Source organism: Pezoporus flaviventris, unplaced genomic scaffold (assembly GCF_033815535.1).
Source record: "Pezoporus flaviventris isolate CSIRO_AGI_PZ_B2104156 unplaced genomic scaffold, CSIRO_AGI_Pfla_v1 ptg000055l, whole genome shotgun sequence".
Lineage (NCBI taxonomy): Eukaryota > Metazoa > Chordata > Aves > Psittaciformes > Psittacidae > Pezoporus > Pezoporus flaviventris.
Window position 1 is genome coordinate 3,349,213 of NW_026892603.1, and position 288,358 is coordinate 3,637,570.

The 288,358-nt window shown below is 37.5% G+C and overlaps 2 protein-coding genes across 2 annotated transcripts; both read left to right on the forward strand.

The window, feature by feature from the left end:
• Nucleotides 1-24,589: 24,589 nt before the first annotated feature.
• On the forward strand, nt 24,590-78,349 carry MEOX2 (mesenchyme homeobox 2). Its single transcript, XM_061469228.1, has 3 exons — nt 24,590-25,580; nt 64,155-64,327; nt 77,041-78,349. The coding sequence occupies exons 1-3, from the start codon at nt 25,070-25,072 to the stop codon at nt 77,263-77,265; spliced, it is 909 nt and encodes a 302-aa protein (XP_061325212.1). The 5' UTR covers nt 24,590-25,069; the 3' UTR covers nt 77,266-78,349.
• Nucleotides 78,350-97,539: 19,190 nt separating this feature from the next.
• Nucleotides 97,540-233,562, forward strand: AGMO (alkylglycerol monooxygenase). Its single transcript, XM_061469229.1, is given in 15 exon segments — nt 97,540-97,628; nt 97,631-97,697; nt 104,185-104,277; nt 104,279-104,311; nt 117,590-117,741; nt 176,629-176,732; nt 182,572-182,667; nt 196,852-196,918; nt 198,445-198,510; nt 198,614-198,693; nt 199,835-199,966; nt 200,448-200,564; nt 208,682-208,764; nt 209,779-209,884; nt 233,171-233,562. Coding segments are annotated over 15 exon segments (1,425 nt in total). The 5' UTR covers nt 97,540-97,570; the 3' UTR covers nt 233,342-233,562.
• The last annotated feature ends 54,796 nt before the right edge of the window (nt 233,563-288,358 follow it).

The following is a 288,358-nucleotide window of genomic DNA, read 5'->3' on the forward strand; positions in this document are numbered from 1 at the left end:
TGTCACAATTAGAAATGCAGTGGAAAGGGAAAATCATGTTAAATGACAGGGGAAAGGATGACTTTTTAATGCATAGCTGACAATTAAAAGACCACACTAAATCTGCCTCTAATTTCCTTACTTTTTTCAATTCAAGTAATTTTTGCTAGGTACAGTTTAGTCTAATTTGCTTTGTAATTGATACTAATGAGTCTGAATTAAGTTTAAAGCATGCAAATCAAACATAGTGACCCCTGAAAAAAATAGTGGGTTTGACATATATCCTTCTTGGGCTGGTTACCAAAATGACTTCTTGACAGTCCTAGTTACAGACAGTTTAAAACTTCAACAAAAAGATAGTGTTAAAATTGAAAGCTGATTCAAGTAGGCAGACACTTCACAATTCTTTACCCAAGAACTTTATCATTTACATCATTTGGGCTTTTCTCTGCTTCCTGTTATACTTCTTCTTCCAGGGTTTGGAATTTGTTAAATTTGAGCTTGGAAATTTTGAGGGAGAAAAAAGGCTTTCTGTGAACTTTGATAAATTATTCTATTAATAGTGAAAATTTAGTGGCTTTGTCACTTCACTTGCTTGCTTGCTTATTCTGGTTTTACATACCATTAAATTATCCTGCAAAGGTTTCGCTCTTTTCTGAACAGATTTGGCCTCATACAGAAAGTCTTTAACAATTTCATCTATATCCTTAGAAAGTACTCCAAGGTGGGAACATCTGGAAATAAACTGTATGACCCACTTCAGCATACTTTGCACCGTGAAAGCTTGTATATTATTTTAGTGGCCCCTGGAGCTGCTGTTCTGGACAGTTTTGCTCAGACTGGATCTCAAATCTCTTCTATCCGTTGCTCCCCTAAAATAAATTCATAACATTGAAGACATGAGGGAGGATTGTGAGAACATTAATGTAGAGATCACTTTTGGTTAAAGTATACTTTGCCCTATATAGCCTGTATTCTTCCGTTTCAAGGCTTCTGCCTCCCAGTGCAACCATGAAGAAATTGCTTCCTTGCCTCACCAGGAGAGTCATGATGGCAAGCACCTTGCTCATTACTGCTATGTGGTGTATTAAAGGCATCTGTATTGAATCATTCATTTGTGCAGCAGTTTGTGCATGGCTTAGTGAATGAAGCAGTGAGCTAATGAATGAACATTCCTTCTTAAAATAGACATATATATCTTTCAAGCTGTATTCCTTCATTTCTATGGCATACCTCAGCCCATTGGCTCAGTCCAAAGTAAATCTATAACATGTCATAGCTGGACAGACCTCTGATGAGATTCTTTTCAACAAGTTAGCATACTGTTAAGTCATTATTTTCAAGGTCTCTAACACAGAAGTCCCTTGTTGAACAACTTTGCTTTATTTGGCCCACTGTGTGAAGGCATGTTTGAGTGAGATTTTTAATTCCCAATTCATGAATATTATTCCAACACAAATGTAAATCTTAGTAAGCACTGGGCTACTACTGTGCATTCTAATAACATATGGAAGATAATACTGTGCCCATTCTTAATCACTTAATTAAAATAATTGCTGAAACAACTTTATATAGCAATATATAGATTTTTTTTTTTTTTCTGACAAATTTGTGTGGTTAGAATAAGTCATCAGGAGGGATTTTTACTGACTTGTCAATGGTGGTGAGTCTTAAAGCAATAACTTTAGTAACAAGACACTATATTCATTCCCAGTTGGACAGAGTCGTGAGGAGGATAGAGTGGAGCAGAGGTGCGCACTGCTGGAAGGCCTTGGAAGTATCTCCTGGTTCCATGCTGGAGAGAAAACCAAGCAGAGAGTGTTGGTTGGTTCCCTGAGCCTCCTGGTTGAGTCTAACCTGTCATATTTTTAAAACACCCAAGCAAGTGTGGGTGTCTCTTGGAGGAAGTAATTGCTTTTAGCATTCTTTTCCTACTGCTTTCTGACCATCTCAGTACTATCTTAAGGTGTTGCTCTTTGAAACAGGAATGTGAACTGTACCTAGGCCTAAAGAAAATTAACAGTGACTCAGAAAATGAAAGTTATACGGAAAAACCACATTCCTCAGGAATACAGTATCATGGAGACTTGATTACATCTTCTTGTGGAAGAGGCCAAGGTGTTTTATGATACCATACAGTTGTAGCTGGGATTGGCCTGTAGCCCAACCAACTAGTCATTCCTTTCTGGTGTATTTCTGCACTGGACTTATGCTGAAATGCCCACAGGAGATTTGGATAACTCTCTACAAATGCTTTTCCAGGTAGTGAGTGTTAATATAATTTAAAAAATCTGTTGTTTTCCCACCTCTCTCCTACTCTTCACCTTTCTTTGTGAAAAAGGTAAATCATTCAGAGCCTGCTTTCAGCATATACCAGTTTGTGGAATTTACAGGAAGGGCTGCAGTTCCTCTATACACATGATGCTTGCTAACACATCACAGACATCTTAAATTAAAACTTAAAACACACATAAAAACAAACAAATTCCTTTCCTCCCAAAATATCCACACAGGAAAATGCTGTGTAGCTGAGTATGCTAAATACAACTCTACCAGTAGCTTGTGTACTAAACTATGCTCATAGAACTGTAAATGTCTTTTTTTTGAAAATGAGGGCATAAGACTCCTTCTTTCTTCTACCAGCACAAGCTGAAAAACCCGGACGTATTTAGCCGTCAGCTGCCTAAGGAAATGTCACTTACCGATGTTTAGGATGATAGATTGCATCCTTTAGATGCACCATTTTCTCTCCTTCCTCTCCAAGGAGATCCATTCTCAATTTTTTACCCTTAAAACCTAAAAGAATCATAACAAAAGTTTCTCACTTAATTCATCACTTCCACTTCCTCCATTTTGTGAGCATTTACTAAGCTTAAAATGTGGTGCTTGTGGCACTCTACTTTTTGCCCGCATGTGAGCTTTGGATCAGCTATGCTGGTCAAACAAACAGAACTGATTTTTTAAAATTTGACATTTAAAAATTAGAAATACCTATGTAAAAAGCAGTTTGCCCCTTTCTCCCACATGCAAAGTTACTTTTGAAGTAACAAGTTTTGGATTATCAGCATTCAAAGATAAACGAGACCAGGGAAAATGAGAAGTCTAAATCAACAGCTTCCTGTAATCTGTGATTGAAGGGGCTGGAGTATTCAAAATTGCTCACAAACCTACATAAATGGAAACCTGTCATGGCTAAGATTGAGTGGATAGCTGTGAAGACAGCCCAAGTGCCACTTAACACTAATACAGCCTGTGACCAAGGCGCCTCCTGTGGAACTGGTGCTCTCCAGAGCACTGCACCATTGAGGGGCTTGTTACACTGGGGTGCAGCACCAGCTCTGGGATCTTCTTTGCTGTGCGCAGCATCAGAATATTTAGAAGATGAGCCTTTTGAGGCCTTCAGTCTTCCAGCACTTCAGTGCCAACTATACTTAGTGTGGACTAGATTCAGTGCATACACACTATTTTGTTATAGTTTGCATACTCTCCAGAACAGAAATAGGTCTCTGAGCCATCTGAGTTAGGTTTGAGTAGCAGTGGGAGTGCAGCATTATGAAAATGAGCTAACACTACTTCTGGATTTGAAGTAGCCATACAAGTAATACATCAGCGTTCATCTGTCATATGCCTGAGCTAATTACTGCTCTGGGTCCAGACATGCCAGCCCTGGTCTGTCTGTGTCTGTGGAAGAGACAGTAATTGCCTGCAGATAGTGGTATACCGTTATGGACACTTTGGACGCATATAGTCATCTCAGACAGGAACCATCCATTCATCATCTTACACAAATAAGAGCAAAACCAAACCCATCTTAAATCTTTATTGTTCTTTTTTTTAACCCTGATGTTACATCTTCAGTTAAATTTCCAGCACATTTTGTGTTTTATATGGAACACAGACGTGTCAACTTGGAAGAGTAGGAAAGCTACTGAGATAAGGCACTGCCCTGAGAGAAATGGTACTGGATCCTTTCACAGATTTTGCAAGTCAGTAAAGGCTGAAAATGGACAGCAACAGAGAGAAGTTAAAGAAGTGAAGGAAAAATCCAAATAAAGCACATATTTGATATTTCCACAAACTACTCAGTCTCCAGCAGTTTGTGGCTCAGGAATACTTTTCATCCTGAACCTCAGTTTCCTCATATTTAATAGTCAATGACTATTGCGATGAGTTTAGCTGGTGACCTTGGCAAACCTCGAGCACCCACAACTTCTGTGGCTGCCTTTGTGTGAAGAACTAACTCTCTCTGATAATTTTTGAGCTAGAACCTACAACCTTCATTTGATTCCCACTAGTTCCTAATCTGGAAGAGAAAACATCATTCCTTATCTACTCTTTTCACACCCCTCATGATTCCACAGGCATCTATCATACTGTTTCTTTGATCTGGGACCTTCTTCCAATTCAAAAATTAACCATTTAATTCTGCCTTTTCCCTTTACTGAATTAAGATCTGAAGACCTCTCATCACAAGGCTGTTTAGTTTTTTTAAAAGGTTTTAGAGGAAGATATTGTTAAAACAATAAGCTTCATCTTTCTCCTTTTATTTGTTTAAGGAATTCCCTATGTGATTTCAGTTTAGTTATCCACTAATTTTACAGTTTATTATAGCTTTTACTAATTTTCCACAGAATCAGTTTACTAACCTGCACTTCCACAGATCTCTTATTTCTAGGTATTTGGTATTACATTAGCTGCCTTCCTGTCCATCTCTAAGAAGGCATTTTCAACAGGGGGCACTGAACAGGGCTAATACAGGTTTCACTCCTGTTAATGTGATGAAAAGGGAATCAAACACACTTCTTGCCTGACATGAATGGCAGCCCTGAGTCTGTGTAAAAGTCCTCTTTCAGTTCTGTGAGTCATACCCCTTGTTTCTTCAGCTTTTTTTTTAAATAACATAAAAATAAACTATTTTGCTTCAATGGAATGCTGTTTACCTTGCATCACATTGGGCAAGAGAAAAAAAAATTAAAGTATTTTGATTTGACTAGAATAAATTGTTTTCAGGTTGGTTTTTTTTTTTTTTGTTGAGGTTTCTTTTTTCCTGGTTTGTCTTGAAAAAATCAAACCTCTCTTTGCACAGTGTAACTACTTTCCAGAAAACAGATTATAACATTTGATTCTGCTCTGAATATGTACTAAGTTTTGGCTTTTTTTTTCTTTAAAGTCGATATGACATCTCAGTTCATACATCTGTGAGATCAAAACACACAGTTCCAAAACACTGGGTAGGAAATCAATAAAAAAAGCCCAGGTGCCTGAGGAACAGTTTGACAAGCACAGAGACAAAAGGAACACAGGGAAAGGAACAATGTCAGAGAAGTGTGAAGACAAAGGGTCTGGAGGCAAGGTTTATGCTCAGTGTCATAGGGGAAATAGAAACTCCACTGGTGTCAGCTTTCTCTCTGCGATGAATCTCTGTCTCAGTTCATGCTAAATAGATTGGCATGTACTGCTGACAGCCTACTATTTTACAGCCCATGTGTTTTTTTAATATATTTAGATAATACTAGAGTTCAATCCCTTAACTAGATTATCGATAGGATGTAATGACAATCCGTATGTTTATACATTTGTTTTATGATAGTGAAACAGTGAGAGAAGTATTGTCTCTTCTGGGGACTCTGGTGACAGCAGTATTCCTCAAATGGAATGTGAGATAACCAGCCTCTTAACTGGCATCTTCTGCTACTGTAAGCTCTTTGGAGAGTGGAGCCTAGAGAGTGGCTCAAGCTTATATAAAGTAGATATCTGCAATAAGTCAGATGAGTTGTGCTTGAATGTACCCACTTCTTCCAACTGCAAGTTTGCATACGTCATTTAGGCTACAAATGGCTGAAGTTACATAGGTGAATCTAAGTTCAGGATGCTGAATCTTTTCACCACTAATGCTGCTGTATTATTTAGCCAGCACATCAGTATCTAGTTCTACTTCTGAAAACAGAAATATTTTGGGGGGAGAGGAGGAGGATGAAATCCCAAAGCAGTTTTATTTAGTTTGTCTAGCTTCTGTAATACTGCTTTCACTAATTTTAACACAGAGAAAGTTGACAGGCTTTGTATCTATCCCCCTCAAGGGCAGTTATCATGACAGGATGATCACAAAACACAATCCATAGAACTTGTCATTGCAATGTCTAACTTCCAACTTCACATTGCACCCCGAACATATCATTGCCCATCAGCTATATCCATGTGTGAGCGCATGTGTGGATAGTAGGTATCATCTGAAGCTTGTTTCAGCTAGGGGTCATATATTTCATTGTATGAAGGTGATAGTGCTAATAGGTTATGCATGTGTAAATTTTCCAGCAGAAAGTGCAGTTTGCCAACCTCTAGTCCTTGCTTGCATTATCTTTCTGGTTTTCACTGTTTTTTCATCAGTGTAAATTCCTTGTACCTCCCAGTCTACAGCTGGTCAAGCGGGCAGTAATGCAGGTGGCAGCTTCAGACTTTGCCTGTTGAACTCACAGGTTTCATCCCTTTCCACAGAGCAGTGCAAGAACAGTGTCCACACAAGGCTGAGATTTGGGCTAATGAAGGTGATAGGACCTAACCATATGAGCATAAATTTCCTTGATTTTAAAATAGATTTCTTTCACACAAATATAAATCCTGGCATGTGAGGCCTGGCTACAGTTTCAGTGGCTTGCTTTGCTTTAACTAATCAATAAGGGCTGTACTAAAATAAATTTGGGTTTAGCAAAACTAGAAGTCTTATTGAAGTCTTTTTCTGCTTGTTTGCTTTTAAATCAGCTTAATTAAATAAATTGTCACAGCTGGTACAGAGAAGCTATTGCTTGTATGTTTGATGAAAAGACAGTAAGTTTCAGGTCTTAAGGTTATGACAATAATATCAAAAATATGATTTATGATCAAATTTTTACTAACGTGTCTATAATCAGCTGTTGAAAAATGCTGAAAACTTTTTCAGCTAAGGCCTTATGGATACCTTCATTCCATGGCTGCTTTTTTTTTTGTCCATACTTTTTCCAAGATGCAATATAATTCCACATTTTAGCCAAAGACTCCTGTCTCATGCTGTATAGACTGTCAGTTGATTCTTTGTCTTCCTGCTTTTCTGCTGCATGCCAACGCTATTTCTTTCTCTCCAGCTTTCTCTTGGAGAGCACTATAATTGCATTTGAATGCCTGGTCCCTGGACTGTCCTGTGGAGCCAGGTAGCTAATGATCAGGAAGCCAGTCTTTGGAGTCCAAGATTGCAGCTGAAAGCTGCTGAAAAAAGCTAACCAAATAGGATCTGTTAAAAAATAAGGCAGCAGCAGAGGATGATAAAGATGAGCTGTAAAAGACTGTCTTCAAACTCTCCCTTCTATGGAGGGGAGTAAGTGCTAACCCTGGCTATCTGAAAAATCTCATGAGATCCCAGATCTACACGAATTTTATTTTTTTTTAATTAAAAATAAAATGCAATCACCTGTGGGGTCTGAGTGCTCCCGCAAACAAGAGAATAGCTGGGGCTTCTCTGCAGTTTTCCTTCTGCTCCTACTGCAATCAGCTGCAAATCACAGTTGATCTGGGTGGAAATAGAATCTACACAAAGTTCAACTGGCTTTTCACCTGAAAGCTCACAAGGATTTTATCACTGGTCAAAGATTCCTTCCTGTCTTATGCACAGCTTTCTATTAACCATATAAGCAGTAGTTTTCCAAACTAGCATATGCTCATAGAAATATTATAACTGCCATAGCTAATCAGACCAGTGGTCCATCGAGGCTAGTATGCTTGGCTCCAGGTTCCCCAGAGGAAAGTGCAAGAAAATTCATATTGTTCTATCGCAGGGGGATATCTTCCTAATCTTTGGCAGGTTTTGGTTAGCTATTGCCCTAAGCATAAGCATTTATATTCCTTATACACTTTTATCCTATCTGTGTCATCTATCATGTATGTTCTATTGTTTGAACTATTCTCTACTGGTTTAGGCATAAAAGTCACAATAAGGCAGAGGTCATATAGTCACAGTAGATCAAAAGCCATAGCGTGTCAAATGTTGTAATATAATTCTTGCTCAGGTACACAGCACATACATAAAGTGATTGCTCATGCTAAGGCATTGCCTCACATTGCTGTAGCAGCTACAGCTCCCCTAAGAGTGTTATAATATGCTATTGACTTTCTTGTGGATTCATCGTGCTGTGAATTATTTCTGGCCAGTGGAATGCATGGAGTTACCTTTTGGGTATTATTTAAGCAGGCGTCTTGTGATTTTGCCAGAGATCTTTTTTGCAGGAGTCAAGGTGTGTATTGCTTTTTAAGGGAAAAAAAGAATAATAAAAAAATTAAAAAAAAAAAATTAAGAAAACCTGAAGATTTACAATTTGGCTTAAAGATATATTGGGTATATGAAAACAGCTCTTTTTTTTTTTTTTTTTTTGTCCCATAAAAGAACTGATCCTGTGGTCTCAGCAGGAATATGTGCGTGAAGCCATATTCAATAAAACTTAGGTGACACAATTTTTCTCTGTTTCCTCTTAAACCAAAGAACAGACAATTGTCACATATACTTTTGTCCCCAGCATTCGATCTTTCTAATTTCCTAAATGCAGTTACTTTTTTTTCCTCTCCCTTAATTCTGTTCCTCTTGGAACAAAAAAAGCAGATAAGGAATAAAACAAAAACCACTGTAAATGATCCTGTTTCTAAGGATGCTTTACTCCTTCTAACTCTTTGACTTTTCACCCTTTGGGTGCTTAGTGGAAAAGCCATTACTTGCTTGCTGAGGAAAAAGCATTTAATGAATCACAAAATCATTCAATTATTCTTAAAAACACTTCACATCACACATCTTTTTCCAAGTAAAGTGTGCATTTTTCACATTTAAATGGTGCATAACTGCCTCATACAATGCGTCCCTAGAGTTAAAGACATTTTAACAGAAGGGTTTCAGGAGTATACAGAGCATTTTGATATATATTACCATTAAATACCTTGCATTAAAGATGCAGAATTTCCTCTTCTCTCTTCACTGTCTTTCAACAATATTTATATAAAGTTGCCTTTCTGCTGTTATGAAACGTCTAGCTTTGTACCGAGCTGAGATCTGCAAGCTTTGCTTACTACGGCATGCTGCAGTACCACACAGTAAAAACGAAGCATACAGTAAAGCTATTAGCTACTATGAGGCAGAAAAGCATTTAGAATGTTTTTTAAATAAAATGTCAATTTATTTAGGAAAGGAAGTAAGAGACTTCCTCAGAAAAATGCATTAATTTCATTCCTTATTGAGCCTGATGCTGATCTCTCACCACTTTTTCTCTGCTTTCATAAGAGAAGTGTATTCTGCAGACTGCAGTAGCTGCCATTTCCTACACAACTTTTTAGGTTTTTTCCCTCTGAGGTTTTTTCTTAATGGACTTACACTGTAAAATGTTCTTTTCTGTGTTTGATGAAAAAGTATGTTCTTTACCCAGTAGGATCAGGTGGCCAACTTCTTTTGTAAAACCAACTTGAAGGCTGCTCTTTTGTCAGGGCAAATGGGCATCGGTCTATTTATTTGTATGCTAGTATATGAACTGTACCAGCTAAAGAGCTGGGCTTGAATTTGTAAACTTTTCTGCACTTTTATATCCCTGTAATTTAAACAGGTAATTTTTTCCATAGCAATATTATTTTTTTCCCCCAGTTTATAGGAAAGAGTGGTATTTATACAACAGCTTTAGGCTAATGTAGATATCTAACTTAGTCACAGTTTTAAGAACTAAACCTAGGTGTTTGTACTTCCCTGCATAGCTGGCAGAGAGACAGAGGTGCTGGGGGCCTGTAGTCAAGGCGGACAGCTGCAATTCAAAGCACCTAAGTGAGATGCTAAAGTAGACAGTGTGAATAACCCTCTAACCGACTGGAATTACTGGACCACATTAGAGAGAGAAGAAAAAAAGTGAGGCTGGCATATGGTGAGTGTCCTACATATGGTATGTTGTTTATATGTGTTTTTTCCGTTAGCATTTCTCTTTCCTTTGTTGCTCCACCTCCTCCTGCAGTCTCCTAACGAAAACATTAATTAAGAAACTTCTGCTGTGTAAGGAAAGTTTTCAGACCTCTGCTACTCTGAAGAGCACAAAACTCAGGCAAAATGAGTTAGCTCACTCTCCTATACTCCGCCTCACTTAAACAGTGACCTGTGTGTTTGTGTGCAATTTTCTGTTTCCTTTTTATTCCTCTGGAGCCGATAAGGTGCGTGTGGGGGTTAAAATCACTTTGTATTAAAATTTATCACATTTCAGCCCTTAAGACAGTGTTTTATGCTCCCTCAAATATTTTCTAATAATTAGAAAGTTTGGGCGTCAATATGACAGACATGCACTCTTTGTACTGTATTAATGCCTTTGGTCTGGCCAAATACTGGTCTTATCCAATGTAGCTTCAGTGGGAAGCTCCCTTGTGCTGCAAAAAACAGGCTCCACCTGGATCCGATTAACTTTTGTGCTGGTTGGATCTGCCCAATGATGGCATAAGAAAATACGGAGCAAAGAAGCCTGCAATTGAAGCTGTAGATTCATGGCCTATAAAACTAAAAGGCTATTATGGTCATCTACTCAGTCTTCCCCTCCTGTGTAACGGGCACCAGAACTTTTCTGAATTACTTGTGTGTGTGTGTGATTTTAATGGAGAAAAGCATTCGATCTTGATTTAAACCTTCCAGTGTGTTTCTGCAACTACACCTTCTTACCACTGGCTTCTGTTATACCTTTGTCACCAGACTGCAAACTCAAGTGTTATCAAATTTCTGTTTCTCACATTGTTATTTATAAGCTGTGATCAAGTAGCCTTCTAAACGTCTCTCTGATAAACTAAATAGATTGAGCTCCTTAAGTCTTTCATTACAATGAATGTTTTTCAATCCTTTCATCATTCTCATTGCTTTCCTCTGAACCTTTTCCAATTTTTCAACAATCTCTCTTGAACTGTGGACACAATATTTCCTGAACTGGTTGCATCCGTGCCAAGGACAGAGGTAACACAACAATACTGTATGTTTCTCCAGTGATGTGCCCATGGGTTGTATCAGGTCTGTGCCTACTGTCTGGTACTCACAGTTCTTCCCAGCTGATTATCTGCTCTAGAAGCTTTCTCAGATTGACTTCAGCCTGTGGGCAGGTTCCGTGCCTTATAACAGTGACACAGAATCTTTGTTATTAGTGTCTTCGGACTGAAATTTACAGTTTAACTGTGGCCAGTGTCCTGAGCAATCTGGGTTCTACAGTGGCTTGGCTCGCTCTATTTAGTGATCTTCCAATAATTTCAAATGCAAACTTTCCAAATATGTTTTCTTATCATTGATGAAAGAGTGTCAGATAGAAAAAAAGTATTACAGAGTCATGCATTTGTGGGTCACCATTAAAATAAACACCACTGATTATTTTTCCCCACTTACTACAAGCTTGAGACTGAAATTTGACTCTGTTTAATAGGTACAATATTGATTTTAATAAATTTTTCCTTCATAAAAATATTATGATTAACAACTGAAAGACTTTTCAATATTCCTCTGCATATTTAATACTACTAAAATTACCTTCATCCTACCAAATATATACTGTTATTAAATGATATCTAGTTAGCTTTGGCAAGGTAATTTTCCATGAACTTCTGTTCTTGTGCTTTGATTAAAATGAACTAATATTGCCAGGAGCAATTCCTTATTTTGCTTGAGATCAGTGTGAGGTTGAAATACCCGTAGACATTTGGGTCCTCACATTTATTCTTTTTAACTATTCACAAGAATTTTTGCATAGTTCTCTTGAACCTCCCTAGTTCTCCAAAACATACTAAAAATCCTCACTAACCGTGTAGACAGGTTCTCTGCCAAATGTATTAAAATTCCTCCATGCAAATTATTCAGGTCTACTGATTTTAAAAATGTCTAGTTTTATTAGCTGCTATTTAACATTCTCCTGTGCTACTACTGAAATAGAGCTTCATCATAATCATCTGATATGAACACATCACTTGACTTTTTTCCAAAATAGAGAAGTATTTGAGAGTGCCTTTTTTCAAAAACTTTATTACAAAAAGTCCTAGTAATTTCCATTTAATAATGGAGCAAGGCAATTGTTAGGATTTTCCGCTCATAATATAATTTTAAAATGTTTTCATATTATCCTTATCTCTTTTTTCTGTTTATAACCTTTGACTTTCTTTAAATGCTAATTCCCAGCTTCTAAGTTACATTAATTGCTACATTTTCCCCTGATCCTCCCTTTTGTTTTAGTTTTTTAGTACCTGCCTTCACATTCGAAGTAATTTATTATTTTCAACAAAAGTGTAGGAGGTTTTTCCTTGAGTGTGACTTTTTTGAGGTACCCTTTGCAGTGCATTTAGCAGACTGAAGTTGTCAATCAATTTTTCTCTTTAATACTTGCTCCAAATAAGTGGGTCACACTCACTGTCAACATTTTAAAAGCTGATTGTCTTATATCAAAGAATAGAAATACTGGATTTTAATTCATTTGCTCATAACAAATATAATCAAGTTGTAGCTATGTGCGCATAACTGCTTAATTTTTAATTCTCTGATTTTTCTGTCATATTGAAGTGTAGTACAGAATTTCTCTGTGCTGGATGCAGTTAGGGCTATTATCATTTTAATTTGTTTAATGTAGTTGATGCTTTGTTATGAACACTCTGAGGTTTCCAGCTCATGTTAATATTATTCCATGAGCATTTTTTCCATGTTATTTCATGACCTGTACGGAAGAAATACAGATTTTTAAGTTTATTGTTTAAATGTGACAGCAATGAGAATCTTTCAGATGAGGCATAAAAAGTGAGATATACAAAATGTCAGCCTGATACAACTACAATTTAAATTATTTCTTCATAATAGAATGTGATTTTAAAAATATTGACACAGTTACTGGGAGGTGTGAAAGATTTAATGTACAGAAGCCGTTTGGGGTTTTTTAGTAGGAGTAAAGTGTGAACCTGGAGTCACAGTGTTCTCTCGTAGCCTGTGTTCATTTACAGTATCATATGCAGATTGCTCACTTCAATGCTTTCAGCAGAAATACACAACATACCAAAAATGCAGCTACAATTACAGCAAATTATAAAATTCTGGAAATTGGGTCTGAAATTCCAGTCTCTTTGAAGTCTGTAGCTCTCAAACTGTTAGACTTCCAGCAGTTTTCTTCACAAAACGCTGTTCCATATTATAATGATTTAACTTGCCACTAGCTTCCTGGTAAAGTTCACTGACTGGACCATAACTCCCAATTACCTCACCCTGATTTAATTTCATTCTTTAAGAGGGTGAAAACTATTAAAAATAATATTAAATAAGAATGCTTTCAGGGAATGTATCTCCAAATTCTTGTTGCAAAATTCCCTAGAAACATTTTTTAAGAGGAATAATACATTTCTATTTGTGTCTCAAACAAATTGTTCATTCCTGAACTGAATGCCTACAGTATATGCTTCTAATTTTAGGTATATTATATCTTATAATGATCCAGTTTCATTTCTTTTAGCTTTTATCTTGTGTATTTAGATGAAAAGCTCTCCCATTCAGTGCACAGCACTTGTGGCAAAAAGGCTATTTTTGTAGAGAGCCTATTGAAATATTACTAATAATTCAACTGGTCACTATCTAAAATTAATTGGTGAGGTTATAAATATTTTATCAGCAAGAAGGTAATATATTACCAGTTTTCAGTGATTTTATGCCAGTATCTTTTGAACATATAATACTGCCTTACGTATATGACAGTTCAGAAAGGAAACACCAGACATATTTGGAGAATACAATCAGTATTAAATGGATTAACAATAGATTTGGCTTCAATACAATAAATCCAGAGAGACTCTGCAAGCACAGGAACTAGCTACATTTTCTACACAGATGTATTTCCTACTTTTTAATGTACATAAAACACATGAATTGAAGTTGTTATTGGTATTCTATACCATGAGGAGAGTAAGGAAAATAATCCAAATAACCATGCATGAGCGTAAAGCTAAATATGTAAAAATAGCATATTGTGCCAATCAAACAAGTATTCACAGCAAAATGGTTATTAGGGGACATTCACATGAGCAGAAACACTTGTTTGATTTGGGAGAGGCCAAGGTTGACTGGGCCAAGTCTAAAAACAAGATAGGCTTAAACACCCTATCACTGCTATAGAATAGTCCTTGAGGCTATGCATCTGGGAAACTGGACTTTCTCTGCTCATGCTCTTTCTGATCAGCCTTGTCTTTTTTTGGCAGCTTTTGCCAGCAATCAGATTCACTGGAAACATAAAAGAGAAAATGATTGCTGGAGTTGTGCTGAACAAGCGGAGCGCTATCTTTCTTCTTGCTCTGTTTGCCCATGTGCACAATGAAAGGAAGCTGGTGGAGGTCCTGGTCCAGGAAAGGAATTAGGGGCTTTATCATCAGACAATAAGTTGAGCAAATTGCAGACCACAAACTACTTCTTTTCAGAGTACCGCTGAAGGACTTGTGGATGAATTCAGTGCCTTAGAGGTACTAGGAGGAAGTACAGGGAGGTTGTAAAGATGAGTAGCAAGAAAATGAGGGATGCTTGTGCAAGTTTTGCTGCCAAGCAGTGGGCAAAGAACGCAAGAAAAAAATCTAAAATTCCAGAGCCCTGATGTTCTGGTCATTTGAAGTTGTTTCAGAAACTATAATAATCCAGTGTACTTTTTACTCCAAAGCCTTTGGTGGTTCACGTAATAATTTTCCAAAGGAGAGCACATTTGATGAAAGATAATGATAATATATATGCACAATCCAATATATATAAAGAAGCTGGCAATCTGTATCTTCTGAGACTAGTTGCTTAACAGTGGTTCCATTTGATATAAATAAATAAAAGAGAATTTTTAAAGCAAGGAGTTAAAGAACAAAGACTTTGACGAACAGTGAAATAAAATCTTTCTGCCCTTTGCTATCATACAACCCTTCCTCAGATTCTGATTCAAGGGCTACAGGGGAGAGGTTTTAATATTATATCCTGTAAAATTGAAGATCGTAAAGCAGAACATTGACATGGTGACTGAACCCCTCTGAGCTTTTAAGATGGTATTTGGAAACTTGGAAGGAGTCCAGATTTTTGCTAACTTCATTTCAATCCAAAATAATCTGGAAATAATACCTGTAACAGGAATGATATTAATGTATACCTGTAATAAGGACACAAACTGGTGGAAATATATCAGCTTAGTCTCTCCTACCAGCAAGATGAACTTTACCTTAATACGATCGTCTCACAAACACTTTCAAATGCCAAACGGTTTGACTGTCATTTAAAGGATTTTTTTTCCATATCATAATTTGATGCACGCACAGAAAGAGAACTGAAAAAGATGAAGCAGAAATCTAATCCACCAAAAGTCTTTATGGCTAAACTGTTCCCCTAATAATCCCTTAATCTATAAACACCTCAGTAAGATAACTAGAGAAAATTGTTTGACATTCTTACAGACCGAGTACCTCTGAAACTGCTGCAAATCTACTAACACCAGTTAACTGGTTGCGTAAGGTACCGTGGAATCATAAGTATTGCTCAGTTTTCTGGAGCTAAACAGGCTTTCTTCTTTTCCCTACCCCTACCTTGAAGATCAAATTTTCCATACAAATTGGCATGGTGTGGTAGATTTTCCCTCTGCTATTCCATATCCCTGATATGTGTGGGGAACTGCCACTAATGCCAAATGATGCTTGGCTCGTTGTGCTCTCCTGATAGCTACTTCAGAAACGCTGTTAGATTAAATAGAGAGGGACAGCAGCATTTTAGTCATGATCCATCAGGCAGATCTGAGAGAAGCCGTTTGCCCTGAGAGAGGATAGACTTTCGAGACATATGGTGCTATAATGGGGGGGTGGGGATTTTTCAATTCCAATCCACCCATTCCGGATGAGAGAGACTGAGCTAATACCCTCGTGTATGGTGCATTGCATCTAGCTACGGAAGTAGCGTTAGGGTGGAATTTATGGACTCTCTAAATTGTTTGCCAGGAAATGTTTACTAGCTATGCACAATAAACGACTGTGAAAGCGTATTCCTGTGTTTAATATGATATGGTTATTTCCTTATATTTGGGTCATACTATTATGATACCAATAAAGGAAACTAAAAAAAAAAAAAAAAGAAGAAAACAAAACAAACAAGCAATGTATGTTCATATTTATGGGACTTCATTTGGCAAAGTCTGATTGACTACAAATTGTACAGGGTAAACTTACTGCATGCACCCCTGGATACACGCCATGCCTGCCATATTAGAAATTGAATTAATGACTTATTTTTAGAGCAAAATATGCTCATCATCAATTTAAGGTCCATTTTAAAAAAAGCCTCATTACCACAGCTGCAGGGGGTCATACACAATGAAATTACTATACGTGTATACATAAGCACTACCCACCTACTTTCCCAAATGGGCACACAGCTTTACAATTTAAAAATTAAAAAGGCAGTTTTGGATCGCAGTCTGAAATCTCAGAATTTTGCTCAGGGATGTGACGCTTTCTTCCACACAGCTCACTGTTGTACCAGGGACTACTGTACAGTTTTATAGGGTGTGTTAGATTAGATACATTCCCAAACATTTTATTCTGCTAGGAAGCGAAGTCAGAACTTTGTCTGGTAATCTGTGCAAAGAGCGTTTTCTGCTCCTTCATTTGCTTTAATGTGAGGCTTTCATTATTGTACAATGCACCTAAGAACTCTCCCTATTATTAAAAGAAAACAGGGACTAACCTAATTTATTTTAATCGTACATTAAGGGTTTTCAGCCTGGAGGTATGCTCGTATTTTTGCATGGTTGAACACCCTCTTTCAGTGTATGCATATGTTTATTTATACATCCAGCATGCTGTTTATGATAGGGTTTTTGAAGTTTAGTATCTTTGCAGCAACAGGGTTTCTCGGTTTTTACTTCTATTTTCTGCAAATAGGAATAACTACAATACAGAGGCATAACTTCTCCTTTGCTTGCGGTGAACATAACAGAGCAGATTAACTGGTAAAAGTGAATGAAAGAAAATCTAAAATTAGACATCTCAGCTTCTATAGCAGATCACTTAACACTTTTAGTGCAATCAAAATTAGAAAATGCATTAGTAAAATATTTTATCCACTAGGTCTCTTTCATACATGTTTGCAATTTTCAGTGGTTTGTTGTTTGTTTTTTTTTGTAATCAGAAGTAAGAGTATTTATGTTTAGCTGCACTTTAAAAATTGCTATTACAGTCTAACAATGAAGTTAATCCTACGAGAGTGATGGGGAAAAGACTCAGCAGTTCTCAAGGTCAAGTCTGAAGACAGTTCATGTTGTAAAACATTTAAAGGATGAATTGTTCTTCTAAAATGTTTTCCAAGTTTCTACCAGGCTGATCAGAGTAGTAAAAGTATATGAAGAATACATTATTTGTAATACTACCAAAGGTAAAAAGCAGTTATGAGAAAGAGGCACTATGAATACCTTGGTGACAGCAAAACCTGTTTCTACAAATGGGAATTTGCATATTTGGATGCACTATGAATGCATGATTCATACCTTGGGATATTAGTTTTCACTCAAACTTGATTGTTTCAAATAAAAGAGCTTTAGATAAGATATTTTTTATATATTGTAAGTATCTATCTCAGATTAATCCTGCCTACAGCTAATGAGATAAAAAATCCAAAATGCTTTCAAGGCAGTTTACCTGGACAGTGTCTGTTTTATTAGTTATAATCAGAGTTGCATTGGGTATCACGAAGGGAAATGCACGGCTTTCAGTGTAACACAGCCAAGAAGCTGACATGTCTCGTGCCTTTCTCTTCCATTAGAGACATGCTATGCCTCCAGATGCTGCAGTCTGGATTTAGGGGCATATAATGCTCTTGCACAAATAAGAGTTGCATATGTTATGAGTTAATTCCATTTTGTTGTGTTCTCTTGCACATGGCGTTTTGAAACAGTTAAATGGAAAATATTTTTAGTTTACCATCTTGCATTGAAATATACTTGGATTATTAAATAAAATCTAAATCCCTAAGTGATATGTTCTACAGCTGAAATGCACAAACGTGTAAAGTTCAGGGACAAAATGTCTATGAGGGAATTGCACAAATCCAGACAGTGTCCCCATGTGCTGTATTTTGCATTTGCGTCTCAGCTCGCTGGAAAGTACACCAAACAATACACCTCTTCTTTGCTGTACAGCTGAGCTCCACCGAGCCCACGGTGCTAGGTACTTTCCAGTTGGAAAAGAAGGGATAGGATTAAATGGGCTCCAAACTTTAATTGTGGGCATCTAAATATATGAGATACGCATCAAAGAAGAAGGGAAGGTGGATCCTGAGTGATTTGGTGCTCCAGACTCCACTATGCATACTTCAGTGATGTGACAGTGCCTCAGACAGCCCCTTACTGGAATAGTTTATTGAACCCACTAAGAGACCTATCTGTGCATTGTATCAAAGAACATGCAAGTCTGACGCCTAATGAATACAAAAGTCTTGGAAAAGTTAATTTCAAGAAGTAGTATAATATATTCACAGCTCATCAATAAAGTTACATGCTGTTTTGGGGAAGTTAACAAAAAAAAGTTTATGCAGATGTGTGTTTGGAAGGTGTCAGTCTCCTTACGGTATGCCACTTGGACCCTTCTTCAAGACAGTTAGAACTTGTCTATTTTTTTCAGTGTCAGTTGTGTAATTGATGCCAGCAGACTTAACCTAGTTTTGTTCATCAGAATCTTTGAGACAGGTAGGATTTTATCTTTTGGTGATCTTGCTTAGCATGCACGTTTTAGGGAAGTCTAGCTTGCTTTTTTTTCTTTTTTTCCTTTTCTCATTCTTTCGCAAGCCAAAATATCTGCATCTAAAAACTCCAGTTTAGTCTAAACTGATAACGACAAGCAATTGTTACTTTTTATTTAATTTCTCCCATCCAGTATCTACTGTTAGCATTATCTGAAATTAGTCTTTGATGGACATGATGAAGTCATGCATAAAAAGTACATGTAATTTTTAGCTCTTTGTTTCCTACAGCTATTATTAATTAAGGTTCCAATCCTGCAAATGCTTCTCGTCAAGCAAATCACCATGAATACAAACAGGACTCTGTGAAAACACAGGAGTACTCCCATGTGAAACTAGCAAAATGAATAGAGCCTGAGCTCTTCAGGGCAGTGAATATCTTTCTGTTCCGAGCACTAGCTAGTTACAGGTTTCTGCTCCAAGTCTAGAGCTCATCACACTATAAATCATAAGCAAACACACCTGCAAAGTAAATGACATAATCCCAGCAGCTATTAAAACCTGAGTATTTTGTAGTTAGTTATTCCTGGTGCATAGATATATGCGTATGTGTCTTTTTCTCCCTCCAGAGCAGAGAAAATTAGACATGACTAGGAACAGACACCGTGAGTAGTATTTTATTCATTAATGTGTAAGAGATGATGAACATTAGTGACTTATCACTCTCCCAATGTCCCCTGATGGAGGCAGAAATATGAAATCTGCCCCCTGCTGCTGGTCCTGCAAGGGCCTGGAAATGTCAGCTAGGGGACAATAAATATTTTAGGTAATGGTAGGGGGTTTTAATTCTATTTTGCTCTTTGTATGTAAGCATACTACATATTTACCCAGTAAAACGGTGTAAGTCATAGCATGAAACATTTGATGTACAAAGATTTTAATCATCTGTATTTGTTATTCTGGGTGACTAAAATCTGAAGTATAATCAATAAAATATTAACTGTGCAGCATGGTGAGAAGCAAGCATTATTAAAAATTGTTAAAAATGCTTGATTCTGAAAATACACTTTGCCTTTCTTCTGTGCACATCTGTATCTGTATTTTCAATGGGGGGTCTGCTAAAATGCCGTTCAAATGCATACACAGATCAAAATCCACAATGCAAATTGTATTAAATAATAAAATTTTTAATATGTAAAAATAGAAGCCTTTTTTTTTTTTTTCTCTGTGATTAGTAATTTTAATAGGAGAATGGACTGGCTGTAGTGTCTGTCAAGATCTGGAGAAAACAAAATGGAAAACATATTTTTCAGGCATCATTGACTTGCCTGCACATGCACTTTGAATACATTTTTAAATACAAATGAAAGATAAGTATTAATAAAGTACCATACAAGGCTCGTCATAACTGTTTTATAGCTCAGCATTCTTAAGCAGAGATAATACTAGAAAGAATAAAACAATTGTTAAATTGTAATATAACACGCAGATTGGGAAACAAATAGCATTGTGTAAAATGGTTCAGTCTGCAAATAAATTATCAATTTAAAATAAATACACACCAAAGTTTTGAAGACAACTTTGGGTTGTTCGGGGCTTTCGGGTATCTAGTGTGGGATGCCAATTTCCCATAGTTTAAACTCTTCAAGGCATTCCTGAAAAATCATCCTAGTTCAGGTGTGAAGCCTAAGTGCACTACCCATTTTAATATTTCATCTGTTTATTTAAATTAAATAGGAAGCATAAGCTATTTTACTGGTTAGAGTGGGCTGGCAATTCAAATAACTTTTAATGATGTAATGCAAACTTGTAAATCATTTTCAGTAAGGGCCTCATAGCTCAGCACAACTTCTCTGTAACCTACCAAATTGCTGGCATAGCTTTAAAATTTGTAATACTTGGAGATCATGAAAATTAGAACAGAATCCATATGTATACGGAGAAGTAGCTGAAAATATGGATCCAGGCTTTAAGATTTTATAGATGTGTTGTAATCTTTAAAGCAAAAAATTGTGCCTGATAAGCGTTAAACCATGGCACATGTAAACGTTAAAAAAGAGTGAAATGGAAGTACACCACAGAAATACAATGTCAAAGTTATGTGGTACGTGTGGTGGGAGTGGCATTTCTCACAAAAAAAAGTGGGTTTGATGGCAAAGTATAGTGAAGATACTGGTATACCTTAGGTTTAGGAATGGTAAATGTGATTGCCATCACTCTTAAATAGTCAGGGATTCAGTATTTTTGCCAAGTCAACAGATTATTCATTTTCTGTGCAAGGATTTTCAGTTAAGGCACTCAAGCGTCTTTGAAATGATGCATAATCCCCAAGCTTTATTATTGCTTGTATCAGTAGGTTTCCATTGCAGCACAGGTATCAAGAGAAACAAATTATATTGCTTCTGTGGGAGTTAAAAAGGCAGAAATTAAGGGGAAAAAAAGAAAAGACTGAAAACAAACATACATCTGTTGTGAATCTGGATTGACTCTAAGGTTAAATAATGATGCCTGCCTTCACCAAATTGCCATGGAAAAATACGAACTGATCATAATTGCAGTAGAATAAAACCTCGTCCTCTTGCTTTGGTAGGCTTCTGAGTACAATAAAATCTTTGGCTAAAATAAACTGAATTCATATTTGTAAGCTTTCTCTTTGACAGTAAGGAAAATACTCTTACATGGCGTAAACTGCCATCTTTTTGCTGACTTCAATGAAGTTATGACAATTTATACCACTCAAAACATGGTCCCCAAGTATTTCTCTTTGTCTGATTTTACTGTAATATGCATGTTGCAGATATGCAAACCACACATTAGAAATAACTGTTCAAGAATCCTACTTACATTCTGATAAATATTCAGGAAGATGCTTCTTTCAGCCTCCAGCGTAAAAAAATGAGCAAGGCTATAAAAGTCCCGAAGAGCAGGAATTGTACACTGGTTCATTCAGGTCAATTTTATATGATCTCTTTCCCAGTAAATCATAAGCTCAAAAAATACAAACCACCACCAAAAAAAGAAAAACACAAAGTGAATGCAAATACTAGCCCATACATGAAAATATAAATGATGTTCCAAACTGTGTTGGCTCCAGATGGTTTTATGAGTTAAACCGTTTACTGTTTTCATATATTTAAAACATGCTATTTTTTTCACTTGATGTTATAAGCTTTGGGCAAACTTGCTGGCATTGATTTAAGTTATGCTTTTGTACCACATGTAGGTCAAACGCACATTTTGGAGAGATAGAATGCAAACAAGAATTCAGTCGTTAATATTGAGAGGTACTAAGTGCTTACACTTTCTTCAGTAATTATTTCCCTGGGAAGTTTTCCCTCTGAAGCTTTCTTCAGCTGAAAAGTTACAAATTTTTACAAAGGATGGTATCATAGAGCCATAGTTGCTTGATAACTCTGCACAGAAACTTTCTGAATTGTTTCAGTAAGCTTTTGAAGACGTTTATTCGCCTTAACGTTAGTTGCCTATATTTGCATTCTCCTTCTATAGTTTAAAAAGAAAGCATAAAGCTCTACAGAGATCTTTATTTCCAGTTTTTGTGTGCTTGAAACCTCTTATTAAGGAACCGGTAAGAATGGTGATGTAGGACTTGTGTACTCACTAGGGGACTCAGGAGCCTCAGGAAGCCCAATACCAAATATTCAGGCTTGATTACAAAGGTAATGGCAGACTTAACCGTGCCATTATAATTTCCTTATTGCCTTATTCTATTTTTTTTTATTTCTTCTTCACCTTTTGGAGCCTCTCCTACCTCTCCCTAAAAAGTGCTATTTGGCTCCATCTCTTATTTCTCTTGGAAACCTAATCTTTTCTCCCTCCCCCTCGCACCCTCTCACTTTCTTCATTGTGCTTCACTTATTTCGCTTTTTTTTATTTTTCTGTCCTCTGTGAGAAATCCTGTGCTGCCATTCCCTAGAATTACAAAAAAAAAAAAAAAAAGGGGGGAGGGGGGGGGAGGCTTTTATTTTACACCGGTTTGGGTTTGGGACTTCCCCGGCCTCTTCGGAGCTGTGGCGGTGTCAGGGTTTAAGCGGCGGCGGCCTTTGCAGGAGAGCTCCTGGCATTCCTGCCCCCCATCCTGACCCCGGCCCCAGCCCCCCGACCCTACGACGGCATCCGGCCCCAGCGGACTGACAGCAGCAGGTTGGACCTCTGCGGAGGGGAGCGCTGCAATACGGTGCGGTGGGTAGCGGAGCCGCCGCCGGGGGGTGCGCGCAGCCGCTCCCGCCGCTCTCACCTGGGGCCGCCCGGCCCGGCCCGGCCCGGCCCGGCCCCGCCGCCCGCCCCTGCAGGTCTCGGACCGCTGCCGCTGCCGGCGGGGAGCTGGGCCAGGGTCAGCCGCGGCCTCTCAGCTCCCGCTCTATGGCACTGCTGTTTCCCAGGGACCCTCACAGCCCCGCGAGTCACCGAACCCACGAAGTTCAGCCCCGGAGCTTTCTTTGTGCTCCTCTCTTCTAATATTAGAGCACATATTGAAACGATAAACACAATGAAAAGCACAGAATATTTCATCAGTGGTGTAACTGTATATTTCCTTTATTCTGAAGAAATATCAAGTTTTGAACAGTGCACAGAGGCAGCAACTTCTGCTTTGGCCACCACTCGCGTTTTAAAGACCGCGTTGTTATATGTAAATCTAAAGACAATTTTTTAAAAAGCATTAGATGTCAGAAAAGGGGGGAAAATCTTACCGTCCACAGACTGCTGCAGGTTCCAGCCCAGCCTGAAACTGCAGGGGAAAGTGGAGCAGCTGCTGAACAAAAGTTTTACTTTTTTTTTTTTAAGAAAGTCTGCAAAACTAATTTCCCACAAAATAGGAGTCAATTTCCGTTTAAGAAACTAGCTGTTGCAAATCTCATACAATTGCTGATTTTTTCCAATAGCAATTGAAATTCACTTCATCTTTCGCACATGGACCCAAGAATTTAGGCTGAAATTGCAGGAGCGCAGTGGTCCTCCTTTCTTTTTTTTTCCTGTTTTCTCTTTTTCGCCCTATTTTTTTTATTTTAGCGCAGTAAGTGCGTTACCCTCATTCAAATCAGTTAACAGCCGCCTTCGTGGCTACTGTGAATTCCACTACAAGCGTGTTAAAAAAGCAAATCAAAAAAGCCACGCCGGGCTCCCTAGGTTGTCCCTCGTGAGCCGCTAGAGCCCGCAACGAAGAAAATGAAAATACAAGGAATAAAGCTTAGGCGAGTTGTAGTTTTGAATGGGCAGGGGGCAAGAAGGGACACTTGACCTTTCCCGGCTTGATGCGGCCGCCCGTGAGCGCCGGTGGTGCCGCGGCAGAGTGGGCGCGGGCGCTGGCACACCGCGGTGGAGGCCAGGGGAGCGGCGCGCTCACCCCAGGGACGGGCTGTGGGTGCGGGTGGAAGGTCAATGCCCCGCACGCGGCACGGGACCCGCAGGGCCGACCTGCGCCCACCCACCTGGACGCGCAGGTGAGGAGCTGCCCGCGCCCTCCAGCCCCCGGGATGGACAGAGAGGTCGCGGTGGTCCCCGCTCCCCCGCCCGCCGCCCCGGAGGACACCCCGCGGGTGTCCCTTCATGTCTTTGTTGCGCTCCCCCGGCTCCCGCTTCCCTCGGGGGTGGTGGCACGCCGGGGCGTCCCCGCCAGCCCCGACGGGGCGGTGATGGTCCCTCGGGCGCCGCGCGACTTGCGGGGGGGGCACTGCCGCCACCCGCCCTCCATCTCTTCCCCCCTTCGCAGGTCTGCGCGGGGGGGAGGGAAGAGAAGGTGGGCGGCGGCCTGGGGCAGCCCCGCCGGGTTACGCGGCGGGAGGCGGGCTCCCCGCGGCCCGCCCGCGGGCAGGGAGAGCCGGGCTGCGCCCCCACGTAGGCGGCCCCCCCCCGCTTCACATTCCCCCTTCCCCCCCCGGTGCCGCTGCGCCCGGGGTGCGGGCGAGCAGCGCTGCCGCCCGCTGACGGAGCGGCTCGGAGCTGGGACGGCGCTGGCGTTTTGGAGGGAGTTTGCATGTGGTCAGTGCTGTGTTGCTGAGCCAGCCCCCAGCTCACATTACACACTACTGTATTTATAACCTCTCGGAGCTGTTTCCCCCGTCAAGCAGTTCTCTGGGACCACCTTCTATTGGCTTCAACCTCTCCCACTTCTTGACATCTGAGCAGCTCTGAGAAAGGCTCATCTAGGTCCGAGTGTTTATGCAGCGGAGACTGGCCACTAGGGCTAAAGACCTGGATTATCTGAGCTCAGCTGCCTGCTGCAAAGTCTGTCGTTGCCGTTTTGGAAAAAAAAAAAAATCCCAACCCTGATCTGTTTACAGTGAAAGTTGACAAAGGGTGGTGAAGTTGGATCTTTCCTAAACTCTCCTGCGTGGAACCTGAGACTTGCATGCCATGGATCACACACTCTTTGGCTGCCTGCGCAGCCCCCATGCCACTGCGCAGAGCTTGCATCCTTTCTCCCAGTCTTCTCTTGCCCTGCATGGAAGATCTGACCACATGTCCTACCCTGATCTGTCTTCTTCTTCTTCCTCTTGCATAATAGCGGGATACCCCAATGAGGAGGGCATGTTTGCCAGCCAGCATCATAGGGGGCACCACCACCATCACCACCACCACCATCACCACCACCAGCAACAGCAGCACCAGGCTTTGCAGACGAACTGGCACATTCCTCAGATGTCGTCTCCTCCTGCCGCGGCCAGGCACAGCCTCTGCCTTCAGCCCGACTCAGGAGGACCCCCGGAGCTGGGCAGCAGCCCCCCCGTCCTGTGTTCAAACTCATCCAGCCTGGGCACTAACACCCCCACGGGGGCCGCGTGTGCGCCGGGGGACTATGGCAGGCAGGCTCTGTCCCCGGTGGAAACAGAGAAGAGGTCCGGCAAAAGGAAAAGCGACAGTTCAGGTAACGGATCATGCTTTAGCCTGCGGGGAGGGAGTAGGGTGCCGCGGGGGAGCTGCGCTGCCGGGATCCGGGTCCCCGACCGCGGCCCCGCTCGGCTGGCCCTGGCCCGCCCGCGGCCGCTGCGGCGCTCTCGCCGCCCGCTGACACCCGGCTGCCGGGTGGCTCAAACGCGCTCCCGGGATCTCCATCACTAAAGCCAGCTTTAGTAGGGCTACGGGGGAGGGAAAGGGGGATAAGAAGGAAAAACCCAGCACGTGATAGAGCATGAAATCAAGGTGGTGGTGTGTGTGCGGGGAGAGTTTACTACAGCTGAGGAGTTCTGGTGAGGATTTTAGCATCTGGTCCCGCGATCCCCTCTCTCCTGCTCGACACGCCACCGCTGCTTCAAAATTCGGGATATAGCGCGCTCTTTCCAGCCCGCCCCTCGCCGCGGAGCCGAGTGCTGCTTCCAGGCTATGCCCAGCACCAGATCTCGGCCTTGGATGTGGGGTTTGGAGAGGTGCCGGAGCCTCGCTGCCCCTCAAGGTCTGCGTGCGCTGCAGAGAATCCCAGAACGCGTGGAAGGGACAACATTACAGGGCTGGAAAGCAAACTGGTGAATGGGAGGCTGAGTAAGCTGCTTCACTTCAGCTTGCTGGTGGCGGGGGCGGAGGGAAGGAACTGACTCCTAAAATCACTGCAGTTCTTACTTAAAAAGCGAGCACAAAAACCATAGACCCACAGTCATTCCAGGGCGATGATTTGGCATCACTGAGCGTGCAGAAAGACTTGACATAATCTTCGTTTTTAAAACAGCAAAGCCTGTCAAAGTCCCACTCTGACAAAAGGCACTCGGTGAAGGCAGCGGGACTGATGGCACTTCTGTCAGGGTATGCATGAACTGAGGAGTCACCAAAAATACACTGAGGCAGGCAGGAGGCACTTGAAAAAGAGAGGGCTCAACAGCTTGAAAACTCAAGAGCAGGCGTAGAGAATTGTTTATTATCGAGGAAGAGAAAGTGAAAGGCTTTTCCAGATATGTATGAAGTTCACAACTGAAACCGTGACGTCTTTCACTCTAAATGTTGAGCTTGGTAAAGTGGTAAGCAACAGAAGCTATTTTGAAAAATAACTTTCAAAGATACCATAATTCTCTTAATTGTCTGTTACATTAACAAACACTGAGTAATTCAGAATGGGTTTAACTGAATTTCATCTCATTCAACTTGTGTACAGGCTGAAAACTGTACTAGGATTAAAAGCCGCATTAAGTTAAAACACTGATGGCAAAATCTATTGTTGCATCTTCACTACATTTTATGAGATAGAAGGGAGTCTCTGATTTCGTGAGATGTATGAGCAATACTAAAATTTCCCAGTTACTACTGGGAAAAAAACTGGATGACTGTCAGTGTTGGGATTTATTGTGTTTGTCAGTCTATTTAAAGCTGAAGGAAAAAAGGATATCGGTCCCTTTCACTGTCAGGGAAGTATCTGTGTTGTTTTCTGGTTATTTCACTTGCAATGCAAACTAAAGAAGCACTAGTGAGGAATGTTCCAACTTCCCCTGGAGTGACTGGAGCCTTCCACTGGATTTAGTGGACCAGGGCTGAAGCCTTTAGCCATGGTTATGCTTATCTTGCATAGTACTCCAAATCTCACTTTCTAAGACTTTTTGAAGATCAAGGCAGGTAACTATTTCCTCCCCCCTTCGCCTGAGAAAAAAAGCATTATGGCTGTTCATACAATTATGAATCTCTCAAACTGAAAATAAGAGTCTTTTATCAACAACTGGGTAGCTGCTGTATCTTTGGGTTTTATTCAGGAAAAGCTCAAGTTTTGGACTGAACATTTGGACTGACCCCACCCCTTTATTAATCCTGACCTCTGGTGTTTGATATTTAATGCTCTTCTGATGTATGGCAGCAAGAACTACTTTTAAGTCGTTGCATTTCTATATTTATCATCCATAATTGCCTCTTATTTGATTAAAAAATCATCCCCTTTATTTCTCTTTAATCTGTGTTTTTTGAACAAGTAACTGTACTTAAAAGAATTTTACCCAAGCCTTCCCTACTTTTTGGAGACTTATTCATCACACTTGGAACTACTTCAATAGGCATTTGTATAAAATCCTAATAGTAAATAACTAAGAAGCGAAGAGAGACTGTTTAAGTTTCAGTGCCAGGATTCTGAGAGAATTATTAATGCTCTTGCTTATTTACAGATACATTTCCTCATCTTAAGCATATCACTTAAAGCCACAGATTGTTCAGTGTTTTCCCGAGCACTGAATCTGTTCCGCATTTTGGAGCTGAATTAACCTTATGCTGTCCCTTTCCCATACCACTCTGCTTTTCTTTCTCAATGTTTAAGATCAGGAGCGTTGATTATTAAAGCTGAGTTTATAGATAGTTTAAAGAGAGTAAAGCATGAGCATGCCTTGTATTATTTGTCTCCCAAATTAGTAACTATTGCTTAGCCTTACAGATACTCTGAAAACTCACCAGCAGAGAGTTACCCTGTTTTACTTACTTGTTCTGATGGCAGGAGTGTAATTTTTGTAAACTACCAAGAAAAATTCAGAGAGTGAGCAAAAGTTTGGATGATGGACCATATGCTTGTCCCCATGCTTGCTCTTTTTTTCCTTGGAATTAACATACTGCAGGGGAATGGGACGATAGAAATATTTTGCGCTATGCTCAGTTATACTTCTGTTTCGGGATTGAGAAAGCAATGTGAAATGTGCCTTCATGGTAATTTTCTAAACTGCCTGACTGACAGCTTTCTTTTGCCCTAACCCAGGTTTTAAGGAGTTTGGGAAGTTCCCCTTGAAGATACTGAATAGGCTGCTACAGAACAGGGTGAAATTGTCAGCTGTTCTTGTTGTAAAGAACTGGGAAATGCTGCTTACTTTGTCATCGACCCCTGCATGATACAGCTGTCAGTGACTCCAGGTTCTGTAGTTGCTCTCCCATTATCTTCAGAACATTCCTTTCAACCTGCGTAGGCCCAGAAGTGGGTCAGCAAACTAGGCTGCGAGCTTAGAAGTGATGCGCACAAATCTTTAGATGTTAACATTTTGCGGTGAATAATGGCATCTGCATCCTTGCCTTTGTAACTCAGCTCGGCGTATGTCAAGGATGTAGGAGTAAAAAGACGATACTAAATTTGAGGAGAGGTTACAAATAAAATTACTTATTTTAAAGTGCACTAATGGTCAGAATTATCTGTGTGCTAATGAGGTGTGGATGAAAACCATGCTGAGTGTATAAAAAAAAGTTATTGGAGTGCTTTGTTGCTTTGTGGTACAAGTTGTTCTATATGGAATATTTTGGATTTTTCTAATGCCTCCTCTTTTCATTACTCGCCTGTGTTTTTTTGAGGCCATTTTATTTCTGTTTTCTTGTAGAGTAGGTTTTGATTCTCAGACGATGGAGAATTCATCAAATGCGCAATAACTACTGCAATTGCCTAAGTTGGCTTACTCAGGTCCAAAATTCCTCTAAACTCTCAGGACAAAAGCAGATTAATGCCTGTATAGAAAGTATAATCTTGGTTTACTGAGAAGTACGAAGAGAAAGTGAATCTGGTAGTCTTAAGGAAGCCTAAAATGCTATGGTGAAAAGAATATCTCTACTGTGCTGAAGAGACCAGGGGAGGCTGAGTCCCATTGAATGAGTTCTTCTAAGCACTTCAAGCTATTAAAACATTTAATTACGATAGCTAAATATATGTTATAATTAAATTTGATTCCAGTTAAAGCCTAATGGAATTAAACACATGCCTCCAGGCCTAAGAAGCCTTTTTTTTTTATTTTTTTTTTTTTATTTTAGTTTGACATGGGGAAATGTTTTTATGTGACACAGATTTCTAAGGCAAGGCTAGCAGGTAGTAACATCTATTCATAATTTTGACTACATTTACAATGGTATCATATAGAAACACTGCTGTTAAACCTACAAAACCATTTCAGGCATCCAGTGTTTCAATAGCTGTTTTGCTGGGTTTTGTTCATTGACAAATCTCACAAAAAGAAAACAACACTCTTTTTTTTTTCCCAGTGTTTTAACATCTTTTATAACCTGTATATTCTCAAAAATGCAAGCAGTAAAAAGTTACATCTCCAGGGAATTTATTTTAAACACATCTAAATAACATAAATCATACATGCTTGTTTGAAATGGTCTCTAAAAACCAGGTCATTTTGATAAATGATTATAAATACTGAGAAATCATGGGTTTTGAGGACTTCTGATTGGTTTCTGAAACACATCAGTAAGAAAAATGAGCTGCACACTTGTAGTCAGAAAGAACTGTGTAGCTGATTCATCAATATGTCTGTGCTTTTCAGCGTGGTTGTAAACGGAAGCAAGAGAAAATACATAATAAAGCAGAGTTTTTCTGGGAAGAGTTAATTTGTTTGGTAACCAGAATCAAAGCATCACTTACCACTAAAAGAAAACAACAACAAAAAACACCTCAGTAGATTTCATAAGTGAAACAAGTTCAAAATACAATGAATAATAATCATAGTTTTAGGAGGAAACTTTTAAGGCTGATTATGTAGCAAATGTTGAGCTACCTCATGGGTGATTTGCTGGATTGTTTAATAGATGAAAATTTGCACTGTGTTCACCTTTGCTGTCAGGAAATACAAATCAGGAACTTTTCTAGGACTGTAAAATTTTTAAACAGTGTTTTACAGATACATTCTCAGAATTCTTTGCCCATAGCCAAAGAGTAATTTTGTGTGGACAGAAATAAGTATGGCCTCTAATTATGTATTTCTCTCTGTTTATATATATCATTCAGTAGGATTTACACTTCTTCCCTCCTAGTCCTCTCTCTTAGAAACATGGGGGTCGCAATCCAGACATTCGCTGGAGCACAAATGTTTTTGAGGGAGGGTCTATTGATTCTAGTTGAACTGCCGAAGTGCTCAAGGTTTTCTAAGCTGTTGGACCTCAATTCTGTTACTCTGTTTTAACTCTTTGGCACAGAAATGTAATTGCATGTTATTCTTTTATTATTTGATATTAAGCCCTATCAAGGATCCCAGTCTTCAAAGAAAAGTCACTGATGGGTCTGGATGAGTAGGAAGTGTGGTACTAAAACCAAATGCAGAAAGAGATATGGACACATGGAGATTATAGAGCCAAATATTCTTGCAGTATCTGGAGGAAATGTCACTAAAACATTTCAAAAATATCATCGCTGTAGTCACCTTTCAGGATTTTTAAAATGCTGTTGCATGGTAGGGAAAGGAAAATGCTTTATAATTCTTGCAGATGTTGATAAAATATTAGGATTGCCTGATTGCTTGAGCATTGCCAATTCAGCATTATACATATCACTTGAATTTTAATTTCATTGATTTTAACATCCTAGGATAAAATTTGTCCTAACATACCTAGCATAACTTCTCTATTATTTTGCACAGTAAGTAATTAGATTTCAGATTCTTTTTTTTTTTTTTTTGACATACTTGTTGCCCTTTTTGGACATGCTTATTATAAGTGTTTTTTAATTCAGCCTGTTAATCTGCATATAGTTTGCTGTTTCAAAATACTCATTCTTTAGTTATGCGATGACACAATATGCTGCATCTCTGAAGTCCTCAAGAGGAGAATAGAGCTCTGTGTCTTAAAGTTCGAGAGAAGGTGCCAACATTATGTTTGCTGCTGTCTGCTAACAACCTGATGTTGCTCGCTGGATTATTGCTTTCAGCAAATACAGTGTTACACAGCAGTATGCATGGCCGCTGTAGCACAGTTCTTTCAGCAGCAAGCCGTACTCTACCAAGCAGTTTTGCTAGTCTCCGGAAAGGAAGTGGAATAAATCTGGTTTCATCTGCTAGAAGGAGCAAAGTTTAAATCCATCAGTAAAATGTAGTTATGATGGGGTTGGGTTCAATCCTTATTTTTGCTATTTTATCCCATGTTCTTGTTCCAATACAGTTAAGAATGCAACTTGAAAGGACACGAAAGGAAAGTCATATTTTTTAAATATAAATACTTGCATATGTCGCTAATAAGATTTCTAACTAAAGTGGTGTGGTGTTAGAGCAGTTTGATAAACAGTGCTTGGGGCTACTTCATTACATCAGTGCACAGCTGGGCACCGAATCTCGCCTCACAATCTGTCTCGAGCCTGTGCCCTGTCCTTTTATGTCTGTTTCCCCAACCTATACAATGGCAATACCAGTGCCTTCTTTCCATTTGTAAAGTACTGAAAGCTTTTATTAAATGAAAAGCTGTGCGTGCGTGTGTGTGCATGTGAGCTTTTTTTAGTAGGCTTTAAAGACTTACAGATCTGCATCACCATTTCTCAAGTACTTCTGATGGCAGGGTAGGAGCGAGATGGTACATAGCCACACTGCAGGCAAAGCCTTCTTCTGACTACTCGGCAGTGCAACCGCGTCACCTTCACCAGCATGAGCTTGTGTGGCTGCATAGGTGTGCACAGCAAGAAGTCATTTGACTTCTGGGGTGGGTGTCTGAGGTCTTTTCTGACCAGATGTCTGCTTTTCTATTGTATTTGATGAAAGTTTGAACAAAAAAATAGCCTGGTGTAATTGTGTTGGATGCACACACTCTAATCTTGGATGCATTTTAGGTATTGGAATCACTAAAAAAAAAGCATTAAAATAAATTACTTTTAAGCACTCATGCTGTGGGAAGTTTCACCTGGAAGATACTGATGACAAAACTCCCGCTGATTTTTGATAGTACTGGATTTTAAGATATGTGCTCTTACTATGAATGTAGATTAGCTTGGGAGAAGGAGATAGATCAGTGCGCTGTGTTGGGCTTATGCTTTTTTGTGATATGCTTCCAGCAGCAAACAAAGCAAAGAAATGCTTGTTTAAAAAGCCATCGGTCTTAGTTTTCTAGTGATTGGTCTCCTTTTAGTTTATTAATATATATTACAAAATCTGTGTCCTTTGATAAGTTTACTGAAACTGTATTTAACATCTTTTAATAGACAAAAATTTAAATCACACTGATGTTATTCAATCTCTGCTAATTTTATACATATATATAGTTGCAATATCACTAGTGCAGAGTTGCATCATTGTATCCCTATCATTCACTCAGTGATGCAAAATGGACAAAAAAATTATTAATATAATGGGATGTACTAGTAGACAGGTCAATGTCATACATGAAAAGTTGCTTCTGAAGTTTTCTACTAAACATTATAGATAGACAATTCAGGCTGTCAAAATTTTACTTGTTAACATCAATGATATTAAAGATGTAACATTCATTGTAGATTAGGGAGGCTGTGCTTCATTTTGAGATCTTGGATCTACAGGAGACTGCAACATATCTCATACAGACAGTAACATAACTCATGTCCTATTCAGAACATGAGTTTATTTTCCATATGGAATTGTGAATTTTCCAAATAGTTTTTGGGGTAGGTTACTTGAATGAAAGTTGTGCATATTACTAAATAGGCATGTGATTATGCATCAAAAGAAAAAAAACAGAAAGTGCATTTTCAAATTGGCTACTGAATATTTTGTTGCTTAATGATGAATATCATCGTTAAATATTACACAGTCTGAAACCACTGGTGCTTCTTGCTGAATGCAAAGAGAAGAGCAGTCTGAACTTTGTATTAACAATTACTTGTGCTGAATAAACCCTGTGGTATTGGGAAAAGGGGCCCTTAAAATACATGAACAGAAGAAAACATACATGAAAGCTTAACAGCCATTTGAAAGAAAAGTTCTTTTGTATTTGAACCTATGTTTCCTTTTATCTTTCTTTTCAACAAATGAAACAAAATAATTGACCAAGCAGCAGAAGAAACAAGTCTCAAAGGAATGAGTCAAATCTTTCCTTTATGATGGAAGAGCATAGTTTTACTAAACCAATAAAATCCAGTGGATTATGAAACCCTAACTTGAAGCCAAGTAATCTTTTTTTCTCTCTCTCTTTTTTTCTTTTTTTTTATGAAGCTCCTTCTTGGACTAGAGGAAAAATTGGTTGATTGAACATTATTTTATAGCAAATAGGATATGAAAAACTAAAACTGAAACAGATTACTTCAGGCTTTTAAAAATCCTTCTTTCTTCTGCATTCTCTCAGATCTCTAACAGCTATCTTTTAGCAAGTGAGCTTGATTGAATGCTGCCTTACATAAACTGCTTTAGATGCACTTCAGTCGCCTCTGTCACCATTGTGAGTTTAATTCTTAGATTGTGGTCCTATGGTGATGCCAGTATACATTTAATTTTGCATGTTAGGAGATGACTGGAATCTTCAATGTGCTGAAACTAACTACTGAGTGGTGCCAGGTCTTCACAGCAGAAGTAGTCATACTACTTTGATACAAACACACCTGAAGTTAAGTGTATGTTTACACATTTTGGTAAACTGATGGCATTAGTCACTTTAATTTACCAAGTGGAAAAAACTGTTTCCCACTTTGGTCCTTCTAAAAATAGATACTAAAAAATCTGTTGGACATATGTGGACTGACAATATAGCTCTGAAGAGAGTTGAATGAACACTGGTGTCTTCTACCTGCCAAACTGAAAATGGCATAGTCTAGAAGTATACAGTGTACCCTGAGAGTGTATGGGGGCTTCTTTAGAAGGAGGTATTTTTACAGGCTGAGTAAGGCTCCTCAGGCACACGGATCTTCCTAGTTTTTCAAGCCTTTTATTTTTTTCCAGCTGGTGCAGAATACCAGAACACTGTAGGCCCCATCCTCATAGGATATGTGGACAAGAAAAACCTACTCGTTAAAATGTGCTTATTACTGTAAAAAGAATGGTAAGAACATTCTTGTGACTAGATGTCTCCTGAATTGATGAAAATTATCAGTTGGTTTAGTGAAAGAACTGAAGTCATACGAGTTACTAAACTATACATCAGCACATTTTGTGAGGCTTTGGTACAATGAGCTCGTAAGAACAGTGTGAACGAAGCCTGGGCAGGTATGGCGGCATTGGCTACCCGAAGATGCCGTATGGAGCTTTGTGCTTAGAATGCTGAACAGAATTTTCTGCCAGAAGACAGCAGTCTAATGGGGGCTAAGGTGTGTTCAGTGCTTTTGAATTGATACTCTCTGAAATAGACTTTAAACCTAGTGAAAGTCCACAAATCCAACTTGCCTTACACAGGACTTAGGGAGAACTTAAAAATATTGCAAGTCCTTTGCACTTTGGAATTACTGATTTGATTGACTCAGAAGTGACACAGTAGTATTTAGCTCTTGCTCTTTCTTTTATTTTCTTTTTTTTCCTTTCTTTTTTTTTCTTTCTTTCTATATTCTTGATTTGGGAGTACCACAATGACCTCAAGCTGCAGCTGTGTGTTAAGTCTCTGCGTTCCTGAGGACATTAGAACAATACACACTAATGGTCTCACTCCCGGCTCCTTCTCCCTCCCTCTGTCTCTTTTTTTTTTTTTTTTAATAGAAGTCCATTTCTGAAGGAGTGTATGCCTGTATAGCCTTTTAATTTCCATTTATCATTGTAGAATGAGCACTTTCTTCATTGAAAAATAAAAACAAACAAACAAATAAAAACAACCCAAAACCTCAGGATCCTTTACTTTAATCGTATTTCCATTTAGATGTTAACCGACAATAACTTAAGAACCACAGTGATCCGATAAATAGAACAGTACTGTTAGGTAATGTTGGTTGGTTAAGCAATGCAAGATGGAACAGTTACAGATCAGTGAAGCAGTTTCAGATATAAATAGAAGGCTTCATTAGCAATTGTCCATAAGGTGTCTGAAATCTGCAGCGTTATCTTTTCTTGTATTATCACCACTTCACATGATCTTCTAAGACATTATATTATTGGGCTAATGAAAAGAATGACTATTATGTCTGTATTATTTGGTTTTATGAAACGATATCATTAAAAGTAGCAAATAGAACAACTTCTTTTCTTTTAATTATGTGAATATACACCGGAGAAAGCTGGAGGCAAGGGCAAAAATATTTTGGATTGGTTTTCATTATGAAGAAATATACTGCCAGACTCTCCTGTAGATTTGATTTAGCTTTGCATTTTAATTTTTTTCTCCACTCATTCTGAGCCCTTTACATTTTACATGTTAATACATTGCTACAACTTTACGAGCAAGCATCTTTATTCCTTTAATGTGAGGGTCTAACAATATTCGAACCCTATAAAGCTATCTTTATTTCAGTGGTTTCAGACTGAAATTTAGACACGCAGAGAAGGCACCAATCAAGTTTGCAGTCTGCTGGCATGAGAAATATCAGATTTAATATTTTTACATTTGTAAATGTACCAGGAGGTCTTTGCCAGACATGACACCCAGACAAACACTATTTTTTTTTGATGGAGATTGTGGGTTTCATGTACGGTAAATGCGTCCAGCGGTTTTGAAGTATGTTTGGTGAAATGTAACTTAGAGAAGGACCCAACCATTCAAAGATCTTCTGAAAGCAGTTTTCTTCCCTCCTCCCCCACTCAGTGCTTTGCCAGTCTGTGTACTGATGCTCTAATCCCTTCGAAGCTTAGGTTACTGCGCATAATTCTCTTGGATTTAAGAGCATAATATTGAAAAAGTTAAGCACAGGCATGTCAGTTGCTATTGATTCCTTCAGCTTGATGGTATGCGACTAAGAAATGTTCGTAATTCCACAACATATGGATAGATACCATGATTATATTATTTATGAAGGCTCTGACTTGCTTTGTGTTTTTCAAGCATGTTTCCACAGCTAATTGATAGTCTTAACTCACACGCACACGAACTAAAAGCTGAATCCATGTTAACCTTGAAACATATGGTTGGCTTGATTATGTAGATAAGTAGGAAGCTTGATGCTACCCATACAGTGGAGTCTGGTTATATGTTATGGATGGCCTATTAATTAAAAAGACCTTGTTAACATATCAGCAGAGTTTTACTACAAAAGGCATAGCTGAAATCCACACCAAGCTAGAAACGCAAGAAGTACAGCTTTTACCTGAGGTGTTCAGATGAACCTACATGGGGCCTTTGGAAGCTATTGGCGAGGGAATACATATACCCTAAATACTTCTGGAAGAGTATTTCTGCAAGTTTGGGAATTGAAACAAGACCAGGGTATGTGTGTAATGTTGCACAATGATCACAAAAAGAAGGTCTCGCTAATCAGCCTTTGCAGCTTTCTTACCATGTCATTTAATGTCTCATACAGGGTAATCTCTGTAAAGCCTAAGAGGTAGGTTTATGCAGTTAATGTTGGTTTCTTTATAAAAGCAGACAGCATTTCCTTTACTTCCACATCAAGAATGCACAGATATTGGAAAAAAAAACTGTTCACAAAAAGAGATACAGGGTAAGCACAAAGCACCTTTTGACAAAGGCAAAACAACGTTGTCCTTTTCACCAGTACAAGACCATGGACTGCTGCTCTTTCTGAACAGAATTATAACGATGGTTTAGATCTTATTTTGCAACGAGTTTACAAGTTGCTCTATCAGTCTCTCTCCAACATGTTTTCAGATTGCTTTGCAAATGACTTATATACCACTTAACAGAAATTGAATCCTGTTTTCCTGCTCTGGCCCTCTCTTGGCTCCTATTTTAACCCTGCCAAAAACTAAGCTGATGAAATAATCCTACCTTTCAGTCATATGCTTTTGAAATTCCCTTCCTACAATCTTTCTGGTTCCAGCTTATCCTCTCAGAGTTAAACTTATTTCCCTTCAAGGTGTTGCCCAATGCTTCCGCCAGTGTTTTGGATCCTGTTTCTAATCTACTTCAATGTTTTCTTAGTGCTGTCTTAAGTGTGCTCTTCCTTTTTCCATTCACACTCTTCTCTGTCTTCCGTACGGCTCATGTACATGCATGAAACATCTAGAAGCAATATTCTGTTACTGTCCCATTGGCCCCAAACGATCAGTTGTTTTACTGTGAACTTACTTTTGGTAACTGTAGGTCTGTTGTTTCTCTCCTATGCATTTATGGTGTGTAAGAGAAGAGTGCAAGGCTGAGAGTAAATGGGAAAAAAGGAGAAGAAAGAAAAGATGTTTTGTGTGCTCTTTCTTATCTTCTTGAGGGTTTAACTTCATAAGTGTATGCACCACAGATGTACTGGAAATGAAGCATGACCAAGGAATGGCAATGCTGATGGTTAATATTTAAGACCAGTGATGTACCCACTGTTGAGCAGAGCCTTGTGTAAAAAGGCAACATTTGAAACTAAGCCAAATGGGTGAAAAAGAAAATATAACTTTCTTAAAATGCACTCTTTTAATTCCAAGATTTTAGGTAATAATTACTCGTGCCAGAAGGAATGTGCTTCACAGAAAGTTAAGTCTCATTTTGGAGGAACCTGTAAACTCTTTAAATACCATTGGCAATTTGTCCTTTCACTTTAGTCTTCTGTAAGAAGAATTTTGAAAACAGTAAAATATTTTTTTTCTGATTCCATATCATTGATATAATAGACATGAACATACATGTGTTGTGTGCATGCATGTGTGTATCAAATCTAAAATAATAGCAGATAGGAACCTGGGCTGTCCACTTGATTTGGCTCGACCAGCACTTTGGTTATAGTGTGCTATTTTATTCCTAAATGTGTTTTTGAAAACAGTCTGGGGAGGATGACGGAGCTGCAGGCAGGGAGAGAAAAGAAAAGGTACAGGAGCCTTGCTGGTAACTTTTGAATGCTTGGGCTTGGGAATTTTGCAGTTAGATTCAATATCTGTAGGGTTTGAGTGTAATATCAGCAAATAGAGTGCATAGTAAAATTACATAAGATATTAAATCTGGAAACTCTGGAGACATAATTCACATGAAGATCAGAACACAAGATTGGCTGCTCTCTGGCTAGTCTCCAGTGGTTTTTTTTCCATATCACAAAAATCACCATACAGTTTGGCACAACCTTCAGGCTCAGTGAAGGTTCCTTCTGTTCCAGGACTGAAATAGCCAAAAGCACTAGATGCCAGAACTGAGGTGCATTTGCAGTGTAGGACGGAGACAGTTTTACAGCTTTTGTCTGAACTCGTCTTTTCCCTTGCTGGGAATAAATCTCTTTGGGTTTTGGTAAGAGTTCTATCAGCTTTATAGAGGAAGGGGTGAGGAATGAGATGCTAACCTTAGTATTTTTGACTTTATAACTAATGAAAATCTAGAAGCGTGTTGCGTCAGTAACTCACATTTCTGCAGCGCACATTGGAATCTAATGGGTAGTATTTGAGAAGATTTAAGAAAAATTGGCAAGCAGATACTTTTCTGGTCAAAATTAGAGAAAAATTAAGCAAGAAAGTTGCAGACTTTTGAAAGTGATGGAGTCCTGTTCCCTTCCCCCACCTCCCATGAGCAAGCTGATGTTTCCAGCAACTTCAAAAACAGAAGACTTCTCTGTAATCCTACATATACATAAGGAACAGATTAAAGTCCTGATTTGTGAAAAATTTTGAGCACATGCTTAAGAACCATTGACTTCAATGGGAGTGAAGCATGTCCTCGCACACACTTCTTGAAGTGGAGACTAATAAGGATATTAAAAAGGTTCAAGAGGCTGCCCCCCTTAAGGAAATGCTGAAAAACTGTCATACCTGAAAGCTTTTTTTGTCATAATCATACCAACTTTCATCACTACCTTCCTCACCTCACCTCCAGCCCTCATGAAATGGCAAGAAAACCTCTTCTCTCTTCTCTTCCGCTCTCTTCTTTCTGCTCTCTGCCAGGCTTAGCTTTTCTCTGGCTCCAAGAAGGAGATGAAATACAGACTGCAGTGTCCATTAGGGATGCCATTATTTCCAGTGTAATGGATGTGGATATGGTCAGATGGTGCAGTGGATGGTGGTTGAACAATGCCCCCGAGAGAGTTAAGTACATGATAATTAATTACATTGCTGTCTAGCTGTGTGGATCTAGGAATGATTGGAAGGACATAAAACACTGTACAGGTTGAAAAAAGAAAAAAGAAAGGAAATCTTGATAAAAAGTCACACGTAATTTACCTAGAGGGATCCTATTTACAGGGAAACAGTACCAGCCCACTAAACAGCAATCCATATTAATATTCTTTTATTAGACGAGTGACAGATGGAGTGAAGAAGTGGTGACTAAAAGGCTTGAGTGTGGGTTGATTTCTTTCAATTCAGTATGACAAAATGGGTTATGTATATGGTTTGTGAGTGTGGTACTCATTTATTAAATGCTCATTTGGACTTTAAAAAATAGCTTGCCTTCATTAGCAGTCTCAGGAAACAGACTCCATGGTGTAATAAATCTCACTTGCAGGAATTTTGGCCTGATACTCATCTTAAAATACTCCAAACTTTTTTCTTGCGAACCTTGTCTCAAGCTCTACTACAATTCTAAGTAATTTATCCCTTCTCTTCACCATCCAGCTTTAGAAGGCAATTCTCGTGTATTCTTACACACAGGATCAGTTTGGGGGTGAGTCTTTGTTCTTACCTTCAAGTCATTCTTTCCAAATTTTTCGTTTTATTTTCTTAATGAAAATTCTTTCTACAGCTGAAGGTCAGAGGTAACTTTGGCATAATGGCTGTTTAGACATTATAGTATCATTTATAGAAAATAATTTACATGAGAATCATAAAGCAGTAGAAACTTTAAACCTGAATATAGTTTGGAAAATAAAAACTGATGAGAAGAATGCTCATTAGGTGTAGGAAAAGCTGAAAATGGACTCTGTTTCTTTCTGTCTCCCATATTTCATTAAATTAGCTCATGTAAATTAGTAAAGATGTTTCCTGCCAACCCTGTTTACGTGCTTCTTGAAGTAGCTTTCTTTCATTCAAGTCTGAAAAACCCAGAGATTTCCATCTGTGGTTTTGTATTCTCACTAGTCGCTGTTTCTTTTGCCACTGTGTGTGATGTACATCTAAAATGGGATATTTTTTCTTTACTTTCGTCCACTGGAGCCTACTTATTCATGAACCTGCTTGAAAGTGTTGAATGTGTCAGTATTCACTGTGATAAGCCTTCAGAATTTTTGTATTCTTAAGCAGAGACTTTCTTAAAATGTTTGAATTCACACATTTCTGCAGAATGTGTTTTCCCAAAGTGGGAAGAGGACTGGGAATGGACCTTTGCTCTTCCAGGGTATCAGGTAATGCGGTGTATTTCCTATGTGATCTGTTTTAGCTGCAGAGGTGTGGCACTACCATGTAGTTATATTTGCCAGTCTGTCTCAGTAGTTGCCCTCTAATGTTTAAACACGAAGTCTTATGACTGCTTAGCACAGCCTTCAATCATCTCAGGATGTATCAGGGTCCAGGCACAATGATGTATCCCTGGTTTTTGCAGAGCTCTGCAGCTCATGCTTCAAGTTCTGCATGACTGCAAGATGGACGTAATTGTCCTGAGCAGCAGGAATTATGTAGCCTTAAGACTTCCTTTAGCATGGTGTGGCACAGCACATGTTCTGCTTCCACATTATAATGTGATCTCCTGTATGTTTTCTTATATAATTTACTTGGTAATTTTCTGACTGTGCTATTGTGTTTTGTTTTATGATGTTCTGTCTGTTCTATCTTCAAACTTGTGAGTTAATCTGTGATCTGTTTTTGATAAACAAGATATAGATAGATTCGTATTTTTTAAAATCTGTTAAACCAAAAAAAAAAAAAAAAAAGTCTTGTTCCAAAAGATACTGTTTTGAAAGATAAATTTTTACAATGACTTTATACAAACTTTATGTCTGCTACTAATAAAAAAGAAAATGTTGCAAATAGTCCCTAACAGGACATTTTGCTAAGTTAGTGTTTTATTCATCTTATTATACTAAGGAATTTAAAAGCTAGAAAAGCTGGCATTAAACTGAAAGGGCAATGGAAAGTTGGTAGCCTAAACATTTGCTTTGATTCATATAGAAGGAAAGAATTTGGACCAGATGCTTGAAAGTGCTCAGAACCCAGCAGCCCCCATTGTTCTTCATTTAGGTGCCTAAATGGTAACAGTTGGGTGTACAGCTTTCTTGAAAGCTGATCGTTTTGTGTTGAGGCAGCTTTTAGGCTTTAGCCTATCTCTTCCTGGCTGTAGAACTCTTAACTGTAAACATTTTGTTCCAGAACTGTCCCTCATCTATATCCTGCAAGCATTTGCTTATAGTTAAGAGACCTATTGTTAATATTGCAGGGCTGCAACCCCTTTAGTGTGTCCTGAGTTTTAAAAATAACGTGTTCCTCACATTGCTTTCATACTGTGGACCTATTTCTCTGCATCTAATGCCTTGGTAATACATTTTTGAAGGAGTTTAACCAATGTGTGGACTCGTAAAAAGCAGTGCATTCATATACTTTTGCTTGCTTTAGGCTGGCAATCCCATAAAATACAACATATTTTAAAGAAAACAGGTCTGCGCACTTTCTTCTATAAAGTAAGCTACCAGTCCTAGAAAAATTCTTGAGTGAGGTTAGTGTATAGGATGCTTGCAAATCACTTTAAGGTTGATAATATACAGATGATCATAAACACATAATTGCAGAATTGGGTTAAATCAAGATCAAACAAGGCACCTAGTGCACCTTCTTATAGTTAGGAAAAGGTTAGTGAAAATTAGTTCTTGATTTTACACAAGTTCTGTACACACACAGAGAAATACATCACAATAAAAATTCCATTTGAACTTTTATTGTGCTGCAGGCTGGATAAAATACTGTATTTGATTCAAAAGCATCTTTGGACTTTGTTCTTGGATTATGGGTTTTTAAAATACAGCTGTAATTACTAAAATGAGGGAGGCTATTAGTAGGCATAAAAGTCAAAGCCTAAATTTTAATAAATAAGCCACAGTGCTACCCTGTACCCCAAAAGTAGAGAAGATGGGTGGCTTTGAAATAAGACAGTGGAAAGAAACTGAGGAGAAAAAAGTTGAGTTTCCAACTCTGCCACAGACTTGTACAAATTTATCTACTAGAACATTGCCCAGAAGCACTCAAGCTGTCTCCAGGACTGGAAGTTAGCACATACAGGTCAACATCATGATTTTGGCAGTCAAACTGCCCCTGCTGAGAAGCAAGTACGTTATTTTGGGCAAATCACCCTGAGTATACTCCCTGCAGGAGTCCCTGTGTAGAGCTGCTAGTTTCATTTCCTTCAGAGTAATTTCAATAATCTTTACACAGTGCTGTAGTTATTCTGTATTTCAGATCTTCAGTCTGTAAAATGGGCAAAACTGGCTTACAGTTCCTTTTGCATAAACAGAGCGAAAACATTCAGGATGTCAAGCTAGACTGGGGAGTAGGAGGAGTCAAAATGCAATGGCAATTCCAGTTACTAAATTCTGGGTGAATTACCAATCAAGGTATTTTTGAGGAGGTGTGGGGCTCCACCTTTTATTTTATCATCTTAAATAGAGGCATTTTTATAATTTTGATAATTTTTTGAGCCAATTATTGGCAGATGTGCTTTATCAAACCATATGTATGAAGGCGATGTACAGATAGACTTCTCTGCCTCAACAAATATTCCAGCTTCTTTCCAAATGGTGTATTTGTTTGGCTGATGCATGGCCTCAGCCAGACATTTTTCTGAAATTGAATCCAGATCAAATGAAATGTCCTGCTGACTTGTTGGATCTCAGTGCTTGCCTTGATCAGTGTTCCTCACCCTTAAAGAAAATAAGCAGTTGTCAGGGTACCTGGGATATTCAGCACAGGTTCTGATACGTTAATCCATAAATCTATTTTACCTTCTTTGACAGATGCAATTATCACATTCAGTTAATATTTGAAGACTATAGCATCACAAATTTGGTATCTAGAGCATCACCTTGCTCTAGAATGTCTTTATTTTTCACATGGAAGACCATGCAGTTGTCTGAGTAAACCTTCATGCTTTGCAAACCTACCAACTGCTGAAAACCCTTGTTGGACTGGGTTTGATCAGTCATATTGTACAATTTATATTGGGTCATGTTTTCTTGTTCCGATGTAAAATTCTCCTCCTCTAGGAGCTATTGGAAATTGCCATATTATGAATTGCCTCTACAGAATCAAGTAATTCCCTTCTATCCTGAGATTTAACTGGGAGAGATTGGACATCCAGCTTTTTCTTGCCTGTCACTGACTGCCTGATTTCCAGGAGATATTCAACAGTCTGGCTCCTTTTGCAGTGTTTTCAAGTCTAAATGTGGGCCATCAATATACCTAGATATTTTTCAGTACAGTGGTTATTACATTTCTGTACAGAGCTCTCGGAAATTGTGTGAAGGGTACTGTATAAATGTACATATTAGAGTGGAGTGGATTAAATAGGAATGGATTTCTGGAATGCACATCACCCCTTACTATGAGTTCTTGCAGTGTGGTTAGAGCCAGCCTGTACTGCATGAAATTTTTTTGTGATGTCCATTTAACCAATAAATCTGTCATCACTGACTGGTCTCCATTTCCTCTGAAATAAACAAATCGCTATTAGGTTCTTTGAAGCAGCAGACTGCCAGGAAACACAAAAGTCACTTTTGCTTCATCCACGGAGATAAAGTAGTTAGTAAGTGGAAATGAGCTGCAACTGAAGGAGCCTCAGTGTTCTCACACCTGCTAGAAAGTACAGTAGATTTCCACGCAGCAGGAATTCAAACAAACCTTCGATCACTGTGTTCAGTGAAAGTGAGCTCCACTAGCCAAGAAATGAATTGCAGGCCCTTGGAAACTGCTTAAAGAGAGCCTGTTTCACAAGGACAGAGGAAATCTGACAGAGTCCAGGAGTCTCTTCTGGGTCTATGATGTCCATTGTGTCAGCTGTTTGCCTGGTGCCATGTTTCTAAAACCTCCACACTTGTCTGGCTCCCTTTTTGAACTAGATGGTCCTCTGCTTTTTGCACTTGGTGTTTCTTTCCACAGAGCACCTCTCTGTGCCTTGACTGCCTTTAGCATCAAGTGTTTTCACATATAATTTTGCATCTGCTTTTTCTTCTCTGTTGAGCTGGGATTTATTTCACCGCAGTGTGAACAGCCTGTGGCTTAAGTCTTATCTTTTACCTCTCTTCAGTGTGAAAAATTAGTCTTGAAAAAGCTAGTAAAGCCCTTAATTCATTTGGGTTGTTCTCTGCTGAACTACTTCAACTGCTGAACAAGGTTGTGGAAGTTAAGCTTCTGATAGGCGAGTTTAGTTGTGAAGGGAAAAAAGTCCTGGGTTTAGATTCTCTAATTCATTTTTTAGGTTAAGTTAACTAGGTTAGCTTACTTAATCATAGAAGTGAGGGAAAATGTTCCTGTTAAAAAAGTGTAGTTATTTTCAGCAAAGTAACTGTAAGTTTTCTTCCTAATAAAAACTGACTTTTAACTTGTACAAATATCTGTGAATATGAAAACTACAAGAAACTGCTCATGGAAGCTGAACTCGTGACAGGAACAATCAATAATAGAAGAATGATGGCTTTCTTAAGAAAATCTAATGAATCTTCATTAGAGGTGGACCCCTGGCCCAGAAAAAGCTAAAGAAAATTTTTAAACGGGCAGCTTTGCAACATAGTTTATATGTAATGTTGAAAAGCCTTTCATATTTCTTTATTAATTTTTTTATGCTTTTTTCTGAATCATTTGATGCTTATAAGGAGTTTTAACATCAGTATTTCCAGTGACATTTTTCTTTGTTGGAAAACAGTGTTGCTACAATTTCAGTAAAAGTTCTATCTTGGATTTAAATCCACAGTCATTAATTTATTTTTTTTTTCATTTAGTTCTATAAATAAAATATTTAATTTGTTCTTATCCAAATCCTCTTAAGTGACTTATTTGCAGACTTGTGCTGACATTCCACTCTCTTTTATTGCTAGTAAATTTAATAGTTCACATTTTGAATTCACGATAAGGTAGAAACTATTCTTGTAATTACTGCGAGCATAAACACAGGCTTCAATTGTATCCTGCCCAAATGCTTATTCTAACCCCTGCATTCATATTGCTTTCTGATGCTTTGTGTATACACTGAGTTTTATAAGTTAATTTGGACTTTAAAAAAAAACTACATGTTTTTAACAGTAGTGACTTAAAGAGACATTCCTGTATCTGTCCCTTTCCTTCCATGGACTGGGTGTTTGCATACTCTTAGTACAGTGCTGAAGTGTCTTTATCTTCCTTTGTGGGAAGATACTGGAAGGTCGAAGGGAACTGGAGGAAAGACAGGGCTGTGCAGAGCCAGGGCTGTCCTCAGCCAGGAGCTTACCCCATCACACAACCTCATGTGAAGCTGCGATGGGGCTGCCCTTCTTCCTTTCTTTCTTATTCTCTGGATTTATAATTGATTGCACTAGTGATGAGAAGATGTAAAAACAGACCCATAGTAAAATGGTATAAAATTAAACCAAAAGGAGTGTGGCACTTGCTGTGGTACCAGATGCTAGATCTAATTTGGAAAACTTCTGGAAACAACTTGGGGCTTCAGTTGACAACACATATTTCCTGGCTCATCCCACATAGGTAGTTTTTGTCAATAACAGAACAAAATTGAGGAGAAGAAAGGCATGAATCTGTCTGCCATACATGTGACAGTTCAATTCTATAAAATACACTACTTACTTATATAACTGGGATTAGTTTCCAAATTATATTTGCTCAAATGTCCAGAAATGAATCCATACACACTCTGAAAAAGTGCTTAGAGGTGATTTTTCAAATTTGGAAAAAAATGTGATCTTGGTAGCTTTAAGTCCCGAAAAAGCATATTTGTTGAAACTACCCAACTGTTTAAGTCCTGATGTATCACAGACATAATCTGTGGTCATTAGGAAAAATAATAAAATGGTGTAAGAATCGGAGGGAACAGAAGAGTTTAATTTGCTTAAAATACTGTATTCCGAATGGGAATGGAGGAAATATGAAGTAGAAAGTCTGGTGATGCCCTGTGTTTTAATTTTTAATTTTTCCTTTTTTCTTTTCTTCCTTTTTTTTTTTCACCTCCAGTTATCATCTTCCTGTTTGTTTGTTGTGTTTCACAGAGACCTTTGGCCTTTTATTAACAATAAAGTCTGATGGTTGTTCACATGAAGAAATATCTGCATACTGGTATCTTTGTTTCAGTAAGGTAGTATGTAGCCTTCTGCATGGATGGGAATCCCTGTTTTGCCACTTTCAAGATGATCTTTAAAAAACATTAGAGGGGAAAAAATCCACAAGATTAAATAAGCACAGGTATACTTTAAAGGATGTGTGAATAAAACATGCATAAGGGTTATTGGATTATGTCCTTAGGTGATTTATTTACATAACTGCCAAAGCACCTTGTTACAGGAAGAAGGAAAATTTGAGGGCTACTAAACACTTAGCTCTACATTACATGAACTTCAACAAATTTTAGTTATATGACAACTGTAAAGAATGTTTTTACATTTTACTGAGCAAATAAGGCATCACTTTCCATGTTGATTCTTTTAATATATCTGAAGTTGTAAAGAATGCAGTGAAGAAGCAGATTTTTTTCCAGATCAAAAATAGTAGGATGAGATAGTGCTAAAATGGGATTTTCAAGTCATTTTAAATCATCCTGGAACTAAAAACTTTGGAACTTCTGTCTTTGGTTTGATAGCTAGTTTTATAACAGATAAATGCTTGGGAGTTTCCTGTTTACTTTATCTTCCAATAAAAAATTGACCCATACCCCAGTATCCTGTGGAGAGTATAAATCTAGTCAGAAAGACACTTTTTTCCTAAGAATTAATCTAGTCACATAAAACTAAGTTTAGAATGATTGGGCAAGAAGAATTAATCTAGTCACATATAACTAAGTTTGGAATGATTGGGCAAGCTAGTGGCAAGCATCAAAACTTTACAGGAGCTGCTTCAGAGCAAAAGTTGCAGCCAGTTTTTCAAGAATGGGTTACTATTTTTGTTTATGCTGGCTCAAGTAATTTTACTGTGTGATGAATAGAAATAATAAACAGAATTTAAACTACTTTATGAGAACCCAAAGATGTCATGTTTATGAATTCTGTATATTAATATAGCAGAAAAGAATTAACTTCTTCCTCTCCTTACTACACAGCTTTTGTTTGTATTGTGTGCATAACTTATTAAATCAGAGTAAGAGAGCTTTGTGTCTGCTCTTGTAAGCCATGAATTCTGGAGCCATACTTTTCTTATGGGAATGGAGATTCAGTCTTGGTGGGAAAAAAGTCCTGCCTCTGCATTTATGAGCCTCTCACACTCCAAAGTTTTATAATATTTTCAGTGGTACAGAGTTATTTTGGAAAAGTCGTATCTTGGAAAGGAAAAGCTGCCAGGCTGCTCAAGCTATTTTGGGGAGGAGGAAGGGGGAAGGGTTAAAGAGCTAGAGAGACCTTGAGGTATACTCTACCAAGGCAGAGCCAATACACCTAGCAGGAGAGGAAATCGGTATGTCATGCGAATCTTCAAGCTAAGCAGACTACTTTTGTGTTTATGTATCAACTCAACCTTTTCTTCAGGATGTGTGACTTAATACCTGCATATGCATTACATCAGTTAGGAAATTCTGCTCATTGGTGCCTGCTTTGTTTCAAGTAGACAGGGCATCATCTGGAGTGAGAGTTAAGCACAGTGAGAATCAGTCCAGGCAAATACACAGGGGTTAGGCAGTGATAAGGGCATCTTCCTGCACACCTTAACATCAGGAGGAGGAGGGACGAGGCAGAAGGCATTAGAGAGAAGGAAGCATTTCAGAAAAGTGCTTTGTCCAAGTGATGATTTGTATGGGATATAACACTGCCATCTCCTATGGGATTTTTTTGTATTGATTTTGAGTAAATGAGGAACTAAACATCATTTTTGGCATCTCAGCATTATTGCCTTACTGATTCTTAACTACTTTTGTAGAAATATTGAATGTTTTGATAAAGGAATGTTATAAATATTTCAGCATGTTCACAAGGTTCTGGATATGAGAGAGAGGTCTGCCTGTAATAATCAGTTAAAAATGGGATAAAAAAAATTGATGATCAGTAGCAGCAGAAGATGTAGAGAAATGACTAATCCAGAATAGCATTGTAGGTCATTAAAGGTCATTTTTCCTCAGAAGAAAATGGGCATAAAAACCTTTCTAAGCACTTTCCACCACTTCTTTCTTTTCGCATACGTATTGCTGGGAGTTCTGAAACAACTTATTGTTCATATTCTCTATGAGTGCTCCACTGGACTCTGATTTGTAAATAGGTTTTCAGAAGTGTATTTGAGCTAATGATTTTCATACACGATGTGTGTTTTTTTACCACGTTTTAAAAATTATTTTGGTTTCCCTAAAAATCTCCTGTATTCAAAGGGAGTTTTCAGAATGGCTGTTTTCTAAATATGCTTAGGAAGATGAAAGTCTAACTACTGATAAGTCATTTTACCCCTAGGGAACTTGACATATGAGATGCTTAAAAATAAATCTCTGAATTTCATAGCTGTCTTACTGATAAATAGTTACTTTATATTTGCAATGATGCTTCAAAAATTTCAGAAACCGCTTTCACCCTGAGCCATTTATGGTTGACTGTGGCTTGTATTCATGCTTCCTAACTACTTCTGGAGTTATAGGTCAGATTTCTATGTATGAGGATTTATTCATCTGTTTGAATTACTCATTTATAAAAGGAATATATCCTACCCACATTGCCTATTACCAATTTATCCTGTAGAGAATATGTACAAAACCTGGTGCTTTCAGATTTTAATGCAGCTGAATTGCTATGTAGCTCAGGGGACCTGAGTATCTGTTGACCCAGCTCTCACAACAGATGTGCTCACCTTCTCACCAAAGTTTGAAAGGATTTGCTGAGAACTATATGTACATTTTTATGTTGCTTTTGTCCTTTCATTCTTGGTTTAGACCTTCTTTTCCCCCAGGTCTACCACTTAAAATGTGAATTTCATGTAGTACTATTTATATACAAAACAAGATGTAATTATACAAATTTGGTCAGCTATTGCCACACCTTACTCAAATAAGGATCAAAGTCTTGCTCAAGATAGGAACTGCTGTTTTCAGTTAGATAAGTTGGGATACTAAGTTGATGTCACAGCTGTGATGCTTTCCCTCAGTCTTCCCTTAAAACCTACACACCCAGGATGACAGCTGAGATGCAGCAATCAACATTTTCACTTGTTTGTTATTACCACAAAGAAGTGAAGTGCAGTTTATGATAAACTCATTGTCAGCTATTGGGAACATGAACTTTTGTTTGTTAATATACATTGTCCAGTAATAATGAGGAGGCCCTTTAACCAACGCTCCTCCACTAATGCTAAGGAATAATATATTTGGAAGTTTCTCTGTGCATATGTCTTCATTCAAAGAAACGGTTTCTGGGCTTTTTCTACATCTTTTGAAACAAAAAAATGTCCTCCTAGCTAGGCAAATAGCCTTCCTAGCTGAAGCAGGTATTCTTCAGTCTTTGACTGTATTCTAGCCTTTTCCAAGTAGTAGTATAAAAGTGTATTTGTTTGTTTGTTTCCTTTTAAGGCTTAGTAGGGTCATGCATTAGTGACCTGACATTGTCCCCTTCTCTGAGAATTAACGATGAATAATTGCAAGTAGTATCAAATTGTCTGAAAGGGGCTTCTATTATCTCTCAGTGCAAGTTAAAGCAAATAAAACAAAATAAAATCAGAATTAGTCCTTAACTAATTCAAAGGCCTTTTTTTTTTTTTTTTGTATTAAAATGCACACAAGCAGGCAAGTGTGGATCTATTTAGTAGTTTTTAGGGGGAGATCCTATTTACAAATAGCACTATCTACAAATACTTGACGTGCATGTTAATACATGCTGATTAATATGTTGAAGGAGGATGGTTAACTTGAGCTTCTTATCTGGTCACCATTGATGCAATCCAGGAAAGAATAACTGGTGATTTTTTAATGTTCTCAGCTTTGTCTTATCAATGTCTTCTAATTTTGTCCACAAAACCAAAGGTTAACTTGCACAACAGTTGCTTCAAGACAACTTTTATTATGTCAAAGGCTTGAAGGGCTGACATCATGAAAGTGACTGAAGAGAAAAAGGGATTGATATTGAGGTTTTTGACAGGAACTAGCTCAGTTTGAAAGAGTGATATTTGTGGACCCAGGAAAGGAAGCCATCACTGAAAGAAATGGTTTGTGTATATATTTTATTGATGTGACTTAAAAGCCAAGGGAAGTGAAAAGACAACATTCTGTTGTAATTGCATGAGTATGAGATTTGTTTCTTCCCCTTTAGGTCTGTATAAGCAGCTGAATGATAGAACACCAAATAAGCAAGAGGTCTCAATCTCAAAATAGAATAAGTAGATGATGTAACCAAAAAGGTCTTTTATGGTGATGGAAGACCAAAATCTTTCTTGGAAATAAGGTAAAAACACTCCAACCAAAACAATCCACAGAAGAAAAGACACACTTTAAAAGGAAACTACATCTCCAGGAGCAATATACTGAGATTCTCTGGTAGGTTAGGTAAACACATGATACAAAAATAGTTATTTTTTTGGGGGGGGGGTGTTACATTTTGAAGCATGAGAAGACACAGATTTCCTGCTTTCAGAAAGAAAGTGAAAATATATGGGAGTAGGAAGGCACCAAATTGTGTTTAGAAAAGCTTAGAGTACAGCTAAATGCACAGATGCATAAACTAAACACTTTTTATGCCTAAACCAGTGTTTATATAGTAATGAGGATTTTCCATCAGTTTCTTCAGTTAAACAGTAGCAGTCCTTCTTGCTGTTTAATGGAAACAAGGCAGTCTTCCATAAAAACATCAGATATATCATGTTATGCCCTTTTATCTTTTATATGAATTCAGCATAGTCGTAACTCTAACACACCAACATTTTAGCCTCCTTTCCTTTTAAATTTTTTCTAAGATTTGTGAAATGAACTGGGTCCAATTTTGCTTAAGAAGCAAGCTGGTATTTTGAATAATAGAGAAAGTCAATATCCAGTTTTTGGTTTTGTTTTCAAAGAAGGAGAGAGCTTGTTTATGACTCTAGGAACATCTGCCAAATGCTCTAACGCCAACATAAATTAACTATTTACTCAAGCCCATGTTTACATCTATGGAAGAAGCTATTGCTCCATGTTTTCAGTGCCCCAGAGGCCTATAAATCCTCTGAAAAACATTGCAACAATGTGCAGTTATTCAAAAAAGTACCATTTTTATAGGGCTGCACTCTACCAGAGCATGCTTAGTACAGCATCTACAGTCAATCCAAGCCTTAGTGACATTTGTTCTACTGACTGGAGTCATTAGGGACTGCAAGAAGGAAGAGAGGAGCAAGTCATGCTAGTTGAACATTTTAAATAACCAGGCAGCAAGCAGAGTTGTTCAGTACTTTACCTTAGTCTCTTGACACTTTTTCACACAGCAGACAGTTCAGATCAGATGGTCCAGGTTTTGTTTTATATGAACAGAAACTATCAGCCAGTATATTGAAGAGATGGTTATGCAAAGCAAACAGTCCCTTGTTCATAGAGTTCCCCTTTGCCTCAAGATCCTGAGCAGGGATATGAGAGGCTCAAAATCAAGGGTGGCTATCAATGGGTAAAAAGATTGGAAAAGCTTCTGTCTTGGCTGTGCATTTTAAAAATAAGATACCGTTGATAAAAATAGTATAATGTCCAATCATCTTATTTAATTGGGTGGAAACTCCGTGACTGAGTAGTTTAAAATTAGGTGGAATAAAGTTTTATGTTGAAAGGAGTAACACCCAGAGCTCCTGTCTAACTGCTATAACTCATTTTGTTGGAAAGCTGCAGACCTTTATTCCACTTCTTAATATAACTCCTGAATTTGCACCGTATCCAAGCTGCCACATACGCTTTTTTTCAGAGCTGCCAGACCACAGTTTAAGAGGTATTTTTTGAGGTTCAGAGGGAGATTTTTCTACCTCCCCCTCCTCACCCCATCAGCACTGGCAAATGCAGTGTTCATTGTTGTTGCATGAAGTCCAGCCTGGAATTGCTGGTTACTGGTGTATTCATGCTGATGGTGCTGGCAATTCATTGTTGCTTTAAGTCTCTGCTTTTTAGAGTACACTCTTACCTCCTTCAGTAAGTATGATAATAATTTTATTGCTCTTTTCTCCTCTGTGATCTGATAGTCTCAAGTATTGCATCTACTGTTACTGCAGAGCATCCAGTCTTAGATCATATGGATGGGAAGAAGAGCAGAGAAATGAAACATGGGAAGAAGAGGAGAGAAATGAAACAGTTTTCAGCCTTGCAGTATCTGAAGGGGGCCTATAAGAACGCCAGAGAGGGACTATTCCTCAGGGACTGTAGTAATAGGACAAGGGGCAATGGGTTCAAACTAAACAGGGTAGATTTAGGTTGGATATAATGAGAAACTCTTTTCTGTGAAAGTGGTGAGGCACTGGAACAGGTTGCCCAAGGAACTTGTGAATGCTCCATCCCTGGCAGTGTTCAAGGCCAGGTTGGACAGAACTCTGAACAGCCTCGTCTAGTAGGAGCTGTCCCTGCCTGTGGCAATGGTGTTGGAACTAGATGATCTTAAGGTCCTTTCCAACACAAACCATTCAATGATTCTATATTTTAATTTTTTAGATAGATGGAGTTCAACACTTTCAGAATTGAAAGGGGGAAATGATGTTTTACCTTCAGTCTGCCTACCATTACTGGAGGTGACAACTGATCACAATAGAGAATGTGGGGACAGGTGAGGATTGTTTTACAGAAGAATTAATTAACCTTTTTTTTTTGGTGTACAGAGAAGAAAATTTTGCCTACCCAACTTGTATCTTCAATTGTAATGAATGTTTCTTAATTTTCTTATCCCAGTAGAGGTAGGTATTTAAAATGTGCTTTGTTTAAAAGAGTAAAACAAATACTGTTTGGGATTGCAGAGCATATGTAGGATTTATTGTGCTTTGACATGCATTTCAGTAGCATATTACTTTACTAGGAGGGACTTTCTTCTCTAGCAAGTTGTGTGAGATGAATGATGGAAAAGTCAGGCCATATTATTTAACATTTGTGTGTTAAACGGCCTCTCTTATTTGGGAAAATTAAAGTTTCTACTTTTGCATTAATTTAGCAATCACAAAAGGACTTGCCATTACTGAAAAGGAGTTGGAAATGAAGTTGGGGATAAAATGACCTTTTTATTTGACTAATATACTGTGGACTTGTGGTTTAAATATTGGATGGTCTTGAGTTTGGGGGGATTCTTTTCCATCTTTTTTTTTTCCTAAATATGTATCTGTTCTCAAAGGGCTGAGACATGAACTTTATGTACACAGATGTGTTTGCAAAATGAGGCTTTTATTACTGTACATTTTCTTTCCAAATCGGAAGTAAAGACAATGCAAGAAACATCAAGTACTTTGGAAGTAGCAGTCCATTTTAGATGTTTAAATGGTGCTTAGACCTCTTAGTTACTCCACTTGTAGTCTTTCTATATCATGTAAAAGGGGACAGTACAAGTATGGCATAAATGCTTGTCCTCTCAAAAGCAATACTTGAACCCATAGCTAAAGTGACCTCCCCTCTTAGATACGTAGTATTTTCTTGCACTCTAATCTTAAAGTAATAGGAAGTACTCCAAACAATTATGTTACAGCTTTTTGCCCACATCAAAGTTAAAGCCATTTTTTTAATTGTACCCTGCCAAAGCTTTCCATTATGAGTCACAAACTTTAACTGTACAGGTTTGATCATTAGCAATCAAGAAAATATACTAATCAAAAAGCTCTCCTAGACTGTAAATAGTAAAATAGATTTAGCAGTGAACTTAAACCTGCACTGTTAGATTTTATTTCTTTTACAGATCTGTTTCCTTTACCCAATATACTATTTAAAGTACTATTTTGGTTTTCTGTTTAATTACGTGGCTGTTTCCCATCCCTTACAATTGTACTATGGTTCGAAAAAGGAAGTTGTGTTAGCTGCAAACATGACAAATCCTCTGGGTGTTTTTAATGGATTCTGCCATTTATGATAATAATTTGAGAAAACACAAAGAAAGGAAAATGTGGCATGCTGCTAAGGAGAACTTGTAAGTCAAATCCAGCTGATAGTCAGGACTTCTAAAGTGGTCGTTAGGAGGTTTTTTATCTACTATTAACAGATAGTAACAGTTTTAAGTGAAAAATGAAACTTTCGCGATTGGTCTGAAAGCCAATGGTATAAATAGTTTAAACATCTGAAAACTTTTATTTTATAACTCTTTTTATTTTGGTTTCCCATGAAAGACAGGTAATTCCATTTAATTGTATGTGGGAAAGTATTTTCCACTGTTTTTCCATTTTCATAGTTAGTGTTATGCTTTAGCACAATGTTTTAAAGTAAACTGTGAATGAAATTGTAGAATATGCCCAGAGCAGCAACCTTGTTTCGTAGGAGAGCATGTGTGTGTGTGTTTTTCTGTTCTTAAAAAAGTCTGAATTATCTACTAAGGTATGTTATGAGCACAGCTGAACCTGTTGGCTTCATTTTAATGCCTTCTTAGGGATAACAAGATTTACAAAACATGTCATTGAAACATATTCAGGCATATGCATTTGCAAAGAAATTATGGTATTTCTTAAAAACCTGGAAAGGGATTATATTGTGCCTCACGCTGAAAGCTGTAATGCCACACTAGCTGAGCCACATCCAACAGGAGCAGTCACCAAGGAAGGGAATGACCACATGAAATTCCTTGTGAGGAGCCTGACACTCATCAAGACTGTGAAATAGAATGTAATTTGTGATTCTGCAATTCTGCAAGATGCTCCATCTCTGGAAAGGTCAGTTATGAGCTCTTCAAGGAGTAAGTTTTAGAAAGAGTGAAAACAAGACGAAGGGAGAAATGGCATGCTAACATGGGACTAAGCAGAAATACTGGATGGTTTTTTTGCTCCAGACGCTGGTGTTTTTCTGTCACATGTTCAACATATATAAAATTTTCACTACATAATTAAAGAGTTCCAAAGAAATCTGTTCCATGATGAATGGAAAAAAATTAGCCAGTGTAACACACATGGAAGAATTACACTGAAAAAATACCACTGTGAAATGGCTGCCTGTTTCCTGTAGCAGCAAAATAATTCTTAGAAAGAGTTAAAGTAGAATTGTTGGTGTCCATTTTTGTTTTCCTTTGTGCAACTGTATCATGAAGAACTGCTTTGGAAAGATGGGTGAGTGAGGCAATATGGAGCCCTAAAGAAACTCCAATTGAATTAAACTTCTGTAAGTGTTTCAACTTTTATTGCTTAGTATGGAAAACTAAAATCCTGGATTCTTTGGCTCATGCACAAGCTGTTTTTTTGTTCAGACAGAAGCTCACGCAATTGCAATAAATTTTTTTTTTAAAAAAGCAAAATTGGAGTTTGACTGTAAGTTCTGCATGTATATTTTTAGAAAATATATATGTAGAAGCCTAAAAAAATACTTTTCTTTAATCAACTCAAGTCTCGTAATCATACACAAAGTAAGCTGGAACTTACAATGGGATCAAAATCATCTCTGACAATCCTAGTGACTAAGAAGCAATTCCATTGAAATCCTTGAGCTTGCCCCAGCTTTCCCACTGTAATTTGGGGGAGACCTTGGCTTATCCTTAGAAACTGGCCCAAACGGCATACTCTTTTCTAGTTCATTAGCTCTGGGGAAGGTACATACTGTGGCACAATGATGTGGTTTGTTACAAGATCTATAAGAATTACTATAGATTCTGACTTTTAATGGATTTTTAATGTAGTATCTGATGTGTGAGGAGCAGGACCAATGGCACTGTCTATACAGAGTACATCAGCTAAGGAAAAAAGAGACCTGAAGTCTGGGAATTACACCCTGATGCCCACAGATTTTGGGTAAGGTGACTATAGTGGCTGTGTAAAAAAGTTTGAAGTCTATTTGCATAGGAATAAAACACAGCAGTTAGTATTTGGTAATTTAAAATGAAGATTTATTGTAGTGACATCTGAAAACTAAATAATTGAGATCTTTTACATGGACTAACCAAGTTTGTAACATCTCATTAAAAGTCTTTTACTCACAGAGTCAAAGAATATTATCTCCAAGGTCTGAACCTCTTAAGCAACAGAATTATTAGCAAGAGCTGACTTGACATTTGGGAAGCAAACATCGCTAGTCCTGCAGTGGAATGTACTCCTGCTTTAAATGCAGGAGACTCAATGTAAATTTGAAAGCATATAAAAGGAGTTAATATAGAAACAAGGTTTATAAAATGCATTGCTTGACATATGTTGCCATTCTCACTTGACTTTGGATTCTCAACAGTGGCATTCTGGCTTTACAGAGAAAAAATATAATATAATTACTTCGACCATATTTAAATTCTAGATAGCACAAGCAGAATATATCCAGAGTGCATTTTTTATCACTGAAGTATTTTAGGTTTTTCTTTCTTTTTTCTCAGACATGAACTAAATAGGGCCTTTTGTTAAACCTGAGTCCCAGGACACTGCATATATGGCTGCTTTAGTATATTTGGCAGGTTGAGCTTCAAAAAGTTAAAATGAAGAACTAGAACACATCATTTTAGGGAGATAAGTCTTGTTGAGAGGTAATTATCTAAGTTCCCTGTGTCATCTGTTTTTTTCACTTCTTAAACAACCACTTCTGTATAGTTTGTAGTGCTTTAGATCTTTCATGTACCATCTTTGCAGAAAAAATCTATTTTCCTAAGTATTTTTAGACAATAAAGTAGAGCCAAAAGGGGTGTTCTAATGCCTCCTTGGAGTTCCAATACAGATCATGTCCAGGGAAGGGCTTTCATCAGACCATTGGTGATGACTGAGGCACACAGTGTTTGGAGTGGATTTGGTCACTCTTCACTAGGAAAGAGCCTCTGTGGGAGATGTCTAGGAGGTGAGACTCAAGAAAGGAAAGATTATATAAACTCCTATCTCAGCTCCTGTTTTCTCCACTTGGATGTTTTTGTTCCAAGAGATTTCTGCATGAAATTTTCTTGGTTTAATTTTGTAGGTTAATACTTGCTAAGAAGGACTCACCACTAATCTACGAGGAGATGGTGCTGGCAGCTCTCACCTTCATTTAATGAAACGAAGCAAATTATAAAAATGGTTTGGTAAATAGGCAGACAATCATGATGTGTATGTTATTTGATGCTGCATGTAAAAGATGCATCTCCAGAAGTCAAAATGGGAATTACAAGTCCCACTAGTAAAGTCCTATTAAAACACAGCCGCTAAAGATCCTTTACAGGAAAAACTGCACCTCCTTTCCTAACATGAGCTGTAATTATACAAACATTTGGTACTGAAAGTAGTGCCTCCCACATGAAGATCTACTAACTAGTGTAATTATTTATATACGATAATTCATATGCTGCCTTCCATATTTCCATGGTTTGAAGAAGAAATGACATGTACATGCTATATCATTAGACGGATTGGATGATATGGTAGAGGCACATCTTTTCCAGCATAGGTATCTTCAAGAACCTGCAGCATTAGCTATCACAGTATTATGAATCAGTGTTTCTGATACTGCAGTTTAATTCCTAGACTTGTACTTTCAAGACGCAGTAATAACAAAATGTTGGCAGCAACCATGAGTAGCTAATGGTTTAGGATGGTATATAGTCTGTTTCAGAATATTCACAGGTTTTGCTATGCCAGTTCATACTTTTTGGGGGAGTGGATATGAGGCTGCTTTAAATTGTTAATTGTCACAGCTGGGTTAGAAAGTATTTACTCAATACGCAAAATGAAAGAAGTATTCATGTAATTTTGATATTGTATTCATGCTACTGTGCAGCTTTGCCCATTTGCACATGCAGACTTGTGAATTACAGAAATGACAATGCTGTTTGTTTCAGTTTTCAAAGGTTCTGTAAATGCATTTAGTGAATTACACCTCCAGAAATACTTTTAATGGCATTCTCAAAAAAGGCACTCAGCTTGAATATGTTCGATGATTTGGAAGCATACTTTTAATTGAGAAAAATCTTTTCAGAATATTACTTAAATGACTGTAAAGTGAAGGAAAATTATGAAACAAATATAGATTAATGAAGTCTAAAGGTTTTGGCTGTGTAGTTTCAACAGGTGCAAATAAGAGTAGTAAGCATAGCTATCTAGATTTAACTAAGTTTTTGGTACAAAGATTATACTCAAAAGTAGGGAATAATGATTTAAATTAGGAACCCGAAAAGCAATGGACAATATTTTGGACACAAGGCAAGTAATTAATTATGTATTAATTCTGAGCAACTTGGACTTGAAAATTTAGAAAAAAAAGGTCATAGGAAAACTTCACCGTATTCTCTATTACATGTCAAAAATGTTTGAAAGTGACTGTTTCTGGGTAAATTTTGCTCTCACATGTAGTTGCTGGTGAACCAGTAATAACCATATGGAGCCCTTTATGCCAGCTCCTTGCTGGTGTAATGTCTCAGGGAAAGATTTCATTTTGTCAGAAAATATAATTAACTGTAAAGCATCAGAAACAACTAGTTAGACAATTCAGCTGTATACTAGCAGGTAATTCTGATGATTAAAAATTATAGTGGTCATCACCATAAGATCCTTTTGCAGCTGTAATAGTACAAAGTTGCTTATTTTCTTTATATGTGTGTTTCAGATTAATGACATTTTTCTAGATTATTGCCCTGGTATTGAAGTACTTTTCCTTAAATTCATATTACTAATATCTTGAAGGAAAAAAAAAAAAAGTTATTTTGCATTGCATCACATATCATTGTTGGGTCTTACTGACGTGTAGTGATTTAAACAAATGTAGAGGAGCAAGTCCAGGTTGGACAGAGCCTTGAGCAACACGGTCTAGTGTGAGGCATCCCTGACCATGGCAGGGGGTTTATAACTAGATGATCTTAAGGTCCTTTCCAATTCAAACCGTTCTGTGATTCTATGAAATGCTCTTTTACACAACATTCAACTACTCAGAAGTAACAAGCATTTTGCATTAATCACTTTGTATAGATTGCTTTATTTTAAAGTAAATAACCATGTAGTAGTTCTCTGCAAACACTTGAACATAATTTATGGGAAGGTATGCAGTTAAGAACATTTAACTTCACCATAACTTTATGGTGAAATAAACTTAGAAATAGGTCATCCATAGTAGGGGCTTTCTTACAGTAAGTGTTGGAAAATGTGAGTGAAAGTTGAAAATCTGCACATCGAATAACATCTCTAGTGGTGAAATTCTGATGGCCTTTCTGTCATGAATCATTCATGGTTATTGTCAATACTCACTCTCAGTATGAATGTCAGGATCTGAAAAGCACCTGCAACTGCCAACAGAAAACTAGCAATATCTGGCTTATTTTTTATTTTTTAGTTTTTGTCTGGGATCTTACATTGCTGGTATCAACTGCAAATTCATTTCTGTCTGAGAAATGAAGGTACATTGGCTGTTGACCTAATCCAAGAAAAAATAGCATGTGGTTCTTGTATATTTTGTCAGTAATTCTGACCCTACCCAGTTAGCAGATTTTTGTATCACGGTTATTCTGACCAGTCTCTTGTCCCTCTCCTGTGACCAATCTTTTTTTTCCTAGGCATGCATGCATCAAAAGCAAAAATACCAAAATGATCAGTTTTCGTATTCTACACATAGGAGTTAGATCCTGAGTTTGCTTTCTATGCTTCATCTCTCAACAGTGTGGAGAGAAGGAAATAGGAACTCTGGTGGGACAATACAAATGTTTGGATTAACAGCAATCCTTTCCTTAGAGTAAAGTAGAAGTAGCTTTTGAGGGTGGGGAATTGTGCAATTAGTAATGATCTCTTTTCTTTTTTTTTGTTAGAAAAATAAAAAGAGCTACTATTAAAGTCAGGGAAAATCTAGGACTCCAAAGATCTGTAGAACAGTCATTTATAGCTTTGAATGCCCTTCCAAATGCTACCATCTACATGAGTTACCAATGAGCATTTCTGTCTAACAGGAGATAAAGGTGGCGCTTTTTGAAAACTGATAAAAGCTGTTCCGAGGAAGAAGTATGACCTGCATCCCTCAAAGCAGTGTTTAACTGCCTACATTATTTGACATTCAAAGAACAAAGGTTTGCAAAAAAGAGACTGATAAGGTACTAATACCTGCATGTAGGCTACATCTTCTGAGAGTGTGCCAGAATTTGTCTGGGAGAAGGCAGAAGACAGACAATATAGATTGCTGTATTTTTCATCAAGTGGTTTGTACCATCTGTATATATTTTACATGTGCCTTTTTGAGAGGCAAGCAGTGTAACTGAGATCCCCCCAGGCTTTGTTCTCTGCCTCTACACCTACCATTTGGCATCAGATGTAGCCAGTAGAAGAAAACTATGGTCGTTGGGACTTTTTTCTTGTTTTAGTTGCAACAGCTGCAAAACAGATGTCGGCTTACATGAATTCTGCCAAAAATCTCTTCCAAGTCTCCCACCCATTTGCTACCAAAGAAAAGCTAGTCAGGTGATACAAATAGAGACCTTAAGTTCAGAAAGAGATGGGAGCTCCCAGTCCTGGCTCTATAAAGGCTTTTAAAAAGAAACAATCAGAAAACCTAGTTTTACCACTTTGGAATTTAAACCAACCACAATTTCTAAAATTACTGTTCCAAGTAGTATGATGTCAATAGGAAATAAAAGGCAATCTGTACATGAACCAGAGCAACATTGCTGCAGAAACAGTCAGATGACAGCAATAGTTCGTAACTGGTGTTCACCTAACTGGCATCCAGGTCTCTTTATAGATAATTTTCAATATCTCAAATGCATCAAGCAGAATACCATTGTCTTGCTGGCCAGATATTTGCTGAAATGGATTTATTAGGATTTGATTCTGTTGCATGGACCTCAGTATTAAGAGGCAGTTAGATTTCTGTGTGTCTGTTTCAGGTTTCTGTGTACCTCTTCAACTTCTGCTTTCAGCAATATTGGAACATATCATGTGGGTTTTTTTCAGAGTATCTTGACTATTAAAAATGCATTCGATGACATTCATAGCAAATAAATACAAATCTGAAACTTTTCCATTGTGTCAGTCTGCTGATGAAATCATCCTGCTGACAAAACTGTGGCTGCCAGGCACTTACAATCCAGTGTTGATTTAAAGGCAGAAAAATGCTACTCATGCAGTTACATTTCCCTTTCCTTACATCAGTATTCCAGGAACCTGAAATTTACATGCTAACAGCATTTGTAAATTGGGAACTAAGAACCATGAGTATTAACCTGAACAGTGACTTGGCTCCTTATGATTTTACTGGCTGTACAGTAATTCTGTTTTCCTTATGGAACCATCTGCTTGCAGAAATATTGTGTTACAAGTCTTAGTCACTTACAAAGATCAGTGTCTTCCTGGGTGACACTTGGATGGGTACTCCTGAAATTTTTCTCTTTGACCTTTCATGATAGCAGTAGCTGTCAAGACTTTACACCCTTGAACCCACTTTCCATTGCATTTCCTGGTTTATGTCTTCTTTTCTAGTATTTAATTTTTGACAGGGAGTCACTGTCATCTGCAGGTGCTAATGCTTATTTAAGGTCACAAGCTTTAGCCTGGAAACCAGTGAGCCATGGATTTTACAGCGAATACTGTCATGGGAAGACTTCTTGGCTTATGGCCGCACACAGGCACAGGTTTACCAAGACAGTTAAGAGGACTTTAGCAATGACTTTCATGAAATACTTTTCTGTGTCGCATTGCAGATAAGGAGTATCAGCACCCACCTGCTTTCAAAAATGTATGAAACATGGTGGTATAAGAAGAGAAAGTCCAAATGCTCAGAAGAATGTTTAATCTCTCTTCAGTGATTCATTGGAATGCTGATATAGGGGTTTAAGTATTTAAGTTCAGGTTATAAACACAATATTTGGACCATATAATGAGAGGGCAGATAAGGAAATTTCAAGGAAGAAAGGTAATGTCCATGACCCTACAATGAAAAAATGTGGAGAGAAGTCATTGTGACTCTACTTTGCCAACTAATATGAAAGAAAAATATGTGAAATTCTAGACTTAAGGTGATTTTGATCTGTAAAGTTTTCTATGTTGAGCTGGATAATAGACCTTGGCCCAGCACTGTAGTCAATGGGTATGCCATCTAATGGGGTCCTACCTGAGATAATCTTACCCCAGTTGTGGCTGAGCAGCTCCCAAACCAACCAAGGTGAATACCTTCAATCATACAACCAGCAGTATGCTGCATGTTTGAAATAAGGTTCTTTGTGTCATGTCAGCAAAATTTGAGAGGTTTGGTGATTTGAAGACATTATTTAAAACCATTTAAAATTAATGACTATAGCACTGAGTCAAGCATCAACAGTTCTCACTAAAAAAAAATAAAGGTTCCCTTCCCAAGAAAGAGTGACTGACAGAAAGTGAAAACATTTGATACCTTTATAAAAGTAGATAGTTGACTGTAGTTTTGAAACCAGACTCACTGGCCCGTTGGACAGTCTCAGGCATGTCGATGATTCATCTGACACAGAGTCCCAGGGAATGATTTCTTGTGAGCCTGTTCATTTGGATGTTGATCCAGGTTTCTATTTAAATCAGCACCTGAAGTGTGAATTAATCTGTGACATTTTTAACATGGTTCATGAGTCCAGATTTTGAATAATGATACTCCTACTGATCTCCTGCTAATTTTGGATTGATAGGTATATCATACCCAGACTTATAAATGTCTGGTCTATTTTTGGTAGTTTTTTTTTGTTCTTGGGTTTTTTTTTTTCTTTCTTTGTTTTTTTGTTGTGTTTTTTTTTTCTTTCCACTCTCTCTATTTTGGTGTTTTGGGTTTTTTGTGGTTTTTTTTTTTTTGGTGGTTTTTTCTTTATTTGTTTGGGTTTTTTTTGTTTTGTCCTATCCCCCCCCCCCCCTGCAATTTCTTGTCTTTTCATTTAACTAAACAGACTTCACTGGCAGTAACGGAATGACTGTCTTTGAGTTCAGTAGTTGGTCTCAGGAGCAAATGTACCCATTTCTGAGAGCAAAAGGAATCAGGAGGGTGGTAATGAAACTTGCAGCAAATCTCTGAGTTTGGTCAAAGTATTCCTTAAGTAATGACCTGTACTGGTAGGAAATTTTCTGTACTTATACCAGCTGTGGCATAACATCCCTACCTGCACAGCAGCATGAGTAAGAGAAGATCCCATTATCATATGGGATATGCGCACTGATTTCTTTTTGATGTGTGCTGAATTTATGATGCTTTGTCTGTTTCCTTTTCCTGAAAGTGTAACTGGACTAAACCTTAAAGAGTATTCTTTGAAAGAGAGCTTTGATTTAAGTGCTTTGGCACTTTGAAATAGTGCTTTGGCTTAAGCTTCACTAATACTAGTGAAGTGATAAGAGAGAGATTCTTGAAGTATTACTCATTAAGACACTAATCAAATGATACACATCCTGTACTGGTTGGATGCACTGAGAGTTGCCAGAAGTGGGAAAGATTTGAAGCTCTGCAGAAATTTGACAGAGAACTGTTAGGAAATGAAACACTGCAAGGTTTTAAGCTAAAGTCTGACATCTGTGAATGAAAGCAGCAGCTCAAATCAGTCAGAATTACTGCTGCTTTCCTGATTTACAGTAAAGGATCCATAGATATGAAAGCAAGGGTACATTTCCGAGAAAGAAATTTTGAAGAATGTAACTTAAGCGTGTTGTTACCTTTGGGCTTACTGCACTTCCGATTTAGCTGCAGACTTATCATTAATTCCATTTTTAATTTCCTTTCTTTCTTTTTTTTCTTTCAGATTCTCAAGAAGGAAACTACAAGTCAGAGGTCAACAGTAAACCCAGGAAGGAAAGGACAGCTTTCACCAAGGAGCAAATCAGAGAGCTAGAAGCAGAATTTGCTCATCATAACTATTTGACCAGGCTGAGGCGATATGAGATAGCAGTAAACCTTGACCTCACCGAAAGACAGGTACAAATGCAGAATAATGAACTTTAAATGCTTGCCCAATTTTTAGCAGTGGTAGAGAACTTGTCTATGTTACTAATAGGTATATTTGTATATCAGATTGAATGTTCATAGCAAAATGTTATAAAGGTATTACGTCTTTGCTATGCAATTTATATTTTCATATGTACCAGCTACTGATTAGTTTCATCTAGTAGGCAAAGATGGAAGATAAAAGAATGAGTAACATATCTGTTTAACTGGTGCACATCTTTTCTAATCTGTCCACACTGATGTGGCTGAAGAAGTGGTAGGTCCCAAATACTGCATGCACAAGCAGTTGATTTGCCTGCATGCAACAAATATGAGCATCTTGGTTTAGCCTATTAAATATATGCAGTTGCCATGTGTCCAGAGTTTCTGAACATCCTGTTTCCAGATGGCAGCAAGAATGGGAACACCAGCAAAACTGGAATACAGGCATTTTTAACTACTTTATCTTACCCGGTGCTGTGAAAGCAGAGGAGATGATGGAATTTCTTATCACTGTTATTGGTTTCCTGCTCACCAAACACTGGTTTGGGAGACACTTCTGCACATGCTCAAGTTTCATCATGCATGTTGTCACATTGGCTTGTAATGGAAATATTCATGTTAGGCATGTACTGAACTGTTTCAGGATCTCATCCCTAACCATTGAATAGGTAGTAAAATCACATTTCAAATACTAATTACACCAACATACAGATTTAAAAAATGTGTTTAATAAAGACGTTTAGAATACTGTGCTCAAATACACCAAATCTGATGAAATATTACCTACAGTTTTATCATTAAAATTGAAAGTTTTTTTCCCACTGATAGTTATCCTTTCTTCACGAATCACTATTAGATTGAGGGACTGGTTTAGATACAATCAGTAAGATCATAGAATGATGGTGGTAGAAGATGATGCTGTATCTGAAGATATATTCAAGGGAAGGTATAAAAATAGCACCGTGATTTGTGAACTCTAGATTTGAGAAGTTTTGCAATTTTCTTGTGTTTCATTAACACTGACTACAAGTAAACACCTCAGTGAAAATCAGTCTTTTCTATACATATGAACACACATTTACTCACACAAGCAAATGAAACAGTTTTTTTCTTTGAAGGCTTCTAGAGAATGGCTATCTCTTCCAGCTTGTCAAGAAGCAGCCAGTGATTTCTCTTGTTCTACTTCAACAAGTTGCCAGGTTCCAATGCGGTAATTTTCTGTTACTTAAATGTGTTGTATTTGTAAAGCACGCCATTTTGTATCAAACAATTGATAAAACTTAGAATTTTTCATTTCCACTGACTAAGGTAATCTGAGACGATTAGATTAACTTTCACACTTTATTTTGACAGCTAAGGAGAGTACGGATGAATTACTATCTCAGCGTGAAAGAATACATTAAAAGATGTATAACTGCCTGTCAATTTGATGTGAATCAGTCAGCTGAATTCAGAAAACATATCCCCATGTTTAATAATGGTGAATTTGGCCTGGAATTTAACTATTCTCCATGATAAATTCTTTATTCTTCAAAGGAGAGAAGTTGTACATTAGTACAACTAAATGAAGAAACAGTTCACTATGCTAAAAAACCCCAGTTAAACAGCATTTAAGATACTGATAAGGGTCAGGTGAATATCAGATATTGTCTCCATAGAAGAAAAGGCAGCCTATGCTATGGAAGTGCAAAGAATTCATTTAAGTCATGGGAGCACTTGCTATTTTCTTGCTGTCACATCATATCAGTTCTAAGCGTTCTGCTGATAATTGTGATAATTTCTATAGAATTATATTTAGTCTAATTATGTAATCTAATTCTTTGCTTCCCCAGATTATCACCGAGTGACAGCTGAGCTGCTAGAGATAACTCCCTTCCTTCCTTCCTTCCTTCCTGATTTCCTTCCTGCTTTCCTTCCTGCTTAAAGCCACCCTTACTTAGCAAAGGAAAGAATTAAGATTTTTAGCTTGATAAAGTCCAGTTCTGTATCTTACCACAGTAAAATGGTCTGAGGAAAAAAAAAAAAAGGGGGGGCAATAAAACCTGCATTGTTAATCGAAAACACAAAGAAAATGGAGAGGAAATTCTGGACATATTTTTCAGTTTCTGAGTCATACTAACGCAAGTGATGATGTCACTTCCAGTGTTGTCAATTAGAAATGCCTCTTTTTAAAAATCAAATATATTGCTTTGATGGAAAAAGGGTGTAATTAGGCATGGAACTGGGTGTGGGTTTCCATGGTATATGGCGATCTTCAGAAGCTGAATGCAGTAAATTAAAAGGCTTGACTCTTCTTTCATACTTGCTGTACATCAGTATTTCTTCATTGCCTTAAAAAAAAATTACTTCAGGGTGAACCTGGTGCAACACTAATGTTTCTTTATTTTTTTTTTTCCTTTTCAGTTAAAGGGCTGAGCTCATGTTAAGTACTTGTCTTTCTATCATTTGCAGATTATTCTTGAGTGGCATAGCAGCACTTGTTTGTTCACTATAGTTATTACTTTCTTTTACTAACTGTTTCAACAGAGGAGATCATATTTGATAAATATTTGAAGCAGATGTAACAAAACAATCCTTTCTCTAAAATTATTATGACCAAACTAAAATATATTTTTTGAATTCCAAAAAAAACCCACTCTCCAGTGATGTAGCATTTTTTAAGAAAATTGCTATTTTTGGAACAGCTTTCCTTTACTGTTTTCACCCCTAAAGACTGCATTGCAGAGAATGATACCTCATAAACAGTAGTTCTTTTGTTTAAAATAAGTGAACATATAAGTGATGACCTCGATATCATCACTCTCTTGATCTCTCATGAAATATTGAATTTGCACACAGAAAACTGAAACTTGCTTCACATAATACAACGACAATAACCAGCAGTGGGTGTTGGGTGAACTAACATCTGCTCAAAAAATAGGTTTGAAAGCAGACCTACCCCTTGATGGAATTAATTGTTTGGCATAATTGTTTTTACTAGGTTTTTAAAATTTACAAGCATCGTATTATTCAAAGGGAAAAAACTCCAAAAGTAATCTGGGGAAAGTATTGTTGGGTCATCCTAAATTACAGCTTTCAGTTATATCCCAAGATGTGAGATAAATCACAGAGCCTTGTGTCTTAAGGCAGCTCGATCTACCTCTTGCCTATAGTGATAATTTCAGCCATACGCTGCAGCTTAGAAGAGGCACTGACCAACTAACACTTCATAATTACCTGTCTGGTATTTAAACAAGCTGTAGAAAAAAACACGTCTGACCATATTCAAAATGTATATAAGGGTGTTGAGGTTTTCTACAGGCATCATCTGACTTTTGAAACAACTCACAGAAACAACAACAAGATCAGAGCAAACATAAATGACTCATGGAAGGCCCTTTCACAAAAATAGTAATGAAAAAAAACCCCTCACAACATATGGATCAGGAGAAGGAATTAATCCTATCACTCCCTAAAAAGGAAACCTGACTTACAAGACAGGAGGATGAAATGAAATAAGTGCCTCAATTGCCCAGATATTGAGAGTGCACTTTGACAGCATTATAAGCACATCTGGTGGTAGGATGGGTCTATTATGGTATTGTAAGAATTCCAGCAGTATAGATATATGTAATTCCTGCCCCATCTCCTATAGAATGCACTCACAATCCCTGTTCAGCCAGCAGTTAATAATTTTCAACTGGCAGGCCCCTATTTTGGAAAGCCAGTTAGACTAAAAACTGTCTTTTAGCTCCCTAGATATTTCTAACCTTGACAAGCGCATTCTTGGCTTTTTTGTACATCCAAATAAACCTGGAGAAGGTTCCATGCAGACTTTTTAATATCTCGCTGTGGGATGAGGAGAGGAAGCAGCTGCAGTGGGGTATCAGAGGCGTGGCAAAATGGACATTTTTATGGAGTTGGTCCTGCCAAATATAGAAGGAGTAGGAGATCTTTCCACCTCACAAGATCTTTTTGCATGGAGCTAATCAAATGAGTAATGTTGCAGTTCTGCAGGCCAGCTAAGGTTACCGGAATAAACAGTCCAAACATGTAATGCTTCTGTTTGCCAACATAAACAGAAAATCCCACCTAGTCAGATTAAATTCTGCTGATGGCAATGAGAAGGTTTATTTCTTTTTTATTTATATATTAGTGTGAGGTGTCTCTGCCCATGGCAGAGGAGTTCGAATTTGATGATCTTAAGGTCCTTTCCAGCCTTAACTATTCTATGATTCTGTGATTCTTCTTAACTTTAATTTCCAGTACCCACTCAGAAGCCTATCATTTATACAAGCCCTGAAGCCATTGATTTTGCACAGACAACAAAATTTTTTTGTCAAAATAAAGATTGATTTTGCATCTGTGTTTGGCTTCTGTGTATGTGGTACCAACACAGGATGGGTGACAAAGGAAAAAGCTTTGTAATGACTTTTTCTAACAGAAAGAGAAGCAAGTAATGTTATTTAAATGTATTTGGGCAGTGTTGGCATAGTACCGTAACCCACGCTGTAGCACTGTATTGTTATGACTATACAAGTAATGAATTAAGTTTTCCATCAGAAAAGTTTCCACAATGCTTCATCATCAGTGACGTCATTAAAATTCTTTTCAGTATTGCAGAACTCAGGTGAAGCTAACCACTGCATTTTTCAGACTTGACCTCTAAGGTAAGAGTAGCATCCCTTAGTCACCCGGGTGAGAAACCAGGGAGTTCAGTGTTCCTTAATTATTTGTTTGTTCTGAACCACCTCTGGAAGAGTAGATGTCTTTCCATGCGTCACAGAGCATGACTAGTTTCCTGCTCTAGGAAACCAGATTTCTAAGGTTAGGTGGTGACATTACTCCCCTGTATACTTTCAAACAAAGTCAAACAATGAATTGATAGCACAAGCTTGACCATCTAGGTCTGATTTGTTGCGCTGTCACGTCTTCTCTGAAAGGCAGCTGCTCATGCCAAGCTTCTATGTATTAAGCACCCTCTATACACACTGTAATAATGAGACTGTGTGGCTTGAAATCCTTTGGATTATTTGTTTTATTTAAAGTAGCACTCTTAATAAAATAAAACTCACTAATACTTTTATATTTGTCTTGAGCAATATAAATACCAGCTGTAAGAGTTCCTGCGCTCAGTTCTTTCTTAGGAAAGAACACTCCTGGCAAACTTAATTACAACTTGTGCATAATTTTGATTTGTACCGTAATTCTTCTAAAAAAGAACATGGCAGAACTTCAAACAGCATATTTATTTCTGCACTATTGGTTGAATTCAAACAAGCAGTTCCATGTGCAAAGATCCTCAAAGCTGTTAGTTTACAATGGGCCCTACACCTGCACGAGAAAGCCCCTGAGGTTCTGGGTGGGAAGAAAAGTCTGTCTGTGCCAAGCAACATATGTGATATAGACAGAAATAATAGCAGCTCATACAGCTGCTTTTACAAAATGAGTAAGGCTTTGCTGTCCTCTACCCCTAACTTTTATTAGACACAAGTTGAGAAAGATGCAGATTCTTCTGTTGCATGTTTAAGAAGATAGGAGATTTTTAGGTTTGTATGGTCACTTTAAGAACCACAGAGAAGAACAAATGATATTGGAGAATTACAAATAAACATGTAGAATTTTCAGGGCACTGGGAAATGTAGAATATCTTCCTGGTTTCTTCTTCCCAAAGTAGTAGCAAAAGAAAAAAAAAGCACCAATCTACTTAGCTGAAAGCCAGTCCTGATTACCCACCATCCTTTAACTTTCGCCCTCAGCTGATCTGCGCAAAACGGTGCAGAATGATGCATATTAGAATTTTTTTCTTGTGAAATAAAATGCCCTAGATGTAATTCATGCAGGTAAGTGCCTATTCGAATAAGAGGCAGAGTTTAGCTAAAGGTGTTCTTCCCAACAAATTAGTTTCCACCATGTGTTTCTTCTGTAGATTTTTATATATATGCAAAGGAATTGGATGAAGGTAGATTCTAAAAAGATACATTGTAGAAGAATAAGGTAGATGGAGTTCTAGCAGCAGCCCCACAGGTTGCCTTTCTATGCCCCTTGCCAAAAAAAAATAGATTAATTTTAATTTAATTAGATTATGTACAACAAGTCAGTAGGTAGAAAGAACCTGAAATAGTGTGTTCCTTTCTGCTTAAGGTATGTTAACCTTGAAACTGATTTAAGAGAGGTTCTGAATAGGAAGGGTTAGCTGTTTGATCATGAAATTAATTTTGAAGATCACTGGTGGAAAAGGTGACAGTGCTTTGGATGGAGTAGAGGGAGGTAAACTGAGTACTCTCAAAGACTTCTGGAACTGGAATGAAAACCCTCCTATCACTGCTCTCTGAAATATAATGTCCATTCCAACCCTGTCTAAACGTGGGAGGTAGAAAGGAAAATGTATCACCTAAGCAGTAACCAAACCTCAGCTGACTTCTATGTAACAAAAAACCAGAACACACTCCTACACCTTCCTGGGTGCCAAAAGCTCCAACTGTCCTTTGTGCACCTGCCAAAACCTCCCCTTTTTCTCAACAGCTGCTGCAATGTACTTGTGCACATTCAGGGCAAAGTCCTGTAACGTAACACAGAGCAGTTCACTTTAAATCAGTGAGCAGGTGACCTCAATAGTTTTAATCAGAAGGTTCTGGTACCATCCATTAATTTCCAAAGTAAAGTTAATTTTCTACAGTTGACGTATTTTAGTACTATCTTGTAGTAACGAAGAAGACATTTAATAAGAAAACATTTAATACTCTTTAAACTGGTTTAAACTGATGTCTTTAAACTGGTTTTAAGCTCAGAAGAAATTTAAGATTTTTAAGGTTTTTTTTGTTGTTGTTGTTGTTCTTTTTATTTGATAGAAATTGGAATTCCTTTAAATCATATAGGGAAGAAAGTTAAGTTTAATTGAATAAAACTACCTTAATTTCTCTCTTATGTATCCAGCATGACTGAAACCCAGCTGAACTATTTAAAATCTTCTGTTACCTTTAGTTAATGAAGTGAACTGATAACTCTGACTGCCATTTCTGTAGATATTTTAAATGAATAGATTTGACTCTTCTGACACCTATATTTAGTCATAACCTAGAATAAGAAAAAAAAAAAAAACAAACCTTTTCTGGTTTTACATCCGTATTTGCTTTTATAAGTATGTGGAATAAACGATCATAAAAATAATACCTCTATATTGGAAAAAAGGTAAGTTTCAGCTGTGTAACAGCAGTGATTTCTGTAGAGTTCAGAAGTTTGACTTTCTTTTAAACTTGGCAGCATTAAGTGTTGTATCCAAAAATAACAGCACTGTTTTTAGAGCCAAAAAAAGTTGAGAAGTAAACTTTTATTTTATTTTTTATTTTGAAAAGTCAGGGTTAATTTCTGTTATCTACACGTTTGTCTGCATTAGAGGAGAGTAAATTGACAGATTATAAAAAAAGATAAATAAAATTGAAAATGGCTGACCAGGTGCAGAATGCTTAAAAGGCTTGGTGATGTGCTCTTCCTGACACATCATTTAGGTATAATAAAACATGGAATTCGGGGTACTAACTTCAAAGACTCAGAAATATGCATCTCTTATAGCAAAATATCAGTTTCAACTGGCACAATGCTCTTGCTTCTAATTTTTAAGTTTCGTGAAGTGGAAGACCTCAAATTTTAATCTCATTTGGGGCTCATGCCACAGAAACCTGGAATAGAAAACCAAATTTTAGGAATGACTTTTTCATTTCGGAAAAGAGCTTTTTAAAAGAGAAATGTCTTTTTTTTCTTAAAAGAAGACAGGCAGCAGACAGTGCAATTAAGGTAGTCTATAGTCATTCATGCTCTGATTTTTCAGACAAGAATGTCTTTATTAAAAATTAATCATCAATTATAGAAGGTATCTGTTTAGCTTTTCTCTGTAAGTACAGAATGCTAAAATCTCATGTCAAAAGGAAGTATCTGTACTCTACACAGCAAGGTAGAAGTCAATTATTCTCAAAGTGAATGTGACTGAAATGCTCTGCTGGAGAGAGTACTAAATCAGGTGATGCCCTCATTTGGAACCAAAATGATATGTTGATGTCTGCATCATGAAGTTGTATTAAAGATATATAATGCAAGACAGAACATAATGTGGCCCTTAAGTCTACTAAGGACCTATATCTCATAAGTATATAATGATGACTTCAGTATTGTAGGCACTAAGAACGTCAGCCTCCTTGTTTTAAATCTTTTCCCATGATTCCTATAGAGTAGACCTTAAAATAAATTGGTCACAGCAAAAACATTTATCTTGTACATCAGGAGATGTGCAATGTGAAATCATTTACTCGTATCTTAAGTAACAGTCTAATCATCAGATGTGGAGATGCAGATGCTAAACAACTTGTTGACTAAGGGAAAAGGAACCGTGCTTTCATGCCAGAAAGCAGATGTGCACAATAGACTGGTTCATAAGTGCTGATTTAGAAACAGCTGTTAGTGCTACCATCATCTTTAATATAGTTCATTTCCCTCCACTTCCTTTGTTTTCCTTACGTACAGATGCTTGCTCTATAGTTAAGTTGTGCTATTCAGAGGGTGGAGAAAAGGGAGTGCATTTTAATAAATAATAGGCAATCTGGACCTGATTCTGGGAGGTGGTGAGCACACTCAGCTCCTGTTGGAGCCAACTTAGACTTGAAAAGCAGCATAAAAAGGTTCATCAATATCAAGTTTGTCACAGTAGATCTTTACTTGAAAAAGATACCATTTTTGCCAAAGCTGTAAAAAATGGCACAAGCTAGTTCTTTCATTGGAAAAAAGTTCTAGAGTTTTTCAAGTTCAGTTCAGTAAAGGCTTTTTCTCCTTTATATTTCCTTTTTGTTTTTCTTTCAGTTGTTCTATCTTTTCACTTTTGCTCTTTTGCCCTTTCTTTCATTTTCTCTCCTTTTTCTTTCTACTCTCTCATTTTTGTTTCTGAAGTTGTTTTGTACTGCTGCAAGCTTTGTGCAGCACCTTTAAGTTTCAGTTGAGTTGTGGATTTGGAAAGCAGTTTTCCATGAATTCAGATAAATTGACACTCTGAAGCACTTCACACAAAGTTTGCTTCGCTTCCTTCCCATTATTAAAATGTAGATGGATCACATTATCAGTAACAACTATACCCTCCATAATTGACTCTTCAGTTCTAAAGGAAGTTCAGAATTCCAATATCTGAATTTGATCTCTAGAGGAAATAACAAGTGAAGTACCTGTCTCATATTATTAGCACATGAGCATTAAAGTCTTCATTTAGAGTCCACTGAACTCTATGGAAAAACTCACATTGACATTAGTGCACTTTGGACCAGGTCAAAAGTGGATTTCAGTACTTTATAATGGAGGATATAAAGAAATCTATAGAAAATACCTAACATTGCCTCATCTAAGAGTCCTGCAGTACATTAATGCAGCAAAAGGTATAAAAATAAAATATTTTCAATTATAAACTCCACTATAGCGAACTTCTAGATTTTGCAAATAAACTTTGACATACCAAATAGTTTCTTGTTTTATGTTCTCTAAATCAGATACAGATTAATAGAACTAATTAAGGAAAAAAAAACTAAAGTTTTTTTTGTTAACCTTTTTCTTGTTTAAATTACTGCCATTTTCTCTGTATGCAAAGCCTCACAGGCTATATGCTAGTCAGTAGTAGATATATATTCTCCTGTGGGAGTGTCAGGATTACTGACTTCCTTCTACACTCAAGAGAGTGCACGCAAAGGCAGCTGGTGTCCTTTCAGCCCTGTTTTCCTTAAATGCCATGTTTCTGCCATGTGCAGATGCAGCATTGCATGCTGATCCTCTGAGGAATTTATAAATGTGTCTTGCATTTATTCTTGAAAAGGGAAATCATCATCTTTTAATTGATTTATATCAGCTAATACACAGACACTGACCTAGACTCATCCCTGGTGGAGGTATTTCAGGGTATGGTTGGATGAGCTAGTCTGAGGGTAGATGATCTGAATGAAGAGGTATACCCCAGCTTGACCTTAGTTACTCATTACCTGGAAGCTGGTGCCTATCAGTTCTGCTGGTTTTAATGCTTAAGGAGACAGACTGCCCTCGACTGCGGTTTTGTGAAGTGATCTGAATTACGAAAAGCATCAGCAACAAAATTTTGTAAGAAAAAATGGAAAACAAAAAAAGAACAATTTATAAAATGAAGTAGAAAATGGTCAAAAAAAAAAAGTCAGGCTAGCAGGCATGAGAGTTTAGCTGTCTGTGAGAGAAGGACAGAAGTGAGCGCCTGTATCAGCAGCCAGGCAGTTGCCATCCTGCTCATGTCTGTCCCAGCCAGAAGACTGTAGAAGTACTAACTTCAGTTTCGCAGGTATACAAAAATGAAATAGGTGCACCCCGAAGGTGGTTTGCCTGGATCTCTCCTGTTCCAGTAAGTCAAAGTAGGTTGAATCCAGGCTGTGGATTGCAATTTTTTCCTTCAAATACATAGTAGTCACTTTCCTTGACAATTTTTGCACACATTATTATTTTGTTTTAGGCTTTCAAAGCTATGACTTACTCTGTGAATGTTCAAGGACATAAAAACAGCTGGAGAATTACTTATATCTTTTAAATATCAGTCCAGTCCTGTAATTTCTTCATAACAAATAAAATTACCTTAGCTCTTATTTCAGAAGGAGAGTGATAATATTCTGTGGTACTGGGTTTAATTCAAAGTATATGGAATCCAAAACGTATTATTTTTGTATTTAGGTTATGGCTGCAGTTGCACCTACTGCAGTCTGGCACTAGTACACTAGTGTTTTCCACAAGAGAAAATTCATTGTCTTAAAAACAAAAAATAAACAAAATGACATCTTAACTTGTCCCAGAAAGCTGCCAGTGCTGTACTAATGCTGTGCCCTTTTGAAGACACTCTTTCCATGATTACCTCTGATACGTGACCTGAGTATAATAATTCCCAGCATCACAGCAGCCAGTAAATAAATACCTTCCCCTTTACACTCATTTCACTTTACAAGCCAAATTCTTTGGCTCTGATGAGTTGACTAAAGGAAAGGATGTGCTGTGCTTTGAGGCTGTTAACTAACCTGGAATCATTTTGTTCTGGTCCCAAGTGATTGACTTTAACAGCTCACGTTGGCTTTAACAGGCATATAGAGTATAAAAACCTAAATATACCTCGCTTCTCACATACGTACATACAGACAAGTGACATTAACTATCAGTTCAAATGTAGTAAAATTTTAATGTAAAATTCAAAGTGATAGTAAAGGTTAAACACTGTGATGTTTCCTGGATGTGTAAGACAGATTCAGCAAAACAGCATTTTTGTGGCTCTATTACTCATGTTGTACAATATGTCCTGCTGTGCCTGCTCCTTGCTGTTTCTTTTAAAACTCTGAAACACATTCTGCTAAATGCAGCAGAGGATACACCAACATTGCAAGCCTTCTTGCTTTCTTTCCAAGTGAAAAGCTGCAGACATCGTTTATTTTTCTGTGGAACCTCCATGTGAAAAGCTGCACAGGCACACACACACGAGATATTTTAGCAACATTAAGCAGCTCAAACCTCACAATCTCCTATTAATACTGTTTTCAGTGACAATATTTTAAGTCGAATTGAAATCAGCCTTTGTTCTGGTTTAATATATTTGACAGATGCTATACACATATTTTCTTTTTTTGTTTACTTTTCTTTTGGCTCTTGGAAAAAAAGTCCTTGTGTTTTGAAGTGCTGGTTCTTTAGAACTGTGCAAATAATTAAGGTTTACTTCCCCCCCCCCCCCCCCCCCCCCATATTTCTATACAGAGAAGGGGAGAAGGGAAAATGAGTTTCAGCTGGAGTAAAATCTTGGGGTTTAATGTGACTTAAATACAGATACATTTTTAATCTTTCATGCTGTGAATCTCTTTTCCATTCTCATCTAAAATTATTTGCTGATTTTGACTAAAAATCATAAATGCTTTGCCCTATGGCTTTGAGGGTGTTTATTTGTATGAAAAATTTGACTAGGGTCTATGGCTAAATGGACCAGAATTGAGGATAGACTCAACTAGAATCACTTAAATACATTTGTGAAATAGACAGGGAAGTTCTATGTTCTGATAGTAAGAAATGTTCTTCACATACTTCAGCAAATAAATAAATAAAAAAGAGCTTTTGAAGTGCTCCATCTGAAACTTACCACAGAGTTTACAGGAATAAACAGGCAGAAAGGAATGCAAACTTTTCAGTCCACATTAGTTTCTGAAGTAACTATCCTCCTCTGAAGGTTAATTACAAGCACTGTAAGCGCAAGGGGCAGCAGTATCTGTCCCTGCCACCACATGGGGCTCTCTATTACATGAAATGTAGGGGTTTCTGCACAGTTCCTTCATGGAAACCCTTTTCTATCTATTTCTCTAACTATGAAATGTCATTAATACATTTTTCAAGAATATGTGATTTTTTTTTTAATGCTTTCTAAAGGGCTCTGAGATCTTCCTGGGAGCTGTCTGCTGCAGATAGCCCCGCTGCCTTCTTGCAGTACCCCTTTTCCTCCTTTGCTGTTCTTATCCTCATATCCCCAGTGTTCACATCCTATCCAAAACTGGAGTGCCTGCTCTTCAGGGAAGGGTTGATAAGCTTTTTACCATACAGACAGAAAGGAAAAAAACCCAAAACAATACAGCCCAGTGCTGTGCTACAGCTATAAAGATCATTGTTACCTTCAATGACCCCATCTTTATTTTCTTGTTTTGTCTTCTGCAAAGGTTAAAGTTTGGTTCCAGAACAGACGAATGAAGTGGAAGCGGGTAAAAGGGGGCCAGCAAGGGGCAGCAGCCCGGGAGAAGGAACTGGTGAATGTGAAAAAGGGCACATTGCTCCCCTCTGAGCTCTCTGGCATTGGCGCAGCTGGTCTCCAGCACACAGGGGACTCACTAGCGAACGACGACAGCCACGACAGCGATCACAGCTCTGAGCATGCACACTTATGATACACAGAGAGTGTCCCAGCTCCGTTCTCAGGAAAGATGCTTTGCTGGCAAGCCTTACACAGGCATCGTTTACGTATGCAAGTGACTCTGGCAGTGATTTTTAAAGTTGTTTGGAAAATTCAGGCTTATTGTGTCTGGTTTTCTTGATTTTTAGATGGTTTACAGTAAGTGCCATGTCTTAAAGGTGCCTCAAGAGTGGAGAAGTGGAAGACAAACTTACTTTGAACATTCCACATTTGTTTGTCATGTTTATGACAGTGGGCAGGTATTTTTGCTTTAGCTTGCACTGAAAATTACATTGCTCTCAACAGACGTTATATTCTGAAAACCACAGTGCCACAAAATCACTATCTAGTGGATAAGAAATGTATTTTAACTCTGTATATATTTACCTTACAGCATTTTCCTGTCTTCACTAATTTTAGCAATGCATTCATATTAGCTGATGGCAATAGTCACTCAAGACAATAAATGGCTTTTTGTCTCTTTATTTTTGTTTTGTTTTTCCAAAGACATACAATACATGCAGATACTTTTGTTCAAGTAGAGAACAACACAGTAGTGTCTGCTAGGACACGTACTTGTATGACAGACAAAACAAACCTTATGTTGCATTTACTATCAACTGCTGCTAATAGGGTATTATTAAACTTACCTAGCTCCTCAATTCTTCTATCTTATAACTGCAAAAAAAAAAGATTTTTAGGATCATAAGGATAATCCAGTAACCTTCCAAAAATGTCATGTTCCACTTATGCTCAGTGGAAACTTCCTGAAGGATTATTCATTTCTACTTTGTCATTATTGAGTACATTGATAAATACTGACACTCTGCAGAAATGTCGCTTCATCTTCAGTTTAGAAAAACAGCAGTTAAGCTGAAAGTTATTATCAACCATTTATGTTGGTAGAAATCAAAATATGAAGGTAACTCAGTATTGTGTCCCATGTGTAAAATCAAGACACATTTTCTGTTATAAGCTTTTGTGTACATACAGGCAAATACCAAAATGCCAAAATTAATGCAAACCATTGATTGTACTTTGTAAAGAAATATGTTTAATAAATAATCCTTTTTAAATAATTCTGGTCTCTCTACAGTGATTTCATAGAATATTTTAAGTGTTTCTTTTGTAAAAGTCCTAAGCAGCTCTGCCTTTTTGGGGTCTTTTGGAATGTAGTGGACAACACAAAGCTATGTCTTCAAATTTAGACTTTTAATCTTGGATAAACCTTCTACATTGATCCATGTGGGAAACTCTTTCCTTTAGCAGGAAGAAGACATCTAGCAGTTAATAATGTCTTCAGCCAAAACCAACAAGAATCTGTTAAACCATTTTCCCAGATTTAGAGCAAATATAAAGGATTATTTTATACCTCATGGAAATGGGTGAAAGGGAATAAACATCAGGAAGGGACACATAATATATTGCTGTTGTTCAATAAAGCTGTCCAGAAGAAAAAAAAACTCCAGAGCAATTTTGAGATGAATTGGACTGGGCAGTGTGATAGAAGGAGACAAGTGGAAGAAAGAGCGAGTAAGAAATGTGCATATCCTAGTAAATTCTTGTGAGCATTCGCTGCAGCTCTGCTGCGTGAAGCAGTAGGGCATCAAAAAACTTAAATGTGATCAGGAACTCTGTGTCTGTTTTTCAAATCGTTTTCACTGTAGATTTGATCTTTCTTGCACATTAATTGTTGTCATGATCATTTTAGTTTAAAATGTCCAAGCAATGGGTAATTAATTTCTTTAAAGTCTTCAGAGCATTTTATTGATTTCAGCAGCTAAGGTGTTTGCTTTTCTTTCTCAGTTCTTTTTCAAATGCCTTTGTCATATAAAATTGCTGTGGATGGGAGTAGGATAGAGAAGTAAGTCAATTTCTTGTGAATACTTGATAGTTTTTATTTCATGGTTGGATGGGAAAGGTTTTTTTGGGTGGTGATTTTCAAAACAGGAAAAATCTCCAGTGATTCAGACTAAAGCTTTTCATTCTTGTCTGGTTTGTTTGGGTTTTTTTTCCCCTCTTAAATGAAATAGAGCTAAATTTCAAAATGAAAAATTAGAGTGAAAATTTGAAAAAATAATCTTGAATTTTCAAATAATGCCTTTTAACAACAGAGATTTTTCCAAATATAACATGACTTGTTTTGCTAGTAGAGAGGGGAGAGATTATTGTCTTTCAAATACTCTGATTGACAAAAATGCCTTTTTAGGTTTGCAGAACTGTTTGCTGCTGTCTTTCATAAAAAGTTTAAGACTGAATCTGAAAAGGGATCAGCCAAGTTTGAGCTGACATTTCACAAAACAAATGGAAGTGCTTTATTTATATTACCAGAAATGCACCATCAACATGTTCCTAGCCCAAGGCATTTTGAGAGGTGTATTATTCTGTTGGAGGCACAGTGATTGGACTGGGTTACTTGAAGAGGAGGAGCAACCGGTATGTGTGATGATGGCAATCTGTGAGCCATAATAATCTCATTACCAGGAAGAATTCTTTCCTACTGAGAGATAGTATTTTTCCATTTTCCTAGTTTTAACTGAATGTGTTGAGACTTAAAGCACAGGTTGAAGAGAAAGAAGCATGCAAATGAATTTACAGTGCTAGGAAAATTTTTGTTTAGATAATTGAACAAACCTTCATACAAAGGGCCAAGTTACTTTATACTACAGGAAAAAAAACAAACAAAAACTACTAACAAAATTCATAATTTCCCATATTTTAAAAGCAGCTCAGACTGTGAATGTGGCTGTAAAGCGCTAACTCTATGTAGTAACCTCTGATATTGCTTAAAGACCTCTGGTGGCTTTAAACAACTGTTTTGTGGGTACATCATTGGTGAGTACAATATGGTGCAGAGATCCCACAGTGGCAGAAGTTGAAGCTATGATGTCTAAGCACAGTGGGCTTCCTACAATGATCTTGCAGGAATTTACTTACAAGCACAGCCCTACAGAAATACAGACATGCTTCCTCCAGATTTCAGCTAGCTCGTATAAGCCACACATAGCAGCAATGAACACCCTGAGCTCTAACTCCACATTGTGGGTTAGCTCCACTTTGCTAGTCTGCTCGGCAGGACTCATCAATACAGGAGATACCTCATCTTGTTCTAAACACCCCAATTACTCAAACATCGTCTTATGGAAGACCCTGGGATCAGCCATCTGCTGTAACGAGTTACAAATTTCTAACGAAGTTTTAGCATAATTTTGTTGCTGAAAACAGCTATGGATAAAGGCTTTTGAACTATAAGCTGAAGTTTTATTTTATCTTCATTGTGATTTGCCCAGAGTTGTGCAGGCACTTGGTTATAGAGTGAAATGCAATGAAACCTGGTTTAGTTCATTTATCTTTATTAGTTCCTGTTATTAAATAGTGGCTAATCAATTTTCATGACTTATTGTCAGTGGATCATGCTTCCAAAAACCAATATTGTAGTTTTTGAGTTACAGTAATTTTGATATTGCATCTATTCAGAGTCTACCTCTCTTTGATGTTCTGTTGTTATCATATCACTGAGCCAGACACAGAAATGTGTACTCTTAGGAAACACACAGAAAATACGATTCACTGTTAAAATGCAGTGATGCTTAACAGTTTCATTTTTCACCATGATGGATGGTAATTCTTTTTTCTGCTATCTCTGAGGTATGAGGCTACATACTATTTGCAGGGTTTCTTTCTCTTCCCTTATGACTGTTGAGTTTTTATTTTGTTTTGTGTTCTTGTTTACTATGACTTCATTGTTTTAAGATTAATTTTGACAAAAGCAGGTCAAGAGGTGTGGTTAAAATAACACCATTGCAAACTGGCTGAATTTATTAAATCACATATTGGAAATAGCTTTGGAGTTTAGTTAAGTGCTTGTCTTTTCTTAACTTTGTTTTCATCAGATCTAAAAATAGTCAAAAAAGGAGCACAAGAAGGAGAGATTCTATACCTGTAGCTTTCCACTAGAGGCCAAGTTTCAAGGTAGTTTATATAGGCTGCTTTCTGAAATGAAGGCTCTGACTGCTGCAATAATATTATTTGTATAAATAAAGAAAGAAACACCATTAGGACATGCACTCTTGGTAGCTATGAGGAAACACAGTTATGTAAGTTAGGGACAAAATGTCAGCTTGAGCCTTCACTTAGAATTTCCTGGCTTCAGTCAGTTTATGTCTCTCGGGTGAGCTTGTATTTAATAGAGTACATGCAGTATTTAAGATCGGCTACAAGATTCAAGAAATTTTAAAGAGTAATGTTTAACCAGTTATGTACCGTAACTTAATAAAGCTATGTAATGTGTGTGGATTGAAAAGGAAAATTCTGCACACAACCTGTCTATATTAATTTTAAAAAGGCCATGTAGCTGACAACCAGCAGTAACTGTCATAGGGCTTCAATGATGATTACCTCAGATTAATAAGGCCTTACTAGAGCTCATTTGCTTTTATATATTTCTGTTCATTTTCATTTTAAGCCCATAGCCTTTTGACATCATTTACAGCTGAAAGCCACAGCATGGGAATCAATTTCAATGTAATTTAGGGCCCCTGGCTATTAGTCAGGGCCTCCACATGGCATTATAAGAGGTTATCACAATCATCTGTGCAAGCTGCCAATGTATTGGAAGTTTCCCAGCTATTTATTACTTCTGTCCAAATTGTGCATGCAGATCTCTTAGCCATTGTCCCTTTTCTGGCATCTGAGTTGTTATGACTCTTCTGTGGAAACTTTACTTTCATTCAGTTGAAAACAGTCACCTGGGCAGTAGACTTGGTTAATAGCGACAACTGGAGAAACCCTCAGTCGTAGTTCTAGTGCTTTTCTATAGATAGACTACAAACATTTTTAAAGAAAGGTTAAGTTTTGAATTAGCCTTTTCAATGGATAAATGACAAGTGACTCAAGTAATTTGTACTGGCCACCTTGTGTCACAGGCACAGTAAGCCTTTTGGGATTAGGTTCAGTGTGCTACTAAATGTGCTGTGAGAACAGACTCGGTTCTGTTCTTTTTTTAATCTTATTTAGTCTTTGAATGCTTTCTATGACAAACTCTGCCAGTGAATGACCCTGACTCCTTCCTCTAACAGGATTCACAAAAAAAGAGTAAATAGGTGGTTCTTCAAAGCAGAATTGGATGATACATTACAATAAGGTATAAGAATGTGATCCAGGACATTAAATAATAATTAAAATGGCATTAGTTCTATTCAGAGGACTGACAGGAATAAAATATATTGCCACACCCCTGTTCGTTCCATAAATGGTTTTGGTTTTTTTTGTACCAATGTGATCATTTTAGAAAGTTTTACCTAGTATGTTCAGCTCTATTAAGGCTATATGCATGAATTTAAATATTCCGTTCTGACGTCCAACAAAATACCATTACTAGTTCACAGAAAGACTTTTTCTCTCTCAAAAGAAAATATTTGTCTGTAAGTACTTTTCTGCTGACATTCGGATTTTATTTGTAAATTTTGAAAATTTAGCATCCATTAAGACAAAGCTTGTAAAATGTTATTTTACATTAGTGACCAACAAGTTTCAGATTCACTCATCCTTTAAGTAAACAGCACAACAATTGCTTTGTGTTGGAACGTTCTTGTCTCATAAGTACATGATAATATCATGGGGTTCATGCTATAGGAGTGTGCTCCTAAACTAAATGAAGCAATGAATGTGGCAAATATCTATACAAGTGGTTTATTATTTAGGGACACATTTTCATCCTTAGTGTCACCATGAATATACAGAGACTGTATATGTTACTTATGTTTGCTTATGGACTGCAGGGTTTTTAGAAATATGTCTATTCTGAATACTTGCCACATTATTTGCCAAGAAAGTCACATGCACAGCTGAGAAAATACTGAAATGGGCATTTTCCCAAATTAAAAATTTATCTTGAAAAGTGCCCTTAGAAAAATTTTATGCAATCACCACAGAAATGCATTTAAGAGCGTAAAAACTACCAGGGGAGAAAAAAAGCACCCAAGTTTGAAATTACAACACATTGTAAATAATTTTGTATATGTATTTCTATAATTCTCACGTATAAACCTATCCACTAGAACTGTGGAAAAAAAATGCACGATTTTTTAGTTCATAAATGATACTAAGTACAACATAGAGCTGTTACTTTTCCAATTTTAGCATATTTGTGCAAGACATTTGATTCTGATGACCCTTCTGTTTTGAAGGGTTCTTAGGAATACTTTTATATAGAATATGTTTGCAAGAAAGAAGTAAAGGTTCTTCTAAGGAAGCAAAGGGCCTCATCTAAAGGCTATGGATGGCAAAGGAAAGATTACGATTGATTTCACCGGGATTTGGATTTAGCCCAAAGTACACACAAAAGTTCATACAAATCAGTGAACAGTCCAGGATTAAGACATTAGCCAATAATGTCCAAAGTGACTGTTGATTTTGTGCCTCCGTTATGACACACGGTATCCTGATTTCAACAAAGTTTTGAGTACACAGTGAAAATTAGGACCACTTTATGGAAATGTGACTCCAGGACCTCATATTACTAGCCAGTTAAGAAAATTTTGTTCTTCGTTCTGACAAGAGTCTTATAATATAGGATTTCCATAGCTGGCAAATCATCACATTATGTTATTCAACTGTAGCCTTCATAACCAATATAGGAAGAAACTTGCTACGCTGCTTTCCTTCTCCTAAAATTTGTGGCCTTAGTAGATAAGAAAAATAAGACGCATTATATATAGAGGTAGGTTTGAACAGATGTTCCCAAATGATTGCAGGGGGGTAGGGGTGTCGAGGAAGGTAAAACTTTCCTTCCACTCAGATGTCTGTCTTGAATTTCTCACAGTTTTTGCAGACAGTTTGGCTCACTTCCAACATACATCATTGCCTGTCTGGTATGAAAAATGCCATCTGTGGTGTATGGAAGTTCTTTCTTTAAAAGTGGCCTGCTAATTATTCTTCAGGCAGGTGTTACCAAAGTGAAGTCAGGTGTCAAGCATGGTATAACCCTCGAATTGCCTAAAATTGCCCTGTTCTGGTATGCTGCTCTTTCCCAAAAGAATAGAACAGAGTATTACAGAGAATTAAAATGTTGGTTGATACAGGACTGAGATGACTCATGCAGTGACTCTTTTCTTTAAAAGTGGACTGCTAATACATTGTGGTGACACTCAAAACTTGAAAATTGAATGATGTGGGTTGAATGAAGTGTATAAATTTTCCAAAACAAATATCCTTCTGATTCTTATTAACTGACTTTCTGTTCCTTAATGTTTGCACTGCCTTTTTGCAAAACGTTAATCCTGATGCTCTCAGTAATTTCAGACAGGGTAAAAGGTGGTGGAAAGAATTTCCTTCCGTGCTTTAAATGACCAGGAGAGCTGTTTGTTGGGAAAAAAAAAAGCATGGAAGATGGCTGTATTGTGTAAATGACACCTGCACATTCTCACCTACATTCAGTCTCCAAAACACTTGTGCTTTAAAGCTTTTTGAAGATTAATAGCATGGTTAATCGGCCAGAATCAACACATGGGGGCTGCAGGCAGCCATTCAAGTGATCCATGAGCCCAGCTCCCAGGATAAGCACTGCTGCTGCCTCTCATTTACAATAGTTAGTCTGCTCCTCTGTTTCTTACATGACATCAGCCCTCCCAACAGAAGATGAAAACTCACCACACTGAGCCAGATGTTACAACATTCCTGTTTCTCTAGCAGATGAGTGCTGTTAGGAGGTGAGGGATTACCAGTATAAATGCAAGGCTTCCTACTTCCTATGCCATTTTCAGAAGGTCTTTTGAATAAACAGTCCTTTTTCTCTTTGTAATCTTGATATTCAGAATGAATGACATTGTTAGTGGTTTAAAAAAATGAGGATGAGAAAAGCACAGGCACATTTACTCCCTTTGACAGCAAGACTTTCCATTCTTTGCTCCATCAGAGATGGAAGTAATCCCACTTTTTCCTCAGTTTTATGCAGAACCCTGGACAAAAGATTTACAATAGATTGATAGGACACTGAGATAAAGAGCAGTCCTGTAAGCAACTGAGTATCTAGTGCTGTTACAGTTTTGATCAACCCTTAGACATCTGGATGATTTTGAACTACCAGTCTTCTACTATGAAGAACAGTTTTACTTTCATAAGGACTTCCTCTTGTGTTTTCAATATCATGCTTAGCCTCTGACTGACTTAGCATATTGTGATAATGAGATGTACACAAAGCACTGGCATGCAGCATTATTGAGATGATTTCCTTTTTGGCTCAGCCAGATTCCTGTTAAAAGTTATACAGACTCTTAAGAGACTAACAAAAGAAGAATTAAAGATCCAGCAATGGCACGAAGATAAGCCTGATGAAGCTGGAGTTAGCATCTTGTGAAATTAAAAGCAGACTTTGTGTAAGTATATTTATTGAAATATACCACTGACATTTCATTATGCAACAAAACCACAAAACCCTAAAACCCTTTCTTGGCTTGAGTTGAATACCTATCAAAATCCCTGTATCTGCTTCTTAGAATGGGTTCTTCATTAAGGTTGCAGTATAGAGGCTTAGGTAAACACCTTTTGGTTAGAAAGAAAGGAAAAAAAGCTGAAAATTGCAATGAAATTGTTTCTATGCTATAATGTACTAATGGCTAAACTCCATCCAATACCTACTCACAGTATGGATTAAATGAGTATGAAGCCATAACTTTGTGACTCAGTCCATCCTACAACGGCTTTATGAATTTCTTACTTTGTCAATGTAGCATTTGACAGTTCAATACGGAAATTTATTTTAATTCTAGCAGGAGACTATAGTCTCCTAACATGTTTGCAAGGTATGTGCAAACACCTTCCACTGCCTCAGAACAGCAGAAAATCACAAGGATGTAAAAAAAGGCTTTTTAACTGAACAGTCCTTTTGGAGTCATCTTTGCTGAGCCCGATAAAGCTCTAAGGACCAAGGCAGATAGAGGTTTCTCAGAAATTTTGACAGCAAAAGACTAGATTATCATCCTTTGGCATCTAAAGAATCAAGATAAAGGTATATGCAGCTTTATGAAAACCCTAAGCACCTATTATCCCTGGTTTTGCCTATCACTGCTGTGCAGCTGTATAATAATTCAGAGAATGACAACAGAATAAGCGAATGTGAATAATGATGTAGCTAACCGCAACTGCAGTTTTGCTTACTTAGCACTGCTTGATTACTGCAATTACATAAATTGCATTTTAATCAGGATGCTGGATTTCACTCCTCTGTTTTTTAATTTCTCCTATCTGGAAGGAAAACAATGTGTGAATTCTTATTTGTTTGTTGGTTGGTTTGTTGTTTTTTTAATTCAACTGGGAATGTCAAATATGATTGCAACAAATACTTATACAGGAAACAATTTGTGATTTTCAGTAACTATGAATTGGCAGATACATCTCACATATCAACTAAGTAATTGCAAATTCCCCAGACTAGCATCAATAAAATCATGCCTGGGCATTGTATCAGTAAAATGCAAAGAAAGGATGACAGTGTATGGAAACAAAAACATCAGCTCAGTTCCCACACTGATCTTCTCCAATTCAAGTACAACCATAATCTGGCATAAAATCTGGCATTTCATTTTACAAGTGATGCTGTGATGCTCAAGGCAATAAGGAAACCTTATTTTTAAGGACATTTAAGATCTTTTTTTCTGTGTTTGTGAATTACAAAATCAAGTGAAGACTTAGTGACATATCTGAGATTAAATCAAATCATTCCTTTGGATACAATTAACCGGATTCAACAGATCATATCTATTGTATCTATAGGACATCTATGGCCATATAGTACTCAAACTGTGAACATTTTGGAAATGTAATTCTTGTTCTGCAGAAAAATTGATATTTTAAATTGGTTTTCATCCTAAATCAAGTTGTAGAATAAACTTGATCATAATAAAATCCTCAACACAGAAAACATTTACAAAGCAAAATTGAATCTTGGAGAGAACATACATACATATATATAGAGAGATATATAATGTTTTCAGTTAGAATGCTACTTTCCCTTTTTTTTTTTAAATTTGGAAATCGATGAAATTTTCATTTGTCTTCACACTATTTCTTCCTGCATAGATTTGATTCAGAAATTAGATTAAGTAGTTATGTGAGTAATGGAATAATGCAGAGAATTTCAGTTGCCCAAAGGAGCCATGAATAATAATGTAGAGATTGTTCCCCTTCTGATTTGGGCAAATAAAAAGAAATTTCTCAACTTCTGAAATGCCAGTTGGCATAAAGGCCAAGACAGTTTTGATATGAGAGTGCCAGTAAGACAAAATGTCTGTGGAAGAAGTTTATGTGGGAATGTGCTTTACTGGAGCAGAACGACTGGATGTGACAGATATCAGTATTTTGCACACCATTTGCTTACCTTGTAGTTAAAAATTCCACACCAAATATATCCTAATGTCACCGACAGTACCATAATACTAACGCAAATACAGATTTGTAAGTGATCATTACATCTAGCGTCTAGCAGAGGAAAAACAAACAAAAAACCCAAACCAAACCCAAAACACAGAAAAAAGGGAAAGGATCCTCTAAGAAGCCTTTTCATTGACCATTTTCTTTTCTCACTACATTAGAGTAAAAGCCAGGATTTGCTCAGGTCAAAAGGTAAAAAGGCTGAAAATATGTAAAGGCAAAAAAATACAGAGAGCTATACTGGAGATACAGATCAACATGTTTCAAGTTCCTTTAGCTATGTGACAACACCTGGGCTCCAAAGGTACACCTGTATTCAGTGACACTTCTCAAGGAAAGTGAAGTTAATATGAACTTCCTTAATTCTGAAGAGTTGGTAAAGTCTATGTTTATTCTTGGTTTCCCCTCTTTCCATCCCATCTGTTTCTCTCACTGCATTCCAAATCCAAATATATACATTGCTGTGGCACAAAAGAAAGGACTAACCGTGTTACAGAAATGGCTGAAGTATGTCAACAGCAGTTTTACTGACAGAACCATGGTCTAAATCTTCATCAATCTACAAGTTAACTCCAGAGAGCTGGGAGGTCAATGCATTGCTGGTTTTTGGTTTTGTTTTCGTGTTTTTTTTTTTGTTGTTGTTTTTTTTTTAACTGAAAAATGCAGAATAATGTATTTTATAAATTGTTTTGCTTTATTCAGATTGCCCATGTAGCCTGTGCTAGATTTTGTTGTCCTTCAAGAAAACATGCATTCCCCAGGTAGCTTGTCAGTCTGTTAAAAGCTAGAGAGATGATTCATGTCAAAACTGCAGAGCTGATTCATTGCAAACCTACACTAAGTAGACAGAACTGACCTCGATAGTTGCATCTGAACTCTTACAAAACCTTTTTCTAATTTTTCACTATTTTGTCTCCCAGTATCTTGAAATATTGGTGCAGAAACCTCCACAACCCCCTAAGCATTCCCCAAAATACTGCACATACAAATCTTCCTATTCTGGTTGGGCTTTGGCTCAGATATTAAATCAACGAGTGTTTCAGAACAGGTAAACAGCACAGTAAAGAAACCTTACAGACATCTTGATTGCAGCTGCTGTGCAAGTTACTCTGTAACACTGTAAGGATTCCCCACAAGTAAATATCAGGGAATACATTCCATACTTATGACATACAAATTTGAAGCCTATTTCATTCCCTGAACATAAAAAGAGATTAGAAACATTCACGAATATATGGAGAACTAAATTTTGGAAGTTGAATGAATGAGGAAAACCCAGGCATTTCTTAAGTGATTTTTGCAGTGGATAACCTTTTTTTTCTTGAAAGTGATGTGCATGCATAGGTGAAGTTTGATATATTTTTTCATTTACATTCATCATACAAAAAAGAGAAAAAAAAAAAGGTTTTGCTGTGGCAAAATGTGACATATATATTACTTGTAATTTGATTGATCGTACTCATTTCAATCCTTTATTTTATCAAATCACTTTTAGAGTTATTCTTGCTTTTCATACTATATTAAAAAGCTTGGGGCATGAAATGAACTTCAAGCTTGCAAAACAAAAGGCACTCAAAGGCTGAAAACATTTATCCTTAAGTTTAATAGTTTCAGTGCTTATGTATTATGGTAGCCTTTAATTACCTCATCATATGCTACCCTGTACAAGGACCCCTGACTAGATGTTTGCTCTAGATTTCAAATATTCCAGAAACTTCAGGGTTTCTAGGAATCTTCACTTGTTTGTGTTCCTTAAAGGTTGGTTTTGTAATGTCCCCCCCCCCCAAAAAAAAAAAATAATTGCAGATTTCATTTCTTAATTAGTTTTTCCTCTGTTTTTAATTTTTCTTCAAATTTCAGCTTTTAGTTGCTTCTGAAACCTTCCACGGCCTTCTGGAGATAACAGCTTCAGTTAGTTGCTTTCTGAAAGGGAGAGTGTCAATTAAAAAGGGCCAGCAACTTCTGTCTTTATCTGACTGCTGATTAGGAAAGAATCTATTTAGGTCAGTAGCACTTCAGCTAATAGGTATTTTGAAATTAGAGAGCCACCTAGGGTGTGAAGATTGTGCAGGTATGTCTCCAAGTAGGATGGGATTACACACAGTATTGTAAGGTTTGGTCCTCAACATAAGGGATAAACTATCTGGAGTACACCAAATGTACTGGAGCTACAAAGGATTCTGTTACACAGATTTAAGCTGTGGGGAGAATCTAGTGCCTCTTCCTGAGGTGATCTCACTGTGGGAGATGTGCTTTGGCAGAGGTACTTAGTCACTAGGTAAGGGAGCTATGGGAGGAAATACGTGACTGTGAAGCTTCCAAGGATGACAAGCAAGTGCTTCAGGCAGCCCCTGCAGCAGCATGAGCATCAGCTGCAGGATATAACAAAGGAAAGGTAGGAAGAGGCTACTTGTGGATGAGTGGTGGATGGAGACTCCCTGGAGGCTGGCAGCTTGTGGCTCCAGCCAGCCAGAGACCTGCCCCCAGACCTGAATTTGCAGCATTGATGCAGAGGCTCAAAGGCAAGGGAGGGGAACAAACTCTACTAACAGAGGGGTAGAAAGGCAGCTGGACCAGAGGTGAGCACTAGCTCTGGGGTGGCACAGGACAGTGACTGCAGACTTCACTTGGTGATGGGGTGGCAATGTCCATCTACTACCAGGCTTACTGGCACAGGAGGCTTGCTGCCTGCTAGAGGCCCGGATAATTTATTCATTAGAAGAAAAAGATTTCCACCTCTAGAAAGGTGTTCTACCACCTTTGGTGGTTAAGTATTGATTGCTGTTTATTTTTACTTTTTATTTTGTTCAAACACATTAATTTGCACTCAGCTTTTATACCTCACTGTATTTTATTTAAGGGAGTCATCTACAGAAAATAATCTCTCCCTCAAGGACTGGGGATTTGAAGGCTAGGCAGAAGCAGAAACTGTGTGATTTTCCTAGGAAAAAGAAATTATTACCTGCTCCTCATGACAGAGAAAAATAGTTGATTTAATGCCAGATGATGCTTGAAAATCTCAAGCTTTAAAATACTACCCAGTGATTTTTATAAAGTTAATCTGCTGCTGGTACTATAATATATCTTTAGAAAGATGTTCAGAGTCAATTTATGGTAACCATCTTTCTGTTGAAGTTCAGATATACATGAATAATCTTTATAATTCTCTGTGACTGTTCTTTATGATAAAGAAAAAAAATCAGTGTTTTGCTTAGTCTTGCTTGAGAGGTGGTACTTCCTATGCTTCTACTCAGAAATGACCCAAATGATCCCTGCCTGTGCATAAGCAGTCAAATGGTAGCATGTGCAACAATTCATGTAATGAAATATTTCATAACTTTGGATCTACCTAGTATTGATATGCTCTTAATTAAAAATCACAAAAGACTATTCTGGTAATAAAAAACAGTTATAATTACTGGTCAGGTGGCACAAAGATCTATTAAATAATAAGTTATAACATGTCTGATCAAATGATCTTGAGGGGTATGATATCTATCCTGAATGTGAGGTTGTAAGCTATATAATGCTGACATATCTACAACATGCAGCAACTTGAACCCTAGTATTCATAATAAACTAATCTAAAAAGAGATTTTTTTTCAGGAATAAAAGTGCAAGAAATTGCACAGCAGAGCATGCCAAATAAAATTTGGAAGCACTCACAACAGGTGGGCAGGCTGCTCTTCTAAAGTCACTTGATAGGCCTGCCTTGAAGATGGAATTTATTTTTCCAGTTACTCCCATCCCTTCTCCCACCAAAAAAACAAAACACATTTTTCCTCAGTAGGAACAAAAGGTTAAAGTATTTCAAGAGCAGAAAATGCTGAGAAAAAAATCAGAAATGCCCTTAAAAAGTTTCTGCCTTATTCAGAGCCTTGGATGACATGGTCAAGGATGAGGCATCCCTGCCCATGGCAGAGGGGTTAGAACTAAATGATCTTCAGGTCCTTTCCAACCCAAATCATTCCGTGATTCTTCAGCTGGTCTGAGTACCCTGATGACTGCTTCCTGACTCACCAGGCAGCTGTGTTGTCTGCATTAGAACTAGGCATGATCAAGTCAGCTAGTGAATGGCTCTTCATGGCTTAAAAGCAGCTTTGTGGAGGTGTTTCGGACTGTGCAGAGATAGGCAGCCCAAGAAGCCAACTTTGAGTGCAAATAAGTGACCTATTGGGAGTTCATCTCTTAAGAAGATTGGTAACTAAGCACTCAGAAGATGGGGCAGCCTAGAAGCCCACCCATGGGCAGCTGAACAGCCCAGGCAATGAGGCATGCAGGCAGAGGATGAACAATCACTTAGTCAGACCCCATGCCTGTCCACTGACAAATATTTCTACAGAGCCTAGGCATGAGATAATAAGTCTGATGTTCTGAAATTCCCAAGCTTTCTTCAGCAGGGTAAAGTCTAGACTGCCATGTCGTCCTGATCATTCTTCCTGTTGTGAATGTCTTGACTTCACTCCAGACAAACTGAAGCCATTTTTACCATTTAGTTTTATTTTTTCTGCTGATGGAGCATGTTGAAATGCCTCAGCACAGAGCTTAATGACCACCACGGCTTGCACAAGGAAAGTGCCGAGAGTGCACAACACAGCTGGAAATGGGGAAGGGCTCAAAACACTACTTAGGTTCCCTAGGGAACTTCTTGCTATTACAGCACTGTTCAAGAAGGCTAACATGGAAACATGGAGGGCTTTCTGCTTGTGATTTGCTCCCCAAAATCAGAGCTTCATGATGAACACCCCCAGCAGTCTTCCTTGCAGTCAGTATAGCAACCACACTGAAAGGATTTTCTATCTCTGATATTGTTTTATTGGAATACAAACTAAACCAAAGTAGCCTCTGAAATACAGAAAACTGAGGTTTTGCTGTTTGAGGACTAATGAAAATACAGAGCATGAGTGCCAATTCCCCTGCTGTTTATTGAGGCCTAACAGGGTGAGCCATTACCTAAAGACCTATGTCTGAGCTTTGCAGCAACCTTGCCAAACTTCCTCTGGTCTCCAGAATAACCTCCCTCCTGCAACTTTAAGCCACTGTTGTACCCTTGCTGATCAGGCCCCTGCCTCCCCATCTCATGCTATACCTTTCATCTGCTATACCTCTTGAACTATCCCTTCCTGTCTTCCTCGTAGCCTGATTGTCCCTTACGTACCCTCCTTCCAGAAGATGCCCCATGACCCCATCCATGTGTGGCATCTAGAACATGGAAGACCAGGGAACTTTCCTGTCCAGCCAAACCCCATGCATAAAATGCAGTATATAACACATGTAGTTATGTGAATAGGCAAATAAAAGATTCCATCCTGCTAGGCATAAGCTTTAGAGAAAAAAGGGTAACTCTGAAAAAGGCAGTTACTGAAGTGCTGATGTCAAGGAACCATCAACTGTTTGGATGTAGTTGAATGCTGACATACGATAGCCTGCTGAAGCCATATTTTTGGCAATTGCATAGGAGGCTGTGACTCCATGAGCTGCTCAGTTATCTAATAACTTGCTGCTGCTGAAATGAGGTCCTGTTTCTATCTCATTTTCTCATCTGTCGTTTGTAGCTCTGGGATCTGCCCTTTTTTCTCCTGGACTTTCATGCAGCTCTTGCACCCCCTGGACCCTCTCATGAGCCACTTAGCTCACTACTGCACTAGGAAATTGCAAAATTACTCCTCTTCTGGCTTAATTTCTTGCTATGTGAGTTTGTTAAGTAAACAAACTCATGGAGGAATCCTGTCAGTCTCTGTGCCAGGCCAAGCTGAATGGTAGAAGAAGCCTGTCAGAAAAGGGAGAGAGAACAGTGCTATTCATCCACTTTCCAGCAGAAAGTCAACGCTTGGCCCACCTAAGTAGGGTACTAGAGTCTGAGGTGAAAATAATTCCTGTGGTCAATGCACTAGGGGAGAGAATAAGGAAAAAAAGGGAATTTAAATAATAACTTTTAGAAATGTATATTTTCTCCATAACAGAAAGCAGACATAACTATCAGACATATGACTGTGTTTTACACACAGTAAACAAGTAACAAATAAATGTAGAGGATAAAGTTCTAAGACTAGTATGAACATTTATCACTGGATGTTTATCAAGCAGACTGCCTGAAGGGTGTGTTACTCTCTATAGACATCTTGGCAACCCTTGAATAAATTGACTTTGCTTACTGGTTGCACTGAATTGAATAATCCTGCATGATTGTATATGAGCACCATTCTATAGCTAGCAGACCTACTAATAGAAATAATGGAAAGTTAGCAAAGTAGCTAAATGCATGGCATGATGTTGATTAACATGCAGAACATCCCTGTCGTCAGGTTTCTGGAGTCAATATTATGCTGTTAAGAATTGGTATTAATACATATAGCTTATATAATATGAACAAATAAACAAGTAGTTTTGGTTTTTTTTAAAGATACTGTAAAATGTAGGGTTTACCACTGGCAAAGACCATGTTCAAAATATAATACCAGTTTTATAATAACACTGATGCATTTAGTGCTCCCCTAATGACATCCATTGCCAAGCATGAATATAGAAGCTCATCAAAATGTACTCATTTAAAGTTTTTCTATATTCAAAAATAGTACTACGCAAATAAAGCATACTAAGCCCAGCTCGGTTCTGGATATGATTCACTTTGCTGGGAATGACTGCCAAGGCAGACTATATCGCCCATTCCAATTTCAACCTGCCCTAATTCCCTTTATGAGTTTGTTATTTAGTGCTGGTTTAGTGCTCTGAGAGACCCAAACAGGAAGCGTCTGGGCGTTCTCTGTTCATGAAGTGGGTGGGATGGAGTTCTTTAGAGAAAACAAAATATGATCCACCTACAGATCATGTTAGGCCAGCTCCTCAATTTCCTCTAAGTAGAACAGAGGCTTTTGTTGCCCTAGTTACTGGAACGATCTACTAATCAACAGCAGAATCCTAGTTTCCAGACAGAACATCCTTCTGTATTTTTGATGGCAGTATAGGATGAGAAACATCTACTTTTCTATATTTTCGTATTTTTTAATTGTAAATTAAAAAAAAAAAAGTAGGCAATTTAACTCTTTGCAGAAAATAACTGGAATAAAAATCAACTCCTGAAAAAAAAGTCACAGAATGGAGAGATCATTGTCTGGTAGAGAGGTAGTGCTTCCACTAAAGCAACATTCCTGGATGCTTTTCTGTTCCTTTCTTAACAAAAGAAAGGGCAAGCACTGGAAACTGCATGTTAAGTTTCAAGGCTTAAATAGAAAACAGCAGCTACGTTTGTAGGCAGATTATACTGAAGCTTGTCTAAAAGTCATAGATGCTCCAGATAGGATTAAAAATCATTGTTCTCACCAGAAGTGTAGCTATTGTACTGCTATAATCTATTTTTCATTGGACTCAGAAGCTGGAAAACACAACCCATCTGTTTCCCCTGTGAGGCATAATCAAGTTCAAATTCTTTCCTTGAGTTTTCAAAACAAGAATTTCAGTACAGTGATACTTGGGTGATAATTTACACTGAAATGGAGGTTTAAAATAATAATTTTTACAGAAGTATAAAGTCCCCAAAGCCTGATGGATTCTCTTCTTTTGCTGAATGGTGTGATACGAGGTAGTGGTTCTATGGTACCTGAAATCTATCTCACCTTGTGTGACTATGGGCTCCCTTGCCCTGCTAATCATCGTTCTCCTTCCAGGTAGATACTGTTCACTGATAATGTGGGAGCTGACAGTGGAACAAGATGACCACCAGCACCACAGCAACAGAGGGCTCGGGGCTGCCTGCTGGGATGGTGTGGCTGGGGTTAGGGCAAGTTCAAGGACTTATGCCATGGAACTACTTAGGCTAATCTAAATGAAAAAGCAAACCCTTTCTACCAAATGTCTTTGCCTACAATGAAGATCTAGTCAGAAGGCTGTTGATTTGTGTGGGTCTGAGTAAATTTCATGTTTTCATTTCGGTGAATTCAGACTTTAGAAGTTAATAACTAGATTTCTATGAGAATTCTCAAATTTCCATAAATCACCATTGAAGCTGAGAACACTAGGATGTAATTTTAAAGCATTTTAATAAGTTTATTATTTTTTTACTTATCAAGTACTAGTGTAAGCTATACATATTAAGAGTGCCTAAATCTATTTCACCGTTAATGCCATTTGAAAACACTTAGGCTTTGTTCAACTTAATGTAAAATATTTTAATTGGCACTTCCTGCTATTTTCTGACATTCATGCACTACAGAATTGTTACATTATTAATTAATGTAACAAATCAATATGCAGAATATTGTTTAAATGGTGACATTTAATACAAACATCATAAATGTGCATTACTTCAATTATTTTAATGTCAATTTCTCTATGCTTCTTTCTATTGTTTCTTTTTCTAAACAAAAACTTCATCTGAAGTTACCTGCTACAGTCCCAAAACTAAGGGTTGATTCAAAGTAGAAAACTTTTCTTTAATGACTGGCAGGATTTAAATTGTGGCAAAATCCTTTACAGCAGGATTTACAGTCCATTTCTTCTGGAAAGACCGTAACTGAACATCTGATATGAAGGGGCTGTTGGGACACTGTGTTATTTTATTTCTGGCTAATCTATTTTATCACAAAGCTTATTATTTGTACTAACACCAAACATATCAAGTGTGGTTCAGAAACATTTGACAGCAAAATGCATGCTCCTGAGCTTCAGACTTGGGGCCTGAATGTACAAAGCCTGTCGTTATTCCCTTTTCTAAAAGTACTTTCCTACATGGATCTCGCACACACTTGTTTTCACTGTTTCTTTGCATTCCCCTAGTTTTCATTTCTTTATAAATGAAAGCATTAAAAAGCTGCTGGAGTCGACCTCTAGTATAGTCATACTAATTGGAGAATTGAGCTGTGATAAGCTCTTCTGAAAGTTTAAAACCCACAGTTGGGCAGTGCTCAACTGACCCATACAGCTGAACATGGGAGCAAACAACCACATCTCTAGTTGTTTCTCAACACCCTTAACATTTTAATTTTATACAATTTTGCTTTTTTATTCAGAAGTCAAAACCTGAACAATATTTTTGCATGTGGAAACACACCTACAAGTGGAAACATATCTACAAGTGGAAAAGGACAGCTTGAGCTGCGCTGTTTAGAGATTATTTTTCTTTGAGGGGGAGAAGGGAACTGGGACATGCAGTGGCTAGGTGTGTGAGGGCTCCCTTTACTTGAGTTGGCTATTCAGCTTGGGGAAGAGAAGGCTCCAGGGACACTTTACAGCAACCTTTCAGCACCTAAAGGGGGCCTACAAGAAAGCTGGAGAACAGACTTTATACAAGGGCATGCAGTGATAGGACAAGAGGACTGGTTTTAAACTGTCAGACAGGAGATTTAATTAGATAAAAGGAAGAAATTCTTTACTTGGGTGGTGAGACGCCGGCATGGGTTGCCCAGAGAAGCTGTGCCTGTCAAGGCCAGGTGAACCTGGTCTCCTGGAAGGTGTCCCTGCCCACAGAAGGGGGTTGGAACTAGATAAGCTTTAAGATTCCTTCCAACCCAAACCGTTCTGGGATTTTCGTGATTCTGTGACTCCCAGGAGTGGGCCATGTACATGATGACACATAACCTTCTTCCTCTTCCCCCAACCAACCAACCACCAAAAACCCCACCAACAAAGCAACACCCCCACCCCCCCCTCAGAACCCCAAGAAAACCTCCCAAGTAGCACGAGCGAAAGAGAAGAAAGAAATGTGCGGTTCTTCCCGAAGCAACCTCAAGTCCCCCGGTGTTGTGGGTACACGCAGTCGGACTGTTCTAGAGCCCCAGTCGCTGCTCCGCGGCCGGGCGCCGTCGCGGTGCTGGGCAGGGGGCGGTCCTCGCTGTGCGCACCTGCGGCGGCGGCGCGTAGCACAGCGCAGCCGGGCCATGGAGAGCGAGGCAGGCGGCCCGCAGGCCACCACGCCGGGGCAGCAGCTCCGCGCCCTCTTTACGTGCTGCCGCCCGGTGAGAGCTCCTTCCGCAAGGTGGAGGAGGTGCCCGACTACGTGAGAAGGTGAGAGCCACCGCCGCTCCGCTTCCCCCCTCCTCCCGGCAGCATCCCCCGCCGTACCTTGCGCGCACCCTGCGCGGCTGCCGCCTGCCCTTGCGGGTACCGCAGGCAGCCCAAAAAAACAACGTCCGAGAGACGGCACCTAAATTAAAGCACCTTGTCTTTGCTTCCGCTCCTGGGCTCTCTGCCTGCAAGCTCCCTGTGTAAACTGTATAACCCTGCACTCTATTTTAATGTATTTTAAGTGAAGGCTCAGATGCCTTCTCCTGATATCAGAAGCTAAAGTTTCCAGAAAGAACACCCCAAATATCTGAGGGTTGATGCTAATATTGTTCAGATTGGCAGTGCTGCTGGATACAGTGACAGAACACTGAGCTGAGTAAACCAGAAAACCCCATGCAGTGTTTGGCTATTATGGTTCTTAAAGCAAGCAAAAAGTCAGGTCTCTTTGTGTGCTTAAGGCGAGTGCTACAAGCTCAGCAAAAGAAAGAAAAATAAAAAAGTAAAAAATAAAGGTTGTTTAAGAGAATTGAGAACAAATATTTGTGTTGGGACAGTGCTGGGTCCTAAAGCTCCAAGGCAAGAGTACAGAGGTCAGGGGTGAGAACTCCTTTGTCAGCAGGCAGCAGCATATCCCTCCCTCCCCTCCTGCCTTGACAGTTTATCCACTCCCATGGAAGTACCTTTGCTGCCTTATGTCCTACCTATTGCACAAACCTTGTTGCCCAGTTCCTGCTAAACCAGGACCAGTGTCCTGGAGCTTTTCATAGAGACAGCATGTAAACACTATTATGTCCTTGTCAAAGTAAGTTCAGCCCAACTTCACTGAAGATCCACACTTACTGCACAGGTCCTGGTAGCTCTGATTAGCTCCTCTGTCAGGTAAACCTTGGCCTGCAGCTGCTGTTGGGGTTGCCATGGGGGGCGTCATGGGTTGCGTAGAGCCCTGCAGCACCATCGGCAGCTTTCTGGGAATTGTAGTGTGCAGCAGCAGCCCCCCTCTGATGCCTGTTGTCAGCAAACATCACCCTTTTGGATCAGGTGAGCCGGCAGATGCCACAAACCCATCCTGTGTGTGCAGTGTCTGATAGACAAACTGCTTTCCTCAGAGGCATTTTGCAGCTAAGCTGTAAGTGTCTTGATTGAAAAAGAGTGTCTAGAGTGTAAAAGGTTTGCCCAGTCAGCAGCCCTCTAGCTCTATTGCCCATCTCAATACCTTTTACTGTTTCTGTATTTCCAACCAAGTATCATTCACTTTCTTGCCTGCAGCATTCCTTAACATCTCTGGGTTTTCTTCTCCTATGCAGACCTGTGCAAATATTCAGCTCAGATCTTGGCCAAACTTGCAGTTTCTTTGCTTGGACACAAAGCTGTAAAAGTTTGAGTAAGTATTCTTAATACTTCTTTGAATTATAAAAGTGCCTCCATGCTTCTGCTGTTGTAGAGCACCATTGTGGCAAGTTTGTAAGTGAATATATACCTTGCAAAAAATCTACACTAAAAAAGCTTTTGCTATTATGGCTATACTTTAATTTCTTGAGTTAGTTGTACTAGAAATCCATCCCCCCCACGCGCCACAGTGCATTTGTTGCTGGAACAGACATTTTGCTGCTTGGTTAGGTGGGTCTGTAAAAGTCTTTTAAAGTGGTGTAACTGTCTTAACTGTATGGCTTTGCTCTGAGCATAGGCAGTGTTCACACCTTCTAGCCGTGTGTCTTTGGGGAGAAGGCAGCTATCTACAGTCCCTCTCCAGCTGCTTGTCACTTGTTTATTTGACCTACTGGTCTTGCAGCTTCTCTTAGACTGTTCAGGGAACAATTGCAAGAACAGCAGATCCATTGGATTCAGCAGGGCTAGTTTCATAGTGAAATGGCTAGTGATGAGCCATTCACGGGGGCCTTGGAGTGGTAACCCCTTGAGTTGCTACAAATACAGAGGTGGATGTCTGCACTCAGCCCAATGCAGAACAAAAAATTCCTAGTGCAGAGCTGGTAATAAATGAAGGCCTCTGCTTAAATAATTCACTCTAAAAGGCAGTAACTGTGATGGGGGTGTGAAACAAACTACTGATAACATTTGTGTCTCCTAAACATTTATTTTTTTTTTTTCTCTGAGACACCATATAGAAGTGGGGTTTAGATCTCAGCTCTGTAAAATGTATTAAGTGGATGAGGGCATTTCTAGTACATTAGATCACATGGCTACAGCTGTGGTGATACTCACCTTCCAACATTAGGCAGGAGTCAGAACCTCATAATTCACTCAAATATTCATGTTTTTAGCGCTCTGCAGAATTGAGCACTTTGGTGATTTGCAAAATATATGCACTTTATAGAAGTAGCTCCTTTGAGCTAGTCAGTTGTGCAGCAAGTAGCAGCAGTGAGTGAAGCAGCTCTGATTTTCAGAACAGAATAATTTAGTTTGCTTAACTTGTGTGGTGTACTTTCTGGCTGTGGTTATATTACTTCCATTTTCAGAGGATGCGTGACAGTTCCTGGTTCCTGCATCAAGCTCTCTATGCTGGCAGAACTGTATGTGAAGGCTACAAGTCATGTTTAAAACATGAGGTGGTCAGCTACCAGTGACTGCAGCAGTGCCCTTGGAAAAGTCACCCGTCCAACTAATCTCCAAAATTCTGGGAAAAGGGGATAAAATCCTAGACCATAATCACAGAATTTAATTTTATGCAAGCTTTTGTCATATAGAATTAGAAACCCTCAAGTTTCCCTTATTTCAGGGAACAGAAGGGAAAGTGTTAGTCAATTTTCTTTCTCCAGGGCAGAACATTCTGACTCTTACAATGTATATTGATGCTTGCCCTGTCCTTTCATGAGCATGCTCTATGCTATAGATATCATATTATGCTCTGCATGCTCTAGGATTTTTGATACTCTTATAGTCTGCAGAAGGACAGATGGAGTGCTCCCTTTTGCTTGCTGAATAGTTTTCATGAACAACAACAACTTCACTTTGCTTCTTGCTGCATTCTGAAATTATCACTTAAGCTCAGTAAAGACTTTCTGAGTTAGCCTCAGGGGGAGAAAGCACTGTTCCTTCTGCTGAGAGCCTCAAAATGAAAGCTTTAGATTTAATAATCACTGTTTTTCTTTTCTATTTACTGTGTGATTTTGAGAGCTTAAAGATTAAGTTCACATTTACACTCAATTCACATTTTAGGCCTTGCTTCTGAATAATGAGGCCCAGAACCTTTGCATTTAGTTTTACATGAAAGTTGAGATTCTTATGTTATAAGGACCTGGGACTTTAAGAAAATAGAAACTTGTTTCAAGACTTGCAATAAAGCCATGAATTTATGCTGAGTTTCAACTTAGAATATTATTTTTTGCAAATGTATAAAGAGGAACTGATTTTAGATGGTTCTTTGCATTCTGCAAGAGTTCTGCAAGGGAACACCTCTTAGTGCTCCAAGTAAGACTTTCAAGTTATGGATCAGTTATTCAAGTACATGATAAGCTAATGCAAATCTCCGTTAAGTATTTCTGGTGATGGGTGAACAGAAAGAAACTGCAAACAGTTAAACAGTTATAGACCAGAAAATATCAAAAGGATACAGCTTCTGTCTCTGACCTGTGATGCCAACAGTGATTATTTCTTACATTTCTGCCATTTAGTTTGTAGGGGCAATCCCTGAAAAGTTTTGTAGAGCTACCTATCCTTAATGGGTTCCTTAAATGTCTTTATTGACACTTTAACTTAAAAAGAAGCCCCAAGCAAGTAGTCGTTAGGCTAGTGGGATTATTATCTGTATTACTGGCTCCTTTTTCCTGAATTATTTGCATCATCCTTCACTTTGTGTTTAGACTGTAGGCTGTCTGGGACAGGGAGTGCTTTTTCCCTCTGTTTGTGTGGCATCTAACATAATACAATCCCACTCCATGACAACAACTACTAGGTGTTATGGTCACATAAATAATACATACTAGTCTTGACATAGTTGATCCCTTTGATCTGCTTTAGACAAAGCTTAATGTGGATATGTGGGAGAGAGGTAGTAATTTCTTAGATACTAGGAGGTATGCCATAAATCTTTTCTTTCACAAGCTCCCTGATGGGCAGAAGGTTAAGGCTGTCTGGATGCTTATCTTCTTTGTTGTGACACTCCCTATTTGTGAATCAAAAAGTGCTGTCAAATACTTGGCTATCTCACAGCTTCACAGTGGGAAGAAAGTATCTGATGAAGTCAATGAGAAAGAAGTTATATTAGTGTGTATTAGTATAAAGTCAAGTATTTTAACCATTTCAGAAGTTGCTAGGTTAAGTGAATTGCCACACAGAATATAGGCATTGTATATTTTCTATTAACAATTTTCATTCTGTGAATAAAGAATCCCGCTTGTTCTGTCCTGAGCTCATTCAATTTGCTATGCAGCTTCTGCTGTTCCTTAGTTTCAAACTGCCTGTAGTCTGTGCTAGACCTGTCTCTTAATACTGTGGTTAAGTGTTTCTTAGTTTTATCTCTACTGGAATGTACAGCTATTGTCACCTACCTTTGATAAGTTAGGAATCTGTTCTTTAATTATATCGGTTAAGACATTAAAGGTCTTGTCTTCTCAGAAATGAAGCAGCTATGCAAAACAAGGAGTACTTATGTCTTCAAATAGTGTTTCAGTGATTAAAAATGGATGGTGGTGGGGTGTGCCCTTCCCCTTCTCCTCCCTTGGATGCTGGTTAGGCTTTATCCATAGGCTTGCTTCCACAGGTTTTTGTATCATCAGTTAGCATATATCCAACACAGGCTTTTAGAAGCCTAAACTGCTGTTAAAAAGCAAGCTAGGCAGCTAAATTGAAAAGTGCCATGTTGATATTAATCTCTGTTCATCTGTTATTGTAATCTAACCCTGAGCTGCTGAAGTTTATGAACTTTCACATTTCCTAGTTGCTATAAATCTCTGGCTGCTTGCATGGTTTGAATCATCCAATTCTTCTTTGACTGAGCAATCTGGTCTATATCCATCTTAGTCTCTTTAGTGTCCCAGCCTGGTAGGAATTCCCAGATATCTCACTTGGCAACAAAAATGAGCAAATGAGCACCCTCCAAAATGCAACGGCATTTGCAGAGGTAATATGCTTCTTCCATTAAATGTTGTATAGGCAGGAGCAGCCTCTCCTCTATGCAAAGTCTACCGTTTGGAGGGCTTCAGTCAGGAAATCTGTATGTGTTTGCAGGTCATTTGAAGGAGATAGCAGAAGATGTCTAGCAGAGGTTTGGCAGCTGATGCCTCCTATAGTGGTGCAGAAAGTCTCCCTGGTCTAGCATTTCTCTTGTCCTGCAGAAACATGATGGGAATTTTATGCCTTAATTAATATCACTGAGGAGTTGCGTGAATGTCTCCAAAGTCATCTAAATGTTTTCTACAGAGTGAGGGGGGCAGATGAAGAATCATTCATTTACACAGAGTTCTGATACATGTAAAATAGATCATTCCTATTTACCTTGCTGCTGGCCTTCTACATTTTGGTGTTGCTGGCTGATATGTTGCCACTACTCTTCATTCTTTCCACTCATGAAGTGTAGGGAGTGTTAGGACTTCAGGGTCAGTAAAAAAACATGTTTTTTCTTGCCTGTGCTGATAAAAATATGATAACAGCTGTAACATCTTTCTCCACTGATGAAAAATAGTATTGTCACAATATTACCAGTCTTACCACTAGTCACAACCATACCTTCATCTGCTGGGTGTTCCTAGCATGCATTTTCAACTTGCCAGTTGGACAGCATGAATTGAATCCTAGACTGAAGAAGTATTGTGGGTGAGAAATGGTTCAGTCTTGCTCATCATTATATTTTTCTTGAGGAATGCAGAAAATTGTTTTACAATTAGTACAAAATTAAAAAAGGGAATAATGTATCATTACTATGAGAACGTGTTGTGTGGCCCAAATTGGAATGGGCTGCATAGTTAGTGTTACATAGTTTCATCAGTTACTCTGATGAAAAAGCAGTCAGAAGAGCTGTTGATACCTGCAGCAAAAACCATGGCTACAAAAATGCTGAGTAGAAAAAACTCACTTACTGTGTCTTTCAGATAATACTTTTGGATGCCAACTTCAGTGGCTGAACACGTTCAAAACCTGGTTACATACCAAATTGAAAGCAGATTCCATTTTGCCTTGTGGTTGGAGGAATCCACAAATGTTGCTGCTCTGACAGATTTACTTGAATGTGAGAAATATCAGTTTGGAAATACTTTCATGTTTTGTTTTGGTGCCATTAGCAGTTTATGTGCAGAAGATACAAAATATAATAATATTGGACAAAGTTAGTACACTGGATTTATGCCAGTGTTATGGACTAAATGGTGGCCTTGGTTGTTCTGATTCATGAGGTTCATGTGAAGCTTTATCATAGTAGTAGTTAGTAAGTTTCCAACAAACCTGAGAAGTATCCAGCTGCATAGACTGCTGTTAGGAAAGCTGGTTCTAATTCTATTTGTGTTGTGACTTCTTTTCTTCAAACTGTTTTTCAGAGTATTCCATTCTTCGTTGCTTTTATTGTGCTGGAGTTTGCTGTCTGCTGGGTTCAGAAGCGTAAGCTGTCAGGTCGGATCAATGATGGCGTATGTTCTTTCTTTAGGTATTCTGTCTCGACTGCCAGAGTAAGTATAGCTGTTATATTAGCTTAAGATTGTTTTTTAATCACTAAGAATGAAGAAAAGAGAATTATATATTGAAGTTATTGCTAACTGAAAATGATTAAACAAGGCGTCTGGATTTTACTTTGCTAAAATGAAGTTGCATAAAGCATGTAAATGTCTTTCTAATCGTAAGGCTAAATATGATACTTGCAGGATATTTTCCATGTCCAGTTATATTAATCCTATATTTTATATTTGTTGTCACCTTTTGCTAATTCTGAGACTTCAGCTGACTTGATCATATTTTATGTTAGACTGTAGGTTAAGATCTGAGATTTCTTTCATGAAACTTCAGAAAGAAGAAAACAAAATGACCAATAAACCAAAATAAATGAATTATTTTCATTAGCCTTTAAAAATTTAAATTGTGTACCTATAATCAGATTGATAGAATTGTGAATATGCATGTGATACAGAGTTCTTCGAACTCAGTCATAATCTTGATTTTTAAATCAGTGGGTTTTAATGCCTGAGAAAATTATTGCAGATGTGGTCATCTAATCTGTCTTCCAATGTAAAGGCCGTAGTATTTGCCTGTATTAGTTCATGGTGAATAGAGTTGTTTTTTAAAGAAATATCCATTGTGGATTAAAGAAATATCCAGTAAAAGGGAATGCAGAAGATTCCTTATGTAAATTGCTGTGAGTGTTTTTCAGGAGCTCTAATTACTTCTGAAGAGTATTATGTTTTAGGTCTGCCTTTGATATGAGCTTCAAGATGATCGGTTTTGTTACATCTTTTTGGTTAGAATGGGATTACATTTCTATGCTCCATGTATGAATTTACAGATTACCATCAAATTGTATATAATCTGTTCCTTACATGAAGAAAAGTGTCTATTGTTTGAATTTGACTCTATGGTGTATTTTCAAGTATTCAGTTATTCCTACAGTCCTTTTTCTGAATACTCTGCAGGTTTTTCAGTCTTCTTAGTGTTGATGTCTCAAGTGGACTCCATATTTCAGAAATAGCTACATCAGTGCCAAATAATGAAGTCATTTGTTCGCTGTTTCTACTTGTTGTTCTTCCCTTTATATATCCCAGGTCCTTTGAGCCATTCTTCATCCCCATTTTTCTTTTAGATTCTGTGGCTTGCATTCCTCATTCATAGGCAATGTGTTCTTCTATTTGGCTACATAGAAATGCATGGATTGTACATTTGGCTGTCCTGAAGTAGTGTGAATCCATAAAATGTTCTCTTTGTTACTTAAGGATACATGGTTTTTGTCATAGAAATTTTTATTAGAAATCTCCTCTTTTGATCCAGGTTACTGATAAAATGCATTAAAATTGTACAGCAACAAAAAAAATTACGCCTTCTGTCAAGTAGCACACATTTTCTGAAATGTGTAAATCACCCATTTTGTAATCTGTTGATCATTTGATGTTCATGGGGTTTTTACTTATTTTTAACTTTCTAATCAAGAAAAGTTTTGACAAGGTCTGTGTGCTTTTAAATTAGGTGCAAAGACAATTTGTGATGTTAGTTATCAGTAGTAGATATCATGGCTGAAGCACTTTAAGGAGTTTGGCAGATAAATAATGTCTCTCTCAAAACTCTTCATATACCTGCAAATAAGTGGCATGAGCTTTCAGCATGATAAGTATTCAAACATAAGGTAATGTCTTCAAACATGAAGTACATTTAAGAACTTTGTAAAGGTATTTTTGCAGCTAGTGTGTAGTGTATTCTATGTTCAAACCATTTTGTTGCTTTTCATGTGGCTTGTGAGCATGATCTTGAAGGAGAAACGTTAATTTTTTCATTATATTTTAAGCTGTAAGAAAATAAATATAAATAATTATACTGTATTTACCAGTGTAATATTTATCAAAAGAGTTGTGTGCACCGGCACACAAACCTGATAAAAGCTTACTCTAGTTTTCATGCAGCTAATATTGGAATAGTTCAAATGTCGCTTCTTCATCTTAACTCAAAATTCCTAGTCAGTCATACACTTCACAGGTTTACCCTGTGAAATACTGTGGGTTTTTTTTGTTTGTTTGTTGTTTTTTTTTGTTTTTTTTTTTTTTTTTATTATCTGAAATATTCAGGACTGATTAAGTTAAACAAAGAGACTGTGATACACATAAAGTGAATGATTTTGTGAGGCTTTTTGGCTTTAGTTTAAGAGTGCTAAAATGTTTCAGATGCACTTACTCCTGGAAGAAATACTTGCTAAGAAAACCAGTGTGTGTGAGTGGAACACAGCTTTGAAAGGTGCTGAGTACTTTTATTATTTTGGCACTCACACATTTTGCTGCAGAATTTGGCCTGCGGGGTATGCAGTTTTGTTTTGGATGAGAATTGTTTTGCAAGGTTGTTTCAACTGAGTGAACCAAAAGATCCTGAAGGACGCAAACTTTGCAGGATGAGGCAGATCTGCAGGATTGGTGCACGCACTTACTGCTACACCAGCACAAGAAGTCTCTTCCAGGTCACTTATGCAGCTCTCATGGCTGAAAATACAACACTCTCCTCAGTAGCTCTTTCCAAAAAGAGTTCTGTAAGTTTTTAACTTTCTGGCTGAATGTGAAAAAAACAGGCAAAATACAGACTTTCTAAATTATTTAATTGCATGTTACTATTGCAATTCCAATGGTGACTGCTTAGTGTAACACCTCTTTTGTAAGTAAAAGGAGTTGTGAATAATAAGACTGGCTTAAAAGGCTTGAACTGAAAAGACGGAACAGTTTATCCTTCTGTCTTGTGCTTCCATGGTGTTAAAGAGCTGGGTCAGAAAGGAAAGCTGATGCAAAATCTGTTGCTAAGACTTTCACTTCAGTCTTTCCCTTTCAGCAGAAAAAAGGTAGGGAAAGCTGACAGAAACTGCTAAAACAATATTTCAGCAGAACCCACAGCATCAGGGGAAATAGTAGTGCAAATCATTAACAGCTGAAGGTTAGATTAACACACCATTGATTGTATCCTCTCCTAGGGACTAATTTTCATTTTCTCAACTAGCAGCAATGGTTTGCCACTTCCTTAAAAAATCTGTGGTTGAATCTAAAATGGTGGGCTTCAGTCTGTTAGTCAGAATGAAGCTTCAGATGCATCATTGCAAAGAGGTCTTTACATTTAATGAAAAAATTAGGAGTCACAGACCATATTCAACCTCTTAAGTATGTTTTTCCATTTCACAATCTGTAACAGAAATACTGCATATTTTGAGGGAAAACAGTATTTATTCAGTGTTTCTTACTTCATCGATGGAGAAAATGCAAATCATAAATTGGTGATACTTGTATGCCAGATATTAAAACTGTAGGTGCAGTAGGAAAAGTCTAATTGGACAAGGCAATGTGTTTTGTTTTCAGGCTTATTAGAATCAACAGCATGTAGTGAGTTGAATTGCTTTGTGCATACATATCATCTCTTGTAAAATAGACCATACATTTCTTAAATATGATTTTCTCTGCCTTAATTCATGCTCTGCATTCCTCTGCATGTATGAATACTAAATGCTGTATGCAGTGAAAAGTAATTTGGGGGAAAGGGAAAAACTTGAATTACTAAGCTTACTCCCAGCATCCTAAACGTTGGTGGTTAAAAAATTTCTGAGAACTTTTATTCTAAATAAATAAATAACTTTTTTCTAACTAACCATTGCCAGGAGACTTGAAATGCTGCTTTAAAAATATTCTCCCAAGAGAAAGTTTATTTTGGGTATAAATATCCACTATACAAGTATGTGCATTATTTCATATTGACCCATTTCTTCTTTTAAAGCAGCAGAACATAAATCAAGTCAAAAAGTGTTTGGGGGATAACTGATGTAGGTGCATTTTCAAACTAGCTGGGAAAGTCTCTGCTCTTTATGGTCATGCTCAGTTGCCAGTTTTTGGTGTTCAACTCTGCAACAGTCGTACAGTGTGTGAGAGTGTATACATATGTCTTAACACAGTTTTGTCAGTCATGTCTGCAATGAACTTCTGCATTTCTAAAGAGCACTTTTCAATTTGTGTGTATTATATACTTTGGTTTTTCAAACAGAGGAGATTAGAGTTATCTGAAGTATTGAACATCAGAAAGGGATGAGAAAATGCTTTTTGATTAGCCTGTGCTATTATCCATCTTAATATATCTGCATATCGTCAATAATGTAACCAAAGGAGTCAAATCCTGTTTCTGCTCTTAAGTATGTCATCTAGATTTTAAATAATCTTTTTCCAGAAGTTAGATTGAAGAGGCAGTTTCATGTGCATTTTATACCAGTACTGCTGCCAAATGAAGCCACGTTTGACTGACTTGTGCTTTTGGTTGCTTATTCATACCTCTGCACCGTCTTTCTTATTGCCAGCATCAGCATTTGTGATGCCTTGTGGAAAGTGGCCCAGGATGCAGGTTCTGCACTGCTCCATTGTATTAACCTTCATCTGTTCTTACTGTGGCTGTGCAAAATATTGTGCTAGCATAAGAAATGGGTTTGGAGAAAAGCAGTCAGAGTTGTAGGACAAGCATAACATAACAGTGTTATTTCCTTTAAAACAAAGGTAAATTTGCAGTCTGAAACCAGTTTTCAATTCTTAAGAGTAGCGATTTGCAGAGTTGATTAGAATACACGCACTTCAAGTTCGTGCAAGCAGTTCACAACCCCTGTGGAGTTGACAGTGTCCTGACAGAACACAAAATACTTAACTGTGTGGATTTATCTGTTTAAAGTATGTCCTGGTTTTCTGAATTATCTACTAGATACTTCACTTATGACTGTAGAAAATTATAATCTCATGAATTAGTGATTGCATCTCTTGGAAGAAAGTTTGATACATGCGGTTTCTTGTAAATAATATTTTCACTTCAAGACTTAATAAGTAAATTTTTTTTCTCCACATCTGTTTGACTAAGGCTTTGGACAGATGTTTATTTAGAGCGTGGTCAGATGTGTTGCTTCTGATCCAGCTGCCCCCTCAGATCTGCCAACATAACTGCACGTTTAATTGCTCCCTAACCTGGTCCTGACAAAGTGATCCAGCTAAAAGCAGAAACAAAAGCCCCCCAAGAACTATAAAAGAGGTGTTTAAGCTCAGCTGCATTCATTTTGACAGAGCCAGGTCAGGGAGCAGCTATGCATGCAATTATGCTGGCAGGTCTGAGCGCTGGTAACCACCACACTTAGGGCAGTGATGAGCAGATGGGGCCAAACTGGAAAGGTAATCACTTAACCTGGTTAAATGGCAAGTAAAGCTGCCGTGCCATACCCCTAACACAAACTAACTTCTGGCTACCGCACTTTTGTCCTTCCTGTACTTATTTATGTAGTCCTCCCTTTCTCGTGTGTTGGTTCAGGTGCTCATCAGATGCCATGTGAAGTTAATTTCAATTCGCTCTGAGAGCAAAAGGTGTTTGTCTAAGGCAGAGGGACAGGCGAGTGGGAATGTGGCAGCCAAGAGCTGTCAGACTCTAGGCTCGGGTATTACTGAACCTGCAGTCATGACCATGCCTGTAGCAGCTAGCTATGACAATTTAAGACACTACCTGTCAAAAGATGTTTCCAAACCCCATAATTTTAGCAGGTTACAAGCCTGAAAAGACAGAATCTACCACTTCCCCACTCTCAGTAGCACTAGGTAGTTACATATTTCATAGAGCACCCTCCTGGCTGCACTGTCCCATATACACCGCTAATTGTTCCCACATTTTGCCAAAGGTCACAGCCCTCACAGCTCTCTCAGAAGAGCAGGTTTTGAAATAACTCACTAAACTTCTGTAGGTAAAGCAGTCACAGTAGGATAAACAGTTTCAATAAGGAGGTACTGCTGTGCAGCAGGAGCTGGTAGCATTTTCAGCAGGCAAACCTGACTCTGAAAGGGGATTTTCTAAATCATTTCAGTTAAGCTCATGGCAGTGGCTGTCTACATGAACAGTCTTTGGTCTAATTGGTTTGAAGGTTTTTTGATCTGGTTTGTCATGGATAACTAAATCAGTAAAAGTTAAGATAATTAGTCCACATTAGAGTTACTGCATCAGTGTAACACAGTTTTATAAATTTGATGTAAATCATGCTGTGTTCTCAGGCAAGTCCAAATCCAGCTATGCCCAGTAAAAAAATTAGTGCTTCCTGCCTGCTGTCAGGTGCTTACCACAACCCCACAATCCCCAGTTACCATCTCCACTTCCGTCAGCGGTGAGTCCTTCCCAGGCATATCAGCAGCATTACCTTCAGTGGTTTAAACTGCAGAATTTTGTTAACCTGGTTCATTTTGTTTGAAGCAGGCTGGAGAGAACCCATGTGGGCAGAGCTTCTGGCACAGCACAGGAGTGCCAGTGAGCAGCCTGGCGTGCATGGAGTGCTGCTTTTTGGTAGTGACTAAGGAAAGCTCTGAGACAGAGTTTAAAACTGGAGTTTCTGATGAAATGACATACGAGCTACTAAATATTAAGAGGAAGGATTTGGGAGAGTTTGGGATGTTCTCAATCAAATTGGCTGAAAGACTGGAACAAGTGGTAGTCCCTACCTACCATAATGTTCTAGAGACTGCTGTATTTCAGGCATGCCTGTCAGGGAGCCAGTTACTCTTTTAGGTTGTAACCTCTTGCACAGACGCAGCTATTTGTAGAATGTGTATTTGCCTACATCCTTAGTATTGCATCATTGCCTTTTTCTGTACAGTGGAGCCAGTAAATGGCTCAGTGATTGCCCTTTCCTGAATCTCGGAGCCCAGCTTTGCACCTGCCATGTCCTTAGAACCGAAGACAAGCTGCCAGTGTTTGTTCTCAAATGTGCTTGTGCTCTTCTGTGAAAGTACAGATTGTGAGCTGAGTTTACCTTTATTGGAAATATGTTATTAAGTTCAGTAGTCTCTGTAGCTCACAACATACTAATTCCTCAAACCCATGTATAGATTTTTATTTCATGTTTCTGTGTTTTTCTTTAAGAAAAATTGTGTCAGTTTGCATGAATTTAAAAAAAAAAACAACGCAGAAGAGCTGCTTCTGTGTAGAGTATTCTGAATGAACCACTTTTCTGCTAAAAGATGCATTAAGCTTAAATCAGGATTCCACTAGATGGAGCACAGGGGTAGCATTTTTAGAGCTGGCAAACCTAGTTTCCTAGGTCAACACCTAAAAGTTATGGAAATTGGGGAAAAATGTCTCCTAATTATTCTGTAAATCAGTGGTAGAGGTCTGAAAAGAATATACTTTCATTACTGTGTATATCATGGGCAAAAACTTACTACCATTTTAGAAGTTCAGAAGTGTGACCAAAGCAGTTCCATAGAAATTCTCATGTAACTATTTTTTATTTCATCATTTGATGTGCTATGAAATTAAACTATCACTGAAATTATTTAACTATATTTTTCTAGACCATAGGAATATCATCTCCTACCAGTTCCTTTGTTATAGGTAAATTCAGAAGAGCTAATCTGAGTTGAATAAAATACCCTTTTCTCTTTCCTCATGACTTCTGTTTATATGTGACCTTTGAGAATACTATAAGCTTGTTCCTAATCTAACTTAAACTGTAATGCAAATTTTCTGACTTCAGTGGAACAATCAAGTAGGAGAGGTCAAAATCAGATAGTCTATTAGAAAAAAGTACTAGGTAAGCATTCGTATTACACTTACATGGTGCAATTTCCACAAATACTGCAAAGTCAGGTCCATTGCCTTGCAGAAGACAACGTTCTAGAATCTTCCAATATTGTATGTCCTGAAGTTACCGGAACAGAATTTACTACCCAGTGTGCTGTGCAGGTAGATAGGTATAAATAGGTCTAAAGAAATATAACTTCCATTCTCATAAAGGAAGAAGATTAAGCTACAGTGGCAGCACCTCAGATGTACTGGAGTTTTTCAACCAGGATTTATAATCTTTTAAAGATCACATCATTAAATTTACCAGAAGACCTTGCATAACCTTAGGGCAAAATATGTTGCTACTATGGCATATATCACTAAAGGCAGTGGAACTTCATGTAAAAATGTTGAAGTTGTGCTTGATTTTTAATTGATTGCTTGTTTATATATGAAAGAGCAAAGATAAACAGCAAGTGACTTCAATTATATAGACAGGACTTGGACTTAATAATAAAAAAGCATAACGCTGACTTTTATTCTTTTCCTTCCAAAAGCTGTTATTTTATGTTTTGTTCCACCCACTACTGTAAGTTTATATGAATGTCTTAAATTAGAGGATAAAATGTTAAGTGCAACGGGAATAAGTTTGGTAAAGAAAAGCCATCTGTCAGGCAAAATGTTATGCAATACTGAGTACAGTACAGCCAGTAGGGATACCAAAGCCACCTCCATTTTACTTCATTTAGTATTTGATAGGTTTTTTTCCTCTTGGAGGAAAGCTGGGGATTTGCATTATTTAGGCTAAAATGCTAGAGAAGAAGGGCATACTGAGGAAGAGGAGAGGCTTTGATTCAGCTTTTGTGTCTGGTGGGAACATTTTCTCAAAATGTAGGTGCTATTTCCTGTAATCAAGGGCTTTCCAGAGCCTGATAATCATTTCCCAGCTGTACCATTTTGGTGAATTATTTTTTAGCCTTGGGTTATTTCATGACTGGTTTTGCATATTAAGAATGGGAGAGGATCATATTCATCTTGATGATAGAAAACAGGGAATAAAACTCCCACAGCTCCCTCTCCCTTTCCATCCACCTTGTGGAAAGTTTGGCTTTGTGCTAAAGCGTGAAAAAAGCCTTGACTGTAGTATGTCAGGCATATTTCAGCTCGATTTGTGTCAACCCTAATAAGTCAGCTGACAAGGTAATAAATTGGGTGTCTGTTCAAGACCTGGCACCTGTACAGGAAATAAAAGGGATTTCAGTTGCAGGAGGTTTGCTTTGTTTTGCAAATGGACCTTTTCTCGAGGCTCCTCTACCTCCTCCCCCCTTCTCGTCTTTACTGAAATCCTGTTATCAAAATGTTTATTTCAATTGTGATTGGAGCCAGTTTTTCATATGGAAAAGAAAGCTCTATGAGTATCCTTGGAAATGGAAATCCTTATGCTTTCCACTCTGAAACAAAGGTTTACAGAGCATTTAATTATTCATGTATCCTGCTGTTACATATATGGTCTGAATAATTTCAAATTATTGAGGAGAAACTGCCTTTGTTCAGCATTCTGAAACTTTGCATTCATGTAGTTTGAATCAGGCTAGGAAGACTGAATTTGTTTAACCCAGGGACACTGTATTAGTAATATCTCACTATTTTTAATGATAATATAACCTTGTGACCAGGGTGTCTTAACATGTTTCCCTCTGTGTCTGACCTCCAAGGATGCAAGTCTGTTAGAGCTCTTGAGAGCTGAGCTTTTGTAGGTCCAGCTGTAGAGTTGTGTTTTTAGCTCAGGGGCCCCAGGTTGGTTCCCAGTGTGATGCAAGGTGGTGAGTACAATAGCGGTGAGGGCTGAGGCGGTTTCCTTGGGGTCTGCGCTTTTGACACACCGATTTTCCTCCATGCTTGGAAGAGAGACAATAGTTTCTGTCTCTGTCTCTTTTCCCTTGTGGTGACTGTCCTGGGCACTATGGAAGAGGGTTCCTAAAACTTTGGGTTTAGGCACTAAGGCTGATCTGTGAGTTTCAGGAAGCAAAACAGGACCTTGTATTCTTTGAAATGGGCAGTTGCCTTTTCTTCCAGTTGAATTTCCTCCACCTTTTCCCTCCTTCATTATCCCATAGGGATCTACAATAAGTAGATCTTCATTTCCACATGGAGAGTTCATCTCACAGAATTTCCTTCTTGGACTTTTTTAATTAGAGGAAGTGATAAGCTGACCCAGTGGAAGGAGAAGGGGGGAAATGGTTTATTAAAACAAATACTATCACCTTTGAGAAAAGTATGTGTGAACTTCAAAAACAAGGAGATGAGAACTCTCTCTCAGAGGCAAAACAGTTACCTAAGTGCATACTTTGCACATAAAAAGAAAATATTCAACAGAAATGTTCAAAAATCCAAATAGATAAATCTGTGTAATGTATACAAGGTTTTCATACACTCTGTCTGTTCTAGGATTTATTACTCCTTATGAAGAAGATTGAACTAGATGACAAGAGTTTTGCCTATCTGCTTCTGTCATGTTCATGGTTAAAACCAAACATTTAAATGAGGAAAAGTTTTCTTAGTTCTCTTCAGCATTTTCAAAAAGTGAAAATGGAACTTGAGGGAGAAAAAAAAAGGGGCTATATGAATGTTTAAAACTCCAAGTGAACTTTGTAATTGAATGCAAGCTCTGGACTTTCCTATCTATCAGACTGTAAATTTAATAAAAATACTTAGCTAAGCAAATCTTCTTTCTCCAGCATTGCGTAGTGATATGATGGATTACTCTAAATTAATTACAGTAATCAGCTAGTGTTATGTGCTGTAGGGTTGTGATTCAAGCATGAAGGAAAGAATGTACAGCAAATTACAGATATAAAAAATGTGTTGTAGGGTTAGCTCAAGTTTTGCATCTTAGCCTTAGCCTGTGGAAAAGAAAAAAAAAGGGACTCAGGGTGAAATACTGAAAGCTGATCAAAAATGGAGGAAATGTACCAATTCACATATCTTTGGATGTACTGCAAAGGCATTATAAGTTAATAAAAGCAAAAGAATAAAGTAAGAAAACAGTACCTAATAATAACTGATACTCTGTGTTGCAAGAGGTGTTTTAAATTTCCTAGTCATTGAAAAGATGTTAAGAAATGCCCATTTCTTTGTGTTTGAATAATATCAGCTCCCTTCTGACCTGTTGTGAAAGGGATTGAGATTTTATACTGAACTTTACAGATGCCTCATGAGATGAATTGCAAAAATCTGGCTGGACACATATAATCTTTAAAAATATTTATAGAACACAGCTCTTATGAAAATTAAACATGTTCCAGGTGTGTAAGTTGTTTTTGAAGTGGTAGGTACACCTGTCATTGCTAGTAAAGAGAAATTCTTCATCTGCCAGCTGCTGAAATGAAACTCCATGGGTTTTGTTGTGTTTCGTTTTTGTCCAAGAATAAAACTGAGATGATTGTAGTAAAGGTAGGAATGAGTTGCAGGTAAGATGTGGCAGCTGGCTGTGGAAAAGATAATAGTTATCTGCTTCCCTCCAAGCAACAACTCCATGCCACACTTCCACTTCTTGGGATAAAATGGTGGATGTGATACTGTTCAGCTTGCAGCCTGGTATTGGAAGCTTGGGATTTTCAGCTGACTGTTCTCCATTAGTAGAGAAGCTTAACAGCACAGAAGCTCAAGATGTTTCCTTCTAGTCTTATTCAAAACATCATATCATTCTAGGGAGAGATGCTAATGCCAAAAGGTCTGAATGGTTATCTCTGCAAAAACACAGAGGTGACTGCAAGATTCATAGCATGGGGATGGTTTGCAAGCTGCAAGAGCAATGTTTGCTGAGGTGACCTCATGTTCCAGTGCATCTAACCAAAAGGACAGCACATGGCCAGGCCATTTTCAGGGATGTTTTCCAGGTGTGTGAAGCAAAGCTTTTAGAGGAGAAGGAGCAAATTATGTCCTGTTTTAGTTTTGCAGATTCAAGTGTTTGGGGAGTTATGCTGTAAACTACTTAAAAATAATCTAGCTGGAAAAAGAAAGGAGGGGGGAAGAGAAAAGAAAAAGCAGGGTTTGGGAAGAAGGACCATTGAGAAGTGGCACTGAGACAAGAATAAGCAGACATGCACAGAGTAATGCATGGAGACTTTTTTAGCTGATTTCAGTGTAAGGTGAAGTTCCAGGTGAGACTAAAGTGAGAGATGTAGGTCCATCATAGACTTTTAGCTGAGGTTTTGCAAGGCTGTGACACCTACGTGCAGTTTGTTACCACCTCTGCTCAAGTAGTGCCTTGCAGGTGTGCCATTTACGATTTCCATTTGAAGTTCCCTGAATTTGAATTTATCAGTCTTCCTTCAACCATGAATATTATTTATAGATTTCTAAAACCTTGCACAACCTTGCACAAAGGTAGTGTTCTGCTGCTTATTTCTTCCTGCCCCCCCTAAAAATAAAATACCAGCAGCAAAACATCTGAGAACTAGGTTTAATTTTTCCTCTGTGTAGGTGATGGGGCTAATGATAATTGTATTTCTGATTCTTAAGCACTAAACTGAGGTGCATTTGATCCATAAAAAGAGATATGTGTGACTTTCCAATGATTACTGTCTTCTCCCTACTATTTTTTCTGCTTGCTGCTTTTGAAATGCTGCCCAGTTCAATTCACCACAGTCCCACAAGCGTCTTCAGCAGCAGAGCAAGGAGGGTAGCAGGAGAAGGTGTGAAGAAGCTGCTGCAAATCCTCCTGTGGACTACTCTCTTCTACAAAAATGGCAGTTTATACATCAATCTGCATTTCATAGCTACCTAAGCCGGTTGTCACCTGGGCCACCCGAGTGCCCAATCGTATCTCTCATGCTGGGGTTATGCTTCCTGATCTGTCCAAATACTCACCCAGCAAAACCAAAGCAATTTGTTTGAAAACAACTCAGCCTCCAAATCAGTGAAATGGAGTGGAAGTGGTGGGGCACTGAGGTGAAGGTGTGACTGTGGTGACCCAAATTTTTATTAACCTAAACAGCTGTGGAGACTTAACACTAGATCTGGCCTACCCATCCTGGAACTACCTTCTTTTTCCTTCTCCTTGTCTCAGCACTGTCCTGCACTATAGCTGCTCACTCCCTGTAGTCCAGGAACTTGGCACCAAAGAAGTGCTGTCTGCTGGCTTTCCCACCTTTGCAAATTTGTGATTTTATATTTTTCCTCCCCCTTTTCTGGCAGTCCTGCCATTTTTCTCTACCAATTGCCCTTTCCTTTCTTTTCAAAGGCACTGGGGTTTATCTCTTCCTCCTTCATTTATCCTCTTTTAAAGTCAAGTGATATGCTGAGCAGATATCTCACTGCTCCCTAAAATTATATCACCTTCCATGACCTTCCTTGCAATGGGAATAGTCAAGGTATTTTAATGTCATACATTAATGTTTAAGCATAATTACTGCTATGCTTCAGTCACTTCTGTCTTTTGAGTTAGCAAGGATGGGTTTCTTCCAGATTTAGGAAAACAAGAATATCATAACACCTGCAGCACATGGAGTGCTTCAGCCTTCGAGCATGCCTAATGCCACAGCATGGATGGTGAGTGGGTGAGGGTTGGTTTTAAAAACCTTATAAACCTCAAGCAGAGGTTCCACTGATGTAGTAGTTAGTAGTATTGCTTGACAGGGGTTGCAGAACTTGGAGACTGGTTTTATGACTCCCGTTATCAGAAATTATAGATAAAACTTTTTGGATCTCTGTTTCAGTGTTTTATTCAGAAGAGTTGGCTTAATTAGTTATATCTACATATGGAATAACTACACACTCTTTGAACTTCCCTGGGACTCACCATGGACATGGTATTTGATGCTCCTGGGAGTGGACTTTGCATGTTACTGCCTTCATTGCATAGGCCATGGTAAGCGTTAATGATTTTTTAACATATTAAAATACAAAATATAGAAATTATTTATTAATAAAACGAGGTAACTATTTATGTTTCTATACTTAATCTCCTCTAAGCATATATAGCTGTTTTCCTTTCCAAGTATTAACGAGGACTCACTTTCGCTTTGACCACAGAAAACAATTTATACATCATCTTCTGTATAATAAACATGATTTCGTGAAGAGTGAAGTATCATAGGAAAAAATAGTAAGTACATAAAAAATTTAGGGCCATTATCCTTATATATTTTTATTAAAAATACAGCACAATACAGATAACTATTTTAGAACCTTGGGAATTTGCAAAATGGAGGGCAGTAAAAGTAAGGTGTAATGACAGGAGAGCTGGCCAATTCATCTGTTTCTGTGTGGTTTTAAAAATCTTTTTAAACGTTCAATCATTGTTTAATTGATAAATGAATGAAAATGTCTCTCTACTTCATGTATATATGGACGTAAATACACAAGTATGTATAAGATGGGCTAGAAATCTGTCTGCAATTAACACCTGACTACATAAATGCAAGCCTTGTCTTGGTTTCTTTCAGGTTCATTTTTAACTTGCTTTTATAGTGAAAGAGAGAAAGCACAGTTTAGAAAGGATTTAGCTTTTTTTTTACTGTAACAATGGAGCCCATGTAAATCGTGCCACTCATTTCTGTACATATATATTGTGAAGATGTAATGATATTGATTCCTATGTCTGTCTTGTTATGTAATTCTCTTCTATAGTGACATTTTTGCTTTAGCCTTTTATATCACATCTGAAAATGCAGTAACGCTCTCAGTCCTAATTTGGGGCCTGATCTAAAGTCCGTAGCAATGAAAGAAGAATCTTCCTGTTGTTTAAGAGACTTTAGACAGGGCTTCTTAAGGCAGAGCGCCCACAACATGCAAAAACTGTGGGATCTAGTGACGCTAGTTTATGTAATGCGCTTTCAGAAAGGGGAAAAGTTTTGGTGCCAATAGGTCAGCGGAATATATGGAAGTAGGTAAGAAAGGAGCGTGATCTGCTGCGAGGAGTGGGAGGGAGGAAGGGTCCCTCCCAGGTGGGGATGGCAGGCAGGCGTGAGAACAATGCAGGGTGGGTGCAGGGGGACAACAATGGTGGGGGACGGGGCGGGAGGTGAGGAAGCAGGGGGAGCTGGAACAATGCGGAGGGGGGACATCACGGCCGGGAGCTGGGAGCCCAGCGTGGGTGTACACAAGACTGGGAATACGCTTCGCAAACAATGACATTAACAGTGCTGGCAGGGCTACAGCCTCAGGCTGAGAACTGGACCAGAGCGGGAGGCTATTCCTGCATTTAAAAATATAAATAGTTGCCTTCAAGTGTTAGAAAATTACTAGCCCGACTGTGCTTTCACTGGAGTCAGTGGTAAAATTCGCACTGGCAGAGAAGGGAGCGGGGTCAGCTCCGTGTTCTCTAAAGCAATTACATGTATTTCTGTTCCTGCAGCAACTTTGCCTTTACTCTCATCTGTTTTTCTATATCCTGGGGGGTTGCACACTTTGAAATGAAACTTGCTAACAGTTTCAGAATTAAAAGCCAAATCTATTCTATCTATAGGTAATGGATTTGAGGAAACTGCATGAGAAAATGCTGCTCTTGTCTTAAGAAAGCGCTGACGTATTCTATAAATGATAATTTACTCTTCTTCACGTTACAGAAATATTGTTTGCTGTTAGGTCTGTGCTACTCAGCAGGGAACTGATGCAACATTGTAGGAAATCACTGTAAATGGAAATTTTAGCTTAACTGACACTTTCCTCTGGTTGAGCAATGATGAAATCTGTGGCACAGCAGCACAGCTGCAAAAGTCGGCTGCTTTGGAAGTTGCTAAGGAAATTTAAGTGTAGGAGATGGCTTTAAAAAGTAAAATATAAACTCATGAAAAAATACCTTTGCACTTTGAGAGGCCAGGGCACTGGAGCAGTCTCTGGAATAAGCGAAAAAAGCACAGCCTTGCGCTAGAAAGTGGCAGGGTCCAGTGATTCAGTGTTGGATCCTAGAGCAAAGCTGAACATCAGCAGCACATGTATATCCCAGGAAGTTCCAAGTTGTGTGGACTTATGTGTGGGGGTGTAAATAATAGCACTAACTGTTTCAAACTGGAAAACTAAAATTCAGATACGTTTTGCAGTTGTTTCTTAACACTTGATGTAATTTTGATACAAAGAATCTTCATCATCATGTAGCTTTTCTTGTCTCCAAGCAATGATTTGTTAACTCAGCCCCCTGGCTTTGAAGTACTTTATTTCATGTTGTCCATGCAATAATTGGATTGTCTGTTCTGGTATTTGAATAAATAGTCTGAATCATTACAGTTTTCAAAAGTTTCTTCTGTAGCAGAAACTCTACAATACAATATCAAGTTTTTACCCAGCACTTGGGAAGCTATTTTTTCCTCTTCACTACGTGTGTGTAATAGCTATTATCATAAACTGAAGTTATACAGCAACAAGAGGAAGTATTTTTAGGTGTGATCTCATTTTGCAAAGGATAGAGTTATTCTGAGTATGTGCTTGTATTTTTCATTGTTTGCAGTAGCCACAAAAAAGTTAGAAGATAAAATGTTTCACCACTTATTCCAGCGTTCTTCTGGGCCTGATCCAAAAGCCATGGCAGTCAATGGGAGTACTTAGCCACTGCTTTTTCTCCTGGTGTTTCAATGAATTTATAAATCAATGTACCTTGTCCTTTTGTTTCAGTAAAAACACTCGTTATGGCCGTACTACCAAGAAATGTCAGCTGTAAAATCACAGTTGTTTTTTTTGTTTGTTTTTTTTTTTTCAGGGAAGGGTATGTGTGGGTTTGAGGGATTTTTACCAGATAGTTTAATCTAGCATATATCTGGATTACTCCTTAAGTTTCCTCTCCAGGTGCAGAGTCCTTGCAGAGTTCCTCCTGCTAGAAAGGGGGATTTGGTGGTCCCAGAGCAGTGCTGAGTCCCAGCCCTTGTGCAGCACACCCCTCCCCACGCCCTGGGCTTGTGGATACTTCTGCTGCAGACATATGACAATGGCAGTAAGGAATTTGGAGGCTCTGTAAACTAATTTCTTCAGCAGCCACACCTTTTAATCAGGGGAGGAAATCTAGAGACTTCCAGACCCATGCAAAAAAACAAGAGATGTGCACTTGTGTGGAGGCAAGGTCCTGGCTGGGGAGCCAAGGAGGGGTTCATGGCTGGCTCTGGTGCAAGGGGCTCTGCCAAGCCCATGGGCATCCATGGTCTGAGCAGGGTCCTCGGCAGTGGCTACGCTCTCAACCTGTGCCCCAATGGGGGATAGTGCGGAACTCTAAACCTCCTGTCCTCTCTGTAAGGAGTAGTTTTTAACCTATACTTCCTGGGGGATTTCATCCTGCAGAGCAGTGAGGTTTTATGTCAGCCAGGGGACCCTCCTCTCCTGTTTCAGGCCCTGAAAGAAGCTGTCCAAGTCTGACAGCCAGCAGGTTTAAAGAGCCCTGTCTCTTTTTAACAGCAGCTTCCAACACCTCTTTTGTTCTCCTTTACTGCTGGGGAATTTCCATTGCTTCAGTGTCGCTCCCCTTGGACAACCTGGGAGAAGTGAGTTTCCTTCTGCAGGGCCAACCTCCGCAGCAGTTGCATTGTTCTGCCAGGGCTATGGTTGCCTGTGTCAGCCGCTTGCCCCCATTGTCCGCTGGCGGCTTCCAGCACCCTGTGGGATACGTGACACGGTCCCTGTCAGCTAAAGGCCGAGCCAATATGAGCTGATGGTCTGAGTTATGTGCAGAGGTTGTAAAACAGACTTCAGCTGATAAGTATATCCTCGGCAGATTCCCCAGCCGCTATAAAATTTTGATTTAATGGCATTTCTCTTAATAATTTAGAGTTTATTTATGGTGGATGAGACATAAACCTTCTACTACACCAAGTATATTCTGGAGCGACAGACTCTAAGCTTCTCAGGTTCTCCCACCCCACAGGACTGACCTTTTGTCCAAGGCCAGCTTCTGAAGGGCCATAGGACTAAGAGGAAACCCTGAAAACTCACTTCAGCTTTGTCCCTCAAAAGGCTGTGCCTCAGACCTCCGGCAAAATGTCTCACCTGTGGATATTGAGGTGGTTTTCTTTCTATGATTTTCAAGAATTGGAAGCTTTGTGAACTTTTCTTCTCCTATTGTGTAGATTTAAAAAAAAAAAAAGTTTTTTTCTCTTAGCCATGACTTACATTGCTTCTCCCTCTTCTCCCAGTAAGCATCTTTTGTTACAGTTTCATAGAACAGTATCTTCAGCAGCAGAGCTGAGTTCGGAAGTTTCTGGCTTTTCTTTTCCTACACCATGCTGCAGTTTACCACCCACTCAGTTCTGAAAAAAAAAACCTCCTGCACAAAGACTGCGTGCATAAGATCACTGAAACAGTCCATGTTAAAAAACGGGATTGTTCTGTGTTTCTTTCTTAAACAATTCAACTCAGTTCAGTAGTCATGGGGTCAACTTAGCCATGGGCTAAGCATAAGTAACATAATCCAGACTTGCTAGCACATAATCTATGCGATAGCTGTGGAGACTTCAGAGAGAGCAGAAAGGGTTTTCTGGGTCAGTAGTGCACAGGCAGGTAACTCATTCATTTATCCACTCATTCAGAGTGGATAAATTGGGGCAGGTAATGTATCAAGATTCATGCAATTAAAATGACTGGAATGGGTAACAGTAAAACCCAGTCTTGTTCTTTTTGTTAATTACTACTGCTAACATAGTCTGCACTAATGCTCCTAATGTGGTATCACTTTGGATACCATTGCAATGCTGTGTTCACTGTTGAATGCGGAGATGAGTTGAACTTGCAAGCTTGCTAAAGGAAAAGACAGCAGGGCTCTTCACCATCTACATTTACAGCTTGTTTTTGGAGACTGTATTGGAATCATATGATTGTGCTATCTTTATTTATCTGACCCATTTCTGCCTTTGAAGTGCTCCTTGCATCTGCATTTTATAATGTACTTGTCTGAAGTCAGTGTATTAGTATGTAGAAGTAGATTTTATATTAAGAATTGAAATAATATTGAAATAATTTTGTATTTAAAGGATTTCAGATTTATGGGAAATTCATTATAATAAAACGATGTCTGACTTTAGTTATTAGGAACATGGTCAGGCATGCAAGGTTTTCTTTTCAGGAAAATCTGTATTCTCCTAGAAATACAATAAATGACAATGCTCTTTTACAAGCCAAAGGATTCATCTGGAGGGCAGGGGGAGAGGATTTGAGGGGTGGTGGTTTTTTAGGCTTGTCCTGGCATGTGGGAAAATGCCACTGTTTACCTGACTAGAAATCCAGTACCATATTGATTATCCAGCATGAAACAAATTTAATTCCACCCCAGTGAAAGACACAAAACTTTGGAAACTGTCAAGTGACTGAATGAGGCTCTGCTCTTTTTCCTGTCACAGCTTGTGTTGATTGCAAAGGGAATTGATACCCAGTGATTAAGAGAAAAATATTCTCTTCTTGTGATTTTTAGAGAAAACATTTTTGCCATTCTCTCAGTTGTTTTTTCTTGCTTTTTTAACAGGCTTGAGGAGAGCAGGATATTAAAATGCTGACTCTGCTTGCCTCACAAAAATAGCACAAGCAGTAGCTGATTGACATATTTTCTGTTCTGTCTTCTGATTGATTGTAGTGTAATACCTGCAGACAGCATAACATGAATTGAAAATAGAGAGTTCGTGTGATTATGATTCATTCCCTGCCTTCCAAGTCCACTGTAAATAAACTACATCATTTGTTATTTCTATATAGTTGTTTTTATAACTATATCTTTTACCTTTCCTTACTTTTCAGATATAAGAGGTGCTCCTTTACCATGTGTAATTTAATTTTCTGAGTGGACACTAAATTTTTAGAAGATCACAGTCAATCTTAGCAAACCAAATTCTTACTACTCCTTTTGGAATTTAATGTATATTTTGGTTGAGAAAATTCACCTGAAAGCAACCTCAGCTGCAATAAAGCTTGCTGACATGGAGTGGTCTACGGTCTCATAAAATTATAGGAGCCTGCTTGTATTGTTTTCAGGTTGTTATTGTTCATAATAAGTTCCTGTTGTTTGAAAGACTGATTTCTTGTATACTAGCAAGAATAATGTCTTCGTATGAGGTGAGGTTGACTCATTTAGTCTGGTAATTTTATTGTGGCACATGCAGATATCACAAGCCCCTTCCTGTTTTACTTTAGAAGCTGAAAGATAAGTGGCTTTCTGAAAAATCTCTGTAACCTGAAGGCTCAGAAGATGGAAATAAGAGTATATCCACCAGAGAGTTTTTACTTAATTTCTGAATATTCAAAAGATGTTTATGGGTGAATAGATTTTTTTTAAATATGTGAAATGCCAGAGGTTATTAAGAATAATGGAAATAAATCGCCAACAGGTTGGAAGGAAGACAGCATGATTGGCTGTAAACTTTTTGGCTCTTTGGAACTGCTATAGGATGTGCAGTGGAGTGGGAATATGATGTAGTGGAGGGTAGGGCATGACTCTTTGCTGTAGGTAAGAAATGAGACTTCATGGTCTGGGTTCAATACCTAGTCCAAGGAGACATAAGTGGCTTATCTTTGGATGATGGAAGGGTATTGGGAGAAAAGTAACTATACAATTGCCATAGTTCTTTCAGATTTTCTGTAAATATCTGGTAATTGCTTTTTTTTGCCACAAGATACTGGGAGAGCTGGATCTCTGTGACTGTTATGAATTAGGCCTTTATAGGAGTATAAAAGCAATCTTTTTATTTTTTTAATTTTTTTTTTTTTTATGATGCCAGAGATGATGTATCTTTTAAATACCATGAAATATGTATTCATGAAAGCGTGAGCTGACACTGTTATGACGCAGTTCTTATGCCAAAAATTCAGGTGGTAATTCCATCAGCTCTCAGCACTGTTTATCTTTTCTCAAGCTCCCACTATGGAGAGATCTGGCATGCTCCCTAGTACAAAATGAAAAAGAAACCATATTCCTCCATTTTCCTCGTTAGTCATCTTTTCTTACAGTTGGGAATGGGGCCAGCACAAGGTTAATACTGCTCTTAAGTATCACTCAAATCCTGCTTTGTGGATTTACATAATACATTGGCGTTCTTGAGGCTCTTTATATAGGCATGCATTAGCTAGCAGTACTTATGGGTGTGTGGAAGATAGAATCTCATCTTTTTCCTACCTGCATTGCCTGGGTTGTCCCTGACTGGGGAAAAAAAGCTCTGGATCTCTTTGCACACAAATTTGTAACACACTTTCAAAGTAAAATATTAGAAAATGTAAAATGAATACCCTTAAATATTCAAAGCCGACTGGAAAAATCTCTGTTGTTTTTCATCTAAATTTTTCTTTAAGTGCTAAAACCTAAACTTTCTGAAGCTTGAAGTGAATTCTAAAAAGTCATTTGTGAAATGACTCCCTTCTGAGGTCCTCAGGAAAACGTGCACAGTGTGTGGATTAAACAGGTGGTTGTAATGAAGAAACTGATAGATCACGCACGTGGCTGTTGTGATTACAGACATGCTTCTGACTATTAAACTAATCTGGTAGAAGTGTGATTGCGCATGAACAACTTAAAACAGCATCTGACGGGATGAAATGGGAGAAGAAAGTTTACTGTAAATTAGCATGGGTTGACCATTCAGAAGGTCAGCTATCTTCACACATTTTTATCCTTGGCTAGTGTTGCCATCTAGTCTGTGCATGTGCATTTTAAACAGGAAGAAAGAATCCTTTTTTAATCTGAGTGGAGACATGAGTATGAAAGCATCTAACTCGCTGTACAGAGAAACAGTTCGTTTGACACACTTTTGCAAGTGTGCTTCTGAAACCCAATGAAATGGTGCATAACACGTGTACTTCTTAAGCTGTTATAGAACATAAAGTAAAATGTGAATTATGCAAGTTTTAAAGTGAACCCTTTTGTAGTTAGTGAGTGTGGGAGAGGAGAAACTTGTTCTTCTGCAATAGTTTGAAGGTTTTATTTTTATGGGGTTTTACCTGAAAAAAAGGTTTGAAATAATTCTATTATGCACTGTTTGACCTTCTAATGAGACAGAACCACCTTCATTCAGGTGACTTCCTAAGTTAAAGAGGGAGACTCTGTGCATTTGGAAGTTCAACTACTTTATTTGTTCAAGGAAAACAGTCCAGCTATGTCTGTCTTCCCTTCCTTTTTTACTTTTGTCTTAAACTTCTGATATGTATCGTATGCTAGAAACTTCCATTTAGAGTAAGTGAAAATCAGCCTAAGAATATATATTCCAATTTCCCTTGACCTAATTTTAAGCTGTTGCTTCCACTAAAAGCTTCTTACAAGAGAGAAACATAAAAATGCTCAGTAACATCTATTTCCTGAAGAAGTTGCGCGCAACTCACTGCATGCAGGCTTATTTTAAACACGTTTCTTTCCTAAATCAATTGCAATGGTTTTGGAGATGCTGATACAGCATGTTTTGTGCATTGTCTTGTTAGAGGGCTGTATCTTGGGCTGGAGGAATGTCTGAAGAGGGGCAAGCTTCATTTTTATGTCCCTTCCATGTTTTGCCAATCTACTGAAATCGGGAGATCAGCAATAAAAGGTACCAAACCTAGCAGCAGTTTGTGATATGAAAATGTGATTGTAAGGAATTAGATTTAGAGTAAAAGCACACGCCATGTAATTCATCAAACAGCAGCAGTGGTAACTATTTTTTGTCACTAAGCTTAAAGTGGAAGCAGAGGCCTAGAGAAATTAAAGGCATTGTTAAAACAGATGACCTATTGAGATATTTGTGCTTTTTCTGTTTCAAAAAGAAGCTGTTTTTCTCCTGCTGTGATAGTAAAAAATTACCTGGTCATTTTTGCTCTGTTTGCCATACTTTTAGCATGGAGAAAGAAATGCACAGAACACTTACTTACTCTGAAGCAGCGCTTTAGGTAATAGGCACTACGAAGACCTGTAGCATTTTGCAAACATCCCTTTTGAAATTTCTTTTCAAGAAAGTACCAGACCATGCAGAATTTAGCTTTGGAGCACCTTCACAGTCTGCCTGCAGGGAAAGTTAAGGTGGCTTCTGGGGCACATATGTGCTTCTGTGGCTGGGGGATGCGAAGCAGAGATACAGACTCAATGCTCTTCCTGGGGAGATGAGCCATTCTGAAGGGCTTGGGTTTGCATGTCTGTTCCTCAGCAGGATGTTTCTAAAACCTCCAGTTTCTGGAGTATTACAGCAAAGGGCGTATCAAAAATACTGCTATTTCCATTTCTTCCATGCTTCTTATGCAATTTGTTCTGTAATTTAAGTACAGTTCTCCAGTGTGTATCCATCAATACATGTGTGTTTGATGCATGGATACATAGATTTAGTTCTTTTTGAATTATATTTGGTATCATGGTTATGTGGCTGAAATATTTCCAAGTGTGTACAACTGATAATTTCAGAATTAGCTAAAACTGAAAAAAAAAAAAAAAAGGAAAAAAGATTGTCCATTGCTAATTGCACCTTCAGTTTTACTGACTGATATGCACTCCTTGCAAAGTGCATGCTAATTTGCAAATTTGAAAAAGGTATTTCTTGCTGTGACTAAAAATTTAAAATTACTTTTTAAACCAGACTAAAAGTGCATTCCACACTAACCCCCAAACGGCAAGCTGTTCCTTTCAGGATATTACTCAGATTTCTAGAAGCTGGATGTCTGTAATAGTTTTCCTTGCTTGCTAAAATCTAGTGAGGCCATTACCAGTTAAAATACTTTATTATACATTTCAAGATTGGCAATTAACATTTAAAGTGTGTTTGGAGCAGGCAAAACATTATCGTATCTGGACAATGTTCTTTGCATGCATGTTTCCTTCAACGCATCTTTATTGCCTTAATTAAAGTATTTAAACTGCCAAAAATGCTTCTGGAGTCTAGGAAGGGCAATCTTTTCCACATCAAACTCTATCTAAATTGATAGCATAATGGTGGAAGATGTAACTTGATAAAAATTACTAGCCCAATTTTTGCCTTTTTTCCTCTTTTTAATAGCTAAAATTATCAGTAAATCCTTGTTTTGGCATAACTTTTCTTTCTTCCTACCAAAGATATTTAAATAACCTCAGTATTTCTCAGGTTTTCTCAAGAATCAGTAATTGTCAAACCTGAATAAATTCAGCAAGGTTAAATATTTTGAAACTAAAAACCTTTCTGATCTTAATGAAGATGTGCTCTAAGTAGAATGTAAATGCTCTGTTGCAAGAAGATACCTACAATGTTCTCATGTATCAAGTTGTATGAAAGGCAGATACCCTAAATAAAAATCATTCAGCTGTTGTTACAGTATTCATAGTTGGATTCTGTAAAGCACTTGGATTTGAGCAATGGATGTTGGCCTCTGGGCTAGTTATTTGGAGGGCTAAATGGAAACTGAAGTATTCTGAAAATTTCTTTCTGTTGCTGGCAAACAAAATAATGTGACTAATTAAATCGTATCGGTATGTATGCGTGTGGAAGTGAAAGGTTTTGTAGAGTCCAGGAAGAGGACTCTGGATTCTATCTAGTTATTAACTTGCCAGGAACTCTTACAAACTTTTATTAGGAAAAAAAACTGACCATGCCCTCTGATGTGGACAAGCAAGTGGCAGGCTATCCAGTAAAATTGAAAGGGTACTGCTTCAGACAATGCAGAGCAACCTGGGTGTGTGACCTTGTAAAACACAGATGACGTTTTTCTCATGCTACTTTTAACAATGAACATATATCACAAATATCACTGTCATCCTAAGCATACCTTACCATTTTATAGTTGTAAGTTCAGCAGTGGCAAACCTATTGCTAAGTATGAAAAGTGAAGTACAGACTCTCAGGCTGTAAGAACACTATGGCATGCGACATTTTCATGAGGAATCATTTCAGAAATCAATGATGTCTTGTTCATGCCTTCCATCAACTGGAAAATGGTCTGTTAGATTGGGACAGAAAAAGGTATGGTTTTGGTTTGTTTTTTCTTTTTTTTGTTTAAGCAATTAATTGATGTAAGGAAAGTATAAACTTTATATGGGTGCTCTGTATTTTACATGTTTTTATATTTTCTTTTATTTTGTTTTTAATTATAGTTACTATTAACACATATTGATGCTGAAATCCTAAAAGCTTTGTAGTCATAAAAATAAAATCTTACCTTTTTTTCAGTAAGGTAACTTACAGTGTGCTGCAGAAATAAAAATAAAACGAGTTTTTCACCCCAATCTGTCTTTTAATTTAAAATACTTTTGACTGGATATTACCTTATGTTTAAAAAAGAGAAAGAAAATAAAAATAATTATATAAAAATTATATAAAAAAAAGGAACTGTTCTTGAGTTGCTTGTTGCCTAGAAGTAATGTGAGGCAGGAATGAGGAAACCTGTCAAAACCATCTCTCAAGTCTTTCCCACAATTTGTGTCTTTGCTTTTCTCCTGATGTCTCTTAACCACTCATTCTAACATAAAATTTCATATTTTTTAATTTTAAATGGGTTTTTTATTTTTTACAATGTATTTGTTGATTTAAAGTTGAAAAGTAACTAAAAGTATTATGGAGAAATGCAGAGTTAAGTATGTAAGCATGTTATATGGTTAGCAGCTTCCCTTGTACCATATGGTTAAAATGAATCTGAGCCATGAATGCTTTGCAACATTCCTATGGGACAACTGACAGTGTGCAAAGTGCCCACAGAACACATATAAAATAAATTCATACTAAATGAAAAAATTTAAGAAGCCATAATACACATTTTTGTTCTTTTGCCTTTAAATATGGGTATGATTTTTAAATAAACCTCTCTTCTAAGAGCACTTCAACCTCACCAGGAAGAGTTGGAAAGCATGAAGCTGGTTCAAAGAAATGAAAAAGAAGTGAATGCAACCTCAGCTAAAACGACAGACTCAAAAAACCCCTCAATACATAGTTTGAATTCTTTATTTCTTGTCCAAAACAATTTGCTAAGCAATTTCAGATTTGATACCAGGATGGTGATTTGGAAAATTTAAAGTCAACAGTAACTTTAGTTTACAGAATCGTAAGAAACACTAAACTCATAATTAGATATGATTGACATTTTCCTTGCTAAATACATGTCTTTGGTAATAACATTTGAGTCTCTTAGTGTTTTTTGTCATAGTTAAACTGCAAAGTGTTTTGCAAAGTGGTTTAATCTCATTTTGCCTTCCTGTAAAATAAGGAAGGATGGCGCAAGCAGATGAAGAGACTTTCCTAGACCAGTGGTAGAGCAGTAGACAAGCTCAGGGGTGAGCTCCCTTGGGCTGATGCGTCCAGTCCAAAGGCAGTGCTTCCATTACAATTCTGTAAGTGATTCTTTATTTTTAATTTTTTTTAAGTGAATTGATACTCACATTTTCTGTTTTGTGACTGTCAGAAATCTGAAGTTTAATTGGCATAAGTTTTACTGTGTAGTTTATTTACAAACCAGTCTTATTCCTGTGTTTTGAGTGGTTTCTTCTGACTGTATGTAGCACTTAAAATACCCTGTTTAAAGTTGTAGGATATTTTGCATGCATTGCAGATATGACTGTGTAATAAATGCAGTTGCATATGTATGCTCCCTGTGGCTACAAAAGTACATATTCACAGAATAAAAAACACAGTCAAAGGAATCCAGACTGCTTATTTTTATACTTACTGATATCCCAGGGAAAAAGGTAAAAAGCAGTTTATAAAACCTGGACAAAAGAAGGATGTAACTTCTTTTTGTACTCCCTTGGGCTGAATTTCAGCTGAAATAACTGACAGTTTTTGGACTTACTGAAGGAAATGATGAGTGAAGATAAATATCCAGATGTTTGCTGGCCAGATGTGTAAGGTTACATTTTGGAAGGCATGAATGTTCTACCTGTGTCTTCTGAGAAGGAAACTGTAAATAGTAAACATGCTAGATTTTTATTTCTACAATTTGGGGTGAAAAAAGGGGTTTGAAGTAAAACTGTTTTGCCTTCAATGTAGCGTTTTAAGAACAGATGCAGGTTGCACATGCAGATTTTCACAGCATACAAGTGGGTTGTTTTTTTTTAATGGCTATTATGTCTACGTGGCTTACTTAACACCCTTTGTGCATTGTTTTTAATTTAGGGGAGATGCAGCTTATGGAACTGTCTTAATTTTCCAGCAGTAGGAAATAGGTGTGTCGAGTCTTTGAAAGTTTCCTATTTTCTGTTCCCATGTTTCAAGCTGCTTATTTACAAAAACAAAAAATTTAAACCTTGACTTTTTCCCCTCTTTCCCCCGCCTACGCCAAGTCTCTCCCTTTCCCACCTAACATACAGATCTGCTTCTTTTCAAATAAATTATTGGAAGCGGCTGCCTGCTCATACAGCAGCACAGCTCATCTCTGCTTGTGCTTGCTCTCAAACTTGGGAAGGGGAAAGAAAAGTCTTGTTAAAGTCAAGTAAATAACTTAGCTGCTAGGCAGTAGGAAAAATATTGGATTTGATTGTGTATTATTCCCATATGGGTGAGGTATATTTAAAATTGAAAAGGAAACCAGCTCCCTTAAAACTTAAAGGGACAGATTTTCAAAAATCGGCAGCCAATTTTCGCCTATAATTGTATTTAATGTGGAAGGGATTTTCCTCTGCTGATGAGGGATAAGAGGGTCTTGCCACCAGACTAGCAGTGAGGGAGAGGAGGCCCCTTCCAGCATGTAGATGTTGTTACTGGCCAGATCTTTTGCTCCTTCCTTGTGCTAAATATCTCCCAGGGTCCACAGGGCCCCAGAGAGGCGGGAGAGGGCGGGAGCCTGCCCCAGTGCATGGGAGGTGATGAACTCACTTATGTGAACTCCTGCTCCTTTAGGAGCTCCAAAACAAGTGTGTCAAGAGTGAAAGTTTTTAATTTAAAAAAAAACCAGCAATTTTTGAACAGGGTTTTCTCCAGGGCAGGCCGTGTTGCAGCATGTTCCAGCACTGCAAAATCCCCTAAATGGCATGGCCCGTAATTTTAAATGGAAACAGCCTTGAACAAGTTTTTGTTTTATTGTGCTCATGTAGGCTGATTTTTGTGTTCCCATTCTGCCAGTGTGTAAATATTGGAAAACATAATAACCATGTAATTACAGAAGTGCAGTCTCTTCCTCCTTAGAAAAAATAAAGGGCTTCCAGAAATATTTGTCTCAAAGACACAGGCTGTCCCACACTCAATTTCTTCAGTAACTTATTTCTTCTTAGTCATATATGAGAACAAATAGGCTCTGGAGCAGGATCTGAAGGTTGGCTATTGCAAGCATATAGAAATAGCTTGTTTCAATTTCAGTGTAATCCTCAAAATGTTGCTTGGAAGTGCCATGTGCTCAGAGCAAGTGAAGACATTAAAAGGTGTAAAGCAAGAGTGAAGGGATCAATTGCTGTCATCAGTCTTTGTATTTAAAGAGGGAAGAGGAGTGGTTAAGAAGGGAGAAGAAAGAATGATGGCAGAGTCATCATGAAGAAAAAGCGGTCATAGAAGTGCACATAGAAGTGGTTCTGGGATTTCATACCTGCTCCTGGGACAGTTGCTGCTCCCCGTGGGGAGATAACAAATTGCTAGGCCCTAGGAAAAAAAAAAACCAAAACGCCTTAACCTTCAGCTAAAGGTTAGGAACCAGGATGCACTTGGAAGCTGCCCCCTTCCATCACTGTGGTTATGGTAGGCACCATGACCCCCAGGAAGGTAGAGCTCTGGACCCTGCCATTTACCTGCTTTTCCCACTCACTGGGAGAATAAAACCCTGCAGTTTCCTAATGCAGGTGGGGGGATGGAGAGCAGAGTGACAAAACACATAGTTCACATTTGGTATTCAAAATAACTGTTTCTCAAGCATGGGGTGGCTTGTCTGCATGTGTTGCTGGTCTTGCCAGGTCTTGTGATATTATCACCTGTCTCAAGAGCTTTACTGGTGGTGTTGGCTTTGAAATAATTCTGAGATTGTTTTTCTTTGGCTTTGATTTCTGTGTCTATCAGACACATTTACTTTGTGGTTTTTATGCATATTGGGGGAGTGAAATCACTTCTATAACACGGTCTAGACTGTAGCAGTTGTACTAAGAAATTTCAGCTATTGTGACCGTGTACAACTGTGTAGAAGGAGAGGACTGCGGTAGGCGAAATGGGGTACATTCAGATAGGAAAAAGCTATGGACCTGCCTGTGCGAGTGGCATATAGAAGCACCATGGGATGTGGGGGAGAGCATAGGGAGGGCTGGATGGAGCAGAGGAATGTGGCAAAAAACAGTAGGCATGGGGTAGTATGGAGGAATGTACGTGGAGTCAGGACGAGTGGTCTGAGGCTAAGGGAGGAAATTTGTGATGGATAGATTTATGGCTGCTGCATGTGGAACCTGAGGGATAAAGCCCTATCCTATAGAAGCCCTCAGAAGTTTTGCTGTTAAGTACAAAATGAGAGTTTGCACCAAAAATGAATGACAGTCCATTTTTTATATCAGGCACTGAGAAATGTTGTATTTTTGTATACAGATAAACTGGTCTGCTGAAAATGCTGTAGTACCTTCCCAATTATTCTTCAAAAGCTCATGATTGTCAAGCAAATGTAATACTTTTCTTCATGTGTAGAACTAACTAGCAATAGTAGTTTTTAGTGGATGAGTTGGGTAAAATTGTCCTCTATTCTAAAGGAAGAGGCAATGGCAAGTGCTAGAGGACTGTATTTTTATGTATATTATGGTGGTGGGTGTTATTTTTTTTTTTTTATTCCTTTAGAGCTATATACATTTTTTCATTTGTTTATGTTCAATAAGAGGCTGTATTAATATTTTTTACTTACATATAGATTTATGTCTATTGGTTGAGTAATACAAGCATCCCTTGAGAGGTGCGCTACTGAGTGTTAATATAATTGCTGAAAAGTTTCACACATTTTTTTAGTTGGGAATAATATCCAATATGTCGTGTCTTTTGTGTAAGGCAATAGCACAACATTTTACACATTAATCAAAATAATTCACAGAGCTTACTTCATCTTCCACTCTAGTAGGATATGGTTACTACACAAATAACTTTAGGACAGGAAGTAAGAATAATACTGTAATTAACTGCAATTGCAGGGGAACTTAGGTAGTCAGAATGTAATTATGCAAGGCAGAACTCAGTCAGGAAACAGGATTAACTTTCCTGTTCTTTTGAAATATGCCAGATGATTGCTAATATTTATAAATGGTTTTTACACATCAACTGAATGATGATGTCTGTGACAGAGGAGCTGCCTTTAAAATTACGCTAAGCAGTTGGTTCCTCTCTGACTCAGTGATAAAGATGCTTCCTCCAGGAGCAGCTGTTAAATTTCCTTCCTGCGAGGTAGATTTCCTTAACAGTATCCTATCCAAACATTGGCCCAATCTTTAGTAGTTTGTCAAGGCTAATTTGATTGCAGTATATCCAAAGTAAATTCAAATTGAAAATTACTGAGTAAAACTGGTTTATTTTAGGAAAAAAAAACCTAAAAAACCAAAACCACAAAAGTGTGTATTCTATGTTGCATCAGATGCTGATACAGGAAAATTCAGCATGGGAGATACTGGCTTAATAGTGAAATGCACAGTTATCTTTAACTTTCAAAGAATTACAAGAACCCCTCCTAACTTTATTAGAAATTGTTTATAGATCTTGTATCATTGATGGAAGTGTTTTGTCATGTGTTTCAGAAGTACCATAATAGAGGTAAAATCAAAATTAAACTGTGCTAGAAGAAGTGGAAAACAGGAATAGCTACTAAGTATTATCATAGAATCATAGAATGGTTAGGGTTGGAATTAAAATCCAAATGCAGGGAATGATATCTCAGGAAGAAATTCACTCTATCTGTGATTTGCTCTAAAGAGGGCTTTGGAATGCTAATTGAAACCAAAGTGTTGCAGCCCCCAAGTCTGACTGAGGTGAATGCTGCATTGGCAGTGGCTTTGAATGCTAAATACTAACAAGGTCAAACAAGCCTCAGTGTAGTCCTACTGTACGCTGCTGATTCCCAGACATGAGCCACATCAACTTTAATTGTTAGCCTGGTGTTATTCTCCAAGCAAGTAATGAATTTCCTGTTTGAATATTTCATTTATCTGTTATTTATTTTTAAACTTGTGTTTGCAGTACTTTTAAGGATTTTGAATTTGTCAGCTGCTATGTTAAATGTTGAAAGAGGTTACAGTTGGTAGCTATTTTGAAATTAGTTATTTTGAAGTAAAAAAAAAAAACACTTTTTTAAAAATCTGAATTTCTTTACTATCTGTAACTGTGAACAGCTCCATGAATTCTCTATAATCTACTAGGTTGATACACTGCATTTACAGTATGATGACCATTAAACACGGTATTTGGAAAAAAGAGACCATGATGCTATAATTTATAACACTGATTATAATTTAGTGTAAAATACTTATTTATGATACTATAATCTAACACTTCAAGAACATTATTCTCAACACAAAGTAAAATTATTAATTCTATACCTAATTTTACTGCATTGACTGAATTAGTCTACAGGGTAAAATCACAATCAGTAAGCAGTACTGTTTACATTAGATGCCTAAGTGACAGTCTTTCTGATCAAATAGTATTCTGAACTTGAGGGGTGAGGTGTGACAGTTCTGGATCTTGCTTTAAGGAAAGCTAACCAAAGCTTACTTCTGCCTTTTTGGCTTCCCAAAGAGTGAACAGATCAGCAGAGAGATACAAAATGTTAATTCTTCATACTCCCTAAAGTATTTCTGACATCATGATCACAATTCTGTGGTGTTTCTTAGGGAAAATCTTGCCAAGGCTGAAAGAGAATGTTTTTGCAGGGAGCCTTACTTTGTCCTGACATTTATGTGAGGACACGATTCGCCATGAACCTTTTAGTTTTCCTCTTCCTTCAGAGAATAATGAAAGGAGTCTATTCATCCCGGTCTCTTGGTGTTTTCGTGGAAAAATAATAGTTCGACTGCACAGGCCCACTCCTCATCTGAAATATGAGTAAGCCCTGGAGCAGGAGGAATCTGTGCCCACTGCATATTTCTACCAGGATGCTGGATTGTTGCCATTGTTAATAATGTTGAACCTAAACGTAGCATCCACAAATGACAGAAACAGATAAAAATACTTATAAAAGATCAATGCTCACAGTATAAATATACAAAAGATCATGTTAGAAAAAAATGTAGGATAACTGTTTATTATTACATGAGGTTTTAAAATATTTACACTTCAGAAATGGCCGTTGCTCATTTTGTAGTTGGGGAATATTCCTTTGGGAGCAATGGCAGGATGTTTTCGGTTAACCTCATTTTTTTTTAAGCTAGAAAAGGAAAACCTTTTCTAGCCAGTTTTTCTTTTTTTTCTTCCTGTAACTAGGTAATAAACTTGTATCTAAAAAAACACTTGCTAGAAAGTGCTGTTATCTGTTTAAAATTTACGGAAACGCTGTAGTTTAATGGTACAATAACTAATGCTCAATTATAGAGGAATTCCTCCGGAAGAACAAGTCATGACTGCAAGTGCCAAATAAATCTAGTGGTGTGACTTGGATAGTAAAATTTCATAACAATAGTAATCTGAGGGTTATGTTTTCAAAGCAGATTGTCTTGATAGTACTACAGCTGACCTGGGCATGTTTGATTTGGTGTGTATGTGAGGTATAATGCTACTAAACTATTGAGGATTGAACAGGGTGACTCACTCTATATGAGGTGAAGACTCATGAGGTTTTAATACAGATTAAGTACTTAAAACAAAAACAAACAAACAAAAAACAAGTAAAAAAAGTATTGTGGCTTTGGAGTTCTCAGAAACCTGAACATTTCCTCAGATTGGTACCACTGACTGCAGTGTTTTAACCCAAGTGCGTTACTGTCAAAATAAAGCAAAACACTTTTGTAATGTCCTATACAAAGAAAAATGTTTAAAAATTGAAGACAAGAGAGAAACGAGGAAAACCCTTATCGAAATTGGAATATTATCATATAGATTGAATTTAAAATCTGAATCGACACAGGCAGTCTGCAGGTATGATCTGTAAAAGAGTTGCAACTTCACCGCTTCTATGAGTTGCATGACTGCTATTGTGACTACTACTGGAGTTAGTAGGGAAGCAGGTAAAATTTTTAGATTCAGAATGCCCTCAGCCTCCATGTATTCAGGGTATTCTGTTTATTAACACCATTTCTGCTCCCCCACCCCCGTTTCTTAATTGTAATACCCTATTGTTCTCAGATGTCTAAGTGCTTATAGTTTTACTGACACATTAAATAGAACAAAGTATTACTCAATTTATCCTTTTGGATAACTTTAAAAGACTTTCTGCGGCTGAAATCCTAAATACAAAACTGCAATAACATTTAGTGCTCCTGTTTTACTTGTTAATATATTTACTTTTAAGAGTTGAGAAAAATACTCTATACCTGTATTACTGTTGTGATTTAGTTTTATTTCAGAGCATCTGCTAAAAATGCAAAGCTGACTTCTTAAAGAAGTCCATTCCTCATTTATATTCTGAGAGAACTGAAATTTTCTTATGATTCCAGATTTTCAGTTAAATGAGACAGTTCTAGCAATCAAAGACATTCTTAAAAGAAATAAGATGAATTGCTTTTAGAACTATAAGTTTTGGGTTTTTTTTTTATTTTTTTTCAGATAAGAGGGTTTCCATTGTTTTCATTTAATAAGGGAATCAGAAACTTTAATTTTCTAGTTGACTGAAGTGATGTGCTTAGGATTTGTATGAGTATGATTTGCAATTGTATAAATTGCATGCAGGGTGCACAAAATAAGATTATATTTCATCTTTAATACGCTGAAGAAATGAAAGACTGGGAAATTCACTTAATACTTTTTTAGTGAATATAGATGACATAAAAAACATAAAAATGGTATCTCAGAAGTCACTCATCATTTGGTTGCTGGAAATGTTAATTCTGTAGCACAGTGCAGGGAGTAATTACTACAGTGAATGGTTGCTATGAATGGTCTTGAATATAGTGATGGCACTGGCATTTTAAAAGCTGGCACTGACATTTTAAAAAAACATTTGTAGAATTCAAATTTTGTTTAACACATAGTTTATATAATTTTTAATTGTATATTAATTTTAAATAACAAGAAATTGCTCTATAACAATACAGTAGGAAGTACCAAACCCTAGATTTTAAAATTCTAGATATCAAATTATCAAGGTATTTACGTCTATGGAAATTTCATTGTTTTGAGAGGACAAAGCTGATATTTAAACATTTATATTCTAGCTGAGAGACTCTGTGTGTGTGTGTATGTGTGCATGTGTTAGCAAGGATTTGCAATTCACGTCCATTTGAGAGACTGGTACATTAGGACCATAATGGAGTAACTCTTCACTAGCTCTACAGATAAAATGTAAAATGTTTCCATTGTTCAGAATTCCCATAGCTTTGGGAGATTAGGTGACCTCAGGAAAAAGTACAAACAGCTGACCTTTTGGTGGAGAAAGAAACAGGCATGGCAAAGAAAGGGCTGAATTTCTTAAAAAGAAGAGCCTAGTTTGCCTTACTTTTTTTGGGCAAGAGACTGTGGACTGTTACAAGGTAAGGACTGAGGACAGTTGCTGCTGTTGCCTGAGAAACATGGGTTCGTCTGAATTGGAGACTCCTTTACATGTGGAAAAGGTCAACGGAAACATTACCGGGTATGGGCTGAGGCTCTAGCACTTCCCTGCTGGCTTAGGAGGGAGCGCCTTTCCCTTACTGCACTGTGCCTTGTAATGTACTTTACATCCAACCATAGTGAGGAAGTATGGAAAAGTCATCTTTGCAGGAAGAAATGTTTTTGAACCTGTGCACATTTAATGGATGGCTATTTTTATATGTTCATAACATTATAAATATATGGAGTATTTTCTACTTAAAAATGTTTATTTGAGACAAATAAAAAACTTTAGACACAGCAAAGGGTGAGGCCACTAGGGTAACAAAATATATTGCTTCTTAAAAATATGTATTTAAAATTGAATCTGTTTAAAATTGAGCAACTGTTAAATGACAGATGGCTTCTGACAGTCAGTGTCCTGAAAACTCAAGAGCATCCCTGTGATTTTCTGTTTATGTATGCCTTAACTTCAGCTGCTACTAAATTATACTGCTGTTGAGTTGTACATATAAATATATAACCATAATGTCTAATGATGCTAGTAGGTGATATTCTTGCCATGGTTTTTAATGCCATATTCAATATAGTTTTAATTTTATTTAATTATAAACTGTGAAACATTTTTTAAAAAGGTATGCTGGTAATATCCTGAGTATGGAGATATCTAGAACCAGAACCACAACTTTCCATTTGCATGCTCAAAGTGAATTAATTGTCAATCATATTTTAAACAGTCATGGACTTCTGTATCACTAGGTGTGATAACCTGTGTGATGAGAGAGTTCAGTTCACTGAGATAAGCCAAAATGTGATCAATACAATTTTCTAATTCACTGTATGTATCCCATGCTGTGATTCTGAGTCAGTATGAGAATTAAATGAAAATTTGTAGATCTGTGTTTAAGGTGAGGACCAATTTCTGTTTGTTTTGGGTTTGGTTTGTTTTTTGCTTGCCTTTTTTTTTTTTTTCCAAAAAAAGCTTGTATTTAAGGGAGAACATTGTACTGCTTTCTGATGTCTGAAGGAAGCAACCTAGGGAATACTTTTTCTCTTGAGAGACTTAAGAACTTTATCTCTTCCAGAATAGCTCTGTTCTGTAGTAATTGGTCTTGTGCAATTAACTGTTGGTCATGGGGATGTCCTTAATTTAGCTGGCTTATTTCTGATAGCCATAGAAAAACATTTCATTGCAAGCTCTAAGATTGTTCTGACAAAGCAGGATTAATTTGTGTTACATTTTACTGCCTTGGTTTCCAGTAAATAACTAGTTGCGAATTAGCTTTGATAATTCTACCCAACATGTAGTTACTTAGAAAAGTCTTCACACTTGGTGGCTTTTATCTCGCTTTTTAAGCAGGAATTAGTCTGTCCGCCAGGGACACACAGAATGTATGCACCCTTTGAAAGCACGTTGTGCTGGCTGCTGTTTTACTGCCTATGGAAGAGCTTAACCATGGATTAGGAGAACATACATTAAAGCAACTTTCAAAATTTTTGTTGTGGAATGATGCTTAAGTTTTCAGGAATAGTTTAATTAAGGCAGATACATCATTGCTAATATTCTCGTTGTAAAGGTAAGCGTGATTCAAAGATTTATGGTTTTGTAAAAACATTTTGTTGTGTGAAATGGCTAAAAAAGTGAGTAAAATATTGTTTTGTAGTGCATGAATGCTACTTTACTTCTGCCAGATTCTGACTCAATAGAAACATGTGCATATATTTTTGAATGAAAGACTATTCCAGTTGCTCAGTGTTCAGCATGAATTTATTATGAAACATGTAAGTGCTGTTACTGTTCTCTTTGAACAAAATGACAAGTTTTTTGGGGGTGGGCGGGGTCAGTGTTCATTCAACTAGTTTTCTTACCCTTGAAATTTTCCATTATGTAAAAGATTTGTTTCATTCATGTACACTGCTACTGGCAAAAAAATACCACAAACAAGCCACCAAAAAAACAGGCAGCAGCAAATTCAAATTCTAATTTAAGACAGGGTCACTCCCACTTCTAGACACAGTAAATGGATGTGGCAGGGACAAAACCTTCATTCCCTCAATCTGTCTTCTTAGACTTTGGAAGCAGTAGTCTTTAGTTTAATAAAGGCCCTGTCCTCCAGCTGGATTTGTGAAGGGAAATGCTCCCACACAGAGCTGATTGAAGCTAATGCTTCTTTTATGTGAACATCTTATACCTCTCTAGCCTTACAGCACTTGATACAGTGAACGTAATCTATTAGTCATCAATATTTTATAGAAGGGGACAATTTAGTCTGTGATGTCTCAATACCCTGTCATATTATAAGCTTCTATTTATCATTTAAATAATTTGCATTGTATAGTAGTCATGGTTTCTTTTTGTTGTTGATTTCTATATTCACTTTAAAACTCGATTTAAATTCCATATGCCTTTTCCAGTACATTACCAATAAATGCTTCTTGCACATTGTTCAATTTATAGCAGAAAATATTACTTTTTTATTGGTAATTGCACAGCAGATTATTATGTGGTGAAAAAAAATCCATTCTTTTCCTAAGGCATAAACCCAAGTTCCTGTCTGTTTTGCGGATGTTAAAAATCCCTTGACACTCAAAGAAGAGTGGGAGTATTAACTCTCAGGAACCCTTGACTGAGTATCCATGAAAAGAGTGTTTCTCCTCCCAGCACGAGGGACTAAGCTTGTTAGGAGTGCTTACCGTGAAAGAAATACTTTATGTAATCTTAATAAATAAAATAAATTTAAGGGCATTTTCTTAGGCAGAAGGGGAGGAATGGGAACAAGTTCAACTTTTCACGTTATTAAGAAATATACAGAGTAGGACAGATTATCTGAGGATTTGTCCAAGCTTCTCAGCATGAACTTTATTTGGGGAAAATAACTAAAAATAATTTTTCCTACCTATTTTTAATATTTGATAACTTCAGTAGGAAAAAAAAAAGTAATTTTTCTCCCTCTTCCAAAAGATTTATGCAATAAATAGCCAAACCACTTGTACTCTAAAGGTCAGAAGAACCTTGGAAGTACCTTTTAACATGGTAGTAAAGAATCATTTGATTCTTAGAAATGACAGGAGATTTTCAGTCTGGATGACTGCTTACAAAATAATATTAGTGACTGGCACATAAAAATAAAGGGTCTTGCACTGTAATTCAGTATAATCAGAGCCTCTATAATGCTTTTATTAGTTGTCCTTGCAAATGTTTTACAGGTTTTGCAGATTTGCAGACTTTTCTGAATATGTAAAGGTGTAGCCCCACCGGCTGCAGGAGTCAGGTCTTTAAAAGCACCAAGCAGTTCTTGGAGGTGTGAGCTATCTTGGCTGACAAGGTCTGGCAGATAGCAGGAGACAGGGCTACCGTGCCTAGGGGAGTTGCTGGCTGCCCTCGCTAGAGCTGAGGGCTTTGTGTGCGCTGGTTGTTAAGATAAACAGGGAAAGCGAGTGCCAAGAGAGACCGCCCTGCAGAGCTGCGGATAGATGTTATTATTTTTAAGAAGAAGCCCTCTGGTGATATAACAGGGCTGACCCTGTTAGTGGAGGCTTCATAAATCTTTCTCAAGTGAAAGTTCCTGGCCGTGCAGGTTGGAGGGCAGACAAAAGAATCAAAAGAGCCAGGATGTGAAGTCTCTGTACTGTACATGTGAGGGCTGCCTATGGGACTCTGCAATAATACGACAATAGCCAAGTTTGCAAGGCACAGCTTCAGTTCGCTGCCTGCTTTCAACTGCTTCTAATAACAGTTTTAATTTTAGATTCCTCATGGCCTTCTGCATAAAATCTTAAAACCATAATGATTCTGCAGCAAAAACAAAAGAGAAAAAGATTTAAATACCCTTGAAATCTCAGCTTAGAAAACTCGTTTCTCTTAGCAATATAGTAATAATTAAAGATGGTGATCAGAATAGAAAACAGAAAAAGATAAAATGGCTAGAATATAAATGTTTGATTCAGTTTGACTTTCCACATGCTTACCGTGCTGCAATGAAAGGAATTTTATATAGTGTATTCTCTGTCCACCTACAGGTGAGTCTTTTATCTTGCTATCATCTGCAAACCATTTGAGTTAGACAATTTGCAGTGCAGGATCTTCTCAAAGCTGACTGAAGAAGCCTTCTTAGAGCATACTGATGACATGCTAGTCTCACAGTCCAGAATGAAACTGAGAAACTCTATGTGGTTAATACTTGCACCTGTTCAAACATGGTACATGTGTATGGAATATACATAGCCTCTCTTACTCCATCAGTACTGAAGCCACAGGCCTTGGGGTTGCCAGCTGTGTACTGGTGACCCTGCAAATGGAATAGATAGTTTTCAGATCCAAAAATCACGAGACTTCTGCCATTTCAGCTAACTGGGCTTACAGTAGCAGGTATTAGAGATGACATAATCCCTAACTCTGGGCTGTACCTGAAGCTTTTCTTTTTTCCCTCTCTGAAGTTGTGCATAAACAGCTAGAAATTAGTTGCATTACCCTGGAATCCATATTTCTTGTGCAAGAAGAAAAGGAAGGGCAGAGAATTGAAAATGTTATATTTAGACAAGTACGCAGGTCCAGCTTTAAGGGCATTTGAATTGAAGAGGGAGACTCAGGTTTTTCTACTTGGAGCTGGGACAGGAGCAGAACGTATGTTGGTAGACTTTATGTGCTGTAATATTTCTAGGGCATGTTTTCCTTTCTTTATTTGCTATTTTAACATTTCAGCATACCATCATTCCCCCAAGTGGAAGATTTACATGAAGTGAAACATAATGAAAACAAATGACCAAGTCTTGATTGGCTTTGCAATTTATGTAAAATGTTGGCAAGAGCTTTGATTAAGAGTTTAAATTCACACAGGCTTAATCAAAAAGAAATTAAAATCCTATAAAGAGGCTGCTCAGGATTCCCTTACAGAAACCAGGATTGTCATCAAGAGCTAAATTTGTGTGTTTATATCAAGACTGGGAGAAAGGAATGCAAAATAGAACATAATAGGTAGTTGAACCATAATTAATACACATACATCAGTGTTCTCATAGAAAAGATGATAAATGATACACACTGTAGAGCTGTGAGCTTGGGGCATTATTATCCAGTGGAAGAACCCAGCCTGATCTGGTTGACAGGGAAAAAGTACCATTTTTGTGGGTGCAGCCTCATACATGAGCTGGGAATGAGTGAGGACAAGCCTAACAGCTAATAATGGGTGAACTTAATGTTCCTCCACAGTAAATCTGCCTGAACTTTATCTATTTATGTTATAACCTACGTTCTTTTGTTCAATAGTTCAGGAAATTCTTAATGTATATGTTCGAAGCAACACATTATCCCTAAACAAAGTCAGACAATGTTATTCTCCATATGACTGAATTATCATTCCATTATCATTATTCATCATCAGGAATGCAAGTTGTACACTGCAGTCCATTTTAATTACATACCAGGAAAGAAATGGAAAAAAATCTAGTAAGTTCAGAATGGAAGAAAAAATTGAGAAATAGGAAAAATTTGAAAAGAGTTAATGCTGATTTGAAGCAAAGATTCTCTGCATTAAAGATTTCCTCAGTCACATTCTTCCACACAGTCTTGTACAACTTAGCAGACTGGAGAAATATGGTTTTTAAAATTAAAGATAGCATATCAGGAAAAGAACTTCATTATTTCACAAGTGAAGATTGAATTATTTATGCTAGTCATTGTCGTTATTTTATTATTGTGGCCTGAGCCACCTATTTTATAGCAAATTTCACAAAGGTGTACATTTGAAAAGAATTTGGCCCCGTAATTCTCATTATAGATGCCCTGACACTCCGATGCTTTCCAGTCTTTACCAAATGAAAAAAATCCATTGTTTTCTAGTGTGTGGATTTATTCAGGTCAGTAAGACATAATATGAGCAATGTCTTTATTCTTGATAACTAATGTTCACCACAACTTTTGAACTTAATTATGAATTTTTAAAATGGAAAATAAACCCCAGTAATTTCACTAGAAGCCTGTTATTACTGAAACATTATTAACCTTTTGAGGGTGTCAGCCTAAAGGCTGTGTGTTTGAAACTATTTTATATTTTTAGCAGGTTTTTCACAGTTGTAGTTAAATTTGGAATATACCAAATATATGATCCCAGTGGGCTCTGGGCAGACAATAGCTTTTAGCAGTTAGGAGAAAATCAAGGTCCTACATGTTGGTATGCATGTTGCTCCCATACTGGGAGATCTTTATTTTAGCCAGCTACATACCTTTTGTATTATGGGGAGAGTAATCAATAAATTGTGTGCTAGTAACAACTGTTCCATGTATCACATCATATTTCTGTGTTTCAATACCCAGAAAGGGTAGAGGGTCCCCATGTTTTATTATACTGAACTGTACCTGTTCAGTTCTCAAAGCCAGGTTAAGAAGAGTTTTTTTCCAATTCATAGTAATTGCAACAACAAAAAAAATCACTTCCTTCTGCTATAGGGAACAAAGCAAGGCATTGAACAGGAAATTCTGTTTACCCAACATTCTCACTTCCCTGGTGTCAGTGGTCTTACTAAGGAATTGCAAATTGTGCAAAAATAAACAAAATGAGTTCTTTGGAAAAAAAATTAGCGAGTAAGCTACTCTGATAATAGTTAGTCATAATCCCTTAAAAAAGTCAAAGAGACCTTGACAATATCAGTCTAATGATTTGACATTGGGGCTTGAAATATCTAGACTGATTTAGGAGGAAACTATTTTCATACAAAATTCTAACTTTTGTTTCTTTAGTTTAGAAGTGATTCAATACACAAGCTTCTAGTTTATATTGTAGGCTGTAGATAGCAGACGTGAATGCATATACTGTGCATGTGATTCTGCAAAATACATTGACTCTTTCCATCCTGCAAAAAATTGGCATGGCCCATCATCAGCTTTCAAGGACACATTCGTTCAGTAAGTGTTCAGAAAATACCAGGTACCTCAAGTCTCACTTTGGCAACAAGTTTCTTGGAGATGTTAAATACCCTGTTTATGAGGTTAAAAGGAGAAACCATAGCAAGTGCAGAATAAAATGTTTTTTGATATGCTTTCTATCATCTAACATTTAGGTAGTCAGTATAAAGAGTAAAGAAAGAGACCATCTTGAGTTAATCAGAGTAATTGCTGGAGATTTAAATACTGTTGCACACAAGTAATTTTTTATTAAAACTGATTTGAGGGAGTCTGCATTTAATATAAAAAGCAGACTTTTCTGCTGGCATGGGAGTGAGAACAGCAATGTGATCTGTGATGACAGCACGTGACATGTCCAGTGTCCTAGGATCTAGTGGTTGTTTTACTTGGCCAGGATCACACAGCAAATTCCATAGGATTTTGTACCCCATTGACTGTGCTGGTGACAAGATCTGAAGTCACTCAGCAGACAGAAAATCAACAGCTATTTGGCATATTGCTTGCATGTGCTTGACTCTACTGTTTTCTGTAAGGTTTATTAGCTGCTTTCATTATTTTTTTCTAGTAAGCATTGCAATTTCTGATCCAGAACAAGTTTAGACAGCAATAAAAAGTGATTTTGTGCTGCTTTGTACTGTTTTAACTGTGTTTAAAAGTAGAAGCACATGACAGTTTATTGAGTTGCATTGATTTTAATGAGTTTTCAACAGCTCATCTTGGATTTTTATTTTTTTTAAAGGTTGCAATTCCAATGTGAAATTTCCTCCCTAAAGCATCTCAGTTAGTTGTTCAGATTACATTGTAAAATGAGAGATTTCCTTTTCCTTCTTTACTGGCAAATGTTGGCACATTGTTTATTTCTCAGCATTTGAAAAAATTAAACAAGTACCTGTGTTTGTTCAAAATAATTTACAATTGTGTGTACTGGATCTTCTATATGCATACCTGTGAAAAACTGACAGAGAACTGGAGCTGAATTCTTGCCCATTAGTGAATGAAGTTCCATGTATTGGTTTGTATGCAGTGGGTGTCTGTGGTTTTATAATATCTCATTGCTCACAAATGATATTATATATTTCCTTCGAAGGGGATATTTTCAAGTACCTTTTGCAAACATCAGCGTAAAAAGAAAATTATATATAATTTAAACGCGTTTTTCATTTCAGTATTTTGTTGAAAGAATTTTAACAGACAAAACAAATTTCATTATATATTCTGTCTTTATTAACAAATAGTGTGAAACTGAGAAACATTTTTAAGCAGCACTTCAATCATGACTTTGTCCCTCTTGTACTGATCCTTAATTTATGTATAAAAAACTGCTGTCAAGAGAGGGCATATGTGTACCAGTTTGATCAAAGTTGTTTTTTCAGTAAGCAGTAATTCATGAATGCCACTCAAAGCTGACTGGGTTGACTTTGCAATGACAAAGACCATCAAGTGTTCTTACTGTGGAAGGCCCAGACACTGGTTTTGTGTTGAATGTTTTAGTGCTACGTGTGTACCAGTCCACGTTACTGTTACCTTTAAATTTTGCACTACTGTTTTGCAACACATACTTTTCTGTGGGAAAGGAAGAAGCATTTTCTTTTAAGTATTTACTGTCTGTGGTGAGAAGCAGTTAGTGCTGGGAGTTAATCTACTCCTCCCACTCACCCCTTCCCCAATAACAAAAATACATCCATATATTTCTATTATCTCCTCTTCCACTGACTCAACATATTAATAATTTGTAGGAACGATTGTAATTACTCATAGTTGATTTCTTCATAAGGAACACTTGGCTTATGAGTCAGCCCATAGTAACACGCAGATTTTTTTAAGTGTCTAGGTTGACTTTTAACAGTCTGACACTTTGTAGAAATGATAAATGATCTGAGAGTGGTTACCAAAGGACAGAAGTGTATACTGGTCAATGAATTTAAAAAAAAAAAGTAATTAAAAGCATACCAGAAAGCAAGGTACCTTTAATGTAAATACATATACACATCTCGAAAGCTTTTTTCATTATTTTCAGTCAAATTATGTATTGTCCAATCTGTCTTCTTTCTCCCATGCTCAAGATCTTTGGCTGCACTTCTGTGATGAGTTTCAAGAGGTTGTTCTATTATTTTTTTGTTCGTCCTTAAGTATACAAAACAATGAAGTTATTAGCTCTTCTGCAATGACAAGCAATTAAAATCTTGAGATGTGTTTTGAAAGACGTCTGGATTCACAGTCCTATCCAGGACTGGATATGATCATGGTCCAAGGATCTCTGCATTTACACAACTGTTACTGTTTGCACTGCAACACCTCTCACCATCACACCAAAGAGCAGGTCAGTTGTCTGTATCCAACAGAATGACTTAAGTACTTTAAGCAGTAGCCTTTCATGTGAAGGATTTTCTCATTTCTATTTCACAGATCTTGGGACTGCAGGGAAATGCTAAAGCATGAGATATGCAGGGTTCAAACACTGATTATTTACTTTCAGTTGTCTTAGGTTCAGAACAGCACCTGAGCTTCTGGAGACCCATTGCTTTTCTTACGCATATGGTAAGGGACAGAAATACTTTCTGAACTTCATGCCTGACTTTTAGGTATTCCTGTGCTCACTGTTGTTAGGACTGTATTTTCATAACTGGGCCCAAATGCTATTCATGCTGGGAAAAGCAGGGGTTAAAAGGAAAGCTAAACAGATGACAGAGCCAAGGATGACAGTCCCACTTCTCCTCTTGTTTTACAAGCCCAGCCAAAAACTAACCCACTGAGCTGAATTACCCTGCTGAGTGTCGTCATGAGTGCCAGAGTGAGCAGGAGCGCGTGTGGGTGTACAGGAGGAGGGAGGGAAGAGCAGCCCAAGAGGGACGTGATTGCCGCTTTGGTTAGAGCAAACTACCAGATGGGCTTTGCCGTGTGGTCTGGCTTCTCCCTGGAGCTCCCTTCCTCTTCCCACAGAAAACATTTCCTTTACACGTCTCCACATGCAAACTGAAGCAGGACTTTGAGGCCTTGCCACTTAGGGTGAATCCAGTGCAGCCAGGGTGGCTCAAGGGAAATCCCTATGGGGCTGGGTTTGACAGATTCTCAAGTCCCTCTGTGGATCCCTGTATTTCCATTATTTGTGATGGAGACACACTATTCAGGGTTGCCAGGGGAATTAGAAGGTCTTCAGAGACAGCCCTCAGCTTTCCATTGCTGCAACAGGCAAGTGTGAATCCCAGGTAACACTGGTAGAGGTGAAACATTGCCACCTTCTTCCAGGGCTTTGGAGGAGACAAGGTGAGAAGGAAATCTGTCTCAGGCTTTGAAGAGGGGCAAATCTGTAGCTGAACCAAAGTTGATAATTGAACAGAAAAAGCTGTCGATCCACAGGGCTGGTAGGAAGAGGGGAAAATAGCAGCTGGCAGGAGCTCAAGGAAAGGTGGGAGTTTCCCAGATACCCAAATGTCTGTCTAGCTTTTTTCCTGCTTCACATTTCTTCCAAGAGGCAGTTTCTCTGATTGCTAAGCATTTTCCACACAATTTAATTTGCTTTTTTATAATTGGCCTTTGAGTGAGGAAGTAGGGGATGCTTTGGGTAGGGTTTTTTTTTCTGTGAGAAAAAAAAAATCAGTGAGTGTCCTGTTACTCCATTAAAAATGTGACACTGGGGCTTTAATTCCCTGACATCCTACCAGAGGGGCAGAGAGAGGAGTTCAGAGTAAAAGCTCCACTGACAAATGGCAGCTCTGATAGTTTGTTGCAATTTTGTGTCTTATCCTTCCACAGAGTCAGAGGTTTGATGGTGGTTGACCGTTGTTAAGTTCATGTGAAACTTTTGGACAAGAAGTTTTTTAACACATCAGCTATAAAATGGGTTAAAATCAGAGTTCTGTCCTGGCTTAAAATCACTTTTATCTTAAAACCATTCTGAAGTAGACTGGTCTAATACTTTTTGAAGAGTCTATGTGAATCTGAAATAAAGTAACAGAGCATGATACCTTGGGGTGACAGCCTGTGCCAGGTAACCCACTACTGTACTGGGTTTGCGTGGCAAGGTTTTTTGTAGCAGAGGGGCTACAGGGGGTGGCTTCTGTGAGAAGCTGCAGGAAGCTTCCTCCCTGTCTAATAAAGCCAATGCAGCTCAAGGTAGACCCACCACTGGCCAAAGCTGAGCCCATCAGCAACAGTGGTAGTGCCTCTGGGATAACATAGTTAAGAAGCGGGGGAAAAAGAAGGGTGGGGGGAAGATGGTTTTAAGATTTGGTTTTATTTTCTTATTATGCTACTCCGATTTTGATTGGTGATATGATAAAAGAGATTTCCCAAAGTCTGATTTGCCCATGACAGTAGTTGGTGAACAATCACCCCCCACCCTTATCGTGAGCCTTTCATTGTATTTTCTCTCCCCTGTCCAGTTGAGGAGGAGAGTGATAGAGCAGCTTTGGTGAGCACCTGGCATCCAGACAGGGTCAACCCACCCACAAACAAATAATTTTAATTCTGTAGGAGGCAGAATGTTGACTTGCTATTTCATCCAATCTAAAATTTGAAGAGTGGAAGGGAGAACCTCTGGCCAGGTCCAGAAAGCATCAGCTTTTTTCAGCATCAGTCTTTTTTCAACAAATTGTGGTTAACCCCCCCCCCCCCGATCATTTAAGAACTGTAAGTGTTTAATTTTAGAGTTCTAGTATATGCTGTCACCATGTTCACTCCCATAATGTATGAGGAAAGCCTCCTCATAAACTTATAATATGTACTTTAAGTTGCCCAGCAGGGCAGAATAAATATATCTGCTTTTTGTTAGCAATGTATCTACTGGCTGCTTGAAAAAAAAATCATAATATAAAGACACTCAGAAGGGAAATTAATATTTTTATCTGTTTGTTTCTAATTTAAAGTTAAAAAGGAAAGTGAAGCTTTTTCTGTTCATAATAAATCCAGATTTCCTAAAAGGACACACAGATTCTTTTGCACTTATCTTTCAATACTGTATTCAATAACTCTTCCAAAACACAGTACATCATAAAATATTATTTATATAAAGCAATAAAAACCTTTCATTTATAACCACATATTTGTTATTTCTTAGCAATCTAAAACCAGAGACTTGAGGAATATCCTTCCTGGGAAGATAGGGCCTCTGTAATGGCCACATGTAAGCATTGAAAGGTCTTCCATTTCAAGCCCCTGCTTTCTTTTGAGTCTATCTAATCAATGCTGCTAACATCACAGAGTAATAAGTATTGTTTGGTGCTTACTGGTGGATTTTGGAGACAGCCAGAATGCTGTGATGCCCTAGAAGACATAATTGGGGGTCAGACTAGAGAAAATATTTCCAAAAGCTGTTTGAGCCATTCAGATTTGAGAAGAAAGCTGACGCTGTTTCCTTACATTAGTCAGCAGAGCTGCCCTGTGCCATCTCCAGAACTGTCCTGCCCCAAAACTGTCCATTCAGATTACACACAAAGAAAATGTCCTCTTCTCAGAGCAGTATGAAATTTCAGTTTGTCGTGTTTGTACTCCCAGCAAAATGACCAAGTATTTAATTGCATATCCAGGCTGGTTTTCCTCTTCCACACCAGAGAGCCAGGGCTATTTTTGCCAGCCCTCAAACACCTTTTGTGTTTTGATGGGGGAAGTCTGTACTGCAAGTCTGCTGAGCCAGAAAGCTAAAGAAGTCCAGCTCCTTTCATTTTTCTTGGGGTCTCTGGGATTGCATGTCTCCACACAGAAGGGCTGGAGGACTTGAACAAAAATCCCACCACTCTGGAAATGTGCTGGAGGAACAGGCTGCGAGGACAAGGAACATCTTGGAATGGTAGTGTTGAGCCCCATTGCCTAGGGTGCCCACATTTGGAGGAGTCTGTGTTTCCAAAGTGTCTTCCTACTTGAGCCTGCGTATGAACTGTTCCTGTGTTGCCTGATTAGGAGAAAGGCTGCAGTAGGAGATTAAGGAAAAAAAAACACGACCAGACAGACATTCAGGCTTCATTCCGTATCCAGTGGATTATCTGTGACTCTGGGGAGGACAGTGCATGCCCAGCCCTATTTCCAGGGTGTTTCCAGCCACACCAAGTACTTTCTAGAGAAGCCCCAGGAGCACAGTACTTTACAGGAACAGGATGTATTTATTTGCCAATGTGTGGATTCAGAGACTGATCGGGTCAGAAAATCTTGGGCTTGACCTTGGGTTATGTATATGTAATTTGTGTATGTATCCACACATTATATATACATTCATGTTATGTGTGTACATATAACATGTACAGTTCCGGTGATTTGCATATATCTATTTCAGGATAAGAAAGAAAATACTGAGACAGTGTCACTATTTTTCTCGTACATGAAACTTAAAATTTTCTAATACAGCTTGATTGATTCCAGCTATAGCCAATTTGGCAAATAAAAAGTAATTTTTTCCAGTTTTTAAGCAAGCCCATAGAAACAATGTTGAGAAAGGAAATTGTATCTGGCAAGTTAAAGCAGCCTGGATTGCTGCTCTTTACTTCACTACCACATACACCCACACAAACTTTGAACTCCATTGCATCCTAAGTTTCTGCTGGCGGCATTTGCAAAATATTTCTAATAAAAGGAGTCATCATCCAGCTTTTTCCTCTGAGTTCTGAAATAGTTGGTGTGACCTGTAGTTACCGGTTTCCAAAATTAATGGGTGAATCATAAGAAGATGTACTTTATTCTTGTTTGTAATTTGAAAATGTTGGCCCTTGTGTTTAGGCACTTTTTTTTTTTTTGTTATTCACAATTTCAATATTATAAATGTGGGAAAAGTTCCTAGTGGGAAAAGAATGCTGCGTACACACACACAGAGATCCCAAAGCCAACCCCCGCATTGCAATTTTCCTATTGCCTCACATCTGGAACATGTAACTTGCAAACTCAACCATAACAAGAATTATGGTTGAGCAAGTTAAGAAGTTTGCATTTGATGAGGAGAGGAGTAAAGTTGACCCTGATAAGGACATTTTTTTTTTCATTACGTGAACCCACATCTTTTTTTCTTAAAGGAAAAGAAGAAGAAAATGCATGCTAACTTTCAGCCTAAACCCAGGAAGTTAAAACTCTGCTAATGAGAACTCAGGCTTGCACAGCTGGCTTGTAATCAGGACTGACTGTACTCCACATTGTCTTACATATATATCCAGTCTTTTTTTCTTCTTCTTTTAAACAATCATCTGTGCATTGCAGCTGGGACATGGTGGATTTTTCAGTTCATAGCTCAGATTTAGTGAAGCATAGTGAAGGTTAGTTGAAAAAGAGGTATTGGATTGGGGATTTTGACTTTGTCTTCCATTAAGCACAACTGAGAATTTCTGTAATGATACTTGGAGGGAGTAAAATAAGACCAAGTTAAAACAATATAATTCACCTAAAATGATTATACTTTTCAAAGTATTTTAAAATCAGCAACATAAAAAATAACTGGTTTAGCCTATCCCTGATATAACAACAGGATTCAGTAAGTGTTCTTTATAGATTATTTTCTCCTTTCATCATTTCTAGTTGGACAGCTAAGAATTATTATATTTATGAAGACCTTTGCAAACATGATGTGCTTGAAATCCTGATTATAGATTTTGTGCAGATTGACAAAGTGTTGTTCATTACAGGTGTCTAAATGTGAGCTCACAGTCCCATGAGCTATGCAAGAATATATAGAAAATGTAAAGCTGAACAGCATTTTTTTATCTTCTTTAACTTACTTTTATAGCTGAACTCTAACAGAGCTTATAGACAGCCATTACAGGATGAGCTGAGCCTGGTTCAACAGTCTTACAGTGTGTAAAAAAAGTTAAAATGGATCCAATTTCCATCTCTGTGGTCAAAGTTATGGATGGAAAAATTACACAAAAATTCCATGAGATCATAACCACTAAGTTATAAGATTATGATTCTGTTGTCAAGGCTGATACTGCCAAGTAGAGATTTGAGTTTTGCCAGAGGTGTACTCCATCCTCTATAAGTAAAGAAATGGAAGATCTGCAGGCTGACAGAAATCAAGCAAAAAACTTGCTAAAGAACTATGATCCCCTAAAGTTTGTCAGGAAGTTATGATTCAATAAACCTGCAAAGACCCAGTTTTCCTAATAATACGGTCTGTGGAAGTATTTACTGAAAGGTTTGATTCCAGAAATATACCAACATTGATTATAAGCAAGAAAGATAATCAAGGGAAATAAAGGGATGGATCAATATCAAGCCACAGTTAACACTGAGAGATACAGAGGTAAAACTTTATAATCTCACTACTGTTGAAGATGAATAAATTATTACAGATAACTAAAATATACAGATAAGATCTCCACAGCTACAGACTAATCTTTCTATTAACTGCTGATAAATTTACATGAGTTATTTGGTAAAAAATTGAAGGATTCTTGACTACTGCAGCTAGATGCATAACATGTGTTAGGCACACTTCTTTCAGATGTCTGCAATGAAAGAACCATTCATGGAATGGCTCCCAAACAGGAGTATGCTCTCCTGAGAACTTAAATCTTCCTACTCCCAAAGTGATCAGGTCAGTATGAAGAATGATAGAACTATTCTCCCCATCTGCTCCCATTGTAAGAGAACACTGTAAGATATGGGTGGACATGAGATTAATATATCAAATGCACACTGGCATTTGTTCATCATCTGAAGTTGAATACGTCAGGTATTCAGGAGAAAGATGTTCACAGCAAACAACTCCCTTTGGTGAGAAACACTGTATCTTCAAAATAAGTTGAGCTCATTATCAACCTTCTAAAGAAATGCAGTCTATTATATTAACCTGGCTGTCACTTCCTTTCAATAGCTCAGCTATTCTCATGTCTTACAGTGATTTTTGTTCTTAATGATGTGGTTTTGGTGTTGGGTTGGGGCTTGTTTGCTTGTTTCTTCAGTTTAACTGCACAGAGACAGTTAAATAATTTTAACAAAGACAATATTGGCTGCAATAAACTTGACCAAAATGAAAGTCATTGGATGCCTAAAATGATTGACTGCAAAGCAGGTGCCTATGAGAGGCACAAATTTCAAGTCATTTGATTTCCAGGTAGTGAATATGACACTAAACAAATCTGGTATAACTATAAGCAAGACTGTGAAATGAAGGCATTTCCCTTTTCACCAGTTTTCCTCCTCACTACTTCCAGTCAGGCTGTTGTCTTTTAGAAATCTGAAACTAGTTTGTGCTGACAAAGAGGTTGAAAACCATTAAGAATTTGGCTATGCTTACCTGGCCACTGTGCTGCAGAAAAGGAGTGAAACTTCTAAATCCTAAAGAGGATCTGTCTTTCCCAGCTCAGTATGAGAATGTGATGTGTGGGTTGAAACACCAGCTTCAGCATTTCACTATGCTTTTTTGCTGTATGTCCCAGTAACCAGGAAGTAAAAACCCCTAAGGCATCTAAATCCTAACAGACTTAGTACTTTCTATATGTTTGACAGCCCTTTCCTAATGGCAGGAATTAATTGACTTACCATAAAACCTTAACAACCAAACCTAAAAACTAATACTTGGAGATTTTTTCTGTTTTACAGACTTAGATCTGATGATGTAATATTACCGATATGCCAGTAATTGTCTGTTTAAATATATATACATAGATATAGTGATACAGATGACACATGATTTTTGAATATAAATTGTTTATTGTCAAATATAGTACTTTACAATATAAAAGCAAATAAAATCTACAAAATGATTACCTTAAATTTAATAAAAACTTTCATTTTCTGTACTCCATTTTCATGTTATGCTTGACATAGCAGAAAAGTGTTCTCCCAGAAACTGGTGAGATTAGGCTCTACACACATTGTAGCTTTTGACCTTTCATCAAATGCATCATTAGCTTTAGCTTGTGGACAGAATTCCACAACTGGACTAATAAATTTTGCATTTTTAGCACTTTGATGCTTTGAATCTGAAGGATGCACAGGGATCACAGTCCGATAAGAAAGTATTATAAGCATTGTGAGAGTTACAGAAGCAGTTCCTAACATGTATGTCTAGTACATGTGAAGTACAAATAGTGTTTGTATTTTGTTAGTTACTGTACTTTCTCATTCAAAATGTTTAGACCATTATTTGGAATCTAGCATTGTTAGATTGCTTTTATTTTTAATTTTTTATGTAACTCATATAACTTGGCTGATATCAGGGAATCTAGATTGGTTTGCATTAGTATGGTTGACATTAAATATGTGTAACTGAAGTCTAAACAATTACTTTCTGCAAAGGTTTTCTTTGTTTATTTGATTTTTAGTCAAATTAAAGAGTTGAGTAAGTTTTCCATTAACCTTTAGATTTTTGTATTCTGAGTTTGAATTCAGATGTGGAGCCAGTAAACTGGGATGAGCTTGGACCAGTATGTCTGAGGCATAGCTGCTGGTGTAACAGCAGCGCTATGCTGCAACACAGATTTTAGTATTAGGTTCTAATATTGCACTATTACTAAATTGCATAATTTTACTACAGCTGACACAACAATTGTAGTTTTACTTAAGCCTTACCCCTTAATCCTGATGAATACTAAGGCAGGGCTGGACAAGGCCTTGAGCAACCTGGTGTAGTGGGAGGTGCTCCTCCTCATGGCAGGGGGTTGAAACTAGATGCCCTTAGGGTCATTCCAACCCAAAGCATTCTATGATTCTAAGAAAAAAATCTTCAGTCTAAATAGAAGTATTTTTGAGCGCTAAATTTCTAAACTTTGTGATTTAAGTGAAAAAAAAACTTAGTGAGTGTGACTCAAGTGCATTCTAAACATTCTGAATTAAAAGGAAATATTGTCAGAACCCCAAATCTGTTGTTGCTTTTTAACGTAATTGATTTAGTGTAGTTTGTATGTGTCTTCCCAAATCTGTGTTTCTCATTTCATAGGGGATGTTCTCCAAAGATTGGTTAAAATGTCTAAAGGACTACCTTGCAATGGTGGATAAAAATCAAACATTGAAGAATTTGACCTGTCTCTTATTAACTATTTTTTTAAATTTAATTTTGGTTGGTTTTTTAGTCTTTTATTTATTGTTACAATTACAAGTTTATATTGGTATGGTAATTCTAAGTCACTACATCTGAATTTTAATTAATATTTATCATTTAAAGATGCTTAAAATTTTGAAAGGAAAATTTTGGCTCACTTAGGAATAATCCCTTTGGGGAAAGCTTTGGAAACTTTAAATCCCAGTCAAGAGCCCCATGCATGGGAAAAAAAAAAAAAAAATGCAAACCAAAAATAAACCAAACTTGGTCATCATTTCTGCAGCACTAACAGTTTTGGCTTATAATAACATTACAGAAGCACCCTTAAAACCACAGCCCAAAATCTGCCACTGGATTTTATTTGGAAATGTAGTCATATGTTCACCTTTCCTTACTATGATTAAATAATGGATAATTTTAGGAACAGCAGCATTTCCTTTTTTGGTTAATCTTGATTTTAAGTTTGATTTCAGGATACAAAATGACAGTGTCATGCTGAGGGCATTTCAGTATTTTGGGGCAATTTCTGTGATGAAGAAGACACTGGAAATGTTTTAACATTAGGTTTTAATTTTAACAGCAAATTTTCTTCTACAAATCTTTAGTAGATACTAAATTTCATGAAGTCAATACAACTCTGAGTCTATGAGTTGTTTTGAGGTTTAGATTATAAAAAAAAGTTAAGATAGGTGTTTTTTCATTTTTTTTTTAATATGTCAGAATAATAAGGAATCCAAAAGTGAGAATGTGCTTTCCTTATAGACTTATAACAGTTGTTTCTGTGGTTAACAAAGAATCAGATTTCTTGTATGCAGGCAAAATTTGCAATGGAAGATAAATACTTATTGCTTACTTTTTTTCTGTTTTTTCCTATAATTGTATCCTATGCCATTGGCTTGTGGAAAATTGTGTTCAGAATTTTGTTTTTAAAAATAAAAGTATTTTGATGTTTGTTAGTTTTAGAGCAATATGTTTCCTTCCAATTTCTCCTATCCTTAAACAAAAAAAAAAAAACAAGCTACTCAATTTCTAATCCTAACAAGCAGTGACGCTTAATACTAAACACCTCTAAACCTGTTTTTTACACATATGCATTCCAGTCTGGGGACTTTTTTACACAGAAAAATCTATGTTTTAAATAGAGTTTTTTCTGAAGTTAAAAATCAAAATTAGCTGTGAGAATGAAACCAATGCCATCATCTAGTTTCTTCAAAAGTGAAAGAAGAGGCTTGAAGTCAATAGGAGTAAGATTGCACCTGTGTAGGGTTTAATTTATTGTTTTATGGTCTCTGGGAAAGCAGAAAGCAAGTCGAAAGTTGAAAGCAGAAAACAAGGTCCCATTTGTTTCTCCACGCATCTTTAAATACATCAGTAGAATCTTGACATCAGTTTGATGTCTAAAGTCAAAGCTGGGTTCAGTAGAGTGCAGTAAGGTGAGACTCAAAATGAGACTCAAAATGGCAATAGAAGCAGCTGTTAGATCACCAGCGTAAGGGTAGCAAAGTGATGCCTCTAAACATGTTAAGCCTCATTGAAGAACAGGGCTGAAAGTTACTTAACAGAGGGGTAAATTCAACCAAGAGGAGAGTAAATTATTTAAAGATAAATATTGAATCTACTTTTGCTGTATGTGAGGAAGACCTGCAAAGTGAATTTGGTTTATATTAAAATGCTATGTGTGCTGTGGTCTTTGTCACCAGCCTAATTAAAATATCCTTCTGAACCCACTATGGTAGTCTTCTTCCCTGTGTGCTTTCCAGAGAATATTGTATGTATGGGGGATGCTTCCTTGATGTGCAGTATGGCTGTGCAGATGCACTGCAGAGCACAAGTGCCTGGCTGATCCCACCATCAGTGAGTGCAACGCAATCTATCAATTCAGGACACAGCTGCTGTGCTCCCATACCATGAACATGAGACCTCTGCTTAAAAACACTGAGTTTCATGAAGCTAACCAGTGAAGTTTGTTTGCATATATGAGTGGGAAGCATCATTTTGTACTTTTTCTGGTTGGTCAGCTGGATCCCCATATAGGTTGTTAATATATATGTTGTTAATCAGCTATGAGTAATATTGTCAATTGATCCTGTTGTACTTCCTAGTTTTAACTCAAGTTCCCACTGAAAGAAATATGCCTATTTATAATAGTAATCTTTTTTTTTAATATTGACATATTTAAATTTATCATGCTTTATTTTTAAATTTAACAGTACTTTTCATAAAAAACTGTTCTTTGTCCCTAACATTGCACTGATTCTCCCCATTAACTGCTCAAGCAAGTCATTTCTTTCCTGCAGCTATAAAGAAATTAAAATATTTTGGACTTAGTAAGTAAATAGTTAAAGTGCATACTTTATTAAGTTCTTAATAAATGTTAAGTCTCTTTGGAATATTAGTATTAATGATTTCTTTGTTCTTAAGTTACACCTCCTAGCCTCTTTACTTCATGGCTCCCTCAGCAGTACTGAGGCCACACATAGCAAATACATAGCTGATGCTTATTTATAAAGGATTTGACCTATCCCTTCTGCTTGCCCCTCAGAACTCTTCCCTTATGACCTCAACATTTCACTCAGTCAAGCCCTATAAAATTCTGCTTGTTTGTTGGAAGTCATTTTTATGAGAGAATATAGTATCATTTTCCTTGTTTTTTGGTCATTGTCCTCACAACTGCTATGATAGAGTTGGTTGCACAGATGTTGTATTTTGAGATGATGATTTTCCTGACAGTTGTGTAAGGCTGCCTTAATTGCAACAGGCTTTCTCAGCCATCCCTTGGCTGTGACCTATGACACCTTCACTCCCCTGCTTCTAAAACCATTTCCTAATAGGACCCAGCAGATCTCTTCTCTGATAAATTGTAATCCTGGGTTGCAGCTGGAGATCTCCTCAGATGCGCAGTGTGTTCTGGGGCTCATTCATTAATCCAAAATAGTGGCCACAGGCAAATCCCTACATGCACTTTTCAAGTTTTAAAGTCAGTTATGCTGAAAGCTGGCCTAGTGAAACAGGGTATGAATAGGATCTGTATACCTCTACCTGTATACCAATGGATGACTGTACTGCAGAGCGGATATCATTAGATAATACATAGCAACATACTTATGCAGAAGTATACAGAATATGGCATGTTTATGGAGCAAAAATCTTACGTGCATGGTGCTGAGCTTTCTTGATTTTACATTTGTATAACTCTAGCTTGAAAGGAGCCATCCTGTTAAGATCTCAAAATCACACATATCTCCTCATGTGTTGTCCGTAGCCTGCCTCTCTTCCATGTTTTATGTGATTTTGCACTGATCTTCTGGGCTGAAGAAGCATCAAATCCATCTTCACATGTGAAGTGATAGAGTGAATAGTTGAGTGGCAGAGGTATGTTCTTGTTCCTTGTCAAGGGCTTTACTAGTCAGTAGAGGATGTCTGAGAGTGGTATTTTTTGACCATACTCTGAGTGCCATAAACATTACTTGGAGTCATTGCAACTGTCCTAATTCTAAACCAGTTTCCCAAGAGGGTGTTGTTAAGGTAGGGCAAAGCTGTATCTGGGAAAGTCGCAGCAATGTAGGAGTTGGAGCTGGTGAGTTGCTCTCATAGGCCCTAGAGCTGTAGCTTGGCCATTTAAAAGATCTGGTTGAAACCCAGAGATCAAAACATAAGGCACACTAAAAGTATTAACTTGTGTAGATTCAGGATAAATGATTGGAGGGGGAAAAAAACCCACCCAAAATTTCAGGACAGAGCAGCTGTATTTCTCAGCAACCATCTCATTGATCTTTTCTAGTACAACCAGACAGTAGGCAGTGGGTTATTTTTTCTTGTCAAGACTTCCTCCAACATTTTGATATATAACAAAAAGTTATGAAGTAAACAATTCTTTTAAGTACTGTACTTTCAGCAATTTTTTTTCTATCTAGAAATAAAAGAATAATGCAGTACATTTCTGAAAGTGGCTGGGAACAATTTTCTGGATCTTTATGGTTGGTGAAAATTTAATGCAAATGTTTGTCATTTGTGGTTCACTCTTTAAGCTGCAAGAAAACCGCGCCATCTGTAGATTACATGGTGCATGAGGTCATAAACTGCATAATCCTTGGGTCATGAGGTTGGCAATTTGTATAGAAGCTCCTAACATCCATAGGACACAATGGTGTGAACTTTTTCTAGAGTTTAAGTACAAGAAAGTATATTTATGGTTCTAGAGATCCCCATTGTGTCACAGGTTTTGAGCTGCAGCTCAAAAGAAGACTAACACAGACTATACACTGCTGAGGCCTCAGCATCTCTCAGGATTAAGGCCTGTCTGAAAAGCTCCTTGTAAGTGTGACTTTTTTCCTGAAATCAATTTATACACCATTTTGTCTACTCTAGATCAATATAATAGCTTATGATAAGAATACTTCAGCTATCTTAATTTATGTAAGGTAAAATGTGGAAATAATATAAGAAAGAAATCAGATCACCTTTCTGATTTTTTTAAATTATAAACATCGAATAATTTCTTTTTGTTATTAAACAGCATTAAAATGAAAGCTTCTAAGCAATTTTGGTAAAAAGACACTGTCTAAAAGTCTTTAACAGTAAAAAAATGCCAATGCTCACAGCAAATCCACTCATAGATTTTCTTTAAACAGATCTCTGTCCCCTGTTAGGCTCATGAAACCATGAGGTCTGAGTCTGATTTGATCTATTCACTTGATTTCTCTACTGGAAGAGAGTTGAATTAAATGTGAACAGAAAGTTGTGACCATGATATTTATTTAATGCTTTTGAGTATTCTCTGAGAAATGTGCTTGCTATGTAATTTCCATTTTGTTCATGTTCATTTGTTGATCTAAGAGCCAAGTAGAATATTGGTACACTTGAAAATGCGCTAGAGAACTCATAGCAAAGACTGTGATGGCTGGCACAGAGTATAATGATTTTGCCCTTGATTCTTTTAACTTTTTAAATGTCCTTCCAATTTTCAGGCTGCTTATGTATGAGCATTCTGCGCTCCTCTGTTCCATTAAAACGGGAGCATAAGTAGTCCAGAATAAATACCTTCCTTAAAATATGCAAAGGCAGAATCAAATCCGCATAAATGAACATCTGTATATACAGCGCAACTAACATGATATTTAGTCAGATGATCTCACGGGGATTATGTCTGTGGCCTCCAAGAGAAACTCTCCAAAACTGTCTCTTAGTATATTTTACTGCATAATAAGCTCTTTCAGCTCAATTTCTTGCATTAGTGCTTGTTTTATTGTGCTGGAGCAATGAGGCTGGCATTAACTGATGTAATACATGGATAAATACTCAGTTGTTTCAGTTGTTCAGTTACACAAAGGCTATCAAGGCTGTACATGGTGCAAAAGAAAACAAGCATTTTTAAATCTCTCTGATTCTGATTGAGCAAAACACTTGAACGCAGAAATAATCAAATCTGTAGCAGGTCCCAAATTAACAAGATCCTTGGAGGTACAACTGCTGATCTTTCTTTGAAATTCAAGAGTGCCGGAATATAGTGAGGGCTTCCAGTCTCTAAAGCTCTGCCTCAACACGACAGTGGATACATAAACTAGAACAGAAAAAATTCAGAATTCACATGCCCCATAAATCTGCAAGGCATCAAGCTGGAAGAAGATGAGAAAACCCATGTATTGCCTGCCCACTGTGTCATTCTAGGGAGGAGTGCAACCCTAATAAGTTTATAGTGATGTTCTGATTTGAATAATCCCCATGTGAGGATTTTTCTGTGCTCCTTGGAAAGCCTCCTTCTTTCAAGCAGCTTTGGCTGGGCGCACTCCACCTGTCATTCCATTGCCAACTCAGCCCAGTATGTTTACAGAAAACAGTGCTGTGACACTGTCACTGTGAATGGCAAACAAACCGGACAAAAAAACATACCACATGTTAATGAAAATGCTTGCACGTCTGCAGAAACAGGATCAAGAAAATGTGTGCATTATGTTGTTAAAGCTATTCCTGAAATATGATCCATTACAGGAGCTGTAGTATATTTTTAGTTTCAAACTCTTCCTCCACCATTGCTCTGGAAAAATTACAAGGAGATGAAGCAAAAATCCATAACTATGGATATAGTAGCTGAAGGAAGTACCATGTTCTATGCCTGCTTTAATAAACACATATGAAGAATATATCGTTTACACATTTTTGTAGCGTTCTTTAAGGCTCCCTATAGATGTGAACTGGAATTTAGTAGGAGTTCTCATGGCCTCATGCTCCTGCACCTGAAGTGCTTGAAGAGCTGAATCAAAAGACTGTAATCAACCAAGATGACATTTAAAATGTAAATGGACATAAATGCAGAATAAAGTATTTATAAGGTGTATGATAGGCACAGTTTACTTTTTCGTAAATATTATAGTATATAATATCTAAACACAATGGAGAGAGCTGTTTTGGAAAGTAAAGATAGATGTTGAGTGGATTGCTCTTATGTCCAGTAAAACTGGGCATAAGCTGGACATAAGCTGGACTGTAAAGCTGGTCACTCCTGTACTGTTTGTTAACTTTTTCACTGGATCATTAGAATCAGCAGCATCAGAGTATACCCCTTATGGGGTATAAATTTGGTTTGCTAACAGTAAATTAGATCTGCTGTCATGTGAAAGCTATTCTCATACTGGCTTGAATTTTAAAATAAGCTTTATCTTGTATATGAAAATTGCTTGTATAATTTTGAAATTAATGCAAATTGGGAGCTTAGAGATGTTAAATTTTACTTGCACCTGCGAAATACCTTCCTGAATTTAAATTTATAGTCTCTGAACTGTGACCCCTGTTAGATGAAGGAGAGATTTAGATATGGTTGCTGCAGCTGTAGATTAATATGTCATGCAGTTTGTGTGACTACTGCTTAGTCATGGCCATTATTTTTGCTTCAAAATTTCATCTTTTAATGCAGGAAATATGTTTTAACTTTAGATTTTGTTTGTATCTAGTAGCACTTAATCCTCTAGATTAAGGTTAGTTTGATTTTTTTGTTTTGTTGGGTTTTTGTTTTGTTTTGGGTTTGGGTTTTGGTTGAAGGTTTTTTTTTTTTTTCCTTTTTTCTTTCCCTTTTTATATGGTTTCCTACATAATTTGAGCTCTAAAAGGCAAAACTTCTGTTACACCTACCAGTTTCCCCTCTGGGTAGGCAGCACTGTAAATTATTAAATACAACTACAGGCAGTGTCATGATAACTTTTAATGTGATGGCGAAGTGAGAGCATTGATCTTATGTAATTTGAGTCAGAAAAATCTGAACAGGTAAACTATTTGTAACTTCTTACAGCTGAATAGGAACATAAGTAATATTAGTAACAGAAAAAAGGCCATCTGGTCCATATTGCTAGAGTTTGTCTGATTGGTTGATTATAATCTCAACCACCTGCTTTTCCACTGAGCCCTACTTCACCAGTCCTATCCTATTCCAGAAACAAATGTATCTGTCTCTTGTACACCTTTATAAATCTTTCCTTATAACTTGGATTATTCATACCTTATGCACTCTTAGGTTGCAGGAGATTTGCAGAGTCTTGGAAGAGATTGGCACTCATAGGTTCTGAATGCTCAGCCAATGCACAGACAAAAATGCTCCTGATCTATTGTTTGCAGTCTTGTTTTGCAGAAAACGTGGATGATTAGAAGAGTGGTGTGATAGAATTAGGTGAACATCTATGTGGTGATATGATTGCCTTTACTAATTACAAAATGTAGATTTTTATTTTGCTTTTAGATTTAACAGCTGACACCTGTACTATTTATAATCTGTACTGTCATCTTGCTAAGACATTTATTACTCTTTTCTCCATTTTTTATTAAGACAGTACTATCTTTCTTGTAATTTTGGGGGGAATAAGGACAGTGTTTAGTACTCTTAAACTGCATTTCTTTTTGCTAGTAGCTGAGCGAAGTAAGCAGCAGCCGTGTGGAGTAACATTTTCATTCTAATTTACTGTTCTGCCCATGTCATTCAATTCCCATTTTTTTCATCAGACATGCTGCTCCTCTATGGCAGTGGTAAAATACTTGGGAATGTTATTTAAATAGGATTAAAATTATTTAAATAATCACTTAAACAATGATTTGATCTGTTTCTGCAAACTAATGTCAACCTTCACATCTTTCAAGTTCTTTATAAATACATGTGACTTTACCATCCTGATATGCTTCAGCAACTAAATCTAAATTAAACTCGTGTTGTTCATATAATTTTTTATTTATTTTTTTTTTTTTGCCCCCTCCCCTCCCACCCTTCTTTGCTTTTTCCCCTTCTTCCCCTCCCTGGAGGTGAAATAAAGTAAGTTCCTGTGCTATAGCCGCTGTCCTAGATTTCGTGATACTGGCACCAGGTGCTGTAAATTATACTACTTTGATTATCTGAGTCTTAATTCCCCAGTGTAAACTTACAGCATCAGTAGGGTAAAACTAACCTGTCTCACAACAGCCTAATCCCAGCTCACGTTCCCTATTAGTGGGTGAACAATCCAATGCTTGGTGAATTCTGCTTCACAATGATAGGAAGAGCTGACATCGAAGGATCAAAAAGGGATGTCACTATGAACGCTTGGCTGCCACAAGCCAGTTATCCCTGTGGTAACTTTTCTGACACCTCCTGTTTAAAACCCAAAAAGCCAGAAGGATCGTAAGGCCCTGCTTTCATGGTCTGTATTCGTACCGGAAATCAAGATCAAGCGAGCTTTTGCCCTTCTGCTCCACGGGAGGTTTCTGTCCTCCCTGAGCTCGCCTTAGGACACCTGCGTTATGCTTTGACAGGTGTATCGCCCCAGTGAAACTCCCCACCTGCCGCTGTCCCTGGAGTGGGATGCTGGGCACCAGAAGCAAGAGCTCCCCTCGGGGCTCACTCCCCTTGCCTCACTGGGTAAGTGAAAAAACTATCTTCAAACCCAGGCTGATGGAGCTCATCTAGCCTTGTAAGGCCATCCATCGCAGAGAAGGACACTCTTACAAAACCTACGACCTGAGGACTTTGCTGTCACCGTCCTAGCTCGCTAGGCCCTGGCACTTAAACCGCAGGTGTAAACGGTGGGGCCAGTTCTGCACAAGCTGCGCCTCCCCTAACAAATCCACTGCGCAGGCTGGAAGGGCTCACTCTCACTTGTCTGTATGGACGGGCAAGGTCAAACAGCAGGTGACAAGGTGCAGGGGAAGCTGCAGATCCAACCTTGCATGCGGGCAGAGCAGCACATGGGTGGCTCGAGACTGCTCAGGAGATGACAGTCCTGGTCGGACGCTTCCTGATTGCCTGAGCACCCTTTTTTCCAAACAGATTTGCATATCCCACATGCCCTTGGTCATCGTGCTTGTATTAAGCGTGGTTAAAGCCCTTCCCAAATCTTCATTCAAGAAGCCAAGCCATCAAACTCACAGCAGTTCCCCTGGGGTTGTTAGCCTGGACTGGCACAGTTGTGCTGTGCCTGCCTCTGGCCACTGTTCAGCTGCCACTGAGTGTCTCTTGGCTGAACAGCTTAAAAAGACTTCATCCACTGCTGGGGCCTTCTACTAAAGAATGAATGTTAGCACTGGTATGAATATGGGGTAGTCATTTAACTTACAAGCTTTGGGAGCTCCCATGTTGGGTATAGAGATAATGGGTACTGGTGTGCATATAAAATACATTATGAAATTACACATAAATGCTTACTGTTTGATACGTCTTAACACACTGTAAACCTTTGTACTTACGAGTATGTTTTCCATTAAAAAATCAACACGTTGTAGATAAAGATTCTCTGGTTCCCTCTCTTCCCCTGCTAGCTGTGGGAGGAGATTGGCTGTGGAGTAACAGGATTTTTTTTTGTAGACTAGAGTTATGTTTGGCACAATCTGCCTAAAGAGGGCAAGAGCACGCTCTCATTTGGGGTCAGTTCTTTTGTCTAGCAATGGATTTTAACTAGAGGTATCAAAGCAGAAAAAGATTTCTATTTATATATTTAAAATTAAGTACCCTACCTTTGCCAGATAACAATGACACTTTATAAAATAGAGGAACTTATTTTCCTCAGGCAGATCTGTTTCCTATATACAATTTTAGTGGTTGAGGTAAGTCTTCAGTCTGGTATCTTGCACTTTATAGCTTTAATGCTTATTTTTGCGTGTTTGGAAAGTGTAACAGATGCATCTTCCAATGAGTTTTCAATCTTGGCTTATTTTACAGCTTAGAGCAAACAGATAAAAATTAATTCATTTACAGTGGGATATATCAAAATGTCATAATCAATCAGTTAAAAATCATTCTTTTCCGTACTTGGTATTTTCTGTCTCTGAAATCTTTTCCTTTCTGTTAGTTCTGCTACTAATTATCCAGCCACTAGCTGTAGGTCTTTAAAGTAAAAAAAAAAAAAAATACATCATGCAGGAGACATGTGGCTGCAAAAACCAGAGTATGTAGGAGGAGTGCCTTTACAGGTTAAGTGCTATAGCTGTTAATCTGACAAATCGGTCTGAATTAGCATCGCAGGAATCTGTTGGTCCTGTTCCCCTGCACCTCTGGCTTCACCTGTTTGCTGCTGCTGTTACCAGCCCTCATCTTGCACTCCCAGACCTGTGATCTGTTTCAGTGTTTGCTGGAAGCATTGGAGTAGTTTTGCCCCTGCAAACATCAGTACCAAAAGTTAGGGTAAACATTGGAATGAACTCTGTCCCTGAAACTCTACAGCATGTGGCTTCACTGGTCTTCAACGAGTAATCATTTATTAATACTTTGGGGAAAGAGGAAATGGAGGATAAAGTAACTCCTCTGACTGATGATCAGGGTTCATGAGAGAGTGTCAGTAGCAACGGACACTCAATAAAAGGCTTTCTTAAAGGCTGTTTCATGCCTTTTTGCTAAGTGTGCTGATCGTACTGCCAGTCCTGTATCCCCATGGGTGGTTCCAATGTAAAGACCTATTTGTGTAGACCTAATTTAGGTGCATATCTTTGTTCCCTGCTAAAGGGACAGGGCAGGGAGTGGTGGGAGGCAAAACCTTGAAGATAGAATCTGGTGGTAGAGGCATCCTCCAGATAGTCCTATCTGACAAACTTAGGAGTGGGCTCTACCAGATGGATCACAGCTTCACGGGTATGGAGGCAAGCTTATAAGCCCCCTTTCTTTTTCACCTTTTAATTGAGGCTGCATGCTTTGGCAGTCACCTGTATTCTGGTCTCTTTAGCTAATCTATCTGCCTACATGGCTTCCATGTCCTTCCTGTTAGAATGATAAACAGAAAAGCCAATTACAGTCTCATTATGTTTAATAGAATCTAGAGCCAATCTATTGTTTGGCTCCAGATGCTGTAGGATGTACAGGTGTACAGATATAGAAATAGGTAATTACTTGATGGACTTGGAGGACCTATGGTTAGCTACGTGCTTTGAGGAATGGGAGTGTAAGTACTGACAATGTCTGTCCAAATGTAGTCTGTGGAAGTGCAGTTTTCTTTTAGTGTGCATCACATATACTGTAAATAAGAAGTATGACTACCAAATAGAATGGATCCATCACTGTTAAATGAGCACATGGTATCCAGTATCTGAAGGGGGCCTACAGTGGTGCTGGAGAAGGACTATTCCCCAGGGACTGTAGTGATAGGGCACAGACTAATGGGTTCAAACTTAACCAGGGGAAGTTTAGGTTAGATACAAGGAAGAAGTTCTTTACTGTGCAGGTGGTGAGACACTAGAACAGGTTGCTCAGAAAAGTGGTAAATGCTCCATCTCTGGTAGTGTTCAAGTCCAGGTTGGACAGAGCCTTGGGTGACATGGTTTAGTGTGAGATGTTCTTGCTCATGGTAGGGGGGTTGGAACTACATGGTCTTAAGGTTCTTTTGAACTCTGCCTATTCTATGATCTGTTACTGCATTTTTTTCTTTTTATTTCTTGAAGAAATAATTTGACACATGTAAAACAAACGTATAAATAAATATGGGTGAGCCATCTCACTAAATACCTGAACTTTATTTCAAAGGGTTAACTGTCCTTAGCTTCGTATTGTATAATATATAATGAACTTATTTCAAAATCTGTTAAAGTTAATGGATATTTTTCAGCTGAACACAGCAAAGTCTATATCAGGTCGATTGAGCAAAACTCGTGCATTGCCTGAAGTGTCTGTCTGTCTTTTTCTATGGTTTGTAAATCTCGGAAGGAGTGGGATGAAAGTTGGATGTAAATGTCTGGAATATTTAAAAAGTTTATTTAAGGGGGGAGGGTATCTCGATGTTCCCCAGGTTTTCCTGATATCACAGTAAATTTCAATAGATTCCTTTTCAAGTCTAGTCTGGATTTCCACACATCTATCTTTCAGGAACTTGGTTTAGTAAATCATCTAAAATGCTCTGCAAGAGAAAACTACATAGAGCTAGTTCCTCTTTTACACTAAAATAACTCCATTGACTTATCAGTGTTAATTCTAACTGTATTTGGCATGAAAAAATGAAGAACCAAATAAATGTATGCAGAAATCTGACCTACAAGGTAAAAGTTACGTGAAGATGCTATGGATATTTGCTTTAAAAATGTATGCTTATGCCTTTGAGTTGGAGGACTTTAATTCATTCCAGTTCATTTTTTTTTCTTCCTTTTTTATTTGTGTGTGTGTGTATTTCCCTAGCATTCTTTGAATGTATTGAGGGGTAAAAAAGTAAGATTAATGTGGCTGAGTAGTATCAGTTATTGTTTTCTTCCTAATATCCTGCAGCTTTATGTTGCTTTAATGTATGTACATCCAGAGTTTTGAACGTTGTGGGAAAAGGTTTCACTGGCATCCATTCTTGCCATTAAAGTGCTTCCCATCTGAATATTGCCTGCCAAAGTATGTGGTATCCTGCAGAGCAAGAGGATGAGGACATAGATTGCAATGAAGCTGAACAGTTTGCACTTCCTAATGGTGACACCAGACATCAATCTTTTGTAGAGACAGCCCAGAATGCAGGAGAAAAGAACTCGCACCCTCGTTCCCCCACCAAAAAAGAAAAAAAAAAAACAAAAAACCCAAACAAAAGGAGAATTATCTTCTCTTTTTTCCATTTCATTCCAGCAGTTTCCTTCTAAGATCCTCGAAGATGAATATGTTCTCAAGTTGCATTAGCTGACATTTCAGTGGCTGAGATGCCTTTGGGGTAGGAAAGAAAAAATGAAAAAAAAGGGCAAAGAATCCAAATTAAAAAAAAATAAATTCTGAAGGTTTTTTATTTTTTTTTTTTAAAACAAATTTATTTCATTTAGGCTCAGTTCTCTTTATCATTAAGCGAAGGAGCAGAGTGCTTATTTGGTCACAGTTAATGAGTTTTACACTTTTATACCACACTTTGATGTCAGTATTCAGTAACACCAAGTTATATTATATGGGTTGGCAAATGCTCAGAACTAAAGATTGCCAGTGCTGGAATCTGCCATATTTGGAGAAGCTTGAGTTAGGTCTGCAGCATGTATAAAGTGGCACAGATCTATGGGAGTCTTTGCACCAGCTGCTGAGGATCTTCTTCTTTGCACAGAAATTTGTTGCAGGTTTTTATTTTAATATCTAAATCTAATTTCACCAATAGGTTGATTTATAGTTGTGAAGTTAATCAGCCGTATGCTCTTCTTTGTAGTAAAAAAGGTGCAGAAAGAGCTAAGTGCTAAAAAAAAAAAAATAAAAAAATGCTGCAGCAATGAGCTGCAGAAGTTAACATATACAGTGTCACTCAGCCAAGAGACAGTGAGAGTATAAGGTGGACAAACCTTGCTATACCCAATAGGAGCCCTCAATGAGGAACTTGCAAAACTTGAGCCCAGTGTTGGTGGGAAATGCTTGCCAGGGTTGGGAGTGGGTTTACCAACAAGATTTTATGCTATGGTTTAGTTATCCTTAAAACTGATGTGGCACCAATTTATATTTTTTTTTGGTACAAATCAGAGTTGTTTTCAGACTTTAATATCTAAAGAATCTGTTATGAAAACCAGAACAACTGGAAAACAGGTACCCAAATCATGCCTTACACACCCACAAAAGAGACAAGTGACAGTGTGACAGTTCCCACCATCATGGTTCCTCATGATCCAGAGTATTGGATCTACTGCAGGGATCATCCAGAGCTCAGGCAAACAAAACCTTTAACCAGCTGCAGAGCTGCTCCAAGCAACTACAGAAATTGAACAATTTACTTCAGAAAGGTGTGAGAAACAGGTTGGGCAGTCAATTTGTGTGAGACCTGCTGTGTACTGAAAGACTTGCCAAGTATTTCACTATTTTCAGAGATTACATATGTACATGTCACTAAAACTTCATTCCTTTTGTGGATTCCTTTGAATTTTTCCTGTTTATCTTTGTGGAAGTGTCCAAATCCAACATTTTCATGCTAAAATTGCTTTGGATCATTTACCTTCTTGATATCTTTCCCCACAAAGGAATGCACATTCAATTTCTATTAAAAACTATGACTAAAATCAGAGATTCAGTCACTGTGAATTAATTTCTGAATTCTTACCTTTATTCCTTTGTGAGTTTTCCATGGCATGTGTGGAAAGAGACGGTTCAATTCCCAGCAACTGTATGAAAACCTCAAAGGGCATGTTAGGACTGTCCCAATGTACTTGACTTGAGACTTTTATTTACATTGGTACAACTATGGTGCATGAAGTTTCATTCATGCAGCTTAACTTCTGAGGGAACTACTCCTGCTAGAAGAGACTGACTCTTTGGGAACACTGTTGCTTTTTCTAGCATTTCTGTTGATGCTTATGAGGATGCCAGGAAATAACATAGGTCATGTATTGGTAGAGAGGACCATTATATTTTTACCTGGCCAAGCTCTGCTTCCCTAACCATGTGGTATCTTAAATATTTCACAGATTCAGAAGTGTTTTCTGAGTATATTTCACAGTCCCCTGGATTCTTGCTAAGAGGGGATATGACCTGACCCATTGTTTGTTCTGGGTAGCATATGTAATACTTTGGCTTGTCTTGATTCTTCCCACGTTTTCCTAGGCAATTCTGCATCTTAAGTTTTGCAGATCTTATTGTGGATTTTTTGTGTGGGAGCAGTTTTGTGTTTTCAACTGGTATGGCAGCAGATCAAGCAGGAGGTTTTGGTTTTTGAACAGATTCTGGACTTAGGGTTTTTAGAAGGTTGCTCTGATTTTTGCCTTGTAAGCCATAGAAGCATATACCATGTATTACTTGATTATAAGTTAGCCCACTCACACAGTAGTTTGCTGACTGCATATTGTAACTTAAGAAGAGGGTTGAAAAACAGAGATAATACTGAACAAAGCACAGAAGAAGCACATCTCAAGTCCCAGAAATATCAGATGCTGAATGCCTAATCAAATTTCCTAATTAAGCTGCAGGCTTGCAATGAAGTAAGTTAGTGATTGTCTCCTGGTAGCACTATTTTCTGCCTGACACTGGCCATGTGACATGCTGTATGATTGCCTATCCTGGAATTGGTACCACAATATCACAGTATCACAGTATGCTAGAGATTGGAAGGGACCTCAAAAGATCATCTAGTCCAATCCCCCTGCCAGAGCAGGAACACCTAGATAATGTTACACAGGAATGTGTCCAGGTGAGTATTGAATGTCTCCAGGGAAGGAGACTCCACAACCTCCCTGGGCAGCCTGTTCCAGTGTTCTGTCACCCTCACTGAGAAGAAGTTTCTTCTCAAGTTTAAGTGGAACCTCTTGTGTTCCAGTTTGTACCCATTACCCCTTGTCCTATCATTGTTTGCCACTGAGTTGTGGCAATCTCTTTCACTGCAAAATGACCAAGGGGGACCAGATAGTGCTGAGACTGAAGAGGTGCTTCTGAGTTGTTCCACTTCTCTTTCTGGCACACAAACTCTGGGAACAAAGGCTAATGTAGTCTGTTTGTCCTGTTATTCTAAACTGTAGTGCAACTCCTTTCTAAATGCTGAGAACTGGTGTGTGTCAGGTACAAGCACAGATAGGTGCTTCTCAATAAAAACGTGCAGAAGAAAGAAGTTAACAAAATTGTCTGAAGCTCTACAGTGAACCAAGGCTAATGACTTGAACTCAGATCTCCTTACAACTAGTCTTTTGATTTATGTATGTGATTATCCTGAGACTACAAACTGCCAGCACTCACTGTAGCCAAGGCCAAACTGTAAGAAAAATGTGTCTTATTAAAAAAATAAAAAAAGGCAAAACAAAAGTGTACATTTCCCTGTATACATGCTTCTTTGTGTGTGGTATATAACACAGTCTTCCAGACAAATTCCTTGGATCTAATCCTGTTCTCATTAAACCCCCACAGCTCTATGCTTACACTAACGTAACTGAGGAAAGAATTCGTTCCTATAAGAATTATATTTCTAATACAAGGAAACAGAGGCTTTTGGCAAATAACCTATTTTGCAGCTCTTATTGAACAACACTAAAACAAAAAGCATAAAGCAAAGTTGGATCATAAGAGTAACAGAAGAGGGACTGCACCACAACAGAGTAAACAGGAGAGTCATGTGCAGGTCATATATACTTCTGTTGTGGAGATGATAACTAACCCGTGTAGGTAGATTTCTGTTTTCATGTAAGGCATTAATTGTCCTTTCCACTGACAAAACTTAAATGGTGCTCTGCCTCAGTGGTTGTTCATCTGGTGCAAGTGTAGAATCCAGCAGGGAATAAGACTCTGAAAATGCCCTGCATAAGAAGAGATTTATTCAAAAATTTTGGAAGCATCAACAGAACACTAGGACGGTAGCAATTGTGAATAAGAGAGCTAATAGTTTAGTGAAGAAATTGGGTAAATGCTATGTATTTTCTCTCTTTTATCTTTGGAGTGTGTGTGTATATGTGTGAAATGGAAAGAAAAGAAATGACTGGAAGATGTGCCTTCCAGGCCATTTTTCTTTTGTTAGTTGTTTTCAGGTTTCTACTAATTCTGACTGGAGAGAAGTAGATCCATGAGATGATCCCTTTTCTATTGCTTGAATGTGAATGCAGCACAGCATACCTGCCTCTGAAGCACTGCTGGTTACAGCTGCTCTGGGAAGCGCCAGTTTTCATGCACAGATTGGCAGGGACCGTGCCATGGATGAGGGGTGCCTTGCCAAATGCATGGCTTTGTGGAGTTAATCGTAATATAGTGATCTGTGGCACAGTAAATGTAATTTTGCTATCTTTTAAATTTCTAACTAGGTAAACTGTAGTTCATTACCTTACTGAATACTGAAGGCATTTAATCTTGTAGGAGGTGGCAAGCATAGTGAAATTGAAGGTTTTTAAATTTAAGTAGGTGCTGAGGGGAAACCTTCACTTGTTCTCCTAACTAGTCAGCATTGACTGAAAAAGAATAAAAACTTTACATCACTCATCAAATACATCTAATGGATGTATTTCTAAATCATTTGTGGTTTTTTTACACTTTGTTTTAGATCCAGGTCTTAGAAAACAGTGTGAAAAGAAATTACACCCTTTTAATTAAAAGGTGTGTGTAGTCTTTTTATTCTATAAGCATTCATCAGATTTTTACCATTTCACTGATTTTGAGAATTGTGTAAAATGGTTGTTTTCTTTGACCTCACTTCTTGAAATGCCTACAGGTTTTCTTGGCAGAAATATTTTCTCCTTCTGTTAACCAAAATGTGTTGGGCTGTGAAAATCACTGAAAGCTGCAGAAATTAACAAAAACAAAGTCTTCTGTTTTCTACATATATTAAAAAAAAGAAAAAAGAAGAAAAATCTGTGTTGGAGTTGACCGTATCTTGGTTTTGCTCTCCTTTTTGGTCATTATGTAGTAATACATATGAGAAAATGCATGTGAGTCTCTTATAATTATGTTCTAATTCAAGTAACTTTTCTCTTTGCTTCAAGTTATCATCATTATGAATGAAAAAATGAAACCACAGCTCTTCTATAGGTGCACAGATTTTGGTTTATGTTGCAGGTAGTTGGTGAGCAGTCAGCTGTATTCCTTGAAGAGTGCTTGCTCAGTTTCTTACATTTGTGACATGTCTTTTAGGTGTTAGAATTATAACATTTTTAATATACTAATGGTTATAGATTGAGTTTTGAGGTGATCTGTTTCACACTTAGTCATGCTGTTATTCTTTCACTTCAAATAAAAAGTTATTGATAGCCAGTTTCTTCAGGTAAATTTTTAAGAGAAAAACTATTTCTAATTATCAGCTCTGCCTGTTTTGCCAAGGAATTTAACATAGTCTATGACATTAATGTCAGCAAGAATAGCATTAAGGAGCAGGGTTTAATTTACTTAGCTGTAACAGAAGTCGGAAATAGCTTTAGCAGTTAAATTACTTGTGGCAGAATTGTTTGTTTATGTCCCTAATATTCCTGTGTGTATTTTTGAATGATAGATCATTTAACATGACTTGCACATCTGAAAGATTAACATTTTACCAACATTCAGTTACCTTATTTGATATTCTTGTTAGTGTAAGAGGCAGTTTAATGGAAAAATGAATGCTAATAAAATGCCTTTTTAGTAATTCATTTTGAAAACCATTTGACCTTAACTACAGCGAAAGTAGACTGTAAAAATCATCATAGATTCCCTTCCTTGAACTTTTCATAATGCTGAAAAATGAGTGAGAGAAAGAAGCAAGATCCAGTTACTGTACCCTGTTTGCACAGCTGTACTTCATTGAGTGAAGGCTTGTGTTACACACAGTTTGTGATAGGAAGTAAATGCTTTTAAAACAACTAAGGAGACAGGTCTTTAACCTCCACCTTTTCAGATGCTTTGTTCACTCATTTAGCTTCTGTTGAGGTCTTGGGAATCATTTCAGATACAAATTATTACTGAGTACTGAAGCTCACCTGAATAATTCATCTCCTATTGAGCTTATTAGGCAGAGATGCATTAAGATGAGGTCAGAGGGGTTTTGAGAGAGATCACTAATTCTTGATATAGTGAATACTTGTTCCTTCAGGAACAAATGCATTTAAAGAAGGAAGAATACTTAGATTTAGTATGAAGTGTTTTATAATAGTTGAAATTACAATTTTATTTCAGCAATTGTAAGGATTTTCAAGGACTTAAACGCATTTAAAAATGATGTCATGTAAATTACCAAACTGCCAAAATTAATTGGATTTAAAATTCTCAATTTCTAGCATAAAACTTTTACCTCCTGTTGCAAGACTATCTAGTCCCCTGAGATAATGAAAACACCTTGAGATTCATTAAGAGGAGTTTTTGGCATTACTTTACACTTGCAAATACATTTTTATCACCAGGCCTAAACTATGGGATGTAAGATTGGCACTATATAATTTCAGGACTTTAAATGCACATTATAAGATCATTCTGTGAATACAATTCTAATATCTGCCAAAGGCACTTTTCTAATTACTCTAGTGAAACAAGTCAGTGGCAAATGGAGCGTGCAGCTGGCGGACAGCCAGTTAAATTTTAATTTCTGTAATCAGCTGAGTCTTTGTGTACGCTTCATCCCTGGAAACACGTGACCTTAAATTTAGGTTTATGCTAAATAGGCATTATTTGGGCTTCATTAACCACCCACTTTTTCATTTTGCTGTAATTAAGGTCATTCTTGTAGCTATACATTTGATGAACCTAAACATTTCTATCTTAACCTCCCACTTAAAGCTGTCCAGATACCAATATACAGTGCAGAGAGCCCACTCCAGTCTGCGCTTAATAAAAAATGTACCTGGAAGTACAGTCAGGATTTTGAAGTATTCTTCACTGCAGCACATTAGAGGTGGTGTGCCTTCAGAGGACGTGGCTGACACTGGTTTTGCCCTTATTCCAGCAACTTTTTTTGAACTGTAACATAATAGAGCCACTGCTCTCTGTTGTCTGGGTCCAGAGTTCCCAGCAAGCAGCCATTTGTTTTTCCATTTGTCACTAGCGGGCAGGCAATGGCTGTGTTTTGTGGTCTGTGGTATCAGTGGGCTTGAAGATTTATGCCTTCCAGAAAACTGTAAGCGTAACAGCAGACACCAGTTAAGCTGTTTAAATTTGAAGTGTAAGATTTTTGGAACATTTTGTCTCCCTTTCTGGTCTTGAAATAGATAACTTTAGTAAATAAATGCAGGCATGAAAGCATCCTCAGTCTTTGTCCATCTGAACCCCAGAACAGAGCTCCTACTAACTCTTGTTATCAGGACCAAGCTCAGGTTTTCTGGCTGTTTAACTCCCATCACAAGCATCCTTCTACTCTTCCAGCAATGATATGAGTTCTTGCCACAGCCTTGCCTTCCTCAGCATGAAATCTACACTGACTTCTGTCAACTTACTGACATTTAACACAGCCTACCCAAACTCACCTCTGAGCATTAGGTTTTATTACCTGCTATATAAGGTAAAATAGCAAAGTGTAAGTTGGGGGATTAGTTGATTCTAGCTTATGAAAAAAGGCCTTGGCAAACAAATGTTGCTTTGTTCTCTAGTACATACCTCATTAGAAATTATGTGTTTTGCAGAGGTTAATATACTGTGGGCCTCACACCAAGTACATCACAGTTCTGAAGATTACAACTTATTCACAGCCTTGTGACAATTTGTCCTACAAAGGTACACCTCCTGGGTAGGTTGCACAAGATTTGACAAATTAATATCAGCAAGATGTAGTAAAAGTGAAACAATAGTGTTTATTTTCCTTTAAAGGAAAACATTTTTTTTTTTAAGATATTTGACCCTGGAAACATAAAAGTTGAACCTGAGAAATGTGCGAATCATAAGCTTTAAAAATACATTCATTAATGTTTTCACAGCAAACTTGAAAAAGAATGCAGTAGTTAAGTTTAAGAAGGCTAATTATAACTCTGCATTTATATTTTCATAACTTTTTTAGTAAAATTGGGCCATTTTTTTCATTCAGTTATTCATGCATAAATACAGCAAAAAGATCAGAGTATAACTACTGTAGAATATGTCTGTGTAACTGAAAGGAGCAGGGAGAGAAATTGTTGCTAGAGATTGCCTTGAACATGCAGATGTATTTGTCTCTGCCCATTCATGTCATGTGTCAATACTCCAGTAAGGGCAGTATGCCACTATTCTTACCTAGTGTTACTTCAGATATGATCTGTTTTAAATGTTGAGCTGTGTATACATGTAATATAAATTAAGGTGAGTACTCATTTACAGATTTAAAACCTTATATTTCCAAATGTATTCATAAATGTAACATACTATTCAGTGTTCAGTTTTGGGCTCAGGGTAATTAGATTCTGCCGATTTTTCTCATTTCAATTTTATGTTCTCGTTTGACTCAGATATTTTTAACTCAGATTGTAGTTTGTTTGATTGTTGTTCTATTTTTTTAATAATTTTAAAATTTTGAATTTTCAGAATTAGAGGTCAAGCAAAGCAATATTCAATGTATTTTTGTATATAAAATATATAAATGCTCCTCTCCAATGATGTATAATACTAGTGGTGGAGGAAACCCACAGTCCTCTGGGAATCTCAACAGCTAGCCTATGAGCAAATGAGTCAAAGCCAAGTGTGTGTACTCACACATGCAAATCCAGTGCACTTCCATTAACTTCAATAAAATTAGTCTTTATTTATGCTCCCATGTCTGCACATGGACTTAATCTGTTGTTTGTAAGTGATTTAAGCACATAACATTAAATGAGTTAAAGTGCTAGGTTAAAATAAAAAATTGCTGCTGCAAACTGTGAAACAGATACTATTCCTTAGATTTGTTTCTTAAAGTCTTCTACGTAAATTCTTAGGTTTTGTTCATCCAGAAAAGAATCATCTGATGTTAGCAGGAGTGCCTCAGATTTAAATGACCACAGTGAACAATAGCGGAAGGGATGCATCTCTGTTACAATACCGCTTCCTATGTAAATATGCCATGTTAAATATTTAACCTTTGCACATTTGCCCATTGGGACCATATGTGCAAATGCTTAACAAAAACAATAATTCAAAACAGACAAAAAGCATGTATGTACATATGGGTGTGTGCATGAGCACTTTGTCTGACTGCCTGATTTTGAGGATGGTCCCTCAGAGAGCATAAGATATTCAGGAAAGCCAAGATGTCTGTTTGCCTTAGATTCTAAAGACCACCCTCAGGACCATGCTGGTATCACTTGGCAAATAATATAGGTACATTTAAAACTCATTTGCTATGAGTAAAGGGAAATAAACCTAGGAATCCATAATACTTTTGTGTGCAGTGGTTTTTCATCAAATATCTGGTATTAGCCAAAATGTTTAGTTAGTATAAATATTGGTTTATCTCCCCCCAGAATGTGAGAGTTATACCAGTTTTCTTTCTCCAAAACCTTACTGTACATGAAAACAACTCCTGCTAATTCTTATAGCACTGCTATTTTTCTAGACTTCCAGATTTGTCCAGAACCCCCTCACTGCTGAAACTCAGTGAAGCCTTTAGTTAATCTTCCTTTGTTGTTGCTGAATGTGTACTGTTGAATGCAGTTCGTCATCCAGTTTTGTGGAGGCTGTGAGAAAGTTGTGGTGGATGGTGTGGGATTGTGGGACTGTTCTACTGCCAGCTGTGTATGTGTTTTAAGTTAAACATTATAAGATAAATAAATCAGCATATTAATCTGTGTGGGTTGTGCTCAAGCTGATTGAAAAGATGTGAAATGAAAGAAAAGAGAAAAACATGCTTTAAGTACAATCAGTGATAGAGGTACACTCCTGAGCTTGGAACCAAATGTGTATTGCTTCATGTCATTTGCACACGCAGTATTTCTGTTACTCCGGTGAACGGGCCATAGAGACGCAGACCTGTTAAGACTGAATGTGGTTTTGAAGCCCATTTTGTGGGGGAAAAAAATGTGGAAATAAAAATGTAAATTCATTTTCAAGAAGAAATCAGCAAGCTAATACTATATAAATTTTTGCTTCTGATAAAATACTTAGTTTAATTGTGAAAAGAAAGAGTTGCATATACACCTCAAAAAGCTATAATTTAATTCTTTGAGTACCAATTCTCAACTTTCCTCTGAGGGTAAGGTTTAATTGCAAATATTAAATCCATAATAATTTGATAGCTTTAGACTATACATTTCGATAAAGGGTTGAACTATACCTTGTTGGTTTAAAAACAGTGGAAAAATCTATATATAGATCTGGAAAGGGAAGAGGTAACACCATTCTTTTCAGCACAGAGTCACAAAGTTAATTTCTTATCTACTGAGGAGTCTGCCAGATCTGGGATTTGTAAGGGATAGGTTTTTTTTTTCTACCCTTTAACTCCTGCAAAATCCTCACACAAGTATAACCCACATGAATTAGCTGTGGGCAGCTGCCCCTTGCCCCTCTGTGTCCTGTCTGATGAGTACTGGACACATCAGCAGGTGTCTCCAGCATGGAGATGGAGGGGCTTAGTGCAGGAAACTCGGCCCACCTGCTAAACCTCAGGAGTTTCTAGTGTTTCCCTATCTATTGTGGAAGCATTTATTAGCTTTTACTTGCAAATGGGAGGGAGAAAGGTGGAGCATGCCCATGTCAGAGAGTGTGCAGCAGACATGCACCCTTCAAAAGGGGCAGTGCCTTAAGTGTGAAGCTACACATCTGCAGTGCAGCAGCCCCAGCTACAAATCCGTCTCCACTCCCTTGCTGCGTGCCTTTCCCATCAGGTTATCAGTTATTGCAGCGCTCTCTCAATCTGTCCCTGAATCCACAAGTGGGAAAAGATCTGCGAGTGTGATAAACAGTTTTCTGCAGTTTTGACCATAGATAACATCTTGGAAGCATAAAAGCTTTTCCTCTACAGATTAGTGAAAGCTGGTACATTCCCATGAAATGTTTTGATATGGGGAATTGGCATTTCCAGTGAAAAACTATTTAATGATTTTATTGGGTTTTTTTCTGACATTGATCTTGTTGTTTCAGTGGAACCACCAATAGGAGAAACTGAATCTTTGTTTGGGAGAGGTTTTTATTCATCCCTGTGGGTTCTACTTCTGTAAATGATCTTTGAAATCCTTAATCTGTGCAAAATAAAGCTTGCATTGCAAGGAAACTTGAGGCAGTTAGGAAATAATTCTCCTTCGTCAATCTCAAATTTACCTGTGGATTTATATGAAAATTCTCTCCTCTCACCACTTAACAGAGAAATCCTCGTACTCATTGTGAGAAGTAGGTTAGAAAATAAATATGAAGATGATCCTTTCTTCTCCTCTGAGTCATCTGCAAATACCACCAAATTGTCTCTGGTAGTTCTAGGGAAAAACCATAAAATTTTTAACCCTGCTTTCAGTCCTGCAACCATTTCCATGAATAATCTGAAAACCATCTGTTTGGTTTTAGTTTCTGTTTTGTTCTTGGGTTTTGTTTGTTTTTTTTTGTGGGGTTGTTTTTTTTTTTTTGGAAGGGGGGGTTGGTTGTTTGTTTTTAAAATCAACTTCCTTTCCATTTCCTTTAAAAAATTTCCTGCTCTTATCATGCCATTAGACAGGTACAATCAATAATAAGAGAAAACTAAAGTAGCTTTACTTAAACATGGCCATGGGTCCTACTCCGCTGGCTTCTTTGTGAGATAACCTTTGAGAAAAAACATGACAGCCTTCTGGCTGTTGTGAGACAAATATCTCTCAGGTTAGAGGAATGAGGAAGAAGGAACTCGGAAAAGACTGACTCAATGACAGTGTTTAGGCGATGTTTCCTAAACTATGGGAGGCTTGCACTACATTTTTGTTTCAGAGCATGGTTTGTGGGGTTTCATTCAGTAGTTTTCTGCACAAGGCGGTGTGATCTGTGTTTTTAATTTTTAAAGAAATCTCATGCTCATCTACTCCAGAATTTCATGTTTAAGTGCCGCATGCCCCAATGGCATTTACTAGCTACCCATGTTAGGTAAGAGTTGCTGTGAATTTTTGTGAGTTTGCTTAGATTGAGTGATTCTTAGGCATTGAATATGCAAAATTCACCTTCCAAATATATTTTTCTTTTATTTTATAAATGTTATGCAAACTCTTCAGCCTTTGAGGGTCAGACTGATTAAAACAAAATAGCTATTTGCATTATTTCCCCCAAGCTCCAAAAGCTCAATATATTTCTTCCACCACAATTCCTTTACTTTTTGGAAAAGTACTTTGAAGATATTCAACCAGAAACACTCCATGTGCAGTTTGTGGGGCAGCTGTAATCTGTGAAGCCTTGACTGGAGTTTATGAAATCACAGCTGTCCCAGTCTTACCAGGTGATACTGCAGCAACATAAGGTATTTTTAATTATGCTTCAGTTGTCCAGTGTTGCCGCCAGCATGCCAAACTGGGATTGCAGGGCCTTAGTCCTCCATTGGCTCAAAACAGTGAGATACTGCTGTGGTGATGTTCTCAAGAGCATTATTCACACCATGAGGATGGAGGTGCAGTTGTTTTACAACCTCGGTGTGACATCTTACCTACTCAGTAGGCCCTTTGGCAAAAACTGGGGGAATATTGACATTAATATGTGTGCAGACCTACGCTAAAGGAATTCCTGGCTCAGGAGGCCTGTCATGTCTATCAGACTGCTTTCTCTGATGTTCAAATATTTGATTTTTGTGAGAAGGGCAATAGGAACTTGAAAACGAATTTTGTTAATTTTGCTGTTTCACAGGGAGCTGTTATCTTCTATCCAGATTTTTCAGATTTTCCCCGAGTGCTAAAGAGTTTTAAAGTTTTAAAGATAGCTCCACTACTGCTTGGTTTAGAGAAAATCTCTGTATTGTAGGGAAGGATTGTTTTTAATGCAGCTGGTATAAAACAGTGTCAGGTAAAAGAAAAAAAAAAAAGGCCTTTTTCTGAAGAAAGCACAGAGAGTTGTAGTACGTGAAGGTCTTGGAAGTCTTTTTCTATTGCTCAGCCAATTAAGCAATTAATGGTGAAATTCCGGGCACTCGGTGTCTTTGCTAAGTAAGCAGTTTTCTGAAGCTGTTTTTGTGTTAGCACAGCTTTAGAGCTCAGCAATGTATTGGAGCTTCAAGGGAGATATCATGAGGAATTTATAATTAACTTTGAAAGCCAAGTTGCCTTGCCCTTATGGTGCTCACATAGGGAGTTTGAATGGAAAAGCTATAGTGTTATAAATTCACACTTTTCTTACTCTATGATAATTCTCCCCTATATGTGAACCCTCCGTGTCGAGGATATGTTGTTTCCTGCTCCATATAGTAGGCAGAATAAACATCTAGATTTCTGAGTTCTTTTCTTGATGTTTCTATTTGCTCAGTATGACTTTTGGGAAATCACTTTTGTATCAGTTTGTCTCATTTGCTATAGTACATCTAGGAGTAATATAATAATCAGTATCTATTCTCTGTCTACATTATGGAGGTATTAGAAGAAGCAATTATCTTGTGTAGTGCTTTGAGCTCTTGAGATAATACTTTGTTATATCATCACAAGTTTAGAATTATGAATCTAATGTATATTTTCTTTCTCATTTTTCAGATTTTCAACTTGCCCATGGCTCTTTTCATTCCCTCGTCAGTGTTTGCTGTTCATCTGCAGTTTAATCTACTCTACCAGTTTTGGATACATACAGAGGTAAACCAGGTTTTTAAGCCATACCTAAACAGTTAGCCTGGAGCAGTGTCCTGGAAATCTACTAGCAGCTGATTTATTGTGTAAGAAAAATCTTTGTCTGACTTCTTTAAGGAGAAACATCTGTTCATTTTTATTCCTTTTTCTGAATATATATTGCTAAGTTTATAAGAAGCAATGAGGCCAGTTGGTCCCAATTAGATTTTAAAAAAAAAAGAGCAACTGTAAGGAATCAAAACTTTTTGCTATTTTAATACTATATTTTCCTATCTTGCAGCTTATTAAATGTTTCTGGCAGATACTGAAACTGATTTCATTTCTAAGATAAATATTTTAGGGAAAAATATCCAAAACCCAGCACTTCTTAAAGATCATTTAGAGTTTCAACTGAAGTCAGATATTGTTTCCTTCTTTGTGCAAGTAGTTCTCAGATGACAAATGCTCTTTGATTATCTGATAGCTATTTGTTTATGAGTGCACCTATTTATTTGTTTTGAGAGTGCATAGACCATCCAGTTTACATATATATACAGTTAATAACTTGCTATAATTAGTATGTAATTTCTTCCACTTCTCAGGTAGCTGAATGGCCTTCTGCTTCTTTGCATACAGTAGAGGTGCTTAAAGGTATCCCATGTTATAAGGCTGTAGCATATTTCTTAGTAGCCCATAGTGGGCTGTGGACTAATTATCTCTACAAGACTTATTCCTTTGATTATTCTGACTATACATATGCCTTTTTTCCTCTGTAATTTCCTTATGTGATCTATAGGAATTTTTTTTTTACGGCTTTTTTTTTTTTTTCCGGCTATTTTAAGCTATTGTGTTGCTCAAATTACTTTCTCTTTTCTGTGCATTTCCCGGGGGGTAGGAATTGTAAGGCAAAAATCTACTTAGAGTGACCCAATAGAAAACTCCTGGTTTTGAAATTTCACTTCTCCTGGGCACATTTCTGAAATCATTAATACATATCTGATGCTCTACAACACCTCATGAACAGGAAAGGCTTACAAGAAAATGTCACACACATCACCAGAACTGGCATAAACTCAAGGAATGCATAATTAAACTTGTCAAAATTGTTTTGAACAAATTTGAACACTTTGAAATTACACCAACTGAATACTCTGAATCACATGCTAGCAGGTGCTTTGCTGATGCCTTAGGTTCCCCAATCTGGCTTTACTGTGTTTTGCCACTAAGAGAAGTACAATATGCCTCATCTACCTCTTCTTTGCTCTCTGAAGCCTTTTCTTCCTTGGCTGAGAGGGTTCTAATGTTCTGGTACGTAGCACTAACTTAATGAGTCTCGACACTGGTGCCACAGTGTGCGTCTAAAATTTCTAAAATGAATTTCAGAGGCTAATGAATTGCCTACATCCCTCTAAAGTGCTAAATCCTTCACAGGGCTTAAAAGGAATTTCCATAGCATATGTGCAATCTGCCAAGTTTATAGACTAGTCTAAACAAGAATGAATTTCAGTCTCAATGAAAAGATAAGCACTCCTTACTATTAAATTATTGTGCCTGTAGAAAAACAGTGGATCTTTTGTACTGATCCAGTTGATCCAGTCATAGATCTTTGTTTGCAAGGGAAGTTATTCTTAATTTTGCTATTGTTGATTTTATAACACAGCTGAAATCAGTTGAAATATGTTGAAGTTATGCTTTAAGCTCAAAAACCATGTCAAAATAGAAATAGGGTTACACCATGTATTAGCAGATTTCCTGCTCTCAAGGGCAACAGCATAACAGAAAAGAGAAGGAAAGGAAATAGTTGTAGCTTTTGCAGCCATGCAGGTTTATAGTGGCCAGTATTTTTGTTGAAATTAATAGGATGCTTCACCATTATGCTGGGTTTTGTTGTTTTTTTGGTTTTTTTTTGTTTGATTGTTTGTTTTGTTTTGTTTTGTTTTTTGTTGTTTTGTTGTTTTGTTTTTTTCTTTTTTTTTACAACTATTACAATGTAATAAGCTCTGGCATCTCTATTTTTTTTTTTTTTCTATCAGCCGTTTTCCTGAATTTAAATGATTCTAATTGTCTTACAGTGATTATGGTAAAATGGAAATCCTTTCTGTAAGTCTCTGTTTCCTGACATGAGAGGTCTGTTTAGGGCTGCAGGTCTGGTGTTGTATAGAAAACCTAGCTAGCAGCTAGGCTGCTGCTAGCCCTCGCTCTGAGAGCTGAGATTCATCATCCCCCAACAGCTCTGGTGTCCTCTGGGAGCCCATGGTGGCTGCTGTTGCTACGTGACAGTACCTGTCATTAGGGGTCTAGTGTAGATATGCTTCATTATATCTATTCTGCCAGTGAGAGTTGTAATAGTTTGCGTCTAACATGCAGGAGCATTTGGTAAGAAATGTTAATTTTGTCCTCGGATTTCTATTGCTTTTAATCAGTGTCAGCGTTTCCTTACACAAGATTTGGCCCCATATTGATTGGTCAAGTATGATTGGATATTGTAACTTCACAACTTCTGATTATACATCTTTTTCCTTTAGAAAAAGAAAGTCTAGTAAGATACGGGAAAAAAAAAATCTATTTAATAGGTAAATTTTTGACATAGCACTGAAAATCTTAATAAAGGATATGCAAAATTATCGCTTTCAAAAAAAAATCAACAAAACAACACCGCATTATTTAAGTAATAAGAAAGAATGAAAGCTTATGAGGGAAGATGTTTAGTTTTGGGACTAATTTAAATTGAATTTTGTAATTACAAGAGAATGATTATGCTGTGCTGAAACTTTCTATGCCATGTTTCAGCCTGGCACAAAAGTTCATAGCCCTGATAGTTTCCTTTAATTTTGAATGTATCCATTGTTTCATACAATACTAAGAGAAGTTGCATATGTTATAACTTTGATTTCTCCAATATTTGTTACATTAGTTTTCGTCCAGCTTTTCTACCAGCAAATCAGATATGGTTTATTTTATTTTAACTCAAGTGGCTCGTATATTACTCTGAAGAGGGTATACCAAATCATAAAGATCAAAAGTACTCATTCTATCTCAGTTAGATTTCTTTATTTCCTGAATACTTGGTATGCATTAGCTTTTGGCCTTTAATGTAAAATAGTGCAGCATTTAAAATACCATAAATCTTACATAGAGATTATACTATACCATTATCTTGGTGCTAGAGATCTTTTATTACTACCAAAATCAGAATGGGCTATTGATAAAGGAAAGGCATTTCTGTAATTATTAAAGAAGGGTTGGGTGTTCTAGAGTAAAAACATGACTTTGTGACTTAAGTTATTCATTTGCACTTAACTATATTCTACATTAAAAGAACTTTTGCTGTCTGAAACCCGCTTTTTTCTTTTTTCATTGTTCTGTGCATTATTGCACTGTGCACATGGCAATCTGAAATTATATCAGAAATTTCCCAAAGATCTTTTAAAAATCTTTAAGTATCAACAAGGTATTGAAATAAATTCATATTTATTTAAATGATAAGCAAACCAAAACAAACACAAAACAAACAAACAAAAAATACCCCCACACTAACAAAACAACAAAAAATAAAAACCCAAAACAAGTGAAGAAAACACTTAACATTTTTCTGTAATGGTGCATAAAGATAGGAGGTATCTAAAAGATGTGTAGATATGGCACATGGGGACATGGTTTAGTGGTGAACTTGGTAGTATTAGGTTTATGGTTGAACTCCATGATCTTAAAGATCTTTTCCAACCTAAATGATTCTGTGATTCTGTGATCTCAATAAATCAAGAGAAAATAATTTTTAGTCCTATCCAGTACTGTTTAGGTCAATGGAATGAGTCAGTAGATCTGATCTTAAATGGTCTGGGAGAAATGTTTCTACAACTAGACCATTCTCATCTAGGTCATGAGGGGAGTAAAAAAAAATAATAAAATACTTTGGTCAAAGAGCTCTAAAAGTCTAATTTTTCAAAAGCCACAAAATGTTTCAGGACTTACTGACAGACAGAAATACTCCATTTCAGTTTATTTTCACAGGTGATTCAGAAGTTCTATGGCTCATATTAAACTATATCCTTCCATTATGCATTTATTACAACCAATAAGTTAGGTGTGTTTATAACCTGATAGACACCTGTGAAAAACAGAAATTAGTTTATGTTGGTTTAGCTGTAATTTTTATGAGATGTCAAAATGTATTTGGAAAGTATCAACTGAATCAATCCCTGATGGTGGTAATTGCAGCAGCAGATTATTCCTTGCCCGTTTGATCTTTGACATGCATTAGTTTCTGTTTAATTTTCTAATTTAAGGAAAGACTGTAATCTGCCCTTTACCATACTCAAGGAAGTCAGGTTTCTTAAAGCATCTCTTTTTCTCTTGTTTAAGTCTGTCTACCTCATCAAACTCTGGGAGCAGAAAAAGGTGAACCACTGCTATTAAACAGAAGTAGCATGGGTGAAAACACGCAAGGAATGAGAAAAATTCTGGCAACACCTCATGCAGACTGGAGAAGAAGATGTGAAATTGCTACAAATACAAGCCAAAATACATTTATTTTTGTCAGAAATCACCAACTAAGTAAAACTGAAACTTGCTGTGGAAGTATATTTTATTTGTCAAAAAATATTTTGTCCTTATGTGAAGTGTGTACTAGTCTTAAATTTCTTTCTATGACTTGCTTTGGCTTTGACTTCTGCTCAGTTTTCTTTAATGAAAATCTTTTAAAGAGAGAGGAATTGTGGAGGCTTCATGCTTTCATCGAAAGGAATTCCATTCCTGGCAGGAATCCGTGCGCAGCCCGTCTAGGCGCCCTGAGTACAGGTGAGATGTTGTGGCCCAATCCTGAAGTCCTTATATAAACCAGCTCTTACCTAGGAAGATGGCCAAATTCAGAAAAAGTCTTCTATGGGTTTTTTGGGGGGGTTTTGGTTGTGGTTTTTTTTTCCAAAATATGAGAATAAGGTCAATAAGAAAATTGAACAAGCAGGCTGAAGAACCAAGTAAATTTAAGTAAAAGAAATAAAAAATTATGTATTTCTTGGAAGTAGCAGTATACAAGTAATTACTGCATCAATAGCAAAAGCTATTCTTGAAACTCTAGAGGGCATATGTGTCTTTTAAAGAAGAAGCTATTTGAGACAAACATCTATTGGATGGTGATTAAAGGAATCATAAGATCTCTAGGACAATGTGATAAAAAAGTGACAGCATGAGACAATAGATAAAATAGTCATTAATTCCCAGGCCCTACCAATTGAGATTGGTCCTCTATTTCTCTACAGATTTCGTTTTTCCATTTTCTTGTACCTACCTTATCCACATTTTGTGCTGTAATCTCATTTAAATAAACAAGAAAGGAATGCAGGAGAAAACAGTTGTACCAAGGTTTATGTAAAGTACTTTCGTAGTTTAGTGATTTAGAAGGGATTTAATAATCCATTTTGTAGAACTGAAAGGTAAATTTGATCAAGAAATGAGACTTTGAATTTAAAACGTATTTTAACAACACGTATTTGACTGTAATAGTTTTGAGCGTTTGCATTGGGAAGAAGATGGTTTTGGTTTTGTGCTTGGAGTTGGAGAAAGATTTTTCATAATGAGCTAAAATCTTCAATAGTTTGCAAATGAAAAATGGAAATGCACTGCTGGTAGGTAAAAAGTACAAATGCATATATTAATGCTTAATTTAATGTACTGTGAATAGTTCCTTTGGGGTCAGTAAGTAATTAGTCAAATTTAATGTGTGGAAGTTTTTGCAAAATGGGGATAAACAAGTAATATTGAATGGATCACAGTGGAAACAGGGTGTGGTGAACTGATCTGATTTTCTGGCTGAGATGAGAAATGTGGGTTTTTTTTTTATTTTCTTTTATTGGTGGTGGTAGGGTTTTTTTTTAATCTAAAGGGCATAACCAGTAAAAAGTAAAATCAGTAGTAATCCAGTGTATTGAATAGTACACTGAAATTGAGTAATTGTGAAATTGCAGTATCTCTTGAATTCGATTCTGGAAGCTCATTTTGAATTTAGCATATCCTGTCTCTGCTTCCTCCTGGCTTCCCCTCCTCCCTGGCAGAGCATGAGGCTCACAAAGTCCTTGGCCAAACCAAAACATCCTTGTTATCATCTCTGTTCCCGAGCTGAAAGTCAACACACTGCACTGCACCAGCTACCAAGAAGGAGAAAAATGACTGCTGCTGCTGAACCCAGGACAGTGAACAAAACCTTTCTTTTTATGTATTCTAATGTATTGGTTGTACAAATGAAAGTACAAACTTATTTTCTTCAATACAGCCACTATCGCCAAAAATATACATGGGTCTGTCTGATGTGCTCTTTCAAATTAGAAACACACAAATCTGTCCTAGTCAGGTTACAAGGGATCAAAAACTTGCCATTCATGAGACTTTTGCTAAAAGTCACCAAAAAGATGAATCTAATTAAAGGTGATTGCAGCCATTCTGCTAGTCTGATTTTCAAGATTGTGTCTGACAAGTCTCAGTGATGCAGAAGATTTAAGTGGAATTCCTAGAAACAGATCAGATTGTCTGACAGCGTAGTGGCTTTTAGAAGCTGGATTTTCTCACTGTTACAAAGATTCAAGAAATTATTCTAAAACCAATGGGGAATGAACTAATCACTGATTTACATAAAGAAAAGCATTTTGGTTTATAAAAAAAAATTCTGGTCCCATTTGTGATAGTTGATGCATTTATCATCCAGAAATCCATTGTTCTCCTGCTGCCAAGTCTCAACTCAAGCATTTACTGTGGAGGGAAGGAGAAAAAATAAATCAATAAGCATCATGGAGATAAAAATGCTTTCTTTAAGGCAGACAGTGCCTTTGTAGGTCCACATAAGATATATATATACGTATATATATATACACAATATAGACAATAAAACTCAAACATGATTCTAAGAAACAAAGTCATCTCATGGTTTCAACACAGCCTGTCTGCCAAAATGGTTTATTAGATTTTCTGACTAACCTGCAGGATGAAAGTCTTATCATCATTGCACTTGCCAGAGCGTGGAGAAGAGCGCAGCTAACGACACTATCACTAAGCAGAAATACTAGCAATAAATGCAAAATGTGTTCCAGTCTTCCATGTTTCACTCCCCCTAAGAGAGGAGGAAAGTATTATCTTGCTTCATACATAAAGCCTATAGCTGCCTTTTAGTTTAAATGAAAAGAATAACAAAAAGAGAGAAAACATTTGTTGGCGAGCGCACTGTCTTGCTAAGTGTAGGCTGCACTTGAGCACAGTTTGTCAGGAAAAAAATAGTGGGTTGAGGTTTGGAGTTCCTTCCTTGGTGATTAGGACCTCAGAGATAATTAGGAGAGCCGTTACTAGGTGATATCCCCAGGATAAGCCTCCTACTTAAAAACTGTGTGCTCCTTCGCACTTTTAGGTATCTGAGTCTACCTTGTGTCAAGTAGGTATCTGAGTCTACCTTGTGTCAAGTGCCTTGACACAGTGAGTTAAGTATAACTTTTCTTTCAGCTGAACTGCAGTATAGAGAGGGACTTAAAAATATGTAAGTCGTTTAAATGAGCTTAGTGTTCTGCACCTAGTAGCTCTGAGTGCAACATGCAGCACAGGCGCCATGATAATTTTCATTCAAAAAGTGGCTGCACCACAATAATCGGCTTGTATTGGTGATTTGCATTGATGGGCAGAACTCCAGGCAGAAGAACCCTTCCCTTTCTTTGTTGAAGCTGGGTCACTGGTGAGACCAGAAATGAAAAGTTACGGGACAAGAGCATAAGCAGGAACTTCCTTTTAATCATAATGATGAAGTCTTTATTTTTGAGTGTTGGCTTCTGGGCCTTTCACCAAAGACTCTTCTTGCAAGAGACAGCTGTGAAATGCTTACTTCAGCAGCAGTGGGACTGAATACTTTTAATGTATCTGCAGATACCCTATAACTAAAAATTGTACTTGAAGAATTTTACTTAGGCTACTTGTGTCTATTATGTCTCTGGAGAATTATGAAGATAAAAGTGAAATTAGCTACTTAGAGATGAAGTGCATTTCAGTACATTCTGCGTCCTGCAAAACAATCTAAATAACTTGTTTACCAAATAAATTTAACATAATAACCACATTAATGTGAATATAAGTTAGAGAAACTGCTCTTTGTCAAAGAAAAAAAAATCATCTTAATATATTGCATGTAATACTCTTGAGTTTTTCTCCTAACTTGTACTCACTGAGAATCTGTCTAAATGGCTTCAAAGCTGACAGAAAATTTGAAGCATCCTTATTTGATAAAACATAAAATGTGGGCTGCTGCCTATATTTTGATCTGTTTAAGGGAGAAGGTGAAGAGCTACACTTGGCTATATTTTATTTTTTTTCAGGACTGGCACACTGATTTGTTTTTTATTATTTATTATGTTCTGGTTTAGTTTTTTGTTGTTTTGTTGTGTTTTTTTTCCCTTCAATTGTGAGCATGTATTTGTCAAGCTGCTGAAAAGTACTGAAATTGTATAGCATTTTTTCTCGAGTTTGTTAAAAATGGTTAACGTGATGCATGACTGAAAAGTGACTTCCTCCTCTTTGTTATGTTGCAACTAAAACAATCAGTTAGTGTAGGTTCTCTCATTTTTAGTGCACAAATTGATTGAAACTTCCTATATGTGCTTATCTTTCCCACAAGGCTTAATGGGACCTTTAAAGGAAAATTAAAAAAAAGTTGCATCCACTTACTGAAAGTGTTAACTGAAATATTCATGTGAGATGCCAGTTTGATTCAAACCTTATCTCCTGGTTGAGGTGCAAAACAATGAAAAGTGACAATGGCCTGCCTTCAAGATAATTTATTATAAACATATTTCTTAAGTCTGTGTGTTTATTATATAAATATAATAAACCAGACTATCCATTAAAATTAGGCTTTCACCTCCCGTTCCTCAATCCCAATTTATCAGAAATTCACCCCCTATGAAACTCTTTATGATCCCAACAGGCCTGATTCCTCTCACTTGTTTTATTTCTAAACTATAAATATTGTTTTATTCGCTCCTTAGTGTGGAAATTTGGCTACATCCATTTTACATGCTTACTGGAGTAGAAAACTGCCTAATCAGACAGGAAAACGGTTGGTGGTGTATAAATCAGGGTTTGCCGGGGATTTCAAAGTGTGAAACTGGCAGACAAGTACAAATCCTAGGAGTTCCGCCTTTCTCCAGCTTTCCCGTAGAGTTTTCACATGGCAAATCTGATCACCAGAGCCATCTGTATAAACACATGGGTGTGTTGTCCTGAATTAACACAGCACCTCTACTGGGGAATGTAATTAGGGCCTTCTTTTAAAATTTCCCCACCAGACTGAGATATCGATTTATATACTGGGTATAAAAATCTTCATTTTGATGAGGAAATCAGTAGTAATATGTGTTTTACTGCCTACTAGTCTAACAGAAATTCCGAAGTTCAGAGTGCTCCTTTGGTGATGCTGCAGGGATGAATTTACCCTCCCTGTCCTGCAGATCAGTGACACAATAATATTAAAAGAAATGCTGTACTACAGCTTTTCTTGTACTCAAAGAGAAAAAAAAAAAAATCAAAACAAAACAGAACTTTTCATATACACACGGTTTTACTGTAACATTGACTGCTCCACTCGGTTGACATTCCTTCCTAGCATTCATGTTGAAACAGAGTTAAGTAAAGATTCATGTTGTAGTGGTGACAGGAGGAGTTGTTACACAAGATGTAAAGTTTCCCTTGGATTTCATGTCACGATTTTTTCTCATTATTTAAACAAGAACTACATTGAAGTGGTGCAGGTACCAGGCAATAAAGATTTCCCTTGGTGCTGACAAACTCTGAGACCGCAAACAGAGGTGCTTACATGCCGTAAGAGATATTGCATAATGTTCTTTTCCATTAGGCTAGGGATTGCTGTCACAAAGGAAACATCTTTATATAAGAACTACCATTATAGAAAAGAAAACATTTAGTTCTCATTATATATGAGGATTTCACTTCCAGCATATTTTATTCAGTAATGTATGGAAACTGTTTCTAAGCATGCAGCTTTTAGCCTGCCTTATTTATTAAAATGCTTTTGGAATTTCTTCAAATATTGTCAGTAATTCTGGTTTATTATTTAGTGATGCCAAACAAAAATGGAGGGAATATATTGCTTGATTTTATTATTTTGTTTTGTTTTAAAAGGAAAGAAAGTCAAATGCATGTTTTGTGGAGAGATCTGACAAAGATTTTATAACTCGTGTACATAAGATACCTACATATCTGATTTTTAGGTAGTTTACTGAGTCCATTTGTAAGTGTTTTGGCAAGTGAAAAATTCTATTTTGTGGCTATGGGATGTGGAAAAACAAACAAAGCAAACAGGAAAAGAGTTCTGCTGCAGTTCATCTGTGGGTCACTGGCATGGGAATTGAGGTGCACACGATGTGTTAATTGTGAAAGAAAAGTTGGAGACAGGAATTGATTTAAACAGTAGGTGTCTGTATCAGGGGAACAAACACAAATGTAAACCCCTCAGCCATACTGGTCAAAACACAGATAAGGTTAGACAACAGTTTTGGTACTTCAGTGTTTAAGATATTGGTAGCAATTTTTTTGGTGTTCCCAAGATCACTGCAAGATGATGCTATAAATAGCAAGAATATTTTATATTAGCAAGCAGACTCTTTTTCCTTTCAGTAATATGAAGTAGGGTTTGAAGTACAATCAATAGGGATATCGAATAATGACATTTCCACTATTATTTTATTTTTGAGACCACTTTCCAGTAAAAAGGTCTGAAGCAAAGCTTTCTACTGCATACAAAACTTATAGTAGCAGAAATATTTTCCTTTTTTTTAATGAAAATACTGATTACAAGCCACAAAACCTGAGCTGTTCTGCTGTTCTTATCACAAATATTCTGTTAATTTTTAGAATTTTTATTTAAAACTGTTTTGATTTTGTTCGGTTTGTTGGTTGTTTGGTTTTTGTTTTGTTTTTTTTTTTCCAAAGCTTTGGACATTGTGAAAGATCTCTGTCTAAAAAGCTGTTTTGAATACTAAGCTATTTGAAGATAAAAATGTTTTGCTGTCTTGAATGACTGAGCCCTAGTGGTGTACATGCTTTGGTGACTGGTTGCAACTCTGGGTACTGCTACCATGAACACTTATGAGCAACTTTGCAATTGCCATTATCCAAGGAAAATGTCTGGACAGAATGGGGAGACAGAAGTAAGGGTAGGCTGACTGCTGAAAGGTAGATGGGTAGGTGGACTACCTGCCACTAGCCTTATTCATTGCCTGTTAGGCATTCTTTTGAACAGGCTGTTATTAAACCACATTAAATTTTGTTACAAGTTGATTCCTGCAAATTTCATTCCTTTCACTGTGATTGCAGTAAGTTCCTGTCAGCCTGACATGACAGGGTCAGAATCTTACCTGACAAAAAATTTCTTACTGTCCTGGCCTTGATAATTTACTTTGGTGAAAGATCTTGCAAAACTCCTGTTTTGCCCCAGGTAAGGTGGCAGAATACAGAAAAATTCAACAAAATAATTATGTTCTTTGCCATGTGGTGCTGCTGGCATTCAGCTTTACGAGGTTTTTCAGTTCTTATTTTTGTTTTCCAGATAAGGTGTATTTCTGTTCATTAGAATGATATATGGATAGATGTATAAAAGATATGTTTATAAAATACTGATCAGATTTTTGACACAAAAAGTTCTCCACTGACAGCATGATTTTGTGTTTTAGGAGTGTGCTAAATATATAGAAGTAAATTTATTGATAGCAAAGGAAGCTTCTAGAAATAGCACCCTGTACCATTTTGACTATCTGGTGACAAAAATATTTTTTATGTGTTTTAGTCAAAATGATGATTTTATAAATTGCTAGTTTTAGCATGCTGGATTTTTGCTTGGTCAGGTACAGAGTTCTGTGGTTGTAATGCAGTTATGATTGTTATCTCAGATGATATTCCCATCATAGTGTATGTCTTTGCAATGGAGGCAACCTTGACAGAATAATGAACCAAAGTAGGCTTAGGCATCAATTACTAATTATGCTATGGAGAAGATATTTCAATAGATTTGTAAATGTCATCACTCAAAGAAAGTCTATTTTTAAAGGATGAGAGAGGTTTCATTTTCCAAAGAAAATACTTTCTCTAGGATTAGACAGAATTATTTATTTAAAATTTTGCATAAGTTTCTTTAGCATACCAATGTATTATATAGACTTTGAAAAGATGAATTTTAATTTTTAAATATGAATTTATATATTGTATATTGAAGACTTGAAGGACATTTTACTGTATCTGTAGACTAAAAGTGAAGACTGCTATTCCTTAGTGATTACCTGCTCTCCTAGCACAGACTTGGTTTATTTTCACAAAAATTGTTAAAATACTGAGCTAACAATATACTAAACCCAAGCAGACCAAAGTTAGGTGTGGTTTAATAGGTAAATCACTGCTCTCTCAGGTGCTGGGCTGCAGTTCAATCTGACGTCCAACTCATTAAATTCATTTAGTGGTCACATCTCACATAGCTTGGAACAGTGGGATTTTTTGCTTAAGAAAGGTGGGAAATGGAGCTAGCATGAATGATGAATTGTTTCTCACCTTTAGGTGGTCTTTTCAGGCTTGAATTTATTTGAAGGAGAACTGAGAAATACATAGTGGCCTATAGGTTGTTCTTAACTTCTGTGTTAAACAAAACAAACTTGTCCCTCTAGTCTGTTTTTCCAAGCAGGATTTTGAGACATATATTCCAGATTATCTCTAAGGAATTTACTCATTTATATACTCCTTTAATTACAGATATGCTTTACTTAACCTATTAAGTAGAAATTCTTTTAGCTTTTGCTAAAGACAAAAATGAGCAAAATGTATTTTTTCCTTTTATTCTGATATTTGCCTGATTCATAAAAATTTAAATACTTCTGAAGAATGCCCTATATCTACTTTTTGAGTCCAGATCTTCACACGTGTGAATTAAATATAAATGGAACTGGAGTATTTTAGACTTTTCTCCATAAACCTGAAGTTAATAAAAATCCTTGTACTTTTATTTATTTAGATGATGGGACTGCTGTCATAAGTAATGATGGTTTGTCTCCTTAGTGAGTTGTTTGCCAATATTATCTCTATTATTATATTACAGGTCACCCACTTCAACAATATGAGTGTTAAATTTACTTATTAAATTCTGTAAAAGACAAAGTGATAGGTTCTTAGTTTTGTTTCTTAAGGTCTAAGCATTTTTATTTAGCTGCCTTTTTTTTTTTGTCTCAATTGCAAGACATTATGGTCATAATCAGATACAGTGAATAAATACAATTTTAGGCTATATCTTGAATAGAAACACTTTTTGGTCATCCAGTGACTGCATCTATTTCTGACTGATGATTTTGTGTTTGGCATTAAGCAAAGGTTGCTGTGTTTTGGTATCCACACACTTCTGTTGAGCTAACCAAAGCACAATATTTAGAGCTAGTGCTGGCTTTCCTATGGCTCCATAAAACAGGTGAGTACCTGGTTTGCCATAAACCCTGGTGACACAAACTTAATTCATCAGCATTTTCTGACAAAGTTTGACTCATTAGAATGTTTTTATGGCAGTCAACACTTTCTGTTATATTTTGGTCTGGTACAAAGATGATGAAGGCTTGGATTTTCTGTACTGCAGAATCATTGCCTTACATCAATGCTCTACTATGAGTTTATGCTGTTCTTCTTTCTTCTCATGCCTGAGTCATGCCAGTTTATTTGTGACTGCATGTTGGATCAGATTCAGGACCTGATCCAGTGAAACTAATTTAGAAAAACAAAACAAAATTAGTTTTAACTTGCATCAGTTCCCAAATTAGGGCATTTTTTGCTTCTGTTTCTGCATTTGTGCTGTGGTAAAATCAGGTCACTGATACAAGAAACAAACAATCAAAGCTACTGAAGGAGGAAGGAGTACTTGTTTCTGGGTCAGTGCCAGCTATTTGCAGATGCAAACTGTTCACATAATTGGGATCTTAAAGTTACTCTGGATCCCAAGCAATGCCAATGGATATGGATAAAAAATGTTAGTGAAATTCTTATAACAGTGAAATGGTTCAGGCAAAAAAATTGAAGTCTTGTTCTTTTATGCAATTCTTCTTAAGATTAATGTCCTCTTTATGCACTTCCTTTCCCCCTTTCCCCTCCATCTTCATATTATACAGTATTTTCAAATTCATGGAACCATTATTTTTTTTCAAGGTTGTTACCAACCTTGGGCCTCTGGAGTGGATTCTTAATACTCCCAGTCATCACAGACTTCATCATGGTAAGCTAAAAGTGTAAACTCTTATTCCTTAGTGGGTTTATTTTAGTGGTCACTATTTATTTAATAATAATTAGGGACTGGAATTGTATTGTAAAAGTAGCTTTACAGAAGGATTTAAATTTTGATTGTTGCTTCAAAAATAGTCCTTGTTAAAAGTCCTTGTATAAATTTTACAGTATTTTAAAACTTTTTTTTTAACTGATATTTAAAGTTTTTACATTTAGGATTGATTACTGAGCAGAAATTAAGCCAGGATATTTTAAGACTTTCAGCAAAACAGTTCAATGTTTCTAGATATGAAGAGTGACAGAAAAATATCTCATCCTTCCGTGACTACTAAGACATCATCAACTTGTCAATCACTAACATGTTTTTTCATTCAACTTCAAACAATGAATGTGTGAAAAGGCACGGTTACCTTTTAAAAGAAGAACTGTTGAATGTTTTAATGGAATTTGGTTTCAGCTTTCTGAATTATTGAAAAATCTCACTTCACACAAATGCACGATGATTGATTTTTCATCAATATTCAGAGGCATTCCAGACCGTACTGCATATTTCAATTTGATTAATAACTCCATTGCATACTGAAAAATGTCATGATCATTTAAGAGGAATAGAAGTGGATTTCATAGATATCCTTAGGTAATTCAGTGTGCAGAGATAACAAGTAAAAAAGTAATAGGGGAATGGAAGAACAAAATAATTGGAAACAGACTCAAACGCAATTATTGGTACAGAGGATGTTATTAATATTTATTATATCCTCCAAGTGTAAAGTGTTTATGGCACTGTGTAGACCTTTTAAAAAGACTGCAATGTTGTAAGTGTCTAATCCTTAAAATTTGCACAAGTACTGGTAATCCTGGAGGGACACACTTTGCTCTTGTTTGCTGTGCTGTAAATCCAAACTAATCCCTTGACCCTGATCAGAGTTAAGCAGAATTGCCCTGGAGCTGATCAAGTGCTGTACAGTTTCTCCAGACAGTCTCCACAAACTTGGGGATATGTAATCAATGTTTCTTTGCTCATACTTTTGATAGAAGACCTATACTATATACAAATCTATTTCCCCAGTAAACAGATAGGAGGATCAGTTTCCCTCACACTGACGTTAATTAATCATAATGAAGGCAGGATCAGAGAGTGACATGGTTTAGTGGTGTGGTCTTGGCAGTGGTGGGGTAAAGGTTGGGCTTGATGGTTTTAAAAGTGTTTTCCAGCCTATCTGATTCTGTGGTTCTATATGGAATAGAAGATAGAGACAGCTGAAAGCCATTAATGAGATGGTTGTGCATAAATGTATTTGGGTGTGACACATTTAATTACTATGTTTGAATCTAAGTAGAAAGATAACAAGAAAGAAACAATTACAGCATATTAGGAGTGGTGGATTAGCTACCTTTTAATTTATTTTTTTTTTTCGTTTATAAATTGATGCTAACGATGAAGATTTCCCTTCATAATTCAATAGCATGTATTCTTATATATGAAATTACTGGTCTCATAGATGATTTTTATAACAGGTAGAAGTCCTTACTGCATTGACAAAAATTATGGTGGCAGACTCATTATCTGGGGCAGGGTGTTTGGTAAGTAAAAAAAAGGTGTTCTCTCTCATGTTTAGTTAGTGTGGCAGAAATATGTATACTTTTGAATTTGCTTGTTGGTTGTTCTTTTTTCTTATTTCATCAGGAACATTCGAGGCAGAAGATGCGAAAGTCATATATGGTTTAACACATCCAGTGAATTCATTTGAACCCATCATGCTCCAGGTTCTATAATTTGTATCACTGACTGTGGTATCTTTAACAGGCACTCACATTTGAAAGAAACTCCTCTCTTAGGCACAGTTGAGGCCATCCTTGCATTGATGCACAATTAAATAATCTACAATTTCTTCAGTATTTAATTACAAAACATATATTTCCAGTGATTCATTGAGCATATGCAGAATGTGTAGTCAACATGAAAAAAACAATACAGTAAAATTAATAATTACAATAGTACTATAACAGGCCTTGGACTGAATGATTTCCATTTTGCCATATGCAGAGCATTATGCAGCGAAGCAAAGACAAAAATATATGTTTAACCTGTTGTTTGTCTTCTCTAAATATTGCTATTTCATAAATAACTGCATGTTGCAATACCTTTACTATTTTTATCTCTTCTGCTTACTTGCTGCTCAGAGTACCCCAGAATGTTTTTGTTGACAGCATTGTATAGCAACCATCATGATATCAGCAAAACCTGCAGAATAGGTTGAATATAGGTTTTTAATTAAAAAAAAGCCAACAAACAAACAAAAAAGCCCAAAAAAAACCTTAGTGTGGTGCTCCTCAGATTTATTGGTCCAGGCTTCACTTAAGGTGGATTAAAATTTTCTGTAAAAACCTCAGGGACTGAGTAGTATTGAAGTAACCACTTGCTTTTCATGACTGTTCAGCCCAGAAGGTATCTCAAAGAATGAGAAATTCTACCTGAAGGTGTGTCTGGGCTGGAAGCTGGAAGGATGGCCAGAGTCTGTGCAGTTATATCCATTACAGTCAGATATTAAGTAATTTTGTTATTGAGAATATGTCATGTCAAGGTCCCCATAACCAAATTCTAAGTTAAAACTACCATAAATATAGCTATACAATAAACTGTTGAATACACTGGATTAATTACAGGAGAGACAGATTTTCCTCTGAGCTGGAGTCATTGTAATCCTCACTATAAACCAAGGACTTGATATGGCTCCTACCTATTTTTGTCAGGGTTTCTGAACTTCTGACTGTCTTCATCTACTCCTAATTTATTCTCTCTACAGACTCAAAAATTCATTTTTAACTTTCAAGTAAATAATAAAGCATAATGTTTTATTAAATTTTATTTTACCAACAATGAAACATTACATGCTCTTTTTTTCAGTTACATCCCTTGGCTCATATTTGGAACACATTTTGGGCCACACCTGGATTCTGCAATAAGCTTTCTGTCCTATTCAAAGGGCCAGGCTGGGGACCAGGCAAACCTAGACCTGGCCTTCCTGAGGAAATCCCAGTGATAAATAGAACATGCACAGGCTTTCGGCTTTGTGTAATTTGCTTGGACCTCTTAATGCTACTGGATCAATATTAAAAACTCTACACATGCTATTTGAAATTAGCAAGTTAGCCGTCATAAAGCATGGGGGAAGATGAAATGGGAACAGAAACTGAAGGAAATGAATGGTTTACCTGTGTGTTTTTATTTGAAGGGAAAAAAATAATTTTTTACTTATCTTTTCATTATTCATTTCCTGAAGAGATTTCAAAACTGTTCTGTAGTGTACAGTACTTTTTCTTTTAGCTGTTAACACACACACACAGAGCATTAAACTCTGTCTCACACTAAGTAGTACATAAATCTGATAGTGGATTACCTTTGTGCAATTATCTATGTCCCTTAACCTTTTTTGTGTTTGTAAGTATAAAGAATACTAAGAAATAACAGGCTGGAGCAGGTCATTGTCAAAAGCTATTGTCTGTTTTGCTTCATACAGATCACTGGAAAAGAAGTTCCCTTCAATACAAGTGTACCAGTTTATCTTGATTGCTATGCAGTTGTACATTTTGCTGTAACAATGGACTTATATACTGAACTTCTTGCTGCTGCGACTGTAAGTAATCTCTGTTGTTATAAGAGAGCATCTCATGCTGACAGTTATATCACGCACAACATGTTTAAGTAATGAAGCATTGAGTAGATGCTCTACAGCCTGACTCATATCTTATTTAAACTATTATAATAAAAACTAGATTCTGTAAAAAGAATCAACGTAAATGGATAAATACACCATAATAAATATATAATGTTTTATGTTATTTATTAAACATTATTTAGTAACCATTTCAATTAATTATAGATGAATATGCTTAAGTTAAGCAATTAAACAAAAAAAAATAACATATGTTTCATAGAAGATATATGTGTGAACTTCAATTTTTAGGACCTCATGAGAGGAAAAATGTACCTCGGACGTGAAACTATGTAGATTTTAAGATGTCAAGGTTGTTCATATTGTTAATTGCCCACGCTTCAGAAGGAAGATTGCAAAGGTTTTGTCATGGTTGAAGATGGAGAGCTTGGTTCAAAACTGGAGTTCAAAATTGGAGGAGCACAGACTCAGGGCAAATCCTTTTTCCAGTTTTGAACATAGAACAGCATTGATAGAAATAGAGCAGGGGGAGGTACATATTTACCACCTTGCATTTGGGCTGATAAGATCTCCCTTGTAATAAGATATAGTTCCTCCATTGATACCTGACAGTCTGTGAAGGTGAACTATGAGGCCACTTCTGCCTTCAAGAAGCAGCACATTAACTGCTACCATGGCTTCAGCCTTCCAACCTCCTTTTCATTCTTCCACCCTTCACTGCTCTTCGTTCTTTAAGAAAGCTAAGATCTTCTAGTTATGAAACATAATTTTAAATACATTTAATATTCCCACAAATCAAACCTACCAAAACAAGACAAAATTCTATCACATGGATAAAATGCCCTTTGGCCTTCTTAAGCCCTTTCTAAGACCGCTTTGGTTAAAGCCTTGTATTTGTGTCAGCCATGTTGCCACAGGGTGCCAGGGGCTCCCTGGGTTCTTCAGTCTCTGCTTGCCTTCAAAGCTGCTTTGTCCCAGCACACTCACCTGATGATCTCCGACCCTGAGCTAACAGTGGTTACTGTCCACTGCCCACCTCGATGGACAGTACAGGACAGCACCCTTCCTGCCATGGCCCTTGTCCCCTGGCTGCCACTAGCCCCATGCCCCTTCCCTGGGGAGCAGCCCCTCACACTGCACTCCAGTGGCTTTGCCCATGACCAACATGACTGGATCCAGCCAAGAGGCAGATTTCTAGAAATAAGTCTTCTTCACATAACTGGCCGTGGTCATCCATGAAGGATTCCAGAAGATTGCAAAGCCATATCAAAGCTGTCAGAATTCTTGTCTGAACATTGACGTTTTGGTCTTCCATCTGAGATATTCCTCCTGTATTCCAGAGTGACAAGGACAGGAGAGGGTCTGTGCCTGCAATAATTTCTTGGGATAGGAGGCAGCAGGTTTATAGCAGCTCTGGCAGCTCTGCATATAGCTGCTATAGCCCTGTTTCCCCCCCCCCGCCCCACTTTTTTGTTAGATGTAGTGCGAGTAGCACATCAGACCAATAGTATGATGCGATTTTCAAGAAAAGTTTAAAGAGTGTTTTACATAGCATTCCCAATATAATATAAAAGCTACCTCAGGCATACTCTTCTGATTAATACAAAGTTATTCTACACATCGTGTTCACCCCTATAAAGGGTTGTGCTGCAACTGCAGGGAATTCGATTACTAAACTGTCTGAGGCTTAGTCTATTCTGACTGGTTTTGAAGACAGGAAATTAAGCCAAAGGTAAGGATAAATACCTCCAATGTATACAAGATATACAGTATGCATGATTGGCAATGTTCTTATATTGAGAAATGCCTCTGCAAGATTTCCAGATATGATTCTAGATTCCTACATACCAGAAGCAAATCATTTTTGCATAGGGATCAAACTGTAGGGGTTTTGTTCAGTTGGGTTTTTTTTTGTTTTGTCTTTTTTTACTTCGTTGCTGTTGCTTTTAGCAGTGGGAAGTAAAGAGTCTGCTCGTGATTTTTTTCCTATTTTATTCTTTTCTCTTATTGCCATTTTCTGGTTCTGGAAGGAAAAACGAATGGTCCATATTATTTTCTCTTCTGATAACTGCAGCTGTTTAAGTAATAAGGGAAGTTGAAAAATGCACCCAAGCCCAGATGATCACTAAATTCTTGCAGTCCTGGAGGAAATATCCTGAAGATCCACCATTTATGAACTTATCACAGAGACCAGCTAGAAAATTCTCTGCACAAAAGTACCATGTATTACACGCATTACAGGTAGTAAGGAGAAGAAAAGAAGGAGGAGAGCACAGGCGCCTAGAAGCACCTCATCTCAGGACATAAACCTTCAGCGTGGGTGTAGAAAGTGCTGGTCCCAAGGCAGAGTTCCAGCATCGCTCTGCAGTACAGTGGGAAGCTGTCATGAGAAGGAAGCCTGTGTATGAATAACTTTACTTGGCAAAATCTTTCTTCAATATCAGTTTTCCACTACACTGAGTTATGAAATGTCTATGGATACAACTGGAACTTTCTTTCTGGCTATGAATTATGTCATAACTGTGGCATAGCTCCATAAATGGAGGCAGCTAACTGTTTTCCTCATTTCTAGGTATAAGTTCCATTTCATAATAGCCATAAGACACAGCACACAGCTATTACATTTCTCAAGTGATTACAGTTGCTCAGTGTTTGGTCTCACGCCCTGTAGAAGTGTTAAATTTCTCTATCTGTAAAGAGCAACCATATACCGTCTGTCTGACTGACCTACATTTAACTTATAAAAAGAGCAAAACAATAAAGAACAAATATATATTTTCCACAGGAGAAAGCATGCAGTGTTTATTTTATATATAGTGCTCTGCACTGCATCCAGAGAATAAAATTACTTCTGAGCTCTGCACATCTATATCTGATCCAAAGCTCCTTGAAGAAATGGGATTTGGATCAGTCCCAGAGAGAGTGCTAGGAGTGTAAGACTGCAGAACATTCAAAGCGAAAGTCTCATAGATCCAGAACTGCATGTATCACATAAATCAAAGTGAAATGTACCTTAAACACATTTTGCAGTGTCTTTTTTAGCTTTAGATAGATACTGTAGCATTTATTGTGCTCATAATGCTATGAATATGTGAGCAGTTTCAGTTAAAGGAAAAGTAGTAAGGGATAAGATCTCAAAATCTGAGAACACAAATAGTATATCCATTCAGTAGGACATAACCAAGTACTATATATGGAATATTGCTAAGTTTTTTTAGTAATTCTGAGTTAAAATAAATTCATAGTAAGACACCTAATGTTACCATTTTCATAGAGTTGTATTAGCATAATTCATTTGAATGTTGAAAGTGTCTGATGTATGACAGCAGGGCATCTATTAACTCATGAAACGTGCTGACATCGTTCCTAGCAGTTCTTTTGAAACACTGAATTCATCAGGATGAGAAAAAGCATCCATGTTATTCTTCAAAAGGAATAAATCAATCTGAGTTCTTTGAAATATTAAAGTCAAATTGGAATATTTCAATGTTCATCTAAATACACATTTGGAATAACACATTTCCTTCATTTAAATGAATTATTTTTTATTTCGAAAAAAACATAAAATAATAATGCTAATGGCATTCTGTTGATTACAAAAGCATGTAAACTTCTCAAATTCTATAACACACCCTCCTGCCCCTTTTATAAAGGCTCTGAGATATTTTTAAAGCTTTCAACGAAATCAAAATCCAACAGAAATATTTTTTTCTGTTTAATTGCAGCCAATAACCACATTGCAAAGTTGTGGCTGACTTGTGACTGGGGAACCTGCTGTGGTCACACAGGCTTCTCTGTTTATACAAATACTCCAGTATATAAATACTAATTTATTTTATATATACATCCATGCATATTATGTTTAAGTGGAATGAGGATGCTGGCACTAACAAATGTGTAAAAGACACATTCTTTTCACACTGCAAATTGCAGTGTGTAGATTTAATACATGATGTTTACTTTAGTGATATAACCCACTGAGTATTTTGTTGATTTTGGTAGAGTAATGTCTAGAAAATGGATGCTTCGGCTGCCAGTATCCACTTCATAGGGTGATACATGTTTGAAAGTAAATAAAAGAATCAAGCAGCATGTAACTATACCACTAGAGCTGTAAAGAGAAAGTTATGGAAGCAAACGAATAATGCTAAAAGTTATGCTACGTGGCTGGTTTTCTAAAAGCTGTTATTCCCAAATGGCATCATGACGTATTTCACCACAAAATTCTTGGTAGTCCTTGACTAGGAGCACAAATGAAGGAACACATTTTTTTGCTGTATATGAAAGTGGTGCATGTATCTACAGTGAAATTGGTGCATGTATCTACAGTGAAGGGTAAGTTATGCCTTCATGGTTCCCACTAAGGCTTTATGTCTCACCTTTCATCACTCCAGAAAGCTGAAGACTTGGGGAGTGGAAGGCTGCAACACTGTACTCAGCCATTACAGTGCCATGTATCTGTGTGAATGTGATGATAGTGCCAGTTAACTCTGCAATTAACTGTAATCTGTGGGTTGTTCTTTAGGGTCCTCCAGTCCTTCACATTCTGAGCTACAGGTGGCACTGGACCATATGAGGTTTTACAGACAGCTGGTGTTGAAAGTGTTATGGTTCAAGTAGGAGAGCATCTGAAACGAAATGCAAATTGACCTAAAAAACGGAATCTGTAAAATATGATTGTGCATGGCTCAGGTAGTTATTATGCCAAAAAAGTTACTTTAGTTCTGATTTACTAACATAAATTAAAATGTATTTCTATTTTCTTTCTTTTTTTTTTTTTTCCTCCTGGAAATCCATGTTTTAAACTGAACTGCAATTTATTAATTTCCTTTCAAGTTCTTAATCTACGCTTTTTTCTTCTGTGGTTAGATAAATGTGGAGAGTCAAATGACAAGTCCAGCCTCCAATTTTGCACATCTTAGAGAAAATGATGAAGATAATTTTGCAGGATCACACTCCAAATTCTTGTATTCAGTCCTTTCTTTGTGGAGAAAAAGCTGCAATCTGAATTACAATATTAGTGTCTCTAATGTCAAACTTATCGTATTTCAGGGTCAATCAGTAACAATATAATAGAATGATAATGCTAAAAATTGCTATTGTTTCCTGAAAATGTTAACTTTAAGATAATTTTTCCTACTCTTCTAGAAATAGCAATTGAAATATATCTTTAAGCAAAGAAAGAAAGAAAAAATTAATTACAGAAGTTATGAAAGAAACTTCTTAAATATGACCCCAAAGTGCCTGCTTTGGTGAAGTGTTTCCATCATCCACTCAAATCCAACTCTTGGTGCAGGGACAAAATTTAGACTCTAGATTTGCAGTCTAGTGAGTGACAAGAAATATAATCATTCAGAAGGTGCTCTCTCTCCACTGATTACAGAGAAAGCCTAGGTTAATAACAGTTTTTTAGGCACTTCAGTAAACGTACTTAATGTAAGGTATAATGAATCAGCATCTGAGTTTTCTGAAACTGGAACACAAGAAAACACAGCTATCTAGGACTCGGTAACTGATTGTCTAATGCTAGCCAGTTTGGAAACACTGGGAGGGCAGAAGAATGTGAAATAATAGAGCTCGTTTGAATTAGAAATTGGAGACATCCATACGCATTCATAGCGGGTACTGCTGGGTTCTTCCTGAAGACACATACTAACATTTGTTGTCTCAAAACCATTGCAGGTTCATTCATTTTCCATAAAGTGTAGTTTTAGCCATATGTTGTATTGTGACTTGCTTGAAATCTGGATTTGAAGCTCAGTTGTCTTTCCTTCCTAAAGGAGATACAAAACCTTATGTTCCTTTTCTCGGAATAGCGCCCTACCAGTGTGTAAACATTTTTAAGGCAGCCTCTAGAAGGCAGTGCATTGCACTGGGAGCAAATCAAAATCAGACAAACCTGGCCAGAAGGACTATGTTTTAGAAAAGGTATAATTCTCCAACTTAAAGATGAGGATAGTCTCTAAGAGGAAAAGTCTTGAATTCCAGCCCTAGTTCCCTGACAGAATTCTTTATTTGACAAGTAACAATCATTGAAAAACATATCAAAACATTTTTTAAGAAATTCATGGATGAATTCCTTTACACCTGTGGCAAATCATGCTCCTCTTCATGTACTTCTTGATTTTTTTGTCTGACCCAGTTTCTACAGGAAGCTGAAGTGGTGGTTGAATTTACTGTGATTAGATGAGCAGTTTAACAACTACTAATTTTATTAAACTTAACTGGAGTCTGTGCCTGATTTTTATAAAAAAATCTCTCCAAAAATTTTGTCACTTCAGAACAAATTGCTTCATGTTAATAATGCAAAGCCTTCTAAACTTAGAACATCAGTGGGATTTTCAGATTCTAGATACAGAAGTTTTCAAAAAGAAGCACCTTCAATTTAAACTTTTGTTAAAAAAATTTAAAAATTCTGTATGGAATTCGCAGACTTATTCCAAGTGATACAAACCTTGATAAAGGATTATAAGCCCAGTTGACTTAAGTGAGAATCTCAGCGCATAACTGCTATACTGAGTCCCTCCCAGGTTCAATGTCTAGCTGCATATCCTTTCTCCAGTGATGCGCCAATAGCGTATGCCCAGGCTATGATCATAAGAAAAGCATAAAAATATCCTTTCTCAAGGTCTACATGTAGGTAGATGGTGGTAATCATCTATCTGAGGTTTTGCCAGTTTATCATGAGGAGCGATGAAACAGATGGGAAACATAGCAATGCAGTAATGATCTTGATATATCCTGGTATAAACCTGTGCAACAGAGTGGTTTGACAGGTGTTGTTTGTGAGAAGTGTGTTCTGGCTTGTAAACTGGTGGGCTGCTGTTTAGCTTGCATATTGCTGGGATTGTGGAATTTTGTTTTTCAATAACTGCTTCTTAAGGATATCTAAGTAGGTGCTTGTGATTCTTCAGTAAAACAACAGAAACCTGCCCCAACTGAGTGTGTGGTTTGATGTGTTTTACAAACATGGGCACTGTAAGTTCACGCAGCTGTAAAATTTGAGAATATCCTCTTGTGGCCTCCCACGCTCACAGATACTTTAGATCTCTTTGAGGGGTAGGGGCCACCACCAAAGGAAGGTGGGCATTTAACCGAGTGAGATTTATTGAAATCAGGGCAGGCATGCCTAGATTTTTATTTTTCCAGAGCCTATAGTCTTGAAGAGCAAGATGCTATTCATAAACCTTATTGCTATTGAAGCCCAAAAGGATTCCTGTAACTCAGCCAGATCCACTACTTTTGTTTTGGGCTTTTTTGTTGTTTTTTAAATGAAGAAACAAAGGCTTTTCAAAACTAATATTTGAAAGGAAGTCAGGGAGGGAACAAGAAAACTGGTTAAATATTTGATTTTCAAGGGCAGCTGTGTAGAATACATAAACATTTAATAAAGGAAAAGAAAAAAATCAAACTTCACAATGAAAATAATATCTGTTTTCCTGAGTTTTGTTTATATCATTTAGATTTAAGTTTTAAGTCCTCATCCAAGTACTAATACACTTATTAATGTTTGAAAATATTTTAAGTCCGATTGAAGGTAATTATATGAGTTGAAGCATTTTGCTGAATCGGAACCAAGTGTCAAGTTGTCATAAAGGGACAACATTAATTTTGTTTCTTCTTAACTATTGTCATATTGTCATGTCATATGAATTTTTACTCTCACCAGTGTTTTGTTTTGGTATCCACTGGGATTTATAGATGACTGTTTTAAAGACCTGGTAACAAAATGAAGAAAACGATGAGGGCTGCTGGGATTTTTATCTAGAAATATGTTTATTCCCTCTTGAGTAAAGGCATAAAGAGAATCAAGTAATTTGGGGAAAACACATACTGCAGAAGGGAGTATCTTAATCATTATTTTAGAAATACAGCATTCAGGAACCAGCTGAATGTAGCACTCCAGGTAAGTGTGCTATGCAGAGCAGGTATTTTGGTTGCAAAATTTAGAGTAACAGATGTCTTTAAAAGCAGACACTAACATCACTGACTGAGGAAGCTGAAGCTACTGTTCTGTTAAAGCTGAATTTCTCATCAGAAAGTTTCTCTAAATGAATTCTTTGTGTACTTTTTAACAGATATTATCATAGGGAACTGTTCTCCTGAGAATTGGCTTTATCATTCTTTCCCTGGCCTGTTTGGGACTACCTATGGAGAACAGGTAAGATACAAAGATAAATATAGCTAGAATCAAGCATATATGTTGCTGCCTATTGACTAGAAAACAGCATATAGCTAGCCAGCACCTAAACCTAGGAGTGTCCCCATACCAATTACCAATTTATCTATTGTCGCTTGCAGAAAAGTTAGGGATGGGCTACTCACGTCTGTTCTTGTATTTGTTGGGTTCACATCTCTGGCTTCGGGACTAGCAGGCCCGTAAGACCTGCAGGCTGTCCCAGGGCTGCTCAAGCTCACACTGCAACCATATTGTGTCAGGTCTGTGTCACATGCTGTAGGTGCCAGATACAGTGGTGGTATGTGAAAAGCACACAGTGTAGCTCAGAGTAGACTCAAAATCACGTGAAGAATGCTGCTAAGACTAAATTTAATCAGTAGAGATTCAAATCAAATTGGATCTTGAATATACCTGCCCAGTGAGGTGTACAGTATGGATGTAGTCCATACAGGCAGTATGACCCTACAGAAGAGTAAATATCAGCTACATTTTCTTACAAAGAAGCTATTTGCCCTGCCAAAGCGGAAGTGTGGAATAGAAGCTTCCTTTGAGATTGAGGTACCAGTTCTTCTTTGCATGTGCTGGTCATTATGTTTTCAGAAGGGAATACCTTTCACTTATATGAATTAAACAGTTTCTTTCAGGATAGGTAAAAATCTATCAAAATAATAAGGATGTGTATAGCTTAGGGAACTAAGAATGTGAATTAGTAAAACTTTACAGAAATACACTTCTGAAAAGATTCTGGACTATTTATGTAGCAGTGTTCAGTATTGTCAAAAGACAATAGCTATATGTGTGTGAGTATTCTCACTCGCAGCAAATTCAGTTTTACAAGTCCATGTAAGGTGTATACTATAAAAACTTAACTATAAGGTTAAGAAAGACAACTTAGTATAAGTGCAGGACATCAGATTATTTCTACACTCTCTTTTTCATTCAAGTTATCAAAGAATAAAAGGTTGGATGTTAATCTGAAGAACTTCCCATTTCTAGGCCTAAAGCAGGAATTTTGGAAATCCTTTGCTGTTTAGTCTTCATGGGTGCGTACAAACTTGACTACTTCAGGAGTCAGTTTTCTTCCTTGGGCTATGCATATGAGGTAAAACATTTATTATGAAGTGTCTATGCTGATGACTCTAGACTTTTTACCATTTTAGGAAAAGCTGAAGCATTAATATTTTGCTTCTGCATATTATTATTATATTTAATTATAATGATTAATGATTCTATTAATAAGAATGAAATAAAAATATTAATGCTTGGAAGCTGGATAGTCATAAATATCAAGTATTTTGTTCTGTACTTCTACTGTACCTCAGTACAAACTGAGGCCACTGACAACCATAGGATACTGGACTAAATAGACCTTTGGTCTGATTAAATATGATTGCTTTTGTGTTCTTAGGATTTATTTTTATCTTGTTTGTGACTTGATTTTTAACCTACTGTTGTGATTTAACCCCAGCTGGCAATTAAGCGCTACACAGCCACTCACTCAGTCCACTCATGATGGGATGGGGGAGAGAACTGGAAGGGTAAAAGTGAAAAAATATGGGTCGAGATAAAGGCAGTTTAACGTGTAAAGCAAAAGCTGTGTGTACAAGCAAAGCAAAACAAGGAATTAATTCACCACGTCCCATGGTCAGGCAGGTGTTCAGCCATCTCCGGGAGAGCAGGGCTCCATTACATGTAATAGTGACTTGGGAAGACAAACGCCATCACTGCAAACATCCCCCCAAACCCTTCCTTCTTCCTCCAGCTTTATATGCTGAACATGACATCATATGGTATTGGACATTCCTTTGGTCATTTGGGGTCTGGGGTCAGCTGTCCTGGCTGTGTACCCTCCCAACTTCTCCTGCACCTCCAGACTGCTCGCTGGCGGGGACGTGTGGGGAGCAGGAAAAGCCTTGGCTCTGTATAAGCACTGCTCAGCAGTCACTAAAACATCCCCATGTTATCAGCACTGTTTTTGGCACAAATCAAAAACATAGCCCCACATGAACTACTAGGAAGAAAATTAACTCCACCACAGACGAAACCAGCACATCTACCTTTTTCTTATTTTTCATTACAGTTGGTATTTCATAATAACTCTATTAATATTATCTGAATTAAATAACACTGAGTGATTAATATGGTTCTGGTTTGAATAACAATCCCAAGCTACTCAGTTCTGGTTACCAGCAAAGACAGTTATCAGCAGGGTTGTGAATGAGTTACTAGACTAGTAGAACTGTTGTCAGAAAGTTACGTTTTGGCTTAAAACCAGAAAAGAATGAAATAAACCAGTAGGGACTGAGATTCAAACCAAGTTCAAAATGGTTTCTTTGACTTGAAACATCTGCAAAATTCACAGCAACTTTTCTAATTTGAGGTTTCTAGTAGTAGGGCTGATTCTCCTGCTTTTCTAAGAGTTCAGGCAATAGGAGAATGGAAAAATAGCTTATGCTGCTGTGGGGTTTTGTTTGGGGTTTATTTTTTTTTGTTTTGGTTTTTGTCATTTTACTTTGGATAAGAAACAACTACCAGACAATATTTAAAGCTAGATAAATACTATTAATTAAGGATTGGATTGCTTTTTTTTTTTCACCATATTATTACATTGTCAAAGTTCTGGTATATAAATCAAACAGTTCTTGAATTCCTTTGATAAGAGTATGCCAGAACTCAGCAGACATTTTAAGCATTTTGCTTGCTTAAATATCACTTGGAAAATGTTTTTATTATTTACTGAGTAGCCTACTACAGTCATTAGGCTTGAAGCAAAGAATTCTAAAATTTGGCAATTAATTCTGTAGCCCTTGAGAGAGAGCTCTCAGACTTAAATTATTTGGCTATTCTAACTGGTTTTGGGGAGAATAATATGTCAAAATATACATGCTGAATTAAAAAAAAAAAGAATTAATGTACCAGCCTTGATGATGTGTGTGTGTGCATATGTGAAAGTGTCTCTTACTAAGAAATTAGTAAAATTATCAGATTGTTGTTTCTGTTGTTTGTAGAGAACTATACAGCTTCCTATTCTTTCAAGAGTAAAGCAACATGAAAAGGTTCTTGTTCTGTTCTTTACATGTATCTGACATTAAAATTTTAACTTTATTGCAATCTTGAGTTCTTCCCTACTGTACTTTTCTATCCTCTTTTTTTGTCTAATGTTTTTCCTTTCATCACAGAATCATAGCATGGTTAGGGTTAGAAAGGACCTGAAGATCATCTAGTTCCAACTGCCTGGCCATGGGCAGGGACACCTTCCACTAGACCAAGTTCCTCAGGGCCCTGTCCAACCTGTCAGTCCTTTATATTATACTTCTCTATTTTTTTTAGTCCCTTATTTGAAACTGACTAGGTAGTCCATTTTTGACAAGAAACAGGAGTAACTTGCCCCTCTCTTACACTCACTGCCCAGCTAATTGTGTTAGCCAGCAGGTCTGGCTTAGGCAGCTGAGAATTTTTTCTTTAGTGAAGTGATGCAACTTGCTGTGGAGCAAGAAACGTTGCTAATTGAGGCTCAGGCAAGGTGGAAGAAAAATGAAGCTAGAGGTGTGTGAGAATGGACTTCTGTTTTTGCTGAAGGTGCAATATGGTTCGCTGTGTCAGGTCTACTAAATACAGTATTGGATCTATTGATACTTTGAATTTGTGTTTACCTGCCTTGGTTACATAGGAAATTTGTGTTGTTTTTTTTTTTCTGATTATATAAAGATATTGTTCTCCCTGCTATTATATTTTAAGTTGTTCCAAGATTTACTTCTGGGGGTCTCTCCTGGTGTCCTTTCCTTCTTCAAACAAGACAATAATTTGATATTTTCGGGATTAGAAAAGTGACCTCTTTAATTCTCATGGGAGGTGGAGCAATGCATATTCTCATTTTCTGTTCCTTGTGTGGTATTTCATATGGATGGTTAGGTGAAAGTAGCAGGCTTGTTTTTTGTTTTTTTTTTTGTTTGTTTGGTTTTTTTTTAAGAAAAAAGTGATGTTTAAGGAAATTTTTAGATCTTAAAAAATTGTTTCTTGAGTGGAGGTCACTGAAAACCTTTATGATAGGGGGTAGAGATACATTTGACTGGTTATAGATAGACAGGAAACTGAGAAACTTACGTGTTTCTGCTTGAGGATCTCTGCTACCTCATCCTAGTTAGTTTTCTTTATGCTGATTACTTCATGCCTGTGTAATGTGATGATCATGTTTATTACTAAAGCCAAATCATTTTCTGTCAGACTGGGCCTGGAGTCTCCCAACCGCCTGGAGTCTCCTAACCACCTGGAGGAAGCAGAAAACATTGCTTGTGTGTTCAGTTATGTGACAGTTCAGCAAGCACGATATGCAAAAATAAATCTGTGATGATGGTGCACCTCTTCAAAGTGTTTCCATCCAAATGCTATGGTTTGGCATCGGCCAACATATTCCATGAGCTGATTTTGGTCAAGCACTGGCTGCTATTTGACAGCAGTACTAATGAGGAGCAAGTAGAAATGAGAGACATGGACATGTTGTTGGAACTGGTTTTAAGTATTTTCACCAACTTCTCTTGTAGTGGCTGCAACTCAGTACTGAGAAAGACTTTCAAGCTAAGGGGCTAGAAGTGAGGAAGCTGGAGGAGGTAATGCAGATGTCTGTCTTGATGGGCTTGTTTATCTTTGTTTCTGCTAAGGCGGTGTATCTGCTAGTAAATCTCACCCACACTCCTCTTGCGCTGCAACTTCATGGGGTGCCTTCATGGTGTGCACTGGCAGTCATGTATTAATTTACAGGTCTGAAGGAAAAAAATCTAGGAAAAATTTCATTGGGGAAAAGAGGGAAAAAGGTTGTATACATGTGTGATATTTTAAATTCATAACTTATTTTCTGTTTTATGTGGGCATGCAGTGCATTAGAAATGTAACCAGGTTTGGAAGAAATATAGAATCTTGTGCTGCAGGGTATAATTCAGCCCATAACTAATGAATGCAGAAATGAACTTGGTTGTGGTCAAATTGTTTGTTTACTCCTCCAGAGTATCTAAACTTGGTAAATGGAGCTGTTCTGAACACTTTTGGTGACAGTACTCTGTGCCAAATGGGCTGCTTCTCTGATCTTTGATGAAATTCTAGTATTTCTTATGAGTGTGTCAGCTAATTTGTCTGGATAAAATATATAATATCCCTTTATTAAAGAACTGATTTGCACTGTATTCTGTGTCCCACAGCAGTCCCTCTTAATGTGATATATTACCGCACTACTTATTTCTGCTTTCATCATACAACGGCTTGCTGTTACCTCACTTGTTTCTTAGTGTAATTTACCAGCATTAGAATACTGACTTATGAGTTCTGACGTAAAACAAACATTTACTCATAAGAACTTATTTCCACATAGTTGATAGTTTTCTGCTCTGGAACATTTTTCCTTGGTCCTTGTTATGATCATCTGTGCCACTTTTCAAGGAGCAACATATCGCATATTTGGTTTCCATTAAGGTGAAAGCTCCATGCCCTGCACTGTGATTTATGACCTCATCATTTATGCAGTCTCTGTGCCTTAACTAGATCTGCTGGTGTATTTTAAATGTATTTTTAGAAATGAAGCTGGGGATAGAAGGAAACGCGACTGCCTTATGATAAAACGCCTTGTCAGCATGCATGGAATTAAACAAACAAAACTTGTAATCTGTATTTTCTATGTTAGCTTCATTCAGAAAAAATCTGATATGCCATGCAGTGTATCCCCGAGACTGGACTTTTAATATTCTTGACAACTGCCCTAAGGGGAATAATGTCCCTTAAAAAAAGACACGGTAAAATCTGGCAGTAGATTAAGTTAGTTTCCACTTAGGTGTGACAGCAGAGTCATTACTGATTTTAGGCTTAGACAGTTTGAGAGTCAGCTTCACCACCATCAACTAAAGACTATGATGTATAGTTCCAGATGCTCTGGCCAATTGACCGTAAAATTGCTCTGCATTTCTGGCAGAGCAGCCAAGCTGGAGCTTTTAAAATCTCCACTCCCCAAGCTCAGCACCCTCCCCCCTCTGCTTAAAAGCTGCTCATTATTCTTCTTCTGCCCGCTGATCTTAGCAAAAGAAAAACTTCTGGAATCAATTAGAAGTGTCTGCACTTGATGAGATTTGCACGTGAGTTCGGAATTGCGAGGCTTTGATAGTGTCAGCCAACAGCTGCAGTTTCAGGTGGTAAAATCGGGGAAGGAATTTTCCAGGGTTTATTTACAATCATAAAATAAAACAAAAATCAAGACAAGTTGGAAACCATCTAATGTGTCGTTAAAATGAAGCCTGAATTCGGTTATGTGTTTATTTTGTCTGAAAAAAAGTAAACTGGTGGTTTATTATCAGGATCTTTTCAATTACCTTGGAATTATTAGGCTGTATAGAGTGGTTGTAATAAAATGCAAGCTATGGTCTGCTTGCTGTAGTTTCAGCTATGAAAGAGGCATCTGCTGTTACTTTTGTCACTTTAATTGCTTGACAAGACAAGGAGGTAGTCATACTTAATAGAAATCAGAAGCATGCAAAGATGAAGCAAAGGTAGGACTCTGAAGAAGAAAATACATATCCGCACCTATTGTCTGAAATTTTGTGTTTTGCTCTGTCAGCACTCACATTGATAGTTGTAAAGTTTATTTTCTAACCTTTCTTAGCCCAAAGAAGTTAGCGATTGGCTTGTATCTGTATGTAATGTTTGCATTTTAAATATAACAGCCATGCCACATGAAATTATTGATGATCAATTATACATTTAAGTGTGTCTTTGTAAAAAATGAAACTGCCATTTCACATATGTTGTTTCTAATTTGCATTGCCGACTGGTTATGCTTAAAGCATATTTTTCCTAATAGCAAGTAATGCTACAAACCCCATCAAACTGCATTCTTTTCTACATCATAATAACACATGGATAATAATAGGAATCTCCATACCAGTGAATTGCTTCACTGATATTAATCCCTGGTGACAACTGAAATATTCCACATGGGTAGAGGTTTCTGTCTGTGTAATAGCAGTTCCAGTACTGGAGTATTAACTAACTTTTTGTTGATTAATGGACAAATGCATGTATTTCATATAGGATTTCTTTTGTAGAGGTAGTACTGGTAGGAAAACTAATCTGTAGAGTAATTTTGGTGGTTTTTTCCTTGCTTTAAGGAGCTTAAAAAAGTAATTCCAGTGAAGGAGTGCTCAGAGAGTGCCTTGTTTGCAGTATTAGCCCTTTGTGTAAGCAAAGAGGCACCTCTGCATCACAACATAAGCAGCACTGGCGTATGCTGGAGTGAAAGGCAGGCGCAGAGACAGACCTGCGCCATTTGTGTTGTGTAGGAGAGATGCAAAGGCATCACACTCATGTTTCCTATGCTTGGCAGAGCCAGTGCTTATGACCAGTTTGCACTCTTACACATTATACATTCAAAGTGGATTTAAAGGTATAGTGTAAAGCACATTAACATATTGCAGTCTCTAAGAGTCAAAGGCAAAGGTAAGATAGGTTATTGCTGCATCCTGAATGAAAGACACTGGCTTACTTGCATGAGATTTCCTATCCACCCATACAGTGAGGGGATAAGCAGAAGACACCTTCTGCATCTCTCAGACTGTGTCCGCCAGCCGTGCTGAGCATCCCCAAGTGGGAAGCCTTCCAGCCCTGCCATGCGTAGCTGATGCATGTGTGTGTGCTCTGTGGCCTAGCTGTCTTTAGCTTATCAAACTTACTTGCATGTATGTTTATTAGAACAACCTGATATGCAAAATTAGTAGACTTTCCAAAAATCTCATGGCCTGCCACCAGAACTATTGCAACTAGCAGGCAGGAATTTTCCTAATCTTAAAGGGAGGAGAGCTGTACCTTCAAAGCCATGAAGGCAGATGGCTTAGTTTGAATTTTATCCTCAGTGTGACAAGCAGAGGGATTGAATTAGCTTTTAGGAGATGACAGCTTTAATTAAGCTAGCTATTTCTGATGTGGAATAAATCTGGGTTTGGCAGATACATGGTGACCACAAAGAACCAGCCTAGTATTTAAAGAATTTTGAATATTTTTGTCTCACAAGATTTTAAAAAGAGAAAAACTAAATGCAAAAAAGACATGCAGTCCAGGGTTACCCAGTTTATACATCTTACAAGGGAAATGGAAGTACAAGATTCTTGTTCCCATAAATGTCCCTTCCCACTACTGTAACAGTGAGCAGAACATGGCAGCTGTGAAAACTTTGCATTTCTGGAACAGAATGTTTGTGTAAGACCCACAGAATCAGCCTGTAACATTGGCCATTGCAAAGCCAAATCAATACCTGTATTTAGAAGAAATTAACTGAAAATATTCTGTAATGTATTTTATTGGAATTGAACAAAAGATTTTTCTTTTTTTTTTTCCAGTCATCAGTCTTTATTCAGAAGCTTCTTATGAGAAACAAGGAGAGAAAAGCATCGTAAAAGTTGGGCCTTTTTTTTTCTAATACCAGCACCTAACCACATAGTCTTAAAACTAGTTCATGACATCTGGGCAATTGCATGCTAAATTCTAACCAGTGCCTCTTGTCTAAAGTGGGCAATAGATCAGTAAGATAAAATCAAGCCATTATCTTTGCTGTGATTTGTTTTCTGCCTTTTTATATCATTCCTTTGTACAAGTTCTGTTTTCTATGATGTTTAGAGTGAGGGAATATAGAGAAATCAACAATACTATATTTATTTTATATTTGGGTATTACGCAAGGCAAAGAGAATGTTTCAGAATTTCTTTCTCTTGCTAATGCCAAATAAAAATTGCCTGATGAAAGAAGATTAGCAAATGCTATGGTTAACAACTGACTCCCAAATGCAGAACACACAAAACACTTTGTATGTTTAAGAGTTCGAAATAGGTGTTATGGGAAAAAAGTACATGTAAAGCTCTAGTTATCACTTGAAACTAAGACAAAATAATCAGCAACCCCCTATTGAGTCTGGGAGTGATCACATCTGTCCTGACAGAATTTGTTTGGTTTATCTTCATGTGGAGCCCATGAAATGTCTGGAATAGGTTGTTTATTTTGCTGATTGGAAGCTAATACGCAGTTGAAAATGCCTGGGTTTAGTTTGAACATTTTAGATTTTATGGAGAAAAGGATGCATTATTTTGTCCTTAGCTATTACCTGAATTCATTGCACATCTGCATGCGACTATAAATCTCAAGGTATATTTATTTCTTTTCTTGTTGGCATCATGTAAGTCAGCTACAAAGAACGGTCAGGTATTAGGAAACAGTTAAAAGTGGTGGTTAAGCAGGATATTAAGAAGTAATATCTGCCTATTAACTGCACTGTTTTATATCTACATGTCTCCATATCTATCTCTACTTTCCTTTATCTGCGAACAATCTAGTTAGATGATAACATCTTAAGGCAGATACCTGCCTTTGTGCCTACATAAAAGGGTCTACACAGCTTCTGTGTACTGTGTAAGCATTCAATAGAGCTGCCATCATCCTAGTTAAGTTCCTTGTAATTTTTTTTATTCCTGACTTTGAGTGAAGCCTACTGAACAGTTGCCTTGTTTAGAAAACTCATTCTTTAGAAACTCTTTTTCTTTAGAAAACGTATATTTAAAAGTTCTCTGTTATCTTCAGCTGAGTAGTCTAACTCTAGTATCTTGTTGGGCTGTCCTTGCTTTCAATGAAACTGTTGGACTATACTGAGTCTATTCCAAATGTGTCCTCCATACTATGTATGAATTATAATTAGTCCTGGGGTTATCTGAGGCTTATTAAAATGCATCCCCAGACTATAAAATGTGTAAAAACTCAGGAATTCAACTGTCAGACTTGTAAATTGGACCTAAACATGTGTTACCAAGATATCAACAACCGAGAAGAGCTTCATAAATTTAAATTTTTTTTTTCTTATATATGAAAAGGGAAAAATAGTGAAAGGGAGTGGAGAAGATTCATATGAGGACTTACACAGAAGAATTAATTTTAAAAAAGCCCTGAAAACTAAAAAGGAAAAAAAAAAATCATTTATGGGGAATTTCCAAAAAGAACAATTTTAACCAGTTTCAGCAGTTGTGTATTTTCATCCTAGCCCAAGATTTCTGATCAAATCTCTTTGCTTCAGATAGAATTATTCCTACCATTTTATGGCCCTCTGTCAGTAACTTCACAAGAGTGAGCGTATTTTGTTCTATCAATGTGCTGAATATTTGAATTGGTCAGTAAAGACAGCAGCTCTGCTGGAGTCTCAAACTGCCGTTGCCCAATATGTTCTTCCCTGTTGACTCAAGTAAGAGAGAGCTAGAGAAAACCATTATTTTCTGATTCACTAAGCAGAGTCAAATAAAGATACAAAATAACTTAGGTTCATGAAAAGTGGAAACATTTTCATTTCTTTTGCAAAATAAGAGACAAACAAAAACAAGTAGGAAGTTAGAGGCAGGTACTGGGAATATTTCATTCTACTTGGGCTGACACACTTTTTCTTTTCCACTTTACAGTTGTTTGGGGTTTTTTTTCCCACTATTATAAAATAACAATCAAATGCCAGAGGTAAGTATTGCCTGAAGCAAAACCATCTCATTCAAACTTCTCCATTTAAAATAAAATCAAAAGCCTTCAACTTGTCATAAATTCATTTATCTTGAAATTATGTATTTCAAGAAATAAGTTGTTTGATATTGTTGAATTGATCTCTACTTCCAAGAGCAGAGAGAGTTAATAGAGTGCTTTGTCTGAATATATGAGGATCTTGCCATTGAAAGTAAGAAGCTTTCCATTAGCAGAGGGAAACTGGATATTAAAAAAAGCAAACACTCCCAAGTTTTAACAAAGCCCTGGGTATTGGTAGAACATTAGGGCCTGAGATTCAGATCAGCTTTTTCACACCGTGATTTTTTTTGTCCTTACGCATTACTCAAAAGTAGTTTCCTTGAAATAGATAATTCTAGAGTAAGAAATTCTCAGTAGAGACTTTATGAAGATCTTAGAAAATGCTTTCTAAGGAGCTTGAAGGAGAGCTGGTTACATATATTGGGTGGGGGGAAATAGTGTCTCTGTTTTATGCATATATGTCATGCATAGCTGACAATGAATTATGTGAAAGAGCAAGAAACAAATTTAAATGGTAGCACAGTATATTAATATATAACTTTATTTCCCACTGTAATGTCAGTTTATACAGTGTTACTCTGATTAATAACAGCCATAGAACAAATGTAGTTTTATAGCCTTCATTTTTATATAAATTGGTGCCGTCTTAATTTGATGGGTTTGCGTGTCATGTTGGACCATTTATCACCTTCTAAGCATCTACTAATTTCTGCCAAGTTGCAATAAAAAGTCTCAATCTACAAGATTAATCAAATCTGCTTCTTCCAGCGATGTAAAACCGACCATTCCATTCCTGGTTAGTAGAGAGTTAAGAAATAGGAAAGCAAGATCTTTAGTGGATCCAGGTTTACTTTTTTGGCTTTGTAAACTCAGTGGCTTTCGGCAGTTATTAGGATTAAATAAAAATCAAAAGCATCAGATTGCAAAACTAACAAAAATAGTAGCTGTGAAAGCAGCATGCAAGCAAAACTGGTCCATTTTTCCCGAATAGTCCACATAAAACCTGCCCAACCAACACTTTACATCCTCTGCTGTTTTATTTTGATCTTTGTGGAGATCAAATTCCATGGCCTTCATGATTTTATTTTGCTTTGTAATGTGCAGTAATCCATACTATTAAACGCTACAGAAAAACATATTGTGACTGTAAAATCTGTGTGTGTTAAACTGTGTATATTTGGGCATATATGCCAGTAGTTTCAGAGAACCCATAATGCACTTGGAGGAGGAGATTCTGATTTTCAGAAGTGTTTGTGTGGACAAATGTTTGCCTTGTGGCTTAGAGTCTTTAGAATGCAAAGCATCTTTTGAAAAGTTGTGTTTGAAAGGCAACTGTATTGTTGGCTTAATTGATAAGAAACTGAAGCTGTGCTTAATACCTTGCAAAAGAAATAAATGTAGGTCTTCTGCTGAATGTCCATCTGTTTGAATAAAACTCAGCTAAGACAGGTCACACTTTTGCCATCATCCAAGGTACAGCCTTCTTTGAGGAAAGGACTTGGAAACTGGTGACTCTCGTGTATTATCAGATGCTACATTACCCTTTGTTGGACAGGGTATGCATGTTCAAATATTAGCCAGATTAAAAGCTGGGTGGAAGAAAATGGGCGAAGAAAGGGAAGGCAGACATAGCAGACACTCTCCAGTCCATGCAGGGCACAGCTGCTCCAAAGCATACCCTAATGATCTGGGAAGGAGTTAGGGTAAGGATGGAAAGGAGGAGCTGTACATTCTCCCAAACTCTTTTTATTACTCCCTTTGTAAAGGAACTGGACAACAAGAAGTTGCCTCTGTGATCCCATTTCTTCAATACTGTAAAATTCAAACTTTACATGGAGAATGGGAAATGAGAGAAGAGCCTTGGGTTTGTACAGCATTATCTGTACAGCTTGTTTTACATCCTTCCAGCCCAGCTGCTCTGATTTATAAAGCATTTATGTATGTTCTTGCAGACAGATTATCTCTTTGTAGTTTGGGGACAAGGTTGAGGAGCTATGATTGTATTTGCTATAGGCACATCCTAATCTTATTTCATCAGGGCTCATGAGTTCCTGAATCAGTTATTTAAGCCTAAATGTGGCTCTAGATTATTGTTTTGTCCCAAAACTGCAGAGGAGGCATTGCTGTTGTTCGTATTCATTAGCAGAAGTTTTCTCCCTTAAAATTTGTATGAAATTATCAAACTGCAGGTTCAGCTAATGTTGTACTAATGCCAGGCAAGAATGCTGTATGACTTTTCTCCAGCATCATTTCCCTATTACAGTTAATGCAGTCCATCTTACTGAAACAAAAAAGCTAGTGCCAGTTCACCTCTTAAATTATTCTCAAGCTGCCAGCTGTGCCATTTGACTTTGATCCTTTCTTTCATGGTAATTGTCACGCTGAAATGTAAAACTAAAATATATTCTGCATTAAGTGCCACCTTTTCATACTTTTAGAGGATATTTGCCTTGATGAGATTTCTGCAGTTTTTAGGTGCTATTAATAGTCTTCTTTATGTGCTATTGCTGCCATCAAGTGTAATTATATAATTATGCATGTGTAACTATTCATGTACAGTAATTTCTAAGGAATGCCAGCTCTCTGGAGCTAATTCTCCTCCTGCATTTTCATACTGCTTAGCTTAAAAATAACCCTTAGCGTTACATGAAATGCATGAAACACTTTGTTGTTTTATTTTAATGGGAGCTAAAAAATTGAAAAATTCTGGTTAAATATGCACTTTGAAGTATGTTGCTGAACAGAACAGATTGTCTTGTTATTAGATAAAATTTGGTAGTTCACTTACTTTGCTGTTTTGTTTTGCTTTCACTGTTAAAATAATTGAGAGAAGTCATCAATGTAAAGAGATCTCTTCACAAGCGCAAACAATTATATTCACCTTACAGGTGTTATTACACACTAAAATAAACAGCTCTAAAATATTCTTCTGGCCAGTCTGGCTTAAAAAATAATGCTTTCAAAATATAAAAATTAAGATTAGAGAGGAAATTACTTTTCAACTGTTGCTTTAGTGCTACAGGGTTCTCATAGTTAACATTTGGCTGGTTTTTACCTTTGCTGTGTAAAGGAAGTCCTAAAGCACCTTGCTGTCCATGCACTCTATAGTAGCAAATCAGTATTTTAATGCACTAATGAGAGGCTGGACTGTGAGTAACAAAATACTTCATCACTACAATCACTGTTTGCAATGTGCTTCTTAAGAGTAGGTATTTCCTTTATTAACTGTGATGTCAAACTAGTTGGCATCCAGGTATTCTGAAGGTTGTTCAAGACACTACTAGGACCCAGAACAAAAATGATAGTCCTTAAGATAGACCTTAAGATCATCAAGTTCCAACCCCCCTGACATGGGCAGAGACACCTTGGCATATCACCCAAGGCCTCGTTGAACCTGTTCTTGAACACTGCCTTTCACAGTGTTCGCAACCTCCCTGGGCAACCTATTCCAGTGCCTCACCACCCTCACAGGAAAGAATTTCCTCCTTATAGCCAATCTAAACTTCCTCTGTTTAAGTTTTAACCTGTTACCCCCTGTCCTATCACTACAGTCCCTAATGAAGAGTCCCTCCCCAGCATCCCTATAGGCCCCCTTCAGATACTGGAAGGCTGCTATGAGGTCTCCACACAGCCTTCTCTTCTCCAGGATGAACAGCCCCAACTTTCTCAGCCTGTCTTCATACAGGAGGTGCTCCAGTCCCCTGATCATCTTTGTGGACCTTCTCTGGACTTATTCCAACAGTTCCATGTCCTTTTCATGTTGAGGACACCAGAACTGCACACAATACTGCAGGTGAGGTCTCACAAGAGCAGAGTAAAGGGGCAGGATCACCTCCTTTGACCTCCTGGTCATGCTCCTTTTGATGCAGCCCAGGATACGGTTGGCTTTCTGGGCTGCAAGCGCACACTGCCGGCTCATGTTCATTTTCTCATTAACCAACACCCCCAGTGTTGGACCAAATGTGATCCCTGGTCATGCTGTAACTAGGAGAGTGCTCTAATGCTGCAAACAGATTTTGCTATTATCAGAAGGAACTGACTGAGGGTTCATCTGTGATATAGCAATGGTTCAGCCACCAACTTATTCTGCAAAAGCGGGAATAAATTGAAGTCGAGTTGAGAATTCACTAAGCAATGCTTATGACAGATCAATAGCCTGAAGAATCAGAGATCAAGGTGCTAAAAAGGAGTTAACTCCTTGCTCTTTGGCATTAGCTGTCCTGGCTGATGAACATAAAAGCATGTAGACACTTCCCTTTAATATGGGAAAAACTTCATTTATTAGCTCTCTTCATGTGAAAGAAGGCCCTCTAAAATAAACCTTATTATTCACAATTATTTCCAGAAAGAAGGAAAGAATAAACACCATAGAAAATCTAAAGTAATATAGGAGGAACAGTAAAGAAAGGTTTGAGGAAAGAGCTTGAAATAACTGACATGCTAGTGAGGCTTATGGACACTGGAAGACTTTTTGATGGGAAGAGGTTAGAAAAACTGAGGTGGTGATGTTGTGTGTCAGGATGTAATAGAAGGAAAGGAAGAAGAGGAAAAAGCAATCTAATTTGTCAGGTAAATAGGAAACATAAAAAAAAAAGAAAAAGATTTCTAAGTGTTACTGCTAGGAATCAAATGTTAGTATCTATTCACTAGGTTGTTGTCATGTAGTTCACATAGGTGAAAATAGTGGTAAAATTAAAATGAAAATTAAATCAACAAAACTGCTTGAGAAGCTTCATAACAACAAAAAAGTAAATAGTATTCTGAAGTGAAATAATCTGAGGTGATGTGCTTTCTAAACAAGAGAAAATGAAGATGTATAGGCAAACATTTATGGTGAAATTAGTACAAGCACCTTCTAAAATATTTTTAATTTTTAACAGCTGTAACCCAGTGCATGATTTGGGACTGTTCTGGAGAATCTACCATGCCTGAGGGAATGGCTCCAAAGTTTCACTATGAGAGATATAAAGATAGTATTATTTTTTCCGTTAATTTAATGTATGCATACATTTTCAGAAGTTGAAAATATTATACATTTAAATAGATTATAGAACCCAGCTGAAATTATTAGCTTCTTGAAAAACAGTGCATCTGGAAAAGACTTAAATGATTATAACATCTACTGTGAAGTTTTGCGTGTGATATTACTATATAAAATAGCCATAGTACATACTTTGTGTGCAGTGAAAAACAACTTTGAAATAGTTGCATCTGACGGTGATCTATTTTAAGTAAAAGAAGAATATTGTTTAGGTGTTAGTGAGAAGTGTGAATATTGTGATTGGCTACTGTACAGAAACTTGCAGACAGGTAGTATGTGGAGAGCAAATGAATTGCTACTGTGTAAGCTTAAAATTGTAGATGCAAAAGCTAAGATAATATTTACCTATACATGGTATAATGAATCTTTATTGGCAACTGGTATTCACAGACTTTTTGAAAGGTGGTATTGGCCAGACACAAGTTATTTGGCAGAGACCTTGCCTAGTATATATCTGCAGAGCCTGTCTGCATAAGGATGCTGGCAGGTTTACTCTGATTTCTATTCCAGGTGACAAATTTCTATCCAAGCATATGAGTGATCAAATATTTTCCACTGGAATCTGGGCACTGTAAAATTTCTGAAGCTGAGTAGAAAAATTGCAGGATTTGCTTAAAGTATAATAGCCTCTGCATACCAGTGTGACGGCAAAATATTTCCACTTGGAAAACATCAGGGCAAACTGTGCTGAACTGAACTGGACATTTTTCTGGAAGACTGATTGCATTTTTCTGCCACTTGTCAATAGCATCTTCTCTTAACCTAGAAGCTGTGATCACTCTATTTGTCAGTTAATTTCTGCATGAAAATTAAGCAACAGCAATTGAAAGTCCTGATGCACTGACTTTATCTACCAAAGCAAAGATCTTGGTCTAAAACAGATGAAAGCTATACCATAACCACATTCGCTTTTTTTTAGTTTTTCCAATGAAAAGCCAATTAAGAAACAGAACAGTTTCCATTAGTTTGTTTGTCTTTCCTGGAGCAATTACAATTGCTAAACTTTCCTAAACTATACAAATGTGGAGTCTCCCCATGTGACAGGTTGTTTAAATTTATAACTAAAGCTAGCATTTCCATCTCCAATAAAAGCCAAACAGACATTTAATTATGGTGCGTGACATTTCTGACTAAAATAGAGCCAGCAGAGCCTGTCAGACAGCCCTTATTGTTCATGAATTTTGAACAAATTAGGGATCTGTGAATTTATATCCAGGTTTTTCTCTACTAATGTTTAAAATAGCACACATGGAAAATACGCCATGGGTGTGTTGTAATTCAGCTCTAATGATGTAACACTTGGTTTCAGTCAATTGTTGGAGGATTGCAGTAACACTGGTTTAGTGCTTCAGACATGGCATGTTCCTTAGCAATTATAGTCCAGCTTTCAATAATGGCTGTTGGCAGTATATCCATGAGTGAAGTCATAGCAATTTTGAAAAAGACCTAATAAAAATACACCTGCCTTGTAGTGGAAAATGAGCCTTTAATATCTTTGCTTTGAAGTTGAGTGAAGCCCACAGCATTAACTGATACCAGTATTATGATGCAGTAATCCACTCCCCCAGGGGAAGTTAGGGGATTGAAGTATGAAAGGCTACTATTTTCTAGTCACATATTTTTTAGTCACCATAACATCATGAAGGAGGAATGGGAATAACGAGGTGATAATAAAAACTGGAAGGGGTGTTAGCTGTAAAGTTAGAAATATGCAAAGCCATCACAAAACATAATTCAGGGATGCTACAATTCAAGTGATGTGTAATGAGTCAGTTGTTAGGTTTAATACAATTCCTTATTTAAATACATTCAAATCCACTCTTTGTTAGAACAATATATGGAATATTAAAGCAGCTTTTAAGAAAAAGAAGGTTTGGGTTTTATGTTGCTTTTTTTTTTTCCACACAACTTCTCAGCTTTCTATTCTCTTTCTATTCTAGATCAGTTTAGCTTTTTACAACATTTTTCACGGCCACTAAGTGTCTGTGGCCATTAATAATCCTCAGTTGGTTTTCTTCACCAAAAGATCTAGAGTGGATTCCTTTTGTCCTTTTGTTAAATTGTCTTTTATATTCTCGCCGGGTATACTTCATATATTTTGAATTCTTTTTCATTTTAGGAAGCATGTGTGGTTGGATCCTTGTGGCATATACAGCCTAGTAATGTGTCTTTCTAGGGCAGTCTATAGTGCAGTTGTTACATGCAGCTATAAACCTCTATTTAGAAGAAGTGTAACAAAATATATTTTCAATCAAAATGGTGGGAAAAAAAATCCAACCTTTTTACTTCGAAATGAGAACAGGAACTTGGAGGATCCATTCCTGCCTATTGTTAAATTAGTGAGGCACTGGAATAAGTTGCCCAGGGAGGTTGTGAATGCTCCATCCCTGGCAGTGTTCAAGACCAGGTTGGACAAAGCCTTGGGTGATATGGTTTAGTGTGAGGTGTCCCTGCCCATGGCAGGGGGGTTGGAACTTGATGATCTTAAGGTCCTTTCCAACCCTAACTGTTCTATGATTCTGTGACTGGTTAAGCAAATGACAGAATCTTTCTTTGTGTTGGTTTAACTGAGTTGAAAATGCATCCAAGAATGCCCACATTATAATGCGTTTATTAGGTATGATTACTGTGTTTGTAAAGAACATCTAGAATTAACCCTATGAAACACCTTAAGCAATTCAAAGTTACATTGTTGAAGGAAACATAGTTCCCTGAATTCTTGTTTTTATTCTGCACAAAACTTTGTTGTCTGTTGTGGCACACTTCTCTCATCGTATATAGGTTGTACTATTCTTACTGTACTGAACATTCCTGAAGATACATTAAGCCAGGAATGTATAATTAGATCTCAGCTTAGTCTCACAGTTGTTCAGTGTGGTATATTATGCAGCTATTTTTCAATCACTGCCATTGCGATTAAGATCCAAACTGGTTATATACACAAATGGGCCTCTTATCATAGTTGGAGTGGAACAGAAAAGAAAATGATTGGTGTATTATTAGCACAAGATTAATCTGGAAATCAGCAGAGCTATTTCAGTATTAATCACTAGATATAAGTTATGAAAAAAAAGTCTAAAGCGTATTGATCAGGAATTTGCAACCCAAAGCAGCTCAGGAACTGCAGAATATAAATCTTAGAATTAGATCTTCAGTTTCAGCTATGTTAGAGGCTCCTCTTCTTAAAATAACCCGAATTTGAACTGTATACCTTCAGGATTGGGTGCTGCTTCTCTCATCCTCATTCTCACCCCCACCAACATAGTAGAGTTCTCTAAGTGGGGAGGTGAAAGATAAAGGGCACTTAACCTCATGCTGGCTTGATCAAACACTGTTCCCTGCTAACACAGGAAGAAACATTCATCAAAGGGATGTCACTTGAGTATGATCCTACAAAAACTTGCACACATGCTTAACTTCACGTTAATGGGACTATTTAGGTGCATGAAGTTAAGCATGTGTTTTAAATCTTTGCTGGATTGTAGTCTGTATTTTTCTTTCCACTAACCTGGGCCTTTACACAAGGCAGTTACCTTACTGGGCTGAAATGCTGAAAATTTTCTCTGTCTATGGAGAAGATTTTATATGTCTGCATTCACTTCTTGATTGTCCCTAGCTTCCATGGGATTTTGATTTTATTGCGTCTGTGTTTTCTATTTTTGTTTAGGTAGGGCTAGTAGCACATTTTTACAAAATTCAAATAACTTGTATAGATGTGCTACTTTTTAAGAGTATTTATATAATTACATTTAAAATAAACATACAAATAATTCTTGGTTTATACTAAAGTATATTAATAATGATACAGACACCTAACTTTTGTACTAGTTTTTACTATTAAATAAGTCTTGAACTTTCTCTCAACATTACTATAAAATAACTAAGGAATTTATCTCTTTTATTGATTTCTGTTCTATCATCTTGGGAATCAGTGAACTTGTGTTGGGGTTAGAAGATTTCCTGTTCAGCATAAACTTAGTAAAGAGACTGTAGAGAAATGCTGAATCAGAGCAAAATATTTAGGCTCTGGAAATAGCAAGAACCATAGTGAAATTTTAAGCTATTAAAATGTTTGGTCCCATAGCTAAATTTAAGTACATTCTTCATTCAGTGCCAGTCACAAAAATTTTGTTGTGCTGGGTAAAACAGATATACCAGGAAGCCTTATCCATCACACCTTATACAAACTTCATAGTACTGTCACTACATACTTTACTGCTGTTCTTTTCTTTGTAGAATTCAAATGTGTAATTTGCATTATTACTCTGAAAGTAAATTCCTATTGAGTCTTGACACCTGCCAGCCCTGGTATTCATTTCAAGATGTAAAACGCTACTTTGAAATAAATATTGGGAAACTCATTAAATGTTGTCAACTGTATCATCCATGTTAGTATAAAACAATATAGTTAAATACTTCTGGATTCTATTTTCTCCTAAAAAAAAAAAAATAACAAAACTGTGACCACTTTTATACTTTAAAAACATTTTCTGAAGCTAAGTCTTCTGATCTTCATCAGTTTCATACACAATATTTTTCGCATGTGAGAAGTGTGTACAGTTTCTGGTTTTATGCTTAGAAAGTTCAACATCCAATTAAAGGATTAAGTGGGCAAAGTCTGACAAGAACTCTGAAAGTGAAATTCCCCTAGCCTCACTTATTTCCAAATTCAGACATAAACTAAGTTTAACCAAATTTAGACAATGCTTAGTGTTTAAAGTCAGTAGAACCTAGGTTCTGATCCTGGCTGGTCCTGGATAACTCCCAGTCATTTCAGATGAGCTGAGTGCAAATATTTGAGGAAATACTTTTTTTATTATTTTGGGAGTTACATTAATGCTTATGATCATTTCTGCCTTACTCATTTCTAACAAGAATCTTGTCTGCCTTGTAAAGCATATTTATCTGCTCCGTCTTTAGGCAGACTCTATAACTGGCTTTAGTGAAGCTGGACTAAGATGAGTTGTAATGAAAATTACCCCTGCAAATGAAATGAATTAAACAGAGGTGTTTGTAATCACACATACTCAGCAGATTATTTCAGCTGGAGCGTGTATATAAATTAGTATTAATTTCCTGTTATGTTGAAAGACTTAATTTTTTAGAAGGCCAACGGAAGAATGTGAGAGGAAGAAAACCACTCATCGTTAGCTTGATGTGCCCTTCATGCTTGTGGTCCCACAAGTGATAGTTGCCAGTCCAGTTTGAAAAAAGATTCTGAAACATCTTTTTCCCCAAAGGGAACAAACTGCAACATAATAATGCCTGCCAGATAACTTGTGATTCATGCCACTCTTTTCTTTTAACTTCTACCAAATCCAGCCCTAGCAAGTTCAAACTTCTTGTCTGTATCTTTGGATCTTACACCCAAATTCTTGCTCTCCTACTCCATGCTCCTGACTGCACGGCATTAGTCTCTCATGACCTCCTGTCATCGGGGAGATCTATCTTGAGACTGTGCCTGATTGTTCAAGTGTTCATTCTGTCTGATTACTCCACTATGTTATTGAGCTGATTTCTTAAGTTACTATTTACTAATGTCTTCCTTAAACCCTTTTTCAGAACCTGCTTCCTTCAGGGCTCTCAAAAGACAAGAACCAGTGTGCTGGAGGGCTAGCCCAAAAGAAACATTTAGATGGCTGCTGGCCTAAGGCATGTGCTCCCAATTGTCTCTCTTATCTGTAAATTCTTGTTATAGGTTATAAACTTATACGAAAAAAGGACAGTTTAAGGCTTGTTTGTAATCCTTCCCGTTTTGAAACCTAATTTTATTTCAGCTGCTGAAGTCAATGGTGGTAAAATAGTAAACTGACAAGACTACCCTGAAGAGTTGCTGAATTATACATTAATAGGCACTGTTATGGCTTAGCAGAGTTTTTTTTTAGCCAATGATACATTAAGAATTTGTAAGGATGGATCTGTGACCTTTGTGAGGACCCTGTCTTAGGCCATGCAGCAGATGCTTTGCTGTTGCTGAGAGGGAGAAGCTCTGAAATCAGGTACACAGTACACTTTGTCCTGGAGATCACTGGAGAATCACTCATACTGTTGGAGAGCATTGAATCTTTGTATGATACCAGAAATGGAATCTGGCAGCTGGAAGCTGCATATATTGTTTGGGAGGACAAAAAAGGGTCATAGGTAGCAGCACAGGGGCACAGACCTTTCATGCTGAGAACTATGTCCTCAAGCAGAGGTGTTAAATCAGCATTCCCAGACTGAAAAAAATCTTATATTACCACTGAGACAAATCCAAGCTTCCTGCCCTGATGGAGCCATTTGATGGAAGCACTGAGCAGGGCATTGGACCATGGTCATTTAGACAGGATTTTCTGATAAGAAAATAATGCAGCTGTATACATTTACTGATCTTCTTTGGAGTGAAATGTCACAATAAAGTATACAGATGCTTTGAAAGTCCCTTTGAGATAGAGTTTATGTAGCTACTAGGCATATTAAGAAATCAAAATTGTAAATTGAAAATCTTATAGTTAATAGTCCATGCCTAAACATTAACCAGGCAGCCAAATAATATTTTTTCTCGTTTTGGTAAATAATGGTGCTTGCAATTTTACATGTTCAGCTAACTTCACAGAATGATAGTCACTGAACACAAGCCTCTTGAAGCACTGCATTTTTTGGATCTGCCTAATAAAGGCCCTGCCATTTATGTGTCCAAATCAGTTTAATCTAGGCATAAGTCCTTGGAAAAAATAACCCAAAACTTAATATTGTTGCCTTTTCAGTCATAAATCAGAGAGGGTTTTAGTGTTCTCTGCTTCAATGTTTTACATGTAGAGTAGTATGAATCTTAATGTTGTAGGTTTTCTATGTGTTCTGTAGATTACACCTGGCTGCCTGACAGAAAGCTGTCAGAGAAAATGACCATAATTAATTACCATTCAGTAGAGTAATAATTAAATAGGGATGCGGAACTTATAGGAGCTCCACAGTGTAATATCCTCTTATACAGCTCTCTATGGTTCATTAGGTATAGAAATAAATCTTTTCAATAAACTTAGGCAGTATGCAAGTAAATTGTCATTTTTAATTAAGATCTCATTGGTGAGATAGTATACACCTCGATATTTGAAATGTGCATACTTTTGTATTGATGCCATGTTACTGACTGACCTGTCATTGCTCTCCAGTCACCTGAACTGGATAATAATTAAAAAAAAAGATGTGAAATGATTCTATTCATTTTGGATTTGAACTTGCATATACCTCTTCTCAATTTTGCATACCCAAGGGAAAAGAATTCCTTTATTAAATCTGAAGCCTGAAATTCCACTGCCTCAGCTCTTAAGAGGATTTTAGAAAATGAAAAACCCCGCCTACAAGAGAGGCTGAAGAAGGGAAAAATATCCAGTTTAGAGGCCTTGGGGGATTAATAAGTCTTCCCATATTCCATGGAATCCCATTGAACTAAAGTTATAGTAAGGCCATAGAGACAAAGGTCTTATGCCTTTTGCTTTCCCGATGAAAGTGGAAAATATAATTTTTTGGAGTGCAAATGGTATTTTTCCCCACGTATTGTATCGCTAAATCTCTATGCCACCATTTGTTTTATAGGTTGGAAATTCAGAACTTCAGGTTTGCAAATTAACTTACCAAAAAAAAAAAAGAATTATAATGACTTTGACACTATAATGTTTAGGACATCCTACATTATCAAAGTACAAATTTATATGTTAGTGAGGAAGAATTTGGAAAATATTTCTATAATCTAAAAGTACACTGTTAATGTCCATGCTGGAAAGATTGAAACAGTTTGTCAAACTGAAAAGGAGGAATAGAAGTATTAAAGAATTTGCCTCTACTTAGACCGGACAATACACCTCAATGTGATTACTTAAAAATAAATAATCTATTCAATGCAATGGAAGGGTTGGCTGAACTTTTGTAAACCTATCTTGGAAGGACAGAAAAGAGGGGAAGGTCAGTGGGGAGCGGATATTTAGGGAAAAAAAAAAATACTTTTGAGTAAAAGGAGCCACTTTCAGAACTAATTTTCAGGCTAGCCACAATTAGGAGACAAATACAAAAGGGTGGGGAGCTGCAGAACACGCCAGCAAAGGAAACAAGAAAAAAAAAATAAAAGAAGAGAAAGATAATGTTTATAGTCCAACAGGAAATTAACAGTAAAATCATGGTGCTTGTGAGATGAAAGGGGGAAAGTGGAGAGGGCAAGCTAAGATAATGCCTATACTTTCCTCAAGCAGCAGAATACAAAATGTGGTGGAGAGCTACTCCTGAGTATAAAAGGGTGACGGCAAAACTGAGCATAGCTATGTGCACGTCTTACTTTGGCAATATAGAGTAAAAATAGGTAAGTTCAGGAAATGAGGGTTCTCAGACTTTGTATTAGAATACCTTGAATTGTGCATTTGAACTCAGTTACAGACTAGCAGTGGGTCCTGTGAACTGGGAACAATGTAAATATGAAAGAGTGTTATGCATATGGTGGTCTCCTGTGGACTGTGTGTAGGTATAGTTTCACCATTGTGATTTGCTGGCATTTGTATGTGCTCACACTTGACTTGCGCAGGTAGAGCTGATTAAATAAGTTACAAAAGAAGCAGCAAGCACCTGTGAAAAGACTTTTTGGTAAGGAAAGCAGGGAATGGAACAGAGATAACAGTCCTTATATAGGAAAGTAATATGGATCAAATTCCACTTGTGCTTTTGACCATTCTGGCAGGTCTTTTTGTGCACTTTGTATACTAATACTGATTTGACAATATTGTAAGACTTAATCTTTTATTCTAGGTACACATCACTTTCACGGAAGTCCTATATTTATTTTTCTTTTTCTATCTGGAAATTCCCGAGTTACCTTATAGAAAGATGAGAAATTTCAAATGTACTGATGCCAAAAGACATAACAGCAGATGTGGTTTCGGCTCAAAAAGTAAAGAAAAAAGCCCCAAACCTGCCTAGACATCTCTGTGAGGGATTGTTGAGTATGGTTTGGTGGAGTGACATCTAATTTAAGGCATCAAAGTCTATTATTGGAGCTGGCCCCAAGTGACTTATATAAGTCTGTCTGTCATCTCCCATTAGCATGTGCTGGTTGCGAAAGGATGTGGGAACCAACAGTAGGTTAAAAATGAAATGAACCTTGGATGTAATGCAAAGGAAATGCCTCCAACTACCAGAGGGTTCTTGCACAGAAAATCAAAGGCCCTCTTTCCCACTCCCAAAATGTATGTTTTGTAGCCATGGGCTTATGTCATTATTATAAACTTGATTTTTATTTTATTTTTTTAATGCATACAACTTTAATGACAGTTCTTTATAGAAAGTTCTTTCTTTAGAGCTCAGAAAAGAGCTTAGAAACCTCAGTCAATAACTGTTTTGGTATTTGGTTGTTTTTTTTTTTTGATGCTGTGAAATTATTTATGTGTCTCAACATAATGTGAACTCTTAACATTGTCATAAAAGTTTGAGTTATCCTTGTATCCAAAACTAATACCAAATTCCAGTAAAGATTTGGGAGCAAAATCTTCTCAGATTTGCTTCATAGTAATCTTTTCAGGGAAAATGCTATATGTCTTTTCATAGCATTTAATCTTCAGAGATTTCAAGCAGAAAGATTTAACAATATTCTTAGGAATATATTTTAGCAATTCAGTTGTACATATTCAGGAGGGTTATAAAATAAACCCTGAGACTACATGGTGCTAAATATCAGCTTTCTACTTATAGTAAAAAGCATCCATCAAGTCATTGACGTCTTCTTCCCCTTCAGTTGAAGTGTGGTGAACCATTTGTTAAAGTGCCAAGAAACATTTTAAAAATCAAAGGTAAAGACAAGAAGGTCATTCATGCCTGTTTACTCCCTACTGAAATGAATACCAAAGAAGGTTATCTGTCATGAAATTCCGCTTTTGTCCACTTCTTTAAGAAGACAAATGGAGAAAATAAAAGAACAGACGAAACTTAGAAATAGAATGAAAATCTATGTGTTCACATCTATATATATATATAAATAAAAATACAATATAAATATATTTGAAGAACATATAGAGAACCACACATACACAAACACGCTATATTTCAAAGAATATGGTATATAGTATGTATCATAGGAAACACATTTGAAAAATAAATCAGTATTTGTCTTCATAATGATAAGCCATATCAGCAGGCACCCTTTTCCTTGCTCTAGACTATATTCTGAAGTCTGAGTTTGGTTTTGCCTATCAAATACACAGAAATAGAGGTGTGGTCACATATTGCTAGCACTTACAGGTGCATTGATGTTTGTGATGCATTGTTTGGCACTAGAAGTTTGTTTTGACAATATTATGATTAAGAAAGCAAACTTCCTGAGAATTCATTAAAATTTAGATTTTTTTTTTAGGCTTTTGTAAAAAAAAAAACATTTTAATCCCTTTTGTTAAAAAGCAAAATAAAAATTTTGTTTGAAATCACCAACTCTTCTGTCCTGTTATTTTATTTTTTTTTTTTTATCTCTTGAGAAACTAGTAATGGAGAATTTGTGTAATAATTTGACAATGTTATTTTTTTCTTATTATTGTTCATGACTTTTCTAGTTACTGCTCCTGTTTGATCCTTAATCTGCTAGGCATCACTTCTTTCTTACGGACTACCCACCAAATGCTGGCTCATCCATCCAGTAGCATTATTTGTAGTATTACAGGCATTTTGATCTTGTCATGAGCTGTTCAAGAGGTAATATTCTGAAATATTAAAATGTCACCACATTCTTGATGTTGGCTTTTTGATTCATACTCCTAGATACTCAAAAGGATTGCCTTAGGCACATCTGTGTTAAAAAAATAAAAATTAAACAAAAGATTAAGATACACCTGTTACTCCTGCAGAGCTGCTGTGTGCTATACCTATAAGCTGTAGTATTTTCAAAAAAGGTAGGATAATTAATAAATATAGACAGAAATAATGTTCATCCTTTATCTTTTATTAGATTAGCTTAAAAACACCCTAGTAAATAGGATGTTGAATACTGAGACCATCTGAGTACACACTTAATCAGCTTTAACCAATCTGCTGACAGGAGAGTAGGCATACAGACAGAATCATGTGCTTGGGTTTAGTGATGGCACATAAAAACTAACAGAAATGAAAATAAATCGGCCTAAGACAGTAACATATTAATAGCATACTTGTCTACTGGGGAATGTCCTCTAGTCTTCAGAGATTAAAACTATCGGTGTTATTATAAACTAAAAACTAAGAAGCCCTGATACATTTGGTGCACTGTAGTTGGTAGTATTTTTTTTCCCAGACCTCTTCTCTTTAAAATTCTCAAAGTTTTCAGCTTAAAAAGTCACTTTACAAATCTCTCAAGTTATAGAGAAACCACAGCTGAGGAAAATGAGTTAGCTCAATGTGGCAATGAGAAATAATTGGTTTTGTAGTTTATACATTTACACTGTCAGGTTCCACAATGAACCTCTGCTGCATTGATGCACCATATAAATGTACTGCTTACATGGGAAAACAAATAAAAAAGTACTGGACTGCTTACTATCAATTGATGCTAATAGGCCATGTGATCAATGCAAAACCAAAAAAGAGGAAAATAAAATTTATAATGTGAAAGTATGTGGTTGATGACAAAATGTAGTTTTGGACTTGGAACTCAGAAGTTTTTGTAAAAGCAAGAAGTTCACAAAGGTTTAAGAAGAGACTAGAAGCGCTCATGGAAAAAAAAAAATCATAGGTTTTTGTATATGTAGAGCCTGTGCCTGTTTCAGCAATTCCCTGAGCAAGAATGAGTTTACAATTTAAGATGTTATGTTAAATCTCATTCAAATTCTTGTGCATAAGAGCTGATAATAACTTTTTGCCAACACACAACTAAGAAACTAACCTGGATTTAGAGGACTGCAGGCTTCTTTTTATTTGATCTCTAAATATCAATTCTCAATGAAAGTTTGCTATTTTGATTTTATGCATTTGCAGTCAAGAATTGTATGGTTAATTCCTAGTAGAAATCTGCTGGTAATGCAATAATTTTTGTTGTGTGAAAAGTGCTGATATTCAATACAGAGCAGCCGTCGGTGATCACATCTAAACAAAAAGAAGCTGAGAAATAGTAAATATCTTAAAGAAAACTTTAAAGTTATTTAAAGTAAATAACTTAATGAAAACTTATTGCTACCTTTGCCATTTGTATCTAAGCAGCCTACTTTTCAGACAAATATGAATTTTCATTTGCTATCATGTTTACAGTAAAGTTTATGATAGGTACATAGGTAAATATGGATATTTAAAGTACTTCAGATTTCAAATATGAAGGTTCCTCATAAAAAGCTTTAATATGGAGTATGGAGTTAGAAGCTGTGGCATGGTTATTGGAAGGGTCTTCAGATTATGAAAGTCTTTTCCTAAAGTCAACAATGACAGCCATGGAGAAGAAACTCTTATGAGTCTGCACATACTTAAGTGGAGTTCTAGATACTGTAAGAGTGTTGTCAAGTTGCAGATGGTTTAGGTAATAGTTACATTAATGATTCTGTGACTGCCTTCCAAAATCTTCATGTGGCTGATTCTCTTGAAACACTTTCCTGTCCCTCAAAGAGCTGAGAGTAAGGGAAGACAGGGCAGGACAACAAATTCTGCTGGCTTTCAGGGACCTGCTGCTCCAGGGCTAGACAGAATTTAGGCTGTTTAGTAGCTTTATCGTAGAGGGACTTGGCAGTTTCAGCCTTGGCTGTCTTCCTTGGCTAACATGCGTTAGGGCCACCACTGTGCACAGCAGATGAAAGGTAGGATCAGGGATATGCAAGGAACTTTGGAATTACCCTCTGGCTTCACACTGTTTTCTGCACTAATCAAGAAACTAATTGCTATTTTAGCCAACTGCACTTCCAGGGATTTAAAGATACCTGAAATGCATTGCAAATAATAAGTACAACAAAAAGCATGACAAAAGTCATTGGGGTTTTTGGCCCTGTTACTTACCTTTTAATAAGAGTCCCCACAAACCAAGAACCCTCAGCTAAATATTACAGCTGTTTAAAATCCCATTGTTTGGCAATCAACCCATTTTTTTCAGAAAAGGATTAAAAATTAGTAAAAATTCAGGCACATGAACCACAACAAAATGCAAGCTTTATTGGCTTGGTGGAATGTCACGCTAACGTAGCATGGTCAGTGCTAAATTGCTTCTGTGCCTAAGCCAATAAGACCGAGTTTCCTCAGGCTGCACATGACCTTTGTCCTGTGGGCAAGCTCTTATTGATGATTCTTTACAAACTGCAACAAGTATTTCCTTCAGGAAAACAATAATTTTGAAAACCCTCACATGCTCTATGGCAGTTTGTCATAGTTATTCTAGCAGAAATCAACTTTTAATGAAACCTTTAATCAGGTGTTTAAAAATGAAAACACTGTTCAGTGAACATTGTTCACTGCCCTTTCATGATAAGTGATACTACACTAGTGAATGCATTTCATATACATTTGTGTTCTCTTTACCCTTAGACACACTTAACACAGAAATTCAACTCTTTCCTTGTTTTCCCTCCCAATTCTCTCCAGCCCAACTGCCGCATAACCACATCCTTCTCATGTGTTATGCCCTGTTCTTCCTTACCATAGCAACTGGGTCTCAAATACCGAGGAGATGGACCAGGTCCACCCTCAGTATAACACTGAGGGAAGAATGGTGAAGTGACCCAGGTTCATACAGACAAGATAAGTGAGGTGATGGGTTGGGCTCTGAAGGGCACAGAATACCATCTAAAACTGATAGAATTAATGGAAATGGACACTGAACTGTAGGGCTGGAAGAATCATGGAAAAAGCCTCCAATCCTGCCTTCCCCAGGGCAGAGTCAATAACACTTCCTAACAGCCATCCTGGCAGATGGATTTCTAGCCTATTCCAAAGACTTTTCATGGTCGTGATTCCCCAGGCAATGTATTTCAGTATTTAGTTGCTCTTGCAATTTAAAAAGTTACTTGCGGACAAGTTACTTGTCTCTTGTGGATATAGTTTTATTCAGTTTATTTTTCATACGGCTACGTTAGTTGTTATGATATGCATACATATTTGTGAGGAGTGTTTTTATACATATATATCTGTTTATAAATAGTTTATTTGACCTTTTGTTACAGCATGTTTCACATATTTCCTGTGCATTCCATCTTGTGTTTGGAATCAGGAAAAGTTCATGATTTGGGGCAACTTATATCTTGATATTCTTTCTTCATAATGAGGGGTTTTTTTGGTTTGCTGTGTTGGTGTATTGCTTGTTTTTTTTAACGTTTACTTAATATTTTTCTGTTTGCTTCTTTGGTTTGTTTTATTTTTGTTGTTGCTTTGTTTGTTTTTGTTGTGGGATTTTTTTTTTCGTAAGATATTGCTAACTTTCCTTAAATCCTTTACACCTTAGATAAATTTTCCTTGAAAACTTACCACCAGTTCTGTAAGTTTATTGAAAACATCATTTCTAAAGTGAAGTTCATTTTTTTTATTTCTTTCTTAGTACTTTTTCCTATCCCAGTCATCATGAGATAATATTTCATGGTCACTTTGTCAAATTATGCCTTGATATTCTCATTGAGTTATCCCCAAATGTAAGAACTAAATAAAAGGGTCATTCCTTCTTACAGTTTGTATATTCACTGTATCAAGAAATCATATAGTAGTAAAAAAGCATAAAGGACAAGCTAGGTAAGGCTTTCTTTTTCCCTCCCCACCCTGCATCACGATAGTTACAATTTTGCATTATTACCAAGACTCATGGGTTTTGCCAATTGTTCACAGAAAACCTTATACTTAATAAAATAAATTAATAAGGAGCCAAGATGTTGGACTTAATTTTCAATAATATCAGTATACGAAATTAGTCTTGTCAAGTCTGATAAGTAAAATTGACTCAAAATGGAAATACAGACATTTATGATGATGTTGTATCACATTGAATATTTTTCTAATCTCCTTGAGCTAACGCAACAGATTTTCCTGTGTTCCAAACCTTTGCAGGTAATATTTTATTTTTTTTTTTAACATTGACTGTAAGTTAACTGTATTGCGTAAACTAAATAAATATTATTCAAAGCAGCTCTATTACCATCTGATTTTGAACTTAAACTTGAATGACATGCTGTAAGCAGTAAGAACTAAATCACATGAGAACCAATTAATTGGCATTATCAAGAAGTCTGTAAAAATAATTACTAAAGCAGAAGTCTTTAAGGTTCTGAAGCATTGAACTACCTGGAACACAAGCAGCAGGCAGCAGGAATTCTATAAACCAGGAATTTTGCCAGACCTTCTCAGGCTGAAGTCCAAATTTTAGTTTTTTTTTAACCCAGCCAGATTTTCCATACTGAACCAAGGAAACTGTAGCCGAGCAGAGTCCTAGGAGCCCTTGCATATACTTCATTGCAAGTGAATGTCTGTTGGTTTGGGTTTTTTTAATGGTGTCTCTATTTGATACCAGAAAAAATGCACATTACCAGGCTGGCAGAAAATAAGATGTGAAAATACTGGAAATGGTGCTTGCATAACACAATTTATGATGTGATATGCATAACGTACAAACTGAGATTTTGGTACTGTAAAAGTTTACACACATTATTAACATTATATACATGAGTAATTCCTGAAGGATCCGATCCACAAGTCTCACTCATGTCACTATTATTTGAATGTTTATGACTGCATGTCTAAGTTTGCTTATCAGAACAAATGAAAGCGCAATAACTTCTATAGGCCTATAACAAAAACCATTGCTGTTTGTTTATTATGACGTTCCCATAAGCATGTTTTTTTATAATGCCACAGTTTTCTTCATTTGACAGTCTCATCTCAGCACACTGACACATTATGAGTCCATGGTTTATTCCTAGCTATCGTCACTGAGGTTCTTTATCCATTATGCTGAATTTCCAGAATAGTCCCTGAACCAAGATGTAATCGCACTTTGTGTTAGCAGACCTACAGTTGTTTCATAAAGTCATCAAAACAGGTTAGGTGATTAGAGTTCTCTTTAGATTGAGGTGAGAAAAGGGAAGTCATGCAAGAGCAAATAAGAGAAAAAAGAAAAATCTGTGTGCAGCATGACCTTAGCATATATATCATGATGGCTGAAATTGTCCTGACATGATAAATGTGCAAAGGCTAGCCTGCTCTGCCATGGCTGCTGGGGCAGAGGTCACGCCATAATGACTGGGACAGTGCTATTCAGTTATAACCAGGAAAAATAAAAAGAATGAAAACCATTGCTAATGTGTTTGTAACCATCCTGTAAAAAAAGGAACGTAACTAACTGAAGTTTCGGTCACTTACTGCAACTGAATCTTTTTGAAAGCTTTTAATGTTTGTTTAAATAAAATTATGGAGTAAAAACAAAAAAAAATCTTTAAATGAAAACCAAACATGATCCACAAAAAGTGAGCCAACTTGTTGAGATTTATAGCTGATGTCTTCTGAAGATGCTTCTGAAATAATTAACCAGCGACAGAAGAGAAACAGATGAGTGATGACTTCAGTGAAGACAATTTGCATGGCATACATGGCCATGTATACTGGCAGCATTCCTATGCTTGAGTTAATCAAGTATTCAGTATAACCCTACCTATAAACATGATTTAAATGCAGATTTTCTTACCCATGGGAGAAAGATGGCATCCCTTGTGGATTCATGAGTTTGTATGTGTGTGTTTATAATGGATAGATAAAGATGTACAGAATGCTGAACAGCATTGAAAATATTTTTGCCAGAATAGTGTAATTTGCTGTACACAGGTTCTTGTAACAAAGCTGATTTCAAATACCTGAATTATGGAGACTTTTTACCCAGAACTACATTCCAACAGGTGGTGTGGATCAGGTAAAATGATTTAGTTGCTACTCAAGTGGTGGCAGGGAAGTGTCAGGGAGTAAGATTCCTGCTGGGGAGGCCTGTGATGCGAGGAGGTCCTTCAGAAAGTGTAATGTGACTCATGTATCTCCTTCCTGTAACTACTGAAACAAAACCCAGGGGAAAGTTTCAGAGCAACTGTGTTTAAAGGTGAGGGAGTACTGTTCTCTGATAACGTCTGTAAGATTGCAAATAGAAAGCCAGTAGTCCTGGCCTGGTTTGATGCTGATGAGCATGGCCAAAGGAGAAACACTGCTCACGTCCTTGTGGTATATTCAGTTCAGGCTTTTCTGCATAGGGAAGTAGCAGCAGATGAAATAAGCCTTGTTCAATCTGAGGTATGGTTTTCATGCAGTTTGCAATAAGTATCTTTAAAACATTACATCAAGTCAGGGTATCTCTGGCAAATACAGGTTATCCATGGATGGGAGAGCAGTCTCCTCCTCTCTCTGACTTATATTCTTTTATTTAATTATGGGAGTGTTTTGTTTGTTTGTCGTGTTGTTGTTTTCACCTTCTTGCAGTGTTTTAAATTCTAGTGACTTATAAAGGAATAAGTTCATGGGCACACTGACACAATCTGCCTAGCCCTCTTCGGTTTGTGAAAGTTTGGAGTACTTAGTCCTTCAGTAGCCATAGAAACAGTCATTGCTTAAAAAGTTATGTGTTTAACTGTTCACACCAAAAAAGGCAGTTTGTCCATTTTCTTTTTCCTTGGAATCTTTTTTTGGTGAGCCTCTGCCAGTTGCTGGAGGGCTGGGAGCATTGCCCAGCAGCAGCACAGGCTGCACTGTTCTTTTGCACAAGCTGTGGCACGGTCCGTCTGAAATGATGACTTTCCAGCAGTCCTGGCAGGTCTCTTTCATGGTGAAATCTGTTAGTTTGTGGAATTGTCTTTCTAGGTTCATTCCTTGGGAATACTTAAAACAAGGCCGTGCAAGACATTGGGAAATAGAGTCTGAAGACCTTGTTAATTTTATGACCAATAATTTAATAATGTTGATTTGTTGTTAATATTATGATGATTATTTTATTATTATTTAAAGCACCAGCAAGCCTAGATAGAGCAGGAGTACCCCTAGGGTTTAGGATAACTCCATGCATTGGGACTGGTGCCCAACAATGGCTACGGCTGTGAAGAGCAGCGCAGGGCAGATGTTCTCTGACTGTTCAGCCTCTCAGTTCTGCTGCCTTGGTAGCAGGCTGCAGAAAAGCTGCCTATGTACAGTCTCACCTGTAGGACTTGGGCATGGAAATTTTGGTGAAGCTCAGGTTCACCCTAGCAGGTCCTTTATCCCTGTGGTGAATAAGTCCTTCCTGTGTGAAGAACAGCTTCAAGGCCGCACTTGGTTGTCAGTGAGAACTCTCCCAGGGACTGCATCTGGGACTGTATCTGTGCTGTCTGCGTTTAGGTGTGAGGCTCCTTGTCAGACTCCCCTGCCCTGCAGGCAGTGAACCTTTCAGGAGACTGTAAGTAAAGATACAAAGCATGCCCTATGGGTTATCTGCAGCACAGAGATTTAGTGAAATAATAGTTCTATTAACATAATAAATTTTACTGAATTAAGATAATTTTTAGAATTTAGATTATTTAGCTGATGGACTGAGTAAAAGCCACAGCCTCTAGCAATAGACACTGTGTATAATCATCTTTCAGTTTGTGAACTGGAAATCACTGGAGGCTGGGAGGGTGTTCTGGAAAGATACCAGAGCATGCTTGACATGTGCTAACACTCTTCCCTAGGCATCAGCTTTTGGCCACTGCTATAAATCAGATAGTGAGCTAGACAAACTTTTTGATTTTACCAAGTACTTCCTTCTGAATAATCTTAAGCAATAAACAGAACAAAAAGAACCCTGACAATTTCTCAGGTAAATTAATTTCAAAGATATTAATTTCTTTTATGTCATTTTACATGCACTGCCTCTTCACTCTGGTCTGTTTAATTCAGTCTACACGTATGCATCAGGCACTGCTGATACATAAAGAAAACCGCCCAAAAGAAAATGAGGCCACTTTCTAGTGCCGTACCTTTTGTTTTGTTTTGTTTTGGTGGGCGTTTTTTCTGGTTTTTTTCTTCTCCCGCCATCCACCACCCATTCCCCCTAGGATCTGTAAAATATTATCAAAGATTCTCAAGTCAATTCTGGACTTTTATCCCTTCTGAAAATAAATTTCAAATTCTCTCATTCCTGGTGTCTACAGATATGCTCTTTTAAAAATATATAAATAAATAGAATCTTTGTCTTAACATTTTATTAGGCAACCACACGTTACTGGTTTAAGATTTTGGTTTTGTTGCCGATATTTATTATTACAGTCTGTTTTGAGTTATCTGTGACAGCTTACCTAGGCTGTAAAAATACAGCCCAGGTTGATGACACTGAGGTTGATGCCTGGAACCCAGATTATTGGCTCAGTCCTTGCACTTGACAGATATAATTGTACTTTTCCTACAAAATTTTTGTCCAAGAGCAGACAGCAGGCTTTGCTCAGAAATGAATATAAACTAGTATACCCAGTGAGACGTGAGTTGCACCGTGAATTGCACATGTGACCATCTGAGATCTCCCTTCCCCTGTTCCTGACCCAGAGGAGCTGGAGGCATACAGAAGCTGCATTCCCATGTCTGGCTGTAACACTCCTCAGTGTTACTGATTCCAGGAACACTTGTCATTTGGGCTGTTGCCCTATTCTTTGACAAGGAGACAGCTCACGTGCCAGTTTATGCCAGTACCGGCAAACCAGTCTCCTCCCTAAACACTCATCTTGGTGAATCGCAGACTAAAAGTACCATGTACTCTGTTGGTAGGTGGTCAAACAGAAATCTTTTTTGTTCTGCCTCAGGACCGACCAGGTTTCACCTGGAATGACCCAGCCTGAGCTTATTTCTGTCTTCTGCTCCTCTACATGTTTCTATTCCAGATGCCCAACATTATTGTATATACTAGAGAGGTGAAAGTGTTTATGTTATTGTTCAGTTAGATGACTGGAGTGCTTTCTTAAAGGTGTGAAGAATTTTTAATGCAAGGAAGAGACATAACTAAGGAAAAAGAGGGATCAGGACAGAATTAAAGCAAAATACATGCTTTGGCATATTATTCAAAGTCACCCTTAGTATAGAGTTGAAACTTTAATAATCGTCTTAAGGAACTTTTTAAAAAAACATCATGATTGCAGAGCAGAAAGAGGTTGTAGAAGACTTTTTCTAGGCGAGGACTACAGGAGAGACTATAGAGACTCTGAAACACTGTTGATCTACAAGGAGCTTTTTTCTTAAATTCAGGAGATATGTGGGCTCCAGACTTCAAATGGAGCCCATAAACATGAAAGAGTTTTTCCCTGGGATTCAACAGAAGTCTTTTTCTTATGGTATGCTTTTCTGATGTTTTGATATGGTAGGGAATTTTGGTGGTTGCTGTGTGTGATTTCTGTGTATGTGTAATTTCCTCAAGCTTAATGGCTTTGTTTAATGGCATACATAATTCTATCAGTTTTTTGTAACTCTCCTCATGTTAAGAAGGCATTTTCAGTTTGGCTGGTGTAAGAAACCATCATATTGGAGCACAGCTGAATTTTATGCTGAAGTCTGTACTGACACCTGAGGTTTCCTTTGCACTTTTAAACAGATTTGAGCCTGTAAGAGTCCAGAGGCTAGATTATGCAAATTACTGCTAACTGTTCTTCATACTGATAGTAACAGAGTTTGTTGGTTTTTTTTTAATTTAAACAATTCTGAATGAAAATCACACCTTATTCAGATCCCAAAGTGCATGGGACAACTTTTACCTACCATTGCATGTGCATGCAATGTAAAATTACTACTAATGGGCTTAATAGTAGCCTGTCTTTCATATATTTTATTTTATAAATATGTCTTGAAAGTGATACATTTTATTTAAATGTTACAAAGTGATGCCAGACACACAGAGATTTCAATGAATCTATTATTTCTTGATGTTTACATTAAGAAATAAACAAGACATCACCATAAAAGCCGTTTTCTAGAAAAATAATTCTAAAGTAAAAAAAGCCCTGATACTTCTGACTGATAAAAATTGGAACCTTCACTTTATTTTAAGAAGTTAATACTGTCATGTGCAAGCCTCCTTATGTATCTTATATAACAAAATAGCTGTCACTATTGCATATGGAATTAGGTATGTGGTGATTATATAAAATGAACATTCTTCTAATTCTAAATGCGAAAAGCTGACCTTTTAAAAACACTTTAACAACTTTTAGTGTTATCATAAATCTTACCAATTCTTTAATGTTGCAGGTTTTTTGGGTGAATATATTACACTAGTACTTCTACGAGTCAACTTTTGTTACAGGGAAATTTGGGCCTGGGGCCAGGTAGAGCTTTGGAGAGCTTTTAAGTTTGAGAGCCTGTTTCACAGCTGGAAAGCTCCCCAAAGTGAAGTGATCCCAGAAGAATATGTTTCCCATTACCCAAATCTCTACCAAATCATGCCTTGTAGCTCTAAAATAATTAGACTTTGGAAGCCCCAAGAGGTCTTTTTTGATCCATGAATGAAGTTACCCCAGGTTCAAATAACTAAAACCTGACTCCCTCTTAACCAGTGAAACACAAAACCCCTCCATTTTTCATTCTAACATAAAGAGAATGCTCCAAAATGTTAGAGCCTTTACACTTTAATGGATTCAACCTCAGGACATGTCAAGAGTTTTGACTGCAATTGTTGAAGATCAGGTTGAGGTGTCTGTGCAAGTCCCCAGGGCAGAAGGAAGAACTGATCTATAAAATATATGTAAAAGACGCATTTCTTTATTTTGAAGGGTGAATGGTGATAAAACTGATAACCTCAGAAGAACTTTTTGAGTGCTTCTGCAGCCTGAACATGACTAAGTCTGATGGGAACCAAGACAAAGTTCCCTGTTTATCCCACTGATTCTAGTAGGCTTTTACAGAATACTGTCATGACACTGACTGGTTCAAGCTCCCTTCGAGATGCAGCAGCAGTTGTTTTGTTATAGTGCCCATGCTGTTGGCACTTCTCCCTCTCTCCGCTTAAGTATGCTAGATTAATGAAGATAGAAGTTGTTCAGAAAGAAGAACCAGATGGAATTCTGTTCTTTTTTTTTTTTTTTTTTTGGTGAGACAAGTACACATCTTCCACCTTCTAGAGCAGTACCTGAATCACAGACTTTATTTTATCTGGTGAATACCCTTTTAATACAAAGTTTCATGCTGAAGTTGCATAAAAAGCAACTCTGCGGTCTGTAGAGTCATGTTTGCCTTGTTTGCTAGATACCTTCTCTCATTTCTTAAGTCTTTTATTCTGTTCCTGTAGTGATATAATTTAAGTAGGAGTGAAAGAGTGTTTTCGCTTTTTCAGTATAGATTTTAGTATGGCAGTTTTGGAGCACACAAAAAAAAATGGATGCGTGTATGAGCTCCCTTGAACTAAAGAGAAAATTGAAGTAATTGTCCTAAAGATTTTATCTCATGACTTTCTAATAGATTAATTTTTTTGAGGATGACTTTGTAAAAGCTCGGTATAGATGTCACCGCCCACTTCTCTGCCTACATTTTTTAAAGAGAAATCTTGTTCAGCTCTTTGAGGGATCCCATATTTGAGTGCCTCGCCTAAGGAAACAGGCTTGAATTCTTGACCCATCATCACTCACATCCAGAAGTATAAATTGAAGCACTTATTTTCTGTGGAGAAAAGCTAGTTCCTAGTTTGGTGTCCTAGCTCTTTTGGACCTCCTTTTGAATATCTTTATTTTCCCTTTATAAGGTGTCTAAGCATCTGTGTAGACCGAGTGGAATCTGGGTTTCAATTTCTTAACAGGTGTCTAAAGTTTAGGCATTGCACTGTGGATCCTGCTCTCGGCTACATTTGAACCTGTGACCCAGAGATGTAAAGTTCCATGCTGCATTTCCTGTCTTTTGAGTCATCCAGCTCCACCAAGCATATTCTTACTGTTGCTAGGAATACACTATGCATTGCCTGCTGACATGTTAAACTATCATTGTCCAACTGCTTCACGTTACCAAGATTTGTATATCAGACCTGGCAGTGTTATTCTTTTGTGCTTAATGCTAGTCTTATGCTTAAATTTCAGGATTAAAGTGGTCCAGGAAAAAAAACAGCTGCAGTATAATTATATTTATTGTTGCAATCTCTAATTTTTCTATTAGTTGCTTTTAAAATTGTGGGCCAGATCTCAGCTGTCGTGAATTCCTTTTAATAAATTCCTTTCCTTTCATAATAAATTATTCTTCTTTAATGTTGAAAAGAAGTGCATTGATTTGAAATTCCATGGATTAAATTTGACTTAAGCTTTTCATCTGTTGCATTCATCATATTTAACAAAAGACCTACACAGAAAATGTTTATAAGGACTGACAATTAAGCATGCTGTTTCCTGTATTATAGGTAGTAGGCATTGTTAGTAAGCAGCCAGTTGGATTTTATTTTGCTTTAATGTTGCCACGTGGAAAGGCTGGCAATTAAAATCTCTGATGTGCTCATTTTTCAGGAACAGTGTGTTGTATTTATACTGATATTAGAAATATTTATGCATCCAGATATTGGCAAATAAGTGTTTGCTTTTTTTAAAAAGAAAAAGATCAGTTGAATGGGTAGTTTCTGGATGAGAATGATTAATCATGCTCTCTATGTGCTGAGTTAGAAGGCCTTAATTTATAATTTGAAGATTTATATGGATAATACAGAATGCTGATGAATAACATTCCTAAATAGAGTTGGATTAACATCTTGCTACTTTCATAATTATATGAGACAATATTTGGATTATTTATTGCTTTAAGTTTGATAATCAGCAGTTCTAGTATGTTTTTAAGAGCAATATTTGCCTGAGAAAGGACAAAGAAGTGGCATATTCTTTGATCCAGAATGGAAATGGCTTGGTTATCCATATGTTTATTTTCATTTTCTTCTTTTGTTCCTTCCTCTTCCTCCACTATTTAGTCTTTCATACCTACCTGAACAAACACACTTTCACTTCCACAATCAATATTTCATTCTGACTTTCAGCACCATTCATATTCCTTGCATTCCTTTTTAGCAATACACACTTGCTCACTCTTATAACAAAACACATGCATTGTGGTTAGGCAGCAGAGGTCAGCACTACTCTTGTGTCACAGGTCAAACAAGATCACTTACATTCTTTATCAGGGTCATTTCTTCTCTCTGGGTGGGATATGAACTTTTCTTTTCCTTAGAGAGGAAACAGCCCAGATGTTCACCACTCCTTGTTCAGAATTTCTGCTGTATGGTTTGCCATCATCTTTCACGCAAACTTCCAGAACAACAAGGCATGGATCACCCGTAACTTACTCTACTGGTTACGTTCAATATTCTAACAGCAAAGTAGCTGCACAGTTATGTATGTAAAAAGTTAATTCAATTTTTTTAAAGTTACATTTTAAGATACCTCCAATATTACTGATATTTATAAAATGCTCAAAGTGTTTATTTCTGGATTTTAGTAGAGGTGTATATATTTTTCTGTTGCATATGTTTTCACACTTCCTGATGCAACTTGCCTTAATATTATAAATATTTGGTTTTTTTTTTAATGTTTGTGCAATGTAATAACATTAAAATGGAATTTTTCCAGTTAAAAACATTTTCATCTTTTGTGATAATTTTTCTCTAGCTAAAAATATTATCTCTTGCCATTTTGTCAGCTGCAGAAAGGCAATGTTACTAGTATTTCTTATCATTCATGCATTTTATTGATCCTAAAGGAAAGAGGGTATTAATTATACTTTCATCATTGATTATTCCTCTTTCATGGACAAATGAAGTAACACGTAAGAAGTTCTGTTACTAATCTTCCCACCCATTACTGATTTTTTGCCAGTATATTTCAGCAACTTCCCACTTCCAGGTAGTTTTCTGTCATAAGCATTTCCTAGAAGATACGTCATTCTCTGTTCTGTTTACTCTATGCTTAACCTTTCTGTTCCTAAAAGTTGGAATATGAAATTAATATGGAGGGGGAAAAAAAAACATAATCAAAGCTACAACAAACCTTTGTTGAGAAGTTTCAACATTTCAGGTGCTTTTAAAAACACTTTTTAAAAAGTGTTTTTGTTGGTTTTACTCCAATCCCAGTAGGTGTTCCTTGCTATTGTGTTCACTTGCTTCAGAAAGAATCATTTCTCATCTGTTCTGAGGCATTGGTACAACAAACGAGCCTTTTGTGTTCTCTCTTAAGTGCCTGTATCCTAAAGCTCTGTCTACACTAGAAAGTAGTACAGCACAACAGAAACTGATCTCTAGAGCAAATTGGTTGACAGATCTTAGCCTACACTGTACATGTTTTGCTTTGGCCTGGCTGTAGCCTGGTCTGTGGACTGCAAGCCTAATAGCAGCTGCAGAGCATTAGGAGTGCTGCCAGAGGGCATCATCCACTTGTGTTTCACCTCAGAGGAATACAATTCTAGCACTCCCGAGCTGCAATGTGGGGATGACCAGGAGATTTACTTTTAGACTACACTAACCTCAAATAAAGCACAGTGGTAAATACATTCTTTGAACCTTACCATCTTCCTAAATGTAGTAGAAATTACAGATTTGTACCAAGTGAGAGAACAGTTGTTTTTTTTTTTTTCCTTTGTCAACATCCAGCTGATCTAACAGCTTATGTTCTAATATGTTCTATCAGCTGATTTTGTCACCTTACATTCTGTTATGTTCTGTCTCCAGGTTAGTTTGTCCCTTCTTGAAAGCAGGTGCTGAGAACCTCAGTCTCTTATGCTATTTTAAAGGCTGTATCAAACAAATCAAGAGTTTTGGTTTAGGATTTGAATGAGCCAATTTAGCTGGGTGTTCGCAGAGAAAACAAGGTTCATGCAAGTCTGACGTAACTTCTGGGAGGCCACACTCAGTATAGCTGGGCCCAGGTCTAAAAATTACTGCCTGCTCATGTTCATTTTCTCATCAACCAACACCCCCAAGTCCTTCTCTGCAGGGCTGCTCTGAATCTCTTCTCTGCCCAACCTGTAGCTGTGCCTGGGATTGCTCCGACCCAGGTGTAGGACCTTGCACTTATCGTGGTTAAACCTCATGAGGTTGGCATCAGCCCGCCTCACAAGCGTGTCAAGGTCCCTCTGGATGGCATTCCTTCCCTCCAGCATATCAACTGAACCGCACAGCTTGGTGTCATCGGCAAACTTGCTGAGGGCTCACTCAATCCCACTGTCAATGTCAGCGACAAAGATGTTAAACAAGACCGGTCCCAGCACCGATCCCTGAGGGACACCACTCGTTGCTGGTCTCCAGCTGGACATTGAGCCATTGACCACAACTCTTTGTGTGCAGCCATCCAGCCAGTTCTTTATCCACCAAGTGGACCACCTATCAAATTGATGTCTCTCCAATTTAGAGACAAGGATGTCGTGTGGGACAGTGTCGAACACTTTACACAAGTCCAGGTAGATGACATCAACTGCTCTACCCCTGTCCATCAGTTCTGTCACTGTGAGGATGGTGAGGCACTGGAATGGGTTGCCCGAGAAAGTTGTGAATGCTGCATCTGCAGTGGTGTTCAAGGCCAGAGACTTGGGTGAGATGGTTTAGTGTGAGGTGTCCCTGCCCATGGCAGGGAAGTTGGAACTAGATGATCTTAAGGTGCTTTCCAACCCTAACTATTCTATGATTCTATGATTCTTAAAGTTGCTCTTTTGCTTCAAACCACCAAATAAAGCGGGGTATGTGTATTATATGTTGGGAAATACGTGCAAGTATTTTCATGTATGCAGGGAGGGGAGAAGAAAGATTGGAAAAGGGATCTTTCCATAGTGGAACAGCTGAAAATGGGGTTATCAACTCAGACATAGTTAATCAATATTATCATTTAAGCTAAGTATTGGTTATTTTTAGAAAACCTGTCACTTTACAAAATAGTGTAGATGTACCTTCTAGGAATTAATTACAATGTTCTTGTCATCACAGTATGGCACACTTACTTCACATATATGCTTCTTGACAAAATACCTGTATGTGACTTCCTTTATTACTTAATATTTCCCAAACAGAAAGTTACAAAGGACTCAAACTTGCCTAGCAATACCATTGTCTTTCTGCCCAGTGTTGCATCTTAAAGCCACAACAATTTCAAACCTTCTAATATATATATATTTTAATCCTTAGGATTTCAGGGTGCACATGCTTATTGTTTGTGTCTACCTTTGAAGAGATAATGCTTTGTAAGCTATCCTTCCTAATATTTTTAATACATATTTTTTTATAAACTGAAATTTGTTGCCGAGATTCATTAAATGATAATTAATGCTGAAGTAGATCGACAAATTGTTCAGTTTAGAGAAAATCTAGATGCACAAATTTGTTGATTTCTGTGACTGGAACAACTATGTGCAACTTCTGAGCACAGAAAAATGAAATACACATATCTAGAGGAGCAGCTGAGTTGTCATCACTCTGCACAACACTTGCATCACATTATAATCCTGAAAAAGATTACTGCCCTATTTCCATTAATTTTGGTAACTTATTTTTGCTGTTGCATAGTCCAAATCTTGCGGAGTCCCAGCACTTAATTTTAAAATTTATGTGCTTTGAAAAATTGTATAAGGCAAGAAATATTCTTTTGAGTTTTTATGCTGTAGCTGAGATATACATTTTTAGAGCTTCCATCAGCTTTGGCAGAATGAAGATCAGTTTGATCCAACTTCTGAAGCTGGGAGCTAGGCCAAGAGTCTGGTAGTCAGAAATCTGCAAAAGCATGTTGCTGCTCTATTACCTGACACTTTTGGCCTTATTTTCAAGATTTTATATACTCTCTTTATTTTCTTGTGCGTATAGGGCTCATACTTTCTTTTTCTCTGAGGCTGGAATCTGATACTATTTTCACTTAGCATCTTTTGCACATCACTGAATGCATTATGAAGCAGTACCCCAAGCACAGCTCCACTGCTCTGGGGATATGTTAACAAACAACTGCTTGAGCTCCCTTAACCATGGACATTCCTATCTTTTATGAGTATTTATTCTTAATTAATAAAACAAGCCTGAACTTTTCCAAAATGCTGATGCTTTCAAAGAGTAGCCTTTGTTTCACCCCACTAGTTTTCTCAGCACCTGAACATTGATTCTGAGAGGAAAAATAGTTTCATATAATATGCAGGCATACACTTGAGCATTAATAACTCAGCTATAATCAATCAAAGTAGGAATTGTCCAATTATTGCAGGAATATAATTTACTGATTCAGTATCTATAGATTAAGTTTGTCACAATGTAACTACCTCTGATGAAACTGTAAGCCTGGTGCATTAAGGAATCAGGTATGTTAAGAGAATTCTCTTATCTGCTTGTTTCTATACTTCAACTGCAAAAAAATTTATCAAGATGTTACAAGTTTCAAGTCTGAAACTTGCATACCTGATTTAGATATATTTCTGAGAATTTCTGCTTAATGTTATTTATTATGAAGCATTTCAGAAACTGTTTTGAAGGCAGTATGCTCATACAGACAGCTTACCCTCAGAAGAAACTGTATTTTTTTTTTTCAGGTCGAGCTGTCTACAGAAAGCAAATGATTCAGAGGAGACAATGGATTTGTGTTTACTTTTTCAGCTGTGTATTGTTTAGGTTTTATTTGCAATTGACTACGACAAAAATTGTCTCATGGTGAAATTCCATCTGTGAGATAACATGTGATCATTACAAATTGAAAGGATTGCTTTTGTTATGAACAGACAAAAACAAAATGGGGAAAGAGAAAGGAAAAGTTGGCAATTGGTGTTTAAACGCTTGTGGAAATAATTAGAGAAACATCCAAAAAAATAAAAAGGTTAATTGTAAAACACACTGAATTAAAAAAAAACAAAACAAACCAAAACAGAAACCAAACCAAACCAACAAAAAAAAAAAACAATCCGCATTTATGCCACTAATTCTCCTACTCCAAATGAGCTGGAGTAAAAGGCAATGTTACTAACTATAATGTGTCAAGTAGTTCATTCAGTCAAAAAAATGAAAGCATTAATGGAAAATTAGGTTGCTATCACTTTACTTTCTGATAGAAGTTAGTTTAATGTCTGAGACTGTAGCAGTAAGTTTCCTACCAGTGGAATATTTTGACAATTTAATATTTTTGAGATTTATCATTCTGCAAAACCAGTGGTTTTTAGTTTGGTTTGGTTTTTTAGGGGGAGGGTGGTGTGGTGGTGAAGGTTTTTGAAAAAGCCACTATCACTTTGTTTCTCTTGTTTCACACCCATATCAATGCTCATTTGCAGGGAAAGAAAAAAGGAAATTAGATGTGTGGGGTGTAGGGAACTCTTGACACATTCTGCAAGACAACAATAAAAAAATTGAACTCAAATGACTTTGGCAATTTGTTGCAAATGTTTTCAGCTAATTCTCCAAGGCTTTTCCCTTGGCACCAGCAGCACTTCCCACCTTTTTTTAGGTTCACCCTGTTGTGAGTGGCCTACATCACATTCATGTGCTTCAATCTGACAGGTCACGGAAAGTGTAGACTAGACTTTCACCTCCAGTTGCCCCTCCACTCAACTTCCTTTAAGCAATATTGGCATGTGCAGCTAAAAACTGCTTTTTACATATAATGAAATTCACAAGTGCATTGGAGGAAATGTGATTTTTTTTTTTTTTTTTTTAAGCCCCCACAATTTCAATAGCAGTTTATTCCTTTAAAAGGCAAATTGCAGAAGGGAATAACTTTGAAAGCAAACTGGAAATATAAAGACAGGAAATGAGTCTGTGACTGTATAACTGAGTTCATAAATGGGTCCTTTTTTGCTATGAAACTGGGCTTTTAAAGTAGAAAAATCACCTACTTAACAAAACCATTTGCTGTTTAAGCACTGCAGGAGCATGAAATAAATCCATGTTTCTTTCCAATATATCATTCAGTCTATCAAACTATTTCCAAATGACCAAAGATCTAGCAGTGCAGCAGAAGGTTCCATACCTCTATTGGGATGGTGAATTTTTTAATATAATCCTTTGAATTTCCTTGTTCATTCAGGTTTACAAAGATGCCTATGAATCTTCCATTAATCTGAAAGTGAGACAAGATATTCTTTCTCAAATTACGAGCTACAGGCACCCTAACTTCCCCCAGAAGCCCCTTTCAGTTCTGCTGAGGCATTGATTTCTGCATGTTAATGCATTCAAATGTAGTCTGCTGTGTAAGTCTCAGAATGCCTGTACATGCTTATTCTACATCAACAATTATTCGGGATCACCAGAATTGTCCCTAGTCACCACGTTACACTGCTATCATTTCAAACAGGATTGATGGAGCAGTGAAATCACTTTATTAGCATGACATTGACAAACACCCTTGCCTACACTGTTTAGGGCTGCATGAAACTACTATAAACTTTTACAATATCTCTCTAGCTTGACTCCCTCTCCCAGGTAAAAAATACCAATAATCTGTTGCTTTGTGTTCTGTCACCCTCACCCCCCAGATCAATAAATAAAAAGCATGTATAAACAAGCATCCACATTGTAAAACAGTTCTGTACGATTTAGGCTTAATTGACCAAAAAGAGCATTTCCTTCAAGATTTTCTGATTTTTCTGCTTGTTGAGAAGTAGTCTTGTTTTCTTTCTGTGAATTTTAAGATGAGATGCTCACAAGTATCTTTCCCTAGCCCACTACTCTATCACAGTTTTTTACTGCTTTACGGACACAACTTTTTTTTTTTTTTTCAAAGTTTTAAGAAGATATAAATATATTGTAAATGCTGGTTTTGGTAAATAAGAAAATCTCAGGGACTTTTGCAGATTTGGTTTACCTCAGACTATGTTGTGTATCAGAAGGTGAAAGTTCTGCATAACAAGTGTACCTTGCAAAGAAATGGAGAGTAAAGGCCAAAATCATTCTGCATGTTAGAAGATTAGGGATGATGTATGGACATCCAAAGTCTTTAACAAAAGAAGTAGTGATGAATGAGCAGGAGATGATGTTAATGTCCTGTTTGGTCCATTTGGCTGCTATGATTGATGACAGGGATCTCTGCAGGTTCAGATACTGTGCTTCCAGTAGAACAAGACTTAGTTGTGGAGCTTTAGAAAAAAATATTTATTTTTTTTTCCTTTCCCCACCCCCTAGAAAACACCACCATGCTCTAAAATGTTGTAAAATGTAACCATGCCTAAAACTATTGTAATATCACCTTAAGGTATGTGAACTGTAGGGATCACACATAAGATGGCTGAGAAAACGATTGAGTGGTTAGGAGGAACATCCTATATCTGAGAAAAATCTCATGTTGTTCCTATTTAGTCTTTAATCACTTGACGGGTGTGTGTGTGTGTGTGTGTGTGTGTGTTTGGATTGTTTGTTTTTATCTTGCAAGTAGCTATGAAACAGGGCATGATAATGACATTTTCACTGTAGGCAGAGTAACAAAATACACTGTAATCTCAAATCGTGATTAGCTCCTATAGAAAAAAATATCATGTGGGAGAGAAAGTGGAGGAGGGTGTTTATGACTTTTTGTTTGTATTATTTAAAATAGTAAAGGTGGCACTCTGCTGAGTCATTCTACTATGTATCTGAAAGTGCGTAATAGAAAAAGCATGAGTTGTATTTGATTTGGCGTTTAATTACGGTCAGCAAAACCTGTGAAGCTATCATATTGCTTCCTCCTTTGAATGTCATTTGTAAAGGTTATTTTGTCTGTCTATCATCATAAAACGTGTGTGTGGCGGGGGTGTCTCTTTTTTCGTAGGTTATGTAGGAATGGTATTTTCATTATTCCTGTGGATGGGAACTTTGAAAAACATTACAATTGTCTTTATTGACAGATTAATTCTGTTTTTTTAAAGGAAAAAAGAATAGACTGACTAACATGCTAAGGTTATTGAAATATAATTCTTTTTATGCTGTTTTAGAGGGAAAATGTCTTCTTGAATAAAATAGAATAGACTGAAACCATCTTAAACTTGTTTAATTATGATATTCTGTACTGTGTCTTAGAGAGAGCTTCTTTTTTAAATTCTGAGCCAAATTCCACCATGTTAAAATCATGCAGATTGTTTTGAATATTGGTGTTTTGAATGTAAAATATAACCTTATACATTTTGCAATCAAAATTAAGATAGACTACCTACATCATAGTTACTAAGGGCTACAGAAATCAATATTGTTTAAAAAGTCACTGTTCATTGAGTCTTAGACTTGTTAAAACTTAAAACTTTCAAGTGGTTTGAAAAACTCCATCAAGTTAAAATTGATTGAAGTATTTTATTTTCATAAGATGTTTGATCATTTTTTTTTTATTATTTTTGGTAAGTTCTTTTGCTTAATTAACCATAAGAATCTGACTGAGGTTTTTCCTGGCAAGTGTTCTCTGAAGTGTATTTGAAAGATACCAGCTTAACCTCTAGCCAGATGAGCATGAACATATGGTAGATTTTGGATGCTAAATTAATCTGTATAAGCAGCACTACTTTCTAAATGACTGGTTCTGATTTCCACTTTAAAGATGATAATTTAAAGTTAGCGTGCTGTTTTTCCACAAGGTATTTTTATCAGATGTCTAAAGGTATTTAAATACAATCATGTACAGAATATCACTAGAAATATTTTTAGAGTTGGACAGAGATAGGTACACATTTGATTACCTTTCATGCAACTACATCCAACTTCTGCATCATATCACTTTTCCCTTACCCCTCTGCCCTTCACTATCCTTAATGCTGCTGGGACATCTGTCGTAAGGCTAGGAGGTGGCCAGCTGAGGAGGTGACCTAAGTCACCATCATTTCAGCTTTGAAATACATACCAGGCAAGTTAAGATACAGCTCTGCTGTTCAGACCACAGCAAGAGTCTCAGACAAGTTATTTCTCGCTTACTCTCCTGGGGTGTTCTAATTCAGCAAAGTTTAGTGCACATTGCTTACATGCATCAGAGAAATTAATTTAGCTACTTTTTCACTGACTACTGCATCACTGGTTTAACCCATAAAACAACAAAAGAATAGTGGTGGCAATGCCCTTATAACTGTCTGGGACTTGAAAGGAAGATTGAAGCTCACCATGATTTTCTGCTGTCTGATTTTACCCATGCTTTTGAAATTAGGATCCCCACCAATCAGGAGAGTGCCAGAGTGCCTTCTGAAGATGCTTGCACTCAGCTCTTTTGGTTGAAACTCTTCAATTTTGTGTTAAAATTTTCAATATTCTATGTATAATTTGAAGTCAAGGTCTGCGGGCTAAACAAAGTGATCAAGCCACCAAGACTCCATGTCTTGCCAGTTCAGTGGGCATATTGAGCGTACAGAAGGTACAAATATCTCCTCCATTTCTTATTTTTAAACTAACAACATTTTTAGGCATTCAGATCTGTGGGAGAGTTCAGAGTTGAAAATATTGAAGGATAGGAGTTGTCTTTGCTCCTGCATCTTTGAGAGGCAGGCTAAGCCTTCTATAGATCCACCTGCTATTGACTGAGATTGATTGCTCCTCAGTTTGCCTATATTTACAAACTGGCTATGGTACTTTTAAAACTGTGAGGTTTTTATGGAGCCTGGACATCTCTGAAGGTGTGTTTGGTTTCAGATTTTTGGCTCCCAATTCCCATTGTTGTTTATAAAGGTTAGACCTTCACTACCTAAAAAGAAAAAATAATCTTTCAAGATTTTTTGCATGTTTTTGCCCAGACCTTGCGATTTTTAAAGTTCTCTGAGGCATCAGAGAAAATTTTAATCCCATGGCTTTATGTGTTCCAAAAGTTCACTTCACTGAAGCATCATATTCCTGGCAGTACTATGCTCCTAACTTTTAACTTGATTAACAAAACTTCCCAAGCTAGCCTGAATTCAAACCTGGATCCTTCACATAAGCCTTCTTCAGGAATATTATTCCACACCTATTTGCCAGCTGTTTCCTTCTGACCTTCCTGCTGCTGAAGCCTTTATCCACCCTTGAGCAAGCTTGTGGATCGTCTTGCACATCTCCCTGGACATGCATTATCTCCTACGCTCCAAGCTTCTTTCCCCTCCCATAACCTTCCTGGTCTCCCCACCCAACAGCGTTATGAACTCCCAGGCTTCAGGACACATTCTCTTTCTATGTGTCATTTACTTAGATGCTAGGTAGATTAGCATTATTAATCCATGTTATTATTGAATAGTATTTCTGTAATAATATTTTTTGTTGTTGTGGTTTTCCTTGAAGTAAGAATCATCATCTTGCTTAACCTTGCTAAGATGATTAAAAAAAAAAAAAAAGTATTCTGGGTTTTTTGTTACAATATTATGAGTGAATGAGTCCAGGAGAAAATGACTGTGTAGAGAGAAAAGGAACATGGAGAAACCAAAGATCCTATTCTATAGTTAGGCTTTCATATTGTTATTTAATAGATCAGTTTAATTTCTAGCCTGATTTTTCAGGGGACCTTCAAAACTACTGTGTTTCACCAATACAAACAGAACACGAGTGAAAAACATTTTCTTGAATCATAGTCTTACGTTAAATGACTCAAAGCCATCTTCAAAACATCCACACTCTTAATGAAAGTATGGTGATCATAAAGAATGGAGCATGGCTAGCATGTCTTCAACTATAGTGTTTTTTAGGGTTTTTAGGGCTGCACATAAAACTTTGAGAGCAGTTTATAGGAGAATGAAGTTACTGTGGCCCTGGACATTCAATGAATTACTTTTCAGGGATGGATGAGAAGTCAAAAGGTTAATAGTGGGTTATGGTTATTTCTGAAATTCTTAAGTAAGTGGTGAAAAATACCTATATTCAGTCTAAGAACTTTGTTAGGGACAAGAAAAATCACCCTAAATAGCTCTTTGCCCTTAAAAAAAAAAAAAATCTTCACAGGAACTTATTTGTACCTCAAGAAATGAAGGAATATGGCCTGGGAATATCCTGATAATCAGTTCAGGCAGGAATCAAATGTTTTGGATTAGATAACTCTTCCTGCCGAGGTCCCTTGCACCATAGTGTCTGTTACGCAGATGATGAAAAGTTGCTGGAACTCTTTTTTCTAGATTTTTTTTCACATTTCTTCACTCTAATTGGTTACCTCAGTGTACAATAACAAGAAATTGAGAAGAGTGTTCAGAAGCTGCAGCTCTTGGTCCCCTGTTACCTCTTTGAGTTGTCTCATTAAGGAGGATGATACTACAGACATGAGTCAGTTCAGGATTTCACCCAGTGGAGCACACTAATTTTCACAAGAGAGAAAGGGAATTTTCTCTAGTTTGCTGGTCTTTCTTGTTACTTTCCTAAACTCTAAATCTGTCATCTGCTTACAGTTTTGCATGTGCTTATGTGCATCTAGCTGAATCTTAAAGAATTGCAGATGTATGTGTATTTCTGAGAAAGGCATGCCTATCATTCCTCTTTAACTGGTCTTTCAAACATCCTTCAAATATGTATTTTTCTTCAAGGAAAAGCTTTTTGCTGGATGATAGTATTTCTTCACTCAAGTTAGGTCATGATTGTAGCATTGATAATACTTAAGTAGTCTTAGAAACTATAACTAGGAAAAGTTCTGTGTATGTGGTTTATTGAATATCTCCCTATGTGGAAAAGAAAGTAGGTCTTTTTGGTGTACATTTTATTTCATACATGTTCAGTTGCCTGAACACATGCTCTTGTGGTCTATACACAGTTTCATTGCCTTGGCTTTCCAGTGTTAAACATTAATAGAAAAGTTCATAATTGTGCTTTCATTGTATTCTGTTTGTGGTTTGTTTGGCTTTTTATTGAGTTTGTCATGACTGATTCCTAGTAATAATAATAAAAGATGCCATGGGGAAGGGAAGAAATAAAAGCTAAAACCTAAGTCTATCACCTGCTTAGAACTAATCCCATTTTAACAAGTTATAAAGACTTCTGTGAAATTGATGATAGCATTATTTTTCATATTTAGAGCTGAATGCAGTCCTTGACCCTTTTACTCTTTTAGCTTTGGGGGCAAAAAGGGCGTACCAATATCTTTAGGTATCAAACAATATTTAACTCTGAATTCGAACATTATCTAAACTTTCTAAGTGCCAGCAGATCTTTGCACAAAAATGTAACCAGAATTTCTGAAGCAGAGGTGGCCCTTGATTTTTCTTTCAGTAAGTACTGGTAACGCCCTGGTTGAGAATGTTTGCTGCATATCCTTTGAAGACATCATAGAATGGCAGCTGGGAGTAGGATGGTGCTAAGTCTTTGTTAGTGCTAACTCCAGTCTGCTTTGGGACTGGCACCACTAGCCCTGGCATGATTTAGAAAGTCTTGAAAGACTGTTATGGAGGCCTGTCTCTAGTGACATCCGCTCTGGCTAATAGTAGTCTGTCTCTGTTTCCTTACAGGTAGGATCATAACCCAGCCAGTGTCTTTGTGGTGCTAGCAGATTGTCCTGATATACATCAGTGCCTAGCACTATCTTGAGGTGGCTGCCTGATTCTTGAAAAACAACTTAGAAGTGCATCTGCCCCTGGGAGAATACTGTTGGGTTTTGTTTTATGTCATTTTATACCTGGGGTGGAGAGTGGAAAAGAATCTGGTCCTTTTTTAGCATTTTAAATTCTACGTTAGTACATAGGCGAAATATACATGTGCCAAAGAAAAAGCAGAGTAATTCTGTCAGGTTCTTAATTTTTTGTTGGGCAACCTTATATTATTTTGACTTATCTGAAATAATGGAACTGAGCTTGGATATTAAATGGTGCTAGAGGAGTGTTTGCAAGCTGCTCTCTTATTATTTAATAGCAGTCAAGTAATTAAATTCTCTCACTAGACCACTTTCTGTCACTCACTAAAATTGTGAGAGGGGAAAACACAGGATTTTGGAAACTGAGCGGATAGAAAGTGCCATACCCCAGCTGTTGTTTTTTGTGACTAATACTAATGGGGTAATGTATCATGCCAAAGCAACTCATGCTGAATTTCAACTGTTTTGGAAAAGGTGATTTAAAGACATTTCACACAAAACCACTGATAGGTGTGGGCAAACCAACAACAAATGTGCAAATCAGTGAATTGCTGCATTAATTCTGGCATTGTCAGTCATTAATATTCAAAAGTATGACCACAGAAAATGAAGTAATGTTTACCTTAATTCTCAGAAACAGATAAATACTGAATTAATATTTAGGGGACCTAATCTAGAGAAGTGTCTGACTGGTATTTGCCAACTTTGCCTGTTTTTAAAAGGACCTCTAGGAGCCAGCCTGAATCACTCACTGCATGAGCTCCAGGGCAGACTGTTCATTTCTTCTTTATTCCACTGTATTTTTTAAAACATGAAATAATTTTCTTGCAACAGATCCTAATCTCTTATCAACAAAAGAAATAATTGGGTTTGATTTCAGCTTCTAGAAATAAGTATTATGTTATGATATTCCTGTCAGCAAACACATTTTTAAGGCGGGAAATGCTCTAAAACTAAGCAACAGGGAAGATAAAATCAAAAGGAAATGCATTCCTCATAGGAGATGGGCTAGGGTTTTTTTTTGTTGGTTTTTTTTTTGTTTTTTTTTTTGTTTTTCTTCTAAGCAGTCATTAAAATCTGTTTCTGAAATCTTAACTTTAGCAACTGCAGATAGGAGGGTGGAAATATGTGTGGAGAAATTTTTTTGAACTACTTCCATTTTCCCATAACTCCAGTTGGGATGCATGATAAAATTATCAATGAAACCTCCTAATTTGATCCTTAACCAAAGAGATGTTGTCCTATGAATCATCTGTGTTTGTGGGAGGCAACACTGAAGCTAACAGAGCCGGAATGGGACCCAGATGTTCTCTGGGAAGCTGTTTGCACTGTAGGCAGTGTGTATTACCTAACATAGGCAACCATATGGAAGAAAAGGTTGGAAACATCCCATTACAAGTCATATATCATTGAGCTGACAGGAAGGATTTCAGCTTATTTTTATTTAAATCATAAAAGCAGCTGCTCAGCTGTCCAGCTGTATTAAATTTAACCCTTTCTCTGGCAAATGAAATTTGCCTTATGAAATGGTAGCCAAGGAGTTTGGTGTGATTGTGGAAAACCTGATGTGGGAGGGTCCTGTGACAACCCTTGACCTGTCCAGCAGGACAGTGCTAATGATGGCTAATTGCCACTGGGTGCCAGTGTAGCCACTCGATGCACCTATAAAATCATAGAATCATAGAACAGTTAGGGTTGGAAAGGACCTTAAGATCACCTAGTCCCAACCCCACTGCCATGGGCAGGGAGACCTCACACTAAACCATGTCACCCAAGGCTCTGTCAAACCTGGCCTTGAGCACCTCCAGGGATGGAACATTCACTACTTCCTTGGGCAGCCCATTCCAGTGCCTCACCACCCTCACAGTAAAGAACTTCTTCCTTATATTCAATCTAAACTTCCTCTAAGTTTGAACCCATTACCCTTTGTCCTGTCACTACAGTCCCTGACAAAGAGTCCCTCCTTGGCACCCTCATAGGCCCCCTTCAGATACTGGAAGGCTGCTTCTCTTCTCCTTCTCCAGGCTGAACACCCCCAACTTTCTCAGCCTGTCTTCATACAGGAGGTGCTCCAGTCCCCTGATCATCCTCATGGCCCTTCTCTGGACTTATTCCAACAGTTCCATGTCCTTTTTATGTTGAGGACACCAGAACTGCACACAGTACTCCAGGTGAGGTCTCAGGAGAGCAGAGTAAAGGGGCAGGATCACCTCCTTCGACCTGCTGGTCACACTCCTTTTGATGCAGCCCAGGATACGGTTGGCTTTCTGGGCTGTGAGAGCACACTGAAGGCTCACTTTGAGTTTCTCATCAACCAACACCCCCAAGTCCTTCTCTGCAGGGCTGCTCTGAATCTCTTCTCTGCCCAACCTGTAGCTGTGCCTGGGATTGGTCCGACCCAGGTGTAGGACCTTGCACTTGGCATGGTTAAACTTCATAAGCTTGGCATCAGCCAACCTGATGTATAATTATGTATAATTCATGAAACTCCAGCAAGCCTCTTATTCTGTGAAGGCTGAGGAAGAAAGGTGTGCACGCTTTATAAAGACAATATTGATAGAATATTTTTTTTCTCCTACTTATTCTTCAAATGTTGCACACCTTTAGAATAAGTCTTTTATTTTTGTTTTTAATTTCCTATGCCCTTCCATTTTCCAGTTTTCTTTTGTATCATTATTGATTCTTTCTTTCCACATTTTCCTTCCTCTTCTCTGTCTGTGTTTTTATATAGCGTTCATCTCACTGTCTCCTGTAGCCTGTCTTCTCAACTCTCTCCTTTTCTTTCTTCTGGCTCTATCCTTTTTCTTTTCTTCTCTCCCCCCTGTTGTTTCCTCACTGTAGCTGCTATATAATCTTCTCTCAGGGATTGTGCCTTTCCTGCTTTTCTGTTCTCTGTCTCCTTAGATACACTGTTTACTCTTTACTGTGTCTTCTGAAGGATTTCCTCTTTCCATAGATTTGATATTTATATTAAAAAAAAAAAAAAACAGTTTGCAGGGCTTTTCCCATCAGTAGGAAACAATCTTTGGCCTCTAAATCAATCCTTCACCACCTGTGTCTCAGGCAGGTTATTGATTTGTTATTTTTCAGCACTCTTTTGCTAAAGAAAGAGACTTTAGCTGAAGCCTAACAGTTACAGTTAAGTAACAGCCATTCAGTAAGTACAGACTTTAATTTCCTGTGTAGAAATCTGTAGAAGAAATAGAAGGAGTATCCAGCACAATACTAAACTAGATTAGTAGTTTTGGCATGCTAAAGCGTGCTAAAGTAAGTTTGTCTCTTACTGGTTTGAAGGCTGTATGCTTTATTTTGTGCTATGTCCACCCTGCTCACCTCCATGTCAGAGTCCTCTGATTTTCTGTCAGAGCATGGTGGGGATTTTTTATTTTATAGTCTTCATGTTTTATATTGTAGTTGTCGTCCTTTAAGACTACAAATTATTTTAGAAGGGTTTCTTCCACAGTCATCAATGCAAGCCTCTGACATAATGAAATAGTATACTTATGTTTGTATTTGATGCAAATATTTACATCCAAATTGTCACAGAATCATAGAATGGTTTGGCTTGGAAAGGACCTTAAGATCATCTAATTCCAAGCCCCCTGTCATGCACAGGGACGCCTCAGTCTAGACCATGTCTCCCAAGGCTCTGTCCAACCTGGTCTTGAGCACTGCCAGGGATGGAGCATTTACCATTTCTTTGGACAACCCATTCCAGTGCCTCACCACCCTCACAGTAAAGAACTTCTTTCTTATATCTAACCTGAACTTTGCCTGTTTAAGTTTTAACCCATTACCCCTTTCCTATCACTACAGTCCCTAATGAAGAGTCCCTCCCCAGCATCCCTATAGGCCCCCTTCAGATACTGGAAGGCTGCTATGAGGTCTCCACACAGCCTTCTCTTCTCCAGGCTGAACAACCCCAACTTCCTCAGCCTGTCTTCATACAGGAGGTGCTCCAGTCCCCTGATCATCCTCGTGGTCCTCTTCTGGACTTGTTCCAGCAGCTCCATGTCCTTATGTTGGGGACACCAGAACTGCACACAGTACTCCAAGTGGGGCCAGATTCTCTCTTCCTTAAACACAGTGGATACACGAGTTGCTAAGCAGCAGTCACTTCAAACCAGTGCTTTTCCTCAGGTACTACAAGAATGCTCCTGGCATAGACACAGGCTGTAAATCTCTAGTCCAGGCACTGGGATGTGACTGCCCTAACAGTATCAATCATTAGATAGTTCGGGAAAAGAGCTAGGATCAATAACTGAGATCTTCCACTCTGGTTAACAGAAACAGAAGGTGTTGCACCTGGCCACAGAAGGTTCTTCATGCCCAGGTACTGTGAAAGGCAGACAGAAGTAACTTCTGTAATAGTGCTCTGTCAGTAATTCCGTGTGATTTCTCTAATTCCTGGAGGTTCAGCTTTCTTGTTGCTAAAATAACTTCATCTTCTTTTTTTCTCTTTTCCTTTTTCCATCTCCCTTTTTACCGCTGGAGGGTATTGGGAAACACCAATTTAAACAGGGGAAGTTTAGATTGGTTGTAAGGTGGAAATTCTTTCTGGTTAGGGTGGTGAGGCACTTGAATGGGTTGCCCAGGGAGGTTGTGAATGCTCCATCCCTGGCAGTGTTCAAGACCAGGTTGGACGAGGCCTTGGGTGACATGGTTTAGTGTGAGGTGTCTCTGCCCATGTCAGGGGGGTTGGAACTAGATGGTCTAAAGGTCCTTTCCAACCCTATTCTATGATTCTATGAACAGGTAATCTGTTTTCTGTTAATACCTACTATACTGACTTTCCAAGATTTTCCTCACTGTTTTATCTAGTTCACACTCACCCATTGTGTATAGTGTAAGTTTTGAATCTGTTTGTTCCATAAGACTAAATTTTCCCTTCCAGCCTGTTAATCAGACCTCAATTACGACATTTAGCCCTCTGCACCCGTGTCCAACTTATGATTTATAAGCATTTTCCTTGCACTCAAAGTAATAATCCAATCAGTAAGTGTTGTTAGCTCCTGGACAATTCTGATAAGAGAATTTGCCATTCACACTGAATCCTCTCCTGCTGAAGCAGCCTTTCTTCCCTGGTGCAGCAGTTGTCATCTCTGTGTATTGGGTAGCGTTTGCTCCTTTCATGAATACACCATGACCTGGATCTGGGGGAAGACTGTGATCTGCATTGCTAAGCACCTATCTGCTTGACCAGCTATACTTGCATCCAAAATAAGCCTGGAGTATTGTGTTGCTTCAGGAGGCATATGAAACAACGTTTCAGGTTTTTTTCTGCAAAGTTTTGCTTCATGCAAATATGGCAGTTTTGGTGAAAACAGTTCAGATTGTTTCTTGGAATCACACATAATTCTGTAACTTTCAACAGAGTCAGTCTATTTGCACTATTTTAAAAAACATTTTGCATTATCTCTGACTGTTATAAAGGACTTTATAGTCATTCAAAGTAGCATCATCATATTTTCCTTCCCAAATAAGATGTCTTGTGGGTGTGTTCTGCAGGTTGGTGTATTCCAGAAGTTTCATTTTTCCTACAGACGCAAAATTCTTCAACTCTCTGTTGCTTGACCTGATAGGATGTTCTTCCTCATTTATTTCTCAGTTTTCAATGAAAATCTAAGGCCTCAGACTAAGTAGGATTTTCAAAAAGCTGCCATTTGTGTAATATTAATTGGTAGGGTATTTTGTTTTGTCTTTTTAAAAAAATGAACCAAGTTCTTGACTGATTTTTTCTAGTTATTTGCCACAATGTTAGGTAGTCCTGCTGGACTGGGGAACTTACCTGTTTTGCCATTCATTAGCTTTCAAAGAGCTGTGTTCTCTTTTTCTCATATTCTCATATGTGGTAGCTAACTGTGAGCTAGTGTCAGACCTCTATGAGTAAGACAATGAATATAACTATTAGCATATATGCAAATAAAAAAAATAGTAATCCAACAAATACATGAGAAAAGACAGTGTGTGAGGGGAAGGGAAGTTAGAGAAGTGTATCTCCTGTCTACACAGATTACCATATACCTGGTTAGGTAGCTAGACTCTTCTAGACTACCTCCAGACTTTTCAGGGCTTGCTCTTGCAGGGGACAGTGGGAAGCCACGGTGGATCTCTTCCTGCAGCTTTAACTCGTGAAGCCTTAACACAGAATCTCGCCCAAGGAATTCAACCTGATTTTGCTTTGAGGTCCTCCAGGTGGCAATGCAGCCAAACTAACAGGTCATAGTTCCATCTTACAAACACTGAACTGAGAACATTTAAAGTTTAGGTTTCCAAAGTGGTCATTTTAATTGTGTTTAATTTAAAATGCTCATCGTTCAACAGGACTACTAAGTTCACCTAAATGAGAATTGGGTACAAAATAAGAAGGGTAAATTTAGTTTATGTAATTCCATTAACATCTTTACTTACTTCATAGCTAAGATTAGAGGATGAAATACTTCTAATGTTAAATAAACCATCAAACCCCACAAATAATTCCATTTGAAAGCACTAGAATTAGTCACTTTATTTTTATTTTTTTTTTTTACTGTTGGTGCTCAATTCTCCACAGTTGTGTATATTGGTAGCCATTTATCCCTTAAGAAATGCATACAACATGTTGCTAGTGTGATTTTGTCATTTGTACCAATTTTTCAAAGATAAAAATATGTATATGTTTATAGCAAGGTGAAGTTTTGACTTCTAGAGGATCTAAAAATTTTAAACCTCAGAAAATAAAAAGCGGATAACATTTTTAGACTACAGATTTTCAGGCAATGAATTTCACTGTGCTTATATTTTGTGAATTATTATTTATGTATCAAAAAGCTCTGGATGGTGAAAGGATGTTCCATGTCCTAATTCATATACTTTAACTTGCAAGAAAACCAAAACCAAACATAACAGTAAGAAAACAAAAACTCAACCCTAAGTTACCTGAAGATTTAAATAAGATTTTTCTCTATTCTTTCTATAGAGATGTTGTAACAGCAAACAAAAATGAAAACAGGCTCCCAGTGCCAACCTACAGGATTGATAACTTAAATGACTATTAATTTTTGTGATTGTATAAAAAGGTGATTTAACTTTTGCAGCATGCTACAAATGTCCACACCTTAGCTCAACATGGCAGGATTGCTTTGTCAGGGAAGGGAACTTTAGAGGGAATTTAACTTCTCAATGAGGCTTATATCCTAGATGCATCTATTTGAAGCTACTGTAAACCTTTTTCAGAAAAGAACCTCTTCTGGAGTTCCATGAAATGATATCTGACGTTTAAAAGATTTTTTTTTTCAACCTGATCCACCATCTGTTTGAATTGTATTACTAGTTTTTTACATGAAAGGAACAAATGCCTCACTTTAAATCAGCCACTCAGGTGGCTAGTATCAATAAAACCCCACACAACTTTTCTGATTTGGGACTTTTCTGATAAGATGCCAGATTTAACATTTGTAACTGAGGTTTACTCCATGCATTTTATTTCCTTGAAATGTTGTACCTCTTTATGTCAATTCATTTGTTTGGATTTTACTTCTGCATGTAATTCATGCCATAGTGCTATTCTATCCTACAGAAAGCTTTTAAAAGAAATGTTCCTGGCAAATATGTTTTGTTTTCTGTCTCTCTTTCTTCATTTCTTACTCTGATATTGAGTGCTGTTTCAGCTAAGCATTCCACAAATAAATGTACACAATAAATCTTTTGTGATGGATTACCAGGCCACACAGTTATTTACAGAAACCACACAAATGCTTCAAGGGGTAATTAATTAATTTATGTGAATTAATAAATACAAAAATAATGATATGGATTACTGTAATGCTATGTTATTTAGTGTATTTTCCTCATAGAAAATTCCAAAGCACTCTCTAGGCTACATTAGTTATCTCAGATAGTCTGGTGTGGAAAATATATTTTTGTTCTTTAGTATGTCATTAGATTTTAACCAGAGCATGAAGAGAAAACCTGGCTTATAGCACCAGGAGTTTGAGAATCTTTAATCTTTTTCTGTGTGTACTTCTTATAGTGCCACTGTGTCTTTGATGATCTTTTTCTTGTATATAGTATTGTAGATTTTGTGATTTTTATTACAGACTGAAGTTTAGCCAAGTATTTGTATATAACAGAAGGGTTGAAATACGTTGTGTAAATTATTCTTCTAAAAGTGCACCTAACATTGCAGAAGCTAGCAAACTTTTTCATGCAGATAAAAAATTTTCAACTGCATTTTTTAATTAAAAAAAAAAAGGAAAACAAATTCAAATCCACAGTTATATCTTTTGGGTTGATACATAGCCCTGTGGAGAAGGACTTGGGGGTGTTGGTCGATGAGAAAATGAACATGAGCCGGCAGTGTGTGCTCCCATTCAGAATGGATTTCTCATTTGATTTGTTTTTTAAATTAATAAATCCCGGTAAAATGCTTTATAAAGAGAAAATGGGTTATGGAGATAAAATCATTGATATAGGTCTGATTGGGTTTGCATATTTTTCCTCTAAAATTGGTTAGCTTTTTTAAAGATGTATAAATAAATTTTACTTCTTTTTCTCACATTTTCCTGACAATTATTTTTCAGCACTGAATATAAATTCACATAGGAATCAACAGACCCTGCATTCATAAGACAGAGAAACCACCGGGCAAAAGTAAAAAAATACGAAAAATCTATTTTTCACTTTACAATTATGAATGTGTGTGGGAGAACATTACAAATAAGGCCCTTCAAGAAAACTGTACATAGGGATACCTTTGCAAAGTGGCTTCTGTGATTGCTCCATAGCAGCCTATTGAAGATGCCAGGTCCAGTTCATCCTGAGTGGGTACAGAGATCCTCTGGTAGTCACCCCTTGTGCTGCACTTCCCAAGTATTTTAGCATGATTTATAGCCTGGTGAGCACACTAAAGCGTGTTGATGCAGTTCCTCTTTGCTGGATCAGAATCAGCCCTGTAATAAGGTCCCACAGAAAGCTACTAGGTACAGCTAGAACAAACCTATGCATTTAAATTAAGTCATTGTGTGGGTTTAGTTAATTAAGAATTCATTTGTTTATTTTAAAAACATGACATCTGTGTCTAGACATGTTCGGTTCTCCTTCTTTTTCTTTTTCTTTTTCTTTTTTTTCCTGAATCTATTTACATAAAACTGTAGAATACGATAAACTTTCTTCAATCTATGGATAGCCCATTCATTTCTTTTCTCTGGTTAGTAGCAGCTGGAGGTGCTTTTAATTCACTTTTTAAAAGAGTTAACTTCTTTATTCCTGAAATCAGTTCTCTCTGGTGGTGTTATTATGATACCAGTAGTAAATCCCTGTAGATACAGTCTAATCTTACTGCAGTATCTGACAATATTTGCTGTAAGAATCATAAGACTCAGTATTACACTCCAAATTTTCTGTAATAGCCTCTCCTCAGGTCCTATTATCTGTCATCACTATAGACGGGCCTATAAGTCTTCTATAAGATTATTTCTTATTACTAAGCTATTTTACTCATCTGGACATCATTTGGTTTATGATGCTATATTTGTTCTCATAGCTGAAAAAATAAGTGGATTTATTCCAGGCTTTCAGGTTTAATCTTGTATTTTTTATGTACATACTCCTATAGACGTCAGTAAGATTACTTTTGTGAGGAAGGGTTGCAAGATTAGCTCTTATATAACATATATATGAATTTGTCAGAAGTGTGTCTACACTTCTGTAACCTTGTTCCCTTTCACTCTCCTGCTTTAATGTTTTTTTTTTGATAACAGACTTATTTTCCATATTTTCTGTATGATTCAGTATTTAAGTATGCAGGCTTTCAACAAAAAAGAAAAATAATGTTGTGTTTTTATAGTACTGCTGAAAGTATGATTTGGCTGATGTATATGCATAACTGTGAAAAGCTTCTAAGAGTGCTTAAAGGACATAAAAATAGGCGATACTTTCAATAAAAATGGAATAATTCATTATGAGTCAGTTGAAGGATAAACAAAAAATTAAGTGAGCCAGCACAGCAAAATATTTCAAATAACTAAACTAAAACTAGAGAGAAACAAATACTATTACCTAGGTTGATTAGTCATCAGCAAAACCTCTTTGGTCCTTAATGAACAGTTGAAAGTTGTTATAATCTTAGTTAAATAGGTGGACGGGATTTTCTTATTGTGAGAAAGAGACACTTTGTCATGGGCAGCCATCTGACATTTTTGAAGACCTCTGTCAATTTGGAGAAAAAAAAGGAGGATTACTCACTTCTTAGCTGATATGTTATCAGATTCTACATTATAAATACTAGGACAAAAAAAAGCGGAAACATCAGGCACTAGGTCTTTTGGAAGTGCAATGAATAAGCTACAAAGGAGAAAATAAGACAGGTTAGAATAGAGCTCTAGAGTTTAATGCAGGCAGCAAAATTCCCATAACTGGTTCCTGTTTGAGCAGTTTGGGGTAAGGTATGGCTCAAATACAGCAGTTCTTTTTCTGAATGAGTGACTTCCTTACCAGCTCAGACTCACTGACTTCTCATGGTTTGGTCAAGTTAAACCACTTTCTTCCTCTTGTTCCATTCCTAGAAGGATTCATACATGATCCGTCTTGCTGGTGGTTTCTACCTCTAATTGGGGAGCAGCAGTCTGCATGGCTGAGCTATGAGATCACAACTCAGAGTGGATCTTACTTCTTATCCTTATGGCTTAGAAATACTGTATCTACCATGCTGGACTTGACTTCACCAGCTTTAAAGCTTCTTTGTCCTGAAGGAGGGCTGAGTCTCAGGAACAGAATACCTGTGTGGAAGCTGTCAAGCCAAAACTGTTGCTCTCTCCAGGAAATGTACTGGCTAGGGGAGCAGCTTAGCTCTTAGCATAAGAACATTGGTAAAGTAGTTTGATCACTGAGCTGAAGTAGAAATAGGTGTCTGGTGTCTAGGCAGTGTTCAGGACTAAACCAACGAAAATTTTTTGGGACTGAATGTAAATGGAAGGTCTTGATGAACAACTGGGCAGAGGGGGGAGCCCTGAGGAAGACTAGTTGGTGGCTGTTCAAGTAGCCTGCTGTAAGTCTTTAAGCAAACATTATTCAGACATCTTGTGGAGAGAATGCCTTTTTGATTGTCTGTTGGGGAGGATTACCCCTTTTATAGAACTGCTGTTTCCCAAAGCACATTTGCAAAGCTTTTTACAGACAACATTAATCATCTGTTTACTTCCCCTGTTGATAGACAGATGTTTCTTCTTTTCATAGGAAGAGAGGCTGTGACAGAGGGCACAGGCACTGACTCGGCAGTGCAGGGAGCATTCAGGTGCAGCCATGATGGAGACTGATAGACCTGTTGTTAAAATAAGCAAATAACAACTGTAAGCTTAACTTCTGTTATGCATATGCAACACAATAGTGCTTCTGTAGATTCACTGAACAATTGCTAGCCATTAAATCCAGGGTCTTTATGGTCTAATGTATGTGCTGTTCGGCTGTTTACTTATCAGCTGTGTTTACTATTCCATTTGTACTTATTAATTAACTATGCTTTAGTTGTCCATTTAAGAAATACTGCGAAATGTAGAACGGGAGAAAAATGTTGAACAGTGTCAGATTAAAGGCTTCAAACCAACTTTGTGACTTGTCCAGAACAGAAGCTAGACTTTTGACCAAAGACATCCATGAAAACATCATTGGACATAATAGATATAGGCAAAAAATGACAGATATGAATAATTACTAAGTAGTTACTAAACAGTATCATAAGCCACATCCTAGCGTAATGTAACTTCAGTGAATTTTTTGAGGTAGGTGATGTTATATAAAATTCTGGGCCAAATCAATGTATAATAAAACTTTGTTACATGCATTTTTATTGACTTCAGAGACTTACACTAGGGATAAATATGGCCCCCCAATTCAAAATCAGATCCCTATTTTGATGTTCAGTCTATAGTTTGACTGAAGATACAAATCTTCCTAGAAATTCCACAGGATATGCAGATTTTATATATGTACTTGAATTTCCTTGTACATGCATTTGTATGTATAGGTATACACATACGTGCTTCTATGAGCAATATCTTTTCAATACTATGCAGTATCACTTTTTTCCTGAATTGCGGTTTTTATCATGATCACTTAATTTCTGCTCAAGATGGGAAGACGGGGAGCATTAGTGCATGCTTTCACCTTTTTTATAGTCTGAAATCCAGAAAAAATTCCTCTTTGAACATTTTTAGTGTTTAGGCAATCAGTACCTGTGCTACCAAGGCTTATTGAAAGCAGCTGGATGCCTGCCTCTGTCCTCCCACTTTCTCGGAACTGCTGCCAGAACAGGTAGTCAGAAACAGAAAGCAGAGAAATACTTGAGCATCTGTGCTCTCTCTCTTGCAGGAAAACAGCTGTGGCTTCCATAGGAAGCACTCATTTTTTCCCATCAGCCAAAACTCTGGATACCCTTGGGTCCAGTCTTGGCAGAGCAAGCCAAGTAGGATGCAGTTTATGGCTTAGAACTCATGAGAGAAACCGTTCAGGCCATCCCATCCCTGGCAGAACATTGAGATAAATTCCCCAGGCTGCAAGCCACATGTGGGCCTCTGACCTTTTATTAGCACACCATGGGAGAGGTTAACAATTGTTGAGACTTCAGTTTTCCCTTTGACATACAAATACAACAATACCAAGTAGCCTTTCCAAGACAAGCATATTTAGGGCACAACATCCTTTTTAATCTAGGATTCAATATAAGAGGGGAAAAAAATGGAATAAGAAAAAGGACATATTTCTATAAAAGTGAAGTCTGGATTGGTATTTTTTCCAACATTCTGTAATTGTTAATAATATATTCACTTCTGACTTCTTTTAAACCAGTGTAATCATGAGATGGAAACAAATTCTCACACCATTTTTAGCTCTTCATGTGGTCAGTGCCATGAGTTATGGAACTAAGATTGCTCAATAGCCAGAGCGGTATAAGAAGTTCATGCAATTTTCTCCATATTTAAGGATGTCTGTTGCATTTATCCAAGGACATTAATTGATGACATTTTTAAAAATAAAATTAACTCCAAATTCAGAATTATTGGTATGTCAGAGAAAAAAAAAAAATCAGAGGGCAAAATCTATGTCTTTTTGACATATCTTTGTCGTCTCAGCATTACTGTAGTGAATGAGCTTATTTTAGTCAGGACTATCTCGCTCGGTGAGTCAGGACTATCTCAAATATTTCGTTTCTGCAATGAACAGCTATTAATAACACTTTTAATCTCATTTGGCCTGTTACACTCAAACGGATTAAACCGGTATGTTTACAGATTCAGTTTTATCATGTCAACTTTTATGAAACTTTTAGTACAGCAGGGATTAGAAAGTAACTTATTTTTGGGGAAACAGAATCTGTCTGTTTTGAAGCTAAGGAGCTTTAAGACTGAGTGTCTTGCTATATTCTGCCTAATCTATGCAGATTGAATACCCCAGCATCCCAGGCTTTTACCATAACTACTTGATAATCCTTTCAGTCTTGAAAGCAAGTTATTGCGACTATGTGGTTCCACAGGTTTAGTGCAGAGAGTATGCTGAGTATAAAATAGGAGTGAGCTAGCTCATGCTTCTGCTGTCAGTCTTTGCAGCTATCATTTGAAAAGCCAATGCAAACTGATCTCTAAATGTAATAATCCTATGACTACTCTGATGAGAAGCAGATTCAATGCTACCTGATGCCAGAAACTGGAAAAAAAAAAAAAAAAGCAGCAAATTCTGTTTTTCATTCTTTTACTAAGGTGACAACCACATCTGAAATGAAATCGGTGAAGTCCTGCACAAGGTTGGTTATTGAAAAGAAAAAGTAGTTGCTAAGCAATGGTTGTTCCATGAGCTAGGCAGTGTTGTCCTTATTAACCACTGTTGGCAAAGTGGATCTTAGCAAACATTAGTTAGAGGTGAAGGGTCCATTTTTATTCATTTTGAATAAACAGAAATACCAGGCTGGCGGGGAATCTGCACTGGAAAAGGATCAAGTGCAGCTATACAATAGACACATGCCCAGTTAACCATTTCCGCATCTTTCACAGCTTCCTTATGTAGCTGTTTCAATGCTATATAGCCATTCTTATAGCCAGTATTAACTAATGAAAATTTATTTCTAAAAGTTCTTTTGTTGTTTTTATTACCCTGAGCAGTAGCTTTTCAGCATCTTCTTTTTTTGTCTAATTCCTTAACATGTCAGAATGTTGATCTTATTGCCCCTCCTGAATCTCTTTTTCCTTTTTTTTGTCCTTTTTTTCTTCCTCTCTCTTTATTCCTCCTCCCCCCACCCTTTCCCCCAGCCGCCTTTATTCCCTTTCCTGTCTCTCCTCAAGAATACACAGCAGAATTGCTTTAACCTTTCCAACAGGTCAATCTTTCTAAACCTTTTCTCATTCTTCTTGTTTACTTCATGATTATATCCAGCCTATCTGTGTTTTCCTTAGAGACTTCATCACCTTGAAGTAGGCTGGATCAATACCTATGGGCTACATGAAATGCTTCTGTTAGTATCTTCCATACTGATACTGACATCTTTTTGTATCAGCACTGTAAGATTAAGACATGTATTATTTGTGAACTGCTCCAACTCTGCAATTTCTTTCTGATGTACTCCTGACTGTTCCTTACAGCATATTTGTATATTTGTTTTTTTCTCAAGTCTAGTTTCTTCCATTTTTATTAAATTATACATTTTCTTCATTATTTCCAGATTTCTTTAAAACTATTATATCTCCTACTGTTTTCCAGGAAAAGAAAGATGTTTCAGTTTCTTGTATTTTAGAAGTGTTATGATATACCTGCCAACTTTTTCATCTAAATTCTCATTCAATTTCCCTCTCATTTTGTGATATAATAATTAATTTTTCCTTTCTGAAGGTTTCTTCTTCCACTCAGTTCTGTACCTTCCATACAGAAGTTTCATTTAGACCGTATTCCCCTAGTTTTCCCAGTAGAAAGTCATATGGATCACTTCCATTTACTTTTTTTTTTTTCCTGTAATTAAATAATCCAACTGCATTGGACTGACATAATGAGAGGGAGTATCAATGGTTTAGCCCATTTGAATATATCAGTGGTTAATGTCAATAACAATGACTTTTATATAATCAAAACATGGTGAGTTTTGGGAATGGGAGTTTCCCTGGACAGGAGTAGAATTGACAAGCCAAAATACAGGAAGTGTCTTGAGAGAAGGCAAGAAAGAAACCAAGAGCCAGAAGGAGATCTACTTTTCCATGTAAAGGGATGGACAGAGGATAGACTGACCTCAGCACATTTTTCTTCTCCTTGGAACTTAAAAAAAAAGGCAGTTTACTGCTTTTGGCTGGCAGGATGGGTGTGTTCTGTCTATCTTTAACTTGGACATTTATCTTTTATGGCAAGATTTTTCCTTTTACGGCATCAATGAATATTAACCCATTTCCTTCATTCAGAAGTTGGTTTTTTTGGTTGGTTGGTTTTTGTTTGGTTAGTTATTTTGGTTTGGGTTGGGTTGTTTATCCTGAGAACAGCCTTCTATATTCTCAGTTCATTTTTCCTTGCAACTTTTGCTTTAAGAGCTATCTTAGCTTCAAATGACTTTTAGCCTCAATCTTCCTCTGTCTTTCTTGAATACTTTTCTAGTGTTTGTTCTCTGTGCTGGAAATCCCTTCTGCCTGTCACTGAGTTGTTTTATCCCTCTCTGCATATTCTTATCCCTTTCTTTCACGTTTGCCATTAGTCACAGTAGCCAGCTTTTTCCCATCACTTCTCTTCAACATCTGCAGCAAAGTTTTTCCTGTTGGTGATCTAATGTCTGTGGGTTATAGTTAAAGGCTGGGATTATTTTTTTTAATATTTTTTTTCCCACACAATGGAAAAAATCCAGTTTTGGAGCTCATAGCTAGTCAACTTTCTCTCAAGAGGGTATACTAGTGAACGGAGATCTTCCACTTTGCAGCCACCTTTTTAAGGGCTCTCCAGGCTGACAGAGCGCTCTTGGTTCTGCCAGGGTGCTTATGCAGAATATCCACACTCTGAACCCACGACAAACTACAATATTTATTTTTCTGTAGCTGCAATTTTCCTATATTTTCAAGCCAGGATGCAGGCATAGAGGTCCCTCCTGCATGGGCTTCTTTAAATGAATTTGCCCCATCTTATAAGTAAAAGCTTACTTCAACACAGGACTAAGCAGTATGGTACCTAAACTCTTCTTAAACCCAATAACCATGTAAAAAGAGTACCCTTGTTCTTATCCCAGAAATATACATGTCCAGATTTTCTTGCATAAAATATTTCATTTAAAAGCATTAAATTAAGCCTAAAAAGACCATGCAATTTAAATTTGTTTAAATATAAAATTTCTTCAGTAAAATATTGATCAAACTGAAATGAACTTCATATTTCTTGAAGAAGGGAGATTAAACTACTCTTTACATATAATTTAAATACTACCTTGAAAGTGAAATAGTTCTTTGCAGATGTCTGTTTTACCCTCCAACTTGTGTTTGAGCTTGATATCATGCAGTGAGGTGTATGTAATTATGCTACAGCTGCTGACAGGCATAAAAGTAAATGAGATGTTTCATCTCAATGGGTACATTTCCTGTTTAAATATTTAAGAAAAACTCTCAAAATACTCTCAAATATTTCATTTCTGCAACAAACTCCTTCATTAATAACTCATAATAACTCGTAATAACTCTTTCATTAATAACTCATTCATTAATAACTCTTTCAATCTAATTTGGCCTGTTACACCCAGATTAAACTGGTATGTTTACAGATTGAGTAAATTTAATCATCTCAACTTTTATGAAACTTTTTTTTAATTGTTCATTTTAAATATAATAATTGAAAAAAATTCCATGCCTGCTGTTTCTCAATGTTGAGGGAAAATGGAGGCTGAAAAATTGCAGAATATTTAAAATAAAAAGGTGACATCCAGAATCAGTCTTCTAAAACTCTTGATTTTTCAACATGGTGCTGTGTTGTCAAAAATTAAAGCAATATGAAAGAACAATAAATATAAATTGTAAAATATGACGATGCTTTCTAGAATGTGTAACAAAGTGCATATTTTATTTGCAGATTTTATGACATTTTTAAGCTCAGAAAATGATTGACAATTTATAGTTACTAAGTAATTATATTTTTTAGAATGTATTTGCAAAACAATGGAACAGACTTGGCCCAGAAGTTCTCTTAAATGTTCATTGAACAGATAAGAAGATTTTTGTTTGTTTCTTTGTTTAGCAGGGTTTTATTTGGGGATAACTTGAAATGGCCAAACATTTTAGAATGATCTGGGAAGTTATAGATGGAATTAGGTAACACTGTGGGAAGTCTTCTCAGATGTTTCAATAAAATATTTTAAACAAATTTCATACTGAAGAGATGTAGAGAGTTTATTTATAAGTTAATAACACTGATACCATCTCCAGCTTGCATAAGCTTATCACAAGTAAAGGTTTAATAATTATTAACATGCTTTGGAGTTATTGTTCACATGACTGACAGCAAAGCTTCCAACTTTAGTGGGGTTTTTTGCCTTTTGGGGAATGAGGTAAAACCTTTGTAATCCTAGTGCTTAGGTTATGGATTATTCTATGACCCAAGAGAGAAGGAATTTCATAGGTAACAGTTCAATAGGATACATATATCTACACAAGTGATTTGAGTCAGTGGGCTCGTTTCTCCTGAGTGAAGGACATGATGCAAGATACCATGCAGGATGCACATAAGCCACTTTAGGTCTGCAATAGCACAGGCTGTGTAAAAATCCCACGTACTTAGCTGAGGAATGTGACTTACTAGCTTGTGTGCAATGCCAAGAAAGACAGAATCAACCTGGTGCTGTGCTGAGAGAGATTTAGTAGCTTATGTTCTTACTAGCACAAGCATCTCTGCAGTGCACTTGATTTCATAATGGGGATGTGCCCAGCTGTGAAAGCAACTGAGGAATACATATCCTTTCTCCAGATCTTTCTTTGTCTTTCCTGGATATGTAATATAAGCTTTGAAAAGGTATAGGGGCTTTTGCAGCCTATGTGTTCATGCATTATCTAGCTTTAGAGTCTCAGACAGTATTTTAATAAAAGAGGGAATGTTTAAGACATTTAACAGAATAAGAAGGAGATGTATATTTCATTCTCTACATGTCATTATCTGTTAATTAATGAAGTATAAAACTAATGAGGTATATCATGGTAGCAAGAAACCAGTATGTGAGCGAACTACTAATATGTTTTGTGGGGGTTGAAGATACTTAGCTTGATCCTTTGTGTGCCAACAGTATCATAATACAGACCTTGTTCTAGGTCAGGGACATGCTGAATATGTGAGATATGTGCTGCAACAGTAGTCTGAGTGTGTGTCATGAACTGTTATGGAGAATTTCCAGACATCCTGCTACTTCTATAGAAATCGTGGATAAATGCTGTGAAGCCACTACTGTTGTAGTTGTCCCTGTTCCCTTCTACCCACAGTTCCTTCACGAAAAAAAAAAAAAGAAAAAATAATAATCAGCTTCCCACTTTGTTCTCCATATATTCCAAGTATATGGAAGGTATCACACAGAGAAGGAATTTTCTTGTTTCTTAGTTTTCCTTTCCACGTATTGTTATTGTCACTTTCTTGCTAGTGCAGTCTTCCTGATCTGTGGACTGTACGAGATTAGGGATTTCTGGATCTGCTGTTAATGCCACAGCATTTCTCTACTAGCCTCACACTGCCCACTTCCAATGCTGCACTGAGAATGAAAATCCATCTTGACTTCTAAAAATAGTGAACCTCTTTCCCTACTCCTGATATGTATATTTTCTATCTATCTCCTCTGTGTAATTCAGCACCTAAAGCAGTCCTGTGTAAAGAAGTGGGAAAACAGTTTCAGTATTATTGAAAACTGCACCGTTTAGGTACTTATGAAATCTGAAGTAGTTTTTTGAACTGTTTTTTTATCAATAACAGTGGGGTTTATTAACTGTTGTATCAGTTCATGATCTCCATCTTTACTAGAAAAGAAGAATTACAGCCTTCTCAGATAAGTCTCAAAATAACTGTCATTAATACTGATAATATGAAATTATTTCTGGTGCCTTTGAAGAAGCCGTATCTGGATTTGCAGGTAAAGAATGTAAGAAGAACCTTAATCATGTTTGCCTTGCAGTATCAGTTAAACGGTGCTCCGCATCACATTGAGAAGGCTCATTTTATGTACCACTTGCCATTACTAGTCCACTTTATGATGTGAACAGACAATTTGATGAAGTATGCGGATGTGCTGCTCTCCCTGAGCCCTCTCCAGAGCTAGAAATATTTTACCCAGCACAGAGGTTTCAGAGAATTCAGCATCATAAAAAGGACCATTCCTATGGTGTTTTACCCCACATATAACCAATTTGCTGCACAGTTGCAGACTATGTCTGCAGTGGAATTTGGAGTGAACATGTCTGGGCAGAATCTGAGATATGTCAGAAGATCATTAAATGATTTAGGTTGGAAAGAATCTGGTGTGGTTTGAGCTTCTTTCCCTTCATTAAAGCAGGAGTACCTTTGGATTTGTCTACATTTCTAGACCAATGTCTAAAGCCTTCTAATTCTATCCAGATGAAGTCTGCAAAAGGAAGGACACCATGTCTATGCAACTAAGATATATAGAATCATAGAATCATAGAATAGTTAGTGTTGGAAAGGACCTGAAGATCATCTAGTTCCAACCCCCCTGCCACAGACAGGGACACCTCACTCTAAACCATGCCATCCAAGGCCTCGTCCAACCTGGCCTTGAGCACCACCAGGGATGGAGCATTCACAACGTCCTTGGGCAACCCATTCCAGTGCCTCACCACCCTTACAGGAAAGAATTTCCTCCTTATATCCAATCTAATCTTCCCCTGTTTAAGTTTGAACCCGTTACCCCTTGTCCTATCACTATAGTCCCTAATGAAGAGTCTCTCCCCAGTATCCCTATAGCCCCCCTTCAGATACTGGAAGGCTGCTATGAGGTCTCCAAAAGAGAAAACGGCAGAAAATAACATCAGTGATCAACAATAAAGCTAATCATACTGAAGAGGGTGCCTGAATTTAGCTAATGATTTTAAAGCACTTTACAACCTATTAAACTTAGATCACTCCAGTGGGGATTTCCTGTGAAAAGCAGACTCAGTCCTGCAGTCAATCCATTACTTAAGCTATCTTTGTTCTTATCAATAATATTATTTACAATTCTGTAACCTTATTCAGAGAAAGAATACGGGCTGTATGGGAATAGACTATCTGAAAGGAGATAATGTACATATTTGGAAGAGGACTGTCCTCTTCCAGCAGTCTAGGGGAGATGTATAATTAATCAGTTGTTACTTGAACAGGTAAATGTAACAAGTTCTTATACTAAGGTAGCAAAAAATATACCTTAATATTTGCATTTTACTTTGCTGGGTGTATGGTTGTGGGAAATTCTGCTTTTAGGCCTACCTGTTCCATATATAACCACTGTCCAAAGTAATTTTTCATTTGAAGACATAATTGAAACTATTCTTATGTAATATTATTTGTGGGGGAACTCTTCTCAGTTTAAAACCAGAAAAAACTATATGATTTAATTCTCCTTTTATTTCAAAACTTGCTGAATTAGGACATTGATATGTGAATACTTTTAGCAAAGGACAAATATAAGTTGGTTTAGACAATACAGAAAGGAGTAAAAATTTCTGTGACAGTAATTTAGAAACTGCAAAGGAAAAAACAACAACAACTACAAAAATAACTCAAACAAAACAAAAACACACCAAAAACCACAAAAAAAAAAAAAAATGTCCCAAACAAAATGAACCACCAAAACCCAAAGCTGAAAACCGACCTCTTAGGGTGTGAGAGGGTTGAACAGAAAATGCAAAATATCTGCACATAGGACTCAGAAAATGTTTTCCCAAGGGCATTAGAAAAATACTGATGAACTACTGTTCAGGTTGCCTGGTGGAATGATCTTCTGCTGCTTCCTGCTGCCCACACTATTGTCTGCTCAAAATTCTGGCACGTATTGTCTCAGCTTTCCGTTGCTGACAGCACCTCATTACAACATTCATTCAAGTGGGTCAGGCCTTGTAACTCTGAAAGATGTAGCAGCAATCAAAAGAAACTGAACTCCAACCTACACAGCAAGTTTCTGCTTGGTAGCCCCATACAGCTGCCTCAGGGTAGGTCAGCATTATAGCAGTAGAGCTAGCCAGAATTTCTGTTGTGCAAGGGGGATGCGGCCCCTTAATTTTTTTCCCTGATTGGGTTTTTCAGAAACTGCGTCCCCTATAATCTTGCAGCATTATTGTTTCATTAATACATTATTTCCATTGAGTGCTTGTAGTCCTGACATTGATAGGCAGTGAATCAATACTTTTATAGAATCGTGAAGGCAAACTAGTTCTGCAGATCCACAATGTGAAGTATGTGTTTTTTTCATTCTGGATGTTAGTAACTACAATTTGAAAGCATCGATTGCATGCTTTAAGAAATTAAAGAAAATAAAGAAAATAAAGAATTTTAATTAAGAAAGGAGAAACTGCATCACTCCATTTTTAAAAGAAAAATTCACCTGATATGTTTTTTTTCATTTTCAGGTTTTAATAGCAATAACCATCTTTAGCTAAGGACATTTCCTGGGGTTTAATGGTCCATGGCTGTACTTCTTCAGGTGATCATCATCTCGCAACAGTCATTAATCCCCTACAAATGCACTGCACCTCAGTTAGTAAATGTGCTTAAACATGCTTCTTGTGAAAATGAAAAACATCTATATTTAATGCATCTTCCATTAACAGGAATGATCTTTCTGAGGTAAGGAATGAAAGGAGTTTAATAAAGTGCCGCAGAAGAGCTGATGATAAGTGGATAAGATCTGTTTCTGGAGACAGCACAATAAAGAATTTTTCCACAGTAAGGGCATGCTATATGTAAGTCATAATTTTATGTATGTCACGATTCACACTCATCCCAATTAAATAACAGCCAAATCAGAAATACAGATAGTTGTTTGTAGTTAGTTTTCTTCTATGAGGCATTTCAGCATAGAAATAAAGCATCTCTCAAAACATGGAGCGTATGTTTCTGTTCCATAGCTGTAAGATAGAGCTACACAATTTTACAAGGTGCTTGTGATAATGCAAGAAAAAAAAAACCAACCCAAACATTAAATCTTTCCTACCTAACGGTCTGAAACTCTTTCTTTGGTGAGAATTTTATGAGTCTTTCTTATAAATGGGACCACAAATACAGCACTGACCATCATTAGAAATTTTAAATACAGTAGACAGAGTACCCTTAAAATCATAGAATTATTCTACTTGCTCAAGCAGAATTAAAGTCTTCAATGAAAACAGTTAAAAGGAATATGTCTTGATAGAGGTTGAATGGAAATTGGATTTTTTTATTTGATCAGAATTCTACTACTGATACATTGTGTTATTTCCATCTTGTGCTACTAAGTATGTAATGTATAGATTATGTGAAGCCTCTACCTGTCTCAAACAGGCTGAGAAGGGCCAGACCTTATCCATCACGTTTTCTTCAATGACTGCAAAATTCGTACCTTTTGGTATTATGGTGTCATGGTTTAAACCCAGCCAGACAGCTTGTTCACTCACTCCCCCCCCGCCCCCCCCTTGCCTTCCCCCTACTCCCAGAGGGACGGAGAGGAGAATTGAAAAGAATGCAGCTCCCATGGGTTGAGATAAGAACAGTTTAGTAACTAAGGTATAACACAAATCACTACTGCTACCACCAATAATAACAATGATAAAGGAAATAACAAGGGAAGAGAATACATCACCTCACCGCCAGCTGACCTATAACTCGCCCCCCCAGCCTGACCAAGCACGGACCAATACCTCGTCCAACCCCGCAGTCTAGCAGCCCTTCCAGGTAACTCCCAGTTACATTCTGGGTGTGACATGCTGTGGTATGGAATACCTCTTCGGCTAGCTTGGGTCAGGTGTCCTGTCTCTGCTTCCTCCTGGCTTCCCCTCCTCCCTGGCAGAGCATGAGGCTCACAAAGTCCTTGGACAGACCAAAACATTGGTGTTATCAGCTCTGTTCCCAAGCTGAAAGTCAAAACCACAGCACTGCACCAGCTACCAAGGAGAAAAATGACTGCTACTGCTGAACCCAGGACATATGGTAATTTATTATTTATGTTCGACATTCAGATCTCATGTACTTCAGTGGGTGACTGAAGATGAGGACAGAAGTAGATTTTAGGGCCATGCATTGTTAAATGTTGAATGCTATATAATGTTAGCATTAGGTACTACTAGGCTCAGTACCTTTTGATTGCAGATTAATCTGAAATAAGAATTATTATAACCTGACCCCAAAATTCTTTTTCAATTTTCTCTCTCCTTTCAAACAAAAAAATCATCTGGAAAAAATATCATAAATTCATAGAATCTTCGAATGGTTTGGGTTGGAAAGGACCTGAAGATCATCTAGTTCCAACCCCCCTGCCATGCTCAGGGATACCTTACTCTAGACCATGTCACCCAAGCATCTGTCCAGCCTGGCCTTGAACACGGCCAAGGATGGAACATTCACAACCACCCTGGGCAACACATTCCAGTGCCTCACCACCCTCACAGTGAAGAACTTCTTCCTTATATCTAACCTAAACTTCCCCTGTTTAAGCTTAAACTCATTAACCCTTGACCTATCACTACAGCCCCTAATGAAGAGTCCCTCCCCCACATCCTTATAGGCCCCCTTCAGATACTGGAAGGCTGCTATGAGGTCTCCATGCAGCCTTCTCTTCTCCAGGCTCAACAGCCCCGACTTCCTCAGCCAATCTTCGTAGAAGAGGTGCTTCAGTCCCCTGATCATCCTCCTGGCCCTCCTCTGCACTTGTTCCAACAGTTCCATGTCCTTCTTATGTTGAGGACACCAGAAATGCACACAATACTCCAGGTGAGGTCTCACGAGAGCAGTAGAGGGGTGGGATCACCTCCTGCGACCTGCTGGTCACGCTCCTTTTGACGCAGCCCAGGATACGGTTGGCTTTCTGGGCTGTGAATATACACTGAAGGCTCACTTTAAGTTTCTCATCAACCAGAACCCCCAAGTCCTTCTCCGCAGGACTTTTCTGAATCTCTTCTCTGCCCAACCTGTAGCTGTGCCTGGGATTGCCCTGACCCAGATGTAGGACCATGCACTTATCATGCTTGTGCTTCATGAATTTGGCATTGGCCCACCTCTCAAGCATGTCGAGGTCCCTCTGAATGGCATTCCTTCCCTCCAGGTTATCAACCGAACCACACAGCTTGGTGTCATCGGCAAACTTGCGGAGGGCACACTCAATCCCATTGTCCATGTAACCGACAAAGATGTTGGATATGACCAATCCCAACAGCAATCCCTGAGGGACACCACTCGTTACTGATCTTCAATTGGACATTGAGCCATTGACCACAACTCCTTGCATGCGAGCATCCAGCCAATTCTTTATCCACCAAGTGCTCCATCCACCCAATTTATGTCTCTCCAATTTAGAGACAGGATGTTATGCAGGACAGTGTCAAATGCTTTGCAGAAGTCTAGATAAATGACGACAACTGCTTTGCCCCTGTCCATCAGTTCTGTATCCCTGTCATAGAATGCCACCAAATTGGTCAGGCAGGATTTCCTCTTAGTGAAGCCATGCTGCCTGTCACCAAGCACCTTGTTTTTCATGTGCCTTAGCATGCTTCCCATGAGAATCTGCTCCAAGATTTTGCCAGGCAGATAAGTGATACTGATTGATACTGATTCCCTGGGTCTTCCATTTTCCCCTTCTTGAAAATGGGGGTTATATTTCCTTTTTTCCAGTCGTTGGGAACTTCACCTGACTGCCATGATTTTTCAAACATGATGGACAGTGGCTTAGCAACTTCATTCGCCAGCTCCTTCAGGACCCATGGATGGATTTCATCAGATCCCATGGAGTTGTGAACCTTCAGGTTCTTAAGATGGTCTCAAACCTGATCCCCTCCTACAGGGGACCTAAGGTCTTCATTCTCACAGCCTCTACACCTGCCTTCCAAGACCTGGGCGGTGTGGTCAGAGCCTTTGCCAGTGAAGACTGAGGCAAAGAAGTCATTGAGAACCTCAGCCTTAGAATCATAGAATCATAGAATAGTTAGGGTTGGAAAGGACCTTAAGATCATCTAGTTCCAACTTCCCTGCCATGGGCAGGGACACCTCACACTAAACCATATTACCCAAGGCTCTGTTCAGCCTGGCCTTGAATACCGCCAGGGATGGAGCATTCACAACTTCCTTGGGCAATCCATTCCAGTGCCTCACCACCCTTACAGTAAAGAACTTCCTCCTTATATCCAATCTAAACTTCGCTTGCTTATGTTTGTACCCGTTACCCCTTGTTCTATCACCACAGTCCCTAATGAAGAGTCCCTCCCCACCATCCCTTCTCCAAATCCTGGGTAGCCAGTTCACCTGATAGCTTTCAGAGAGGGCGCACATTATCCTTAGTCTTTTGTTTGCTACATACCTATAGAATCCCTTCCTGTTATCTTTTACATACCTTGCCAGATTTAATTCTAGCTGGGCCTTAGCTTTCCTAATCTGGTCCCTAGCTTCCCAGGCTGTCTGTCCTCACTTCCACCTTTTATAAATTTCTCTTTTCCCCCTCTAAGTTTCCTCAGCAGCTCCTTATCCGTTCATGAAGGTCTCCTGGCCCTCCTGCTGCATTTCCTTCTAGTCAGGATGCAACACTCAAGCTTGGAGGAGATGATCTTTCAATATCAACCAGCAGTCTTGGGCTCCCCTGCCCCCTAGGGCTATATCCCATGGAACCTTACTAAGCAGGTTCCTGAAGAGGCCAAAGTCTGCTCTCTTGAAGTCCAGGCCTGCGAGCATGAGGCTGCTCCTAGCTGTCTATAGAGAGCTTCATCCACAGTCCTCTTAATCAGGCAGTCTGTAACAGATGCACACAGTAATGTCCCCCATCGCTGCTCTTCCTTTGACCCTGACCCACAAACTCTCTGTTGAATCATCATTTGTCCCCAGAGTTCCATACTCTCCAGCCTACCACTGACATAAACAGCTATTCCCCCTTCCCATCTTCCTGGCCTGTTTTTCCTGAAAAGCTTATAACCTTCCATTCCAACACTCCAGACATAGGAGTCATTCCACCATGTTTCTGTGATGCAAATGATATATCCCTGGAGCCATGTACACTCTCTAATTCCCCTTGTTTATTCCCCATAGTATGGGTGTTTGTATAGAGACATCTGAGCCAAGCTCCAAATGAAGCCCACTGAAATAGCTCTGCATTGCTCCAAGCATTTATTACAGGTACTGTCAACTGACTGGGAGTGTTGGGATGGATCAATATCCCCCTCCCTCAACAGTCTAGCTTAAAGCTGCGTTGACCAGCCTGGCAAGCCTCCTACCAAAGCAGCTTTTCTGCTTTTGTCAGACCAGCTCCACCAGCCTCCAGTAGATCTGGCCTTCCAAATTGAGTCCCATGTTCTAAATAACCCACTCCCTGACTACGGCACCACCATTCTAACTATTTATTAACCTGCCAAATCCACATGGCCTTTTCAAGGTCCTCCCCTTTGACCTGGAGGATTGATGAAAAAACTCTCTGAGCCCCAGAGCCCCCAGAGCACCTCTCCCAGGGCTGTGTAGTCCTTAATGATTCCCAGGCTGCTGCTGTCAATATCACTAGCAGCCACATGGACCACAAGAAGTGGGTAATAGTCAACTTACTAGGCCCTACAGCTTCTCAGCAGCCTCCCTGATCTGAGCCCCAGGTAGGCAACACACCTCCCTTGAGACTGGGTCAGGCTGACAGACGGGTGCCTCTGTGCCTCTCAGAGTCACATACTTGTATGACCCGCTGCTTTTTCCTGGCAGCACCAGTAGTGATCTTCTTTACTGGTGCATCAGCCAGTTGTTCATGTGGTGAGGTGTGTTTCTTTGTTAGCTCCCTGCAGAGCTGTGAGGTGGTTCTGGGTGGAGACATCAGATTTTGGAGGAAGCCCCTTGCTGTTAATTGTCCTCTTCCTCCTTTGCTGGGGGGGGAGTTGTTGCCAATCTCTCAATCTCTGCCCTCTATACAGTACCCTTGCATGATACTTAGCTGAGGGTTTTAAAACTGTTCTACGCGACTGAGTCAGTTCCTTGTTTTGCATGAGTGTTGCAAGGAAAAGCTGCTCAGTCCACATGGTTTAAACCAAACTGGGACCAAAACACTTTATTGAGCTAACAAGAACATGGAATTAGGCAGCAGTCAGTGAAGTGCTGCATTCAAGAGGTAAACCCCCAAACTAAATGCATGAATGTTAATAAACTCAAGCAAATACCTAAACACTCCCTGTAACAGATGCAGAAGAGTTTTCTGAAATTCTTCTTTCCAAGAAGAAGACCTCACCATAAGCAGCGTAGTAACAAATGCCACTTGGTGTATTGGTAAGGAATAGTGAGGAAATACTGTATGCTTTCCACATTTCTGCAAAGTTAATGCATGGGGAACCAAAACCACTTTCTTCCACCTCTGGGACTGCCACACTCAAATGACTGTCTGTGGTATAAAAGCCTTTATTGATACAGTTTGGACATAGGGATTCATTTACATGGGCACCCTGCAGCAGTGCCCAGTGTGTGGCCGCCATGGGCAGGGACATGCCCCTGGGCC

Bases quoted from the DNA above. Each gene is read 5' to 3' on its own strand.
- MEOX2 (XM_061469228.1), top strand. From the start codon at position 25,070: ATGGATCACACACTCTTTGGCTGCCTGCGCAGCCCCCATGCCACTGCG. The intron at 25,581-64,154 runs GTAACGGATCAT...TTTTTCTTTCAG, and splicing joins AAGGAAAAGCGACAGTTCAG to ATTCTCAAGAAGGAAACTAC. The intron at 64,328-77,040 runs GTACAAATGCAG...TCTTCTGCAAAG, and splicing joins TTGACCTCACCGAAAGACAG to GTTAAAGTTTGGTTCCAGAA.